General features: G+C 47.5%; 3 protein-coding genes, 1 long non-coding RNA gene and 2 other non-coding genes across 49 annotated transcripts; 4 read left to right on the top strand and 2 right to left on the bottom strand.

The window, feature by feature from the left end:
- Positions 1–56,650: 56,650 nt before the first annotated feature.
- Positions 56,651–103,540, bottom strand: RIMS3 (regulating synaptic membrane exocytosis 3). 4 transcript variants are annotated; one of them, XM_078003913.1, is made up of 9 exons: positions 103,236–103,540; positions 84,837–85,035; positions 78,834–79,081; positions 73,057–73,198; positions 69,092–69,204; positions 65,030–65,131; positions 64,569–64,708; positions 62,629–62,732; positions 56,651–58,706 (listed from the first exon to the last, which is right to left on the bottom strand). In XM_078003913.1, exons 3-9 carry the CDS (start codon positions 79,048–79,050, stop codon positions 58,667–58,669), a joined length of 858 nt encoding a protein of 285 aa, XP_077860039.1. In that variant the 5' UTR covers positions 79,051–79,081; positions 84,837–85,035; positions 103,236–103,540; the 3' UTR covers positions 56,651–58,666.
- A 2,908-nt stretch (positions 103,541–106,448) lies between these two features.
- On the bottom strand, positions 106,449–107,289 carry LOC106997992 (uncharacterized). The gene is made up of 2 exons (XR_013403550.1): positions 107,251–107,289; positions 106,449–106,936 (listed from the first exon to the last, which is right to left on the bottom strand). It is a non-coding gene; the product is annotated as an uncharacterized LOC106997992 (long non-coding RNA).
- An 18,663-nt stretch (positions 107,290–125,952) lies between these two features.
- On the top strand, positions 125,953–206,765 carry NFYC (nuclear transcription factor Y subunit gamma). Of its 40 annotated transcripts, XM_077962052.1 has the most exons (13): positions 125,953–126,120; positions 150,043–150,134; positions 157,502–157,599; positions 173,719–173,831; positions 182,446–182,517; positions 184,525–184,638; positions 188,411–188,506; positions 193,409–193,582; positions 197,954–198,112; positions 201,480–201,587; positions 204,523–204,582; positions 205,561–205,779; positions 205,873–206,765. In XM_077962052.1, exons 4-13 carry the CDS (start codon positions 173,727–173,729, stop codon positions 205,990–205,992), a joined length of 1,227 nt encoding a protein of 408 aa, XP_077818178.1. In that variant the 5' UTR covers positions 125,953–126,120; positions 150,043–150,134; positions 157,502–157,599; positions 173,719–173,726; the 3' UTR covers positions 205,993–206,765. The 40 variants fall into 40 exon arrangements, with proteins under 40 accessions (XP_077818178.1, XP_077818170.1, XP_077818241.1 ...); XM_077962044.1 differs by lacking the exon at positions 150,043–150,134; XM_077962115.1 differs by lacking the exon at positions 205,561–205,779.
- On the top strand, positions 189,625–189,716 carry MIR30E (microRNA mir-30e). Its single transcript, NR_032384.1, has one exon. It is a non-coding gene; the product is annotated as a microRNA mir-30e (primary transcript).
- MIR30C-1 (microRNA mir-30c-1) lies at positions 192,579–192,667 on the top strand. Its single transcript, NR_032381.1, has one exon. It is a non-coding gene; the product is annotated as a microRNA mir-30c-1 (primary transcript).
- A 12,350-nt stretch (positions 206,766–219,115) lies between the features above and the next one.
- On the top strand, positions 219,116–276,014 carry KCNQ4 (potassium voltage-gated channel subfamily Q member 4). Of its 2 annotated transcripts, XM_015136666.3 has the most exons (14): positions 219,116–219,736; positions 252,534–252,624; positions 253,295–253,421; positions 253,635–253,810; positions 254,466–254,591; positions 254,988–255,098; positions 255,279–255,374; positions 257,419–257,507; positions 259,212–259,373; positions 266,340–266,560; positions 268,635–268,734; positions 270,570–270,701; positions 273,229–273,358; positions 273,875–276,014. In XM_015136666.3, the coding sequence occupies exons 1-14, from the start codon at positions 219,423–219,425 to the stop codon at positions 274,085–274,087; spliced, it is 2,088 nt and encodes a 695-aa protein (XP_014992152.1). In that variant the 5' UTR covers positions 219,116–219,422; the 3' UTR covers positions 274,088–276,014. The 2 variants fall into 2 exon arrangements, with proteins under 2 accessions (XP_014992152.1, XP_077817838.1); XM_077961712.1 differs by lacking the exon at positions 270,570–270,701 and having other exon boundaries at positions 219,320–219,736.
- Positions 276,015–286,457: the final 10,443 nt, after the last annotated feature.

Genomic DNA, 286,457 nt, shown 5'->3' with positions numbered 1-286,457 from the left:
TAGGATAAGTCTCTAGAAGAGGAATTGATGGATCAGAGATTTATATATTTACTGTAGTATAAATTTGCCCCCTGAGTAGTTTGAATTAATTTCTATTCTTGTCATGGTAATTCCGGTTTTCCACACTCTCACAACTCCTCATCTTTTTATTCTTCACCTACCTGAAGAGTGGGGAAAATACCATTTACTGTCTTTTGATTTCCTCCCTTTCTCTCCCAACTTGTTTTCCCTCTATCTTCTATTTCTCACAATAAAGTGGAAACTCTACCCTTCAAGTTGCCTAGGCCAAAAACCTTGGAGTCACCCCATTTTTCTTTCTCTCTCAGCCCCAGATCAATCCATCAGCAAATCTGTCAGCTCTACTATCAAAGTATATTCAGAATCCAACCACTCCTCACCACTTCCACTGTTGTTACCCTAATTAACCCACTGTGCCTCTCTGTCTCCCTCTCCCTTTCTCTCATTTTGAAGAGCCTCCTACGCAGCCTTCCTTACTCTCCACATCCCAGCCTGTTTTCCATGTGGCAGTCACTGTGATTGTGTAAAACACTCAGTCAAATCAAAACCTTCTCAAATCAATGTTCTTCAGTTGACGAATACACAAACTGAAGTATATCTATGCCTTGGAATTCTACACAGCATAAAAAGAACGAACTGTTGATTCACACAACAATTTGGATAGATTTGAAGGGAATTATGCTAAGTAAAGAAAGGTAATCTCAAAAAGTTACATACTGTGTGATTTCATTTCTGTAACATTCCTGAAATGACAAAATTATCAAGATGCAGAACAGATTATTGGTTGCCAGGGACTGGATAGAGGAAGTGGGAAGTGAGATGGGTCTGGCTGTAAAAAGGGTAGCACAAAGAATCCCTACGACAGAATCGTTCCTTATTTTCTTACACAATTCTATACAGGTAATAAAATTGCACAGAACTAAATACACACACAAATTAGTGCATATAAAACTGGCGACATTTGAATGAGGTCTGAATTGGTAACATCATCTTACATGTAAACCAAATTATAAAAATTAGATTTGAAAATACGTATGTTCTACAGAAATTTTAGAAAATACAGATGCTTAAGAATAAAATGTAGGATGGAATTTCACTAAATGTATTCCCTTAAAAAATGAAATATTGGCTGGGTGTGGTGGCTCACGCCAGTAATCCCAGCACTTTGGGAGGCCAAGGCAGGCGGATCACCTGAGGTCAGAAGTTTGAGACCAGCCTGACCAACATGGTGAAACCCCGTCTCTACTAAAAATACAAAATTAGCTGAGCATGGTGGTGCATGCCTGTAGTCCCAGCTACTCTGGAGGCTGAGGCAGGAGAATTGCTTGAACCCAGGAGGCAGAGGTTGCAGTGAGCAGAGATCATGCCAATACACTCCAGCCTGGACAACAAGAGCGAAACTTCATCTCAAAAAAAAAAAAAAAAAAAAAAGAAGGAATATTATTCAGCGCTAAAAAGAAATGGGCTATCAAGTCATGAAAAGTCATGGAGGAACCTTAAATGCATATTACTAAGTGAAAGAAGCCAAACTAAAAGGCTAAATGTGCTGTATGATTCCAGGTATATGACGGTCTGGAAAAGGCAAAACTATGGAGAAAGTGAAAATATCAGTGGTTTTCCAGTGTTTAGCAGGGAGGAAGGATGAGTAGGCAAAGCACAGAAGATTGTTAGGGCAGTGAAATATTCTTTATGATACTAAGATGGTGGAGACATGTCATTAGACATTTGTCAAAGCCCACAGAACGTGCAACACCAAGAATGAAGCCTAGTGTTAACTATGGATGTTGAGTGATGTGTGGGTGTAGGTTCAGCAGTTGTAACAAATGTACCATTCTGGTGCAGGAAGTTGACAGTGAGGGAGGTATACATGTATGGGGGCAGGGTGTATATGGGAACTCTACTTTTTTTTTTTGAGATGGAGTTTCACTCTTGTCGCCCCGACTGGAGTGTAATGGTGTGATCTCGGTTCACTGCAACCTCCACCTCCCGGGTTCAAGCGATTCTCCTGCCTTAGCCTCCCAAGTTGCTGGGATTAGAGGCACATGCCACCACGCCCAGCTGTTTTGTATTTGTAGTAGAGATGGGGTTTTACCATGTTGGACAGGCTGGTTTTGAACTCCTGACCTCAAGTGATCCGCCCGCCTCAGCCTCCCAAAGTGCTGGGATTATAGGCATGAGCCACCAAGCCCAGCCAAGATTATCTCTTTATCTTTAAAGAGGTTTTTCAAAATCCTCAGAGGCAGAAAAGTGTCCTGCCATTTCACTAAATGTATCTAAGCATGAGTTTTTTGTTTTTCCTAATCAGGACACATTATGCTTCTTTCTTCGTGCTATTTTCTATTTTATTAATTTTTAAAATCTTTACTAAATCCTTCTACTTATTTTAGGGTGTTTTTGTTTGTTTTGGGGTGTTTTTGTTTGTTAAGTTTTTTTGTTTTTTGTTTTTTTTTTGAGATGGAGTCTCGCTCTGTCACCCAGGCTGGAGTGCAGTGGCGCCATCTTGGCTCACTGCAAGCTGCACCTCCTGGGTTCATGCCATTCTCCTGCCTCAGCCTCCCCAGTAGCTGGAACTACAGGCGCCCGCCACCACGCCTGGCTAGTTTTTTTGTATTTTTAGGAGAGACGGGGTTTCACCATGTTAGCCAGGATGGTCTCAATCTCCTGACCTCGTGATCTGCCTGCCTCGGCCTCTCAAAGTGCTGGGATTACAGGTGTGAGCCACCACGCCCAGTCTTTGTTTAGTTTTTGGAGAGACAGGCTCTTTCTCTGTTACTCAGGCAAGAGTGCAGTGGCATGATCATAGCTCACTGTAACCTTGAACTACCGGGCTCAAGGGATCCTCCTATCTCAGCCTCCCAAGTAGCTAGGACTACAGGCGCACACCACCACTCCTGGCTAATTTTTAAATTTTGTTGGGGATAGGGTCTTGCTATGTTGCCTAGGCTGGTCTTGATCTCCTGGCCTCCAGTGATCCTCACATCTTGGCTTCCCAGAGCTCTGGGATTACAGGTGTGAGTCACCACACCTGGCCTACTTCTTTTAAGTTTATAATTATTTTTCTAGTTTCTTGAGTTAGAGCTTATTTATTCTTATTTTCCAACAAATGCATTTCACTGAATTAAATTTTCCCTGAATACTTTGGCAGCATCCTGTCCAGAACACAGTTTGGCAACATATATCAAAAGCCTTTAAAATGTTTCTGCCATTTGACTTAGAAATTTTACATCTAAGAACTACATTGAGGAAATAATCAGATGAATTATGTATAAAAGGTATATATTACCATGTTATTTTTAGTATTTTTTAAAAAGGAAACATTTTACATTACAATAACAGAAATGTTTTTCTGTAAATTATAATATTTATATGTGATTCATTATTCTCTAGCAAGAAAAATTATATTTTTGGATTATTTTTAATGACTTACATAAATGTACATAAGTTGTAGCAGATGTTAAAGATACATACATATAAGAAAAAACTGGAAAGATGCTAATATATTAATAGTATCAATGAGTGGTTTTTATTTTCTATTTTATGCTTTTCAGGATTTTGCAAGCCATCTCAAATGTTTCCCAGTATTATGGCTTGGCAAATAGCAAAAGTAAGCAAAAGTAAGTGTAACTGGTTTATTGTAGAGTGTCACCTCAATGGGGCATATCAGATTATGAAATGGTTTTATTTCTTCCAATCACTGCTTTCAACCATATTCTATTGAATTCCTCAAATAAATTAATGTATGAATAAATATTGAATGGGAAAGAAAAACCTAGAGGGCGGGCTTTAAAAAAGAGAGGTTTTCCCCTTTGCCAGCTCCCAGAGGAAGAATACGAACGGAGTAAAAGATTACAAACTGTTGAAAATATTTGCAACTCATATTGCAGACAAAGGGATCCATTGCCTTATTTGTCAAGAGCTCTTAGAAATCAAGAAGAAAAAACATGGAAAATATGAAGAGACTTGTCAGAGAGAAATACAAATGACTCTTACATTTTTCGAAAGGTGTTCTACCTTTCTCATTATATGAGAAATGAAAATCAAAACCCTACTGAGACACCATTTCCTACCGATCAGGTTAGCAAAAAATTGAAAAGTGTTTTTTGTTTTGTTTTCTTCTTTTTTTTTTTTTTTTTTGTTTGTTTGTTTTTGAGGTGGAGTCTTGCTCTGTTACCCAGGCTTGAGTGCAGTGGCACGATCTTGGTTCACTGCAACCTCAGCCTCCTGGGTTCAAGCAATTCTGCCCCGGCCTCCTGAGTAGCTGGGATTACAGGTGCGCACCACCACACCTGGCAATTTTTTTCTATTTTTAATAGAGACAGGGTTTCACCATGTTAGCCAGAATGCTCTTTATCTCCTGACCTCATGATCTGCCTGTCTCGGACTCCCAAAGTGCTGGGATTACAGAAATTGAAAAGTTGTAAAACCCACTGTTAGTGAGGCTGTGGAAAAAGAGGCATCCTCAGACTGCTATGGGCAGGCACAAAATAGAATAACTCCTTTGGAGAGGAATTTGACAGCATCTACCAAAACTGTAAATACACTTGCCTTTTGAGTCAAATACCCCATTTCTGAGAGTTTATCCCACAGATACACTTGCACCTGTGCTTTGAAAACATTCGGCATTGTCTCCATTAGTAAAAAATGGAAAACAACACAAATGTATGTCAACAGAGGACTGGCTTAATAAACTAGACATCCACATAGTGGAATTGTATGTAGCTCCAATGAAGAATAAGCAAAACTTCCTCACTGAAATGGAAATATCTCCAAGATATTTTATTAAATGAAAAATGCAAGAGCAATGTATGTATGTATGTATATATAAATATATTAAATATGTACACAGAATATTTTGTGTAAGGGAGAATGAGAATTATATCCATATTTGCTTATATTTGCATAATGTCACACTGGAAGCCTAAATAGGAACTAATAAAGTCATTTAATAATCAAAACTATATTAAAAGTTGTCTGGGGAAGCAGGGGTAAGAGTGAGACTTTCCTGTAATTTTTTCTTTTTCACTTTTAAATATAGTTTTGATTGTTGAATAACTGGAACACGTTACCCATTTGTTAAATATAAACAACAGAAATGTATTTCTCACAGTTCCGGAGGCTAGAGGGTAGGGATCAGAACCTCACCAGAGTCAGGTTCTGCTGAGGGCCCTCTTCTGGTTACAGATAACCATCTTCTTGTAGCCTCCCATAGCAGAGAAGGCTACAAGGACCTTGGCTTGTTTTTTTGTTTGTTTGTTTTTTGAGATGGAGTCTTACTCTGTCGCCCAGGCTAGAGTGCAGTGGCGTGATCTTGGCTCACTGCAACCTCCACCTCCTGGGTTCAAGCGATTGTCCGGCCTCAGCTTCCCGAGTAGCTGGGATTACAGGTGTGCGCCACCATGCCCAGCTAAGTTTTGTATTCTTAGTAGAGACAGGTTTTCACCATGTTGGCCAGGCTGGTCTTGAACTCCTGACCTCAGGTGATTCACCCACTTTGGCCTCCCAGAATGCTGGGATTACAGGTGTGAGCAACCATGGCTGAACCCTGTTTTTTAAATTGTGCTAAATGAGAGCCAGTGGGTTTTCAGTATTTATTGATATTAAAATATTGTTTTTCCGTATTAATTTTTTTTTTTTTTTGAGACGGAGTCTTGTTCTGTCACCCAGGCTGGAGTGCAGTGGTGCTGATCTCGGCTCACTGCAACCTCCGCCTCCCGGGTTCAAGTGATTCTCCTGCCTCAGCCTCCCGAGTAGCTGGGACTACAGGCACGTGCTACCATGTCCGGCTAATTTTTTGTATTTTTAGTAAAGACGGGGTTTCACTGTGTTAGCTAGGATAGTCTTGATCTCCTGACCTCGTGATCCTCCTGCCTCGGCCTCCCAAAGTGCCTTATTAACTATTTATGTGGTTATTTTTAATAAAATACTTTATTTGTAAGTTTTACACCTATACATTTGTCTGGGTTTTTTTTTTTTTTCTTTTTTAAATTTGTGCTATTTTAGTCAGGATTTGGTATTATGGTTATTTGGTCTCTAAAATGGAGTAATCCACCTAAATAAACTAGAAAAAGAAAGGCAAAAATAAAGCAAACAGAAGGAAAGAAATAATAAAGTTTAGCCAGGTACGGTGGCTCACACCTGTAATCCCAGAACTTTGGGAGGCTGAGGTGGGCAGATCACCTGAGCTCAGGGGTTTGAGACTACCCTGGGCAACATGGTGAAACCCTGTCCAAACAATTGGCCGGGTGTGGTGGTGCGTGCCTGTAATCCCAGCTGCTCAGGAGGCTGAGGCACAAGAACCACTTGAGTCCTGGGAGCAGAGGTTGCAGTGAGCCAAGATCATGCCACTGCACTCCAGCTTGGGCTACAGAGTGAGACTCTGTCTCAAAAAGTAAATAAAGAAAAATTTTTAAAAAGTTTAGAGCAGAAATCAATGAAATTGAAATCAGAAAAATAGAGAAAATAAATTAAATCAAACGTTGATTCTTTAATAAGAAAGAGAGAGAAGACACAAATTACTGACATAAACAATGACATAAACAATGAAAGAGGGGACATCACTACTTTCCCTTTTTACAGACAGTAAAAGGATGCTAGAGAATCCTAGGGACAACTGTGTGCACGCGTATACAACAACTTAAATAAAACGGACCAATTCCTTGAAAGACACAAATTACCAAAACTCATTCAAGGAGAAATAAAGTGAACAATCCTGAATCTATTAAAAGATCTAATTCATAGCTTACAAAAAGGAAAACTTGAGGTCAAATGATTTCACTGGTGAATTCTTCCAAACATTTGAAGAAGAAATAGCATAAATTCTTCACAATCTCTTCCAGAAGATAAAGAGGCAACACTTTTTATGTTGCTCATTTTATGAAACCGGCATTACCTTCATATCAAAACTAGACAAAGATGCCAGGCATGGTGGCTCACGCTTGTGTCTATTAAAAGTCTCTGGCCAGGCGTGGTGGCTCACCTGAGGTCAGGAGTTCGAGACCAGCCTGGCTAACATGGTGAAATCCCGTCTCTACTAAAAATGCCAAAAATTATCCAGATGTGGTGGTGGGTGCCTATAATCCCACTTACTCAGGAGGCTGAGGCAGGAGAATTGCTTGAACACAGGAGGCAGAAGTTGCCGTGAGCTGAGATCCTGCCACTGCACTCCAGCCTGGGCAACAAGAACAAAATTCCTTCTCAAAAAAAAAGAAAGAAAGAAAGAAAGAAAAAGAACAAAACTAGACAAAGACATCATGAGAAAAGAAAGCTACAGATCAATTACCTTCATGAACATAAGTGCAAAAACTCTTCAGCAAAATCTTAGCAAATCAAATTTAGTAATATATAAGAAGATAACACATCACTACCAAATGAAGTTTATCTCAGTAATACAAGGCTGGGTCAACACTTGAAAATCAATGTAGGCTGGGCGTGATTGCAGCACTTTGGGAGGCTGAGGCAGGTGGATTAATTGACATGAGGAGTTCAAAACCAGACTGGCCAACGTGGTGAAACCTGGTCTCTACTAAAAATACAAAAAATTAGCCGGGTATGGTGGCACGTGCCTGTAGTCCCAGCTACTTGGGAGGCTGAGGCAGGAGAATTACCGGAACCTGGGAGATGAAGGTTGCAGTGAGTTGAGATCAAGCCACTGGAATCCAACCTGGGCGACAGAGCAAGACTTCGTCCCAAAAAAAAAAAAAAAAAAAGAAAAAGAAAATCAATGTAATGTACACTTATATAAACATTTACTAAAAATGGATCATAACAAAACTATGGGATACCACTTCATACTCAATAAGCATGGCAATAATCAAGAAGACAATAATAAGTGGTGGTGGTTGTCACTCATGTATTACTGGTAGAACCGTAAAGTGGTGCAGCCATTGGAAAACAGTTTAACACATCCTCAAAAAGTGACACGGAAAGTTCCAAATGGCCCAGCAATTCCACTCCTAAGCATACTCAAGAGAAATGCAAACATATACCCACACAAAAACCTGTACACAAATGTTCATAGCAGCAGTGTTCATATTAGCTAAAAAGTTGAAACAACTGAAATGTTCATCAGCTGATGAGTGGATCAATAACACATGGTATAGCCACACAATGGAATATTATGAAGCTATAAAAAGATATCTGCTACAACATGGATGAACCTTGAAAACATGCAAAGTGAAAGAAATAAGTCACAAAAGAACACATATTGTATAATTCCATTTATATAAAATGCCTAGAATGGGTAAATTTATGGAGACAGGGTAGGTTAGTGGTTAGTGGTTTAGGACTAATGGTGGGAAGTAGGGAAGAGGATTGATTGGTAATGGGTATGAAGTTTCTTTTGGAGTGAATGATAATGTTCTAAAATTAGTTTGTAGTGATGGTTATACAATCCTGCGAATATACTAAAAAACACTGAGGCCAGGCACAGGGGCTCACGCCTGTAATCCCAGCACTTTGGGAGGTCAAGGTGGGTGGATCACCGGAGGTCAGGAGTTCAAGACTGGCCTGACCAACATGGTGAAACCCCATCTCTACTAAAGGTATAAATATTAGCCTGGCGTGGTGGTGGGCACCTATAATCCCAGCTACTCGGGAGGCTGAGACAGGAGAATCACTTGAACCCACGAGGCAGGGGTTGCAGTGAGCCAAGGTCTCACCACTGCACTCCAGCCTGGGCAACATGGCAAGACTCCATCTCAAAAAAAAAAAAACAAAAAAACCCCAAAAAATCGAATTTACATTTTAAATGAGTGACTTGCATGGCATGTGAATTACATCCTAATACGGCAATTAAAAAAAAAAAAAAAATCACAGGCCCAGTGCAGTGGTTCATGCCTGCAATCCCAGCACTTTGGGAGGCCGAGGTAGGCAGATCACCTGAGGTCAGGAGTTCCAGACCAGCCTGGCCAACATGGTGAAACCCCGTCTCTGCTAAAAATATAAAAATTAGCCAGGCGTGGTGGTGGGCACCTGTAATCCCAGCTACTAGGGAGGCTGAGGCAGGAGAATCGCTTCAACCCCAGAGGCGGAGGTTGCAGTGAGCCGAGATCACGCCACTGCACTCCAGTCTGGGTGACAGAGTGAGACTCCATCTCAAAAAAATAAATAAATAAATAAAAATTACTATAAATTTTTTTTTTTTTTTTTTTTGTTTTTGAGACGGAGTCTCGCTCTGTCGCCCAGGCTGGAGTGCAGTGGCCGGATCTCAGCTCACTGCAAGCTCCGCCTCCCGGGTTTACGCCATTCTCCTGCCTCAGCCTCCCGAGTAGCTGGAACTACAGGCGCCCACCACCTCGCCCGGCTAGTTTTTTGTTTTTTGTTTTTTGTTTTGTTTTGTTTTGTTTTTTTTGAGACGGAGTCTCGCTCTGTCACCCAGGCTGGAGTGCAGTGGCCGGATCTCAGCTCACTGCAAGCTCCGCCTCCCGGGTTCACGCCATTCTCCTGCCTCAGCCTCCCAAGTAGCTGGGACTACAGGCGCCTGCCACCTCGCCCGGCTAAGTTTTTGTATTTTTAGTAGAGACGGGGTTTCACTGTGTTAGCCAGGATGGTCTCGATCTCCTGACCTCGTGATCCGCCCGTCTCGGCCTCCCAAAGTGGTTTTCTGTATTTTTTAGTAGAGACGGGGTTTCACCGTGTTAGGCAGGATGGTCTCGATCTCCTGACCTCGTGATCCGCCCGTTTCGGCCTCCCAAAGTGCTGGGATTACAGGCTTGAGCCACCGTGCCCAGCCACTATAAAACTCTTAGGAAAAACAACTTTATGAGCTGTAATTAAGCAAAGAACTTTTTTTTTTTTGAGAGCATCTCACTGTGTTGCCCAAGCTGCCTTCAAACTCCTGGGTTCAAGCAATCCTCCCACCTCAGCCTCCTGAGAAGCTGGGACTACAAGTATGTACTAAAGAGATCTAACATGTAATACCAAAAGCACAATCCATGAAACAAAAAATTGATAAATTGGATTTCATCAAAATTAGAAGCATTTTATCAGTGAAGGACATTGTTCAGAGAATAAAAAGACAATTGAGAGAAAAACATTTGTATGACACACCATGCAAAGCCATATGATATGATTTGGATTTCTGTGCCCGCCCAAATCTCATGTCAAATTGTAATCCCCAGTGTTGGAGGAGGGGCCTGGTGGGAGGTGATTGGATCATGGGGGCAGACTTCCCCTTGCTGTTCTCATGATAGTGAGTGAGTTCTCGCAAGATCTGGTTGTTGAAAAGTATATAGCACCTCCCCTTTCACTCTCTTCCTCCTGCTCATAAGAGGTGCCTGCTTCTTCCCCTTTGCCTTCTGCCATGATCGTAAAATTCTTGAGGCCTCCCCAGTCATGCTTCCTATACAGCCTGTGGAACGTGAGCCAATTAAACCTCTTTTCTTTTTTCCTTTTTTTTTTTGAGATGGAGTCTTGCTCTGTCTCCCAGGCTGGAGTGCAGTGGCATGATCTTGGCTTACTGCAACCTCCATCTCCCGGGTTCAAGCGATTTTCCTGCTTCAGCCTCCTGAGTAGCTGGGATTACAGGCACGCACCTCCATGCCTGGCTAATTTTTGTATTTTTAGTAGAGATGGGATTTCACCATGTTGGTCAGACTGGTCTTGAACTCCTGACCTCGTGATCCACCCACCTCGGCCTCTCTTTCTTTATAAATTACCCAGTTTAAGGTATTTCTTTGCAGCAGTGCAAGAACAGATTAATATACCATATATTTAGAATATGTCTTTTTAAAAACCCTGTCAGGCTGGGCTCAGTGACTCATGACTATAATCCCAGTGCCTTAGGAGAACGCAGGGAGAGGACTGCTTGAGACCAGGAGTTTGAGGCTGCAGTGAGCTATGATCATGCCACGGCACTCCAGCCTGGGGGACAGTGCCAGAACCTGTTATCTGAAAAATAAATAAGTAACCTTGCAAGACTTGACAATAAGGAAACACATGATCCAATTTTTAAAGAAAGAAGCAATATGAATGGATGTTGACCAGAGAATATATACAGAGAGCAAATAAACATCTCAAAAGATGCTCAACATCATTAATTATTAGAGAAAATGCAAATTTAAAACACAATGAAACATTATTACACATGTACTTGCTGTTTATTGCTGTGTAACAAATTATCCCAAAACTTAGTGGCTAAACCAACATGACATTTATCTCAGTTTCTGTGGGTCAAGGATCCAGGAACAGCTTAATTGGGTTCTCTGCCTAAGAGTCCCTCACAAGGCTTCAATCAAGTTATTGGTTGGGGCTGTGAACGCCATTGAAGGCTGGGAGCCTGGAGGGAAAGGATCCTCTTCCAAGCATGATTATTCACAGGATTCAGTTACTTGAGGGCTGTTGGACTGAGGGCCTCAGTTCCTCGCTGACTGTTCTCTGGAGATGGCCTTCAGTCCCTCGCCAGGGTTGACCCTTCCCATCAGGTCAAGCACGAAAGAAGAGCCAGAAAGAGAAGTCCAGCAAGACAGAAGTCACAGTCTTTTGTAATGTGATCCCAGAAGCAACACCTCATCACTGTTGCTATATTAATTTACATTTAAGAAAGTGAAAGGGAAATTAATGTTGTTAGTATTTCTTATTCTATTCATTAGAACCAAGGCATTAGGTTCAGCCCAAACTCAAGACGAGGAAATTATCCAAGGGTACAACTACCTGGAGGCATGAATAGCATGGGAGCCATGTCAGAAGCCTCCTACCACTTGCCCTTTTGAGATTAGCTATAATTTGAAAATACTGACAATACCAAGTGTTAGCAAGGGTTCAAAGCAACAGGAATTCTCATACATTGCCGGCGGGAGTGCAAAATGTCACAGCCACTCCGGAAAACAGTTTGGCACTTTCTTAAAAAGTTGAACATGTATCATGATACCCAGCAATCTCACTTCTAGGTATTCATTCTAGAGAATTGAACAATGAGAACACATGGACACAGGGTCACACATCATTGGGGCCTATCAAGGGGTGGGGGGCAAGGGGAGACAGAGGATTAGGACAAATACATAATACATGCGGAGCTTAAAACCTAGATGATGGGTTGATGGGTGCAGCAAACCACAATGGCACATGTATACCTATGTAACAAACCTGCATGTTCTGCACATGTATCCCAGAACTTAAAATAAAAATAAAAATAAAAACTTACATCCAACAAAAACCTGTATACAAATGTTTCTAGCAGCATTATTCATAATCATCCAATACTAGAACCAACTCAAATGTCCTTCAGTGAGTGAATGAATAAAAAAATTGTGGTATATCCATTAAAGTTACTACCCAGAAGTAAAAAAGGACTTAATTATTAATAAATGCAACAACATGGATAAATCTAAAATACTAAGTGAAAGAACCCAATCTCCAAACTCATCTCAGACACATAATGTGTGATTCCATTTATATTGTTACTGGCAGAGGGTGTCCAAGTTCTTGGTGTCTTGAACAAAGAATTGGACAAAACACACAAACAAAGCAAGGAAAGAATGAAGCAACAAAAGCAGAAATTTATTGAAAATGAAAGTACACTCCACAGTGTGGGAATGGCCCAAGCATAGAGGCTCAAGGGTCCCATTAAGAATTTGGGGGAGTTTACCCATAAAATTGCTACAAAGAGAATAAAATACCTAGGAATCCAACTTACAAGGGATGTGAAGGACCTCTTCAAGAACTACAAACCACTGCTCAACGACATAAAAGAGGACACAAACAAAAGGAAGATCATTCCATGCTCATGGATGGGAAGAATCAATATTGTGAAAATGGCCATACTGTCCAAGGTAATTTATAGATTCAATGCCATACCCATTAAGCTACCAATGACTTTCCTCATAGAATTGGGAAAAAAACTACTTTAAAGTTCATGTGGAACCAAAAAAGAGCCCGCATAGCCAAGACAATCCTAAGCAAAAAGAACAAAGCTGGAGGCATCACACTACCTGACTTCAAACTATACTACAAGGCTACAGTAACCAAAACAGCACGTTACTGGTACCAAAACAGATATATAGACCAATAGAACAGAACAGAGGCCTCAGAAATCACACCACACATCTACAACCATCTGATCTTTGAAAAACCTGACAAAAACAAGAAATGGGGAAACGATTCCCTATTTAATAAATAGTGCTGGGAAAACTGGCTAACCATATGTAGAAAGATGAAACTAGATCCCTTCCTTATACAAAAATTAATTCAAGATGGATTAAAGACTTAAATGTAAGACCTAAAACCATAAAAACCCTAGAAGAAAACCTAGGTAATACCATTCAGGACATAGGCATAGACAAAGACTTCATGACTAAAACACCAAAAGCAATGGCAACAAAAGCCAAAATAGACAAATTGGATCTAATTAAACTAAAGAGCTTCTGCACAGCAAAAGAAGCTACCATCAGAGTTGCAGAGAACAGGCAACCTACAGAATGGGAGAAAATTTTTGCAATCTACCCATCTGACAAAGGACTAATATCCAGAATCTACAAAGAACTTAAACAAATTTACAAGAAAAAAAACACCCATCAAAAAGTGGGCGAAGGATATGAACAGACACTTCTCAAAAGAAGACATTTATGCAGCCAACAGACACATAAAAAATGCTCATCATAACTGGTCATCAGAGAAATACAAATCAAAACCACAATGAGATACCATCTCATGCCAGTTAGAATGACGATCATTAAAAAGTCAGGAAACAACAGATCCTGGGGAGGATGTGGAGAAACAGGAACACTTTTACACTGTTGGTGGGACTGTAAACTAGTTCAACCACTGTGGAAGACAGTGTGGCGATTCCTCAAGGATCTAGAACTAGAAATACCATTTGACCCAGCCATCCCATTACTGGGTATATACCCAAAGGATTATAAATCATGCTACTATAAAGACACATGCACACGTATGTTTATTGCGGTACTATTCACAGTAGCAAATACTTGGAACCAACTCAAACATCCATCAATGATAGACTGGATTAAGAAAATGTGGCACACACATACCATGGAATACGTGCAGCCATAAAAAAGGATGAGTTCTTGTCCTTTGCAGGGACATGGATGAAGCTGGAAACCATTATTCTCAGCAAACTATCACAAGGACAGAAAACCAAACATCGCGTGTTCTCACTCATAGGTGGGAATTGAACAATAAGATCACTTGGACACAGGGCGGGGAACATCACACACCGGGGCCTGTTGTGGGGTCAGGGGATGGGGGAGGAATAGCATTAGGAGAAATACCCAATGTAAATGACGAGTTGATGGGCGCAGCACACCAACATGGCACATGTATACATATGTAACAAAACTGCACGTTTTGCACATGTACCCTAGAACTTAAAGTATAATAATAATAATAACTTTTGGGGAGTTTAAATACCCTCTAGAGGATTCCATTGGTTACTTGGTGTATGCCCTATGTAGATGAAGAGGATTAAGTAAAGTTATAAAGTCGTTTACTCTGCATATGCCCTATGAAGAGGATATTTCCTGTCATAGCTGAAGTGTGTATTGGCCTTATGTTCCCTGCCTGCAGACCCTATTTTCCTGCCTCAATATGACATTCTGGAAAAGGCAAAAATATAGGAATAGAGAACAGATCAGTGGTTGCCAGGGTTAAGGGATAAGAGGGAGAATCTGAATATAAATCAGCCAGGAACAGTGCATTTGACAATACAAAGCACAAACAGATGATTCCTGAACCTGAAGAGAAAGAGATGGTATCTGGATGCTACAGAGAATCTTTATGTGCACTGACTGGGCAATAAACAAATTTGTAAATACCTCTTCTCTACCCATTCTAGATCTTTGTCGATATGTCACTATGCCTCACATTGGCCCATGAAATTGCTAATGTATTTTTTAATCAAATGTTTTATATAGACCGGGCATGGTGACTCATGCTTGGAATCTTAGCACTTTGGGAGGCTGAAGCGGGCAGATCACCTGAGGTCAGAAGTTTGAGACCAGCTTGGCCAACATGGTGAAACCCTGTCTCTACTAAAAATACAAAAATTAGCCAGGTGTGTTGGCCAAGTGCCTGTAATCCCAGCCACTCAGGAGGCTGAGGCTGGAGAATCTCTTGAATCTGGGAGGCAGAGGTTGCAGTGAGCTGAGGCCATGCCACTGCTCTCCAGCCTGAGCAACAGAGCAAGACTGTCTCAAAAAAAAAACCAAAAAACAAAAAACAAAAGGGTATCACTAGTATTTCCTATGTACCGGACATTGTACAAGTACATTTTATTATCACAATCACACATCATCTTCATTATAACCCTGTGTCATGGAAAGAGGTTGCTATTCCTGTTTTACTGAAAGAGAAGACTCAGGTATAGAGAGATTTCATAGCACGTTCCATGGCATACTGTAAAAAATTGATGCTGTTAGAACTCAAACACAGGGGCCAGGTGCAGTGGCTCACGTGTGTAATCCCAGCTCTTTGGGAGGCCAAGGCGGGTGGATTACTTGAGATCAGGCGTATGAGACCAACCTGGCCAACATGGTGAAACCCCGTCTCTACTAAAAATACAAAAATTAGCCAGTCATGGTGGCAGGGACCTGTAATCTCAGCTACTCAGGGGGCCGAGGCAGGAGATTCACTTGAACCTGGGAGGCCATCGCACTCCAGCCTGGGGGACAAGAGCGAGACTTTGTCTCAAAAAAAAAAAAAAAAAAAAAAAGAATTTAATGATTCTTTACAGAAAACTTTCTTGCTGCCAAATATAGGAAAAGGTGACAGTCAAATAACTCAGAGTCACAACTACATTATGACTCTCGAAGGGGAGGATTACAGAAAATATTGCTTAGGGAAGCTCCAAAGTCAACTGTTGCCTGGCTTTATAGAGCAACATTCTCCACTACCTAGTGCAGGGGTTCCCAATCCCCCAGCCACAGGTACCAGTCTGTGGCCTGTTAGGAACCTAGACGCACAGCAGAAGGTGAGCAGTGGGTGGCAAGCATTACCAGCCGAACTCCGTCCACCTCCTGTCAGATCAGCAGCAGCATTAGATTCATGTAGGAGCGCAAACCCTATTGTGAACTGTACGCATGAGGGATCTAGGCTGTGTGCTCCTTACGAGAATCTAACTAATGCCTGATAATCTGAGGGGAAACAGTTTCATTCCGAAACCACTCATCCTTCCCTCTCCCCACTCCCTGTCCATGGAATAAATGTCTTCTATGAAACTAGTCCCTGGTACTCAAAAGGTTGGGAACCACTGAACTAATGGCTCAGAAACCTAATCGAACTCTGTGCTTAGGGTTACAAATATTTATAACCAGAAGTCACAATTTGTCACAAACAGGCACCGAAGAACTCCCATAGAACAGAAGTCCCAATTTAGTAATAACTATGGAATTATTTATTTATTTATTTATTTTGAGACGGAGTCTTGCTCTGTCACCAGGCTGGAGTGCAGCGGCGTGATCTCGGCTCACTGCAACCTTCGCCTCCTGGGTTCAAGTGATTCTCCTGCCTCAGCCTCCTGAGTAGCTGGGACTACAGGCATGTGCCACTACGCCCAGCTAATTTTTGTATTTTTAGTAGAGATGGGGTTTCACCATGTTGGTTGGCCAGGATGGTCTCGATCTCTTGATCTCGTGATCTGCCCACCTCGGTCTCCCAAAGTGCTGGGATTACAGGCGTAAGCCACATGCGCCCAGCCAGAAAATTTTTTTGTAATCACTCAAATGGGCAAGGATATACCATAACTCACTGAGAAATTATATATAGATGAATGACTCAGATACAGCTGAACCCCTTACCACCTATCACCAAATTCAGACATTCCACAAGGAGAGAAACCCTGCCAATGTTTGTGGTAGGCCTTCAGCTGAAGTATTTCCTTTGAGTTCATGAGACAATCGGACAGAGGAGAAGAGAACCTTGTATATATGAAGAATGTGTTAAAAGCTTCGGCCCATTTCCTCTTGGAGTGCACACAATAGAGGGGGCTTATAAATGTGATGCATGAATTGTGGGTATCAGCTAGTACAAAAATTTTTCCAGTTATGAAAGCACCTGTGTAGGAGGAAAACCTTCGAAGTGAAGGGGATGTGGTCAGGGTTATTGTACAGTTGCAGATCCACATGGGACTCAGGAACCATACGGGAGAGCAACCCTACCTGTGTGATGAGCGTAGTGAGAGCTTCACCAGGTGCTCCTCTCTTCTCCTTCAGGGTACCCTCCATTCAGGAGAGAACGCACATCATTGTCATAAGAGTGGTGAGAATTTTTCTCAGAGTACAAAACTTGGCACTGATGAGCGAGTCCATAGGGGAGAGAGACCCCATAAATGTGATGAGTTCAGTACGGGCTTCTCTCAAGCCTCAGAAGTTCACATTCACCAGAGAATCCACACTAAAGAAAATTGCTATTAATGAATGTAACACAGACTTCAGTCAGAAGGGAAATGTTCACCTTTAGCAGAATCTAGGCAGAAGGAATCAGTGTGATAATGAGGACTGTCAAAACATTCAAAGACATTCAAGTTACAAAACTGCAGAATAGATGCCTACTATAAATGTGACAATTAAATTTGGGGTTGGGGTGAGGAAGTTGACCCAGAATCTTAAAACTCATAACAAAATTCCACATAGGAAATAAACAATACCAATAGTCTAAATGAAATCTAAATGAAAATATTATTTTCCAAGTGTTTTAATGTTACAAAATGTAGAAGGGGTTACCATAAGGTTCTGTTTCTTGGCCGGACGGGGTGGCTCATGCCTGTAATCCCAGCACTTTGGGAGGCCGAGGCGGGCAGATCACCTGAGGTCAGGAGTTTGAGACCAGCCTGGCCAACATGGCGAAACCCTGTCTCTACTAAAAATACAAAAAATTACCCAGGCATGGTGGTGGCTGCCTGTAATCCCAGCTACTCGGAGGCCGAGGCAGGAGAATTGCTTGAACCCGGGAGGTTGCAGTGAGCCGAGATCATGTCATTGCACTCCAGCCTGGGTGACAAAGTGAGACTCCGTCTCAGAAAAAAGAAAGGAAGGAAGGAAGGAAGAAAGAAAGAAAAGACCGATCTCTTATAAAACATCCTGGGGCCGGGCGCGGTGGCTCACACCTGTAATCCCAGCACTTTGGGAGGCCGAGGCAGGCAGATCACAAGGTCAGGAGATCGAGACCATCCTGGCTAACATGGTGAAATCCCGTCTCTACTAAAAATACAAAAATTAGCTGGGCGTGGTGGTGGGCACCTGTAATCCCAACTACTCGGGAGACTGAGGCAGGAGAATTGCTTGAACCTGGGAGGCAGAGGTTGCAGTGAGCCGAGATCGTGCCACTGCACTCCAGCCTGGGCGACAGTGCGAGACTCCGTCTCAAAAAAACAAAACAAAACAAAATAAAAAAGCCCATCCTGGAGCCATAATGAGACCAAACAAAAACAAAATCAAAACCTCAGGGAGAGTTAGTTTCATAACATGACTCACCCGGTGGTAGGAGATTTTGCCAAGAATGCAAGTGATCATGGAGCTAAGGCCACAATGCTATTTTTCCTGGGTGATGATGTTCTATGCAATTGTGTGAAATCTTGTCTTATTTGAGATGTGTGAAACTTTCCACTTTAACATCTTTTACAAGAGTATATTCATTTCTCAAATTGTGGTTTACAGACCACCTGTGTCAGAAGTACTCAAAGTGTGTACTAAAGTGTAAACAGTACTTCCTTAGTATTTTGTACACAACAACTTTAGTGTACGTAATTATCTGTGGGTACTTGAAAAATGCAGATTCCTGAGCCTCATCCCATATCTACTTAATGAGTCAGTGGGTATAGACACCAGGGGTTTGCATTTATAAAAGCTCCTCCCCCAGAGCTGGGTGCAGTGGCTCACACTTACAATTTCAGCGACTTGGGAGGCTGGGGCGGGAGGATTGCTTAAGGCCAGGAGTTTGAGACAAGCCTGAGCAACAGAGTGAGACCCCAGTATTAGTCCATTCTCACGCTGCTATAAAGAACTGCCTGAGACTGGGTAATTTATAAACGAAAGAGGTTTAATTGACTCACAGTTCCTCATTGCTGGGTAGTCCTCAGGAAACTTACAACCAGGGTGAAAGGCAAAGGAGAAGCAGACACCTTCTTCACAGGGTGGCAGAACGGACTGAATGCAAACAGGGGAAATGCCAGACACTTATAAAACCATCATATCTCGTGGGACTCACTCACTATCACGAGAATAGCATGAGGGAAACTGCCCTCAAGATCCAAGTACCACCATCCAGTCCCGCCCTTGATACGTGGAGATTATGGGGATTATAATTCAAGGTGAGATTTGAGTGGGGACACAGAACCAAGCCATATCAACCCCTGCCGCCCCCCCACAAAAAAAAGAAAAAAGGTTTTTAAGCTCTTCTTCCCGTTGCAGGTGTTTTATTTTTATGAATGCAAAAGCTGGAGAATTATCTTATGAGATGATTGGATAAGGTCAAGAAAAACAAAATCTTAGGTGGCACTTTTGCTAATGTCCTGAATCTACTGGATATGGAAAATTTTACCAACAAATTGATAGAAATCAGGAAGTAAAATTCAGGAGACTTGAACTGCACATTAACTAGCCCAAGGGAATATTAACAAATGGCTGACAGCACCCAGGATGAGACAGGTGATGGCCACAAATGAAAACTAATGGAGTCAAGCAGCCACAATTCAGCTTCAAACAGCATCAACTTAATAAGGGGAATCTGGTATGAGTCTATTAAATCTGAAAAATAAGAAATGGATTGAGAAGTTCAAATATTGGGATAATAGTTAAATTATCCTTAGTGCAATGATGATTATATTAGAAACACCAGGATAGGCCAAGCATGGTGGCTTATGCCTGTAACCCCAGCACTTTAGGAGGCCAAGGTGAACGGATCACCTGAGGTCAGGAGTTTGAGACCAGCCTGGCCAACAGAGCTAAAAATACAAAAATTAGCCAGGTGTGGTGGCGCATGCCTATAATCCCAGCTACTCAGGAGTCTGAGGCAGGAGAATTGCTTGAACCTGGGAGGCGGAAGTTACAGTGAGCTGAGATCACGCCACTGCACTCCAGGGTGTGTGACACAGTGAGACTCCATCTGAAAAAAAAAAAAAAGAAAGAAACATCAGGGTACATTCAACCTGTCACCGAAAGAATTCACACTGACTCTGACATTAGCCTTTTTACTGCAAATTGTCCTATGGAATGGCATAAACATGCAATTTATACCTTAATCTGAATCTATGTGAGTGGTTCCCAAATGTAGCTGGGCTTCAGAATCCACTCGACAGCTTGTTAACAATATAGTTATCTTGGGTTCCACCCGGGGAGGCTGCGATTCAGCATTTCTGAGGAGGCCCGAGTAAGCACGTAAGTTCCTGGTTTGGGAACTGCTGCTTTATACCCCTTACTAAATGGACCCGGCTTCCTAGAGGCTGGCTTGTTCAGAATCTTGGTCAGGAAGATTAAGATGGGGCCTCGAACATCTTGTGAAATTACTGATGCTTAACAGTTTGCTGGGTAGTCATTAAGAGAAGTAAAGGAACCAGGCAAGAAAAGGGCTTCCACTTGTGCTGATGGCCAGGCAATGACCAGCTGAGTTGTTAAAGCAGCCTCTCATCACGCTGCCTCGGGGTGATGAATAGCTTCCACAAGTCCTGTTTAAAGAATATAAAAATAATTTTGCACCTGTCAGCAGTTCCTCACTGAAAAATGTTTCTGGTACTGGAACATTTTGCTCTATTAAGTAAGAAGCTGTTGGTCCTGGAATAAATAAGCCCCTGGCTGGGTGTGGTGGCTCATGCCTGTAATCCCAGCACATTGGGAGGCTGAGGCGGGTGGATCACCTGAGGTCAGGAGTTTGAGATCAGTCTGGCCAACATGGTGAAACCCCGTCTCTACTAAAAATAAAAAAATTAGCCGGACATGGTGGTGGGTGCCTGTAATCCCAGCTACTTGGGAGGCTGTGGCAAGAGAATTGCTTGAACCCAGGAGGTGGAGGTTGCAGTGAGCTGAGAAGGCGTCACTGCACTCCAGCCTAGGTGACAGAGGGAAACTCCATCTCAAAGTATATAAGCCCCTATTTTTTGACATGGTACCATAGGAATGAATGAACTAGTAGCATCAAGCGCTCACTCCCAGCTTCTGTATGGAAACCTTAAGGTGGGACTCTGATACTTTTAAAAAGACATTCAATAAAGTTCAATAAGGAGCAGGTGTCTGCTTCTGAAAACAGGCTGGGGAGCAACGAAGAGACCAACAAGATTGAGCAGTTGTCAGGAGCAGGGCTACATTGTGTATATCTCTTTTGATAATACTTTAAGACATTCCATGCCTTGGCTTCCCTTAAACCAGCAAACAAGTAAGAGGTGGGAGCCCTTCAGTGAACAAGCCATGGTCAGGATCTGTCTTCTCATCAAGTGTTTTGCTAGCACACTTGCCTGGGACTAAGGGAGGGAAATTTAGAGGTGGGGATAGAGGGGTCGCTATTTTGGAGGGTCTGCTGCATCCCAACAAATAAGCTTCATTTAAAGAATGTACTATTGAGCAACTACTTATCAGTCCATATGGGTAGGTAGAAGAGATAAACACTTTTTCTTCTTTTACACAGCCAACACAACACTCCTGACACCAGATATGGAGGGGTTTTCCTCCACTGGACACTCTCCACTGGAAAATTTCCCATTGAACACTCACTGGGTGTCTTACAATTTAACCCAATTCTAACACTATCTTCCCGGAGTTAGCATCAGATCCCACAGCTTAAGGGCTCAGTCCAACACTGCCCCCAACTTCAGGTACCAGGTGAAGGCAGTAGGTTGTATCTGTACTTCTGACCAACTGGCTATACATCAGGGATCCTATGATCCCCACCTCTGGTTTGATTAATTTGCTAGAGTGGCTCACAGAACTCAGGGAAACACTTAACTTACATTTATCCATTTATTCTGAAGGATGTCACAAAGGATACAGATGAACAGCCAGATGGAAGAGGCGCAAAGGGCAAGATGCACATGAAGGTGATGGGAGGGTGGCACATCTGGAGACGGCATGGAAGCTCCACGCTTCCTGTGTGTGTGGAAGGGGAAGGGGCACAGAGCTTCCAAGCCCTCTCCAGGTGTACCGCCCTCCCATCACCTCCACGTGTTCAGCAATCCAGAAGCTGCATGAATCTTGTCCTTTGGGGTTTTTATGGAGGCTTTATTATGTAGGCATGACCATCGGCCCATCATTGGCCATGGGTGATCAACTCAACCTTCAACCTGTCTCCCCTTTTTGGAGGTCCAGGGGTGGGACTGAAAGTTCCAACCTTCATGATTCGTTCCCTAGCAGCTAGACCCCATCCCGAGGCTGTCCAGGAGCCCACTAAGAGGCACCTCATTAGAACAAAAGATGCTCCTACCACCCAGGAAATTCCAAGGGATTTAAGACCTCTGGGTCAGACACTAAGATTCTCCTAGTCCCTCAATCTACAATAGCATTAGGAGCTCATCTCAGAACTGGAGGTACGGACCAAATATATACTTTTTATTATATCACAGTAGGTTACGCAGGATTTGAATGAACCGTTCTCCTTTCCTTCCTCTGATTCCTCCAGCTGACCAGAACCATCTGGAACACCAAAATATACTTGGCAAATTCACCCAGAAGCAGCTCAAGCAATGTTTTTATGAAGCCTTTCTCCCAACTTAAAATGTCCTCTTAAATAGGAAATCATCACTTTTGTTATTTTTAAAAAATCTTGGGTATGTTAAACTATGCAAAATTAATGCCTAAGTCCTGGAGGGCTAAGCTTCACTTAAGGATTTGTTTCTCTCCTCTCCCACAGTCCCTGTTCCCTGAATCTTAGAAATGTCATCCTCAAGTGACTAAGATTTTAGTTTTGATCTATTTCTCATCTGCCCTTTGCCTGCATACCAATCTTTAGCATCAGAAATGAGCAACATCTCTCAGGCTAGGGTCATCCTATTCCTAAACAAACTTGAAGGGTGTAGCTCCCGGTAATCTTTAGTGAGCTTTTTGTATTTAAATCCCTTCACCATCCAGAATTTTGATTCCAAGTTCCTTCATCCAAACATGAAAAAGTACCCTGGCTTATTTCAAAGACTCTCAGTGGACACAATAACAAATAAGCACTAAATACATTTTATAGTATAAGTAGAGGAAAATGGTACATAGAAGGTAGTTGTGGTGGTATCAGGCAGCTGGTACTCTCTCCCAGCCTTTTGTTCACCCTTTCCACCAGTTCTGAATATAATTTTTTTAGCAGCTCTATACATCTGTGATGCAAAACCAAGCTTTGCTTAATTTATTCATATTGTTCTAGTTAAATGAATTGCAACCTTCCAACCTTAAAGTCCTCGGAGTCAATTACTCACTTGCTCTTAACATTTCCAGAGCTACTCAATAATTACATACAATTTTATCTGTCAACTAAAAAAAATTTCCAGAGCTTCACTGACCAATTCAAATTGACCTAAAATCAACCATGAATTGTCCTTAACAGTCTAATTGGGTGGATATATTTAGTAAATATTCCTTCATTGAAAGCCATTCGCACATTTAAGAAACACTCACCGAGTGCGCATCCTGTGCCAGGCAATCTGTTGCATAAAGGCTGGCCTGTTCATTTCTTCGCCATGTGCTCGTCTGTGTGGACTGGAAATGCCTGTCCTCTGTGTGATTTAGCCACGGTTGGCAAGTGCCACATCTGTCACTCAGAGCATTTTGGAATTTTAATAAGAATTTTTGAGACTCTGTCTCAAAAACGAATAAATAAATAAAACTCATGTTTATTGTTTCTGTGCTATTCAGAACCCTTGGAATAAAGCTGGCCTTTTCATCTTGATAACATTCTATCCTAAAAACTATGATGTCCACTTGAATGAATACTATATTTTCTTTTCTTTTCTTTTTTTTTCTTTTCTTTCTTTTTTTTTTTTTTTTTTTTTTGAGACAGAGTCTTGCTCTGTTGCCAGGCCAGAGTGCAGTGGCAAGATCTCGGCTCTCTGCAACCTCTGCCTCCCAGATTTAAGTGACTCTCCTGCCTCAGCCTCCCAAGTACTGGGGCTACAGGCATGTACCACCACACCCAGCTAATTTTTGTATTTTTAGTATAGACGGGGTTTCACCATGTTGGTTGGCTGGGATGGTCTCGATCTCTTGACCTCGTGATCTGCCCACCTCAGCCTCCCAAAGTGCTGGGATTGCAGGCGTGAGCCACTGCGCCTGGCCTATTTTGTTTATTCTATACCTGGTATAAACCTTAAGTGTCTCCTTATTCACCACTTTAAGTAATAAGCCTCTGCCTAATTTCCTAGGCCATCCATACTTGATCCTGTTACTGAATGCCCTTCCACTAACTCTGAGCTCCAATTTCTCATAGAAGATGAATGGAGGGAATTATGCTCTAAGTGATTTCACCGATATTCTCAATCATAATAATTCTTTTTTTTGTGGAGGGGGTGGGAGGACAAAGTCTTGCTCTGTCACCCAGGCTGAAATACAGTAGCGTGATCATAGCTCACTGCAGCCTCAGATTCCTGGGCTCAAGCAATCCTCCCGCCTCAGCCTCCTGAGTATCTGGGACTATGGGCAAGTGCCACCATGCCCAGCTACTTTTACAATTGTTTAGTAGAGACAAGATCTCACTATGTTGCCTTGGCTGGTCTCAAACTGATAGCCTCAAGCAATCCTCCCACCTTGGCCTCCCAAAGTGCTGGTATTACAGGCATGAGTCACTGAGCCTGGTCTCTCACCTTAGAGAGTGCTCATACCACCCAAGAATTCCACATTTCACTAATTAGCCTGCTGCCTGCTTTCCAAGACAATTTGAAAGGCCAGGCCTTGGTATCTGAAGTTTCAGAGTCTAGATTCAAGTCATCTCTCTGCCTGCTTCGTAGCTGGATAACGTCAGACAAGTTATTTAACTTCTCTCTGCCTCACTTCTTTCCTCCTTCCTTCCTTCCTTCCTTCCTTCCTTCCTTCCTTCCTTCCTTCCTTCCTTCCTTCCTTCCTTCCTTCCTTCCTTCCTTCCTTCCTTCCTCTTTCTTTCCTTCTTCTCTCTCTCTCTCTCTGTCTCTCTCTCTCTCTTTCTTTCTTTCTTTCTTTTTTTGACAGAGTCTCACTCTGTTGCCGAGGCTGGAGTGCAGAGGTGTGATCTCGGCTCACTGCAACCTCCACCTCCCGGGTTCAAGCGATTCTCCTGTCTCAGCCTCCCAAGTAGCTGGGATTACAGGCGACCACCACCACGCCCAGCTAATTTTTTTGTATTTTAGTAGAGACGGGGTTTCACTATGTTGGTCAGGTTGGTCTCAAACTCCTGACCTCGTGATCTACCCGTCTCAGCTTCCCAAAGTGCTGGGATTACGGGCGTGAGCCACCATACCCAGCCCCCTCACTTCTTTATCTGCAGAATGAGCTCAAAATGTTGTTTAATTTACATGTTATGAGGATCAAATGAGTTGACACCAACACAGGACTTAGAACATTACCTGATGCCTAAGAAGCACTCAGTCAGGCTAGGTGCAGTGGCTCACACCTGTAATCCCAGCACTTTGGGAGGCCGAAGTGGGCAGATCACCTGAGGCAGGAGTTCAAGACCAGCCTGGCCAACATGGTGAAACCCCATCTATACTAAAAATGCAGAAATGAGCCGGGTGTGGTGGTGAGTGCCTGTAGTCCCAGCTACTCAGGAGGCTGAGGCAGGAGAATTGCTTGAACCTGGGAAGCAGAGGTTGCAGTGAGCTGAGATCGTGCCACTGCACTCCAGCCTGGGTGACAGAGCGAGACTCCATCTCAAAAAAGAAAAAGAAAGCACTCAGTCATTGTTAGCAATTATGAGTATTTTCTTCCCTTTCTGTAAACTAGCTGCAGCTTACCTCACTCTTTCCATAACTTTGCCTCATATTTTATTGAGAGAATAAGACAACCACAAACGAAAGCCAGGAAGCTCCCTTCTTCCTCCCACCACATCTACCTGCATACCTGCATCTGTACTAATATTATTTCTTTCCTCTGCCCATTAAAAATGTCCTTGCAGGCCAGGTGCGGTGGCTCACACCTGTAATCCCAGCACTTTGGGAGGTGGAGGTGGGCAGATTACTTGAGGTCAGGAGTTCGAGACCAGCCTGGCCAACATGGGGAAATCCCGTCTCTACGAAAAATACAAATATTAGCCGGGTGTGGTGGCACATGTCTGTAGTCCCAGTTACTGGGGAGGCTGAGGCAGGAGAACTGCTTGAACCTGGGAGGCGGAGGTTTCAGTGAGCCAAGACTGCACCACTGCACTCCAACCTGGGCGACACAGTGAGACTCCGTCTTTGAAAAAAAATTAAAAAATAAAAAAATAAGCCTTTGCTGACTCAACCTGTGCTCAGGATCCCACCCTGTTTACCTGGAAGGATTTCTTCAACTTCACCTTCTTTCCAGCATTGTTGATATCCCCTTCTGACAGCATGCAGGCATCTTTTAAAACAAGAGTGAAAAACCAAACCCTTCCTCAACCCTGCACCCCTCGGCAGCCTTTGAAAGATGGGATAGGGCCAGGTGCGGTGGCTCACACCTGTAATCCCAGCACTTTGGGATGCCAAGGTGGGCAGAGGTCAGGAGATCGAGACCATCCTGGCTAACACAGTGAAACCCCATCTCTACTAAAAATACAAAAAATTAGCCAGATGTGGTGGCAGACACCTGTAGTCCCAGCTACTCAGGAGGCTGAGGCAGGAGAATGGTGTGAACCTGGGAGGCGGAGCTTGCAGTGAGTTGAGATGGCACCACAGCCTGGGCGACAGCGTGAGACTCTATCTCAAAAAAATCAAAAAGGAAAAAAAAAAAGATGGGATGGGAGAGCAGAAGAGGGTCTCCACATTTCCCTCATGGGGCTGCTAAAAGGAATATTATCTGATAAATGATGTCAAGTCCCGAGCATAACACCTACATTATAGCAAACACATAAATATTAGCCATTCTTCCCGTTGCTCTTGCTATTATTATTGTAAGTGTTCATTTCAGTGCTTACTGCCACAGAGTGGAATCTCTTACCAAGATATTTTAGGCACCAATTAGGGTTCCAAATTTAAGAGACAATTCACAGAACTCACTTGAAGTAAGGAAAGGATTGTGAATATTGCCTGTTCCCACTTGATCAGCCAGACGCTGTCATCCTCTGCCTGCCAGTTGGCAAGTTGTAATTTTCTTGCTCTTTTAGCTTTTTTCATTAATATGTCTGCATATAAAAGAGAGGCAGGAGACTGGCAGGACTTGTTTTCTGGTCATAACCCTGGTGACCAAAACAGGATCTGGCCGACGGGATAAAGTGAAGAAACCACTGAAACCAGCAGATGGAGACAAAAGCCATCCCTAGCTGTCCTCGTTACTCTTTAGCATAAGACATTCCCACCAGTGCCCTGACAGTTTACATATGGCAATGACCCAAAAGTTACCACCTGTTTCCTAGAAAGTTCTAAATAACCCACCCCTCAATTTGCATTAACCCACCCCTGAATTTGTATGTAATTGAAAGTAGGTATAAGAAGGTATAAATAGAATTGCCAAAAGTCCATAGGTTACTGATTCTGGGTGCACTGCTTGTGAGTTAGCCTTGCTCCTTGTGATGGTTAATATTAAGCGTCAGCTTGATTGGGTTGAAGGATGAAAAGTATTGTTTCTGGGTGTATCTGGGTGTTTCTAGTGTTGCAGAAATTAACGTTTGAGTCAGTGGACTGGGAGAGCAAGACCCACCCTCAGGAAGACCCACCCACATTGTGGTTCTTGGCACCATCCAATCGGCTGCCAATGTGGCTAGAAAAGAGCAGGCAGAAGAAGATGGAAGAAGCTGACTTGCTGAGTCTTCCGGCCTTCATCTTTCTCCCATGCTGGATGCTTCCTGCCCTCGAGCATCAGACTCCAAGTTCTTCAGCTTTTGGACTCTTGGACTTACACCAGTGGTTTGCCAGGGGCATTTAGGCCTTCAGCCACAGACTGACGGCTGCACTATTGGCTTCCCTACTTTTGAGGTTTTGGGACTTGGACTGAGCCACTACTGGCTTCCTTGCTCCTCAACTTGCGGATGGCCTATCATGGGACTTCATTTTGTGGGACTTCACTTTGTGATCGTGTGAGGCAATTGTCCTTAATAAAGTCCCTTTCATATATACATTTACGCTATTAGTTCTGTCCCTCTAGAGAACCCTGACTAACACACTCCTTCAGGAGCAGAACCATTCAATAAAGGATTGCTGTGTACCACCACTGGCTGGCCCTTGAATTCTTTCCGAGGCAAAGCCAAGAACTCACCTGGGCTAAGTCCCAATTTTGGGGCCCCTCTGTCCTGCACGAAAGGGCCACATGTTTCAAACATTTCAAGAACACATTATTCTTCAATTGTTTTAGAATGTGTGGTGTGGTCTTTCTCCACCATCACCCCACTTGGCCAAGACTGCTCCTGTGGAGTTTCTAGTGACACTGTGTTTTCCTTGCTGTGACACTGTCTCTTCTCTCTGGACTCATATGAGCTGAGTTCTTCAGAGATTTGGCAAAGACGGTTATCAGAAAATATTTTCTTGTGTTATATCTCTTTTATTTCCCTGTTTCATAATGTAAAAATGAATACTTAAAAAAAGATACGTAGCCCTGTAACTCCTACCCCTTAACAAAAATAGCCCGGCCTCACATAAATTTAGTGTCAGCAGATGACTATGCTTCTGCTATCTCCTGCTGCATGACCAAGGGTCCTCTTGCTCACTCTTGGCTGCTGCTGGATAATGTCAGTCTCTACCTTCAGCTCCATGTGCTTTTGTGGGGTCTGCTAACATTTCAAACACCCGTATCATTCAAGATTTCTTCGAGGCACACATAGGTTGCACTGTGATGCCGACCATGTCCTTTATGTTGTAATACTGGTGTTTCTCGAAGCAGCAAATAGCAAGGATAAAACGTGGTGTTTATCAGCCTTCACCTTCCTTCCCTCTTCTTTCTTTTTCTTCTCATATGCAATATTATACTGATGATTAGCAACAGGTTTATAACCAACTGTGACAACCTTGTCCGGTTTCTGTAGGGTTTGGGCAGGTTTGGCAGATTCCTGCGTTTGCATTCTCTTCAGTCTCATGCAGTTTTAATTTGCAGCTGGTTGGCATTCCCCTCGCTGTACCACAGTTCCTTCCAATGAGAGCTTACTTGGTGCACGCTTAGTCAACGCTGTGAGCATCTGCCCTCTGAGCCCACGCACAAGGAACCGAGGCACCCTGGGTGTGCTGATGGGTGGGTTGTCCACCAATACTGTAAATGTTTTTAAGTTCCTCATTCAAAGTAAATGACAGCTCAGACTTTCTCTGATTCTTGGCAGTCTGCAGCTTCCCTACTTCACTACTTCCGGAAGCTTCAGAACACTCTTATGACAGGTATTTGGGAACCTCCACTAGCCATGACAGCTGTTCTGTTGGATTGCTTCCAAGTCGAGTTGCATGCTCTGGGTTTTGGGTCTGCTGCCTCCAGGCGCCATGTACACCTGAGCTGAAGGGGCAAAGGGTAGATGTGTCAGGGTTGAAGCAGAAGCAAGACACCGAAACCCGCGCGTTTCAGCTGCCATGAAAGTGTAAACCACATACATGCTGACTTCAGAAATGTTAAAAACTAGAGTCTTAGAATCTAGAGGATACTGTACAACAATCATCAATATATTCATAAGGAAAAATCGGAAGCCATCTTTAAAAATGGGCAGGTTAATAAAGAAGTATGGTACCTCTTTAAAATGAAGTACTGCACCAATTAAAAAGAATACAGTAGCTCATATCTAATAATATGAAAAATTTTCTAAGACATAGACATCTCTTTCAGGCTTTTACTCAATTGTGCCTTTTGCAGAGAGGCTTCCCTGGACTACCCTGTTTCTCCCTATCCTTCCCCGGCGTTTTCTCCCGAGTATCAGTCAACACGAATATACTAGATACCCCACTGGGTGACTCATGCATATAATCCCAGGCTTTGGAAGGCCAAGGAGGGAGGATCACTGGGTCATTGCCATAGCATTTGTAAATTGTCATGGCGCTGGTGGGAATGTCTTATGTTAATCCTAGCACCTGACCAACCACTTCCACCATGTGCTGAAATTGCTGTCATCATCCTGTGGTTAAATGCAAAAAAAAAAAAGTACTTATTTTACTTCTCTGATTGCTCCCTTTATCATCTTTTTCTTTCTTTCTTTTTATACAGACGGGGACTTCCACTGTCACCTGGGCTGGAGTGCAGTGCCATGATCATAGCTCGGTGCAGCCTCAAACTCCTGGGCTCAAACAATCCTCCCACCCCAGCTTCCCTAGTAACTGGGATTACAGGAGACTCCACCAAGCCCCAATAATTTTAAAAAATGTTTTTATTTTTAGACACGGGGGTCTCACCATGTTGCCCAGGCTGGTCTTGAACTCCTGGCTTCAAGTGATCCTCCAGCCTCAGCATCCCAAGTAACTGGGATGATAGGTAGGAGCCACCACGCCCACCTTGCTCCCTTCATCTTTTTTTCCCCCAATTTTTATTTTATTGTGGCAAATAAAACATAAAGCTGGAGAGGCACAGTGGCTCACGCCTGCAATTCCAGAATTTTGGGAAGCCAAATCAGGCGAATCGCTTGAGCCCAGGAGTTTGAGGCCAGTTGGGAGGCCAAGTCAGGCAGCTCTCTTGAGTCCAGGAGTTCGAGGCCAGCCTGGGCAGCATGGTGAAACTCTTGTCTCTACAAAAAATACAAAAATTGGCTGGGTATGGTGGCTCACAGCTGTAATCCTAGCACTTTGGGAGGCTGAGGCAGGCTGATCACTTGAGACCAGGAATTCAAGACTAGCTTGGCCAACACAGTGAAACCCCCTCTCTACTAAAAATACAAAAAAATTAGCTGGGTGTGGTGGCTCACGCCTGTAATCCCAGTTACTTGAGAGGCAGAGGTGGAAGAATTGCTTGAGCCCTGGAGGTGGAGATTGCAGTGAGCTGAGATCACACCACTGCACTCCAGCCTGGGTGATAGAGCAAGACCCTGTCTCAAAACAAAAAACAAAAAACAAAAAACAAGCCAGGCATGGTGGCATATGCCTATAGTCCCAGCTACTCAGGAGGCTGAGGTGGGAGGATCTCTTGAGCCTGGGAAGTTGAGGCTACAGTGAGCTGTGATCACACCAATGCACTCCAGCCTGGGCAACAGAGTGAGACCCTGTCTCAGAAAAAAAAAAAAAAGAAGCTTACAGTCTTCATTACTTTTAACTGTCCAGTTCAGTGCTATCAAATACATTCATAATGTGCAACCATCACTATCATTCATCTCTTCATCTGGCAAAACTGAGGTTCTATACAGTAGCCCCCATTATCCCTGGTTTCACTCTCTGAGGTTTCAGTTACTCCCATCAACTGGGGTCTTAAAATAGGTGAGTACAGTACAATAAGGTAATTTGAAGAGAGAGAGACCACAATCACACGACTTTTATTACACTATATTATAATTGTTCTATTTTATTATTAGTTATTAATCTCTTATGATGACTAATTTATATTCTCTTTTTTTCTTCAACTTTTATTTTAAGTTCAGGGGTACATGTGCAGAATGTGCAGGTTTGTTACATAGGTAAACGTGTGCCACAGTGGTTTGCTGCACAGATCATCTCATCACCTAGGTATTAAGCTTAGCATCCATTAGCTTTTCTTCCTGATGCTCTCTCTCCCCTGAATCCCCACCACCACTACCCAACAGGCCCCAGTGTGCGTTGTTCCCCTCCCTGTGTCCATGTGTTCTCATCATTCAGCTCCCACTTGTAAGTGAGAACATCTGGTATTTGGTTTTCTGTTCCTGAGTTATTTTGCTGAAGATAATGGCTTCCAACTCCATCCATGTCCCTTCAAAGGACCATGATCTCGTTCCTTTTTTATGGCTGCGTAGTATTCCATGGTGTATTTGTAACACATTTTCTTTATCCAGTCTATCATTGATGGGCATTTCGGTTGATTCCATGTCTTCACTATTGTGAAGAGTGCTGCAGTGAACATATGTGTGCATGTATCTTTATAATAGAATGATTTATGTTCCTTTGAGTATATACTCAGTAATGGGATTGCTGGGTCAAATGGTATTTCTGCCTCTAGGTCTTTGAGGAGTCACCACACTGTATTCCACAATGGTTGAACTAATTTATACTCCCATCAACAGTGTAAAAACATTCCTTTTTCTTTACAACCTTGCCAGCATCTGTTGTTTTTTTAACTTTTTAATAATCTCCATTCTGACTGGCATGAGATGGTATCTCATCGTGGTTTTGATTTGCATTTCTGTAATGATCAGTGATGATGAGCTTTTTTTCATATGTTTGTTGGCTACATGTATGTCTTCTTTTGAGAAGTATCTGTTCATGTCCTTTGCCCACTCTTTAATGGGGTTGTTTGTTTTTTTCTGGTAAATTTGTTTCAGTTCCTTGCAGACTCCAGATATTAGACCTTTGATAGATGGATAGATTGCAAAAATATTTTCACATTCTGTAGGTTGTCTGTTCCCTCTGATGATAGTTTCTTTTGCTGTGCAGAAGCTCTTCTGTTTAATTCGATCCCATTTGTTAATTTTTGCTTTTGTTGCCATTACTTTTGGTGTTTTCATCATGAAATCTTTGCTCATGCCTATGTCCTGAATGATATTGCCTATATTTTCTTACAGAGTTTTTATAGTTTTGGGTTTTACATTTAAGTCTTTAATCCAGCTTGAGTTAATTTTTGTATATAGTGTAAAAAAAGGGATCCAGTTTCAATTTTCTGCATACGGCCAGCCAGCACTCCCAGCATCATTTATTAAATAGAGAGTACTGTGACTAATTTATAAATCAAACTTTATCAACAGTATATATATCAAAGGTATATATAGGAAAAAGCACAGTGTATATAAGGTTTGGTACTGTCTGACGTTTCAGACATCCACTAGGGGTCTTCGAAAGTATCCCCTGAGGATAAGGGGGGTTTACTCTACCCTTAAACAATAACTCCTCATTCCCCCTTTATCCAGCCCCTGGCAACCACCATTCTACTTTCTGTCTCTATGATTCTGACTATTCTAAGTACCGCATAGAAGTGGAATCATACAGTATTTTGTCTTTTTTTTTTTTTTTTTTTGAGATGGAGTTTCACTCTTGTCCCCCAGGCTGGAGTGCAATGGCACGATCTCAGCTCACTGCAACCTCTACCTCCTGGGTTCAAGCAATTCTCTTGCCTCAGCCTCCTGAGTAGCTAGCACATTAAAATTTATGTGCATTAAATTTATGTGCATTAAGTTTATGTGCCTTAGCCACCACGCCCAGCTAATGTTTGTATTTTTAGTGGCGATGGGGTTTTGCCTTGTTGGCCAAGTTGGTCTCGAACTCCTGACCTCAGGTGATCTGTCCGCCTCGGCCTCCCAAAGTGCTGGGATCACAAGCATGAGCCACCATGCCCGGTCAGTATTTATGTTTTTGTGACTGGCTTATTTCACTTAATGGGATGTCCTCAAGGCTCATCCATGTTGTAGCATGTGTCAGAATTTCCTTCTTTTTCAAGGCTGAATAATTTTCCGTATTTTGCTTATCCATTCGTCCATCAGTGGACACGTGGGTTGCTTCCATGTTTTAGCTATTGTGAATAATGCTGCTATGAACATGGGTGTCCAAATATCTCTTTCAGTCCCTGCTTTTAATTCTTTTGAATATATAGGTAGAAGTGAAATTATTGGGTTATAAGATAATTCTATTTTTTAATTTTTTGAGGAACTGCCACACTGTTTTCCACAGCAGTTGTACCTCTTTACATCCCCACTAAGAGCACACAAGGGTTCCAATTTCTCTCCATCCTGGACAATACTTGTTACTTTATGTTTATTTTGATAGTAGCCATCTTAATGGGTATGCAGTGGTATCTCATTGTAGCTTTGATTTGAATTACCCTAACGATTAGTGATGTTGAGCATCTTTTCATATATGCTTACTGGCTATTTGTCTACTTCTCTTCTTTGGAGAAGTATCTATTCAAGTCTTTTGCCCATTTTTAAAAACCGGGTTGCCAGTTTTTTGTTGAGTTTTAGGAGTTCTCTGTCTGTATATAGTCTGTATATTAATCCCTTGTTGGATATATGATTTGCAAATATCTTCTCCCATTCTGTGGGCCGCCTTTTTACTGTGTTTACATAGTCCTTTAATGCACACAATTTTTAAATTTTCATGAAGTGCAATTTGTCAATTTTTTCTTTTGTTGCCTGCCAAATCCAATGTCATGAAGCTTTTGCTCTATTTTTTCTTCTAAGAGTTTTATAGTTTTTAGGTCTTATATTTAGGTCTTTGATCCATTTTGAGTTAATTTTTTTTTTTTTTTTTTTTTTTTTTTTTTTTTTTTTTTGAGACGGAGTCTCGCTCTGTCGCCCAGGCTGGAGTGCAGTGGCGCGATCTCGGCTCACTACAAGCTCCGCCTCCCGGGTTCACGCCATTCTCCTGCCTCAGCCTCCCGAGTAGCTGGGACTACAGGCGCCCACAACCGCGCCCGGCTAATTTTTTGTATTTTTAGTAGAGACGGGGTTTCACCGTGGTCTCGATCTCCTGACCTTGTGATCCGCCCGCCTCGGCCTCCCAAAGTGCTGGGATTACAGGCGTGAGCCACCGCGCCCGGCCTCATTTTGAGTTAATTTTTATGTGTAGTTTTAAATATAGGTTTTACTTCTTTTTTTTTTTTTTGCATTTGGATATCCAGTTTCCCTTACACTACTTATTATATTTAAGAGACTGTCCTTTCACCATTGAATATGCTTGTCACCCTTATCAAAATTATTTTACTGAATATATGAGAGCTTGTTTCTGAGCTATTTCATTTCAACTGAAAACACTCTCTTGCCTTGGGTTTCATGACATTACATGCTCCTGGATTTCCTCCTTCTTTCTGGGCTGCTCATTTCCAGCCTTCTTTGTGGGCTCCTCTTACTGTTTCTTGGTTTTAGGTGCCATCTCTTTTGTTTTGTTTTATTTTTTTGAGACGGCGTCTCATTCTGTTGCCCAGGCTGGAGTGCAGTGGTGTGATCTCAGCTCACTGCAACCTCTGCCTCCTGGGTTGAAGCGATTCTCCTGCCCCTGCCTCCCCAGTAGTTGGGATTACAGGTGTGTGCCACCACGCCTGGCTATTTTTTTTTTTTTTTTTTTTTTTTTTGAGACAGAGGCTTTCTCTGTCACCGAGCTGGAGTGCAGTGGTGAGATCTCAGCTCACTGCAACCTCCGCCTTCCTGGTTCAGGCAATTCTCCTGCCTCAGCCTCGGGAGTAGCTGGGACTACAGGTGCGCACGACCACACCCAGCTAATGTTTGTATTTTTTTAGTAGAGACAGGGTTTCCCCATGTTGGTCAGGATGGTCTGAATCTCTTGACCTCGTGATCCTCCCGCTTCGGCCTCACAAAGTGCTGGGATTACAAGTGTGAGCCACGGCGCCCGGCCTCAGGTATTTCTTTATAGCAATGCAAGAACGGACTAATACAGCTGAACTTCTTGCTTCCTCCTTCATTATATTCCACATGCTGGAGTTATAGTGATATTTCTAAAACATGCTTCTAAGCATATCTTTCTCCTTCTTAAAAGCTTTCATAAAATAAAGTCCATTCTCTCGACGTTAGTTTACAAAGCCCTTCCAAAAGAGACTGCTGCTCATCCCTTGTCAGAAATTCCCTAACGCTCCACTGGAATGAACTTTGTGTTTTGGGTTTTTTTTTTTTTTTTTTTTTTTTTTTTTTTGAGATGAAGTCTTGCTTTATTGCCTAGGCTGAAGTGCAGTGGTGTGATCTCGGCTGATTGCCACCTCTGCCTCCCGGGTTCAAGTGATTCTTCTGCCTCAGTCTCCCGAGTAGCTGGGATTACAGCCGCACACCAACATACCCAGCTAACTTTTGTATTTTTAGTAGAGATGGGTTTTCATCATGTTGGCCAGGCTGGTCTCAAACTCCTGCCCTCAGGTGGTCCACCCGCCTCAGCCTCCCAAAGTGCTGGGATTATAGGCATGAGCCACCGTGCCTGGCCTGAACTTTGAACTCAGCCTCCATTGCTCTCTGCTACCACCAGGTCTCCTTCAGTGTTATTTCTTTTCACTGAACATTGCCACCACAACCACCCCACCCCTTTAACTTAGCTAACTCCCATTCTTCTAGGTGTCACCTGAGAAGTGTCTTTCCCCTGAACCAGCAACTCTGGCATGGCCACCCCCTATGTTCCTCCATGGCACCGTGTGCCTCTCCCCTGGCAGTGTTTCTAACGACCTTGTGACAATGGACCGTCTTTTAAAAAAAAAAAAAAAAATCAGTCCTGGAAGAAGTGGCAAATGTTAAAAAGAATTCAGGAAAGAGGGCCCAGTCACATCTATATACAGCACAGTAACACTTGGCTGAGCGTGGTGACTCATTCCTCTAATCACAGCGCTTTGGGAGGCCAAGGCACATGGATGGCTTGAGCCCAGAAGTTCAAGACCAAGGAGTTCAAGACCACTCTCCAGCCTGGGCAACAGAGCAAGACTTGCCTCAAAAACACCGAAAACCATAGTAATACTCAGTATAGGATACACTGATAAAGCAGAGGCTGCGGTGCAAGGTGGGAGGCTTAGTAATGCTATAGCCTTTCTCTTCTGCCCTTATACAAATGAAAGAAAAAATATGTTTATAAACCCTTTATTTTGGTGGGAACCAAAGAATGGCTTTCCTCAGTAGACCAGAAACCAGTAGTGTGTCTGGAATTGGTGGGTTCTTGGTCTCACTGACTTCAAGAATGAAGCCATGGACCCTCGCGGTGAGTGTTGCAGTTCTGTTTTTTGTTTTGTTTTGTTTTTTTGAGACAGAGTCTCGCTCTGTCGCCCAGGCTGGAGTGCAGTGGCGGGATCTCAGCTCACTGCAAGCTCTGCCTCCCGAGTAGCTGGGACTACAGGCATCCGCCACCTCACCCGACTAGTTTGTTTTTTTAGTAGAGACGGGGTTTCACCGTGTTAGCCAGGATGGTCTCAATCTCCTGACCTCATGATCCGCGCGTCTCGGCCTCCCAAAATGCTGGGATTACAGGTTTGAGCCACTGCGCCCGGCCTGAGTGTTACAGTTCTTAAAGATGGTGTGAGGCCGGGCGCGGTGGCTCACGCCTGTAATCCCAGACTTTAGGAGGCGGAGGCGGGCGGATCACGAGGTCCGGAGATCGAGACCATCCTGGCTAACACAGTGAAACCCCGTTTCTACTAAAGAATACAAAAAATTAGCCGGACGTAGTGGCGAGCGCCTATAGTCCCAGCTACTCGGGAGACTGAGGCAGGAGAATGGCGTGAACCCAGAAGGCAAAGATTGCAGTGAGCTGAGATCGTGCCACTGCACTCCAGCCTGTGCGACAGAGCAAGACTCCATCTCTTAAAAAAATAAAAATAAATAAAAAATAAAAAGATGGTACGTCTAGAGTTTGTTTCTTCAGATTTTCAGATGTGTCTGGAGCTTCTTCCTTCTGGTGGGTTCATGATCTCGATGTCAGAAGTGAAGCTGCAAACCTTTGTGGTGAGTGTTACAGCTCATAAAAACGGCATGGACCCAAAGAGTAAGCAACAACAAGATTTATTGGAAAGTGCAAAAGAATAGAGCTTCCACAATGCAGAAGAGGACCCGAAGAGATTGCAGTTTGCTGGCTTGGGTAGCCTGCTTTTATTCCCTTATTTGGCCCCACCCACATCCTGCTGATTGGTCCATTTTACAGATAGCTGATTGAACCATTTTGACAGAGTGCTGATTGGTGCATTTACAATCCTTGAGCTAGACACAGAGTGCTAGACAGAAAAGTTCTCCAAGTGCCCACTAGGTTAGCTAGATATAGAGTTAGGTAGATACAGAGTACCAATTGTTGTATTTACAAACCTTGAGTTAGACACAGAGTACTGACTGGTGTATTTACAAACCCTGAGTTAGACACAGAGTGCTGATGGGTGCGTTTACAATCCTTGAGCTAGACACAGAGTGCTAGACAGAAAAGTTCTCCAAGTCCCCACTAGGTTAGCTAGATATAGAGTACCAATTGGTGTATTTACAAACCCTGAGCTAGACACAGAGTACTGATTGGTGTATTTACAAACCCTGAGCTAGACACAGTGCTGATTGGTGTATTTACGATCCTCTAGCTAGACATAAAAGTTCTCCAAGTCCCCACCAGATTAGCTAGATACAGAGTGCTGATTGGTACACATAGAATCCTCTGGCTGGTTATAAAAGTTCTGCAAGTCCCCATCCGGCTCAGGAGCCCAGCTGGCTTCACCTAGTGGATCCTGCAACGGGGCTGCAGGCGGAGCTGCCTGCCAGTCCCCAGCCGCGTCTGCACTCGTCAGCCCTTGGGCGGTTGATGGGACCGGGAGCCATGGAGCAGGGGGCGGCGCCCGTCGTGGAGGCTCGGGCGGCGCGGGAGCCCACCGCGGTGGGGTGGGGGATTCGGACATGGCGAGCTGCAGGTCGCGAGCCCTGCCCCGCGGGGAGGCAGCTGAGGCCCGGCGAGAATTTGAGGGCAGCGCCGGCAGTAGTGGGGCGCAACCTCCGCAGCTGCTGGCCCGGGTGCTAAGCCCCTCACTGCCCTGGGCCGGCGGCGCCGGCCGGCCGCTCCGTGTACGGGGCCCGCTGAGCCCGAGCCCGCGCCGGACAGAACTCGCGCTGTCCTGGACGAGCGCCGCTCGCAGCCCCAGTTCCCTCCACACCTCCCCGCAAGCAGAGGGAGCTGGCTCTGGCCTTGGCCAGCCCAGAGAGGGGCTCCCACAGTGCAGTGGCGGGCTGAAGGACTCCTCAAGCGCTGCCAGAGTGGACGCCGAGACCGAGGAGGCACCAAGCGTGAGGGCCGCTAGCACATTGTCACCTCTCAGTAGGACACCCTGAAAGACAGAACTAGATTGACTAACAGGATATGTTAGTCCAAAGATGAGTATACAAGAATCCCAAACATTTGAGGAATTCTAAAATCATGAAAAAGAGAGGCACGATGGAGACAGAAGAAGCCCCAACAAAACAGAGTAAACAGAGCAATCAGAATAGGACTGACTATAGGATGGTATGGTGGGTCACACCTGTTATCTCAGCATGAGGCAAGAGGATCACTTGAGCCCAGGAGTTTGAGACCAGCCTGGGCAACATAGTGAGACCCCATTGCTATAAAATAAAATAAAATAAAATAAAATGAATTTTAAAAAGAATAAGACTTTAGAAACGTTAGCATCCCCAGAGATGAAAGACTATATAGCATCATAAACACTAGTTAGCTAAAGAGCTTGGAAGTTAAAAACAGTCTGAAATAGGCCAGGTGCAGTGCCTTAAGCCTGTAATCCCAGCACTTTGGGAGGCTGGGGCAGGTGAATCACTTGAGATCAGGAGTTTGAGACCAGCCTGGCCTACAATGGTGAAACCCTGTCTCTACTAAAAATACAAAAAATTAGCTGCGCATGGTGGCAGGCACCTGCAATCCCAGCTGCTTGAGAGGCTGAGGCAGGAGAATCACTTGAACCTGGGAGGCAGAGGTTTCAGTGAGTCAAGATAGTGCCACTGCACTCCAGCGTGAATGACAGAGTGAGACGCCATCTCTCTCACATACACACACACACACACACACACACACACACACACACACACACACACACAGAAGTCTGAAAATCTTCAAGAACCACATAGCAACAGAGAGGCAGGTTAAGTCTACAACTTGGTGGTCCTCCCCTTCTAGGAGGTCACCAGGTAGATGCTGAACTTAGTGTGGATACTCAATTAGCACAGTGAACTACAGCCTAGAACTCCTGGGCTCAAGTGACCCTCCTACCTCAGCCTCCTGAGTTAGCTGGACCACAGACATGTGCCACAGTGCCTGGCCTTTGTTTCCGAATTTATAAGATGGAGAAAATTGTACTCAAGGATATCAAAGGTCTCTTCCAACTCAAAATGTCCTAGAATCTTAGACTCTCTTTTAGTGGACTCTGAGTCATAAGGCAATCAAGCAAAGAAAGAAAGCAGAACGCCGAACCCATCAAACAACCCTCACTTCTCAATGGAGAGCCGCACAAAGGAAACTGCCCTGTCTCATTCCTGCCCGAGTTCTACATCCCACTTCTTCCCCTTCCGTGGCTTGGCCTTCAGCTCCCTCCCTTCCCTCTGTCCTGCCTCTTGTCCCTATGACTTCTCTGTCTCTTCCCCCTGTGCCTGCCTCAGTCACCAGTCACTCAAATCCTCTTCCTACTTCATGCCCAGACCATTTTCCTCCTCTGGCCAGTTTCTCTCCTTCCCAACTCCCTGCCTGGACCACCTCCACCCCAGCCTATCCCCCTGCTTCTCCCACCACCTGCCTTCACTCCCTCTCTCTTCCATTTGCTGCCCCTTCCAATTTGCTCCCCTCTTCTCCCACACCCCTCCCTTTATCCCTGCCCCACTTCCTGACCCTACTTTTTCCACCTGCTGCATGAGCCTTGGGCCCAGATAGGCCTCCTCTGCTCCTGCTAGGACATCTGCTTCAACCAGCTCTCACCAGGCCTGATGATTCCCACACTCCACTGGGAAGACCCTGTGTCCCTACCAGTGAGAACCTGGCTTGTCCCAGAGCTCCTGAGAATGTGATACCCAGCATCCTGGTGACTCAGTGAACATGGAGGACACTGGATTATGACCAGCAGACATACAGTGTGGAGGGGCACCTCCCTCAGGTAAGGGCCTCTTTTCCAAGACTGGGTTCTCAGCCACCTCCATGTCTTGGTTATCTTGCTGCCTGAGGTTAGCGTGTGCCTCCATTCCCATTCCTTACATCAAATTTAAGTGGAGATCTTATTTGTACATGAGATTCTATAACGAGTAAAGTGCAGGGAAAATTGCAAGTGGACTCTGAATTCTGATTATTCCTATTAATTTCAACACTTAGGTCATGGGCACTCTGATACACACACAGACACAGACCATCCTGCATGGTTCACTGTTGCTGTCAGTGAAACTACCAGGTTTCCGTCTAAGTCCTGGGGCTTGCTGCACAGAAAGCCAATGACTAAGACAACGAATACTGACAGGAAAGAAGGCTTTAGGCTTTAATTGGGTGCTGCAGCCAAGAAGATGGGAGCTCAATCTCCAATCAATCTCCCTGACTGGTTAAAATTAGAAGTTTATATAGCAGGGAAGAAATACAACAATTTGTTGGAAAACAGGAACTAGGGAGGGGTAAGGAAACAAAACCAGGGGTCTGGCATCTCATTATTTGGATGAGGCAATCTGGTGAGTTTCAGTTCTTCCGATACTTTCCAAGAGGCCTGAGAGTCCTTTCTGGAGGAAGGAACTCAGATAAAACAAATATAAGTTTCAAGCTTTCAGACCAGAAGGGTCAATTTCTATGTTTATCCAAGGTCAATTTCTATGTTTTTTTTGTTTTTGTTTTTGAGGCAGAGACTTGCTGTGTTGCCCAGGCTGGAGTGCAGTGGTGTGATCTCGGCTCACTGCAACCTCTGCCTCCTGGGTTCAAGCGATTCTCCTGCCTTGGCCTCCCAAGTAGCTGGGACTAGAGGTGCGTGCCACCATGCCCAGCTAATTTTTTGTATTTTTGGTAGAGATGGGGTTTCACCATGTTAGCCAGGATGGTCTCGATCTCCTAACCTTGTGATCCGCGTGCCTTGGCCTTCCAAAGTGCTGGCATTACAGGCGTGAGTCACTGCGCCTGGTCCAATTTCTATGTTTATCTGAAAGAATTGTCTATAGGACTGTGGGATCAGTTTCATTACCATTATTCAATATAGAGGGACCAGCCTGGAAATGTCAGACAGCTGTAGCCTGATGGTGGTGTGAATGGAATACCCCTAAGAAGTTCTGTTTTCCCTGCCCTTTTATATAATCCAGACAACTCGATTTGGATCGTGTGATTTACTTCTATGTCATATTTATCCAATGAAGTGCATTTGGCCATAGAACACGTTTAATCTTGGGATGAGGAAACTTTTTTATTTTAACCCTTAGGAGCAGAGGACTGAGTTTACCATTTCCCCCAATTCACAGCCTACTTTTATCATTGACCTGAGCAAGGCCCCCTTTTGTTTTATTTATTTACTCACTTTCATACCCATTTCTCACTTCTACCGCCTTCATTTTAAAAAACTCTCAAAATATTTTGATATGTATTTGTATCTATTCTTGTAAAATATGTGGTGTTGTGGCTGTATCTTTAGTTTTTGCACATATTATGCCCTAGATTTAATTTTTTCTATCTTGTCACCCAGCACTCTATTTTTAAGATCTGTCGATGTATGCATATGTCATCTGTGCTTCTAACTTCTGCACTGTATCCTTAGGGTGCCTCCTCCACATTGTCCTCATTCATTTCCCCAGTGGTGGACACAACCTAGGTTACCTCCAACTCTGACCATGATGGACAGTTCTGAACTGTATACATGCCCACTTTTGATAGATGTGAGAGTTCTCTGGGGTAGGTACTTAGCACTGGGAGCACTGGATTGGAGGGTTGAGTTAGAGAAGAAGGCAGGGGCCTACCCTTAGAAAGAACATCACTTGACTTTCTTGAGTAATATCCAGGTACTGATAGGGCCAGGAAGCAGAGAAATTCTAGGCAGAAAAGGGTCCCCAGCGAAAACCCTACCCTCAAACTGAAAAGCCTAAACCACGGCCCAAAGTGAGAACTTATATCCCGGTTTTCCCGCTCAAATGTTACCTTTTCCTAAACCACCATGGCCCCGCCCCCTCCATCCTGTGCATGTAAAAACCCCAGACTCAGCCAGTATATGGGACTATGGCTGGATGTTGGAGAGAAGCAGCTTGACTTCAGAGGGACAGCTTGATGGTATAATTTCAGAGAAGAATCTGGCTGGAGACAGCTGGACTCTAGGGGAAGATAACCAATCCCCCATCCCCTTTTCAGCTTTCCTTTCCACTGAGAGCCACTTTCATTGGCAATAAAATCCCCCACATTTACCATCCTTCGATTCCTTCATGAGACCTCATTTTTCCTGGACACTGGACAAGAGCTTGGGAGCCACAAATGCAGAATCAAAAGCCTGTCACACTGGCCCTTTGCTCTCGCTGGTGGAGGGCAGCCACCCTGTGTGACAAGGAAAAGGGCCCATTGAGCTGTTAACACTTAAGCCATCCACGGACAGAAGACTTAAAAGAGCACTATAACATGCCCTCTGGGGCTTCAGGGGTCACAGGCAGCCCCACCTGGATGCTACCATGGGGCCTGCGTGGAGTTTGCTCCTGCCAGTGCCAGAGTGGCTGGCCGGTTTCAGCCACTCTAGTTCACTCATGCACTCCAGTTCCCACCTGGTTCATTTGCACGCTCCCTCCTGTGAGGAGTTGAAAGTGGCAGGCTGAGTAAACAAGGCACCTCTGTCACAAGTCCCAGGAAGGGGTCAGGGAAATATCCTGCTTCTGTACCATCTCATTTGTATCCCAGGAATAATCCACGAAAATCTATTCTGACCTCCAAGGCTTTCCCACTTTGAGAATCCACCTCCTGCAGGAAGAGGGAAGGTTTCCAGTGTTCCCATCCAAGCTATGATCGAATGACCCCTGCCCTGGAATTTATAAGGTAACGGGGGTTTGGAAGGTGATGGTGGTCTAGATGCTATGCAACTGTAGACATCTGATTTTCAGATGATACATGTTGTAGGTGATTAGTGACTATCTGGGCTGGTGGCATGGATGGTAAGAATTTATCAAGACAGTTGTAGGTAAAGAAAGGCAGATTTATTAGAGAAAGTATGAAAATATGTTGCAAGGGTACAATGGGCAGGTCAGCCAGAAAGGAGCTGACTGCAAAGAGACAAAGGCTTACTGGGAATTTTATAGGGTGGTACTGTGTGCTGTAGAGGGCTTTGTACAGTATTGATAATGCTATGGTTACAGAGAGCTAACACGCAGGTGTCTGGTGATAAATTGGGCGCAGGAAAATTGTGAGTTACTTGTGCTGGCCGTGAAGAAAGGCACATGTATAACTTATCTGCTTTTTCTTTTAGCCTTCCCTCTGTCCTGTCAGCCTGATTCCTTTTCCCTAATTAGGAATCCACGATATATTTTCAAAATTTTTTGTAGAGATGGGGTCTCACTGTGTCACCCAGGTTCATCTTGAACTCCTATCCTCAGGTGATATTTTGCCCAGCCTCAGATGATATATATATATATATTTTTAAGACAGAGTCTCGCTCTGTTGCCCAGGCTGGAGTACAGTGGCGCGATCTTGGCTCACTGCAAGCTCCACCTCCTGGGTTCATGCCATTCTCCTGCCTCAGTCTCCCGAGTAGCTGGGACTACAGGTGCCCGCCACCACACCCGGCTAATTTTTTTGTCTTTTTTAGTAGAGACGGGGTTTCACTGTGTTAGCCAGGATGTTCTCGATCTCCTGACCTCATGATCCGCCCATTTCAGCCTCCCAAAGTGCTGGGATTACAGGTGTGAGCCACCACGCCCGACCCAGATGATATTCTAAAAACAGGTATTACTGAGGTATAATTTACATGAAATAGAATGCACCCATTTGAAGGGTACAGTTTGACATATTTTGATAAATGTATACACCTATGGAGCCACCATTCAGATACAGAACATTTTCATCATTCCCCCAAATTCCTTTGTGATCCTTTGTAGTCAATATCTCCACCCACCCCAAATCCTCAGGCAACACTAACTGACATTTTGTCCCTATAGATTAGTCTTGTGTGTGCTAGAATGTCATTTAACAGTATTTACCCTTTTGTGCTTTACATGTTTCATTCAGTATTGTTTTTGCAATACATTTATTTTGTTGCCTGCAGTGCAGAGGATTGGTTCCTGGACAGCCACAGATAACAAAATGCTTGGATGCTCAAGTCCTTTAAATAAAATGCCAGAGTATTACATGTAACCTATACACATCCTCCTGTATACTTTAAATCATCACTTGATTATTTATAATACCTAATATAATGTAAATTCTATGTAAATAGTTGTTATACTGTATTGTTTTTATTTGTATTATTTTTGTCTTGTTTTGTTTTTTTGAGACTGTCTCCTCTGTTGCCCAGGGTGGAGTGCAGTGGCGTGATCTCGGCTCACTTCAACCTCTGCCTCCCAGGTTCAAGCAATTCTCCCGCCTCAGCCTCCCGATTCCAGGAGCAGACCACCGTGCCCGGCTAATTTTTATATTTTTAGTAGAGACAGGGTTTTGCCATACTGGCCAGGCTGGTCTTGAACTCCTGACCTCAAGTGATCTGCCCATCTCGGCCTCCCAAAGTGCTGGGATTACAGGCATAAGCCACTACACCTGGACTTATTTGTATTATTTTTATTGTGTTTTTATTTTTTAAAACATTTTTGATCCATGGTTGATTGAATCTGCGGATGCAGAACCTGTGGGTATGGAGGACTGACTGCATTATCAGCAATTCGTTCTCCTTAGTGCTGAGTATTATCGCATTATTGTAATACACTACAGATTGTTTTTTCAATGCACCTATTACTAGATGTGACAGTTTTCAATATGTGGCCTTTCAACTCCAAATCTACCCTTCATTGCCTGTTCTGCATAGTGGCATAGCACCATTAAGCATGTCTCCTTTGCAGTGAGAACAGCGTTGAGCTTTGTCAGTAGATGGCGCTGGTAGGACACTGCTGGAGGAAGAAGCTTCTGGAGCCAGCGTGCTCCTGGTTTGCTTCTCTTTCTCCTCTAGTGCACTGCTGCGAGGGGCACATGCATGGAGACATCCGTTAAGGTTCTGCCCTGGCTGTGCGTCCCCAGCATGTTCATGCCTCTGAGCTCACAGCTCCAGCCCTAGCCCCGTGCCCACCTCCCATAGCCGTCTGCACATGGACTCTACCCATCTCAGGCTTTGTACGGAGGTGAGCAGCCCTGACCCTCTGACTCCCTGTGTATCAGCTGCCAGCATGACCCATCAGCTCCTTGCAGAGTTTCCATGCCTCCCAGGCCTTGGATGGCCCTGCCTGCAAGTAGGTTCCTGAGTCTGACTCTCCCTGTGCCAGCCTTGCCTGCCTGTACCTGGGGGTGTTGCCTGCTTACCTGAGACTCTAGACCAGGTCTGGGCTGGGAAACCCAGCACGCTTCTTCACATCACATTCATTACACGTTTTCCAACAAGGTTCGAATCCCAGCTTTAAGAAGAGGGCCCTCTTCCAATTTGTTCCTTTCTTGGGCACTCTCCTTCAGCCTTAGGATAGTCTTTAGAGTTCCTTTTACACCTTCAGAATTACTCCCCTGCTAGAATTAATCTTTTTTTTAAAAAAAATAAATTTTATTATATATATTTAAGGTATACAACATGGTGTTATATAATATGCATATATATAGTAATGTGGTTACTATAGTGGAACAAATTAACATATCCATCATCTCACATAGTTACTCATTTTCTCCCCTGTGGCAAGAACAGCTATAATTTACTCATTTAGCAAAAATCCTGAATAAAATACACTATTATTAACTAGAGTCCTTATGATGTACATTAGGTCTTTCCACTTGTTCATCCTACATATCTGCTGCTTTGTATCCTTCGACCTACATTCCGCATTTCCTTTCCCACCACGCCGACCCTGGCAACCACCGTTTTACTCTCTATCTCTGTATATTTGACTTTTTTTAGATCCCACATATAAGTAAGATCATATATCTTTCTTTCCATGTCTGGCTTATTTAGCATAATGTCCTTCAACTTCTTTCACGTTGTGGCAAATAGCAGGATCTCCTTTTTTAAAGGCTGAATAATATTCCATTATACATATATATATATAACTGTTACATATATATAAAAACATATATATGTTACATATATAACTTTTATCTATATGTAACAGTTATATATATATTTTTTATATATATGTTTATCCATTCAGCATTGTTTCTATATCTTACCTGTAAGATACAGAACATTATCTTACAGGTAAGATAATGTGAATAATGCTGAAATAAACATAGGAGTGCAGATACCTTAATGAGGTGGTGATTTTACTTCCTTTGGGTTTATATGCAGAAGAGGGATTGCTGGGTCATATGGTTTGTTGTTGTTTTTTTTCTTTTTTTGAGACAGAGTCTCGCTTTGTCACCTAGGCTGGAGTGCAGTGGTGCAATCTCGGCTCACTGCAACCTCCGCCTCCCGGGTTCACGCCATTCTCCTGCCTCAGCCTCCCGAGTAGCTGGGACTACAGGTGCCCGCCACCAAGCCCGGCTAAGTTTTTGTATTTTCAGTAGAGACGGGGTTTCACCGTGTTAGCCAGGATGGTGTCGATCTCCTGTCCTTGTGATTGGCCCACCTTGTCCTCCCAAAGTGCTAGGATTACAGGCGTGAGCCACTGCGCACGCCGCATATGGTATATTTTAATTGGGATCATATGGTTATATTTTAACTTCTTTAGGAACTTCCTTACTGTTTTCCATAATGGCTGCACCGATCTACACTCAACCAACTGTGTATAACAGTTCCGTTTTCTCCACACCCTTGCCAACACTTGTTATCTCTTGTCTTTCTAATAATAGCTATCCTAACACATGTGAGGTGCTATCTCATAGTGGTTCTGATTTGTATTTCCTTGATCATTAGTGATGTTGAGTACCTTTTCATGCACCTGGTGGCCATTATTATGTCATCTTTGAAGAAATGGCTATTCAGATTTTTGCCCTTTTTTTTTTTTTTTTTTGAGATGGAGTCTTGCTCTGTCACCCAGGCTGGAGTGCAGTGGCGCAATCTTGGCTCACTGCAACCTCCGCCTCCTGGGTTCAGTGATCCTCCTGCCTCAGCCTCCCAAGTAGCTGGGATTACAGGCAAGTGTCACCATGCCTGGCTAATTTTTGTATTTTTAGTAGAGATGGGGTTTCACCATGTTGACCAGGCTGGTGTTGAACTCCTGACCTCAGGTGATCCACCCATCTTGGCCTTCCAAAATGCTGAGATTACAGGTGTGAGCTGCCTCGCCTGGCCTGAGTTGTATGAGTTCTTTTTTTTTTTTCTGAGACGTAGTCTCCCTCTGTCGCCCAGGTTAGAGTGCAGTAGTGCAATCTTGGCTCACTGTCAGCTCCACTTCCCCGGTACACGCCATTCTCCTGCCTTGGCCTCTCGAGTAGCTGGGACTACAGGCGCCCCTAACCACGCCCAGCTAATTTGTTTTTCTTTGTACTTTTAGTAGAGATGGGGTTTTACCGTGTTAGCCAGGATGGTCTTGATCTCTTGACCTCATGATCCACCTGCCTCGGCCTCCCAAAGTGCTGGGATTGCAGACGTGAGCCGCCACGGCCGGCCATGAATTCTTTATAAATCTTGGATATTAACCCTTTATCTGATATGTGGTTTCCAAATATTGTTCTCAATCTGTAGGTTGTCATTTCCTTTTGTTGATTGTTTCCTTTGCTGTGCAGAAGGTTTTCAGTTTTAAATAGTCCCATTTATTTGTTTTTGCTTTTGTAGCCTGAGCTTTTGGTGTGACATGCAAGAAGTCACTGCCAAGACTAATGTCAAGGAGCATTTCTCTTATGTTTTTTTCTAGGAGTTTTATGGTTTCAGATCTTACATTTAGGGCTTTTACTCATTTTGAGTTGAATTTTGTGCCTGGTATAAGATAAGGGTCCAATTTCATTCTATTGCTTGTGAAAATCCCATTAATAATTTTTACATTAAAATTTTCTTCAAATTACTGTGTGGGTTCTATATTCTGATTGAACCCTAACAGATGTATTAGACATTTGTATTGTTTCCAATTTGGGGCTATTGTGAATGAAGGGTTATATGTTTTCTTGCTACTGAGTTGTATGAGTTCTTTATAAATCTTGACTATGTGATTTATAAAGAAGCTGCCATAAACATTCTTGTCTTTGGGCAGAAATATGTTTTCATTTTTCTAATAAACACCTAGGAGTGGAACTTCTGGGTCATGTGATAAGTACATGTTTACCATTATAAGAAATTGCCAATCCTTTTCCAAAATGGTTGCACATCTTTATATTTCCATAAAAAATGCTGCTCCATATACTTGCCAACACTTGATATTGCCAGGCATTAATTTTAGGCATTCTGTGGATATGCAGTTTCCTGATGGCTAATGATGATGAGTATCCTTTCATGTGCTTATGTATATCTCCTCTTGTGATTGTCTGTTCAAATCTTTTTACTTGAGTTGTCTTATTATTAAGTTGTCATCTTATTATGTCTTAAATGGTATATTTCAAAAAGGGAATAAAATTAATATTTATGATATCCAATATGTCTTTTAATTTTTATTTTAGGGTCAGTGCTTTTTATATTCTCAGAAATTGTTGTCTGTCATAAAGTTGTGAAATCTTTTTCCTGTATTTTCTTCTAGGAGTTTTCTAATTTTAGCTTTTATGTTTAGGTCTATGATCCATATGAGGTTCATTTTTGTACATAGTATAAAGTAGGATCAAGGTCTGTATTTTTCCATTTAAATACCCTGTTGCAGCACCATTCGATGAAAAGATTATTGGGCCGAGTGTGGTGGCTAACACCTGTAATCCCAGCATATTGGGAGGCTGAGGCAGGTGGATCACCTGAGGTCAGGAGTTCGAGACCAGCCTGGCAAACATGGTGAAACCCTATCTCTACTAAAAATACAAAAATTAGCTGGGCGTCTGGGCGTGGTGGCACATGTCCAGAGTCCCAGCTACTCAGGAGGCTGAGGCAGGAGAATCACTTGAACCTGAGAGGCGGAGGTTGCAGTGAGTTGAGATCGTGCCACTGCACTCCAGCCTGGGCGACAGAGCAAGACTCTGTCTCAAAAAAAAAAAAAAAAAAAAGAAAAAAGAAAAGAAAAGAAAAAAAAATCAATTACTTTGGCACCTTTGTTGAAAATCAATTGATTTATTAATCAATTTCAGCAATCTCTGTTCTGTTCTATTGATATATACGTCTATTCTTAGGCCAATACCATTGTTATTTTAATAGTAAGTCTTGCCACCAGGTAGCATAAGTCTTTCAACTTGGTTCTTCTTTTTCAAAATTGTTTTTACTATTGAAGGTCTTTCGTATTTCCAAATGCATTTTAGTATCAGCATGTCAATTTCTGCAAAGAGCCTGCTGATATTTTTATGGAAAGTGCATTGTATCTGGGATCAATTTGGGTAGAACTGATAGCTTTAACAATATTGTTTTTTTAAGTCCATGAACATGGTATAAGTCTCCATAAAGTTAACTCTTTAGATCTTTAATTTCTCTCAGCAGTGCTTACTATTTTCCAGTATATAGGTCTTATACTTTGTTAAGTTTATCCCCAAGTTTTTCTTGTTTTTAAATGCTAGTATAAAAATTAGTTTTTAAATGTTATTTTCTAAAGTCATTTTTAATAATATATAGAAATAACATTGATATTTGCTTATTGGCTTCATTTCCTGACTCTTTGACAAATTTATTTGTAGTTCTTTTCCCATTAGACATTTCTGTGTACACAATCATGCCATCTGTTGATAAAGGCAACTTTACTTCTTCTGTGTGAATCTATATACCTTTTGTTTATCTGTTATACTCCATTACCATATTGACTAAGACTGCTAGTACAATGTTGAATAGAAATAGTAAAAGCAGACATTCTTTTCTTATTCCTGATCTTAGGGGGAAAGTGTCCAGTTTTCATCATTATGTATCATGTTAGATCTAAGTTTTTCATAAATGCCCTTTTGGGGGTTAAGGAATTTTTTTTCTATTTCTAATTTGTCAAGAGTTTTTTTTTTTTTTTTTCCATTATAAATGAGTATTGAATTTGGTCAAATTCTTTTTTTTTTTTTTTTTTGAGACGGAATCTTGCCCAGGCTGCAGTGCAGTGGTCGGCTTTCTGCAACCTCTGCCTCCCAGGTTCAAGCGATTCTCCTGTCTCAGCTCCCAAGTAGGTGGGACTACAGGCGCATGCCACCACGCCTGGCTAATTTTTTTTATTTTTAGTAGAGACGGGGTTTCACTGTGTTAGCCAGGATGGTCTTGATCTCCTGATCTTGTGATCTGCCCACCTCGGCCTTCCAAAGTGCTGGGATTACAGGCGTGAGCCACCGCACCCGGCCTGGTCAAATTCCTTTTACGCATTTATTGAGATGATCACATGCTTTTCTCCTTGTTTTCTATTTGTGGTATCATTCTTTCTTCCTTTTTTCTGCTTTTCCTACCTACTCTTAGATTTTGTATTTTTAGTATTGCAACTTATTTCCATTGTTTATTGTTTATTTTTTCTTTTTTTATTTTGTGTTTATGCATCTTTAACCACAGTCTACCTTTCAATATCATATGTAACTTCAAATACAATGTAAAAACATTGTATACTTCCGTTTTTCCTGTCCCATTCCTTACGTGATTGTTACCATACAGTTTTCTTCTACATAAGTTATTCACCCCAAAATAAATGGTTGTGGTTTTTTGTTTGTTTTTGCTCAAAGCAATTATCTTCTAAGAAAGTAAACAAAAAGTATTTTGTATTTACACATGTATTTCTGGTGCTCTTCATTCTTTTGTATAGATCTGAATTCCATTTGCTATCATTTTCCTTCAGCCTGAATGATTTGCTTTAATATGTTTTAAAGTGAAAAGTTATGGCAATAAATTCTCTCAACTCATCCCCAGCCCCAAGCATTCACTAATCTACTTTTTATCTCTATAGATTTACCTTTTGTGGACATTTCCTATAAATGGAATCTTACAATATATGATTTTTTTGTGACTGGCTTTTTCCGCTTAGCAAAATGTTTTCAAGGCCACCCATGTTATAGCATGTAGCAGTACTTCTTTCCTTTTTATTGCTAAATAATATCACATTGTATGGACATACCATGTATTTAGCCATTCAACAGGTGATACACATTTGAGATATTTCCACTTTTTGGTTATAATGAATAATACTGCTAGGAACATTCATGTACAAGTTTTTGTGTGGACATATGTTTTCAGTTATCTTTTGTATATACTTAGGAGAAGAATTGCTAGGTCTTATGGCAACTGTATGTTTAACCTTTTGAGGACTGTCAAACTGGTTTCCATAGTGGCTGCATCATTCTGCATTTCCAAAAGTTTCCAATTTCTCCATATTCTCACCACCACCTGTTATTATCTGTATTTTTTTTTTCTTAGACAGAGCCTCACACTGTCGCCTAGGATGATGGAGTGCAGTGGCAAGATCTCGGCTCACTGCAAGCTCCACCTCCCGGGTTCACGCCATTCTCCTGCCTCAGCCTCCCAAGTAGCTGGGACTACAGGTGCCCACCACCATACCCGGCTAATTTTTTTGTATTTTTAGTAGAGACGGGGTTTCACCGTGTTAGCCAGGATGGTCTTGATCTCTTGACCTCGTGATCCACCCGCCTCGGCCTCCTGAAGTGCTGGGATTACAGGCATGAGCCACCGCGCCCAGCCATCTGTCTTTTTTTTCAATCTCAGCCGCCCTACTGGATGTGAGGTAATAACTCACTATGGCTTTGATTTGCATTTCAAGTGAAACAATGAATATCTTTTCATGTACTTATTAGCCATATGTATATCTTCTTTGGAAAAATGTCAATTCAGATCCTTTGCCCATTTTTAATTTTAGTATATTTATGATTGAGATGAAGAGTTATTTACGGAGGCAATGAGGGGGAATTCATTTCTTTGACTTTAGCGTCTGGAGACTGCTCACATTCTTTGACTCATTCTCCCCTTCATCAATCTTCAAAGCCCCTAACACCACATCTCTCTGACCATTGTGGAATCAGAATGATCTGACTCCCTCTGATTACAGACGAGAAAGATTTTCTTTTAAAAAAAAAATTTTTTTTTTTTGAGGCAGAGTCTCACTCTGTCACCCAGGCGGTAGTGCAGTGGCACCATCATAGCTCACTGGAGCCTCAAACTCCTGGGCTCCAGAGGCCCACCTCAGCCTCCTGAGTAGCTGGGATTATAGGCGCTTGCCAGCACACCAAGCTAATTTTTAAATTTTTTTAAAGATAGGTCTTGTTATGTTGCTCAGGCTGGTCTCAAACTCTTGGCCTCAAGCGATCCTCCCACCTTGGCCTCCCAAAGTATTGGGATTACAGGTATGAGTGACTGTGCCTGGCCCAGACTTCCCACTGGTAAGGACCTATGTGATTAGACTGGGCCCACATAATCATCCCAGATAATCCAGGATAATCTCCCTATCTCCAAGTCCTCAAAATACTCATATCTGCAAAGTCCCTTTTGCCATGTCAATTAACATCATCACAGATTTGAGGATTATAATATATCTTCACAGGGCCATTATTCTGCCTACCATACCACCACCACCACAGATGATGCTTCAATGCAAATTCTTATATGTGTCCCTTTAATGGATCTATATACAAATGTACTGGTCATAAGGTCTGCATAATAATTGGACCAGGTAGTGTCAGATTGTTCCCCAAAATGGCTGCACCAGCCTACATTCCAACAATAGAATCTGAAATTCCTGTATCTTCATGTCCTTGCCATCATTTGGTACTACCCAGCTTTCTCATTTTTGCTGGTCTCTTGTAGGTATAAGCTGATCTCATTGTTGCCTTAATTTGCATATTAATTATCAATATTAAAAGTTCTTCCTTGCCCTTAATTCACAAAATTACTTATCTTACTTTTTAAAATTAACTTTACATTTTACCTTTCAATTTTGAATCTTTCTTTGTCCAGATAGTGACGCAGTTTTTTTCCAGTTGTAGTTACGGGATCTTGCTATGTTGCCCAAACTAATTTGGAACTACTGGTCTCAAAGGATCTTTTTGCCTCAGCCTCCCAAAGTGCTGGGATTACAGGTGTCAGCCACTGTGCCCAGCCAAATTTTCCTAACATATTTATACAATCCATTTCCCCCTGTTGTTTTAAGGTGCTCTCTTTGTCATATATTAATTTCCCAGATATTCATGTTTCAATCTTTGGGCATCCTTTTTTACACAGAAGTTAATCTAGCCATTCATGGACTTGCATTACTGCATATAAATTGTAGAGGAAGTTTACCTCTTAAAATACCAACTGAAGGCCGGGTGCGGTGGCTCACGCCTGTAATCTCAGCAGTTTGGGAGGCTGAAGTGGGTGGATCACCTGAGGTCAGGAGTTCAAGACCAGCCTGGCCAATATGGTGAAATCCCATCTCTACTAAAAATACAAAAATTAGCCGAGCATGGTGGCGTGCACCTGTAGTACCAGCTACTCAGGAGGCTGAGGCAGAAGAATCGCTTGAACCTGGGAGGTGGAGGCTGCAGTGAGCTGAGGTCATGCAACTGCACTCCAGCCTGGGCGACAGAGTGAGACTCCATCTCAAAACAAACAAACAAACAAACAAAAAACCAATAGAAATTTTTATTCAGATCACATCGAATGAGCTGGGTGCGGTGGCTCATGCCTGTAATCCCAGCTACTGGAAAGGCTGAGGTGGGAGGATCACTTGAGCCCAGGAGTTCAAAGCTGCTGTGAGCAATGACTGTGCCTCTGTACTCCATCCTGGGTGACATAGTGAGACCCTGTCTCCTAAATAATAATAATAATAATAATAATAATAAATGCATATATATAGAATTTATGGATTTGTGGAGAGCTACCATCTTTAAACTATCTCATCAAAGAACAGGGAATTCCATTTATTCAGATTATCTTTTTTTTTTTTTTTGAGACAGAGTCTCACTCTGTCAGAGTGCAGTGGCACGATTTTGGCGCACTGCAACCTCTGCCTCCCAGGTGCAAGCAGTTCTCTGCCTCAGCCTCCCGAGTAGCTGGGATTACAGGCGCCTGCCACCATGCCCGGCTAATTTTTGTATTTTTAGTAGAGACAGGGTTTCACCATCTTCGCCAGGCTGGTCTTGAACTCCTGACCTCATGATCCACCTGCCTCAGCCTCCCAAAGTGTTGGGATTATAGGTGTGAGCCACCATGCCTGGCCCAGATTATCTCACTCTTTTATTAGAATTTGAAAGTTATCTCCATAGAGGCATTACATATTCTTAAATAATCCCTAGATGTTTAATGACTTTTATTGCTATTGTGGATAACTCATACTTATTTTTCATTGGTTTTGGTTGCTATAGAAAAATGCAATTGATTTTTGTAAGGTTATCTTGTATCCAGCAACCTTGCTGAATGCTCTTATTAGTTCTAATAATTGATACTGGGTTTTTTTTTTTGGTAGCTTAACAATCAGATGTGATTGCTTTATCCATGTTTTTGCAAGGCACTGTGGTATGGACTAGAAAAGTTGGAATGACACATGAAAGACAACAGGAAAGTCATTGTGAGGCAGGATGCTTTACTAAATTTTTTAAAGAGACAACAAATGACTTGCTCTGTCACTCAGGCTGGAGTGCAGTGGCACAATCATAGCTCACTGAACCATTGAACTCCTGGGCTCCAAGCAATCCTCCTGCCTCAGCCTCCCAAGTAGCTAAGACTACTGGCATGTGCCACCGTGTCTGGCCAATTTTTAAATTTTTGGTAGAGATGAGTTCTCACTATGTTGCCCTGGCCAGTTTTGAACTACTGGCCGCAAGTGATCATCTTGCCTCTGCCTCCCAAAGTGCTGGGATTACAGACATAAGCCACAGTACCTGGCCTATATTTTACTAATATTTTAAAACCTATTACCTTGTTCACTTTTCCTTCTTGCATTTCAGCCTTTCCATCCAGGATCATTTCCCTTAATAGCAAACATGTAGGATTGATTGTGTTCCAGTCATTGTTCTTAGATATGTTTGTTCTATCTGAAGAACAGCCTTTAGAATTTCTTTGGATCTCAGTTTTTGTTGTCTGCTTTTTGTTTTTTAGGGGGTGGATGGGGGACGGTGCAGTTGTTATTGGAAGGAATTTCTGGATAGAAGCATAGAAGTTCTTAAACTCATGAGAGTATAAGCCATGTCTCAGGGAGAGAGCAGCAGTGGGAAAGAGGGAAAAGACAGAATCCTGGGGGGCCCCAGAGCTCACATATTGATCTTATGATCCTTCCTTCAAGAGATGGTGCTCATGGGACTTGCAAGGCCAAGGGCCAGAGCCAATGCAGTGGAGGTTCCCTGGAGGGCTCTTGGGAGGAGGGTGCCAGCCTTATGCCAGCAAGCACATGCCATGACGATGCTACACTTCTTTTATCCATCTTCTGTACCCCCCAAACCCAGCCCTAGGAGGACAATGGATCTGCCCAGAAATGACTAAATATTAACATACTGTTCTGCTCCACCATGAGACAGGGAAGACAATGGGCGCTCCAGGCATCAGTGACTGATGGAGGATGCAGCACATAGAGGTTAACTGCAATGTTTACTGCTGGTATCAGGTGTGGCTGCAATAAGCCAGTCAAATGCCTGAGCAGAGATGCTGGATCCAAAAGCTCAGAAGGAAAGGAACAGTGGGTCAACAGTTGTGGCCTTAGCTGAATCTTACCTTCCTCTGTTGTTGGATATCCCTTGTGGAGTCTGTGGAAATAGAAGGCTTTGAGGGCCTGGAAGCAGGGGACCTGGGAGACAGAGCCAGGAAACTGCCTGGACCCGTCAGAGTTCATGGCTCAGGAACATTGCTGTGACCACAGCGTTCCCAAACAGGAGTCAGAGACCCAGGCCATATGTTTCATGCTTTTTTCTGAAATGTACTGCTCTCCCCTGCCTCTCCACCAAGGCATCCTCCTCCTCCTCTTTTTAGCCACCTGGAACCCTGTTTTCTTCCTCCTAGAATGAAGAACCATCTATAGAAAGCAACACATGAAACCATTTTCAAACTGACTTTAATCATGTTTTGCTGCCCAAATACTGTACATGCAGAAGCCATGTGAAGAATTTTCTCCTCAAGGGAATTGGCAAGAACGTTGTACGAAACAGCCGGCAGTCCCTCCCAGCTGTGCACCTGCCACCCGGGAACCACAACAAGTTAGGAAAGATGCTGCACATAGAAAATGTATAGAGCACAGATATAAAAGGCTAATTGCTTCTTATCCAAACAGTGTGCTTGTCAGTCCCTATCAGCTATCTCTCTCTTTGCAAGATGCATTTGGAAAGTCTAAAAAAAGGGGTTCTCGCCTTCTGTGAGTTTATATGCTAAAGGAGTTGGTTGAGCTATCAGGCCCACTCTTCCTAAGGAAGCAGCCGCCCTGCCTTCTGAGATGATGTCTGGTTAAAGACATTCTGGAAGGAGTGGTCTGGAGGAAGGAGTGGTCTTAAGAAGCAAACTACTTTGAAGGGAAATAAGTTCCCTCTCTCCTCCCATCAGAGAACATTTCCTTTAGAATTCTCAGATCTTCAACTCTCCTGCTGATGTCATCCCAGAAGCAGAAATGAGGAAAGACCCAGCCTCATCTGCTGGCGGGGACACTGACCTACTCCGGATGTAGCTGAGGCTGTGACATCACATCAGCACCTTGAAAATTGTCCATTGTAGATGACCCTTCATTATGTCTCATCATCACACGAGAATAAAAGAGGGAGGACAAACCACGAAGAGAGGAAAGCAGAGTCTGTTAGGATTCCCAGAGTTCTTGTCTGAGGCAGCATCTGGGCGTGGACCAGATGAGGGCCTGCGCCCAGCCTGGGCATCAGGGGCTGGAGGAAACCAGCCCACGGAGACAGGAACCAGGTGCACCAGGCTCGCAACCCTCATGTGCTCCGGATCAGAGACTTTTAATTAAAACCGGGAGGGAACCATGGGGAGATGAGCTAATGCTCCCATTTTGCAGATGAGGAAGCTGAGGCCCAGAAAAGTGAGGAGACTTGCCCAAGGTCACAGTTTCTGGCAAAACTGTACAGAACAGCCTTTGATTCCCTGTAGCCAGCTGTCCCCGTCCAGATCACTGGCTAATGGGGTGGATGCTCAGTTGCCCCTGGAATTCCCAGGCCCCATTCTGTTAGCCAAGCTGACTGGAACCCAGGCTCAGGGACCCTTCCTGGCATCATTGTGAACTCCTTGGGAGGTCCAAGGCCCTGTCCTTACTGGCCAAGTTTCCAGCCAGAGCCCTGGAAGGGTTTCCCAAAGCAGAAACACTCATGCTTTTCAACAAGCACCTGCCCCAAGCCAGTCTAGACCCCTGAGAGAATGCAACTTTCTCTCACTGATGTGGCTTCCCTCACAGGCACAGCCATGCTGGGCCCACACAAGCCCAAGCTCAGGGTTCGGGGGGAGGGGAGGGAGGGAGAGTTGCTTTGCTACATGGAAAGATTAAGCCCTTTATCAGAGAACAAGGTCCCACCGTCGGACATGCCAACATCTGAGCCACGTTTGTGCAACTCAGCCGGCAGAGTTGGTGCCCAAGGAGGCCAAGTTGCTCTCTTTGGCATCACTGACATTGCTCTGAGATGCTCAGGCACGCTTTTAAAAGAACCCTTTCCCAGCCAGAACAGGCCAGTCCAGCCCCCATCAGGCCTCACCTGATTGTGTGGGCTTCCCCTGCTCTTCAATCATGCTTGTTTTGTTTTGCCCCAGCCTCTTCTGACGTGAGTGAAAAGGTTGAGGGAGAAGGCAGGGGGGATGTGTCCACATTTTCATCTCCTCCCTGACCACTCAGTGAAAGACAGTCCGGTAGAAGAAGCAGCATTTTAAAGAATCTCTTTATGTGTCAGGATACTGGAGAAGAAAACTCTGAGGAGTGGAAGAGAAAGGTAGGAGGAGGCAGGGAAGCAGGCCTCTTCTTTTCCATCTCCCTGCAGCCACTGCAGAAACACTGCTGGACAACCTTCCGGCCCTGAATGATGTGCCATCTCTCCAGCCAGGTGGAGGGCAACTCATCTACAACATCAAGCAAAGGCAGCACTTTCTTGCAGAGTTTGCACAGTGCTAGAGGCAACCAGAGAGACACAAAAGAGGAGCATCACTAAAGCCCCATTGCTTTCTGGGCTGAGGAAGATGGGGAATATGAGGTATTGGGAGGGCTGGAACCCCAGGGGAAGAGGAGCTCAGCGTCTCCTGGGCCACAGGGCATGGAAGAGGGACCCTGGTTGCATGTCAGGGCTCCTGGTAACATAGGCTAAGATTGTGCTACATTTCATTTCCAAAGAAGTACCCTTGGAGGTCTTTATTGTCTTTAAAAATGGAGGCTTCTGCTCTCCTCAAGGCTGGCAGTAAAGAAGAGATCAGAGATGCTTTCCTGGTGGGTGGCATGACCATGGGAGGACTGGCTTGACCTCAGTGTTCTAACCGGCAGTGATTCCACGGGGAATGAGCTCTATGGGTGGTCTTTCTTGGAGCTCCTGGGTTCTGCCTCAGCCCCCATGAAATGCTGGCATTGCCTAGGACTTGCTGCATCCCAAGAGCCTCCTAAGTGCTCCTTTCCTAGTAGAATTGGGTGGTAGAAGAAACCAGATGGGGAGTGATTTTGGAGATGGTTCTTCCCTGAAGGATCAAGTTCCCCTTGTCAAACCAAGACTTGGCTCCATTTACTGGAGCCTTTTTCATACCAAAGACCCATTGCAGGGAAAAGGAGTCTATGAAGAAAGTAGGACAGAATGAACAGAGCAGAAATACAAAGACAGACGCTCTGAGTCATCCATCACTGTCCCTGCCCACAACCCAACATACTGCAGGGCCACTCCTGTCTCTGCCATATGCACGGTGAACCTCGCCTGACCAGAGGAGGTGGAATGACAAAGAGCTCCATTCCTGTAACCACTGCAGGGTTTCATCTGGGTGAGGGGGCATTTGGAGCCAGGACACTGAACCTGGCAGTGACTTGGCCCCAGGGTGGGAGACTTCTGGAGGGATCATGTTCCTTCCTTCCCCACCATCCCTCCTCAAACAGCAGATGCTCCCCCACCCCAGCAAACACCAGGAGTTACACCTGCACATCCACCTCTTCTGGGACAGGCTAGCTCCAGAGTGGCTTTTCAGACAAGCCCCTGCATCCAGGATGCTGAGAAACAGACCCTTAAGTCCAGCCACACTGCATCACACAGACATGTCAGCCTCGCACAACTTTACCCTCATGGGGTAAAATCCAGGTGGGGATGAGGAACTTATTTGGTGCAAAAGGTTAAAAGAATAATTCCCCAAGGTCGATTTGGGGAGGAAATTACCTTCTTTTAGAGAGGTGGAAGAGCGGAGTGGCCCAACTGCTGGGCAGTTTTGGCAGCCGGGGATTGTAGGTAGGTCAGCCCAAGTTACCAGCACATCAGGCCCCTCCTCCAGCTAGAACCTCCCCTGCGCTAACCCTTCCCCAGAGGCAAGGGGCACCACGGCCTGGAACCCCCCAGTGGCAGGCCTCTCTGCAGGCAGCTCCCCACCAGAGGAATGAGGGTATGGGTAGCCCCCACTTCCTGGGGTGACTGCTGGTCTGGGTATCACCACTCAGTGCTACATCAGCAAACGTCTCTACTGTCCTGTGGGTCACTAACAACCCTATCATCCCAAAGGTGCAGAGTATTTTCACACCACTCTGACAGTGACTGCTGTAGAGGTGAATAAATCATAAACAGGAGATTAAAATACCCTTTTGCAAGGGACTTTCCTTCTTGATCCTCCACTAGGATGGAGGAAGACAGAGCCCTTTGTCCATTTCTAAGAACTTGACGAACGCAATGGGCCTGGGGAGAGCATTTCTGCCTAAAGAGAAAACTCAGCCCAGTGGCCTCCTCCCCATCTCTATGCACCCAATGGCCCCCTTCTCTGATACTAGAAGAATAGAGGCTCAGGCAGAGACAGGAGCCTGGGAGCTAACTCTGTTCATTTCCTTCCTGCCCTTACCCACTTCTTGTCCTGTGGGCAGGCCAGGTGGGGTTCTGGCTTCTTCCCCTATCTTTCTTGGGAGGAGTTACAGGATTCTAGCTTCAACCCAACACGGAACCATGCCAGCCAAAGAGGCCCTTTGGGCTGAGATGGCCTATCCACAAGCCGCCACTGCCTCCATGCCCCTCCGACTTTGGTTATGAATGGAGGCCCCAAGTCATTCAGGCCCCAAGACCTTTCTACTGCTACCCCAGGTAGCGCATCCCTGCCTCAGGTGCTGGGGCCACAGCAATTTGAGCACCTGGGGATAATGCCTGGGGAGAGGTGGAAAGAGCGCCTTCCCACACCTCCACTGTCGTGCTGCTTTCTTCCCTACCGGATACAAACCCAAGGGCTGCTCTGTCCATCTCCTGAGCAACCTCTTGCCTTTCACCCTAGAGCGGAGGAGGGACAGGGACAGGTCTGGGCATTCCTGAGTCAGACTTCAGGATTCCCACGGGACAGATTTCACAGGGTCCAGTCCAGGCAGTGGTCCCCACCAATAGGGCCCAGTTGTCAAATCAAGTTAGGGTTTGAGTGGCTGTGAGAAGCTCCAACCAGACATGGGTGAGAAAGCAAGCAGAGGCAGGTGAGTGCCTGGAGCAGATGGCTCTGCAGAGGGCAGCAGTGGGGCACAGGAGAGCAGGGAGGCTCGGGGGAGGGGGAAGTATTGCTTAGACAGAGCTGGTGATGGTGGCAGACGAGAGTCCGGAGCCAGGCTGCTGGAGCCCAGCTGAGTCTGAGCTCCCAGACAGGGACCCTGGTCTGGAAATGCACAAAAACTGGAGCCCCAAATGAACAACTTCATGCAGCGAATCCCCAAATGCCAGACGGGATCCTCAGCAGTGGCGGGGAATAAGTCAGCCTCAGCCTTCCTTATTCCGGCAAACAGCCCTACCCACAGCACCTCCTTACCGAGTCATGCCCACCGGGAATGAGCCCCAAGGGGGTCAGGACCACCCTCAGGGCCTCAGGAGGACTGTCTGCTTTAGCAGCTAACATGCCCTCTTGCGGCTGCCTGCCCAGGCCCACCGGCAGAGCTCCTTCAGCATGGTGGAGTGGGGAGGCTTGAAGAGACAGGAGATGAAGAACGAATGCTAAGGGGGCACCTGGCCAGGAACCCTGGAACCAAGACCTCGTGCTTCACTGGAGGAAGGAGGCGGTTCCAGCCGCACAGAGAAAGTCATTTCTAAGCCCTCAGCCCGCTGCCCCCCACCCCGGGTACCCTCTGCCTCCCCAGGGCCCTGGCCAGGGAGCTAGGTGGGCATGCTACATGCTGCAGAACGCATTCAGTGGCGGGAAGAGCTGCCGGAGCGGCTCTGGTGGGGTGGGGTTCCCAGAGGGCCTTCCGTGTGGCCAGCTGCAGCGGATGCTACATTCCTCAGAAAACAGCGGCAGAGCCAGGAGAGTCAAGAGTGGCACAAAAGACAAGACAGAAAACAAAGCAGAGACCACCAGGAGCAGGCACAGGTGGAGAACACACAGGCTCTGCCCCGGGCCCAGGACCAGGCAGCACCGACCAGTGGCCGCGTGCCCCACTTCCACCACTGGAGACTCCTCAGGGTGAGTCGTGTCCACACAACACTCCTTTGGGTTTCTTTTCAACAAGATACAAAGAGACGTGGAGACATATCAGCCCAAGTCGTCACCAGGAGTGACTATACCCAGACAAATGAACAGATAGAACGTGGTCACGTACACACACACACATGAACACACGCACACACGCACACACTACAGTCTCCACTGCCAGCTGGGATGAGCCCAGTAGCCAACAGGCATGCAGCAGGACAAGGGGTCCAGAAAGACACGAAGACTATGTACAGGGGAGGACATGGGGCCAGCAGGCACCCCTCCCCACACCACCATCCTGGCCTCTTCCTGACATCCTTAAGAGCATGAGGGGCTGGTGGCACTCTCCAGGGAAGACTGGGACAGGCGCCTCGTGAGGGATCCGAGTGTGGAGTCTGCCACTGAGGAGGTGGGGAAGAGTTTGTACCAGCCGGTGACCGCGGCGCTCAGGTCCAGCTCGTCCAGCATGATCTGGGCCATGCCCATGAAGCACTTGTGGTCCATGCGGCCATAGTCTCCCCAGACAATCACCTGCCAGGAAGAAGAGAGGGAGGGAGTGAGCCACCTCCCTGACTCCGGGACTGTGCAGCAGGCCCGGGAACCTACAAGTTTCAGCAGGGTACAGATGGAACAGAGGGAGCCAGAACTCAGACTGATTTCACACAATAATTTACTGAGCACTTGAGGTGTGTTAGATACGATCCTATGGATTTTACCTAGATTCTTTCTTCCAATTGTTATAACAAGTCACGTAGGTAGGGGTGCTCTGTATCATTATTTCCACGGAGGAAACTGTAGCTCAGAAAGGTTAATTAGCTAACCTAAAGTTGCAGAGTAACTTGTGGCAGAGCTTGGATTAGGACCCCGGCGTGTGACTCCAGAGCCTCCCAGCATTTCAGATAACAGCCTTCCCCAGGAAGGGGCAGACTGAGAGTTCAGGACCTGGCCATAGCTCTAGCTGTGCTGCTGGCTTGCCATGGGACTTGTGTAAGCTCCATGCCCTCACTGGACCTGTGTTTCCAGCCACACCACTGGGAGAGAGGAATGGATTCGCTCAGTGATTTTCAAACTTATGTTTTCACTGGTGAATCCTTTTCTAAGCAGACACCAAAGATTATTCTTCCCATTCCCCAAAGCCTAGGGTTCTGCAGTTCTTTTTTATTTTTAATTTTTAAGAGACAGGGTCTCGCTCTGTCACCCAGGCTGGAGTACAGTGGCATAATCATAGCTCACTGCAGCCTTGACCTCCTGGGCTCAAGCAATCCTCCTGCCTCAGCACCTAGAGTAGCTGGGATTACTGGCATAGGCCACCATGACCAGCTAATTTTTTTTTTTTTTCATTTTTTAGAGATGGGATCTTGCTATGTTGCCAGGCTGGTCTCAAACTCTTGGGCTCAAATGATCCTCCTCCCTCAGCCTTCCAAGTCTCTAGGATTATAGGTGTGAGCCACCGTGTCTGGCTCTGCAGTTTCAATTTACAATTCCAAGGCCCCTTGCCACAGAACCATCTCAGCCCGGAGGAACAGCCCTAGATGAGAAGTTGAATGGCCCAGACAGTCCCTGGCTCTAGCCTCCTTTCTGTCGCCTTCATGGCCTCAGGCAAGATCAGCAGCCGCCACCATGGCCGTTAATACTTAGAGAGTAGCTGTTTATGTGGCAGGCACTATGTAAGGCTCCCTACATGCACTCCTCTGTTTAATCGTCACAACATCTACCCATGGCTAATGAGTGCTGAGCTGGAATCTGAACTTAGGACTGAGCCCAGAGACTGATCCCGCACTGTGCTTTATCCCCACATGACCTCAGGTTCATCTATGAAATGAGCATGAAGATCCCTCCCTCCCAGGACTGTTGAGAAGGGCTAACAATACCAAGTGTGCAGAAGGCCTTTGTTGCTTTCAAGTATTTGGGATGAGAGTCACCTGGCCTAGGCTCACCCCAAGCAAGTGACTTCATCTGTAAGAGACGCTGTTTCTGTAAAGTGGAGAGAATCACACCTACTCCACCGGATCATCTGCAGGATGAAGTGAGGTCGTGCTTGGAAAGCACCTAACACAAGGCTTGGCACAGACCTGATGTGCAATGAACATTAGCACTAGGGGAAGGAGGAGGCAGTGGTCACATGTGTCCTGGTTCTACCTACCAGCTGTGCAACCTAGGGAGCAATTTGGTTACCCCCAAAACCTTGGTTTCCTTATGAATCAGCTGGGGACAAGAATACCTCACAGGGTTGTGAAAGTAAATGAATAATGCAAATTAATGCACCTACCACAGCACCTGGCACAGGATGAATCATAAATGAAAAACTTCAAATTACAACTTCCAGTCTGTGAGTCCACCCTGCCCTACTCGCCCTGTGATACCCACCTGCAGCACCTTGCCCTGGGGTCCCTCGTCAAAGAGCAGAGCCTGCTGGTACAGGGGATCACAGGTCTTCTTGGTCATCTTTGTCTTCTTCTTGGCCAAGCAGGCCCCATTCTCCAGCAGGTAAACCTTGATATAGGTGGCTAAGGGAGGAGAGAATGTATGACAGGGAGGGGTCCAGAACAGACAGCTATGGCCTGCCCATCCCCTAACTGCCAGGTGATCTTGGAGGTGAGCAGGATGCATGGAATGAGCCAGCCAATGAACAGCAGGCAGAAGACGTGACTCAAGTACTGGTTCCTCTATCCTCCCTTACTCCCCACCCTAGTCAATGGCCTTCCAGGCAAGCTGTGACTCTACTGTCAAGAATCCCGATTTAGGGCAGAGGGAGCTGATGACCTGCTAGACCCAGAGCTCGGCTCTATGCCCCTCCCTGTCAGGACCCCATTTCCAAAATCCCTCACCTGGGAGGGATTTGGAGCCTGGTTTGGGGGTCAGGCCCCGAGCTTCAATCACTTCCACCTCCAGCTGGCCACTGCGGTCCATGATGGCAATGTGCACGTCTCCTGAAAGGAAGAAGAGGGTGAGTCCAGGCAGGGCCAGACCAAGGGGCAGGCCAGCCAGCTGCTGTGCTGAATGCCAGCCTGTGGAGGAGGCTACATGATCACTAGAAAGGGAACAAGATGGCACCAACCACATGGGTCAGAACTGCTCTCGGGAGACCACTTTAAAGCAGCTGAGGGCCCTTTGATAGGCCCCTTAGGGTGGGGTGGGGTGGGGGCATGACCATTAGGGCCATGACTGGGTGACAACAGATGGCTGCCAAACCCCCGTCTGTGTCTGGCTAACTGGGAGGCTCCTGTTTTACTGAGCAGAATAGCAAACTTGGGGACAGAGCTTCCTGTGTCAGGAAGACAGGGGAGGCTGTGGGCTCAGTGGCTGTTCTTCACGTCCCCATACATCTGTGTTGAAAGAACATCCATTTGAGGCCGGGTGCGGTGGCTCACACTTGTAATCCCAGCACTCTGGGAGGCCAAGGCAGGCGGATCATGAGGTCAGAAGATTGAGACCATCCTGGCTAACATGGTGAAACCTCTCTCTACTAAAAGTACAAAAAATTAGCCAGGCATGGTGGTGTGCACCTGTAGTCCCAGCTACTTGGGAAGCTGAGGCAGGAGAGTCACTTGAACCCAGGAGGCGGAGGCTGTAGTAGGCCAAGATCACACCACAGCACTCTGGCCTAGGCAACAGAGGGAGACTCTGTCTCAAAAAAAAAAAAAAAGAAAGAAAGAAAGAACACACGAGGCACTATCTGGCAACAAGGGTCTGCTAGTGCATTACCAGTGGAGGCAGGGAAGGCCAGCAGACTTTCTGGGTGTGGACAGCTGAGAAATCTTCACTGTACTCCCATAGAATGGATTATCCAGCTGGGGCAAGGTCTGTGTGTGGAGTTATGTCAGTTACCTGATTTCTAGGAACTCTTAGCTTTGTTCAACACTGGTTGGCAGAATTTGGAATTAGGTAGTAGTCAGTCACTCAGAACAAAGTGAAGTCCTTTACAGGGGTGCAGAATCATAAGCCTGGTCCAGAAGAATCAAATGGGCCAGACTTTGAATTCAGTCACCCATTTTTAGATTCTCTGAGCCATCATGCAATTTTTGTATTTGTATACTAGGGAAGACAGGGGTTTACTAATTTTTTTTTTTTTTTTTTTTTGAGACGGAGTCTTGCTCTGTCGCCCAGGCTGGAGTGCAGTGGCGCGATCTCAGCTCACTGCAACCTCCGCCTCCTGGGTTCCCATGCCATTCTCCTGCCTCAGCCTCCCAAGTAGCTGTGACCACAGGCGCCCGCCACCGCGTCCGGCTAATTTTTTGTATTTTTAGTAGAGATGGGGTTTCACTGTGTTAGCCAGGATGGTCTCGATTTCCTGACCTTGTGATCCGCCCGCCTCAGCCTCCCAAAGTGCTGGGATTACAGGGGTGAGCCACCACGCCTGGTGGGTTTACTGATTTCAAGAGACATCCTGGAATTCATCCACCTCCATCCAGCTATTCCTGACCTCCTTGTGGGGAAGGGAGAAGGGAAGGCCTTGGGAATTAATCTCCAGGTCTCACCGTAACATCACTAACGAGGTGAATAAGGCAAACCTGTCCTTCCCTGGTCTGATACCAGGGGGTACCACACACAAATGGTCCTGGCTGCCATGGCACATTAGCCTTGTGGAAGTGGCTGCCTCCTCTCACTGCTGCCCAGCCTGTGGCTGGGTCTAGGGCTGTGAAAAGCAGGCTCCCCAGACCCTTAAGAGACTGAAAACAAGGTTCCAGCCCTTGAATTGGATTTGGCTAATTCCCAGCCCTTGCTTTCGGCTGACCCTCACCGTCTGAGGGTCCCTATCAACTCCTGTTCCATCAGGCAGGAGCTCCTGGGCAGGAGCTTTTGAGGGCATTGCAGTGGAAGGAGTCCTGGCCTGGAATGGAACTCCAGCTCCACTGCATGACTCACAGCAGGACACTGCACTTGGCTTCCTCATTTGCTGGGAGGGTCAAAGGCTCAGCACTGTCCTGATGGGGGCTGAGTGGGGACATGTGAGTCAGGCGCTGCTCAGGTCAGACTGAGGGGAAAGGTGTGGAGGCGAGGAGGCACCTGTGGAGGAGTTATCCCGGGGAGGAGCTGCTGGAAGCCAACACAGCCAACACCTAAGGGAGGGAGGAGGCAGGGAGGCTCTGTCTGAGAGCTCATGAAATAGGCCAGACTGAAGCTAACAGGACCAAGCGTAGGCTTCAGGAAGTACCATCATCCCTCAGTATCCATGGGGGATTGGTTCCAGAACCCTACCCTGCTCCCACCCAGGGATATCAAAATCCTTGGATGCTCCAGTCTCTAATATAAAATGGCAGCTGGGAGGCCAAGGCAGGTGGATTGCCTGAGCTCAGGAGTTTAAGACCAGCCTGGGCAACACGGTGAAACCCCGTATCTACTAAAATACAAAGAAAAAAATTTAGCCAGGCATGGCAGTGTGTGCCTGTAGTCCCAGCTACTTGGGAGGCTGAGGCAGAAGAATTGCTTGAACCTGGGAGGTGGAGGTTGCAGTGAGCCAAGATCGTGTCACTGCACTCCAGCCTGGTGACAGAGCGAGACTCCATCTCAAAATAAATAAATAAATAATAAAATGGCAGCCAGGCACAGTGGCTTATGCCTGTAATCCTGGTACTTTGGGAGGCCGAGGTGGATGCGTCACGTGAAGTCAGGAGTTCGAGACTAGCCTGGCCAATACAGTGAAACCCCGTCTCTACTACAAATACAAAAATTAGCTGGGCATGGTGACACATGCCTGTAATCTCAGCTACTCAGGAGGCTGAGGCAGGAGAATCACTTGAACCTGGGAGGTGGAGGTTAGGTTATGGTGAGCCAAGATCACGCCAGTGCACTCCAGCCTGGGCAACAGAGTGAGACTTCATCTCAAAAATAAAATAAAATAATAAAAATAGCATAGTGTTTGCATATAATCTATGCACATCCTCTCATATGCTTTATTTTATTTAGTTTTTGAGACAGGGTCTCACTATATTGCCTAGGCTGGTCTCAAACTCCTGGGCTCAAGCAATCCTCCAGCCTTAGCCTCCTGAGTAGCTGGGAATACAGGCACAGGCCACTGCAACCAGCTTCTTCTGTATACTTTCAATCATCTCTAGATTACACTGGTGTGCCGCATAATGACATTTCAATCGACAATGCATCATATACATGACAATGGGCCCATAAGATTATAATGGAGCATATATAGAAACCTGATATATGGTACTTGATATTGGCATTGCAGATCAAATAGGGGAAATGATTGATATTCAGTAATGGTGCTAGGATATATGGTTTTCCATGTGAAAAAATACATATAAATTAAAATATATATATACACACACACATACCATCTAGGTTTGTGTAAGTACGCTCTGTGATATTCACACACTGAAAATGACTGTACTTATAATACCTAACACAAAGCCTACATATCACTTCATTTGCATGGATTCGGGGTAGTACTTGGCACACAGCAAATCAAGTTTTGCTTTTTGCAACTTTGTGAAATTTTTTTCCCTAAATATTTTCTATCCAAGGTTGGTTGAATCCACAAACACAGAACCCATGGATACAGAGGGCCAACTATACTTCCTAGCTGCAAGGAAGAGTGATAAGAAAATGACTAAAGGGCCTCTAGGTGCCAGGCGCTGTTGGGTATAAGTCAAATAAGCCACAGTTCCTAAGCAGTAAATTGAAATACCTCATGCAAAGCATCTAACAGGAGCTCAGTAAAGTATTGTTAGATCATAGAACTCAAGTGGGTATTATCATTCCCATTTTAAAGATGAGGAGACTGAGGCTCAAAGAAGGGAAGTGACTTGCTTAAGATCACAGAATTGGTGATAGAATAAACTCTACAATGGCCAATGAAGGGCCCCCACTGAGCTCACCCTTCCTGTCTCATGGTCACCATTACCCCCACTCAACCTGCCCTCAATAAGACTCACCCATGGGTGGTGTTGCCAGTGTCTGTCGCCCCACAATCTGAGCTGGTCCCAGCCCATCCAGGAAATCGCTGAACTGGCTTTCAGCCCCCAGACGGGTGGTGGGGAAGATGAACCTGCAGGAGGAGGCAGAAGGATGCATGAGGGTGTCAGGGCAACCTGAGGATGAAAGTATAGCTGGCAGGCTGCCATGCTCTGCCCCTGGGGCCCTGGGCATGTCCCTCTGTGCCTCAGTTTCTCCTCTACACAGTATGATTGCACTACTCTGGGAAATGAACAACTGTTCATTTCTGCATACTAAAGAAAAATATTTTGATGTCACTTGAGAAAATAAACTAATAACAATAACATAATGATGCTATTTAATCCTTAAGCTCCAGGGACTTCTGAAGTGACCCTTACAAGGCAGGGCTTGCTGGATACCTGTGTCCTCACTAGGGCATGACAATGCTAAGAACCAGAGACAAAGTTCAGAAATTTCAATGCCCAGAACAAGTTATAAGAACTGAGGTCTAGCCGGGCGCGGTGGCTCAAGCCTGTAATCCCAGCACTTTGGGAGGCCGAGACGGGCGGATCACGAGGTCAGGAGATCGAGACCATCCTGGCGAACACAGTGAAACCCCGTCTCTACTAAAACTACAAAAAAAAAAAAAACTAGCCAGGCACGGTGGCGGGCGCCTGTGGTCCCAGCTACTCGGGAGGCTGAGGCAGGAGAATGGCATGAACCCGGGAGGCGGAGCTTGCAGTGAGCTGAGATCCGGCCACTGCACTCCAGCCTGGGCGACAGAGCGAGACTCCGTCTCAAAAAAAAAAAAAAAAAGAACTGAGGTCTGAGTTGACCGTAAGTTTGAAATCCATGTCAAACATGAGGTGGTGCCCAGAATAGCAGCTAAGACCAAAATAACACAATTACAGGGTTGAGGTGAATGGCAAGTGATGGTGGATGGTGATTGTTCCATGACTGTGGGGGGGGTCTAGAAACAGTAACAAGAAAAGCTGACAGTGATTGGTAGCTGGCCAGGTGCCAGTGGTGTATTAAAAGTTCTACAGGTGTTATATCATTTAATCCTTATAACCACTCTGTGTGGTAGGAGCTATTATCCAGTCTTACAGATGAGAAAACAGAGGCTCCAAAAGGTAAGATTGCCTTGCCTGCAAAACAGAGACGATGCCCAACTCATCGTCTTTTTTTTTTTTTTTTAATATGTTGAGGATTTTATATGTTGAGGATTAGGGCAGATGGAAAGTTTCAGACAAACAGAAAACACTAAATGATAGTTCTGGTTGCTGCTGTTGTTATCATCAAGGGAAACGTGCTACTTTTCTCTTGTGCTCCAGTCTAGATGTTCTGGGTGTGGCCAGCTGAGAAAGGACAGATGAGGGAGGGCTGGCCCTGCCAACTTCTCAGGGGCTATGATAGAACAAAGGTCTAACATCTCCTAGAAAGGCCCAGGCTGCTGGCTGCAGAGATAAAAGGCTATCCAAGGAAGAATCTCCTACTAGATAGTTTGGCCTTGAGTCTCCCTTGTCTAGTGGCAGGCAGGGAGGAAAAAGTAGGCTGTGTATGCTTGTCAGAGACAGCCTGTGTTTCTCCCTGACTAGGCCCAACCTCACCCCACGGGGAGGGGCTTCAAGGCCCCACTTTTATTGACCATGGTCAACAACAGCCTAATATCACATTCTTAGGACAATGATATCTGAGAAGGTTAAATAAAGAAACTTAGACTCTCAAGGTCACATAATTTTAGGAGCTGGATATAGCATAGAGATTGTGAACACAGGTCATGGAATCAAACGGCCTTAATTCCAATTCTGACTCCATCACCACTTAATAGCTGTGACCTTGGGTAAGGTGCCTCACCCTCTTCCTCTCCCTGTTTCTCCACTTGTAAAATGGAGATAGTGGTAGTACCCACAACTCTCAGGGTTGCTGTAAGTGTTAAATGATCACTGTTAGGCTGGGTGCAGTGGCTCACGCCTGTAATCCCAGCACTTTGGGAGGCCAAGGCGGGCGAATCAACTGAGGTCGGGAGTTTGAGACCAGCCTGACCAACATGGAGAAACCACCTCTCTACTAAAAATCCAAAATTAGCTGGGTGTGGTGGTGCATGCCTGTAATCGCAGCTACTCAGGAGGCTGAGGCAGGAGAATCACTTGAACCCGGGAGGCAGAGGTTGCGGTGAGCCGAGATCGCGCCACTACACTCCAGCGTGGGCAACAAGAGCAAAACTCCGTCTCAAGAAACAAGAAACGAAAAACAAGGCCAGGCGTGGTGGCTCACGCCTGTAATCCCAGCACTTTGGGAGGCTGAGGCGGGTGGATCGCTTGAGCTCAGGAGTTCAGGACCAGCCTGGGCAGCACGGTGAAATTCCGTCTCTACAAAAATTAGCGGGGTGCATTGGTGTGCACCTGTAGTCCCAGCTACTCCTGAGGCTGATGCAGGAGAATCACTTGAGCTTGGGAGGCGGAGGGTGCAGTGAGTGGAGATCACGCCATTGTTGCAATCCAGCCTGCCTACACTGTGAGAGTGAAACCCTGTCTCAAAAAAAAAAAAAAAAAAAAGGCTGGGCACAGTGGCTCACGCCTGTAATCCCAGCACTTTGGGAGGCTGAGGTGGGCGGATCACGAGGTCAGGAGATCAAGACCATCCTGGTTAACACGGTGAAACCCCGTCTCTACTAAAAATACAAAAAATTAGCCGGGCATGATGGCAGGCGCCTGTAGTCCCAGCTACTCAGGAGGCTGAGGCAGAAGAATGGCGTGAACCCGGGAGGTGGAGGTTGCAGTGAGCGAGATCGCGCCACTGCACTCCAGCCTGGGTGACAGAGCGAGCCTCCGTCTCGGGGGAAAAAAAAAAAAAATTAGCCAGGCGTGGTGGCAGGTGCCTGTAGTCCCAGCTATTCGGGAGGCTGAGGCAGGAGAATGGTGCGAATCCGGGAGGCGGAGCTTGCAGTGAGCCGAGATTGCGCCACTGCACTCCAGCCTGGGCAACAGAGTGAGACCCCGGCTCTAAAGAAAAAGAAAAAAAAAAGAGATCACTGTTCCTGGTCTAATCACAGCCGGCAGATCCCAGTGTAAGAATGACCTATCTGAGATGCCCAGGCATGCTCTGCACATGGGAAGATGTAATAAATGCTTGAGAGTACTCGCATTCATGGAAGTAGGTGCAGCAGTGAGGCACACAATCACTGAATCTCAAACAATGGAGCCACAGAGTCCTGAGCCTAGAAGTCACTGGGCCTTGAAGCAGAAGCAGAAAATCTTAGTCATACAACTATAATTTCATAGACTTGGAAGAGATCTGTGGGAATATCTAACCCAGTGACTTTCAAATTTTTTAATGCAACCTACATGTAAGAAAGATTTAACATCATGACCCAGGACAGATCTGTGTGCATCTATACATAAAAAATGGAAACAAAAATTCGCAAGGCAATTTATCCTTACTTCATAAGATATGCCTGTTTCTTTTTCTAATGCTGGTTTTGACCCACTAAACCTATTTTATTTCCTGTCTATGAGTCACCATCCATGGTTTGAAAAACACTGATCTAGTCCAATCTCCTTCCCTCAGCTCTAAGCAAGCTTCCTTGAGAGAACATCACTCATCTGGGTCACAACAATGGTTTTAGATTTAAAAGGATTTTAGGGCCACATTTTCCTTTCCACTCTTTCCTCTGGAGCAGGGCAGTGTGTGGGTGGTGGGAGATGGGAGGTAAGGGTCTCTTCCTGAAACATACAGAAGGAACTGATAGCTCCTGGATATCTGGATATTCCAATGGGAGCGATGGAAGACCTGGGGTCCAGGCAGAGTGTTGAGGGGAGAGGTATGAAGGAAGGCAGAGACACAGAGGACCCAGACATTTTAGTTGGAAACAAAACAGGGAGGCTTTCCCACCCTGCCCAGTGGCTCTGTGACTGGAGGACCGAGGAGGAGGGAGGGGACCACAGCGCGGGGCTGCACGCACGTGCCGTCGGAGCTGTTGCTGTTGGTGCTTCCGTCGGTGGACTCCCGGCTGCCCTGGCGCGTGACCCGGCTCCGCATCTCCACCGCGATGCCCGTCTCCGTGCTCCGGCGGATGTTGCTGCGCAGCTTCTTGGTGGCCCCTTCTGTGACCCCCCCGCCACACAAGCACAGAGAGGGAACAAGGTCAGATTATGAATGCGGCTTCTCTTAAGAGTCCTGCCAAAGTCACTCTCTTGGCATGGGGGGGTTGATGGGGAGGATGAGCAGGGCTCTGACTGGAGGCAGGGGCATGGCTGAGCTGACCTCAGAGCTGGCCCTGCTCAGGGCACTGACGCTGACAAAGCAGACTAGAAAGATGGCTGCAGGCAGAGTCATGATGGCGCCACCAGGCAGAGCCACAGATCTGCAGCCGGGCCCGCGCCTCACCCTCATGAGGCTCCCCTGACGCCCACCTTCCCGCTCAATTTCAGCCCTTGCCCCAAAGGTTAAGTGTGTCTCCTCCCACTCTCTTCTGGAAAGTTCATCTTCTCTGGGATTCTCAGACTTAATTTCCCTCTTTCAGGCACCCTCAGACCCTATCACACCCGGACCTCACAACTCACCTCTCATACCTCTGGTGGCTCTATAGGAAAGTCCCCATGGGAAGCCTGACCACTCTCAAACAAACCTGCCTTCTCTAGGTGGGGCTGAACATGGAGAGGACATGTGTGGAGAGCTGGAGAGGCCATTAGGGAAACAAGACAGAGAGGGACTGCTGGGTTGACCCAAATTGCCTTTGGCTTTGAGAAAAGGTCTGCAGAAGAAGCCCGAAGCTGGCCTGTGAGAGCTTACCCCTGTGTCTCTGTGCCTCCTGCTCAGAGGCTCTCGACCCCCATATCCTAGCCTCCCTCTCCGCCTTGCAGGGAGCATGGGACACTCTCCCTCTCCCAGCAGCACACCATCCTGCCTGGGTTTCCATGGCAACCTCCTCGGCATTGCAGTGTGGTCCCTCTAGACACCTCTTCTCCTGGGGGGGTGGACGGGGGAGACGGGCTGAAGGTTTGCAGGGACTTCCCCCGCTGAAGCTTGGCAGCTGGAGCAGCTTGATGGGGAGGGAACTGGCCCTCAGATAGGAACTGCACCAAAGGAACCATTTGCTGTCACTGGTTAGAGGCCAAGCGAATTAAGAGTGGAGTTGCCTACAGGGAGGGGGAGGCCAGGGCAGGACAGGCAGCACAGCCCCTGAAAGCAGTGGGGAGCAGGGAGCTGGTTACCTTGGCAATTCTCTCCCACCACACCCAGTGGTGGGCTGGGGAGGGGATGTTCAAGACCCCAGCCTGGGAAAAGGAAGACGTTATTCCTCCTGCTTCGTCTGCTTGTCTTTCAGAAAGTCCCTATTGGAGGAGGGCAAGCTGAGAGGTCTAGGATCACTAGTGGATGGGAGGGTGGGTGGTGGAACAGGCTGAGAACAGGGTGCAGGGTGAGGAAGAATGTCTTCTCTGAAATCATCCCAGCTTCTGGGATACTGGAATCCCTGACACCATCAATATGTCTGTCTGTCTCTCTCATACACACACACACACAGAGTCACATTAGCTCATACATATTTTTTTCACAAAGAGAGGCATAGGCAGACATGCACGAGCAGCAGCAATCACATATATAAACACAGTAATCTCATACACGAGGCTACATGCATATTTATATCACAGTCACACAGTCACAAATGGTCCTACCAGGTCTTGGTCACACGTACACATGATGTATTCTGTCGCCTTCGGTCAAGTCATGGATACATGATCTTTGCATGTAACACTTGAAGTTGAACCCTCCCATTCATCACACATGTTGATGAAAACCCACAAATGGTGTCTGACCCACCTCACACACACAGGCCTGGGTAATAAAGCTGGTGTGTGGGGCCTCCCCCTGTCCATGGCCCCTAATTCTACATCATCTCTAACCCAATTAGAAGACAGATGGGTCTGTGGGGGCTCCCTTGCCTTCATATCTCTACCCCATAACACACAGCCTGAGGCTCACCTCCTCATGACCCCAACCCTCCTCTTTCAGAGTTTAGGGAAACTTAGACCCATTTGGGAGCAAATTTGCCTTCTTAGATAAGACTTGTCTAACCCAATGTGAGACCCTGAGTCGGGGAGTCACAGAATCCTGAAATCTTAGAGATACGTTGGCTACCCCTCCCCCAAATTTCACAGATGGGAAGCTTGAGGTCCAGGTGCCGAGAGAGCTGGGACCTAGATCAGGCCCACAGACTCCCAGTCTGCTGTCATGCTCTTTTCCCTCCCCTCCCAATCCCCCATCTAGTTGAGAGGTGATTCAGCAGAGATGAAGTTCCATGACTTTAGAGGGAGGAGAAAGCTCTTGCAATCTCAGAGACGATCCCTCCACTGGCTTCATACATGTCCATACAATCCCTCCACTGGCTTCATACATGTATAGTCTCAACCCCTGCTGATTTAAGGAATAACTTTATATAATCTCTCTCTCTCTAGAGAAACAGGCCAAGTTGCCTGAAATAATTCTATGGGCCCCAGAGACCAAAAGACTCCAGGAACCATCCCATCTGTCCCATCACAAACAAAGGAGGGGCACTCACACCCTGTACCACCACTCCCTATGGCATCTTCTGGAATGGTCCTGAGCCCTCTCTCTACCCTGACCCAGATCCCGGAGTCCAGAAGGGGAAAGCCGCTGTCCCTGGTACTGAAAATACTAGCTCTGTTTGGGCAGGGGCTAGGACAGCCCAGGATGGTCCTCTGTAGACCCAGCCAATTGCCAGACCAGAACCCACCTGTGTCCTGGACCCAAAGCTCTGACCCCACCCTCCTCACTGCTCCCACGACTTAGTGAATGTTAGATCCAAAAGGAAACTGGGAGAGAGCATTTTAGCTCCATTTTACAGAAGAGGAAACTGAGGCCCAGCGGAAAAGTAAATTTCCAGAGGTCCTATGGTGAGTTACAGAGCCAGGACTCACCCTCTAAAGTGAGATTTTGTAAGTCCACTCTAGGGCAACATGAGGAATAAACTGGAAGAAGGCAGGCAGGAGGCAGGAGAACTAGAGAGGAGGGTGGTGCAATCGTCCAGGCTAGATATTATGGGTCCTGTATTAGGGCAGGGGCTTTGAAACAAAGAAGGATGGGCAGGGCTCTAGCCAATGCAGAGTATGGACACACCAGGAGGAAGGAGGCCCTGGGAAGGGCAGACCTGAGCCCAGAAGACCAAGTCCAGGAGGGGAATTCCTCCCAACTTCACACAGCCCAGCCCTGCAGGGAATGGAACTATCCCATCTGTTGGGAGTGGGGGCACCCTTCTAGGGTCTTTCCCAGAACAGTTTCCAGAGCCAATGCCCATGAGTCTGCCTCATATATTCCTCTGGCACCAGATGCTCCCACCCATGAGGAGGGTCCGAGCTGGGATACTGGCATCCTCAAGGCATGGGGGCAAAAATGGAGAAGGAATTCTAGATGGAGAGGAGTATGCTACAGGGAAGGAGCAGAGGTATGGAGGCTGAGAACTCACTTCTCTTTTGGCCTTATGGTACAATGGCAGGTAATAATAATAGCATCAACACTTCGCTGAGTGCCTACCCTATGTACCAGGCATGAAGCTGGGTGCCTTTGCACACCCTATCTCATTTAATCCCCTGGACAACTCTGCAAGGCATGTATCACTGTCCTCATTCTAGGAACAAGGCAGCAGGCTCAGAGAGGTGAAGTAACTTGCCTTAGTCACCCGGCTAGTAAATGACAGGGGGTGGATCTGAACTTGAGGTTGTTCTCCAGGGACATGCTTTCTCCCCAGGCTCTGGATGCCTCATCAATAACTTAAGTACAGTGTACTAGATGATCTCAAGGGACCCTCCCCGCTCTGACTTTCAGCAATTAGCTGATTCACAGACACCTTCAGTTAGAAGGGCATCTGGGCAGTTCCCCTAGCTCCAGTCCTTCAGCCATGCCCTTGCACACCAAGGAGACAAGGGATTCAGAAGCCCCAACATCATTCATCTCTTCTCGAGATGAAAGGTCTTCCTGGTATCTGCTCCAATCCCTGCCTGCAGCCTGTAAAGTCAAGGCAGACCACTAGAAGTTTCTCTCAGTGACTCAGGTCCCTATCCTGTCCTTGGAAGACTGTCCCTCCAAATCACTTTGGGCATGAAGAAGCCTTTGGGTCTGAAACTGAATCAGCTGGATTCCTGGGCTTGGTCCCCTGGAGCTAGAATCCTGGGGTCCAACACCTCCATGACCTCCTAATCTTAATCTCACTCCTTGGTCCTATCTCAGCCCCCTCCTTGTCCCAGCCCAACTTCTAGATCCCCAAGTCCCCATCTTCCTGACTCTCTAGTACCAGGCCTAAACTACATATTCACAGAGGCCATGCCCACTCTAGGACTCTGATAACCTCAAGCCCCTTCCCCATCTATAATAGCTTTCCCCAGCCAGAAACCACATCACAGCTTGATTGCTGGAAAAGACCAGCCCACGTGCTCCTGTTGAGGGCTTTGTAAAAATCTATTTTAAGGCCTGGAAAAGTCCCCCACCCCCAGCCCCAACTGGGAGCCTTGATGAGCATTCTCCCTGGATCCTCCGGAGCCCCCGCCCCCTCACCATCCCATCCAGCTGCCTATGTGAAGGTTTCTGGGGAAGTTGTTACTCTGAACAAAATAAGCAGGAAGAGATTTTAAAACAAAACCAGCTGGTGTCTGGGCTGATGCCACAAAGTGAGGAGGTCTTGGTGGGGAGGGCTGGCTCCTCTGTGTTGTGGGGTCTATGTATGTCACAAGGTGGTCACCCACCAGGCTGAACATAACTGAGATTCTGCAGCGAGGTGTCTGAAAAAGGATACTGCATTGATGAGGATGGAGCTATTATAGTGTGTGTGAATGTGGCTTTGTGATGTACACCTGCACACATGGGACATGTTTCTGTGATCTGGGTCTGTGCATGTAATCAGAGGGCCGTGTCTGTGTGGTTTGCATGACTGGTTTTATCTGTGACCATGCACAGTGTGAATTTCTCTATTGTGCCTCCCTGGATATATGGGCAGCTTACCAGAGCCACTGAGTGCTCTATTTATGTAACTGTACAAGTCACACATCTTTGTGTGTGTCTCCCTTGTGCTTCGTAACATATACATGGGACTACAGAAGTGCATTTGTGTAGTTATTTGTATTTAGGAGACTGGGAGATTACAGGTGAGACTGAATCTTTTTTGTTTTTTAAACCAGGGGGTCTCACTATGTTCCCCAGGCTGGTGTCAAACTCCTGGGCTCAAGTGGCCCTCCCGCTTCTCCCTCCAAAGTGCTGGGATTATAGGTGTGAGCCCTGCACCGGCACCTGAGACTAAATCTTGTGGATGTGTATGTCTGTAAAATTGTGGTGTCACTTACACAGTGCCAGGAACATAAGCCTGTTTAACAAGTAACTACTGGTTAATGTCTAAGTCTGTGTGTGGAGACAGTAGAGTGTAACGGTTAAGAGCATCAGCTAGGAAGCCCAACTGCTAGAGTTTGAATCCAGGCTCCACCACCTACTAGTTGTGTAGTTTGAAACATCTGACCTCCCTTTTCTGTTCTTTGGTACCTGCCTCATAGAGCTCCATGGAGATTTAATCAGTCCATACACCTACTGGACCTAGAACAGCACCTGTTGTACGGGAAGGGCCACCGTATAAGTGTTTGTGGGCATGGAAGTGCAGACCCATCAGGGCAGTCCCTGGGTAGTCTGTCTTTGCAAAGTTCCCCTACCCCCGCCCCGCGATGTCCCAGGTCCCCTCACCAGGCTGCGGAAGCTGGAGTGTGCTCTTGCTCCACTGAGTCAGGCCCACGATGGCCACCATCTTGGCACCCAGGCTGCTCCTCCGCTTCTTGGCAGTGCTGGTCCCAGCCCCGCCCCCAGCTTGCTGGGATCCGCAGATTTCACCGCTAATGCTGGAGCTCCGCACCACGTTCCTGGAGGCCCCAGATGAGGCAGGACCTGGCTCCCCGTTAAACATGGTCCCTGGGGCGGCAGGGCCTCAGGCAGCTCTGAAGGTGGGCAGGAAACAAAGGATCCCACGTCAGACCTGGATGAATCTACTGCAGTCCCACCACTTTCTAGCTGCATGACCTTGGGCTAGTCACTTGACCTCTCTGAGGCTGTAAGGTTTAAATGCACAAACAAATGTCAAGGGCATGCACAGGTTCTGGCTCAATAAAAGGGACTATTCCTATTAGCACATGGCTATGAAGAACCTCGCAGGTGACCTAGTTTAATGGAGAGGATCGAGGCTGTGGAGTCACATGGCCCAGGCTTGAATTCCAAAGGCCTCTACACACTAGCTGTGTGAACTTGTAACCAAACAAACATCCTGAGGTTTCAGTGAACACCTCAGCAAGATGTGAAATAAAAGCACTTAGCTCATAGGATTGTTCTAAGGATTAAATTAAATAATGCATGTGAAGTGCCCATCAGGCTTAGAGGAAATATTCAGTAAGTATTAGTGGTTATTATTTTCATAGCAAATAATAACAGGGAGAACAGAACTGGCTCCAGTCTGTGCAGACTCTGGTGGGGTCCTTTTGTGTGAAAGGGATACTGCAGAAAAGCCCAAAGCAGCAAGAAACTCACCCTACTTGAGAGGCATTTTAGTCTATTCCCTTCCAGCCACCCTTCCATGCATTTTTTAAAATAATTGAACTCATACTGCAAATATCATTTTATATACTAGTATTTTTTTCATTTAACATTATATCATGGCTGGGCACTGTGGCTCACGCCTGCAATTCCAGCACTTTGGGAGGCTGAGGTGGGCGGATCACTTGAGGTCAGGAGTTCGAGACCAGCCTGACCAATATGGTGAAACCCCATCTCTACTAAAAATACAAAAATTAGCCAGGCGTGGTGGTGGGCGCCTATAATCCCAACTACTCAGGAGGCTGAGGCAGGAGAATCGCTTGAACCCAGGAGGCGGAGGTCGCAGTGAGCTGAGATCGCACCATTGCACTCCAGCCTGGGTGACAGACCGAGACTCTTGTCTCAAAAAAAAAATACATCATAAGCATTTCCCAATGTCATTAACACTATGTATGCTACCATGATATTCCATTGTATAGAAGTAGCATAATTGACTTACGTATTTCAATATAGTTTACCTCTTAGATCAGGCCCAAGTTTCTCTCCTCTTTCTCTCTTTCCTCTCTTTTGTTTTTATTTTTTATTTATTTATTTTTTGAGATAGAGCCTCACTCTGTCACCCAGGCTCAAGTGCAGTGGTGCAATCTCAGCTCACCGCAAACTTCACCTCCTGGGTTCAAGCAATTCTCCTGCCTCAGCCTCCCAAGTAGTTGGGATTATAGTCCTGCACCACCATGCCTGGCTAACATTTTGTATTTTTAGTAGAGGGGGGTTTCACCATGTTGTTAAGGCTGGTCTCGAACTCCTAACCCCAGGTGATCTGCCTGCCTCAGCCTCCCAAAGTGCTGGGATTATAGACATGAGCCACCGTGCCTGGTTTCTTTCCTCTCTTTTAAATAAACACGGCAATAAACATCTTTCTTTTTTTCTTTTTCTTTTTCTTTTTTTTTTTTTTTGAGATGGAGTCTTGCTTTGTCACCCAGGCTGGAGTGCAGTGGCACGATCTCGACTCACTACAACCTCTGCCACTTAGGTTCAAGTGAATCTGGTGCCTCAGCCATCCGAGTAGCTGGGATTACAGGCATGCACCACCATGCCCAGCTAATTTTTTTGTATTTTTAGTAGAGACGGGGTTCCACCCTGTTGACCAGGCTGGTCTCAAACTCCTAATCTCAAGTGATCCACCAGCCTTGGCCTCTCAAAGTGCTGGGATTACAGGTGTGAGCCACCACACCCAGCCTAAACATCTTTCTACATGGATATTGTCTGCTTGTTTCTTTAGGACTGATTCCTCAAAATGGAACGACTGGGTCCAGGGGTACAGATACTGCTAGGAGCTTCCCTAGCATACACTCCCTCTTTCTGCTTCCTGACAGAGGGCTGGTTTTGTCCAGGTACCACCCACTCCTTGTTTTAGAGGCAGATCTTGATTAATTTAAGGCAATCCGTGAATGGCATTCACCTTGGCAACTCTTACGTGTCCAAGCGGAGGAAGATTTGGATTCCATGCTTATAAGAGAGGTGGGGAGCCCTCCTTCTTTCTCCCTCTGTCCTTCTCTTTCCTACACCCTAGAGAGGGCTCAGCCCTAGGATGAAGCCAGTGCTACTGTGAACAGACAGCACTGAGACAGAAAGTACCTCAGGCCACACCTGGGGCCTGCCCTGCGCTGGTCTTCCAATGATGTGAGACAATACATTTTCCATTGCTTAAACCAGTTTGAATCAGAGTTCTCTGTTACCTCCAAAAGCATCCTACCTGATGCCAGGGTCATAAATGTCTTTTGGATTCTCGGAATATATTGTCAAATTCCTTTTTAAAATATTGACATTTACTCTCCTTATTAGCTGCAGTCAACAAATATTTAAGCCCCTAAAATTCCCAGGCCCCTGCTGAATGCCAAGGATACAGCGGTGAGTCAGACCAACTTGGTCCTGCCCTCCCAAAGCCTCCAGTCCAGGAGGGAGACAGACAGTAAATAACTAATTCTACAGTTAAATATTTAATGATGGTTATGCTAAGTGCTAGGGAAGAGGACAGAGGGCCCTGAGAAGCATTCTGGGGGAGGGGGCTGCAGGAGTCTATGGCTCTGTTTTGAACAGAAGTGGGATCTCCAGCTGTCGGCCTCCACAGTTTGGCTGCAAAGTCCCATGCTGAAGTCGGTCTCCTCTGCTCAGGAAGAACCCAAAAAGGCCAGCCGCTCCAGCATCCTCTGCACCCAGCACCCTCCTGGCTCTGTCCTAGCCCACAGTGGTTTTCCTGGGGCAGCTGACCATCCCAGGGTTCAGGGCACTTCGCTTGACCCTGGGTGGGCCCTTGGGCCTGGTACACTGAAGGAGTCCACCTTTTCAAAAGCACACAGAAAGGGGAGGGAGAACGGGTGGAAGAGGAAAAGCACCATTGTGACGGATAAGGAAGACAGTCCCCAGACAGCTGACAATGGTCACCTGGTCAGCATGACTCCTGCCAGCCTGGCAAAGTATAGCTGACAGAGGGGATGAGTTAACACCTCTTTTTGCCTTCTCTGTGGCTGCCTGGACCGATCTCATTCACCGTGTGACGTGTGCAGAGTCCTGGATTGTATTTCTCCATCCCCCATCAACCCTGCAGCTAATGGAAAGTCCCCCTGGACTGGGGCCTATGATGATCTCTTCTTTTGAGTTTCCAATTCTAGTGCCAGTTTGTGTGTTTTTTGGGTATCTGCATGGTCTTTTGGTGGAAGATGGGAGAAGGCTTTTCTGATACTGTGACTCTGCCACGGTGTAGGTCTAATTTACTCCTTACAGTATTTCTGGAAGGTATGTGGTTATCTCTGTGTTGTAGATAAGAAAACAGTCTCAGAGAAGTAAAGGACTTATCCATCCTAGCCAGCTAAGAAGAGGCAAGGCCTGGACTTGAACTCAGGTCTCTTGTTTCCACAAAGAGACAGAATGCTTAGCATCCCCTGTCCCTTCAACCAAAAATGGAGGCCCGGCCCTTAAGCTCAGACTCTGCTCTGGGTCTCTGGGCCCTTTGAGAAAACTACAAGGAAAGTGTCTGTATGAGAAAAGCCCCTCTGGCCCAGGTTCCCACAGCTGGCATGAGCATCTAAGTTAGGGCAGGAGAAATCCCAACCGGACCATAGCTGGAGAAGCAAAGTGCTTCCCTAGCACAGCCTCCGGGAAGCAGGAGAGTACCACCCCCAGGGGGCGGAAAGGGACGGGGGTAAAGGACAAAATTCCTGACCCTGCCAACCCAGGGCTCATGTTTCCTCATGAATAATAAATGGAATTGACAAGCAGTTGGTTTGGAATCAAGGTCTCTGCACCATCCAGAGCTATTTTCTCATCTTTAACCATCTAGGGATCAACCAGCAGGGCTGGAGAACTGAAAAATGCTTGGGAGGGCCCAGTCTGCAGGCCACTCCCCAAGGGGGCAGGAGGAGCCAGACCCAAAGCCCTGGACCCAAGGTCCTAGGACTGACCCTGTGGGCCAGAAGTCCTGGGTAGGGCAGCTTAGGAGGGTTAGGAATCAGGATGTGGGATTCGAATGTGAACAGATTCCTTATGTGAACTCCTCTGGGCCTCGGCTGTCTCATCTGGGTGTAAAATGAAGGGGTCAGATTAAGTAATCTCTAAAACTCCTTTTGACTGGGAGAGTTGAGTCTATGAATGCACATTGGAGCGGAGGACTCGGAATTAGAGATCTAGTTTCTTCTCTGGCAGCAGGTTTAGCTCAGGAAAGACATGCCAGAGTTACAGATAGGGCACCTAAAAGGAGGGACATCCACAGAATAGCAACCCCTGAGCCATCAGACCACAGGGATGGAAAAGGGAAGGTGGTGGAGACTGTGGCAGAGTGGTGAGGAGCAGGCAGGACACAGAGCACACCATGTCACATGTTGGTGATTCCAAACAATTGCTAAATAAACTCTACCCTTCCCACGCAAGTCCCTTCACCAATTCCCTGCTTCTGAGCAGACCGTCCCTTTCTCAGCCCGGGTCATGGCACCTCAGGGAAGGAAACCGTCCTATGATCTCAGTGAGTCACAGAGACCTCACTCTGAAGTTCTTCCTGCTGACTCCCAGCTATTACCACAGCAGCAGAGAAACTTCGATTTATCCTCCAGGGAGACAGCTACAGCCCCCACTTCTGCCAAAACTCCATGCCAGAAGAGACCTGCCCAGCTCCCCAGGAATAAGCTTTGTGTTTTCTTTTTAGCCCTTGGATGTTTGGCCTCTACCCCGGGGTCTCAGTACCCTAAAAGGACCCTCCAAACTCTCTCCTGAATCCTGACAACAGCAGGTCTCAGGGCCCTACCGGGCTACCCTGGGCCTCTCAGTCCCTTTAACCGTGGGTCTAACCTGATGATTTTTTTTTTTTTTTTTTTTTTTTTTTGAGATGGAGTCTTGCTTTGTCACCCAGGCTACAGTGCAGTGGAGAAATCTCAACTCACTGCAACCTCTGCCTCCCGGATTCAAGCAATTCTCCTGCCTCAGCCTCCTGAGTAGCTGGGACTACAGGTGCCCACCATCACGTCCAGCTAATTTTTGTATTTTTAGTAGAGATGGGGTTTTGCCATATTGGCCAGGCTGGTCTCGAACTCCTGACCTCATGATCCGCCCGCCTCGACCTCCCAAAGTGCTGGAATTACAGGTGTGAGCTACCGCGCCCCACCCAGATGAGAATTTTTGGTAGTTCAAGGCCACACAAAAGCTCAAGATGAACCTAGCCACTCACCTTTCCAACAGTAAAGACCAAGGAATGCATCACAGGGTGATGGAGTGTTAGGCTGGAAGGGACTGCGTGTTAGGCTGGAAGGGACTGCAAATAACTGAGGCTCCTACCACCCCTCCCCATCCTCTGCTCACAGTGGACACCATTAACCTCTCTCTTTCCCATCAAGGTCAGACAGCCTCAGAGTCCCTCTCAACACAGGGCTCCAGCACCAGCTGATGAGAAACAGCTCATGAGCTAAAACTGACTTGCTGTCTCTATTCTAGCCTGAGCCTTTTATTTTGCAGAACAAGAAATCAAGGCCCAGAATGGGGGAAAGACGCACCAGGGTAACACAAAAAATTGGTGGCAAAATCAGCGCTTCAGCCCTAAGTCCCCTAACTCTCAGGTCTCAAATCACCTATCGGTGGTGCTCCCTCCCCACCCTTCACCTGGAAGAAAACCCAACTCACCAAATTGATGAATCTGAGCCTGGTGTTCCGCATCACAGGGGGCTGTGCCCCTCCCAACAGCACACCCCTAGGGCATTTGCACAAGGCTTCAATCGACTTCTGCTAAAACACCAGTTTTCAAGAAATGAGGTGAAGGCAATCAGGGCAGGCTCCCAGGAGGAGGCGATGTGGCAAAAGGGTCTGGAAGGGAAGAGGGGAGCTTAGAGGAAGGGCTAGGTAAGGCATCTGCCCTCAAGGGCTTCCAGTAGATTATGGCATAAAAAGATAGACTTTGAAGAAGCTGTGTGACCTTGAGCAAATCATTTAAACTCTTCAATTCTCCGTTTCCTCTTGTAAAATTTTCACAACTCCTGGGCCCCCTAATGTTCCTTTAGGCACTTGGATGCCAAGCTGCTGAAGACCCACAACTGTGAGATTTTTTAATACATGTACAGAGACTCACCCAGGACCAACCGCTGAGGAGCTCTAGACCCCATCCTTCCTTCCTCCAACCTCCCTCTGATTAATGGGGTCTGTGTTCCTCCCCAGACACTCTATGACATGCCCAGCAGTTGGGTGACACACTCCTGGCTCTGCCCCAGCCATGTGATCCTTAGCAGGTCCTTCAGCTTCTCTGGACCATTCCCTCCATTCCCTCCTCTACAAAACGAGTTTAATCACCACCTGGGCCCTCCCCGACTCTCCCGGCTGGACTGGGGGTCAGATGAGACAAAGAGGAGCAGAAGGCAAAAAGCAGAGAAAGGCAGAGTGAATGAAACACATGCTCTGGAGGCAGACAGACTTAGGTCAAGACCTAGATCTGCCACTTACAAGCCGTATGATACAGGGCTTCCTTAACAAATCCCCTGAGCCTAACGCTCCTCATCTATAAAGTGGGGACGATAATGTCTGCTTTAGGATTCTTATATAAAACATCACAAAACAAGGATTGGGATGTGGTAAATGATCATCAGTTGGGCAATTACATTATTATTCCAAAAAGATCCCCTTTATAAATCGTAAAGGATTGTCCAAGTGTTAGTTCTTATTGGTCTGGAGTCCACACCAGGTGCAACCACTTCAGGGGAAGGGCCAGGGACTAGAGCAGCACCTCCCACCACAGCCCTGAGTGCTCCAGAAGTCTGGGATCAGGGTCCCTGCACTTTTCAGTTGAAGTGAGAAGTGGCCTATGAAGCTGTGCCAGCATCTCAGCTCCTGACCCCCTGCTGGATGGTGGGTCTGGCATCTGATACTCCTGGCCCAAACCTAATCCCGCGCCAGGATGGCCCATCGCATCACCTGTGCTGATCTGTGCCCTTGTCAGAGGCTAGTGCCTGCACTCACAGAAGGAGTAGAGGGGCTCCTTCGGCTCCAGCCTCTCCTGTCTAGAGGTGGGCGGTGATGGGTTGGTAGGTGGTTGTGGTGGTGAAGACAGTCTGTGCCAAGGAAGCACACCCAGCCAGCGTGGGCAGCACAGAGCAACGGCTCCTCTCCTAGTTGTGCAGACCTTTGTCTCCCCCAAGCCAGGCTGGCATGTGTGCACGCACACACACACACACATACACACACACACGTGCACACACACATGCAGGAAGAGACATGGGGCACAGAATTCCAAATGTGTGATCACACAGACTCGTGTCAATGATATACACTTAAAGACGCAATCACATGTGCACACAGATATGCACACCGCCCCCCACCAAGACACTCATACACACAGAGACACACAGAAGCAGCCACGACGACAGCCATAGGCATTCACGGACTCACATGTGTAGACACCTGCACACACCCACAAACACCCTCCCCACTGGGCCCCTGCCCAGTCCAGAGAGGCAGGAAGAGCCCCATGGCTCCGTGGGCAGGGAAGCAGGAAGCGTCTTACCCTAAGTCATGGGCTCCCTTGGCTAAGGCACACACCCCACCTTTGAGCAGGTGTGTGTGAGCTTGAACACATGCACACTCATACACACCACAGTCCCCAATCTCACTCGCCTGACCCCCATCCCCGCCAGACCGGACAAAGGAGCTCATCGGTGAGGTTTGTGGTGAGGAGAGGAGAAGGCTGGCACGGAGCAGCTGCTGTCACCATGGCTACCAGGCTGACCCACTTCTCCTCTACCCAGCCTGGCCCACCCAGCCTGGGCAAGGCAGGCACAGGCAGCTTTGGGCAGGGTGGGCAGGCCCTCTCCCATCACACACAGGAAAGGGGTGGCCCTCTGAGGGTGTGGTAAGGGATGGGTTGAGGACCCCAGAGAGGCTGGATACTGTGTAGGAAGGCAATGCAGACTGCAGACATGCCTTGAAGGGAGTAGGGTGCTGAAGGCATGGTCCCTGCAAGACCTAGAAGACTGAGCCCCTGACGTTCCTGGGGCCTCAGGGCACCACATGGACCCTAGATACAGCTCAGTCACAGTCATCATGGCAGTGCAGGAGATGGGGTGGTCAGACTCAAACCCAAACTCTAAGGACTCAAAACACACAAGGGTAAGGCAGACCCAGGGCTGGGTGAGCCCTGTCTCCCATTCAGAACAAGGTTCCTGAAGGCTCCACTAGGGGCTGCTGGGGTCACAGCCATGCCCCCTTCCCAGGACAGGGTCGCCATGGGCCTTCACTGGGCTAGGGGCTCCTAAGGACAGGGCTGTGTGTTCTTCCTCAGAAGCAGGGACTTGGAGGGACACCACAGCCTGAGTCAGTTTTGGGAGGAGCCAGCCTACAAAACAGAATGAATCTCTCCTGCTTGACAACCTCCCTTAGCTTCCCATTTCCTGCAGGACAAAGGAGAAGCCCCTCACCAAGGCCCACAAGCCCATGTGACCTAGAGACTGTCTTCCTCTCCTATCTCCCAGCCCGTCCCATACCTCTTACCCCTACTCTGTATTCCAGTCACACTTGCTTTGGACTGTCTTCCTCTCCTATCTCCCAGTCCGTCCCATACCTCTTGCCCCTACTCTGTATCCCAGTCACACGTGCTTCTTTTCAGTCCTCAAAAGTACCACCTTGGGTCGGGCATGGGGCTCATGCCTGTAATCCTAGCACTTTGGGGGGCCAAGGCAGGTGAATCGCATGAGCCCAGGAATTTGAGACCAGCCTGAGCAACACGGCAAAACCTCGTCTCTACAAAAAGATACAAAAATTAGCCTGATGTGTAGTCCCAGCTACTCGGGGGGCTGAGGTGGGAGGATGGCTTGAGCCCAGGAGGTGGAAGTTGTAGTGAGCCGAGATCGCAACACTGCACTCCAGCCTGGGTGACAGAGCCAGACTCTGTCAAAAAAAAAAAAAAAGAGTCACTTAGCCACTTTGTCTCCTGTCTGCCTGGCATGCTCTTCTCTTCCCCCACCCCCATGATCTGGTGGCCCCATACTTGTCAGTCCTGCCACCTTTGCCTGGCTAAACCCTATTCTTGGCTCAATTCAAGTTTGAAGGTCATTTCCTAGGAGAGTCTTCCCAGATGAGGTTAGTCCCCATAATTCCCTTTGTACTGTCCCTAAGTTGAATTGTGTCCCCCTAAAAAATGTTGAGGTTCTAACCTCCAGTCCCTCAGAATGTGACTTGGTTTGGAAACACGGTCATTGCAGATGTGACGAGTTAAGATGAGGTCATGCTGGAGAAGGGTGGGTCCCTCATATAACCAGTGTCCTTATAGGAAGGCGGCCACGTGAAGACAGACACGGGGAGAGCGCCATGTGCCGATGGAGGCAGAAATGGGAGTGACGCGTCAATGCGCCAAGGAACGCCAAGGATTGCCACCTGTCACCAGAAGCCAGGGGAGAGGAACGGAACAGATTTTCCTCACAGCACACAGAAGGAAGCAACCCTTTCAACATCTGATTTTAGACTTGCAGCCTTCAGAACTGTGAGAGTCTACCTTTCTGTTGTTTTAAGCCACCCTGTTCGTGGCACTTTGTTGCAGCTTCCCTAGGAAATGAACACACTGCTGTTCCTAACTTGTTCTGTGCTTGTCTCCCACACCCCGCCCCCTGGCTGTGAGCTGGTTAAAAATAGGAACCTTGTCGTCGTCTTCACCCTGAATCCCTAGTACCTGGCACAGGTCTGGCATATAGCAGGACTCAGTAAATATTTGTAGAATGAATGAATGGCAACCTAAAACATTAAATTAGCAGTATTTATAGCACTGTGAGTCATTTTTATTTTCTCCATGTGACATATTGTGTTTTCTAAAGTTACTACTTAAGAAACTGTATTAATGTGATAATAAAGAAAAAAACCAAAACCACATATTTTTCTTTTTCAAAACATACATTAGAGTAACAAGCATTTCCACCAATGTGTGCTTTGTGACGAGGGAAAAGTTCTTCTATCTGCTTGATAACTGCTTTTTTTTATTGATTAATTGATTCCTCCTCATGTCACTAAAGTGCTTTCTACAGTCAGATTTACAGAGCTTGAGCTCTGGGGCCTTGCAGGGCATAGATTATGGGTGGGAAGGGGCCAGCCAGGGTACACATTCTTTTCAGCCATCTCCACCATCCACCCCTCCCTTGGCTTGTAGGATCTGGCTAGATGTGGCACCTGTCTCCTTACAGGGGCTGCTAAACTTGGCACTGGAGCATACCACTACTACTGGCCAAAGGTGACTCCCCAAACAGAAGCAAGATCCTGTCCTCAATGACCACACCATTTAGTGCTTCTCCAACTGCAACGTGCAGGTGGATCACCTGGGGAGCTTGCTCTGATCCATGGGTCACAGGTGGAGCCTGAGACACTGAATTTCTAAGAAACTTACAAGTGATTCTCATGATGCTGGTCCATGGACCACCCAAGGCACTGAGAGGTGAAGATACATTGCTCTGGTTGTTCTGCAGAAAGAGTGAACACTTCAGGGTGGGGGAGACCAGAGAAGGCATTAACCCAGCAGTTGCACCTCAAAAGATAGGTGAGGTTTGGAGAGGAGAGGCAGAGGTGGCTCTAAAGGAAAGAGGTGGCAACTACTGGGAAGGCCCAGGGAGAAAACATTGTGTTCAGAGGCTGGTGAACAGAGCAGTGCGGTTGGAGAGGAGGTAGGTACAACTGCGGAACAGAGGGCTGGAAAGATAGGCTGGGAGCAGCCAATGCAGGGCTCTGAATGTGGGGCTAAGAAGCTAGGCTTTCATCCTGTAGGAGTGAAATCTGACATGATTTAGATGTAATACTTTACAGAGATCAATCTGACACTGAGTGCAGACTCAAAAAGAAGCCTGACAGCAGGAAGAGCAGCCAGGAGGCTGCTACATCCATGCAGGAAGAAGGGCTGCACTGCTTCAGAAAGTGAGGTGCAAAGAGGAAACGTGGCCAGGAGTGGTGGGTGGGGTTAGGGGATTGCCTAGAGTGAGTGAGGGGACAAAGTAGGGAAAAGGGAAAAAATGAAATTCAAGGTGATTTGGCCGGGCATGGTGGCTCACGCCTGTAATCCCAGCACTTTGGGAGGCTGAGGCGGGCAGATCACAAGGTCAGGAGATCGAGACCATCTGGCTAACACAGTGAAACCCTGTCTCTACTAAAAATACAAAAAAATTAGGCGGGCCTGGTGGCGGGCGCCTGTAGTCCCAGCTACTCAGGAGGCTGAGGCAGGAGAATGATGTGAACCCAGGAGGTGAAGCTTGCAGTGAGCCGAGATCTCACCACTGCACTCCAGCCTGGGCAACAGAGTGAGACTCCATCTCAAAATAAATAAATAAATAAATAAATAAATAAGTAAATGAAATCCAAGGTGATTTACAGGACGGATGGGGGTGAAAGGTGCCAACGGCAGAGCTTGAGGTCCTAGCAGAAAAATCCTGGCTTAAGGAGAAGATGAATCCCCATTCTAGTCCCGATGGGTCTGAGATAATGCTGCAACTCTCACATTCAGGTGTTGGCCAGGTAAGCCAATTCACTAGCGCTCAGGAGAGCAAGGTGAGTGGGCAGGATTTGGGTGTGTTCTCCAAAGAAAAAATGGGGTGTGGAAAGGAAGAAGAATGCCCAGGAGACAGCAGAGAGTGAGGAAGGATTGAGAGGTAATACCTACAGTTAGAGGTAGGAGGATGATGGAACCAACTGAAGGAGGGAGAGTCCATGGTGAACAGTAGGAGAGGAACTCACAGAAGACGCCATGAATATACAGATGGCCAAGCTGGAAGCCCTGCAACACCCTGATATTGAGACCATGAAGGGGTCTACCCAGCTCAGGATGCAGGAGGGAGGCTAGGGGGGCACCCTGACTCCCTCCCTAAGGCACAGGGGAAGCCCAGGCCTGAAAGGAGCACAGCTGGAATGGAAAGCAGAATTTGGACTGAAAGAAAAGGGGGCTTGATGCATTGGGGAGGGTTTGGGCTGTGGCAGGAGCCCGGGGCTCTGAAGCACTTATTCCAGCTCAGTCCTAGCACAGGAAGGACAATTTCCACACATGCAACCACACACACACTTACATGTCCACATGGCTAGAGAACTCCCAGGGCAGAGCAGAGGCGACTGGGAAAAGGTCTTTGGATCAAAGTCTTATTACAGGTGAGCACATAATTTATCATCCACCTGGGACCCTTATGAGAATGAGCAGGGACAATACTCAATCACACCGGACCACAGGTGAAAATGAGGACTGTGCCAGGCAAACCCAGCCATATGGTCACCCTAGCTGGTGGATACTGGATCCCAATAAGATACATATTTGGTTCCACTGCTCCCCCTTCCTAGATGGGGGATAGCAGAAGGGACAGGCAGGCTCATCCTGAGAGGCAGGGCCACCCTCAAGGGTGCTGGTGGATGGGACAATCTCTCCCCCATCAGGCCCACTCTCGCCTGAGCAACGACACCCTCGCTGGGGGAGATGCGGCAGCACCACGGACAGCGGCCGGCGGCTCGCTCCCAGTCCCTCCCCCGCCTGCTCTCCCCTCTCCTCCCCTCCCCTTCCCTCCCCCCTCCCCGTCCCTCCCCCACGCCGCTGACGAAGCCGGATCAATATTTCATCGGGGGAAGGGGCTCCAGTTACCAGCCCCGCGCCAAGCCGGAAGGCGCCGCCCGCGCCTGCTGCCCACCCTGGGGACCCTCCTCAGAACCAGCACAGGCTCGGCCCCAGCCCAGACAGACACTGCCCAAAGAGGTGCACACATTCCCTGCAACCTCTCCACCCCCGGTCCCTTTCAGGGCACAAAGACCCGCGCGCAAGCCATACACCTCCAGTTGGCCCCTCCGATGCGCCACAGAGCGAGATGCACGCTGTACAAAGAAGATGACGTACACAAAACAACAGGCACCACACCACACCCAGCAGGCAATCCACCTAGACACGCACTCAGACACAGCACACACATGCACACAAAAACACACCTTGTGCACCACAGACTCACATGGCATGGAGATGCGGCTACCACAGACTCACACACATCACACAGACCCAAGACACACCCTACCACACACACATAAACTCGCACATTGCACAAAAACTCCCTCGCAGAGAACTGCAGACATATCACATGATGATACATTCACCACAGACACACACACAATATGCCCTCAGAGACCCTCAGACGTATCTGTGAGCTAAAGAGCTACATTTGCCAGGGACACACACACACACACACACACACACACTTAAAACTCTCATACATACACACACACATTATGCCTTCACAGAGATCCTCAAACATTCACCATGGACACACAAGCACACACCCCACACTCTACCCAGGCCCTCCACCCTCCTGGAGCCCAGGCCACCCTTCCCACTGTGAACATGGGACTAGGGAGGGGCACACAGGACTTCCCTCCCTCCTTCCCATCTGCCTTCTCTACTTTGGCCCTGCTCGTGGGCCCTGAGGATAAATTCACTGTGTCCTCCAAGGCCCCCCCTGGGGTCTGCTGCGAGTTCCCAGGGACAGGCAGTCAGCACAAAGTGGTAGGCAAAGCAGGGAGTAGGGGAAGTAGGACCTATGAGACTCCAAAGCCTTCTGTTTCACTGTCCCTGAGCCCCAAGCTCTGGGACATGAAGCCCCAAGGGCAGCCTTACCCTTACCTGTGGCTCCCAAAGCTTCACTGCTCCCTAGGCCTCCCTGAGGCCTGTGTTATACATGGGAAGCAGGAGAACTGTAGGGTATGCAGTCCCTACTCCCTCCAGAAGGTCTCAAGTCCTGGCTTCAGAGATGAGGGGGCATCCTACCACATCCAGATACCTCAACTCCATGAGCCCCGCCTCCCAAGCAGGTTGTGAAAACAATGGCACAAATTCTCCTGTCTGCAGGGAAATCGTGACAGGAGCCTCCTAAAGAAGCCCAAGCCAGGGTTCAAGGTGAGCAGAGGAGAGCAGGCCAGCGCAGCAGGGGGAGACCCCTAGATTTGTTGGGCAGGTGGAAGGGACCTTCAAAATTATCTAGGCCAACAGTGCACATTTCTGACATTCCCATATCACTTCCCAATTTTGCATTAAGTGTACAACACTGTGTGCCACCTCAACGATTTCTGCCAAATCTACAGACTCCTAGGCCGGGCGCAGTGGCTCACGCCTGTAATCCCAACATTTTGGGAGGCTGAGGCAGGCAGATCACTTGAGGTCAGGAGTTCAAGACCAGCCTGGCCAATATGGTCAAACCTCATCTGGATGGTCAAACTAAAAATACAAAAATTAGCCGGGCATGGTGGCACGTACCTGTAATCCCAGCTACTTGGGAGGCTGAGACAGAATTGCTTGAACCCAGGAGGCAGAGGCTGCAATGAGCTGAGATCGTGCCACTACACTCCAGCCTGGGCAACAGAGTAAGACTCTGTCTCAAAAAACAAACAAACAAACAAACAAACAACAAATCTATAGACTCCCATCCTGTTTGTTACTTATTTTCTTTAAATCGACACTTTGGCCAGGGGCAGTGGCTCACACCTGTAGTCCCAGCTATGTGGGAGGCTGAGGTGGGAGGATCACTTGAGTCCAGGAGGTCAAGGCTGAGGCAAGCCAAGATTAGGCTTCTACACTCCAGCCTGGGCAACAGAGTGAGATCCAGTCTTGATAAATAAATAAACAGATAAAAATAAATAAACGGACACTTTTAACTTTAGTGCAACTATTTTCAACAGAAACCATGTTATTAATATAAGTGGAATGCCAATATCACTTTTAATAAATAGAAAATGATAATAAAACAAACACAGTAGGCCAGGCATGGTGGCGCACGCCTGTAATCCCAGCACTTTGGGAGGCCAAGGCGGGCGGATCATGAGGTCAGGAGATTGAGACCATCCTGGCTAACACAGTGTAACCCTGTCTCCACCAAAACTACAAAAAATTAGCCGGGCGTGGTGGTGGGCGACTGTAGTCCCAGCTACTCTGGAGGCTGAGGCAGAAGAATGGCATGAACCACCCGGCGGCGGGTGCAGAGCTTGTAGTGAGCCAAGATCGCGCCACTGCACTCCATCCTGGGTGACAGTGCGAGACTCCGTCTCAAAAAAAAAAAAAAAAAAAAAACTCTGTAAAAACAAAGTTATGTTATTATGTTGAGCTACATGGAGCTACCAGGATAATGTTCTGAGCCGAGCCTGAGAGCTCTCTGTTAAAAAGGGAGGGCAACCAGTGTTGGCAAACTTGTTAAAGACACATTAGAGGCCGGGCGTGGTGGCTCACACCTGTAATCCCAGCAGTTTGGGAGGCTGAGGTAGGCAGATCAACTGAGGTCAGGAGTTCAAGACCAGCCTGACCAACATGGAGAAACCCCGTCTCCACTAAATATACGAAATTAGCCGGGCGTGGTAGTGCATACCTGCAATCCCAGCTACTCGGGAGGCTGAGGCAGGAGAATCTCTTGAATCCAGGAGGCAGAGCTTGCAGTAAGCTGAGATTGCACCATTGCACTCCAGCCTGGGCAACAAGAGTGAAACTCCATCTCAAAAAAAAAAGGGAACCAACTTTCTCACTATGTGAGCCAATGTTATGCAATGGCACTGAAAGTCATCCCCGGTCCCACTCCACACACTGGGAAGCTCTAGGCTTGTCCACATCATGCAGGAGTTCAGGCACAGGGGCCGGCTAGTGCCCTGTTGCTTCAGCCCATTCTGGTCATAACAACCCTTTAGAAATTCCTTGGTCCTTTCCTATTCACAAATTGTCATAACAGCCACCATCTAATATGAGCCTCAGAGCAGGAATTATCATCCCTGTTTCTGAATGAGAAAAGTGGGGCTCAGAAAGGATAAAAGACGTGTCCATAGTCACAGAGCTAGCTACGCAGGGGAGATCCACAAGTCAGAGACTTGACACCTACCCAGACACCATTTCTACTCTACTTGCGTCCATCTATCCCACAGCTGGCAGCCCTTCCTGGGCAGTAAGGAAAGAGGGAGGATGGTAACCTGCTATCTGCCCATGAGACCCTCACAATCCTAAACAGTAAGCAGGCAAGTCAGCAAATCATTGAGATTAAGAGAGGTGAAGAGCTTTACAGTCTAGCCTGTAAATGCCTGAACTGCAGTTTCTTTATCTGTAAAATGAGATGACAGGCCGGGTGTGGTGGCTCACACCTGTAATCCCAGCACTTTCAGAGGCCAACATGGGAGGACTGCCTGAGCCCAGGAGTTGGAGACCAATCTGGCAACAGGGTGAAACCCTGTCTCTACAAAAAAAAAAGCAAAACTGAGCTGGGCATGATGGCATGAGCCTGTGGTCATAGCTACTAGAGAGGCTGAGGTGGGAGGATTACCTGAGCCCAGGAGTTCAAGGCTGCAGTGAGCCGTGATTATGCCATTGCACTCCAGCCTGGGTGACAGAATGTGACACTGTCTCAAAAAAAAAAAAAAAAAAAAAGAAAAAAGAAATTAGCCAGACATGGTGGTGTACACCTGTAGTCCCAATTTCTTGGGAGGATCATTTGAGCCTAGGAAGTTGAGACCGCAGTGAGCCGTGTTCAAGCCACTGCACTCCAGCCTGGGCAACAAAGTGAGACCTTGTCTCTAAAATAAAATAAAATTTTATGTTTTAAAAAATAAAATAAAATGGGAATAATAATAGTACCCATCTTATAGGGAGTGAAGGTTAAATGAAATGTGTGAACACAATGTCTGGCACAGAGTAAGTACTTAAAAAAAAAAGAAGTTTATTACCAGGGAAGTACAAAGAACAGAATCAACACAGGTCAAGAATGAGTGATGGGAGGAAGGTGGGGTAGACATGGTTTGGCTTTTCACTGAGGAAAAGAACGAGTTACATCTTGGAGGATGAAGATTTTGGTGGGGAAAAACTCTTCTGACTGTTCCTGCCTTCCTCTTCCCTCTCTCCTCACTCCAAGGCAAGGTGAGAAAATTCAGGCTTTCCTCTTCCTCTCTCTCCTCAGGCCTCTGAATGACATTTGACAGGTTCTTCAGGGCCTGTCCTGAGCACTGCTGCCTAGGAAAAGACTCCCCTTTAAGTCACAATTCCAGGCCTTTTTTCTCCAGCTGCTGTCCAGATGGAAGTTTGGGGCTCAGGCCCAACAGCCTGCACCCACCTTGGCACTCTAAGAATTCCAGATGTCTTTGGAAGCCAGCAAAGATCCCCCTTCTCTAAGGGGGGCACTGAGAGCCATGTTTGCATGTCTCTTTGATCCTTCCCAGTAGGCTACAGATGATTGGACCAGGGTGGGCACCTGCCCCACTCTGAGCCAATAAGATCCTCTCCTGGGAGTTTGCGATTGGATCTGCCAAGCCCCAAGTTCTCTCTCTCCATGTGGCTGAAACCGAGGGACACAATACAGGAACTATAGGTGGCTTGGTGCCTGAAAAGGCAGAGATATCCAGTCTGTGGAGACAGAAAGGCAAAGACGGCCAGCAGGGTGCAGAGAATGGCTGCTTCCAGTTCCCGTGGCCCTCCAGGTCCCACCATCCTCAAGCTAATGTTTTTCCTTCCCCTTAGTTCCCGGGAATCCCTTCTATCCTTGTAATAAGCCCTTCTTTATTACTGAAGCTGGTTTGAGTGGGTTTCTGTATATAAGCAAAGACCTAATTAAGACAAGAGAGAAGCTGGGAGCCGGAGGTACGTAGATGAACAATCCTGAAAAAATAATCACTGTGCCTACGATGGAGGAGCCCAGTGCAGTGGCAGACAGCGAGTAAGAGATGTAGGCTTCGCAGAGATGTGGCCGAGGGAGGGTGGGCTAACTCTGCCCGGGGAGGAGCGGAAGTGCTCGCAGGCTTCACAGCGAAGGTAGCAGCTGAGCCGATTTTGAAGAATTAAGGACGTTCTCCATGGAGACAAAGTAGGGGTGGGGAGGCATTATAAGCAAAGGGAACAGCAAGTGCAGATGCACAGAGACCCAAAACAGCCTGGCGTGTTAGAGGGACTGGAGTTCAAAGTGTGGCCAGGAAGCAGGGAAGACAGGCAGTTGGGCGCACATCATAAAGGGCTTTGAATACCATAAGAAGCCGAGGCCTTTTCCTGTCAGTGACGGGGAGCTATTGAAGTATTTTAAGTAGCAGGGGGTGACAGGGTCAGTTCTGTGTTTTAGAAAGATTGTTCTGGGGCTGCGTGGAGAAAGGGCTAGAAAAGGCAGGCCTGGAGGCAGGGACCGGTTAGGAGGCTGCAGCACTCCTCATCTAGTCCCTTTATTCACCCACTAGCTCACTGTGTACCTACTATGTGCCAGGGTGAGACAAAACAGGATTCCTGAGCCCACAGCGTTCACAGTCTAGCATGAAAGAGACATGACGGAAAAGCGATTCGAGTGTGCCGAACGTTATGAAGAAGTACAAGGTCCTCTGGAGCAGGGTGCTGTTTACTGTCTGGTTTTTAGGCTTCCCTGCGGAAATGACGTTTGAGCTGGTATCTATCTGAAGGATAAGTAGGAGTTAGCAGGGCCCTGAGAGGGGGCGTGCATTCCAGGATTGGGGACAACACGTGTGGAAGTCCTGCAGCTGAGGGAGAGTGGTGGAAGAAGACACAAAAAGGTAGGCAAGGACCAGATCCCACAGGGCCTCGGAGACTGCGTCAGTGCATCTGGCTTTCATTCCAAGAAGGCTTGGAAGGGTCCTAAGCAGGGAAATGACACAATCCAACGTTTATCCTAAGAAGACCATGAAAGAAAGCGGGGCAAGAACAAATGTCAGGAGACCAGGTAGGAAGCTGTCACAGTGGCCCAGGTGAGAGCCAATGGTGGCCTGGAGGGGGCGGTGGGCAGCGAGAGGGTCCACGGACTCAAGGCAGAGATTCAGGACTAACAGGGCTTGCTGAGGACTGGTTATGGGGGTGTGGGATGGGAAGAGGGGCGTATCCAGGAGAACTTCCAGCTTTCCGGCTTGACCAGATGGGTGGATGGTGATGCCAGAGATGAATCAGGGACCCTAAAGGCAGAGCAGATGCAGGTGTGAGAGTCGGGAGCTGGGTCTGGACCTGAGCTGAAGCTGATTGTGAGACATCTAAGTGTGGGCCAGGAAGCAATCACACCTGCAGATTGTTGGGGCTTCTTTTTTTTTTTTTTTTGAGACAGGGTCTCACTTTGTCACCCAAGCTGCTGGAGTGCAGTGGCATGAACATGGCTTACTATAGTTTCAACCTCCCAGGCTCAAGCGATCCTCCCACCTCAGCCCCCCAAGTAGCTGGGACTACAGGCACGCGCCACCATGCCCAGCTAATTTTTGTATTTTTTTGTAGAGATAGGGTGTCTCCACGTTGCCCAGGCTGGTCTTGAACTCCTGGGCTCAAGTGATCCGCCCATCTCAGCCTCCCAAAATGCTGGGATTACCAGCACTTTGAGGAGGTGGGAGCCACCACACCCAGCCAGACCTGCAGATCTTGAACCCAGAAGAGATCATTAAAGTCAAGAGAGTAAACGAGATTACCCGGGAGGTAGGGAGGGAGGGGGCAAAACAGCGGGAAGAGGAGTTGGGGCAACTTGAGGAGCCATGGTAGCATCAGGACCTAGGGGCAGAGTGAGAAGGGGCTCTGAGCTTGGCAAATCAGGACCATGAAATGCAAAGGTTACCTTCTGTCAACCCCAGAAGGCACCAGGCTTTGGCTCCCCCTCTCCTGGCCAAGCATCATGCCCTCAGCCTGGACACTTCCCAGCTGAGACAGCCCTCCCTTCCCCAGTGCACTTCTTCCCCTTGGGCAAACTCTAAGTTATCCTCCAAACCCAGGGCAGGTGGTCGCTCCTCCTAGGTGACTTCCCTGGTGTACGCATTGCTGTGCAGTTGGACAAACGGGTTTTGAATCCCAGCTCTGCCACTTGATAGCTGTGCGACTTTGACCAGATCACCTCAGTTTCCTCATCTATACCACAGATAATAGTACCTACCTCATAGGACTGTTTAAAGATGAGGATGTAAAGTGATGGGCAGAGAACTAGCACACAGTAAGCACTAAATAAGTGTTATTCTTATTAACATCCCACCCACCTTGGAACAGTTAGTCATGCCCTCCACCTCACCCTTGAGAACTGTTTGCAGGTCCACGTCTCTCCCTGCCTCTTCCTACCCCTACCCGATTTGTGGAGCTATATAATATGCAGAACCCAGTGCTAAATGAAAATGCAGGACTCCTTGTTTTGAACTTTGGTCACTAAGAATTTTAAGATGGTGTCAGCAGAACACTAAGTGTGGGGTCCTTCTAGGCACTGGGCCCTGCGTGACCATAGACTCTTGAAACCAGCCCTGCTCCCACCCCCAGCCAGCCCTGGGCCTAGCCCAGAGTTGATGTCAGCCCCCACACAACAGAGTAAAAATGTCAACTGACATTGAGATAGGGTTTATGATTTCCACGTGGAATTTCACTTTATCCTTTTCCTAGAGATAACATCAACTCCATTTTATAGTTGAGGACACAGAAGTTCAGAGATGGGTATACCTTGCCAGAGATTACCCAGCTCAGGAACTGCAGAGCTGGGATGTGAGCACAGAGCAGCCTGGTGCAAAACCCTGCCTCTTGCCCTCTGGCTCCCCACGGAGGTTAGGAGAACCTGGCCCCAAGGGCTGAGCTTTGTCAGGAAGGCCGCGATGAAGCTTAGACCACAGAGAGGGAGCTGGAGGGACTGGGACTGGCCGCCCTCCCTCCTGGGGCCAGCCACATAAACAACCAGTTCCCTGGGACCGAGGCTGCTGCACAGGGAAAAGGGTAGGAGAGGGCAAAAAGTCACTCCCAAGAAGGCTCTGCCTGAGGGCCATAGACCCTAACATTCTGGGGAAATCTGCTCTTGCCTTTTCTGCTTAAAACCCTTTAGGGGTTGTCATTGGCCTCAGGATAAATTCCCAAGTCTTCAGTATCCTGCTAGACTAGGAAATCAGGCCGGGCTGTCCTGGGCCTGCCCACACTGCCCCCCTCCACCACACCAAGCCTGTTCTCACCATCACCAGGGCCTCAGACACACAGTTCCCCTTCCTCATCCCTTCTTCTTTTCCTCTACAACTCCTTGGCACCATTCATGACTCAGCTAAGATGTCGCCACCTCCAGGAACCTTTCCCAGATTATAGAGGGCAGGAGAGCAACTTCAGTGATAGGTTCCAGAGCTCCCCTGAGTCCCTCCTTTCTACACACGTGCCATGTGTAATTACCTGCTCTGGGTCATGTCCCCACTAGAATGTCAGCTCCGTGAGGGCCGCCTGGCTCATAGAGCCTGATACATCAGAGGTACCTGGTGGACTGAATGCATCCTTCTGCCACAGAGGCAAGAGCGCCAGGCATTCTTTCTCCTTTTTTCTTCACTCCTCCCAGACCCTCCTTTTCTTGTCCAGGCTTCTTGAGCTCAAGCTATGAAGAGCCCAAAGTTGCAAAGGGAAGAGAACCATTATACAGTATGCACCCTCCCCCTGCCAGCCCTGGACTAGGTACTATACATCTGGTTACTACATTTAATTCCCTAACCACATTCCAGATGGGGTGGAGCAGTATAGGTATAAATTATTCCTATTTTCCAGAGGAGACTGAGACTTGGTAGTTGAGGCCACCTGCCTGCAGTGGTAACAGGTTGGAAGCAGAAGGCATTAGATTGGAATCCTGTCTGATGCCTAAGTGCCTGGTCTCTTCTCTGCCCCAAACCACAAAACTCCTGTGACTCACCATTCCTAGCAAGCTCACCTCCAACCAGAGAGCGCTTGTTTCTAACCTCCGCCTTCAGTTCACACACACCCCAGCTGGTAAAGCTTTTCTGTGAGGTCAGCGATATACCAGTGTAGGAGACAGCCCCACTGTCAGTGAGAGGACAGTGTAGAAGTCACTCCTCCCCTGGGTCAACAAAATGCCAGTGTGGGAGAAACACCCCCATCGTCAGCAAAATGCCAGTACAGGAGACGCACCCTGCACCCCAAGTCAGCAGATTGCTAACAGGAGAGACAGTGCCACAGTCAGCAAAAGGCCAATGTGAGAAACACTTCCCTCCTCTGCTGGGGCCCATGACATTGACTGGGGGGTACACACAGAGAGCTCTCCAAGGTCGTGCCCCTGGAGCGGGAGGAGGCACTGAGGCAGCTGTTGCCTGGGGGAGAAGTTTGTGGCTGGGGAGTGGGGCAGAGTCAGGTGAGAGTTCTCACATGGCACTAATGAAATCAACCACCAGCCTGCTCCCCCCTCCCCAGGGACCCTCCAGGCTCCAGCTGATGCAATGCCCAGGCCAGATAATTGTTTTCTTCCCTCCTTAAAGGGCCAGCTGCTACTACAGCTGCAGACATCACCCAGACCCCTGACAGACCCCACAGAGCTCAGCACTTGGGCAGGAAGTTGGGAAGCCCAGAGAGTAGCAGCTTTGGGCCTGGGTTCTGCGCAGTAAAATCCAATTAAAGTCCAGAGACCAGAAGCGTCGTTGAGCAAGGAGGGAGGGAGAGATAATAGTTAAGACAGTAACACAGACCACATGCCCTGGGAGAAGGGACTGTGGTCCCTGCTGGGTCCTCAGCACCTGGCTCCTGCACGCCCGCCCCAGCAAGTACTTGGCACAGGGGTTGTTAATGAGTTCAGCAGTTAGCTGCTGAGCCCTCCTGAGTGCCAGGCACTGTGCTGCGCAGCTCAAATCCACCATTTCACTCATTCCTTCCTGCTACCCACATAGCAGCTGGGTTTGTTTTACTGAGAGTCTCAGAGAGGGGAAGTGATTTCCTCAATATCACACAGCCAGAAAGTGGCAGAGCTTGGGTTTGAAGCCAAGTTTAACCAACTCTGGGCTTCACACCCTGCAAAGGGTCGGCTAAGTGTAGAACCCCAGGGCTGGAAGTCCCTAAGCAAGGCAATCGGGAACAGAAGGCAGGGAAGGGGTCTGTGGGCCCTAAACAAACACCAAAGGGCATAGTGCTTGGTTTAAGCACAGGTTGCATGGGCCACCTCCCCAGCACACCCCTGCCAACCCACCTACCCTGCCCCCCAACCAAGAATGCCCCATTAGGCTACCCACATGCCCCCAGGGACAGTTGGCAGCTGCCTAATTACAGACTAATTGGTGACTAGCAGCAACTATTGGGGGGGGCGCGGCGGGGAGATGGCTGATTAACCCCTTGTTGACCAGGACCAATCCTCCTCCCATGACTTCAGGCCCCAAACCCAAGGAACCCAGACTTAAGAAGTCATCATGGATAGAGGACAGGACCAAAGGGGCAGCAGCCTTTTCCCTACATCCTGATAACACCCCTGGGGCTAGGGTTGGACACTGATATTCATCCAGGCGTCCAAGCCCTGAAGGGCCACATTCAAACAGGCCCTAGGTGGCAGTGCCAGCCAATGCCCCCTGTTCTCCAGCCTTGGTATGCCACTGCCCACCCCATTCCAGGATCCTTCCTGAGCCTTCGGGACCAGGACACTGAAGAAACCCACTCCTCAGGGCTGAGTTGTCCAGAGGTAATGCGGACATGGGGTCCAAATACCCAGGTGGCCAGTCAGGGAAGAGGTCCTCCCTATGAATGAGAGCATGCCCAAGTTGGCCATCAAGGGTTTTGCCAAGCCTCCCTGAACCCTGGGCTCTGCACCATGCTGCTGACCAACTGCTTTCCCAGCTTCCCAAAGACCCCTCTTCCCACCCCAGGGCTGGAGTAAGCAGCACTCCTTTTCTCTTATGGGGCAGAGGGGGTCCTCTGGGCACCACAACGGTGTCACGTTGGGAGGAAAAAGTGGCTGCTTCTCAACCAGGGCACAGGCAGAAGGGAGAAAGGCAGGCTGCCTTCCAGCTCCCTTTCCAGGAGGGATTTTAAGCACTTTCCAAAAATGCCATGCCAGGCAATGCTGTTGAAGACCAGGGCCCCAGGAGCTCTGAGCATCAGCAAAGAACTCAAGACTCTGGCCTCCCTTCCCCATTTTCCAGGCTTCCCCAAACACCCCACGTTCCTCTCTCACCCCTTAGCCCCCTCCCCAGAGCCCTCTCACACCCTGTGTTCATCCCCCCACCCCCGCCCCGGCACACTCACATCCCTACGTTGCGCTTCATGGCCAGAGCCCCCCTCCCCCCGTGGTCCTCCAGACCTCTGCAGCCCCCTCCCCACGTCCACTCCCAGGCGAGCAAGGCCTGCTGACTTACCCGGAGGTGGGGCCCGGGTCCAGATAGGGAGGGGGGCTCCGCAGGCCGAGGCGGCTCCGCAAGGCGGGGCAGGTGCTGCCCCGGGACCCCGCCCCGCGGACCCGGCAGTAGGCGCGGCCCGGCCCCAGGCGGGCGCGGACTCCGAGTGGGTAGGCACGCGGGGCGGGGAGGGGCGGCGAGGGAGGCTCACGGGGGCATCGCCCGCCACCACGGGGGCAGCTCCGCTCCGCCCGCCTGCGCTGCCGGCTCCGCAGCAGCCACGGTTTTCAGTCGCCGCCGGGTGCAAAGCCCAAGCTCGGGCTGGCGGGAGGCGAAGGGGAGGCGGGGCCTGCTGGGGGCGGGGTCGCGTTGATGGGCGGGGCCAATGGGGGCCGGGCCTCGGTGGTGGGCGGGGCCTAGGGGAATCCGGGGAGTTTGGCTTGCCGGGTTGAGGGAGATCTACATTAATGAGGCCTCCAAAAAGCGGGGTCTGGGGAAGCCTCAGGCCTCTCCGTGTCCCTAGGACGCTCCTGCCTCCTGCCCGGCCTCCCCTCTCCACCACCACCCCATCTGTTCTTTCTCATCCTTCCTTTTCTTTGGGGCACCTCCCAGGACCTCACAGGCACCGCGGCGCCCCCTGCCCTACCCTGAACCAGTTCCAGGAACGTCAGATGGTAAGAGAAGAAGAAACGACTTACAAACGTCAAGTCCATTTTACAGATGGAAAAACTGAAGCTCAGAGAGGAGAAAAGACTTCCCCCAGTGCCTGGTATGAAGAGAAAGACTTTATAATGTCCCTTTCAGACAGAAGGAAGTAGAGTGACCGGCCCTGAAGCCCAAGTTAACCTGCTTCCCCTGCGCTCTCTTAGAGCAATGGTTTTAAACTTGGGGCGATTTTGCCCCCCAGGGAACATTCGACCATGTCTGGAGACATTTTTGATTTTCCCAACGAGGAGGTTGCTACTGACGTCTCATGAGAAGAGACCAGGGATGCTGCTACACGCCTTCAATGCACAGGGCAGCTCCCGCGCCAGAGAATTGTCAGGCCCAAAATGTCAGCAGGTTTCTGAGGTTGAGAAACTCTGTTCTAGGGCCTGGCATCTGCCTATATAAACTTCCAAATGGACTCCTGAAGTCCTGGGTTCTGAAGCCCAGGAGGATACTGTGTAAAGTCTTTCCTAGGGTCATGCCTGCCCCAACTTGTCTATTTAACCTTGCTTAGGACTGGCCAGTTCTACTCTTGGGCTCCAGTATTTTGAATTCCACTCATTGACAGAGAGGACAGAATAATTAATATTTGCTGGAGGCATGTAAAACCAGTAGTCTCCCTGCTGAGGGCATGAATTAAAATGTAAATGGGGGCTGGGTGCGGTGGCTCACGCCTGTACCAGTGTTTTGGGAGGCCAAGGTGGGCGGATCACTTGAGGCCAGGAGTTTGAGATCAGTCTGGCCAATATGGTGAAACCCCATCTCTACTAAAAACACAAAAATTAGCCAGGTGTGGTGGCCCACGCCTATAGTCCCAGCTACTTGGGAGGCTGAGGTACAAGAATCACTTGAACCCCGGAGGCAGAGGGTTGCAGTGAGCCAAGGTCGCACCACTGCACTCAGCCTGAGTGACGGGGGAACTCTGTCTCAAAAAAAAAAAAAAAAAAAAGTAAATGGGGAGTGGGATGGTGGGGAGAAAAAGGAAAATTACTGGGATTAAAGGATCCTCCTGGTGATTGCTAGGAGGCATAGTCATCCTATGCCTTCCCTTCTCACCTGGTCTGTGAGAAGCATAAACTGAGGCCCTACAATGTGAAAAGCCTCAAAGTGGGTTCCATAGCTGGTCAGAGGTGGAGCTGGGGCTCCTGATTATATTTACATATTAATTAAAGCTTTGTTATCAGCTATTCTACCTTAAGCCTAGGCCTGGAACTAGGGCCTGGGTGGTGGAATGGTTGCTCTGGAGCAGCAAGGGGGACTAGATTAGGGGAGGCAGGATGGAGGCCAGGGTAGGACCTGGAACGAGGGTGGAGGTGAGGAGTGGGAGCACAGAGAGGAATCAGGCTTCCTGTGTGCTCCTCCCTGGCCCCTTTCACAGAGACAGGTAGACCAGGGGCTCCCTTTGCACATCTGATGAAAACTTTGCACTATCTCTCTGGAGATGTGCAATGTACATTTTGCATATAATTTCAGTATCTTCAAAGTTCTATATTGGTTACCAGAAGGATTGGATGGGAGGTGGGTGGAGAGGGGGTTGATTCTTAAGTGTATATAGAAGAATAAACATACAGGAATAAAAAGTCCAGGAAGAAAAGTAATGAAAAGGGATTTGTCTTACCCAATACTAAAACATACTCTAAAGTCAATGTGTTTGAAGCAGTACGGTATTGAAGCAGGACTAGACCAATCTGTGGAACAAAATGGAGTACGGAAATGGATCTAGCCCCGCAAGGGAATTCAATGTATAATAAAGATAGCACTTTAGGCCCGGCACAGTGGCTCATGCCAGTAATCTCAACACTTTGGGAGGTCGAGGCGGGCGGAGTGCTTGAGACTAGCCTGGGCAACATGGCAAAACTTTGTCTCTATAAAAAATACAAAAATTGTGGCTGGGGGCGATGGCTCACGCCTGTAATCCTAGCATTTTGGGAGGCTGAGGCAGGTGGATCATGAGGTCAAGAGATTGAGACCATCCTAGCCAACATGGTGAAATCCTGTCTCTACTAAAAATACAAAAATTAGCTGGGCATGGTGGCGTGCACCTGTGGTCCCAGCTACTTGGGAGACTGAGGCAGGAGAATCGCTTGAACCCAGGAGATGGAGGTTGCAGTGAGCTGAGATCGCCCCACTTCACTCCAGCCTGGTGACAGAGTTAGACTCTGTATCAAAAAAAAAAAAAAAAAATTATCTGGGCACGGTTGCATACACCTGTAGTCCCAAGTACCAGGGAGGCTGAAGTGGGAGGATTACCTGAGCCTGGGACGTCAAGGCTGCAGTGAGCTGTGATCACGCCACTACACTCCAGCCTGGGCAACAGAGCAAGACCTTGTCTCTAAATGAATGAATGAATAAAAGACAGCACTTCAGACAAATGGCGGGGGGGGGGGGGATGTTGGTAGGGGGTTGGAGGGGGGAGATCAAATGGGTGGAATAACCAGCAAGTCTTTTGGGGAAATTACAATAAGCTGTGCCCTTTTTGCACACTGAAATAAATTCCAGGTGGAGCACATATTTAACACTATAATGTATCAGAAAAGAGACAAGTGAATATTTTAATTATCTTGGAGATGGAAAAGACTTTCTAAGCATGATGAAACCTAGAAGCCATAAGAGAAAACATGGAAATGTTTGACTACAAGACTTCTATACAGAAGAAATAGCCATAAACCAGTTTGAAAGACAAATGACAAAATGGAGGGGATATATCCTGGTTGGCCCCCACTCTGTCCCCTCCTGCCCTCCAGCCCCTCCAAGCCAAGACGGGGACAAGCAGGAGGGATGGCTGGGGCTGTGAGAGTCGAGACCGAGCACCTGGAAGAGGCTTCTCCTGCGGCGCTCTGGCCTGCGCCCACATGTTCAGGGGCCGGGAAGCCCCGGAAACCCCAGGCGGGCCATCTGGGTCCTCAGCAGGTGCCTTGGCACAGCAGATCCGAAGTCCTCCTGGAGGCTGCTCACCACTTCCCTCGCGTGGCCATCCTAAGAACTGCAATCCTCTGTTCCTGCTCATGCCCCTTCTGAGTATCAAGGCGAGAATTTAAAAGTAAATAAATAACAGCTAATTTTTTGAGGGAACTAACCATGTTCCAGGCATTGTGTTAAACACTTAACCTAGCATATTTCATTTTCCCCTCAAAACAACTCTTCGAGGTAGGTCCACTGTATTCTTATCTCCATTTGATGGATGGAAACTGAGGCTTGAAAAAAGTGACTTATCTAATCTCTAAGTGGTGGCACCAGGATTTACTGCCACATTCCTTGCCTCAGCTCTTAATGTAGTAAAGCCAAGTCTTTGGGAAAATTCAGTGAAACAAACGTTTTTGAGGTTTACCTTGATCCAGGCCTTTTGCAGGTGCTGGGGATTCTGAATTGAGGAAAATGGTCATCACAGGTGACAGCAGAGGAACACTCCTGATACAGCAAATCCTGATAGCTACAGAGGACTCATTCACCCTGTGAAGGGGTGGGGCAGCGGGGAGGGATCCCAGAGGAGACATCTTCCAAGCTGCATCTTGTGGAGAGAGAGTAGTGGGGTGGCACTTACTAAGGTGGACTGGACGACAGGTGGGGTTTAGGGGAGGAGCAGTGATCTATGTGCTGAGTTTGGGGGTAGACCACAGATGGGGCAGAATAAAGTACACCAGGACCAAGCTAAGGAGTTTGGGTGCAAAGATTTTTTTGAGAGCTTTTCCATGTTTCAGTTGCTTGGGTCTAGGGACAGCCTGCTCTGCCAACCCAACCTGCCTCTTTTGCAGATGCTTCCTCACTCCAGTTCAAAGTGCTCTCAGAAACTTGGAGTCCCTCCTGATTCCTTCCTCTTCCTCACTTCTATCCACTTAATTATCAGTGCCATCCACTATGCTTCCTAAATACTTCCTGGGTTCACCCACTTCTCTCCATCCCTCTTGCCTCTCCTCTAGTCCAGCCTGCCTTCCTGTCACTCCTGAATTCAGCTGCTGTTGGTGACTTGGTCTCCCCACCTTCAAACTTTTACACAAGAGACATCCTTCTAAAGCAAATCTGACCACATCCCCTCTCCTACTGAAAATGCTTTTTATCGATTAATTCAACAAATATTAAGTATTTATTATATGTTGAATATTCAAGATATAATTATGAGCAAAACATGGAATTTAAAGCCTATGGGGGTGACAGACGTGAACCAAATGACCCCCTAAATAATTACATAATAAAAACTGTGCTAGATGCTATGCGAGGGTCTGACCTAGAGAGGGAGATCTTTGAATGCTCCCCAAGGCATCCCATCTGAAGTCTGAATAGCAGTCAGCCAGGTCAACAAGCCAAGGATGGGTAAGAGCTTACACAAAGGCCCTGAAGTTGCTTCTCTGAGTTTCTGTTTCCTTGTCTGTATAATGGGAATATTTAGAGTTCTGAGGATTAAATGAGTTAATACGTGTAAAGTTCTTAGAACAGCCCTTAGAACATAAGTTTTCCATAAGTGTTAGTATATATATATATAATTTTTTTTTTTTTTTTTTTTTGAGATGGAGTCTCACTCTGTTGCCCAGGAGGCAGTGGCGTGATCTCAGCTCACTGCAACCTCCGCCTCCCAGGTTCAAGCAATTCTTCTGCCTCAGCCTGCTGGGTAGCTGGGATTACAGGCATGTACCACCATGCCTGGCTAATTTTTGTATTTTTTGTGGAGATGGGGTTTCACCATATTGGTCAGGCTAGTCTTGAATCCTGATCTGCGCGCCTGAGCCTCTCAAAGTGCTGGGATTATAGGAGTGAGCCACTGTGCCTGGCCAATAACTTAATATTTTTTTTTTAAGTGGAGAGATATTGGAAATCTTTCAGCAAAGGAGTTAAAGGAGAAAGTAGCATTTTTAAAATGTCACTCCAGCTGCAATGAGGAGCATGGATTAGTACAAAGAAAGAGCAGATTCGGGGAAACTAATGAGACTTTTGCAAGGGTCCATTGAGAGCTATGGGGATTTGGGCTAGGGAGGCAGAGGGAAATTGGAGAGATTTTGTGATTTAGGTAGTAGACACTGCTGGGCTTGCTGTTTTATTGGTAGTGGGAGGCTGTAGGAGGTAGGTGGTCGCTACAACTGGTTGGGTGGTGATGTTCTTCACCAAGACAGGGAAGGCTGAAGGATGCCTAGGCCTCAGGGGAGATGCTGATTCTGAATGTGTTTAGATGCACATACTGTGGTACATCCCAGATGAGCGCTGTGTAGGCAGCTGATTCATTGTGGAGTTCAGAGGAGAAACTGTGGCTGGAGATAAAAAACTAAGATTGCTGGTGATATGGTTTGGATCTGTGTTCCCACCTAAATCTCATGTCAAATTTGTAATCCCCAGTGTTGGAGGTGGGGCCTGGTGGGAGATGATTATACTAGGGGTTGTTTCTCACGAATGGGTTAGCACCATCCCCTTGGTGCTCTTCTTGTTATAGTGAGTGAGTTCTCATGAGATCCAGTTGTTTAAAAGTGTGTGGCACCAGCCGGGCGTGGTGGCTCACGCCTGTAATCTCAGCACTTTGGGAGGTCTAGGTGGGCGGATCACAAGGTTGGAGTTCGAGACCATTCTGGCTAACACAGTGAAACGCCATCTCTACTAACAATACAAAAAATTAGCCGGGAATGGTGGTGGGTGTCTGTAATCCCAGCTACTCGGGAGGCTGAGGCAGGAGAATGGCATGAACCCGGGAGGCAGAGCTTGCAGTGAGCTGAGATCGCGCCACTGCACTCTAACCTGGGTGACAGAGCAAGACTCCATCTCAAAAAAAAAAGAAAAAAAAAAAGTGTGTGGCAGCACCCGACCACTCTGTCTTGCTCCTGCTCCTGCCATGTAAGATGTTCTGGCTCCCCCTTTGCCTTCACCCATGATTGGAAGCTTCCTGAGGCTTCCCCAGAAGGCAAGCACATGCCAGTATCATGCTTCCTGTACAGCCTGTGGAACTGTGAGCCAATTAGCCAATTAAACACCTTTCCTTTCCTTTTTTTTTTTTTTTTGATATGGAGTCTTACTCTGTCACCTAGGCTTAGGCTGGAGTGTAGTGGTGTGATCTCGGCTCACTGCAACCTCCACCTTCCGGGTTAAAGGGATTCTCCTGCCTCAGCTTCCCAAGTAGCTGGGACTACAGGCATGTACCACCATGTGCAGCTAATTTTTGTATTTTTGGTAGAGACAGGGTTTTACCATGTTGCCCAGGCTGGTCTCGAACTCCTGATCTCAAGTGGTCAGCCCACCTCAGCCTCCCAAAGTGTTGAGATTTACAGGCATGAGCCACCGTGCCCAGCCTCCCTTTTCTTTATAAATTATCCAGTCTCAGGTATGTCCTTATAGCAATGCAAGAACAGACTAATACAGTTGGCAAATAAGTGATCACCTCAATCACGCCATCTGTGAGATGGTAGGAGCTAGCTAGGTGATTTTTAAGATTTCTTCTGGTTCAAACATGCATAGTATTCCAAGTGTTGAGGTCAGTAGGACTCCAGAGACAAGAGAGAAAATCGATGTAGTCTGAAAGACTTGGCAGAAGCTCCTTGCAGGCTATTAGTTATTCATTCATCTGTCTTTTACTGAGCAGCTACTCTGAGCCACATGCTCTACTGGGGGTGGAAGGATAAACAAGACCTAGCCGCCAAACCAGTGTGGTGGCTCACATCTGTAATTTCAGCTGCTCAGGAGGCCGAGGCAGAGGATTGCTTGAGTCCAGGAGTTCAAGGCTACAGTAAACTGATTGTGTCACTGCACTCCAGCCTAGGTGACAGGGTAAGACCCCATTTCTGGAAGGAAAAAAAAAAAAAAAAAAGACCGAGCATGGTGGATTACAGGCAGTGATTATGCCTGTAATCCCGGCACTTTGGGAGGCCAAGGCAGGTGGATTGCTTGAGGTCAGGAGTTCATGACCAACCTGACCAACATGGTGAAAACCTGTCTCTACTAAAAATACAAAAATTAGCCGAGTGTGGTGGCAGGTGCCTGTAATTCCAGCTACTCGGGAGGCTGAGGCAGGAAAATTGCTTGAAACTGGGAGGCGGAGGTTGCAGTGAGCCAAGATCGCACCATTGCACTCCAGCCTGGTGACACAGCAAAGCTCCATTTCAAAAAAAAAAAAAAAAAAAAAGGCAGCATCTCAGGGTCTCAGGCTTGGTAGACCATGGAATGTTTCCTAAAGGAAGTAATAACTAAGATAAGACCCAAAAGTCAGGTAAAAGAAAGCTCCCTCCTCTTGAATTTTTCACTTTAGACTTTACCATGCACTCTCAGAGTCCATTCCAGGAACAAAGGTCCTGGAATAGCAGTTGCATTTCCAAGGTTCTGTTGAATTTTCCATCTTCTCTGAGATCCTTCTTCTCAATGTTCCCTCTGGCCTTATCTTCACATTCTCCGCCAGGGCTAGGAATAGGGTCAGAGAAAAGGGACTGAGGATACAGAAGTAGGGAGGCACTCACTCATGGGTCATGCAGTGTGCTCCTGGCCCTCTTCCCACTCATACCCCAACTCTAGCTCTTCCCTGTACTCTGCTGGCATCTTGCTATTCCCACATGTGGCTTCCTCTGTTTACAGTGAGCCTTGCCAACACTTGACTGAGGAAAGCTTGCCCATGATGAGCTCAGATGTCACCTCCTCCTGGAAGTCTACTGCTTTCTCCAGTCGTCCCTGTCCTTCTCCCTAGGCCAAGATGGTTCCCTGTGCTCTAACAGCATGGTGAAGACTGCACAGTGGTTAACAGAACAGGCTTTAGCATCAGAGCCCTGCTGTGCTGTTTATTATCTGTGAATCACTCTCTGCGCCTGTTTCCTTCCACATGTGTGAAATGTGCTGGCATCACAGGGGAGTTGTAAAGATTAAGTGAGAAAATATATGTAAAGTGATCAGCAGTGACTGGTACATGTACCAATCAGATACACGATATAATAAAGACAAAGACAGGAAGATAATTAGAATACATGAGCACTTTAGAAGACGCATAAACAATAATAGCTACCACTTACAGTAAGTGGTTATTGTTTATACTTCTTCTAAAGTGCTCAAGTTTTCTAATTAATTTCCTGCCTTTATCTTCATTATATCATAAGTTTCTGGGGGCAAGAAGGAAGAAAAGGAGGAGGAAGATATTCATAAATGACATTTAACAAGCATTACGACATGTCTGCTGAATAAAGAAATGACAATTTCATGGGAAATGTTCTGGGCAGCAAATCTGGAATCCTGAGCTCCAATCACATGGTCCTAGTGATGGTACAGTTTCTGCCTCACTCACGTTCACTTTAAGCTGCCCAGACCACAAACCCTGCTGGGGCCACGCTTTAAACCACTTGACCCCTCCAGCCTCTGGACTTCAGCAGATAGGGCCAGCACCGGAGTCAAGGATCACCATTTAATGTATTCGCTGCTGTCTGTCCTCGGACCAATGGTGTATACTATCGTGTGAATGTGTTCCCCAAGTCTCATGTGCTGGAAAGTTAATCCCCAGTGCAACAGTGTTGAGAGGAGGGACCTTCAGAAGGTGATTAGGTCATGGGGGCTCTGCCATCATGAATAAATTAATGACGATATTGAGGGAGTGGGTTCCTGATAAAATGATGCATTCAACCCCATTTCTTTTTCTCTCTCCCCTTCTCTCTGTCCCTCTCATACTGTCTTGCTCTCTTGCCCTTCACCTGCTGCCATGGAATACGCAGCAAGAAGGCCCTTGCCAGATGTGGACCCCTCAACCTTAGACTTACCAGGTTTTAGAGTTGTAAGAAATATATCTCTATACTTTATAAATTACCTAGTTTCAGATATTCTGTTATAGCAGCACAAAATGAACTAAGACAGCCTAGCACAGCAATCTAAGATGGGCCGATTCGAGGCCTTATTGAACCAAGGAACAGAAAGACATTGTTGGCCAGGCATGGTGCCTCACACATGAAACCCCAGCACTTTGAGAGGTCAAGGTGGGAGGATCAGTTAAGCCCAGGAGCTCAAGACCAGCCTGGGCAGCACAGTGAGACTTCGTCTCTACAAAAGGAAAAAAAGAATTTTAATTAGCCAAGCATGGTGGTGCATGCCTGTATTCTCAGCTACTTTGGAGGCTGAGGTGGGTGGATCATTTGAGCCTGGGAGGCAGAGGTTGCAGTGAGCCAAGATCGTACCATGCCACTGCACTACAGCTTGGGTGATAGAGTGAGACACTGTCTCAGGAAACAAAACAAAAAAAAAAAAAAAAAAAGAAATTGTCAGGTGGCAGAGGGAGTTGAATTAGAGAAGTCAGAGACAGCCAGGTGTGGTGGCTCACGCCTGTAATTCCAATCTTTTGGGAGGCTGACGCAAGTGGATCGCTTGAGTCCAGGAATTCACGACCAGCCTGGGCAACATGGCAAAGCCCTGTCTCTACAAAAAATACAAAAATTAGGCCGGGCGCGGTGGCTCATGCCTGTAATCCCAGCACTTTGGGAGGTTGAGACAGGAGGGTCACCTAAGGTCAGGAGTTCAAGACCAGTCTGGCCAACATGGTGAAACCCTGTCTCTACTAAAAATACAAAAAATAAGGCCAGGTGTGGTGGCTCATGCCTGTAATCCCAGCACTTTGGGAGGCCGAAACGGGCGGATCATGAGGTCAGGAGATTGAGACCATCCTGGCTAACACGGTGAAACCCTGTCTCTACTAAAAAATACAAAAAACTAGCCAAGCGAGGTAGCGGGTGCCTGTAGTCCCAGCTACTTGGGAGGCTGAGACAGGAGAATGGGGTAAACCGGGAGGCGGAGCTTGTAGTGAGCTGAGATCGGGCCACTGCACTCTAGCCTGGGTGACAGAGCGAGACTTTGTCTCAAAAACAACAACAACAAAAAATTAGCCGGTCATGGTGGTACACGCCTGTTATCTCAGCTACTCGGGAGGCTGGAGGCAGGAGAATCACTTGAACCTGGGAGGTGGAGGTTGCGGTGAGCTGAGATTGCGCCATTGCACTCCAGCCTGGGAAATAAGAGTGAAACTCCATCTCAAAAAAAAAAAAAAAAAATTAGCCAGGCATAGTGACACATGCCTGTAGTCCCAGCTACTTGGGAGGCTGAGGTAGGAAGATCATTTGAGCCCGGGATGCGGAGGTTGCAGTGAGCAACTCCATCCAGCCTGGGTGACAGAGCAAGACCCTGCCTAAAAAAAAAAAAAGTCATAGACAAGTAGATCTTGGCCAGGAAAGCCATGTGCAGGCCCAGATAAGTAGGAGCAGAGACCAAGAGAAGGCAGAAGCCTGACTGTAGGTAGAGGGGGAAGGAGCAATCCTATCCAGCGATGAGGAGTGGCGAGGAGATAGAGAATGAATAGACCAGTGAGTCCTAGACTTCTATGCTTCTTCCCGCCTTTCAGTTCCAGTCCTTACAAGAAACTCCTTTGTACTTGAGCTAAATTGGGTAGGCTTCTGCAGCCCAATGAGCCTGACTCTACTGTGTTATCTTGGCAAGTCCCTGTCCCTCTCTGAGCCTCGGTCTGACTAGATTATCTCTAAAGTCCTCTCCAGGTGAGTGTTCTTTCTGAACACTGTGTAGAGAGAATGGTTTTTAGGTTGTTGGCACCTGAATTCAGTATTAGTTACAGAGTGCCCCTGACATCCTGGCTCCCAAAATAGTCTGGTGGCTGGTTAAAGAGCCTGTTAGAGGATCCAACACCCACCTGGCTTTGAATCTGAGACCTGCTGATACAATTTGACTCCTCCTTCGATTGTATCTTTTGTTGGATCACAAAGAAACTGAGGAACCAGGGCTGGTGTTTCTCCAGTGTCTTTTGGCTGCTGAATGCCCTACCTGCTCCCTTAATACTTTTCTGGACCCACTTCAGCATTTCAGAGGATTTCAGTGCCAAGTCTGCTCTAAAAAAAAGTGCCACTCCAGGAAGAATTTGAACAAAAAAAGTTTCCTTCTATGGTATTAAGATTTCCTGCCTTCCAGCTGTTTGGCTCTGAGTCTGTGCCCTGCCTTCATCCTCCTAAGCTAACAACTATGTTGATAATAATACTCCCTTGCTTTTGTATGGTGTTTTGCACTTTTCAGAGCATTTTAACACTTACCATCTTATTTGATACAAAAACTGAGGCAGGATAGACAAGAAGGAGAGGCACAGGATAATACCTATCATTTCTCCCATTCCCTCTACCCTCTTAAGACAATTTATTTTAAAATAATGTAAAAAAATTATTCCTATGTCTTTTTTAAAAACAGGCGGAATTTTTTTTTTTTCTTTTTTTTGAGATGGAGTCTCTCTCTGTCACCCAGGCTGGAGTGCAGTGGCGCAATCTCGGCTTACTATAACCTCCGTCTCCCAGGTTCAAGCGATTCTCCTGCCTCAACCACCCAAGTAGCTAGGATCACAGGTGTGCACCACCATGCCCAGCTAATTTTTTAAAAGATTATTTTTAGTAGAAATGGGGTTTCACCATGTTGGCCAGGCTGGTCTCGAACTCGTGACCTCAGGTGATCTGCCCACCTCGGCCCCCCAGAGTGCTGGGATTACAGGTGTGAGCCACCGTGCCGGCCTCATATAAGGCGGAAATATTGAGATTGAACTTGATTAAGTGACTTGCCCAAGGTCACAGAGCAGGTTAATGGCTGAGTAGGATCTATAAGGCTTACAATTGAGGATCACACTTAATGTTTACAGTCGTTTTCTCAAGACCTGCCTAACCCTATTTTGTACACTGCTAGCCAAGGCAAGGGACCTTGAAGAAAGGTCGTGTTTCTGACATGTATGGCCCTATGGTGCCTGCAGGGATCATTCTTAATCTTAACCTGTACCCCCTACAGAGACTTAACTGTCCCACAGTGGCTTGTGAAGCACCAGGCGGTCACAGAAGTAAGCTAGGTTGGATATAAGGCTTTCATTACTGTTCCGTGGGTAGTGGCAAGAATAAATTCTGTTGGAAAACACTGTTTTCTTGTTTTTCTTACAGACCACTTGTCCAAAGACAGAAACGGTTGAGAATCATCAGTCTATCCCTCTTTCAGTATCTCTAAAAAAAAGGAAGCAGGGCCAGGTGCGGTGGCTCACGCCTATAATCCCAGCACTTTGGGAGGCCAAGGCAAGTGGATCACTTGCAGTCAGGAGTTCAAGACTGGCCTGGCCAACATGGTGAAACCACGTCTCTACTAAAGATACAAAAATGAGCTGGGTGTGGTGGCGCACGCCTGTAATCCCAGCTACTAGGGAGGCTGAGGCAGGAAAACCGCTTGAACCCGGCAGGTGGAGGTTGCGGTGAGCTGAGGTTGTGGCTTCCTTGGACTAGGCAACCCCACCTTTGGCTTCACACCCCATGACTGACCATGGTTCTGATTCTGATTTTTTTGGCTTGACCTTGGAACTCTATCTTCAGGACATACTTGAGAGTTCTCGCTCCCCATGTGACCAACAGGATTAAGAGACAAGGTAAATTTTGCATTCCCATTCTCTCCCTGCCTGGGGTCCCCCTCCAGAGGAAAGGAATTTAGCCCATGTACAAAAGGTAGATGGATAGCTGGTCTGGATTTTAAACAATCACACTTTTAACATTTCTCTGTCTTAATTCACTCATAGTCCCCTAATTGCCAAATCCAACTGATTCTTTGATCCTTTGCAGATCTTTTTTTTTTTTTTTTTTTTTTTTGAGACAGAATCTTGCTTTGTCAACCAGGCTGGAGTATAGTGGTGCAATCTCGGTTCACTGCAACCTCTGCCTCCCAGGTTCAAACGATTCTCCTGCCTCAGTCTCCCGAGTAGCTGGGACTACAAGCGCCCACCACCACACCCGGCTAATTTTTGTATTTTTAGTAGAGATCGGGTTTCACCACGTTGGCCAGGCTGGTCTTGAACTCCTGACCTCGTGATCTGCCTGCTTTGGCTTCCCAAAGTGCTGGAATTACAGGCATGAGCCACTGTGCCTGGCCGGACTTTTGCAGATCTTTTGTCTCTTTCTCTCTTTGTGGTATTACATACAACTTGCTTTGCATCTTTCTCCTCTCTAGCTCAGAGAGGTTAAGTAAATGGAATGGGGACTCGAACTCAGTTCAGACTAACTTGAAAGCACGTGCTACAGACAATATTCCATGCTGCTTCCCAAAGTAGACCAATAGTTCAGACCTATGCTATCTAATATGCAGTCATTAGCTACATGCTATAGTTTGAATGTCCCTCCAAAACTCATGTTGAAATTTAATTGCTATTTTAACAATGTCGAGAGGTGGAACACTTAAGAGGTGATGAGGTCACGAGGGCTCTGCCATCATAAATGGATTAACGCACGGGAATGAGTTAGTTATGGAGGGAGAAGACCCCTGATAAAAGGATACGTTTGGCCCCTACTCCCTCTCTCTGTCTCACATGCACACTTACTAACCATATGATATCTTCTGCCATGTTATGGTGTGGCAAGAAGGCCCTCACCAGATGTCGAGCAAATGCTGGTGCCATGCTCTTGGGCTTTCAAGCCTCCAGAACCATGAGCCAAATAAATTTCCTTTCTTTATAAATTACCCAGTCTTTGGTATTTTGTTATAGCAGCAGAAAACTAACTAAGATACTACATGTAGCTATTTAAATTTAAATAAAATGAAATTAAAAATTCAATTTCTTCGTTGCACTAACCATCTTTCAAATGCTTGACAGCCACATGTGGCTAGTGGCTACTATATTGAACAGCACAGATATAAAGCATTTCTACCACGCAGAAAGCTCTGTTGAATAGTGTTGGTTTGGATAAAGGCTCTGTCCTCTGACCTGTTTACCCTCTTTCCCTTTATTTATTCTCAGGAAGTGGACAGACATTGTTTAGTCTGTCTAATCCTTTACTCCTACTTTTCTGAGAACTGTTACTCTATCCCCCACCCTCCAACATACCTTCATTCATAGAGTTACAGTGGACACAACCATTTTTATGCATGACCCTGTCCCCTTTTCCATAATATTACTTGATTCAGTGGTGGACATTTGGCCAAAGTTAGCTCTAACAAGAGCTCTTCCTCCCAGAAATTTGGAATTAAGCCTAAGAATCTAGTCACCTGGATGATTTTTTGAATGGAGGCAACTTGGGACTCATTGGTTACCATGTTTTATATGACATGGATTGGGAAAACTAGTCTTCAGAATGACAAAGCAATGACAAATGGTTACACATATTGGGGAAAGTTGTATCTAGGTGTTCAAAGGATGTCAGGGCTCTGTCTCGCTCTGTCTGAATTCTGCCTTCCTCTGTGATGCCTTCGTTCTCAGACAGGCTCTTTCCATGAAGCAAGAATAATGGCTGCCCTCAGTTCCTCATAGCTCAAGATCTCCAGAAGAAAAATCCTGTCTTTCCTATATTTCAAATCTTTAGGAGGGCTTTGCTTAGCTTAGTTTGGGTGATGTGCCCATCTCTTCAAAAACTGTGATCTGTTTCAGCAAGGTTTCCAAGAAAACAAAGCCTGAAGGAGGGATTAAGTGCTGAAGTTTTATGTGAGGGGCACAGCCCTGGAGTAGTGAGAATTAGGGATAAGAGAAAGTGGGAAAAGATGAGAAGCAAGGGAAGGAAATGTTTGCTGGCTCTTCACAATGAGCTGTAGCTAGTCTCTTGACAGGCAGAATGTCGCTCTAGACAGGCTGTATGGAGAAATTTTATCTTGAACAGTTCATTAGAGGAAGGAAGGGAAGAGTGGATTGTTATAGCCAGCTCCTTCCTGTCTCCCATTGATCAGTTTGCTCTGTGGGTAGCTAAATCCTCTGTAGTAGGTTGCTTCATTAGCCCCTTCAGCAGCTTTTCAGGAAGCCAAATCCCACGCTCTGTGAGGTGGTGCTTCATCAGGGTGTGGAAGTTGCAGGAGAAGCCATAGACTCCATGTTTGTAACTAGTTGGCCTCAAGCAACAGAACTGTGAGACCTTGCTTAGATTTGGTCAGCTATGTCTGTTGTTGAGGTGGACCAAGTGGCTAATTGTTTGGGAGCCAAATTATCCTGAGAGACTAAGAGGAGGCACTGGGCCAAGATGTGGGGAGATTGTTGATTGGTCAGACTGGGTCATGTTCCTACTCCTGTGGCTAATGGGGTACAGAAGATGTGCTATGGTAAGATGCATCCTGTCCTCTTTCCCCTCATTAACATGTTCAGATTCTCAGGAAATCAAATGCCAAGACAGAATAAAATGCAAGACATTTATTATGAAAAACACCTGTGAGAGGAAATGGAAGGGTATGACTGAGAGAGCCATCGCACAGTGACGCAGGCCTAACCCTGAGTGAAGGACAGAGGGAAGGTGTTCAAGGTGGAAGTGTCTCAGACTGCAGTAAAGTTCTAAGGAAAGTTTGGCAAAGCCACTTAGGAGTCCTTGGGTCAAAGTCATCCATCAGAAGAGTATCACTTATCCCAGGAACAGTCCTGTCCTAAAATCCCCGCTGGGCTCAGTTATTGGCTAGAAGCAGGGTATGGGAAGTAAGACCTTGGAGTAAAGGGCAATGGATTTCAAAGCTCAGGATGGATTTCAGAACTCAGCAGCTGGACTGTTGCTAAATTACAATTTCTCCAGTCAGAGATCTGAGAAGCACATTCTCATGGCCACACACCCGCCCAGCCTAGCCAATATAGAGATGAAGAAGGATAAATTCTACAATCTTTTTTGTTGTTGTTTTTTAAAGTATGCTGGGCACAGTGGCTCATGCCTGTAATCTCAGCACTTTGGGAAGCTGACGCAGGAGGGCAGATCACCTGAGGTCAGGAGTTTGAGACCAGCCTGGCCAACATGGTGAAACCCCGTCTCTACTAAAAATACAAAAAATTAGCTGGGTGTGGTGGTGGGCACCTGTAATCCCAGCTACTCGGGAGGCTAAGGCAGGAGAATAGCTTGAACCTGGGAGGCAGAAGTTGCAGTGAGCTGAGATCACCCCACTACACTCCAGCCTGGGTGACAAGAGTGAAACTCTGTCTCAAAAGAAAAAAAAAGTAGAGTGCCATTACCAGTTGAAAGGGCAAGGGGTATTCAGCAGGCAAGACAACAAATGTCCACCCCACAGCTTACAATGTGCCACTTGTAATTCAAACTCTATATATCCAAACCCGAACTCATGACTTCTCCATACCCTGACTCTTCATCTGAAGACTACCATCCTCCCAGGTGTGACACATGGGAGTCATATTAAACACCTTAATTTGGCCGGGCATGGTGGCTCATGCCTGTAATCCCAGCACTTTGGGAGGCTGAGGCAGGTGGATCACGAGGTCAGGAGATTGAGACCTTCCTGGCTAACACGGTGAAACCCAACCCGTCTCTACTAAAAAAATACAAAGAAATTAGCCGAGCGTGGTCGTGGGCGCCTGTAGTCCCAGCTACTAGGGAGGCTGCTGCAGAAGAATGGCGTGAACCCAGGAGGCGGAGTTTGCAGCGAGCCGAGATTGCACCACTGCACTCCAACCTGGGCGACAAGAGTGAGACTCTGTCTCAAAACAAACAAACAAACAAACAAACCTTAATTTTCTTGTTCCCCAACCCTCAATAGCTAGTCAATGGTCAAGTCCTTACAATCTTTCCTTGGCAGTATCACCTCAGCATTTGTATCCTCTTCCCTCATTCTCACTGCGGCTGATGTGTTCAGGCCCTCACCCTCATTGTATCTTGCCTAAACTATTGTGAAAGTCTCCACACGGTCATTCTGCCACTCTGTTCCATCTTACTCTCTTTTCCAGATTGCTTTTAAGCATAGTTTTGATCATGTCATTATCTTTTGTAAAACCTTCTACCATTGGGAATGTAAAATGGTATGATGCTATGGAAAACAGTATGGTGGCTCCTCAAAAAACACAAAAGCAAACAAAAAAACAAACATAGAATTACCATATAATCCAGCAACTTCACTTCTGGGTATATACCCCAAACAATCAAAAGCAGGGACTCCAGCAGATATTTGTATACTAATGTCCACAGAAGCATCATTCATAGTGGCCAAAAGGTGAAACTAGAATGGTGATTACCAGAGGCTGGGGGAAAAGAGGATAGTGTGTTAGTGTTTAATGGATACAGAGTTTCAGTATGGGGTAATGACAAATTCTGCTGATGGATGCACAACAACATGAACAGGCTTAATGTCACTGAAATGTATACTTCAAGATGGTTAAACTTAGGCCAGGGGCAAGGCAGTGGCTCACGTCTGTAATCCCAGCACTTTGGGAGGCCAAGGCAGGTGGATCACCTGAGGTCAGGAGTTCAAGACCAGCCTGGCCAGTATGGCAAAACCCCGTCTCTACTAAAAATACAAAAATTAGCCAAGCCTGGTGGCATGTGTCTGTAATCCCAGCGACTCGGGAGGCTGAGACAGGAGAATCGCTTGAACGCGAGAGGCGGAGGTTGCAGTGAACCGAGATTGCACCATTGCACTCCAGCCTGAGCAACAAGAGCAAAACTCTGTGTCCTAAATAAATAAATTAGATGGTTAAACTTGTTTAAAAGCAAAACAAAAAACTTCTACCACTCACTTCCCATAGCAAAAAATAAAGCCCAAGAGCCTTAATTTGACCATAATAATGTATTTTTCCATATGATTCTTCTTGCGTTCCCTCTTACTCTGTGCTTCCTCAACTGATCCCTCGCTTTTTCTATTTGCTTTAGTGGCTGCCTACACGTCTTCCCTAATTCTACTCATTTTTCAAGACCCAGTTGAAATGTCACATCCTTGCAAATCTTTCCCGAACTGCTCCCACTATTTCACACTAAGTGGAAGTAAGCACTCCCTTTTTGAACTCCAGCAGCACATGAACTATATCTTTTAGTGCTTTTTTTTTTTTTTTTTTTTTTTTTTGAGACGGAGTTTCGCTCTTGTCACCTAGGCTGGAGTGCAATGGCACGATCTCGGCTCATTGCAACCTCTGCCTCCCGGGTTCAAGTGATTCTCCTGCCTCAGCCTCCTGAGTAGCTGGGATTATAGGCACATGCCACCACGCCCAGCTAATTTTTGTATTTTTAGTAGAGATGGGGTTTTACCATGTTGATCAGGCTGGTCTCGAACTCCTGACCTCATGATCTGCCCATCTTGGCCTCCCAAAGTGCTGGGATTACAGGTGTGAGCCACTACGCCTGGCCAGCGCTGCTTTCCTTTTAGGCCAAAGGCACACAATGAGATAGAAAGGTGTGGCTTAAGGAAGTCCAGCTGGCTGTCTAGACAGGTCCCGTTATACAGTGCTATAACCTTATGGAAATTACCATGATAGAAGAACTGATGTTTAACCTTGCAAACTCAGAAACCTAATTTTAATAGTAAGCAGAAAGTTGAACCATTTCCTGGAGGTGGGGGATGTCTTATATTTGCTAAGCTCACAGAAACTTTTATATAAAGAGGAATCTGATTAGTTACAATGAAAAATACAATTATCAAAAGAACTAGAATCCTCTAGGTGGCAGATCACTGAATTCTGTTCCTATCGCCAAGACACTTGCTGGGTGAACATAGAGGAAAGCATGATCTTTTTTTTTTTTTTTTTTTTTTTTTTGAGACGGAGTCTTGCTCTGTCGCCCAGGCTGCAGTGCAGTGGCACAATCTCAGCTCACTGCAATCTCCACCTCCCGGGTTCACACCATTCGAGGAAAGCATGATCTTAAGAAGCATTTCTTAGCTGAGGCAGTCTGAGATATTCCCATCCACTACAGAGATGATATGGACAAGGAAATCCTAATGCTCAGTGTGGTTTAACTGAGATGAGGCTTAGAGGGGCAATGGTAGTGCTAGCCTTTGTGACTGCCTTGTTTTGGACTGCCATGGCTGAGCAAGTCCTTTTGTTCACAGACTTTCTCCAAACAGGGTACAGAATGGCTGACAGGATTGATTAGGTTCCATTTATTAAATTACAATCATATCTGGCGTCTTCAGATTCCTCCCATACGCCCTTGATCAGAGTTTGTTTTTTTTTTTGGTCATGTTTGTAAAAAAGGTCTTGGCTTGGGCGCGGTGGCTCAAGCCTGTAATCAAAGCACTTTGGGAGGCCAAGACGGGCAGATCACGAGGTCAGGAGATCGAGACCATCCTGGCTAACACAGTGAAACCCTGTCTCTACTAAAAAATACAAAAATCTAGCCGGGCGAGGTGGCGGGCTAGTTTCTTGGCTTACCCCCATTGATAGCTAATTTCATGGCTGTATTAGTCTGCTTAGCTAGCATGTTATGCTGCAACAACAACGAAAACAATCTCAGTGGCTTACAAAAAAGGTTTATTTATTGTGCACACAACATTACAGGTTATGTGTGTCAGCTGTGGCTCCACACATCTTCACTCTGGGACCAAAGCTGAAGAGGTAGCTCTATTTAGGACATGCCGCTCTTGTGTCAGAGGAAAGATAATATGGCAAAATCATAAGATAGCTCATAATTTCTGCTCAGAAGTGGTTCATGTCATTTCTTTCTTTTTTTGAGAGAGTCTTGCTCTGTCGCCCAGGCTGGAGTGCAGTGGCGCGATCTTTGCTCACTGCAATCTCCGACTCCCAGGTTCAAGTGATTCTCCTGCCTCAGCCTCCCAAGTAGCTGGGATTGCAGGCACACGCCACTACACCCAGCTAATTTTTTCATTTTTAGTAGAGACAGGGTTTCATCATCTTGGCCAGGCTGGTCTTGAACTCCTGACCTCGTAATCCACCCACCTTGGCCTCCCACCGTGCCTGGATGGTTCATGCCATTTCTACCGATATTTCATTGGTCAAAACAAGGCCAAGCTTGACGACATTAGGGTGAGAAGTCTTTCACCCTCATCTCCTAGGGACAGGCCAGATAGCAAGGGCTTTAGAAAGGGAAGGGCAGAGGCTATTGATAATACAGACAATAGCAAGGACTAATATTAGGCTTATATGTACCAGTTGACTGTTATCAGTTATAACATTGACTATTAAAATACTGAAATACTCTAGTACTATCTGGTAAATAGCTGCTGTCCCAAACCTCCGGACCACTCCCCTTCCCTGGGATCCCCTGGGACCTACTAGTCACAAACCAGCAACTGAAGGGTTAACACCTAGCACACAGGGATACCTCCAGGATCCTAGCTGCATTTCTAATTCTGCTTCCTCTATGCTTGAGCACTACTTGTTGTTAAATATATTTAATATCAATCTTAGCTAATTTCCTCTATGTAGATTTTTATTTCTGAGGGCAACCCAATTTCCAGGCTCTTGGAAGGAAATGGACTGCACTCCGTAAGTGTGGTCAATACTTAATGATAACAATAATCACAAATAATAACTTGCGCTGCTTCATTGTAACTAAATGTACATTTTTACATTTCTTTGGCAAGCATAGTATATGCAATAATTACTCAATAAATATCTGTAGAGACTTACTTCACCTTTTTCCATTAGCTACATCTGTCTCTACAATCTCAACATACTATTTTCTTATTTGGAGTCTCCCTGTTTTTAATTTTATGCCATTTCTCATGTCTGAAAATGTCATTATAAGTAACTTTTTTTTTTTCTGAGACAGGGCCTTGCACCATCGCCCAGGCTAGAGTGCAGTGAGACGCTCATAGCTCTTATCAGTAACTTCTTTACAACACTTCTGCAATTTAGGAAGCACTCTCACATTATTTCATTCACTCTCCCCAACATTACCAAGAGTGAGGAATTAGATCTTTTTATAGATGAAGGAATTGGGACTCCCTGAAGTCAACTGTCTCATAGTTACGTTTTGTTCATTCATTCATCAAATATTGAGTGCCTGATGTGAGATTTACTGAAATTAGATTTGAGAACAATTTTCCTGAATTCAAGTCAAGGGTTTATTCCACTATTCTCAATTACTTTATCACCAGGGTTATAAACCCAAAGAAACTGAGTAACAGTGTGATTTTGTTGAGGACCCACGCAACATTAGTCTCAGAAAGGTTCCAATGTCATTTGTAAAATTCAAGGTTACCATCAGCAGAGGCAGTCATTCCTCTCAGGGCTTGTTACCTAATGCACTAACTCTCATTGTAGGTAATTCCATTCAAGACACATTTGATGACTATATCTACAGGTTTTGAAGTTGTTCATATTGGGTTTCGACACTTACTAGCTGTGGGGCCTTAGATCAATTACTTAAACCTTTTTGAGTTTCAGTTTTATCATTTGTAAAATGGATATAATCCTGATGCCTTTGGACCAAGTGGTCATGGAAATGAAGAGAGATAAGTATTTAAAAGTCCATGCTCATGGTAGCTGTGGTTTCCAACTGCGTGATGAAGTTTTAAAATCTGCATTCAAATGAGAACAACTATGTCGACGTAAAGTTACAAGCTAACTATTCTTGGTAAGTACTGTTCCTTATTCTGGAGAATATCACTTTACAGTTTGGTGTTAAATGCTCTTTTATAAATTTAAGGTGCCAGTAGCTGTCTACTTGAACGGCATGCCAAATTTAGCATTTAGCGTCGTCCCAGCGCTTTGGGAGGCCGAGGCGGGCGGATCGCGAGGTCAGGAGATCGAGACCATCCTGGCTAACACAGTGAAACCCCGTCTCTACTACTACTAATAATAATAATAAAAATTAGCCGGGCATGGTGGCGGGCGCCTGTAGTCTCAGCTACTCGGGAGGCTGAGGCAGGAGAATGGCGTGAACTCGGGAGGCGGACCTTGCAGTGAGCCGAGATCACGCCACTGCACTCCAGCCTGGGCGACAGAGCAAGACACCATCTCAAAAAAAAAAAAAAAAAAAAAAAAAAAAATTTGGCATGCCATGTCGACCTTCATCCCCCAGTTCTTTCTCCCCAAATTAAAAACACGAATACGCACACACGCCCCTCCTTAGTTCCTAAAGTTCAAGGGCACGCGCACACACCTACTTATCTTTTAACATTCAAGCTCGCACCAAACACAGATCCACAAGGGTGGGAAGCGTGGTGGAGGTCACCTGGCAGCGCCTCCAGATCCCCGAAAGGGGGCGGGGTCAAAACTCTGAGATCTCGAGCTTCCGAAAGAGGGCGGTGTTAAAACTCCCAGCTCTCATTCCGCTTCACTCTGTCGTCGCCCCTTCCCAATTCTCGCGAGACCTCAAGCAGCAGCGCTTCTGCGCGCTGCACGATACTGGGAGTCCAGGCGCCAGGGGAGGGGGAGGGGAAAAGCGGAGACGGTGCAAACGGCGTGGCCGCCATCTTGCTTGTGCCCCCGCTTCTCGCGCGCTCCGTTCTCCGTGACGCACGCTTCCCCCTCCCCTCCGCCGTGCCTGGGCCTCTGCATTGCCCGACTCCGAAGGAGCGCGGGGGCGGCTCCTACTCTTCCTGGACTCCTGAGCAGAGGCGTGTGAGTGTGCGGGAGGTTCTGTGCGAGGGTGATAGGGGAGCGGCGACGGGGGGAGGGGCAGCGCTTCCCGCTTTCGCCAGAGACCTCACTTCCTCGCGCGGCCGCTGCTGTAGCTCGGTCCGGCCTGCTCGCCGCCATGTTGTGCTCTTGCCTGGCCCGCCGCTGTCGCCGCCGCCGCGCTCGTGTGTCCGTGTGCCTCATCGGCCCGGCCCGCGGGCTTTCTCCCATTGGCGGAAGGCGACGGCGGGGGGGCTCGCTCGTGATTGGTCGGTGGCGGGGAGGCCGCGGACCTGGCACCTTATTGGTCGCGCCGGCTCCGGCCTAGGGGGTGATGAAGGAATCTGAGGCTGCGGGGATGCGCGCGTCTTGGGCTAGGGCAGCTGGGGCAGTGACCCCCTGCGGCGCAGGCGTGGGGTTGCGGCAGGAGGGCGAGCCTAGAGGCTTTAAGGGGAAAGAGAGGGTGATGGCCTGGCGGGTACTTTGGGGGTCGCTTAGGCCACGGCCTGGAATGGGGGACACTCACTTTCAGAGGTGCTTTTCCTGATACATGTATGGCGCAAGATGGGGGTGTGCAGGCCCTCACGGTTCCAGGTCTGGAAACACCGAAACCCAAGTGACAGGGTGAGAGGATCTGAGATCCTCTTGAAGGGATGCTAGTGTGACCTAGTTTGGAAGTGGCCCTGAAATCCACTGTGTGAGTGCATGGTGTAGGAAGAGAGGCATCAGGGCTAGGGGCATAGCTGAACGGTAGAATCAGATCAGGGATTTTGCTGGTGAGTGCAAGCATTTAAACACTGAGGTTTTGGTGGAGCCCTGGAGTCCAGAGTCAACGGACCTGGGATGTGATGTGAGGAGCAAGTAAACCGAGAGAGGGATCCTGTTGATAGGTGTGCTCTGTCCGAGCCTAGGAGGCACAGCATTAAGTAGTGTCAGATTTAAAGTGACTAAGTCTGATATAGGAAGGATTTTAGGGAATATTTTCGGACTGGGGAAGTGTATTAATAGAGCAGTTACAGATTTTGAGTCTCAGGACCATACAAGTAGTTTTGAGATATTGTATATGAAATTTGCTGCTCTGGGAAGGATACAGGTCATGGCTGAGTTTCCAAAGCTACATTAGCAAATATTAGGTACTTGGTAGTTATTTGTTGAGTAAATATTGTTAGGTTCTCCTTTAAGGGAAAGGGAGCTAGCCAGAAATTTTGAGTCTTGATTTATTTCCTTGTATATGTGCCTAGAAAGTACACCCACTCCCATGTGTACTTTGATTTTTTTGTTTGTTTTTTCAAATAAATAGCTCCAAACCAAAAAAAGCCAGTGCATAGCTTCTTAAGGAACAGGACTTGTCAACACTTTCTGGTTTATATTCAAAAAGTTTTTATTCCAATCCAGAGTCATTCCAGTCAACTTGTTGGGGATATGTTCCTTTTCTACTGAATCTGAATCATAGTTACTTGTATTGCTTTACATTTGCTCCTTCCAATGTGTGAGGGCCATGGAAACACATTTATGTTAAACCTTTGTGTTTTCCTAATTCGTTTTTCCTTGTTTTTGTTAGGTAGTCCTTTTTAGCTTTAGATGGTACTCTTTTGTTTTCATACCAATTTCAAGAAACTCCTATCGTTTTCAAATTTAGTCAGTTTTGTGTGAATGCAACTACATTTTCTGGAGAAGGGAATTGATAAGCAGAAGAAGAGAACTGCTATTTTGGGGCACATTTTAACACCAGTAGGTAGGCATTATCATCCCCATATTGTAGATGAGGAAACTGAGGATCAGAGAGGTTAAGTAGCTTGTCTATTGTCACTCAGTAAGTGGTTGAGCTGGAATTCAAACCCAGGTTGCCTCATGCCAGAGACTGTAATTTTATCGGCTACATCAGCTATCAACATAAATCTGACTAATCAAACTTCCAGATAATTTTATATTTCCAAATGGATCATCTACTTTGATTTCTGGGTGTTTAGAGTGTATTAAATGGAAGACTATAATTCGTAAGAATTTGTTGTGCTGCTTCAAGATTCAGACCACAGAATTGTAACCATATAGAATATGGGTTCTTCAGCTAGGTATTCAAATTGTACTCCTTGGCTTCTATTGTGAAAGGGAAGATTTACAAAGTAAATTGCTGCATTTTTCCTTAATCCAGGTAGATAATGGGGAAGAATATGTACAGAAACTTGAAGAGTCTGCATTCCTTAAAACCAAGCTTCAGAATATTACAGATAGTCTTCTGTGTATGGAGGTAATTTATGCCAAGCGGCAAGGAACTACCAAGTGCATAGTGTAAGGAGCTCACTGGAGAGGTTTTTCAAACATCACCAGTTCCTTAGGGTGTCCCCAAATACGAGGACCTATTCAAAGGCCTAGTACTTTCTTCAGACTGTGGGATATTGATTCTAGGATATGCTTATCCTGAAGAATGTGTAAAATTAAGACTGGATAGGACAAAATATTTGCAGTTCCAGTTTTGCATGGAAACCTTTAAATCAGGGTTTGAGAGGAGACCAGTGAGTTGGAAATCTTAATTGCTTTATGTCTTGATGTGCTTAGGTGAAGCCCTCCCTCATCTTTATTTACAATAATATTTCACTGTGGAAGAGAGAGGCAAAGCTACAAGTGAAAATAGGGTTTGCCATGCATTTCGTACATTGGTCATTTCAGGCTCATTTGGCTCAGTCATCAAGTTAACCAAATATGAAGAATGCTGTAGATCTATTATGATTTAGTTTCTTTTTTACTAAGGCTAGACAAGGTGATAAAAATGAGCGTATATGTACACCTTTTTTATTCAGCAGGCATTTCTGGAGCAACCTGCCCTTCAGCATTGGTGACCACCTTCATTCCATGTTAGCCCCTTACACCCGTGGCCACCTTGTTAAGATATGGAATTGACCACTCTAGAAATCTTGAACTCTCAGGAAATCTCAGTAGATCTGAGTTTATGTTGAAAACTTGTGAACCTCAGGTTTTTCTTCAAGCAGAAATTAAGCTTTATGCTTTATAGGCTGTGTCTATGGAATCTTATTTAATTCTTATGACAAATTATTCTGTTATCTCATTTATACTTACATATTTTTTCTTTGGTCAAAACTACTAGAGACTGGGTGCAGTGGCTCATGCCTCTGATCCCAGCATTTTGGGAGGCCAAGGCAGGTGGTATTTGAGGTCACGAGTTTGAGACCAGCCTCGCACACGTGATGAAACAAAATTACAAAAATACAAAAAATAGCCTGGCATGGTGGTGGGCGCCTGTAATCCCAGCTACCTGGAAGACTGAGGCAGGAGAATTGCTGGAACCCGGGAGGCGGAGGTTGCAGTGAGCTGAGATTGTGTCACTGCAATCCAGCCTGAGCAACAGAGCGAGACTCAGTCTCCCAAAAAATAAATAAAAATCCCCAAACCGTACTAGAGAAGATTTTACAAGGCATTTTTATCCCCTTTTAGTTTCAGAGAAATGTAAGGCAAAGCGAAATGAGGATTCAGACCACAGAATTGTAACCATATATGGGCTCACCCCATTCTATGTTAGGGAGCTATGCTGAGAGTCTTGTTTTGGGTTTTGTTTTTTGGGAGTTTTACTCTGTCACCCAGGCTGGAGTGCAGTGATGTGATCTTGGCTCACTGCAACCTCTGCCTCCTGGGTTCAAGCGATTCTCCTACCTCAGCTTCCCAGGTAGCTGGGATTACAGGCATGCACCACAACACCCAGCTAATTTTTGTATTTTTAGTAGAGATGGGCTTTCACCATGTTAGCCAGGCTGGTGAGAACTCCCGACCTCACGTGATCCACCTGCCTTGGCCTCCCAAAGTGCTGGGTTTACAAGTGTGTGCCACCATGCCCAGCCAAGCTATGCTGGGTGTCTTTTTGAGGTAATTTTGAAATTTACATCTTTTAGTTCAAAGGTACTGAGCCACTAGGATCTATGAATCAAACGCAGGGATACTATAGTTACTACTTTTATTGAATGCTTACATTGTACCAGCTAGGATATAAATGTATTATGTATATCCTCATACACTATGAGGTAGATAATATAGTCACCCTCATTTTTACATGTGAGGAAACTGAAAAGTAATTTGCTTAAGGTCTCACAGCCAGTAAGTAACAGAGCCCAGATTCAGACACAGACACAGATTTGTAATTCTTTTTGTTGTTGTTGTTGTTATTGTTGTTGTTGTTGTTGTTTTTTGAGACGGAGTCTCGCCCTGTTGCTCGGGCTGGAGTGCAATGGCGTTATCTTGGCTCACTGCAACCTCCGCCTCCTAGGTTCAGGTGATTCTCTTGCCTCAGCCTCCTGAGTAGCCGGGATTACAGACGCCTGCCACTATGCCTGGCTAATTTTTTGTATTTTTAGTAGAGATGGGGTTTCACTATGTTGGCCAGGCTTGTCTGGAACTCCTGACCTTGTGATCCGCCTACTTCAGCCTCCCAAAGGGCTGGGATTACAGGCGTTAGCCACCGCGCCCAGCCACAGATTTGTAATTCTTAATTCTTATGTAAGTGAAGCCCTTACTCCTAAACACTGTGTTGAGACCATAGAATGTTATGGGAAAAGAAAAACGTCCTGGCTTCTTAGCTCAGGAAGTGAACTTCAGTTCTTTCAGGTGTGTCCTTTGTACTGAGACTTCAAAAGAGTGAGATGACCTTGGCAGGGTCACTTGGCTATGCAAGGGCAGAGCCAAATCTTGCCCACATCACTGGATTTCTAGATAGGTGCTCATTCCACTGGATAGCATTGACTCTCCTGTGGAAGCATTGACTTGATGGCAGAGATGACTTTAAGTGACAAGTTTACTTCATTCATGGGAATGAGAATGGCAGAGGACATTACTAGGGTCACAAATGACCTTCTTGAGGTCAATCCTGGCCCTCAGGCATACAACCAGGAAGAACATTCCTTTGCCAGTAAGTTGTTCTTTTCCATTCTGTTTCTTGTTCTCAGAGGAAACTGGTTGTGAGTTATCTGATGTCTTATAGTCTTTCTTTTCATTTTGTTTATTCAGTTTTTCATGCCTGCACTGTCACAATTTAGGAAGGCTACAAGGTCATTTTAGTGTTTTCCTGCAGAGACTCAAAGCACTCAGCATAATTTAAGTAGATTAATTGCAGGAGGAAATGGATTTTTAAAACCGGCCAAAAAGTGCCTTTGGGAGAGGACGGTATTAGTTGCAGATTGGAGTCAGACCAAGGGAAGAATTCTGTCTCTGCAATGCATTTACCCTGACTGTGCTGGGGCAGGTTCTTAACTTGTTTCTTCCTCTGTGAAGTAATGACAATAATATCTACCTTTAGAGTAGTTATGAGAAATGAATATAATAGTGTCTGGTAGATGCCTGTCACTTAGTGGACCTTAACAAGTGAGAGAACACATTTTCGTTTTAGAACAGCATGAAATCTGTCCTTTCAGCCAGTTACAGCTTCCTTGATATGGAGGGGTAAGGCCTTTTGTAATTGTCTGCTCTGTTATATACAGTACGATTTCCATATGGAGGAGCAGCCACTTGGCCTGGAAGAACTAACCTAATTTAGTTGTGCTGTTGTGGTTTAGGAGCTGATTTCCAGTGGACCAGTGTGAGGTCAGTCTCACTTTTGAATGTACAAAGTAGTAGGATCATTTGTTTCAGGGGAAGGTTGTTTCCTGATCTCTTTGGTTCATCCCCAAGTGTTGAGTGGTAATGATTGTGATGAGATGAAAACTTTTTCATATTTGACAAATAGCAATGATGATTAAAGTCGGAGCAACCAGTGTTTTCGTTCTGACCAGAAGGAGAGGTTTGCATTATAGTCATTTAAAATTTTTGTAACTGTAGAAATTATCAGTTGAAGTAGGACTGTTGGTTTGGTTTGTGTGATTTGTAGTCACTTGAGTAACATTTTCTTTGAAGTAAGCAGGAAGACAGTATTGTGGAATGGTTCAGGAAAAATCTCTCTGCCTGTAGAAAATTTCGCCAGGTTGCAGGAGTTGTTGCACCCTTCCCACACTTCTCCATGTGTTAGCAGTGATGTACCTGAGAGCTGTGAGACAGCACCTATACTCATTTTCAGTATTGGAGTTGTATTTTCCATTTTGTTATTTTCAGATCTCCAGATAGTTTACTTCCACATCCAGTACTTAGTGAGAGCTTTCTGTTGTATAAACTTGTAGTTTAGAGAGCTCAACTAGAGTCTAATCTTTGCATTTGAATGTTTCCCGTAGAATATGTTTAAAATAAAGGTCGAAATATCCATGTCTGGTAAGGCACGGTGGCTCACCCCTGTAATCCCAGCACTTTGGGAGGACGAGGCTGGCAGATCACCTGAGGCCAGGAGTTTTCGACCAACCTGGCCAACATGGTGAAACCCCGTTTCTACTGAAAATAGAAAAATTTGCCAGGCATGGGGGCAGACACCTGTAGTCCCAGCTACTCGGGAGGTTGAGGCAGGAGAATGGCTTGAACCCAGAGGCGGAGGTTGCAGTGAGCTGAGATCATGCCACTACACTCCAGCCTGGGCAACAGAGCGGGATTCCCTCTTTTAAAAAAAAAAATTCCTTATTGAAGGTACTATATATAAGGTGTCCTATTTAAATGAATACCATTCATTCATTCATTTATTTGCTGGAGTCACTCTGTCGCCCAGGCTGGAGTGCAGTGACATGATCTCAGCTCACTGCAACCTCTGCCTTTTGGATTCAAGTGATTCTCCTGCCTCAGCCTCCTGAATTGCTGGGACTACAGGTGCATGCCACCATACCTGGCTAATTTTCATATTTTTTGTAGAGACAGGGTTTCACCGTGTTGGCCAGGCTGGTCACGAACTCCTGACTTCAGGTGATCTCCCTGCCTCAGCCTCCCAAAGTGCTGGGATTACAGAAGTGAGCCACTGCGCCCAGCCTGAATACCCTTAATTTAAAGCCAATAGTATATCCTTTGCCTGCCGGGTTCGAGCTTTAAAGTCAATGGTATATTCTTAATAAATAAGATTCAGTAATTGTCCTATTATTCTTAAATACATTCATGAGTGTGAACCATAAATAGTGATATTGAGCAGTGTTTCGAAGTGTTTCAATAAGAGGAATGGGCCAGGCGCGGTGGCTCATGCCTGTAATCCCAGCACTTTAGGAGACTGAGGCAAGCGGATCATGAGGTCAGGAGTTCGAGACCAGCCCAGCCAACATGGTGAAACTCCATCTCTACTAAAGATACAAAAAATTAGCTGGGCGTGGTGGTGGGTGTCTGTAACCCCAGCTACTCCAGAGACTGAGGCAGGAGAATCGTTTGAACCCAGGAGACAGAGGTTGCAGTGAGCTGAGATTGCGCCGCCATTGCACTCCAGCCTCGGCGACAGGGCGAGACTGTCTCCAAAAAAAAAAGGAATGAGATGACTCCTAGGAAATGATGTTAGAGTATAGAATATTTTGTATCATGTCTTTGGCTTAAATCTATGAATTAGTGAAGGTTTTCACCATCCCTAATTACTGTTACCCATGGCCTCCAGAGCTGTAAACTGTCCAGTGATCTCTATGAAGTGAGATTCTTTGCCCAGTGTTAAGAAGATATATCCCTTTGACACTGGCATGATTTGTTCATTTTAAAAGAGAAGAGAGAAAGGGCTAATAAAGTACACATTATCTGCACAGTTGACATCCTTGCCATTTTAAACTGTTTTAAAAATTATTGCTGTACCCTGAAGGTAAGTAGCATAGAATTTGCTCATTATGAAATGACAAAGTTGGGGCCTTTTAAGAAGCCAAGCATGCTTGGTTGGCAATCACTTAGGAGGCAAAGGATTGCTATTTATGGTGGTATTTAATGTCATTTTCAGTAGTACTAAGTTAAAAAGGAAAATGCCATAATGTGTGTAAAACTCTAACCATTTTGAAAGGTTGTTAGAATACAGTTGCCTATAGTCTTTTCATTCCACTAAAATTTGTAAGTTGGTTTAGAGCAGCATTTCCCAAGCTCTTCCACTGAACATTAGTTCTGTGTAGTGCTAATCAGTGTCCTTTGGGGATGAGAAGAGGATCCTTGACAAAAAATGACCAAAGTGAAATGCCTTTCTTCACTGCAGAATTATTATTCAGAGCGTTGGTGCTTATTTGTCTATGACTCTTCAGGAGGGAAGATACATTATGCAGCATTACTCAGACTTACTTGGTCATGGACTGCTGTTTGTGAGAACACCTAATAAACGTTTCATGCTATGACTGGTGTGTAGCGGAGCCCAGTTAAGCAGTTCTGGTGTAGTCTATGAATAAAAAATGAATCATTTTGCATAAGATAGCTTGGTAATCATGGGAAAGGACTTTTGTGAGAACAAGATACATCTTCAAGGTAACATAGACTCTTAGTGATAAATGTGATTTCAAAGGTCATCTAAATCCAATGGCCAATAACAATAATAATAGTAACAGGTACCATTTTTTGAGTACATGATTTTTATCAGGCACAGTGTTGTTATTTTACATGCCTTATTAACCACTGGGTCTTAGTGATTTTTAAATCTTCTTTATTTTTTATTTTAATTAATTTTTTTGAGATGGAGTCTCACTCTGTTGCCCAGGCTGGAGTGCAGTGGTGTGATCATAGCTCAGTGCAACCTTGAACTCCTGGGTTCAAGTGATCCTTCTGCCTCAGCTTTCTGAGTAGCTGGGACTACAGGTATGTAGCACCATGCCTGCCCAGCTACTTTTTTTATTATTGGTGGTGACGAGGTCTTGCTATGTTGCCCAGGCTGGTCTTAAATTCTTTAGTTAAAGTGATCCTCCCACCTTGGCCTCCCAGAGTGTTGGGATTACAAGTGTGAGCCGCCGTGCCTGGTTTATTTTTTATTTTTATTTTTTGAGATGGAGTCTCAGTCTGTTGCCCAGGCTGGAGTACAGTGGCGTGATCTCGGCTTGCTGCAACCTCTGCCTCCCGGGTTCAAGCGATTCTCCTGCCTCAGCCTCCCCAGTGGCTGGGATTACAGGCGTCTGCCACCATGACTAACTAATTTTTGTATTTTTAGTAGAGATGGGATTTCACCATGTTGGCCAGGCTGGTATCAAACTCCTGACCTCAAGTGATCTGCCCACCTCAGCCTCCCAAAGTGCTGGGATTACAGGCTTGAGCCACCACACCCAGCTTATTTTTTTATTTTAGAGACAGGGTCTCGCTCTGTCCTCCAGGCTGGAGTGCAGTAGCATGATTATAGCTCAATGTAACCCCAAACTCTTAGGCTCAAGCACTCTTCCTGCCTCAGCCTCCCAAGTAGCTAGGACTACAGGTGCATCACCACGCCTGGCTAATTTTTTATTTTTTAATTTTTGTAGAGACAGGGTCTTGCTTTGTTGTCCAGGCTGGTCTTGAACTCAATGCCTTCACTACTGCTTTTCCAGTCACCAGATAACTTTAGCATCCTGTTTTCCATATTAGTGGTCTAGAGTGCTGCCATCCTCCCACTATGTCCCCTTCTCCAACTTGTTCTTCACATTGCACGCAATGGTAAGGAACTAAAGAGTCTTAAACATGGGGCTGGCACAATCAGAATTACACTTTAAATGTGGGATTGATTGTGCCACTCCAGTGTTTAAGACTCATTAGTTCCTTATCATTGTCCTTAGAATAAAGTTCTAATATCTCAGCTTTGTCCAACCATGTTTACCTTTCTTTTTTTTGAGAGGCAGTCTTGCCCTGCCACCCAGGCTGGAGTGCATTGGTGCAATCTTGGCTCACTGCAACCTCTGCTTCCTGGGTTCAAGCGATTCTCCTGCCTCAGCCTCCCAAGTAGCTGGGATTAAAGGTGCCCGCCGCCATGCCTGGCTAATTTTTGTATTTTAGTAGAGATGGGATTTCACCACTTTGGCCAGGCTGGTCTCAAACTCCTGACTTCAGTTGGCCTCCCAAAGTGCTGGGATTACAGGCATAAGCCACTGTGCCCGGCCTACCTTTCTAACTTTTACTTCTAGCTTCTTGCTTCTGGGCTGCTGCTATACCAAACTGCAGCCCTTTCAGGAATGTAATACTTTCTGTGAGCTTCAGGCCTTTGCACATGCAGTTCACTTTGTCTATCCTGGTTTTTATTCTTAGGATTTTAAATCTCCTAAGAAGCCTCCTCTGACCAGCCTAAAACTTAGGTGTAAGCCCTGGGGTAGGTGCTATGCTTATTTCCTCCCATAGCATTTTGCATTTGCCTGTGTTGTAACTCTTAATGTACAGCATTATGATTGCCTATTTTAACATTCCTCTTCCTTACAGTAGACTTTAATCTCCTTAAGGACAGGAACTGTGTCTTGTTTAGAATCCCCAGAGCTTATTTAGTACAATGGCTATGCTTATAATGTAAGTATTTATTGAACAAATGAAATTATCCTAAGCCCTAAAACCTTGCAAGATGTTTTAGTGCAGGAAACTGGCCTCAGTGGAGTTAAATAACTAGCATGAGGTCACTCACCTAAAAAGTGGTGAGGAGGGATTAAAATCTAAATCTGTCTAGCTGTAAAGATTGGGCTTTTTTTCCTGCTGCTGCACATGACTGCCCTCTCTCATGTTGCCTTTACACATCCCTGTCAAGTGTTCAAACAGCCCGTGCCTAACAACCCCATTCATAGTTTCTGAGGAAAGTTGCGTCATCTTTGGACAGCCCTGAGAGTTGAAGTGAGTCCTTGCAGAATAATTTCCCATCTATTGATCTTAATTTATGCTTTGGAGAATATAACCTATTTTCAAAAAACAAGTAATTCAGAATTTGTCATCTCCTTAAGGTCCATTTATTAGTTTATTTCATTCCTTCATTCACTGAGTAACCATTTACTGAGCACCAGTGCAATGTTCCTTTATTCTAATGATGTGGTCATTGCTCAGAATGTTTCTGGGCCTTTTTTGGGGATTATCTTCAGAACTTCTTTTTTTTTTTTTTTTTTGAGAGGGAGTCTTGCTCTGTCACCCAGGCTGGAGTGCAGTGGCGCAATCTCAGTGCAACCTCCACCGCCCAGGTTCAAGCAATTCTCCTGCCTCAGCCTCCCAAGTAGCTGGGACTACAGGTGTGTGCCACCAAGCCTGCTAATTTTTTGTATTTTTAGTAGAGATGGGGTTTCACTATGTTAGCCAGGATGATCTGGATCCCCTGACCTCATTATCCGCCTGCCTTGGCCTGCCAAATTGTTGAGATTACAGGTGTGAACCACTGTACCTGGCCTATCTTCAGAACTTCTATCAGATTATTTTGAAGATGTGTGAACATAGTTTTGTTTGTTTGTTAAAACTTGAAGGTGGATTGGATTTGAGAAATAGCTACTAGTTGTTCAGGACCAAGTTGAGTGAAAGATAATGGGTCAGAAATTATAATCTGGCAGTCCTCAATTTTCTTCGATTTTCTTATAATGTTTTTTGAGATGGAGTCTCACTCTGTTGCCCAGGCTGGAGTGCAGTGGCATGATCTCAGCTCACTGCATCCTCCACCTCCCAGGTTCAAGCGATTCTCCTTCCCCAGCCCCCTGAGTAGCTGGAATTATAGGCATGCACCACCACGCCCAGCTAATTTTTGTATTTTTAGTAGAAATGGGGTTTCACCACGTTGGCCAGGCTGGTCTTGAACTCCTGACCTCAAGTGATCCATCCACCTCAGCTTCCCGAAGTGCTGGAATTACGGGCGTGAGCCACCATGCCTGGCCTATGTTTTGTTTTTTGTTTTTGTTTTTTTTAAACTTGAACTGAAACTTGAAATAGAAAGATTTGGCATTAAAACAGTCTGTCTTTTACTTCTTAAAGAATCTGGGCTGGGTGCAGTGGCTCACACATATAATCCCAGCATTTTGGGCGGTTGAGGTGGGAGGATCACTTGAGCCCAGGAGTTTGAAACCAGCCTGGGCAATATGGGGAGACCCTATCTCTATAAAAAAAATTTAAAAATTAGCTGGGTGTGGTAGCGTATGCCTGTGGTCCTAGTTATGCAGAAGACTGAGGTAGGAGGATCACTAGAGCCCAGGAGGTCAAGGCTGCAGTGAGCTGTGATCATGCCACTGCACTCCAGCCTGGGCAACTAACCTTGTCTCAAAAAAAAAAAAAAAAAGAGTGTGAAGCTCTTATTGCAGTTAACCAGATTTCCTACATGGCCTTCTTCAGTTGGAGCTGTGTAGCGGTCACTCCTTTAGATGGGACACACACTTGGCCGTTTTCCTCAATCCCTGTTACTCCCTGTTGTTACTGACACTGTGGCTAAAATCAGGTTTGATTTATATCTCTATGCTTTGGGGATATATGTAGATAAAAATAAGACACTTGCTGCTTTCAAGAAGCCCTTTTCTGGTAATAGAGGCATATTAAAAAAATAGTTATAATATGTGTACCTGCTATATAATCAAGTGTATATTTAGGTATTAATTGGGCACCTACCACATTCCAGATATGTTGAGTGCTTTCAGTTATTTAAGCCTCAACACTCCTATGAGTTGGTGTTATTTCCTCCATTTTACACATGAGGAAGTGAGCTCAGAAATAGTTAAGTATCTTGGCCAATGTGCAGCTAGTAAGCAGGTAGCTATGATTCAAAAATCATTCTCCCAACCAAAAGCATCAATTCTCACTTTGCCTTCTTTGAGAGTATTGAAGCTTCAACGGTGTAACCAGAGTTACTGGTTTTGTCTCATAGTGATTTGAGTGCTTTTTTTTGGTGGTTGTTGTTGTTGAGACAGAGTCTCGCTCTGTTGCCCAGGCTGGAGTGCAGTGGCGTGATCTCGGCTCACTGTAAGCTCCACCTCCCAGGTTCAAGCGATTCCCCTGCCTCAGCCTCCCGGGTAGCTGGGACTACAGGCACGTGCCACCACGCCCAGCTAATTTTTTGTATTTTTAGTAGAGACAGGGTTTCACTGTGTTAGCCAGGATGGTCTTGATCTCCTGACCTCATGATCTGCCCCCCTCAGCCTCCCAAAGTGCTGGGATTACAGGTGTGAACCACAGCGCCTGGCCTGATTTGAGTGTTTTTTAGGGTAAGAAGATGCAATTGGCTGCTGAGATCCAAGACCAGGGAAGAATGTTAGCTGAAATCCTAGAGATTCTGTTAGATTCTCAGTCCACAGTAATGACAGGTAGAAGAGAAAGCTATAGTAAGTGAATGAATTCAGCTGCCAAATGGAAATTCAAGAATAATTTGGGTTCTCTTCCTACTGTGGCTTGAATTCTAAGGTAAGTGTTGATGAGAAGTAGGACTTGAAGTAGTTTCCTTGCAAACTGCCAAGAAGTAATAAAAACTATGCTGAAGACCTTCACAGGGTGTTAAAGGTCATGATTGGTTTAATCTGGTACATCCAAAGCAGAGTCGAAGGGCCAGCTTTTGAAACAGTGATCAGACATTTGCTGGGATTAGTGGTGAAAAGCCTGAGTTTCCAGACTAAAAACTGGAGAATTTTATGGCACCTGGTAGTCTTCCCGTACTGTCCTTTATGGCTAAGGAGTTGCTTTCTGCAGGGCTGCAGAGTATGCTAGAGATAGAAGAGAGGTATTTCTTCGAAGTGGCTTCAGGGCCTTAAGCAGGTTTTCTCCCTTTCTGAACCTTAACCTTCTATACATCAAGGAAGTTGAATTGGATGACATTTAATACTTCGCATTTTTTCAGTGCTTATTCAGGCATAGTACATATGCTTTACATATATTACGTTATTTAATCCTTAAGTGGCTCTCTGGTATACATGGTGATATCTATACATTATAGATAAGGAAACTGAGGCTCAGGGTTAGTTCAGTGTCATATAAGTAGAGTCAGAACTTGAAACTAACACTGCCTGACTTCCAAGTGCTTAGTTGTTTTGCCGTGCTGGCACTAATTAGTAATCAGCGAGGTTGTGAACATGTTCTCCCTATTCTTCTGCTCCCTACCCCCACCCTTCAGATGAGCTTCTTTGCCTTGTCAGCTGACTGACCCTCAGGTGTTCTGGGGCTAAGAGAAGCTCCCGTACTGATAAGCCCTGTTGGCCTTCTGCCTTCTCTTCCCAGGATAGGAGTAGCTATTCAGAATCTGTAATCTAAACTTTTGAGAAAAGAATTACGGTACTTATAACACATCCTGTTATCATAACCAAACTCTTTATTTGGATGCCATTGTGAAGTTGTCTCACAACCCCTTTAAATTTTAACAGTGTACTCTTGTTAATGATTTACCTACTTGTTTCATGCCCTTATAAATGTGGTTTGTTACTAGTTAAATGTTCCTAATAATTTAGTAGTAAACTTTGTAACAACTTATAGGGTGCTATTTGGTCATACCATTGACTAGGTCTCTTAACTGGCAGATCAAATTTAACAGTAGTCAGATTTTAAATTTTAATATTTATTTATTTACTTACCTGAGATACAGTCTCTCTGTCACCCAGGCTGGAGTGCAGTGGGACGATCACGGCTGATTGCAGCCTTGACCTCTTGGGTCAAGTGATCCTCTGGTCTCAGCTTCCAAAGTAAGTGGGATCACAGGCGTGTGCCACCACACCTAGCTAATTTTTGTATTTTTTGTAGCGATGCAGTCTTACTATGTTATCCAGGCTGATCTGAAATGCCTGAGCTCAAGTGATTCTCCTTCCTTGGCTTCCCAAAATGCTGGGATTACAGGCGTGAGCCACCATGCCTGGCCCAGATTTTTAGTTTTTAAATTTGTTGAAGTTGGATAATGGTTTATGCTATCTATACATATATATGGCACCTAAGAATTTCCTTGGATGTGCTTGAGGTATTCCATGTCTTGGTAAGCAGTGTGGTGCAGTGGAAAGAGTACCACTCTAGGTGGGACCCGAGTTTGAATCTAGATGTATGGCTAGGGGCCAGTTTTTTAACTTCTTTGAACTTCACTCTTTCTCACTGGAAAAAGGGTATTGTAGTGAGAATTAGAGGGGTAAAGTCTGTGATGTACTTAGCACAGAACCTGGCACTAGTAGTTGTTCAGAGATCATTTCATTTCATCATGGGAAATGAGTGGAATGTATGTAGAGAAGTTAATACGGCAAAGTGATAGGGCAGACCACCTTGCTCCTATTTCGGGTCCCTGCTGAATCTCTGCACATGTCAAGGATGAGTTCTCATGTATGGTCAAGTGAGGAATTTCTAGAAAAGCTCTCATCTACCTAGCAAAACAACTGTGTTTTTCAGTCCTAGGATATTTAGCTTTGGTGGGAGGAAGCAGATCTAAGGAGATTGTTAAAGGCCTCAGGTGATGAATGGTGAGATGTTTGTATTTGAAGGTTTTGCTGAAAAAAGAAAAAAAGAAAAACATGCTAAAATCCACATTAGGAGCTGCCTCTTAAAAAACCTAAGCAGTTGGTCCAAAATCCGTAAGAAAATCTTTGACTACCACTGGTAGCCTTTGGCACCCTGGAATGTTTTCTATAACTACAGTGAGACAAGTAAGAATACTTGTAATATCTCTTCTGAGATCAACTCTGTTGTGCTTATTCTTAAAAATATGGGGCCAGGCGCGGTGACTCATGCCTGTAATCCCAGCACTTTGGGAGACCAAGGTGGGTGGATCATCCTAGGTCAGGAGTCCGAAACCAGCCTGGCCCACATGATGAAACCCTATCTCTACTGAAACTGCAAAAATTAGTCAGGTATGGTAGTGGGCGCCTGTAATCCCAGCTACTCGAGAGGCTGAGACATGAGAATTGCTTGAACCCAGGAGGCAGAGGTTGCAGTGAGCTGAGATCACACCGTTGTACTCTAGCCTCGGTGACAGAGGGAGACTCTGTCTCAAAAAAAAAAAAAAAAAGATAGAAGGCTGGGGTGCAGTGGCTCACTCCTGTAATCCCAGCACTTTGGGAAGCCAAGGCAGGTGGATCACTTGAGGTCAGGAGTTCAAGACCAGCCTGGCCAACATGGTCAAACCCTGTCTCCACTAAAAATACAAAAATTAGCTGGGCATGGTGGTGGGTACCTGTAGTCCCAGCTACTAAGTAGGTCACTTGAACCCAGGAGGTGAAGGTTGCAGTGAGTCAAGATCGTGCCACTGCCCTCCAGCCTAGGCAACAGAGTGAGACTCCATCTCAAAAAAAAAAAAAAAAGAAAGAAAAAGTGAGAAAAAATGTGTCCTCATCCAGGCACAGTGGCTCACGCCTGTAATCCCAGCACTTTGGGAGGCAGGGGCAGGAGACTCCCTTCAGCCCAGAAGTTCGAGACCAGCCTGGGCAACATGGCGAGACCCCATCTCTACCAATTGAAAAAAATTGAAAAAAGGAAAGAAATATAAAAATTAGCTGGCGTGGTGGCGCACACCTGCAGTCCTAGCTACTTAGGAGGACAAGGTGGGAAGATCGCTTGAGCCCAGGAGGCGGAGGCTGCAGTAAGCCGAGATCGTGCCTCTGCACCCCAGCAACACCCCAGCTTGGGTGACAGAGCCAGACCCTATCTCCAAAAAAAAAAAAAGGAATGATTTTTATCCTCTGTGATGTCAAACTCTGTGGCTGCCTTAAATAAATTAGTTAATCCATCAAATTATAATGTGCTTTTAATAATACGTCATCAGCCCTCTGCATCTAAGCATTCAACCAACCATGGGTCAAAAATATTTTTAAAAATTGTGTCTGTATAGAACATATGCAGACTTTTTTCCTTGTCATTATTCCCTAAACAATACAGTATAACCACTACATGTATAGCATTTACATTTTATTAGGTATTATACGTAACCTAGTGATGATTTAAAGTATACAGGAAGCTGGGCAAGGTGACATGCACGTGTAGTTTCGCTCACTTTGGTAGCTGCGGTGGGAAGATTGCTTGAGCCCAAGAGTTTGAGGCGGTAGTGCCCTGATTATGCCTGAATAGCCACTGCATTGCAGCCTAGCAACATAGTGAGACACCATCTCTTAAAAAAAAAGTATACATGGGAATGTGCAAGTGTTTTATGCAAATACTGTACCGTTTTATATTAGGGACATGAGCACTGAAGGATTTTGGTATCCATGAGAGGGTTGGCTGGGGAGTATCCTGGAACCAGTCTCCCATGGATACCAGGGGATGATTGTATTCACTGATGTTCTAGCTTTTTTGTCATCCCTCCCCCACCCCCCGTTCCCACCTTTATCATTGTATTTCCTTCTTAGGTTCCTGGTTGACATTCTAGAAATGCCACTGTCTCTGCCACTAACTTCATACATTACCTTAAAATTTTTCTATTTAAATTAGTTTGTGTTTTCAGATAAAGTGCTTTGCCTTGATACCAGTCTGTGCCTTTAAAGTGCCACTAACATAATGACAGATGCCTTTTAGAAATCTTGCAAACTATTGTATGGCCATTGGCATCACTCTGTTAGTGTTAAAGAAGCTGCATTTTCTTTGCACTAGCCCTACCCAGTTTTTTCTTCTTTTAATGCTCAGCAGAAAACTGAAGATGGTCACAACTTTCCGACCTTGTGCACATTGCTTCTCTGGTCTATTACCATAGGATACCGTAGCAGTATCTTACAGACATCTTTGATGGCCAATCAGCAGCAGTTAAATTACCGTAAATTTTTTAAATGGAACTCTGACAGCCAATAAGAAATCCCGTGGGTGGGAACAGTAACAACCCTTTGGCTTGTTTTTAAGAACAATTCTAAATTTTCAGTATTCTGTTTTAGAAACACATGATTCCCTAGTGCAACTGCTATGTGCATTTGCCAGGCATTTCCACCCCTTAGAGTTCCCCATAGTTTGAAGTCTGAATCTGACCCCTGTTCTGCTTCTCAAGGTAACTTTAAAACAGGAAGTGTACAAAAGAGGTAACTGATGACGTGAACAGCCAATCGTGGCTTTGTGTTCTTAGCCAATAAAGCAGTTCAGCCAATGGGATCACAGTGGAGGCAAGGTTTGGTGTCAAATAGCATGCTAGATTGAATGCCTTTGACTGTTAAAGTGGAAGGAGGCTGCAGGGCTTCATTGGAGCCTCGGAGTTTTTCACTGAGGCAGGGGTCAGCTGAAAGACAAAGAAAAATGGCGAATAGTTTGTTGGGGGGTGGGAGGACAGCTGTTCGGGCTTTCACTGGAGTGGACATTCCAGACTCAGGTTTCTGCATCTCCTGCTGCCTTTTGTTTCCTCCGTCCTTTGGGGGGGAGGGATAGGAGTGACTTAAATTCTCCCAGTCCGAGGAGGTATAAATAACTACATGTAAAATTAATGCAGTTCCCGGTAAGTTTAATTCTTTGTTCTGTGTTGAAATGATAGAAACTGTTTAGCTTCAGAGAGTGTAGACAAGTTGCACTGTTCAGAAAATGGCCACTTTACATTCCATGCATACCTTTTGGTGCACCTAGAATACCTTGCTGTGTTTAGATTTTGCATGTCCTTCAACTAGGATTTCTTTCCTAGTTGACTATCGACAGGATCAGGTACATGGAGAAAGGCTAATCATTTTTCAGGGGCACACAGAAGCAAAACACTTTTCTGTTTGCATTGGGTAAACTTAACTGTTTTCCAAATAATTTTCCTTTGTTCAAGTGCACTGAAGCTTTCCTATGGAATAAGCTGAGTTGTTGTGAGAGTTTTTCTGTTTCCACGCACTTTGTTGACATCTGTGTTTTCAGATATGGAAGCGACACGTTGCTGTTAGAAATTTGTGTGAAAATATGATTTGCACTGCTGCAGGTTCTAATGGTGAAGGCCCACATGCCAGTGTGAAATTTTCCCATAACTTTCTTGATTTACCTGTCTACCTCTAGATTCTAATAAGTACTAATTAATGTAGTAACAGTCTTTGTTTTTAATGCACATTTTAGCTTAGAATGCTGGTTAGAAACATCTTCACTTATATTGACAGTGACAAGAGCAAATCTTTTTCCATAGATTTCACACGTTTTGTCAGGTGTTGATTTAGTTCTTTAAAATGATATGAGCAAAGTGCTTTTCATTTTTCCGTATTAAATATTTTAAATCCTGCAGTTTATGAATAGGAAAGTTAAGAGTATAGGCACCCTATCTTTTGCCCTTGATATATATATATATATATATATATATATATATATATATATATTTCTCTTTAGGGGTACAAAGCTAACGTAGGTTGCTAATCAGTAACCGGCCAGTTATTATGAACAGTGAAATCTTGAATCCCACGTACTAAAATCTATAATACACCTGATTTTAAAATGCAATTCTTTGTTTTCTTTTTATTTGCAAATACGGAATGAAGGTCATTGGAACATTTCTGCAGCAGACTCAGTGTGGAGCCGTGAGCCAGCAGCACTTAGTCTCTGGGTAGGGAAAAGGAGCAGGCCCTATTAGAGGAGAAGTTTCAAGGGTGTTGATTTGCCTTCCTTAGCTTCCCCTGTAATAAAGGATTTACCTGAGAGGACTGATAGGATTTAGATTTGGGGCTCTTGGAGTTGGAATGATATAGCAAGTCAAAGTTCTAGATGCAGGCCTCTGTCGTTGCTTTCAAAAGTGACCTTGAAAAACTGCCGGGGAGTTGAAAGATTGAAGGACAAAGTTTGTTTATACAGATTTGGACTGAAAAGCTCTATTTAAGATGAAAAGAGACTGTACTTCTGATATTCAAGTCGAGTGGTTAGTAGGAATATGTTATAGATTCAAATTAGGAGTTTTCAGGGAATAAGACAATAGGGCTGCATTCATTCTCTCTCCCACTCTTTTTACTTCCCTCCCCCCAGCAAAAAATTCTAAATTCTTTTGGTATGATAGCTGAGTGAACTGCCTAACAGATTCAGAATTCCTTGCATGCTACCGTGTCTTCTTTGTAATCTAGAGGGTTCTTAGTGAAGGAATAGTATTTTAGGAGTTCAGAGTAGTTGTATTTGTGAAAGTTTTGGGGAATTGGAATGCTTATAAGAAGAAAATGTTCATTCTGGGAATTTAAGTCCTAAGATAAAGAAGTATGTGTTAAGGATTACATTTTAAGAGGTACTACTTTGATTTAAATTTACTTTTTTAAAGTCATTGATTATTTATATGTTATCAGTTGTTCCAGGTTTTATATATGATTTTAAAAACAGTTGTAGGTACTGTCTTGACCCTGTTGGCCCTACAAGAAGGCCTGTAGCAGGGGAGGCAAAAGTGAAGGTGTGGTACAGTATGAGGTAAACCATAAACTTGAGAACTTGGTGGATTTGGCTTCTTGGAAAGACACCCAGTCACTGCCTCTCGCCGAGGTTCTTCACCATTTTTGGATCATAGACTCTTTGAGAATCTGACCCACTACCTGGAAAAATGCACATGGGCATGCCTGTGCAAAACCTTTGATGACTAAGTTATTTTCTAGTGTATGTCAAATGGTGTTTAACACCTTAGCCAGATAGATGTTTACTAGACAAATGAAGAAAACTTTGCTTCCAGAAAGAGCAAAGACCTTCTAGAGAGCTAACTGTAATTTGGACCATGGGTGGCTGTGTGTGTAAGTGGGGGAGGCTTAGATAGGGTCTAGAGATGTCAACATTTATTTACTCTGATCACAATGTTTGAGGCGGTATGGTACAGACCATTTAAAGTCAAGAGATCTGTGTTCAAGCCCTAGTCACCTTTATCACCAGCTTTGTAGTTTGGGCAAGTCAGCCATTTAGTGTTAGCTTCCTCACATGTAAAAATGGGACCTAAAAATAGTGTCTTATTTAGTGGTGAGTCCTGAATGAGATCATGTGTGTCAAAGTACTTTGCAAATTGTGAAGAACTACGTAATATTAGTTGTTACTAATCCAGACTGTTTGGGGGATGAAACCTTTATGAAGATAGGTGTGGCATCAAAGAAAAAAATGCCAGTATTTTAATATTTTTAAAAAGGAGTTAGTTTAAACCTGACACATGTCTTTTTAAACTGCCTTCACCTGCATATTCCTGTTTATGCTGACATGACCCTATTTATTTAATGCATACGTTGAGACCATCCTTTACTGTGAAAGATTCCTGTGAAAGAATTTTAACCCCTTTGTCAAAATTTAAGAACCTCTCAGAATAAGGTGAAATGGGTATGCTGATTTTTTAAAAAACTCTTATTAGATTTAGGAACCTGTCAGAATAAAATCTGGAAGCCTGTTCAGTTTGCATTATGAGATTTGCATTATAATGCAGGTAAGTTGTAATGGTTGCAGATGTTTACCAAGCAGGGGTTATTTTTAGTTTGTATACCAAATATTTATAAAGTAAACTGGAACTATTTTTTTTTGTTTGCTTTGTGATTATCATGTCAGTTTTCAAGCATGGGAGGTAGGTATAGCCTGCAGTATATATAGTAAGCAAATAAATGTTGGGATGAATGCCTTTTTTTTTTTTTTTTTTTCCCCAGACAGGGTCTTGCTCTGTTGCCCAGGCTAATATGCCAGGCTGAAGAGCCGTGGCATGATCATGACCCACTGCAGCCTCCACCTCCTGGGCTCAAGCAATCCTCCTACCTCAGCCTCCTGAGTAGCTGGTACTACAGGCATGTGCCACTGTGCCCAATTTTTTTTTTTTTTTTTTTTTTAATAGAGACGGGGTTTTGATTTGCTGCCCAGGCTGATCTCACACTCCTGGGCTCAAGTGATCCTGTTGCCTTGGCCTCCCAAAGTGCTGGGATTACAAGCGCTGGGATTACAGGTGTGAGTCACTGTGCCCAATTGTGGGATGAACACTTTTAAAATAAGAAATAATTGATCGCTTATCAAAAATCTAATGTAAATTTCACACAGTTAATACCTACTGTGAGATACTTTCTAACATAATTGGTGGAAACTCATGGAGATTTCTTTTTAATCTAGTCTACATGCCCAGTGTCATCTATTTTTAGGACTTCCTTCCCCCCCCCCCCGGGTGGGGTTGATATTTTGTGATGTTTGATTTCCTGTCCTATTAAGTCACTTCCTCTCAGGCCTATGGTCAGTCAGCATTGGTGTCTGCTTCCTATCTGTGCTTTGAAAGAGTCATATTCAGACAGAATGAGGTTTGGCAAAATTGATATTGACTTTACCAAATAAAATTCCAGTTCCAGGGATGTGTAGGTTTAAAAACAGCAACTGTGGTCACTTTGGGCTTTTGTTTTTAAAACAAGATGAGGTCTCCTTCTTAAAGAAGCTAAATACTTTTGTGGGGGCTTCAGTAACCCAAAAAATGTATAAAAGCTGAACATGGCTATCTTCATGAATGGAATGATTTTTGCCTATTCTTATTACTGATAATATATGCATACAGAGTTTGAATATGTCTAAGTTAGGCTGATAGGAATCACTTAGAGATCTAGTCTAGTTCCCTTCTTGTAAAGTGGGGAAATTGAGGCCCAGTAAGTTCAGGTGCCCTAATCCAAGTCTTTCAGCTTTTTAGGAACAGGCCTGTACAAGTTTGGAGATTTGACTCCCACTCAATTTGTTGCACGTTTCTTTTATTCCTCTAGGTTGTTTTCACTTTTTATTTTTCATGTTTCTTTTCCTTTTGGCACTTCTGTATAGGTTTGCTGTTTGGATATAGAAGGAACAGAGAGAAAATGGGCCATGGAAGAGGTTCAGAAGTCTTTACCTGAAGTATGTTGGTTAGAAAGTCTGCTGCAGCAGATTTAGTGTCCCTTTGGGATCTGAAGATACCTTGCCTCAGCCAGTTGCTTATTCAGAAAGCTGAGAACCAGCTAGGAAGCTAATGGTGCTCACCTGTGAGGTATTCCAGAGAGCCGGGTTACTGTTATGCATTATGAAGAAGTTAGGGTATACAAACACATGACCTGCATGCCAGTTAGTGTTTATTGTTTTTGTTTTTTGTTACTACATTTCAAGAACGAGCTGATTCCCAAATAAGTTTGTCCCTGGCTCTTAAAGTGAGTCCACAAGCTAACCTGTATTTAATAAACACAGATTCCAGGGTCATTTTAAGCATTTGAGAAGACGGAAATAGGAATCATTGTTTATAGACACCCAAAATAATATCTTAACTATGCTGACTTGACTCTTTCCCATCAGCAAAGTGGTATTATGTGTGTATGTGCTTGTGTATGGTTGAGTGGTTTTTGTTCTTATCTTTATATTCTTTGATAGACCATGATATACTTTAACATTTTTAATTTTTCTGAAGGTGATGACCTTCATATGTTTAGACAAAAGTTATAGTTCATTGAAAGAGTGAGGGCTTGAATGATGTAAGTTATATAATATTTAAGTCCTAAAATATACTGACTGAAAATTATGATAGACATAGCTGGATAGACTATACTTCATGTCTGCATTTCCCAGAAGTTTAGTTTTCTTTCTTTTTTTTGGAGACTAAGGTCTTGCTCTGTCACCCAGGCTAGAGGGTATAGTGTAATGGTGTAATCATAGATCACTGCAACCTTAAACTCCTGGGCTTAAGCAGTCCTCGCACTTCAGCCTCCAAGTAGCTGGGACTACAGATGCATGCTACTAGGCCTGGCTAATTAAAAAAAAAATTTTGAGGGCTGGGCACAATGGCTCACGCCTATAATCCCAGCACTTTGGGAGGCCAAGGCAGGCAGATCATGAGGTCAGGAGATCAAGACCATACTGGCTAACACGGTGAAATCGTATCTCTACTAAAAATACAAAAAATTAGCCGGGCGTGGTGGCGGGCTCCTGTAGTCCCAGCTACTCGGGAGGCTGAGGCAGGAGAATGGCGTGAACCCAGGAGGTGGAGCTTGCAGTGAGCCGAGATGGCGCCACTGCACTCCAGCCTGGGCAACAAAGTGAAACTCCGTCTCAAAAAAAAAAAAAAATTTTGACTGGGTGTGGTGGATCATGCCTGTAATCCCAGCACTTTGGGAGGCCAAGGCGGGTGGATCACTTGAGGTCAGGAGTTTGAGACCAGCCTGGACAACATGGTGAAACCCAGCCCTTACTAAAATAACACCAAAATTATCCGGGCCTAGTCCCATCTTCTCAGGAGGGTGAGGCACAAGAATTGCTTGAACCGGGAGGTTGCAGTGAGCCATGATAGTGCCACTGCACTCCAGCCTGGGCAACAGAGTGAGACTCTGTCTCAAGAAAAACAGACAAACAAAAACCAATTTTTTTTTTTTTTTGTAGAGATGGAGTCTCATTATTTTCCCTGGCTGGTCTCGAACTCCTGGCCTCAAAGGATCCTTCTACCTTAGCCTCAAAAGCACTGGCATTTACAGGTGTGAGCATCTGTGCCTGGCTAGTTTTCTTTTTAATCTGTTCTTTCTGCTACCTCAATATTGGGGCTCAACTCTTTATAACGTGGTCAGATTCTATTTGTGTTATCACTCTTATCTTCTTGTCTCTCCCTTTGGGATCCCAAAGTCAGACCCCGCTATTCAGTAATTGATCAAAAGTTTTTCTCTACTTACAGTATTTATTCTAAATTAAATTACAGTCTAGAACCTGTGGTGAAAATGGGCAATCAAAGGATAAGGAATGAAGTTAAATTCCAGTATAGAGGAAGAACTAAAGAAAAAGATAGTAAATGTTTAACTTTAAAATGGCATAACATTGTGACCTTGTGTTCCTTAGTTCAAAGAAAGAAGACTAAAATAACCACAGCAAATAGCAGCGCGAATTCACTTGGTTATCCTTTCTTCTTGGAAGTACTACGGTTTTGGTCTGTTTCCATAGTTTCAATTACATAGAAAACTAAAGGGAAGACCTGCTTGATTGAAAGTATCCAGATAAAATGAAATTGTCTTCTGTTTATCTAAGCTATATAGTTCTTACCTTCAAGGAAATGCTAAAGTTGGATGCTTTTTACACTTCCTTTCACCAATTCACCATGCATGCGTGTCTTTTTTGTGGAGAGTTTAAAAAGGTATACAAATAAAATTTTACTCTGAGACTGATGATGTTTATCAAGTATTAGAAACTGATACGGAAAGAACAAGCAAAATACACAATTCAGAAGAGGGGAGACCTTGGCTTAGTTGAAGGGAAACTATTTAACTGGATGTGGACTCAGGGAGGTAGGGACAAGGGCATTCCAGGCGTTGGGAGCAACAAGAGTAAGATCATGATTCAAAAAGTACATCTTGGGTTAAAGAGAGCAGTAAATGGCCAACTGCTTAGAGCATAAAGAGATGAGTTAAGGACAGGAAGGAGTGGTAAAAGAAAGACGTATGGAGAAGTAAGTTGGGTCAGATGTTGAAGGGCCTTGTTTGACAGGCTAAGAAATTTGAACAGTCTCTGCTTGACATTGGTGACCATTGGAAATCTGGAGTAGTAGAGTGATGTGGCGTTATGAGAGCTGCGCTTTTATAAGATTTATTACACATCTTAGGTTCACAACCTTTATAGGATTATTAAGTTTAAAATAGGTTGTAACATAAAGGGCTTAGAATTGTACCTGGCACACAGTAACTCCTAATGAGCATTGGCTATCATCATTTTTATTACATAGAGGCGATGAAGGTCTGAACAGAGATAGTGGTAGTATGAAGAAAGTTCAGGAGATGGACACTGCTGGACCCTGCTACTATAGAATTTAGCAGCTGATTAGAATTGAACAACAGAGGAGAAAAAGTGCAAAATGATACTGAGGTTTCAAGTCTGGGTGACTGGAGGATAGAAACAGAAACTCAGGAAGAGCAAGTTTGGGGGGAAAAGAAGATAGATTTGATTTGGGGCATGTGGAATTTCACTTCTGGGTAGCTTTCTGGTTGTAGATGTCCAAGTTGTAGATGTCCAGCTTTCCGGTTGTAGATGTTCAGTGTATGCAGAAGTGAATGAAGCTTTGGAGAAATATCAAAATTGGTAATGTATATTTGGAATTTAGGCTCATAAAGATTGTAACTGAACCTAAGGGACAAACAGGAGAGAATCAAGAAAGAGAATTGACAGAAGACTAGTGCTACATGTCAAAGATGGAAGCACAAAAAAGGTCTGACTCTAAAGTTGAGAAATCCAGAAATGAGCATGGTAGAGTTCTCTAGGTCACTGTTCTCTAAGCTTTTTTTGGTTGTACACTCCTGTTGTCTGAGTGTGCAGTTCCCATGTATGAATTAATATTCTTTACTCCAAAAAGTTACTTGCTCAGTTTTTTAGTATTAGTTTAGTAAAAATAGAGAATATCTGTAACTCCCCTTAATCCAGGCGTATACAACAAGGTAAAGATTTTGTTGTTAGCCTACATCTTCCTTGCAGTACTTGGAGCACCATATGTAATACATGGTCTTGTGACAAGTTCAACTAAATGAGGGCATCAGTATCAGCTCATAGGTTAAATATTCGAGAAGCTAATATTAACACTTTCTGTGTGTGCCTTGATAAGTAAAAGACTAGAAATACTGCCTTAGAATCTGGTGACTTTCACTTGCTTTAAAGATGTACAAATATTTCCTTGAGATTAGTACATATACCACATCTCCATTCGGTACAAAGACTACATTTTATTTTCTGAGTTGCATTGGGCTTAATCTTACTGGTTTTAGCTTTGTAAAATCTCAAATGGCAGCATCCTGCATGAAGCTGACCAAAAATACATATGTAGAAATTTGGCAGCATTTGCTGAGCAAGTAATTTATAGCCCACATGATCATTATAGCACCAATGAGCAGCACACAAAATTAATTACCAGGAATGGGACTAGCCTCATCTGTAGGATTTAGCAGAATTTTTAATATAAGGCACCTATATTTAGTTTCTAGGCTGCGTATGTTGTAATTATCCTTAATCTAAAATAAAGGCAATAAGAAACTTTTCACTAGAGAAATAGTGGTAAATTTCCAGCCATTTTACCTCATTTTTTATAATCTGAACTCCATGATTATTTTCCTCTTGGAAATTCATTGTCCAGATGCCCATGAAGCTCCCCTTAAAGGTGGTTAAGCAATGTAATAGTATGTGGTGTTTATATGAAGCATAGTACTTTATAGTTAGTGAAGTGATTTCATACTCATTCTCTTGTTTGGTATTTACCTAATGTAAGTAGGATAGATGATTATCATCCCCCATTTTGAGGGTGACAAAATGGAAGACAGAGCCTAATGACAGAGGCTTTTGCTGTTTATACTGCACTTTCTTTTTTTTTGAGATGGAGTCTCGCTGTGTCTCCCAGGCTGGAGTGCAGTGGCGTGATCTGGGCTCACTGCAAGCTCCGCCTCCCGGGTTCATGCCATTCTCCCGCCTCAGCCTCCCAAGTAGCTGGGACTACAGGCGCCCGCCACCACGCCTGCACTTTCTTACTGTATATGAAAAAGAGTCTATAGCTGTGTCCATCTTAGGGGACTAATTTTTCCTCCTACCTTCCCTTTTTCTATACTTGCTTCTCCCTTGAAAAGCACAGAACTTTCCCAGAGTTCTCATCGACTCTCATATTATAGACTACTTATCAGGCTAATCATAAAGGGAGCAAACATACAGTCAAATTGAATTACCTTTAAAGTGTTTGTCAAAATAGGTGAACACAGTCACTTTTTGGAACAAAGCGTAGTACAAGTAGATAGATACAATTGAGCACTACTAGTGTTTTTGGGAAATCGTCTTTAATGAATCCTAAATTCACTAAGGTTAGATAAGTAGTTGAAGAATTTTTTTCCAAATAGATATGTGGTTAGAATTGTATTAGGTGTTCTGTGGTGTTCCTTAGCTATGCAAGTACACACTTTGTGGTATGTATTGAGGCAGCTCCCAAATTTGGGTTCTCATCTTGAGCCACAGAGATCAATATTTTTAGATGAATCATTGTGTTCTTTTTTTTCTTTTTGAGACGGAGTCTCTCGCTCTGTCGCCTGGCTGGAGTGCGGTGGCGCGATCTTGGCTCACTGCAACCTCGGCCTCCCGGGTTCAAGCTATTCTTCTGTCGCAGCCTCCTGAGTAGCTGGGACTACAGGTGCCCACCACCATGCCCAGCTAATTTTTGTATTTACTAGAAAATGGAGTTTCACCATATTGGACAGATAGTCTTGATCTTATGACCTCGTGATCTGCCCGCCTTGGCCTCCCAAAGTGCTGGGATTACAGGGGTGAACCACCGCGCCTGGCCCGTGGTGTTGTTAAATAATCAGTTGCTTTAAATTTCCTAGCTATGATTTATAATCCTTGCTTACCCCTAGTGAGGTGGAACAAAGGAATTCTGATTTCTTGGAGGAATGGCTGAATAAGATAACTTTATCACCATGTTCATAATGTAGCGATAGCTATAATTTTGAAACACTGCATAGAATTTAGCCAGGTGATTCCTCATATAAGTGGGTAGCTATGAAAACATCTCCAGTAAAGGGGGCTGGGCTAAGGCTCTTCTTCTGAATTATAGTGAAAGAATAGAGTGACTTCCCATCACCAGGCCCCCAGAAAGTGAACTTGATCCTTTCTATCTCCACTCTTGTTTGGTAACTAGATGGCCTAGTCCCACTCCTCTGATGCAACTGCAGTTTAACAAGCTTGAAAACCTTAAGCTTTCTTGTTTAAGCTTTCTACTTTGAAATGTGTAAGAATCTGGTATCTTGATTTTTTTTGGAGTACTTTTTTCAGGAGAGTGATCAGGAAAACTAAAGGTAAAAAGGCCTGGTGGATTTGTGTTCCAGGCTGAGAAAAGCTGTAGGTTCTTAAGTTTTGAGTTTTCTATTGTTATCAATTCTAAAGTAGAAGGAGATGATTTAATGAAAGAGCACAGAATTGAGAATCAGAAGACATGGATTTTAATTTCAGCTGTGGCATATACTTATCCTGGTGACTTCTGCCAAGTTCCTCAGTCTACCTGAATAAAGTATCTTTATTTGTCAGATGGGAATATTTGAACCTGTGTTGCTTATCTTACGTGTTTATGGTGAAAAACACATAAAATAATGTGAAACTACTTTAAAAAGTATAAAGTATGTACAAATGTAAGAGATTAGCATAACTATCTCAGTCACTTTGCACTCTTTGAAGTGATCTTTATGTTCTCAGTTCCTGACAGCTGTATACATGAAGGTAAGAGATTTAGGATTTGGTTGGCTTGGAAGATTTGTCTCGTTTCATGTCCTTTTCCTTTCTTTCTTCTCCTCTTTTAAACATTTAAATCAATGATAAAAGACACTAAGCAGAGGGAATAATTCACAGTGTGTCTGAATGAGCAGAATCCAGACAGCCAAATCAATACAGCCAAGCTCATATTGACATTCTTATAACGCCCTCTAGGTTTTTAATTGACAATTTTCTGCCTTCTCCTGTCCCCCCACCCCCCTGGTTTTCAGATGTATTAACTCACCAGCACAATCTTCTGTTTTTCAGTGGAGCTTATGATTAGATAATTGTCTACATTTGTGCTACATTTTCCAAAGTAGAACAAGTTTTTCTCCATCCCCACTCTTGTGGCTCTTCCATTGGATTACTGCACAAAGGTTACTGCACAACTGAGCATAGGTACTTAAGGAATTTTCCCATTTGCCAGTTTAAAAGAAAAGCACCTAGAATGAGGCCAAGGATACTTGGGGTCTTAAAATAGTTCTTGTCCGTGCATGGTGGCTCACGTCTGTAATTCCAGCAGTTTGGCAGGCCAACGTGAGAGGATCACTTGAGGCCAGGAGTTTGAGACCAGCCTGGGCAAGATAGCAAGACCCTGTCTTTACAGAAAATTTTAAAAATTAGCCAGGTATGGTGGCAAGCACCTGTAGTCCCTGCTACTCAGGAGGCTGAGCAGGGGAGGATCGCTTGAACCCAGGAGGTTGAGGCTTCAGTGAACCATGATCATGCCACTGCACTCCAGCCTGGGCAACAGAGCAAGACACTGTTAAAAAAAATTTTTTTTAAAGTTCTTGAGGAACCTGTGTTTTTCATTCAGTAAATGTGGATTGAATCCCCACTATGTGCAAGGCACGTTTGCATTGAGGATGTGTCAGAAACAAAATGATTATGTAAGACAAACTGGGGAAAAAATAGGAACATGAAAATTTTAAGCTTAAAAAATAATATGCCCCTTAAAAAAGAATATGTTACACAAGTCTGAAGCAAGTGAATATGCTAATTAGAGAAATAGATTTGATTGTGTGCCGGGAATGGTTTCTTGGGGAGAAAAAAAAATAGTCATCACTGATGAGTGAATGTGTAGACAGTATTGAATTTCTTTACAGTTGTACTGTAAAGGCAAGCTTCTTATCAGTGCTGTTGCAGAAGAGCCTTAAACATTGGTTTCAATCCATGAAATAGTCTGAGAAATTCCGGTTTTCCAGAACATGTTTCCTTCATGTTCACTTCAGGATATTGGATATAGAGGGAAGTGGGTGGAGCTCTCTTTAGAGCTCCAAACAGAATCTTTTGCTTGGACGATGGGGCCAGGTTGAGTGGGGAGCTGCCTGGACTCCAGGTTCCCTCTACCCTCTAATATAAACAAGATTCCTTTCACAAGACAAAACAGGCACATACTCCTAGCTTGTGGAATTCTGAGGTATCCAAGGAGATGGTGGTGGTTGTGGGGCTTTTTTGTTTTTTTTTGAGATAGGGTCTCACTCTGTTGCCCAGGCTGAAGTGCAGTGGTGCGATCATGGCTCATTGCAGTCTCCCAGCTCCTCGGGTCAAGTGATCCTCTTGCCCCAGCCTCCTGAGTAGCAGGAGCTACAGATGTGTGCCACCACACAGACTAATTTTTGTTTTTGTTTTTGTTTTTTCTTTTTTGTAGAGTCAAGGTCTTGCTATGTTTCCCGGGCTGATCTTGAACTCCTGGGCTCAAGCGATCCTCCTGCTTCGACCTCCAAAGTGCTGAGATTACAGGCATGAGCCACCATTCCCAGCCCAAGGAGACATATTCTAAGAATTTAAGGCTGGGCGCGGTGGCTCATGCCTGTACTCCCAGCACTTTGGGAGGCCGAGGCGGACGGATCATGAGGTCAGGAGACCGAGACCATCCTGGCTAACACAGTAAAACCCTGTCTCTACTAAAAATACAAAAAAATTAGCCAGATGTGGTGGTGGGCGCCTGTGGTCCCATCTCCTCTGGAGGCTGAGGCAGGAGAATGGTGTGGACCCAGGAGGCGGAGCTTGCAGTGAGCCAAGATCGTGCTACTGCATTCCAGCCTGGGGAATGGAGGGAGACTCCATCTCAAAATAAGTAAATAATAAAAAATAAATAAGTAAAAATTAAAAAAATTTTTAATATGTTTTTGGATTAGTGTGGAGAGAAAACCTAGTATAGCTGTTGATCATTGACACTCCCAGGGATTTAAATTTGGCTCATTCCCATTTTCAGCTTGAGTTCTTTGCTTTTTTGGAACTAGTACATTTGTTCCAAATTTAATAGTTTAAAGGGCTTTAAAAATTATTTTGTGTTTATAAAAGAGATAGGAGAGCATCTTTCTCTATTTTAATATGTATTTCCATGCATCTGAAACTAGGCTTTTTAAAGAAATAGGTTAAAAACAAAGTAAGTAGTCTAAATTATAGAGAAAAAGAAGCTAGTTGGTCTTTAGTCTTGGTACCATATCTGGGACTCTTCAGACCAGTAGTTGGTATCTTGTCCAGCTTCGAGCAGTCATGATGATATGATGCCATCTGGCATTTGTATGAATCTTGCTATTTTTTGAGGCCTTCTAACATGTGTTTTACCATTTGTGTGTTTCAGCTGCCCTGTGGGATATTGCTGTAGATGATAGAGAAGTTTCTAAGAAGTTAAGAAATTTGCTCAAGATCACAGTTCACCAGAGAGCTAAGAACCCCCAGGTCCAATACGTTTTATTTATTTATGTGTTTACCTTGTGCTTTAGTGCCCCCAACTGTTCACAGCTGAGTATTCAAAGGTGCTGCTAACCCGCCTAGAGACATGCAAAGGGGAAGGATAAAACAGAAAAGAAAAAAGAGTGACAGAGCTTAAATAGTGCAAAAAGTGGGAATGAGCAAGTTATAATAAATTAAGACAGAATTTTAGAGCTTTTGCATTTTGACTCTATCACTTATTGTATTGTGATCTTGAGCAAGTAACTTGATACCTAACCATCAACCTTATCTATAAAATTGGAATAATATTGATAAATGTATCACTGAGCTAAATAAGGCTCAATTGAGGATGATGTATGTGGCATTTTTTTATGAACTCCAAAGCCCGTAAGTTGGCATCTTCGAAACATTCTTCAGAATTACACTGCTTATCTCTGCTGGACACACAAACACAAGATACTGCCAGAAACTGGGCAAGAGGCTATTTGTGAATCTCAGAAAGGACCTAGTAAGAAAATGATGCTTTGTTTTAGAATACAACTTAACTTAGGCTACAGGCACTCTTTCTGTCTCTAGCTCATGTCACAATTCCTTTTTGGGATCGAGGCCTGAAAAACCAGTTACTCATCATTCTTCCTACAAGGATTTATTTACTCGTTAGGCTGGAGGGTCAGAGAGACTAACAGATTCTTCTATGCAGCAGAGCAGGTCTGGCCCAGGTTAGTTCTAATTGAGGATGAACAGGTGAGGGAGGCAGGGGAGCTAAATAACAGTTGTGTGATCTAGGACCAGCTTCTCAACCTCTGGTGTCAGTTTCCCCATCAGTAAATCAGGGATAAACAAAACACTTAACAATGCTTTAAAACAAGATCAGAATATTATCTGAAACTTTTTCTTTTTCTTTTTTTTTTTTGTTTTTTTGAGACAGGGTCTTGCTCTGCTGCTCAGGCTGGAGTGCGGCGGTGGCGCAATCATAGCTCTCTGCAGGCTTGACCTCCCAGGCTCAAGCAATCCTCCTACCTCAGCCTCCTGAGTAGCTGGGACTATAGGTGTGAGCCACCATACCTGGCTAATTTTTTATTTTTTATTTTCTGTTGAGATGGGGGTCTCACTATGTTGCCCAGGCTGATCTCAAACTCCTGGGTTCAAGTGATCCTCCCGCCTTGGCCTCCCAGAGTGCTGGGATTAGAGGCATGAGCTACCACATGTGGCTGAACCTTTTTCCTTAAAGGTCCAGATATTTTAAGCTCTGCAGCTGTATGATTTTTGTTGTAACTCTTCAACTCTACTGTTTAGCATGAGAGCAGCCATAGACAATATAAACTAATTAGGGGCTGGGCATGGTGGCTCACGCCTGTAATCCCAGCATTTTGGGAGGCCGAGGTGGGCAGATCACTTAAGGTCAGGAATTGAAGACCAGCCTGGTCAACATGGTGAAACCTGTCTCTTCAGAAATACAAAAATTAACTGGGTGTGATGGCAGGTGCCTGTAATTCCAGCTGCTTAGGAGGCTGAGGTGAGAGAATCGCTTGAACCCAGGAGGTGGAGGTTGCAGTGAGCCAAGATCGTGCTGTTATACTCCAGCCTGTATGACAGACCGAGGCTTCATCTAAAAATAAATAAATACATAAATAATTAGGGTTGATGCCTTCCAGTGAAACTGTTTCTAAAAACAGGCTGTAGGCCAGATGTGGCCTGTGAGCTATAGTTTTTAGACCCTTCCTTGCTTTAGAATACTTCACTAAATACTTGATCTTTTTTCTCCATCATACAAAATACTGCTTTTGTTTTATTGGTGTCATATATGCAGAGATGGTTTAAGTTTGAGCATTCAAAGGATGAGGAAGAATGTGTGTGAAGTAAGATGTTATGTATCATTTTCTGTTCCACAGAAATAAGTTTTCAAATGTTCTGTTCACGCCTTCCCATCACTTTCATTGTTTATACCAGTTGCTGTGCCTTCATTTTTTTTCTAGTTATAGTACAACTATATTATGATCTGGCTCCTGTTTCAAAGATTATATTATACTAGATACTAAATAGAAAAATAGTTTTGTTTTTGAAGGAAAAGTGGCTCTTCTGCCAGTTTGAAAATGTGTCCTTGTGAACAGATCTTTAGGGAGAGCAGTGTGCAGCCACTTCCAAGCCTAAGTCTTTTAGGAAGCATGGTTTTCCAGTAGGCACTTTGAAAAGCGGCTTCTTCTTAAGACAGATGTACCCTCAAACGTCAAACTTGCCATTAATCAGAGTTGGGGAAGTAGAGCTATGTTATTCATTCTTGTATTATAGTAGTGAAGACTATTCAGTAGCCTGCCAGTAAATATGACCAGCTGGTACCCAGCTATGTGTGTAAGTAATAAGGTTTCAGGCACTAAGCGTAGTCCTTTCTTGCATGACTATATAAAAACTTTAGATGAGTTTAAACAGAGACTATTGAACCTTCTGTTCTCTCTAGTCACTTTGCCTTCCCTTGTATTCATTCATTTATTGCATCTTCAAGTAGTGAAGTGTAGGACTTCCCTACCAAACCACCAGACCCCTTTGGAATGTGTTCAGTATGCATCATTGCTGGAGTGGCTTAGTAGAGTGACTGACCCAGGGCCACCAGCTAGTAGGCAGCAAGCGGCCAGTACACAAACATAGGTCTTTTAATTTTCAGACCAGTTCTTCTTGTGAAATTTTCAATTTTAGATTGGTTTTTATTTTGGAGAGTATAAGCTTTCTTAAGGCTAGAAATGCTTTTTAGCTATTGTGATTGATAATGGCATAAGTCCTAAGGTCCATCTGTGTAAACATAAAAACCAAATTGTCTGTTAGTAAATAAATCCTACCCCCGTGTCCCTCATCCATCCATTTATTTTTATTAATATTCTTCCTTTCTCTGTATCTCTCATCATCATTTAAAATACAACATCTTACAAACCTTAGCTCATTTAAATGAAGAAACCTAGAACTAACCTCAACAAATACCTGAGCAGTACTGGAACATAAAATGCTTGTGATAGTGCTGCCACTAGAGCAAAATACAATAAAACTAACATCATAATAAAGAGAGTCACACAAATTTGTTGGTTTCCCAGTGCAAATAGAAGTTATGTTTGTGCTATAGTGTAGTCTATTAAATGTGCAACAGCATTATGTCTAAAAAATGTACATATCTTAATTTTAAAATATCTTATTGGTAAAAATGCTAATTACCATCTGAACTTTCAGCAAGTCATAAGCTTTTGCTGCTTGAGGGTCTTGACTTGATGATGATGGCTGCTGACTGATTAGGGTGGTAGTTGCCGAAGATTGGGGTGGCTTTGGCAATTTCTGTGTGTGTGTTTTTCTGTTTTGTTTTTGAGATGAGTTTTACTCCTGTTGCCCAGGCTGGAGTGCAGTGGCGTGATCTCAGCTCACTGCAACCTATGCCTCCTGGGCTCAAGCAGTTCTCCTGCCTCAGCTTCCCGAGTAGCTGGGATTGCAGCCCCCTGCAACCCTCCCTCCCCGGTCCCCCACACCCAGCTAATTTTTGTATTTTTAGTAGAGACGGGTTTCACCATGTTGGCCAGGCTGGTCTTGAACTCCTGACGTCAAGTAATCCACCCACCTCGGTCTCCCAAAGTGCTGGGATTACAGTCTCCCAAAGTGCTGGGATTACAGTCTCCCAAAGTGCTGGGATTACAGGCGTGAGCCACCGCATCTGGCCTGTTTTTTTTTTTTTTTTTTTTTTTCTTTTGGGAGAGAGTCTCACTCTGTCACCCAGGCTGGAGTACAGTGTCATGATCTCGGCTGATTGCAACCTCTGCCTCCCAGGTTCAAGCCATCCTCCTACCTCACCCTCCCAAGTAGCTGGGACTGCAGACACATGCCACCACACCCAGCTAATTTTTGTCTATATTTTTTTGTATAGACAGGGTCTGCTGTGTTGCCCAGACTGATCTTGAGGTCTCAAACTCCTGGGCTCAAGTGATCCTCTCGCCCTGGACTCCCCAAGTGCTGAGATTACTGGCGTGAGCCACTGGGCCTGGCTGGCAATTTCTTAAAATAAGGCAGCAGTGGAGTTTGTTGCTTCACTTGACTCTTCCTTTCCTGAAAGATTTCTCTGTAGCATGCTTTTCTGTTTGATAGCGTTTTACCTAGAGTAGAGCTTCTTTCAGAATTGGAGTTCGTTCTCTCAAGTCCTGCCACTATTTTATGAACTAAGTTTACATAATATTCTAATGTTCATAGCATTTTCACTGGAGGTAGGTTCCATTTCAAGAAATCACATTCTTTGCCTTCTATAAGAAGCAACTCTTCATCTGTTAAAGTTTTACATGAAATTGCAGCAATCCAGTCACATCTCAGGCTCCACTTCTAATTACAGTTCTCTTGCTGTTTCTACCACATCAACAGTTACTTCTTTCACTGAAGCCTCGAACCCCTCAAAATCATTCAGGAGGATTGGAATCAACTTTAGACTCCTGTTAATGTTTATATTTTGACCTCCTCCCACGAATTTTGAATTTTTTTTTTTTTTTTTTTTTTTTTGAGACAGAGTCTTACTCTGTTGCCCAGGCTGGAGTACAGTAGCACGATCTTGGTTCATTGCAGCCCTGACCTCCCAGGCTCAAGTGATCCTCCTACCTCAGCCTCCCGAGTAGCTGGGACTATAAGCATGTGCCACCACACCCAGCTAATTTTTGTATTTTTTGTAGAGACAGGGTTTTGCCATGTTGCCCAGGCTGGTTTTGAACTCCTGAGCTAAAGCAGTACTCCCACCTTGGCCTCCCAAAGTTCTGGGATTACAGGTGTGAGGCACTGTGCCTGGCCATGAATATTCTTTTTTTTTTTGAGACGAAGTCTTGCTCTGTCACCCAGGCTGGAGTGCAGTGGCGTGATCTCGGCTCACTGCAACCTCCACCTCCTGGGTTCAAGCGATTCTCCTGCCTCAGCCTTCCTAGTAGCTGGGATTACAGGCCACACCACCATGCCCAGCTAAGTTTTGTATTTTTTTAGTAGACAGGGTTTCACCATGTTGACCCAGCTGGTCTCGAACTCATGACCTTGTGATCTGCCCGCCCCGGCCTCCCAAAGTGCTGGGATTACAGGCATGAGCCACTGTGCCCGGCCTGCCATGAATATTCTTAATGGCATTTAAAATGGTGAATCCTGTCTAGAAGGTTTTCAGTTTACTCAGATCTGTCTGAGGAATCCCAGTCTATGGCAGTTGTATCCTTCTGAAGTGTTATTATTTTTGAGACAGTCTCACTCTGTCACCTAGGCTGGAGTGCAGTGGCGTGATCTCGGCTCACTGCAACCTCATGCTTTGGCCTCTAGAATAGCTGGGACTACAGGCGTGCACCACCAAGCCCGGCTAATTTTTGTGTTTTTAGTAGAGATGGGGTTTCATCATGTTGGCCAGGATGGTCTCAAACTACTCACCTCGGGTGATCCTTCTACCTTGGCCTCCCAAAGTGCTGGGATTATAGGCATGAGCCACTGCGCCCAGCCATGTATTTCTTCAATAATAAGACTTGAATGTTGAAATTACTCTTTGATCCATGGGCTGCAGAATGGATATTGTGTTAGTAGGTATTAAAATACTAATCTCGGCCGGGCGTGATGGCTCACGCCTGTAATCCCAGCACTTTGGGAGGCCGAGACGGGAGGCTTACTTGAAGTCAGGAGTTTGAGACCAGTGTGGCCAACATGGCAAAACCCCATCTTTACTAAAATTAGAAAAATTAGCTGGGTGTGGTGGCGCATGCCTGCCATCCCAGCTACTCGGGAGGCTGAGGCATGAGAATCGCTTGAACCCAGAAGGCGGAGTTTGCAGTTACCTGAGATGGCACCACTGCACTCCAGCCTGGGCGACAGAGCGAGACTGTCACAAAACAAAACTCTGATGGAGTTATACAAGGAGATTAATGTTATTTGTTTTTTGAGATGGAGTCTCACTCTGCTACCCAGGCTGGAGTTCAGTGGTACCATCTTGGCTCACTGCAACCTCTGCCTCCTGAGTTTAAGCTTTTCTTCTATCTCAGCCTCCTGAGTAGCTGGGGTTACAGGTACCCACCATCATGCCCAGCTAATTTTTGTATTTTTAGTAGAGACTGGTTTCACCATGTTGGCCAAGCTGGTCTAGAACTCCTGACCTCAGGTTATCCGCCCACCTCGGCCTCCCAAAGTGCTGGGATTACAGACGTGAGCCACTGTGCCCAGCCTCCATCAGAGTTTTTGGATGACCAGGTAGGTATATTGTTAGTGAGCAGTAATATTTTGAAAGGAATCTTTTTTTTCTGAGCAGTAGGTCTCAACAGTGAACTTAAAATAGTGAACCATGCTGTAAACATGTGCTATCATCCAAGCTTTGTTCCATTTATAGAGCAGAGGCAGAGTAGATTTAGTATAATTCTTAAGGGCCCTAGAATTTTTGGAATGGTAAATGAGCATCGGCTTCAACAGGCATTGACTTCTCCTCTAGCTATGAAAGTCCTTGATGGCATCTTCTTCCAGTAAAAGTCCATTTTGTCTACACTGAAATTCTATTGTTTAATGTAGCCAGTTGCATCAGTTACCCTAGGCAGATCTTCGGGATAACTTGCTGCAGCTTCTTCGTTAGCACTTGCTGTTTCACCTTATACTTTTATGTTACGGAAATGGCTTCTTTGCTTAAACCTCATGAACCAACTTTTCTTTTGCAGCTTCCTCACCTCTCTCAGCCTTCATAGAATTGAGGAGAGTTAGGGCATTGCTCCGCATTAGGCTTTGGCTTACAGGAATATTGTGGTTGGTTTGATCTTCTGTCTAGACCACTGACACTTTCTTCATATCAGCAGTAAAGCTGTTTGCTTTCTTATTTGTGTGTTCACTGGAGGAGCACTTTTAATTTCCTTCAAGAACTTTTTCTTTGCATTCACAGCTTGGGTAAGTGTTGGGTGCAAGAGGCCTAGCTCTTGGTCCATCTCAGCTCTTTTTTGTTGTTGTTGTTTTGAAACGGAGTCTTGCTCTATTGCCCAGGCTGGAGTGCAGTGGTGCAATCTCAGCTCACTGCAACCTTCGCCTCCTGGGTTCAAGAGATTCTCCTGCTTCAGCTTCCCGAGTAGCTGGGATTACAGGTGCCCACCACCACGCCTGGCTACTATTTGTATTTTTGGTAGAGATGGGGTTTCACCATGTTGGTCAGGGTGGTCTCGAACTCCTGACCTCAGGTGGTCCACCCTCCTCGGCCCCCAAAGTGCTGGTATTACAGGCATGAGCCACTGTGCCTGGCCCCATATCAGGTTTTGATGTGCTTTCCTTACTAAGCTTAATCATTTCTAACTTTTGATTGATTGATTTAGAGACAGAATTTTGCTCTGTCACCCAGGCTGGAGTGTGGTGGCACGATCATAGCTCGCTGCTGCCCAAGGGATCCTCCCACCTCAGCCTTCTGAGTAGCTAGGACCACAGGTGTGTGCCACCAGGACTGACTAATTTTTCTTTTTCTTTTCTTTTTTTTTTTTTGTAGAGATGGTGGGTGTCTCTCTGTGTTGCCAAGCTGGTTTCGAACTCCTGGACTCATGCACTCAGCCCTTCTTGGTGCCCCAAAGTTCTGGGATTACAGGCGTGAGCCACCGCACCTGGCCTTTAGTTTTTAAGTGAGAGATGTGAGACTCTTCTTTTACTTGAATGCTTAGAGGCCATTGTAGGGTTATTAAGTGGCCTAATTTCAATTGCTGTGTCTCAGGTAATAGGGAGGCCCGAGGAGAGGGAGAGAGACAGGGGAAAGGCCAGTTGGTAGAGCAGTACCTGTGAAGCACAGTAAAGTGAAATGCAATAAAATGAGGTATAGTTGTAAAAATGATGTCATCTCGTGACAGAGGAAGATATGATCAAAATGCAGGTCACAAAAGTGAGTGAAGAAGGTATATGCCTTGGTCATAGAGAGATACTTGTTGACATGTTAAGTTGGAGATGCACAGGAATGGTTGGGAACTCAACCCAAAAAGCCTAAGGGCTGCAAGTTGGATTGGGGAACATTAAAGGGGAATGACAATACCAACATTATATTTGTTTCTCAGTCAGTACTGGGCTAAGATATATTTGTTTGCATTTGACAGTGAGAGCATTATTTTTAGGTAAAATGTGTCTTCCCAGGGTGGTTCAACTAGTGCATTGGGTCTTCAGATAATGTTATTTGATTATAGTATTGATGAAGAAAAAAGAAATCAGTTCCTGGCCAGAGTCACTCTCTGTGTGGAGTTTGAGCATTGTCCCCACGTCTGTTTGGTTTTTTTCCCCAGTACTCTGCTTTCTTCCCACATCCTGAATATGTGCATGTTAGGTTAATTGGCACATCTAAATAGTCTCAGCCTGAGTGAGTGTGTGCCCTGTGATTGAATTGTCCAGGGTTGGTTCCTACCTTGTGCCCTGAACTGTTGTGATAGGCTTCAATCTTCTGCAACCCTCAACTGGAATAATTAGAAAAATAATCATCTTACTTTTTTTTTTTTTTTTTTGAGACAGAGTCTCGCTCTGTCTCCCAGGCTGGAGTGCAGTGGCATGATCTTGGTTCTCTGCAACCTCCGCCTCCTGGGTTCAAGTGATTCTCATGCCTTAGCCTCCCGAGTAGCTGGGATTACAGGCACCTGCCACCATGCCTGGCTAATTTTTATATTTTTAGTAGAGATGGGGTTTCACCATGTTGGCCAGGCTGGTCTTGAACTCCTGACCTCAGGTGATCCTCCTGCCTCGGCCTCCCAAAGTACTGGGATTACAGGTGTGAGCCACTGCACCTGGCCTTTCTTTTTCCTTTTTTTGGGGGGTTGGGGGAGACGGAGTCTTGCTCTGACGCCAGGCTCTAGTGCAGTGGTGGCGCAACCTCGGCTCACTGTAACCTCCACCTCCCAGATTCAAGCGATTCCCCTGCCTCAGCCTCCTGAGTAGCTGGGACTACAGGCGCGCACCACCACACCTGGCTAATTTTTTATATTTTTAGTGGAGACGGGGTTTCACCATGTTGGCCAGGATGGTCTCAATCTCCTGACCTCGTGATCTGCCCACCTCGACCTCCCAAAGTGCTGAGTTTACAGGCGTGAGCCACTGTGCCTGGCCCTGGCCTTTGTTTTTCTTAATCTTTATTAAATGTATGTATAGCTCATAGTTATTTCAGTGTTTAATATTAGAAGTGTCTTGATCTTTATTTAGAAGTTTGGTGATGTTTTTGTGACCAGGAATATGGCATAGGAACTAACTCTTATTTATATCAATTAGACTTTGGTAAAAAAGTTGGTTTTGTTCTGTGTTTGGCTTAAGTTGCAGTTTCCAAGAGCCTATCGAAGACATTAAGGAGGACTTACTCTGCTTTTGGAAGCAGCGTTGGTCAAGAATTGGGTTTCATTTTAGGGGAGCTTCCTGTGGTCTTTTTCCCTTGAACAGTTGTGATGTTAGGTTTTTAAATATTATCTCCCAACAACATCTGTTTGGTTTTAGTTACCTCAAAGAGCTGTATTGTGGGTTTAGGCGTACTATGAAAGAGTTTAGTATAGAGAATGAAGTGCACGCCAGGGAATAGAGAGCTGAACTAAAGTCTAAAGGTCCTGAGTTTCAGAAACCAGGTCATATTGCAATAAACCTTAGATTTCTTTTTATTTATGAGGTTGATAATTTTGATACATCCTGTTGTTCCATGCCTAGGCATATCACTAAGGGAAGATTTGGCAGGCATGGTACCTGGTTGAGAGCAAGAGCTTGAAAGATTTCCAAGACAGCTTTAAAAGAGGAACACTCTGATTTTGGAATGTTTTGAAAACTTCCGAGGTTTCATTTTTTCTTTAAGAATGACAACGAGTAACTGGATATAAGAGTAACACCTAGATTGCCCACTCATTAGTGGTCTGATTAAATCATCTCACTTCTGCATGATTTTCCCCTTATCTTCTTGCTAATGGATGGACAGGCAGAGATATTTATCCTCCTCCTACTTACCCATTGTCATTAATATTTCAGACTTTGCTAATCTATCCTGGTCACTTTTCTGAAGTGGTTCTGACTTTCAAAAGATTTACACTTGGGAATAGTATGCACCCACATTTCCAGCCTTTAAGTCCGCCTTGCAGCTTCCAGGACTGTCTTAGATGTTTGTGTGTGTGTGTCCTTTCTGTCCTCCCCTTTTATTTTAAATCTACTTTAGTAAGTCAGTTTCAGGTAGATTTCTGATTGCAGTCTTGCTTTAAAGTCCTGGAGCTCATTTATCATTTAGTCTAAGCTTCTGGAATAGCTTGTATAACCATTTCCTTTGGTTAGGCAATTCCAATAAGTATTTCAGGACGAAGCTTTCCAAGATGCCTTTTTTTTTTTTTTTTCCTGAAAGGCCATAGCCAGCATCAGTCTTGTCCCTCCTCTTAGGGGTAATTAGTTATCAGACTGTGTGCTAGATATTGGGAGGGATCCAGAGAGATGAATCATATGCAGATCCTACTCTCAAGGAGCTTGTATAGCAGGAGGGGAAATAAGACATACACATTGATGTGTACATCATACAAGGTATCAAATACAATGAATGATTGTACAAGGTAATGTGGTGAGGACAGAAAAAGAGGTGCAGATCGGGGCTCCTTAAGGCTCCCAAGGGAGGGAGCAGTTCCAGAAAGCAATAGAGAATACTTCGTGGAGAGATAGCAATTGAGTTGAGTGCTTGTAGTCCCAGCTACTTGGGAGGCTGAGGTAGGAGGATTGCTTGAGCCCAGGAGGTGGAGGCTACAGTGAGCCAAGATGATGTCACTGCACTTCAGCTTGGGTAACAGAGCGAAACCCTGGCTCCGAAAAAAAAAAGAGAGAGAGAGAGAAAGAGAGAGTAGTTTAACATAGAATGAAGAGGATCCTGGAATGAGTCTCTTCTTTCTTTTATTTTTTATTATTGTAATTTTTGGGGGGCAGGGTCTCCCTCTGTTGCCCAGGCTGGAGTGCAGTGGTGTGATCATAGCTCACTGCAGCCTCAAACTCCTGGATTCAGGAGATGCTTCTGCCTCAGCCTCCTGAGTAGCTAAGACTTACAGGTATGTGCCACAATGCCTATTTAAAAAAAAATTTTTTTTTTTACTCTTCTTTTTGAGATGGAGTCTTGCTCTGTCGCCCAGGCTGTTGGGCGGTAGCATTATCTTGGCTCACTGCAACCTCTACTTCCCAGGTTCAAGTGATCCTGTTGCCTCAGCCACCCAAGTAGCTGGGATTATAAGCATGTGCCACCACGCCCGGATAATTTATTTTGTATTTTTAGTAGAAACAGGGTTTCACTATATTAGCCAGGCTGGTCTTGAACTCCTGACCTCAAGTGATCCTCCACCGTAGCCTCCCAAAGTGCTGGGATTACAGGCATGAGCCACAGCCCCTGGCTTAAAAAAAAAAAAACAAAAAACCTTTTTTTAAAGACAGAGTCTCACTGTGTTACCCAGGCTAGTCTCAAACTACTGGCCTGAAGTGGTTCTCCTGTCTCAGCCTCTGGAGTTGTTGGGATTATAGATGTAAGCCACAGCACCCAGCCTCCTCTTACTTTTAAATACTTTCTTTCCCTTATTATCCTAGAAGATGAACCCATGGGCTTGTAGATGTTGTAAATGGACGACTTCTGTAGCAAAATCAGTTTATTTGCAATTAATGCATTAAGATAAGAGGTGGTGATTAAGGTTGCTTTATTTATTTATTTATCTATCTATCTATCTATTTATTTATTTATTTATTTTTGAGACAGAGTCTCGCTCTGTCACCCAGGCTGGAGTGCAGTGGTGTGACCTTGGCTGACTGCAACCTCCACCTCCTTGGTTCCTGAGTAGCTGGGACTGCAGGCATGTGCCACCACAGCCAGCTAATTTTTGTATTTTTAGTAGAGACAGAGTTTCACCATGTTGGCCAGACTGGTCTCGAACTCTTGACCTCAGGTGATCCACCAGCCTTGGCCTCCCAAAGTGCTGGGATTACAGGCGTGAACCACTATGCCTGGCCTGCTTTATATATATAATTTTAATTGTTGGGTGTTTTTAAAGCTCCATGCAAAGAATGGATCTGCTTTATGGAAAGCCTTTTGACTAAAAGTACTCACTTTTTCCAGGAATTTACATTAACAATTTATGTTCTTCTAAGAGACATTACTAATAATATCTGCAAAGGTGTTAGAAAACATGCTCCAAACCTTTTTCTCTTTTTTCCTTGTGAGAAGATCTTATGTCCTTCAAAGGAAGATTACCTTTGTCTTTTGAAGTCAGGAATTTATAAAAAGAGTTTGCTGGATGGAAAAACCATAAAGGCTGTAACTCTAAAACCTAATGTAAAGAAGAACAGTTAGAGCTGTCCAAAGATGGGAAAGAATGTCTTACCACTAAGCCAGTTTCCCGGAACTCGAGTAGGGGGCCCTTAAATGTAAGGCAATTGACCACTTAAGATAGAATCACCTGGGGTTGGGCAGAGGTTGAAGAAAAGCTGCGAGCATCTTATAAACAGGTGGGCCTGAGGGTCTCCTTATGTCTTTTTTTTTTTCAGTCCTAAACTTCTGTGATGCAGTAAAATGTAAAGGATATTATTGACTTGTATTTTTTGCATTTACCTATTTGGGATTTCCTAATGTAGATAGGCTTCTCAATTTTAAAACTTAACCTTTAATACATTTTCAGTTCCAAAAAAATTTGATAACTTCTGTTTTGTACCTAACTTCCACTACCACAGCATGTGGCTCTGAGCCAGCCACAGATTCATGATCTGTTGACTAAACAGATGTTTGGAGGCTGATCATGCCTGCACATCCGTAGTTGGGACAGTTCAAAATTTAAAAACAGACTGCACAGATGGTTCTAGACGTGCTTTTTGAATTGTGTACCTTTGTAATGTTTTGGGGGGATATCAGAGGACAGCCAGAATTTGTTACCAGACTTTTAAATTGTACAGATCTTTGTACTCCAGCTAAACCTACTCATCCATTAGCAAGTATACAGAGATATCATCCTGGCAATTGCGCATCTTTCTCCTTTGACCTTAGCAGTTTGCATGGCAGATTGTGCCAAGATGAGGCCTGTCCAGGGACCCATGCAATAAAAGGTTAGATTCTTTTAAAGTTTTTTGATAATTGTTTTTATTTCCAGAAAGATATTTTTGTTTGCCCCATTTAAAAAGGTTAAATTGAGTCACTCTCTTCACTTTCATGAGTACCTTATAGGAAACTATTAATAATGATTAATAACTAAACTACTTTAGATTACCTTAATTTGTTGTTGTTGTTGTTCTTAGTGTATCTAAGAGAGTAGCATATAGGCCATGTGTATGTGGTGATAAATGAAAATGCAGGGGTCTTACTTGGTTATTTAGGACTTAAGATTTTATCTAGTCATTTTCAACTGTGATCGAACACTTCCCTTTAACTCCCTTCAGAAACTCCAAGATCATATTGTATCCCAGGTACAAGAATTTCTGTTCAGCTGTTTGTAGGCCTCCACCACAAGAAATTGGCTCCAAACCTATTCCCATTACATCATCACCCACTAATGTCATTACACCAGAATGAAATCTGTTGTGAAGCTTGTATTTTTGTTTTCCTTCCCTTTCCCCTCATTATTTCCTTTAGAAGGGAAAGGGAAGAAAAAAAAAGAAAAAAAATCAGAGACCTGTAAACATTTAACAGTGAATTGGATATCCCCACAGGCTAAACCTAGAGTTGTCAGCTTTCATTCCATTCTGCTGTGATAGGGTGTTCTGCTCAGTGTGTATCCACATGGAGCCTGGAAAGTAACAAGTCTAGTCATGTGACAACTGGCTTTGGTGCTTGCTTTCAGCCCCTCAGAATTAGTTCCTAATGACTCACATAGTTTTCTGCCAGCATCCCGTCACTGGTATGTTAAACCTTTTCAAATAATTCCTCAGAATAGAAATTCTTAGGAGAGCACTAAATTTCTCCGTTCTTTGTGTTTAAACTGTTCTTGCACTTAAATATTTGCCAGATAAGCGCTTAAGACATTATAATACAGGTTGAGTATCCTTACTCTGAAAATCTAAAATCCGAAACTTTTTGAACGTTGACATGACTCTCAAAGGAAATACTCATTTTGGATTTTGGATTTTCAGATTTGGGATGCTCAACCAGTAAGTATAATGCAAACTTATTCCAAAATCAAAAAAAAAAAAAAAAAAAAAATGGACTGGGCTTGGTGGCTTACGCCTGTAATCCAAGCACTTTGGGAGGACGAGGCAGGTGGATCATCTGAGGTAAGGAGTTTGAGACAGCCTGGCCAACATGATGAAACCGCATCTCTACGAAAAATACAAAAAATTAGCCAAGCTTGGTGGCAGATGCCTGTAATCCCAGCTGCTTGGGAGGCTGAGGCAGGAGAATCACATGAACCTGGGAGGCGGAGGTTGCAGTGAGCTGAGATTGCAACACTGCACTCCAGTCTGGACAACAAGAGCGAAACTCTGTCTCAAAAAAAAAAAAAAAAAAAGGCCGGGCGCGGTGGCTCAAGCCTGTAATCCCAGCACTTTGGGAGGCCGAGATGGGCGGATCACGAGGTCAGGAGATCGAGACCATCCTGGCTAACACGGTGAAACCCCGTCTCTACTAAAAAATACAAAAAATTAGCCGGGCGAGGTGGCGGGCGCCTGTGGTCCCAGCTACTCGGGAGGCTGAGGCGGGAGAATGGCGTGAACCCAGGAGGTGGAGCTTGCAGTGAGCTGAGATCTGGCCACTGCACTCCAGCCTGGGTGACAGAGCGAGACTCCGTCTCAAAAAAAAAAAAAAAAAAAAAAGTCAAAATCCCAAGCACTTCTGGTCCCAGGCATTTCAGAATTTCACGCAAGGGATACTCAACCTGTGTTATCTACAGTTATACAGTTATAGCTGATATGGGGATCCTTATTCATATCTTCCCTCCTTTGTCACAAAGCAGTTGACTAAATGCAGGTTCTAGCCCTCTTTCTGTATCCTAATTTTAATTCTTTTTTTTTTTTTTTTTTTTTTTTTTGCGATGGAGTGTGGCTCTATTGCCCTGGCTGAAGTGCAATGGCATGATCTTGGCTCACTGCAACCTCTGCCTCCTGGGTTCAAGTGATTCTCCTGCCTCAGCCTCCCGAGTAACTGGGATTACAAGCATCTACCGCCATGCCCGGCTAATTTTTGTATTTTTAGTAGAGATGGGGTTTCACCATGTTGCCCAGACTGGTCTCGAACTCTTGATCTCAGGTGATCCACCTGCCTCGACTTCCCAAAGTGTTTGGATTACAGGTGTGAGCCACTGCACCTGGCCTCTGCTTTGTTTTTTTTAACTGTCTTTAAGGCTTCCAGTTGCCAGTGTGCTGTGTTAGGCTTTATGTTTAATAACATGGTTCAGGTTCGGGAAGAACTGGCAAGTAGTTTCATTTCAGAGGCTTCATGTTACCTACACAGTTATTGGCCTCATGTCCTTTGAGGCAGATTTGCCTGAGATTAGAAGGAATCATCATCATCAGGAGCCCCAGAGAAACGGGACCACAGTGTCTAAAACAAAAGAAGAAACCTAGCACACACACTCTTTTTTTTAAGAGACAGAGGCTTGCTGTGTTGCCCAGGCTGTCTTGGAACTCTTGGGCCCAAGTGATCCCCCTGCCTCACCTTCCTGAGTAGCTGGAACCACAGGCATGCGCCATTGTGCCCAGCTTGGCTTTTATCTTTTAAGACTCTGGGTTTACATTTCTGTACAGTACTAATCACTGGGGACTTTTAATATAAAAATTTGCTGAAGGCTGTGGCATGGAGTATGAGAAGCCACAGAGAATTTGAAAAAGCTTTGGAGGGAATGGCATTGAAAATTATGGGCTAGACTAGGGCAACAAAATACTTTCCTCACCCCACACCCATGTAAGAAGTTAAAAGTCCTTGATTAACATTAGGATTTCAGCTTACATTTCTAGCAACTTTTGATTTTCTAGTTGGAGCTCTTTAGCAGTCTCTATGGTATAAGCTAGATAGAAGGAAAAACTTTCCTACCAATGTTTTTAAGATGTAAGTCTGTGTTAAAATCTTTTTAGTATAATTATATACCTTATCAAACTGAAAAATTGAATAGATTCATAATAACATCCACAAAGATACAAATGCCTAATCTGGACAGAAAGTCTGACTTTATTGTTTCTAATGTGTCTTATGTATATGTTTATTTTCAGTTGTCACGATGTCCACAGAAGGAGGATTTGGTGGTACTAGCAGCAGTGATGCCCAGCAAAGCCTACAGTCATTCTGGCCTCGGGTCATGGAAGAAATCCGGAATTTAACAGTGGTGAGGAAGAATGAGAAACTTTTATTAGAAACTTTTAAAGAGTATAAGGGCTATGGGAAATTAACCAAAACTCAAGACTAAAGCATTTTTAATTTCAAGCACATTTACGAGGCATAGTTCATCCCTGACCTGTGGGTAGGAAAATGAAAACATTTGCCTTCTGTGAGGTAACTGCAAGAGTGTCTTTTATATCTCAGTGGTCTTCCATAAGCATGTGGTGTGTAGTGGATACTTTGACTTGGAGGTAGTTTAATGTGAGGCATATCCTTTAGGACTTGTAGGAAAACAGAGATCTCATCTTCCTTCTGTAGCTCTAGCTCAATTTTTTAGGCCTGATTTAATGGTCCTGCCACATTTCTAGAACTTGGTGAAAACTATTGGACAATTTATTCAACAACAAATCTATTGTGAGCCAGGAACTCTTTCCAAGTGTTAAAAACATACACTTTGATCACTGTTTCTCAACAGCTGCATTATTGACAGTTTGGGTTAGATAATTCTTTGTTCTGAGGGGCCGTCTTATGCATAACAGCATGTTTAGCAGCACCCCTAGCCTCTATTCACTAGATGCCAGTAGCACCCCTCCCCGAGTTGTGACAACCAAAAAATGTCTCCAGACATTGGGAAATGTGCCTGTGGGCAAAAATCATCCCCTGTTGAGAACTACTGACTCACAATAATTAAATATAACCTTGACCTGTGAGGAGCTTACAATCTAGTAATTACAACCAGACTCATTTAGTCAGTAGGTATTTATTAAGTACTTACTGAATCAGGCACACTGATGAGTCCTGAAGCAGTAAAAGTCAAGGAGCACAAAGGACATAGTGCTTGTTTCTTTGTGGTTGAGTTAGGTAAGGGTTTAAGTAAAGGGAACATTTTTGTTGAGTCTTAAAATATGAGTAAGCGTTCACCAGATGTGAAGGATGGGAGGGCAAAGACAAGGGCATGCATAAAGGCATGGAGGCCCAGTGGGGAGGGCCTTATAGTTAGAGGAACATCAAGACATTCAGAGTGCCTGAAGGTTACTGTGTGTTTAGTGGAGGTTGAGGGAAGGAGTAAGTATGTGGTGTGAGAGTGGTAGTGGAAGGTGAGGCAGGTTAGAGTTGGAGTATTTTCATAATACAGTTGTCATGTCCTTAATGAAGAATGTTCATTAAGGTGTCATTTTAGTACATACTGAAGGAGTTCCCTGTGTTGGCTATGTCATTCCTGCCCTGGAAATACTAGTATCCTGGCAGAGCAGACACTGGATTCCTTCCTGATGTAGAATTAATGTTGCAGTTGCTTAGGGTTAGTGACCTTTACCTTCTGACGTTACAATGTCAGTTTATTCATTCACTCAACAAATACTTATTATGTACCAACTAAGGCTATGCTAGATACTGTGGATATGGTAATGAACCAGACAGACAGGATCATTGCACTGAACCAGACAGACAGGATCATTGCACTCATGGAACATATATTCTGATGAGACAGGCTAATAAACCAAGTAATTAATGGAATGAAATAACTTATTATGATAAATGCCCACTGACTTCAGGGATGAAAAGTAATTCATGTTTTGGATATACCTCTGGGTCACATTTGTTTATATGAAGAGTTTTCAGCAGTTGAACTTGGCTTGGCCTTTCTCAGACTGGCCTGGGTTCAGAGTGGATTTCCACTGAAAAGTCATTGTTCTCTTCTGCAGTCTAAGGTAGTAGTTTTCTAAACTGTCTTAGATATAAAAGAGAAGGTAGGGAGAAATGAAACTATAAAGTCAGAAATGGGGTGTTTTGTTCATATTTTAGGGGGATAATCTCATGATTACGCTTATCAGCTTTTGGTGCTGGGGTCAGCTTGGTCTAAAATGAATGCTCTCCTGGGGTGTGGTGGGACTAGGCCAATCGAGCAAGTCTGTGCCGCAGCTTGAGCCGAGAGGCATAAATCCAGGATTAGGCAAGTGGCCAGATAAACTCTGGAGGTTTAAGCTCAGCACTTAACTTTTCTGTTTTGTTGGACTTTGATTTTTTTTTTTTTTAGTTGTGGTAAAACAACACATAAAATTTCGCCCCTTATCCATTTTTAAATGTACAGTTCAGAAGTGTTAAGTATAATCACATTGTTATGAAACTTATCTTGAGAATTTTTTCATATTGCAGTACTGAAACTGTGCACTCTCTAAACAACCACCATTCTGATTTCTATGAATTTGACTATTTTTGATACCTCATAGAAATGGGATCATATCGTACAGTCCCCTACTTACGATGATTCTACTTAATGTTTTTTCCACTTTACAGTGGTTAGAAAGTGATGTGCATTCAATAGCAGTTGTACTTTGAGTACCCATTCAACCATTCTGTTTTTCACTTTCAATCTACTATTCAATAAATTATGAGATACTCAACACTTTACTATAAAATAGGGTTTGTGTTAGATTATTTTGCCCAACTTTAGGGTAATGTAAGTGTTCTGAGCACATTTAAGGTGGGCGAGGCTAAGCTATGATGTTTGATAGGCTAGGTTTAGTAAATGCATTTTCAACTTAGGATCTTTTCAACTTACAATAGCTTTATCAGGATGTAACCCCATTGTAAGCAGAACAACATATGTATTTGTCTTTTTGTCTTACCTTATTTCACTTAGCATGTCTGTTGAAGCATGTGACAGGATGTCCTTCCTTTTTTATCTTTTTTCTTTTTTTTCCTTTTTGGAGATAGAGTCTCACTCTGTCTTCCAGGCTGGAGTGTAGTGGTACAATTATGGCTCACTGCAGCCTCGACCTCTCAGGCTCAAGCAATCCTCCTGCCTCAGCCTCCTGAGTAGCTGAGACTACAGGTGCATGCCACCACACCCAGCTAATTTTTGTATTTTTCTGTAGAGGCAGGGTCCCACCGTATTACCCTGGCTGATCTCAAACTTCTGGGCTCAAGCAATCCTCCCACCTCCGCCTCCCAAAGTGCTGGGATTATAGGTGTTAGCCACCATGAGTGGCCTTTGTTTTTTTCTTTTTTAAAGAGACAGGGTCTTACTCTTTTGTTCTTTGCTGGAGTGCAGTGGCAGGATTATAGCTCACTGTAGCCTTGAACTCTTGGGCTCAAGGGACCCTGTCTCCTCAGTCCCCCAAGTAGCTAGGACTCTAGTTGTGCACCACCGACCTGGCTAATTTAAAAAAAAATCTTATGTAGAGATGGAGGTGTCACTGTTGCCCAGGCTGGTCTCAAATTCCTGGCCTCAAACAGTCCTCCTGCCTTGGCCCTCCAAATTACTGGGATTACAGATGTGAGCCATCATGTCTGGCCTATCCTTTTTTTTAAAGGCAGAATCATACCCTGTTGTATGTATATACCACATTTTGTTTATCTGTTCATCTGTTAGTGGACATTTGGGTTGGTTCCACCTCTTGGCTATTGTGAATAGTGCTACTGTGTTACATGAGTGTGCAAATACCTCTTCAAGACCCTGGGCTTTGATTTGTAACCTGCTTGGTTTACAAGTTTGGTTGCCAACAAAGCTGATCATGATGCTGACCAAATTTTAGTACTTAGACTTTTAGTCTATCGGAAGTTAAAAGAGAATTACTTTGAGGGATTCAGTTTTGGTTCAGGTTTTGTGTGTGAAGAGAAAGAAAAGTAAAGAGGAAGTTGTCTTTAGTCATTCTTGTATTGGTGACTAATTAAAATTCTCCTATGTACTTTTGAAAGGGACTCCTAGACCTCTGCCAAGCTATGTCTTTTATATCAGGTGCTTAGAACAATGTCTGGCATATAGTAGGTGCACAATAAATATCTGAACAAACTAGACGCCACTTCAGGTTTAGTGCAAAGCAATATCAGTTCCATGTTTGAGTGTAAGAATGCAATCCAGTAAAGTCAAGGTAATTTTTTTCCCTTTGTATGACTCTTATTTTCCCCTCTTCTCAGAAGCACAACACGTGATGGCATCTGCTTCTCTGACTGCGCTGCTGCCTGTGTAACATGACCAAACATTTTAGCATTTAACCTGTGCCTTTCCAGAACTCAACAATACTTAAAACCAGACTTCCTCAGATGTGTCAGAGCCTCTTAGGTTGACACCTCAAAATATCTAACAGATTAAAAAAAGAAAAAAGAAAATTCCTTATGTTTAAACTACCCAATCATAAGTAAAACTTATGAGAATATTCATAAGGTGTGATCTCAGACTGGGACACAAATTGTTCCAAAAAGAAGTAATTGAAGTTTGCTAGATGATGTATTTCATGATGTGTTGGAAACACTGGCCTCAAGTCCTTTTGGTCTGAGTCCTGTAAAAGCAATTTATATCTTTCATTTTAGCTTGTTCTCTTGACTCTTAAAAGCTCTGTAATTGTCTGTAAATCCAGGTGGTGTTCAACTCGGATTGAAATTAATTAAAAACCATACCAAGATGATTGTTTCCCAGAGTGATTGTGTAAAATACTATATTCCTGCACAGCAGAGCTCTGGGAACAATATATAACAGACTTCTTCATGTTGAGTTTTGCCCCACTGGGCCTCTTTGAAAATAGGAAAGAGAAAGCTAACTTTGTCTTTACGGAGGTGAGTTGGGGGCAGTTGGGCAACAAAACTGAATTTCGAAAAGAAAAATCTAATTCTGTACTTACTACTTTACATCCCATTCAGCCTTCAGTTTACTGTAATTCAGTGCCTAGGTCACTTTCTTTTAATTGGCAGTTTCATCTTTTCATTCCTCAGTGCCTTCTGATTGGGTGATGACATTTCTAACATCACAATCAAATCAGATAACTGTTTAAACAAGAACTTGGTGGTGAAGGTTGGTGGACTGTTACAAAACAGGACCTGTGCTGTGTGAGCCAATCCTGTAGAGCAGTGCTTCTCAAACTTTATTGTCTGTATGAACCACATGAGGGAGGATCTTCTTAAAATATTGATGCTGATTTAGTAGGTTAGGAACGGAACCTGGGATTCTGTTTCTTTTGAGTTCCTAGGTGATACCATTGCTGCTCCAAGGACCTTGCTTTGAGTAGCAGGGCTATAAAGCAGTAGTCCTTAACTCTCACTTGGATCATAGTCACAGGGGAGTTTTCAAAAAACATGATGCCAGTACTCTACCCACTAGAGCAGGGGTCCCCAGGCCCTGAGCCATAGACCTGTATGGGTCCATGGCCTGTTAGGAACCTAGGAACTGGGCTGCACAGCAGGAGGTCAGTAGCCAGTGAGCAAGCATTACCGCTTGAGCTCCCCCTCCTGTTAGATCAGCAGCGGCATTAGATTCTCATAGGAATGTGAACCCTATGGTGAACTGCACGTGTGAGGGATCTAGGTAGCACACTCCTTATGAGAATCTAATGCCCACCCTGCCCATCCTTGGAAAAATTGTCTTGCACAAAACTGGTTCCTGAGGTTGGGGACCACTGACCTAGAGTTCCTGATTCAGCTGGTCTCCAGGAGAGAGCTCAGGCATCTTGTTTTTCAAAAGCTTTTCAGGTGATTCTAATGTGCAGCCCCAAGATTGAGAATCATTGCTTTCACAAGGGTTGAGAATCTTGACTTGCCAGAGTGCCTGACTGGGTAGGCCTGGAAAAGATTTCTCTTTATTATTTGAAACTCTGGATGTTCTTTAGTGCAGCCCAAGATCCGCTGACTTTTCTTTGGCTCCAAACTCTCATTGAGTGAATTCAGTTTTGAATTTGTCTTGAAATGCAGCAGTTTCAGATGACAGCATTTTTAACATAGTTCTTTGGTAGTTGTCAGGAGCATGAGAATGTTCTGAAAGATAATCTGCTCTTCTCCTTACTGATGTAACTCCCAAAAGTAGGGGGGAAAAAAGTATGTGTCAGCTGTTCTTCCAGTTGGATCAGTATCAGGAGAAGGAGTTAAGGAGTTAAATGTTACTCCCTTCAGTTACATAGTAGCCAGTGAAGTGGGGAGCATGAATCCAAGTTTCGGGGGCCTCAGTCTACTGTTTGTAGAGGGCCTCCTCTTTCCAACAAGCTTATGGTAAATCCTTACATGTAACTAGAAAGCTACAATAGGATTAATAGAAAACTGGGTGATTGTCAACAGGGTTGAACCATACACACACCTCAAGATCCACTTTTACACACCGCTCCTTGAGATCTCAAGGTTTCAGGAACATGGAAAAATAGTTTGTCACAAATAAAAGCTTTGGGAAGGAGATTAAAGCAGAGCTTATTATAAATTTCTGCCGCATTTTACATCTCTGCAAGACGGGAATGATCTCTTGATCCTTGACTTTTGTTGCTTTTGATTAAAGAATAGAAATTGAAGGAGTAATATTTTACTCTTTCCATTTGGGGAAAGAGGTCTTTTTTATCAGCTTTGTGCTTTAGTTCAGTAATCATGGAACATTCTTGTACAAATTATATTTAAAACCAAGCCAAATGAGAGCACACTTGCAAGAGAGCTAAATCTATGATCATCTTGTGCTGTATGTATCAGCCTGGGAGGCTTTCCAAAGGAATGATCATCCCTAGCATTCTCTTTGGCATTTCTGTGTAGTGTCATCATCTTCTGTGATATGCCACACAAGAAGGAAGACCAGTGGTTGATTTCTGGGATTAAACTTTAAAAAAAATCTCTTAAGGATCTGGCTCCAACCCAGTATCCTCTTTCCTGCTTCTCCTCTCTGTACTCAGGTCGTAGATCTAAAACTTAAATAGACTATGATTTTTTTGTATCTCTGTCTTTGTTGTTCTGTCTGAATAACATTCTCATACTTTTTCAACAGGCAAATTCCCAGAATCCCTTAGACACAGTTCAGATGTCATCCCCTTTGTGGAACATTTCCAATCCCTCACTCTCCCTCCAGCCCCACATTGCTAGCTGTCCCTAGCAACGTGTCCTTCTTTGTGTCCCCGTGGGATTTTATATCCCTCCCTTCCAGTTTTGGTAGGGGATCATAATGTTTTCATGTGACTGTCTCTGACAAACCACATGCTTTTCAAAGGTAGGAGTAGATGTGTATTTTTTCTTTCTTTCTTTTTTAAATAGTAATGGGGTCTCACTGTGTTGACCAGGCTGGTCTCAAACTCCTGGCCTCAAGCAATTCTCCCATCTCAGCCTCCCAGAGTGCTGGGATTACAGGCATGAGCCACCGTGCCTGGCCTACATGTGTATTTTTGCATAGTAGTAGGTATCATACATTTACTATTAGTTGAGTTGCTTGAATCAGTAAGTGAAAGAGCAAGGGGAAAAACAAGAATAGAATGAATCTGTGCTACTATTTCCTTTTGTTGAAATTTTAATAAACTGAACTTCTAAGTCCCCGTTACTCCAGGGTTAGTTTTAGTAGAGGCTTCATGGAAAATGTTGATACCTAATTTGGAAAAGGAAAAGATGAAAAATTGGTGTTTGAAGTTTGTAGAGCAGAGTGGTAGCCAAGCAGCTTGTTGGGTTTGCGTGGAAAAATTAGATGTCTTGGTGTACATTTTATCCTAATAGATTCTCTTCTTTCTGTAATCGTAAAATAGGTTCTGGGAAGACTGTTGATGGTTTTCCAAAATAACTTTTTTGACATATATTTGAGATTTTCTGTTGGTCTTGGAAAAGAAAGTTCACTTATGCTTGTTAATTACATCTAATCTCAAATAATAGCTGTTTCTTCCATAATGTGATGATGCAAATTTCCAGGTGAGCATATTGGGTTTAGTGAGTCATATTTCAGACCACTTATAGAGTCAATCATTTGACACCTAGTCCCAGTAGAGATTTTACTGATTTTAGCTAATATCTGCCTTTGCACCTTTCTCTTCATTGCAGCTCAGAAACTCAAAATTGATTTTTTTCCTAGAATTGCATCCATCATTGGGCATGCGTTTAAATACCAGTAGTTTCCAAATAAAACAAAAAAGGGCTTAAATCTCAAATTATTGAGTAGTGCTGGTCAAAAGCCCTTTACTAAATTATATCCACAGTGAAGTTATATGGTCCTCCCCCACTCCAGGCTTGTTTAAGAAAAAATAACACAGCTGTTCCTAAAAGGCAGCTGATAAATCCACCCTCATCCTTTTTCTGTACTCCTCTACCCCCACTTGAAACAAATTTTGGAGACAAGGCCATTGCTACTGTGATGGGAAAGGAGCTCTCCTCCCCAATTTCTGTTGACAAGTTAGTGCAAATATCAGAAATAGCCACTGTCAGCTGTGAAGAACTGTGGGTCACTGTGGTCAAGTGCCCCGGCGTTACTGTTACAGTTTATCACTGAATGGAAGAAAGAACTGGAACTTTAGAGGAATACCCCTGAGACAGAAATCTCATTTTAATCTGCATATTGCAGACTGGTAAACTTACTTGGAAAAAAAGTGAAGGCGCTCATAATGTCCCTTTATGTGCTGACGAAAACAAACAAACCAAAAAAAACAGATATTGCTTGGGGCTCCGTTTCATGAGGGCACTGTTAGAGGCCATCCTAAGCTTTTTCTAAAGCCCACTAATTCTTTGAAGACCTGCATATGTTAAGAAGAATTTTGCTCTGGAGCTTGTATTTTCTTCATTTCATCTGTACCTCCTCTCCCGACTTCCTGAAGAGAGGGATTAAGCCAGAGTGCTTCCTGCTGCCTGTCATGCTTTGCCACACTGTTGATTGTGCCCACCATTTATGCATCTCTTGTTGTTCATTTCAGAAAGACTTCCGAGTGCAGGAACTCCCATTGGCTCGTATTAAGAAGATTATGAAACTGGATGAAGATGTGAAGGTGAATTCACATTCATTTTTATTATTTCTTATTGAAGCTGAGTGATGGGTAGGTTATTGTTCATTGCTCTAGAGCTCAAAGTTTAATTAAACAAGAACACACAAAAAATTACTGTCTGTTGCTTTGTTATTTGATTCCTGTTTAAAATTGTTAAGTGAGCCAAAATTGAGCAGTTTTGGTTACTATATGGATCATCCTGAAAATTAAGGATATCCTGGGTTTTTTAGATGTTGAAAAAATAGTAGTTGTTGGTTTTTGTTTTTTCTTTTTCTTTTTTTTTTTTTTTTTTTTTTGAGAGTTTTACTCTGTTATCCAGGCTGGAGTGCAGTGGTGTGAGCTTGGCTCACCGCAACCTCTGCCTCCCAGGTTCAGGCAATTCCCATGCCTCAGACTCCCAAGTAGCTGGGATTACAGGCGCCTGCCATCACACCCAGCTAATTTTTGTATTTTTTGTAGAGACGGGGTTTCGCCATGTTGGCCAGGCTGGTCTTGAACTCCCGACCTCAGGTGATCTGCTTGCCTTGGCCTCCCAAAGTGCTGGGATTACAGATGTGAGCCACCGCATCTGGCCTTTTCTTTCTTTTTGAGACAGGGTCTCACTCTGTCACCCAGACTGGAGGGCAGTGGCATAATCATGGCTCACTGTAGCCTTTACCTCCCAGGCTCAAGTGATCTTCCCACCTCAGCCTCCCAAGTAGCTGGGACTATAGGCACATGCCATCATGCCTGGCTAATTTTTAATGTTTTTTTGGAGCAGGGGACAGGATCTCACTGTGTTGCCCAGGCTAGTCACGAACTCTTGGACTCAAGCAGTCCTCCAGCCTCGGCCTCCCAAAGTGCTAGGATTAGGCATGAGCCACCATGCCTAGCCGGTATCTCACAGTTCCTTTCACAGTGTAGCATATACGTGTATCATCAAGTCAACAGGACAGTGCCATCATCTTAGCATCTTATATAGTTTGTTGATCTGAACTCTTAAGAAATTTTTGATAATGATATTCAACCTGCTCTAACTTTTTGATCTGTGAGTTTCTTTTACATGAATAACACTTGTGAGAGGGTTTGCTTGGGCTTGGCCATTTCTGTATTCCTAGGAGTCCATCTCCATTATAGATCTCAGAGAAAGAGGAACTCTGTCTCTTTACCACTCAAAATTAATAGTCTTTTGTATTTTCACAGAAAGCTAACAATTGATAGCAATTTTCCTTTTTATTAGCTCCTTTCTTCCTAACAGTAGCCCTGTGAGATTTGATATAACAAGAATTATCAGTTCCTTTTTACAGATAATGGAAATAGACACAAAGAGGTTAAGTGACTCACCCAGAGTGCTAGGACCAAGATCGCATTTCCCATCTGCTGCTGCTTTAACTCCAGAGCTCTTTCTGTGATTGTAGCCTGCACAGACTACCTCACCAAAGGTTTAGAACCTTGTTTGACCAAGAGCTTCAACTTTGAAATCAGACACATCAAGTTTATATGGCTTGAGCACTTCCTATGCGCCAAGTCCTGTGCTGGGTACATATATTATCTCATTTGATTGCCACAATAAAACTGGAAGGTTATCCTCTTTTTCAGTGTGTGAAAAACAAAGCCCAAAAGGATGGGAAACCTGCAGTTTTACCCAAATCCATTGGCTTTCAAGCTCATTCTCCTTCCCCATATTGTTTCTCCTTAGATTAGAACCTAAACCCTGCCACTTATTGGCTCTATGGCTATGGGCAAGTCACTTCATCTCTCTTAAACCCTAGTTTCTTTGAAAGGCTATTATAAGGGTAAGAAAGCACCTTGCACAAGGTTTGGCACATGGTAGGTGCTAAATAAGTATTCTTTCTCCCTGTTCCCTGCTTTATTCCTACTCATGAATTTATTTTACCTTGGAATCTCTTGAGCATACCACCTCATTTTTTGACCCTTGCCCCATAGTCCCATGCCAGGCAATGAGGCAAGAGACAGACTGGTTTGAATGACTTGCTGGTGATTGACAGGGAGGGCCTGTGTCTGTTACAGATGATCAGTGCAGAAGCGCCTGTACTCTTTGCCAAGGCAGCCCAGATTTTTATCACAGAGTTGACTCTTCGAGCCTGGATTCACACAGAAGATAACAAGCGCCGGACTCTACAGGTATTATTGCAGACTTAGATTAGGAAAACTGGGGTAAGCAGCCACCTTTGCCTGTTCTCCTGCGTGGCTTTGGACCAAAGATTGTTCTTCTTTAGGCCTCTATCAAGCTGACATGTAATTGGCATCTCCACTGTTGGGAGGCAGACATATTTTCTAGCCATGGTGATTGTGTTTCTCCACCAAAAATCTTAATTCTCTCCTGGTTTTCACAGCTTAGTGACTGAACTCTTTTCCCTTGGTGAGCCCTCACTATAAACAGAGGCTCAAGTGATAGAGTATTTATCTGTTTCCAGACGTAAACAACTTCTGCTTGGGAGCCTTGAGAGATTCCAGGAAAGGACGGTTCCAGGAAGTATCAGCGGTCTCACTAGCTTCATTAGGCGTTTTGTTCCTTATCTGCCTTCCTGGGAGTCCTCTTCTTCTTCTCCTTCTTCTTCTTCTTCTTCTTTTTTTTAATTTTAATTTTAACCCAGCAAATCCACATACATACTGTATGCAGAGCCCTTGGTCATTGACTCTAGAAACCCTCACCCTATAGCCAAGCCCTGGCTTTTAGAGGAAAGCTTTCCCAGATACAAGAAGAAGGGTGTAACAAGTATAAAACAGTGGCACTATTTTAACAGTGAAGCCAAGAAAATAAATTGTTTTCTCTTCTTGTTTCCCTTTACCTGCAAAGTAGAAAATACATGTGTTTATTCATTTATTCTAAAAATACTTAACTGAACACCCACAATGTGTGCCAGGCACTTCTCTAGGCTCTGGGGATTAACGATACACAAAACAGACAAAAATCCTTATCTGTGGGAAGCCTTCGTTCTAGTACAGCTTGTCAATGCAGCTTAAAGTTAGGCTTTGTGTACATTACTATATGAAAGTTTTAAAGCAAAAAAAGGAAAAAATACTGAACTCCAATAAATGATATGCATGTTGAAGTCACAGAATTTATGCTGCCTTGAAGTTAGTCTGTGGATCCAGAGAGATCCAGTTAAAACTCCCTTCAAGATCAATTCAGATTAGAAAATAAAATAGGTGGCCGGGCACGGTGGCTCACGCCTGTAATCCCAGCACTTTGGGAGGCCGAGACGGGCGGATCATAAGGTCAGGAGATCGAGACCATCCCGGCCAACACAGTGAAACCCCATCTCTACTAAAAACATAAAAAATTAGCCGGGCGTGGTGGCGGGCTCTTGTAGTCCCAGCTGCTCGGGAGGCTGAGGCAGGAGAATGACTTGAACCCAGGAGGCGGAGCTTGCAGTGAGCTGAGATCAAGCCACTGCGCTCCAGCCTGGGTGAGAGAGTGAGACTCTGTCTCAAAAAAAAAAAAAAAAAAAAAAAAAGGCAAAACACTTGGACAGACCTTCAGAAAAAAAGATAAACAAATGCCCAATAAACCCATGAGAAGGTGTGCAACATCATTAGTTGTCAGGGAAATACAAATTAAAACCGCAGTGAGATACTGGTTTATACCCACTAGAATACCTAAAATAAAAAAGACTGACAATACCACAGTTGGTGAGGAAGTGGAGTGTCTGAAACTCATATATTACTGGTCAGAATGTAAAGTGGCACAGTCACTTTGAAAAACTTTTGGCACTTTGTAATAAACATATCCCCCTACTCTGTAACCCAGCCATTTCACTCCTAGGTATGTACCCAAAAGAACTGTAGCCATTCTTATATAAAAATGCTCTTAACAACCTTCTTTATACTACCCCAAAACTGGAAACAACTCAAGTGTCCATCAATATAGGAATATATAAACAAATTCTGAGGTATTAATGAAATGGATTCCTCCTCAGCAATAAAAAGAAACAAACCATTGCTCCATACAACATGGATAAATCTCAAAGATACTATGTTAACAAAAGGAACCAGAGGGAAAAAATTACATAGTGCATGATACAATGCATTATTACTACCACCTATGGTGATAGAAATCAGAGTTGTGGATGCCCAGATTTAGGGGAGTGTGGGGAAGGATGTTGACTGGAAAGGGCTAGAAGGAACTTTCTATATTCCTTTTTTATTTTTTGAGACAGGGTCTCACTCTGTGGCCTAGGCTGGAGTGCAGTGGCTCAATCACAGCTCACTGCAGCCTCGACCTCCTGGGCTCAAGTGATCCTCCCACCTCACCCTCCCAAGTAGCTGAGACTACAGGTGCGTGCCACCATATCTGGCTTAAAATTTTTGTTGTTGTGGTAGAGATGAGGCCTTACTATGTTGCCCAGAGCTGGTCTTGAAACTCCTGGCTCAAGCAATTCTCCTGCCTCAGGGAATTTAAAAAGCAAAGTAAAAATTTTAGGAAGACCAACCTAAGTATATCTATGTTTCCAAAATACTCTAGAACATTATATGTTGGAGATGTTTATTATTTTTCTTTTTCCTCTTTTATTCCATCGGTAAATGAGCCATTTAGATAGATTGAGTAGGTGACATCAAAAAATGCGACACTATATTGTAGTCATCTTAAATGAGTCCTGGCAGTCTTAAGATGGGCCCTGCTTCAGTTGGAAGGGTTTATCATCAAGCCGGTGGTTGGCAAGAAGGGTGGACTAGAGTTTTGCATTTCAGAGGCTTGGGGCCATCACAGATACAAGGGAAAGAAAAAAAAAGAAAATTTCCATCCTCTCCTGTTTTGTCTGATGAGTCACCTTTTAAGTTGTGGTATATAGAGTTTGCTAAGGATTTCTGTTAGTATGTTGACATTTTCCCCAGCATTTTATTATAAAAAATTTCAAACATAAGCAAAGTTTACAGTGAATACCTGTAAACTTACAACCTAGATTCTACCATAAACATTTTACTATGCTTATTTTATTCCCATATCTATTTATCCCTCTATCCATCCTTCCAAGTAGTCTGTTTTTAAGTGCATTGTAAAGTTTACTTTGCCCAAATACTTTAACATGCATATCATTCACTAGAGTTCAGTGTTTTTTCTTATTGTTTTTCCTTTTGCTTTAAATCTTTAGTAAAGTACACAGATCTTAACATACATAATATGTTGGGTTTTAGTAAAAATCTTTTAATTTTATTATTCAAAGAAAGGAAGTATCACACTTGGAGAGAAACCCCCATTAGAGCAGGTCTTGTTTCAGTATCATTAGCCATCTGACTCCTATGTTGTCTGACCTCTCCTGCTGCTGTTCATAGCACAGACTATGAATACCAGAATTCTCATAAGCTACAGTTTTTATTTGGGAATTCAAAACTGCAATGATAAACCCATGGTTTAAGCATTGCAATTGAGAATTCCCAAATAAAAACCGTAGCTTGTGAGAACTTAGTGTATACAGATCCAGTGACTTGAAAATGTTGCAAAAAGTTGTTGAATTAGGATTTTACCTAAGAAATCCAAAATAGATTATAACTGCTTGTGAACCAAAGGGAAAATATTATTTAGGGCCTTAAAAGGATTATAAACCTAACTTTGCTAACCCACAGAATGACCAGAAACCTACTAATTGAGATTACTAAGTTTATAATTTAAAAATCGCGGGGAGAGGATCAAGCAGGAGTAGCAGTGGTTGGAGGCTCAGATATCCCATTTTAGAGTGTGAGTTACATGTATCTCTTTCTTTTTTGTTGATGATTGTCCACCAGGTCTGATCATTTAAAGTATATGAGTTTGGCTGTGCTTATTTCAGCTGTAGACTTGCCCATGGGTGTTTAGTTTGGCTTAAAACTCATCTTACCTTACTTGGAGGGTATAAAGCCAAGTGAACTAGTTTCTCCCCAGGCTAATTTTTCACACCACTTTTCTTTGTTACAGAGAAATGATATCGCCATGGCAATTACAAAATTTGATCAGTTTGATTTTCTCATCGATATTGTTCCAAGAGATGAACTGAAACCTCCAAAGCGTCAGGTGAGCTGTGAAGGCATTGCAGTTGCTGCTGACTGAAGAGCACTTTGCATACTGGTGTCAGATACGCTCCTTCTCGTCTCTCAGCACAAGTCATTTGCTATTCCTTTTGCTCCTCATTTCTAGACCAGATTCATTCTGAACATATCCTTCTGTTACTCATTTCTGGATACTTTTAACTCAGTGCCTCTGAAGTGGTGTTTCAGTGAAAATAGACAAAATGAAAATGAAAGACTTTAGTTACAAATGGTAAAGTGAAGCTCATTTCAAGGTATCTTAGGAAGTCTATCAGAGCTCTTCATCTGGGATGGAAGAATATTCCCAGAAAGTTATAGATTTTAGATTTTTAAGAAACAGCTTCTCTGTGTGCACAGTGGTATTTGGAGTGAATGGACTGTGTTTTCTCATCCTTTATATTGTGGTTCTTTATATCTTTATATAGTGCCCTGACTACGCACTAGAATCACCTGTTGGGGTTTTAAAAATATCAGCACCCAGGCTGTACCCCACATCAGCTGAATCAGAATCTCATGATGGAGCCCAGGCATCAGTACCTTTTAAAACTCTCTGGATGCTTTTAATGTGCAACCAGATTTGAGAACCACCACTTGAGCTGTTTTCCAAGCAATCACAAGAAAGAATGTGAATGTCTCCCTTTCCCTCTCTTCTGCCTGCCCCTCTCCAAAGGTCACACTAGTTGTTTTTTCAGCACCTTGGGTGCCTATAGCTCTTAATTGTGATTGTAATAGACCTCTGTCCTTTAGAGCTCATTGTTTTAAGCATGCAGATTGCATGATTCACTAGGTGTAGTAGAGACGCTTGGGAAATAGTGGCAGAATCTCACAGGAGCAAAGCTGGGCCTTGTGCTGCTTGCTTTGTTATATGAAACTTTATTTTTAATGAATTATTTCATAGTATATTATCCTTAGAAGTAGTCATTCAGTGACAACCATTCTCCCCATCCCAGCCTGTATTAATAGCCAGCCAGAGAAAGTCTAGGAGAAGTGGCATCCTAATCAACATTTGTAATTCTGACCCTGCATGAGGGCCTTCGGATTAGCAAGCCCTCTGTCACCTCCTTACTAGAGTAGGGTGTGCCTTACTGCGTCTCCGTTCTTTCTGGGCAGTCTTCGCTACTGTAAACATCCTTGACTGGAAGCTGTAAGGTGTTCAGAGGAGCTTTCAGTCGGATGTTTACAGCGGCAGGCTGCCACGGTCGTCCCCAGCTACACATCGGCTTTGAAACATTGCAGGTTTGTGCCCACAGGCTCAATTCCTCCTCTTGGGGGTCCTTCCCTCCTCTCTAAGCAGTCACAGCAACAAGAACTCAGGCCATTTCTCTTCCTTCAGAACAGAGAGTGTCATATACCTGCTTTCCTTGTTGAAATTGTTTTCTCCTTTTGTCTATCAGAAGCCCCCTTTAAAACAAGATGGTGAACTCTGTGATGAAATCAGGCCTTGCTCACTCTCATTGTGCTAAGTCCTTGTTTTCTATGGGCTGCCTGCTGAATACACTGGCTGGAGAGAAGGGTCACATCCTGTCAGTTCCTTCAAATTCCTCAGTGCTTCTGGGTCTCTCGGGGTGTCACACGGCTCCTTATTCCATCTTAGCCAGACTCGAAATGCTGTGATCCATCTGCTTTTAAAGTGTGTTTAGCTGAAACAGCTTCTTGTTGCTTGGATTTAGTTCTTTGTAGGTGTTCAAGCCATTGATTGGCATCGTATTCGGGACAGCTGCTGCCTGGCCTTTGAAAGGTTGAGATTGCTGAAAGCTGGCCTGAAATTCTAAGATAGCATTTTTAATCCTCTGTAGACACGAAGTTTTCCCAGGCTCCAAATTGGCTGGCACCTCCTGAAGTCCTTTAAAACGCCTACTCTCCAAAACCCACCCTTTCCGAAGGAGGCAGCAGTTCACTCTTGCTGCTAAAAAGAATGTACTTTTTTCCAGTCAGGGCTGACTGCACAACACTGTAGAGATGACCCTAGGATGCGATGCTGCTCTTCTCTGGCACTGTTCATCAGTCTCAGCTTCTGAAAAGATTCCAAGAGCAAGCCCTCTAGTTGGGGAGGCCACTCTAAAGTTGAGCAAGTGCCCCATTCTGGATTGATCCAGTCATTAAACGATTGTTCTACCACTTGGGACAACCTCCCACTGCTGGGATAAGGAACTAGCCAGAAATATTGAATTGTGAGTCCTAGGCCCTGACTTCTCAAAGATGCTTGGGAGTTTCGCTTGTTCTTCAGAGAAGCAAGTAAAGATTATTTGAAAGTAGTAGGTAGGTGAGGCCTGACTTCTGCCCCACTAAAGCTATGAGTTGAAAGTTCCTGCCCATTGAAATGTCATTATCTTTTCACCCATTTCTTTAAACCAAGCATAATCATTTCCTTGCTAGCTTGACTTCCACTGGCAGAATGAGTCTTCATAATGCAGAAGAGCCTTAGATATGCCTTCTTCCATTTCATTGATTTGAGAACAGTTGTGCCTTGTCCTAACAACACAAACCTAGGTGCCTCCACTTGATTCTCACAGCATCCTAGATATTGTCTAGTTCATAAACAGTTTAAGAGGATTTAGTAAGCAGCATAGGAGGAGCTCTTTACCTGCTCTCACAGTTTTTGGCAAGAGGTATTTTGGGTTCTGGAAGGGGTTTTTAAAGGGTTTGCTTTTTGTCTGACAAAAAGATCATATTCAATACTAGATCAGCTGTAGTCGGGGATAACTGGAGACTAAACAATCACAGGTCAGGTCTAGAAAATGCAGGTGTCTCCCTGCTGCCTAGCTTCCTACACAGATGGTTCTAGGGCTTTCAGTCCTGTATACCCTCTCATTACCCGAGAGCTTTTCCAAGTTAGGTCTGGATTTCAGTGATTTGTATTTTTTGTAAAATAAGAAGGGAGATCTCAGTGGAACCCAAGTACCTTGAACCTACTTCAACAACTTTGCAAAGAGCAGTTGGCCTCTGTTTCTTGGCTGCAAAAGGTATCAGTATTTTAGCCTTGCCACAGCCAAGACCTAGTTTGCAGGCTGACATTTATTTATAATGATGATAAGTTGGGGTTGAAATGGAGTTGACGTTGCCATTTTTAAGTTGTTGTGGAAATTGAGACCTAGATGAAAATAAAAGGGAATCTCCTTTTCCTTCTGCCTCGGCATAATCATATTGAGGGTTAAAACTGTTTGTGTCTGAAGCACAGAATATATTAACCTAGAAAGTCAGTTCATACATTAACTGAGAAACGCAGAATATTACAGGTATCTCCCTAAGCTGGATAGATGGCTGCCAAGTAACCGTGTCATGCAGAGACCCATGTTTCTCAGGGGCTAGATACTGGCAGTCCTAGTTTTAGTGTCCTGGCCCCCAGTCATCAGGCAAACAAAGGATACTCAGCTCTGTTCCACAGGGGACACCAGCTGCTTCCCCACACTGTAGCCACAGAGACCTAGAGGTACCAAAAGAGAGTTTAGAGACTACTTTTTTCTATTGGTAACAACTGTTGGGTTTAAGAGAATTTGTCATACCACCAACTTAGATTCAGAGAAGTACTTTCCTGCCTCTGTCTGCCTGTCTAAATAAATCCATTCATCATTCAGCAAGCACTTATTGAGTGCCTACCTGGGAACGCAGGGGATAGCAGAGAGCAAGAGGGAGCTAGGCTTTGCCCTCATGGCACTTACATTTTAGTAGAACAGTTAATTTGACATGAAAGTGCAAAAGTGTATACTATGAGGACAGTACTTTGGAAGCACAGTTCAGGGCACCTAACGTAATGTTGGGAATGGGGTCAATACCAGCTTTGTAAATGTTACTTTGGGGAGTCTGAGGCAGCCCACTGGGTTTGTGTACTTCTAAGAAGTGTCTTTTCCTCTTTTCTGGAACATGGCAAACTTTGCCCTGAATAAGGACATGAGTAAATTTAGCTAATATTTTTACTCAGCCAGCCCAAGTGGTTCTATGTTTTTATTGTTTTTGTTGTCCCAGGCAGGGGCACCATGTGTCACACAGGTCACTCCGGATCAGACGCCGTTCTGTGTCAGTGGTCAGGGGCTGACCAACCCTGGACCCTGTGGGCTATAACCATGCTGTAGTGTGTGTAAACATCCTACACTCTCAGCTGTGAGCTCAAGGTGGCTGGGAGAGGGTTGTTTACTCCTTCTGCCATGGAAAACATCAGCTGAAGAAGGAACAGTCTCCACTCCGCAGATCGGACAGAATGCGACCTCCCTAATCAGCCAAGGCAGTACCCCAGCGGAGAGCTGTCCATCAGGCCCCCTGGGTTGCGCTTCTGTGGCTAAGTACAACCAGAACCAGATGTGACACTGGATAGACATGCCCTCCGTGACCACAGAGCTTTCAACAAGCTGTGAAAAGCTGGGTACTTGCCTACCAGTGCTCTCGATCCTGAAAATTTCAGCTCAGGAAAAGCCCTGTTTCCCATTAACCTGTTCTGTCCCCCTTGAAGTGGTGGGGATAAAATGAGAAGAGTGCTGCCTGTTTGGGAGATTGGGACCAGGCCTGAGAGGCATGATGTTTGGGTAGCATCTTCCTAACACGTGCAATTAGCACTGTTCTCAGATCACAGGCCTTGACAGCATTTACTGACAAGCACTGCTGGTGCGTGGTTTTTAGTTACAGTAATTATTTGCCCGTTTGCAACTTATCATGCAATGGGTGATTATTTCGTACTTGGCTATATGTTTTGTGAAGCCTATAGGATCTGTTATTTTTAGTTTGATTTAGCATAACTGGTCTCTTTGAATTCCACTTTCCTTTGGCTTCAAATGTGGAGAGCTCAGCATTCAGCAGGCAACTGCACATAGCCTGTTTGGGGGAAGAGTGGAAATTCACTGTGGCGGTTGCTGAATCGGTTCTTTTTCTCTTACCTGTCTCTCTTTCCACCCAACAGGAGGAGGTGCGCCAGTCTGTAACTCCTGCCGAGCCAGTCCAGTACTATTTCACGCTGGCTCAGCAGCCCACCGCTGTCCAAGTCCAGGGCCAGCAGCAAGGCCAGCAGACCACCAGCTCCACGACTACCATCCAGCCTGGGCAGATCATCATCGCACAGCCTCAGCAGGGCCAGGTCTGTGAGCTGCTGAGGATGCCCATCCAGCAAGACAGTGCCCCTTAGGTTTTTGGATGGGCAGAGCTTGATGAGGGCAGAGAGGCAGCCGGATCATTAGAGAGCACTGGATTTAAAGTCTGGAAACAGGAACTTTTCCCCAGATTCAGCTACTGGGGTGAGATGTCACCCTAATCTCTCTGGACCCTGTTTTTCTCAAAGGTCAAATGAAGAAAGTGTAGTGGACAGTATGTTCTCCAGGATCCCTATTAGCTCAGAAATTTTAGGAGAGAAAAAAAATGTCTGAAATGCCTCATGAAGAGTAGTGGGATCTCTGTAGAGGTACTAAAGTGAACTCCATGCCTGCTGTCTATGTGTCTGTGTCAGAAGTGGAATTTGTGCCCTTAAAAGGAGAGATTAGGTGTCATTGCCAGTTTGCATACTCCTTCTCCCCGTCATTTCTGTGTCCCATATTTGTGTCAAGTGACCTTCTCTTTTTATGATAGTAATCAGAGGACTCTTTCTCTCCCCAGTAGTATTGTTGAGAGCAGTAGCATTCATGTTTGTTGGGGGTCATGTGAGGCTGCAGAGAACTCTGTACTGTGAGCTCTGAATCCAAATTCTCTGTCAATCATTATTTATTCATCAAACGCTGAGCATCATCTGAGGGTAAAGTCCTGTACTATGTACTGGGGATACAAGCATGAATACAACAGTCCTTATTTTCAAGGAATTCACAATTTAGTTGGGGATACAAATACTTAAAGGTTGTACCTCCACGTGGGAATGTGTACAGGGTGTTATAGGAACACATCAAAAGAAGTACCTTGGCTCAGCGTAGTGGCTCATGCCTGTAATCCCAACACTTTGGGAGGCCAAGGTGAGAGGAACCCAGGAGTTTGGGTTACAGTGAGGTAGGATCATGCCACTGCACTTCAGCCCAGGCAGCACAGCAAGACCTCTTCTTTAATTAAAAAAAAAGGCAGGGACATGTGGTGGCTCGTGTGTAATTCCAACACTTTGGGTGGCCAAGGCAGGGGGATTGCATGAGCCCACGTGTTCAAGACCAGCCTGGGCAACATGGTGAGACCCTGTGTCTACCAAAAAATCAGAACATTAGCCAGCCATGGTGGCATGCACTTGTGTCCCAGCTACTTAAGAGGCTGAGTTGGGATGATCGCTTGAGCCAAGGAAGTCAAGGCCTCAGTGAACTGTGATTGTGCCATTGCACTCCAGCTGGGGTGACAGAGCAAGATGCTGTCTCAAAAAAAAAGTGTGTATATATATGTATGTATGTATGTATGTGTGTGTGTGTGTATATATATATATATGAGGATGAGTAGCTAAGAAAGATGTGAAGGAGATGGTCAGATAATGTTCCTGAAGGAAGTAATATGAGTCTTAGGGAATAGTGGAAATTAAAGAAAGCGGGAAAGGGTGGTATTGCCAGTTGAGAGCACAGCATAGGCAAAGGCTTAGAAGTGAAAAACAGTACAGGGAGCCATGGGAAAGTAGTCAGCATAGGAGACCATCTAGGCAAGTTTGAAAAGATAGGTAGTGAACACATCCTGGACAGCCTTGTGTATTCTAATAAGGAGCTGAGTTTGCCTAGAAGAAAAAAAAATGGGGTGGAGGTAGATGGATTGATTGATGTTTTTTTAAAGATAGGTTCTCACTTGGTCACCCCGGCTGGAGTAGCACAATCATAGCTTACTGCAGGTTCAAACTGCTGGGCTCAAGCAATCCTTCTGCCTCAGCCTCCCGAGGAGCTGGGACTCCCAGGCGTATGCCACCACACCTGGATAATTTTTAATTTTTTTGTGGAGATGGAGTCTCATTAATGTTTCACAGGCTGGTCTCGAACTCCTGGCTTCATGCCATCCTCTCACCTTGGCCTTCCACAGTGGTGGGATGACAGGCATGAGCCACCATTGTAATTATGATTTGTCCAGGTGCAGTGGTTCACACATGTAATCCCATCACTTTGGGAGGCCAACGTAGGCGGATCACAAGGTCAGGAGTTCGAGACCAGCCTGGCCAATATGGTGAAACCCCATCTCTACTAAAAATGCAAAAATTAGCCGGGCATGGTGGTGGGTGCTTGTAGTCCCAGCTACTCGGGAGGCTGAGGCAGGAGAATCTCTTGAACCTGGGAGGCGGAGGTTGCGGTGAGCTGAGATCATGCCGCTGCACTCCAGCCTAGGTGACAGAGCGAGACTCCGTCTCAAAAAAAAAAGGTAATTATGATTTTAGGATTTATTCCCTGCTCATTTACTTATCCATGTTACAAAAATGTATTGAGTACTTGTTTTATGCCAGACACTGTGCTAGGCAGGAGGGTTCAAAGATAATGGCTGCTCAGTCACTGCCTCAAGACCTCAATTGCACCATGATGCCTAAGGGACCTTCTTTGGCTAATGCTTGTGCCTCTACAGTGGTGAAAGCTTGACCTGCCAAAGGCTTTATCCCTTTACAGAGTGAACTTAGAGGGAGTCTGCCAAGGGCAGGCTCTGATTGGCTGATCATCCTAAGAAGCTCATGGCTGTTGTGCCCTGACAGCAGGGCACACCATACATGATTTGACAGCTGCCATGCTAACACAAGCCCTCATTTTCCTGAAATGATTTAGAAATACCTTGGAAATCCTCTTGGGAAAATTGGGTTGATATAGTACAGTGATGAGTTGGCAGCATGCATTTCTTTTTAGTCAGCGAGAATTTCATCTATCCTCTTCTCTGCCAACCCAGACGTGCACATCTTGGAGCTGATAAGGCTTGTGAGGATGGTGAAGTTGGTCCTTCCCAGCATTTCCTGGCTGTTCTTTCACCATCCTGCTGCTTCAGGGTGGCCTTGTGCTGTGTCACACCTCCCTGGACCTGTTGTGATGGCTATTTCAAGTTGAGTGCAGATATGCTTTGTAGGACAGAATACATATGTATCAAAGCAGAGTTGGAAAGAATGCATATTTTGGTAAAATTAATCCTGTGTTTTCTGTCATAAATTGGAAACTTATTTATGGAAGTTGGGAATAGGCTGAGTTGAAAATTGTGGTACAAGAATGGAAGAGATGTTTTCTGTTAGCCTAGCCCACTGCACGTACTTTTGGAACACTCTGTCGTCTGTCTTTCCTGCCCTCCTCCAGTTTGTAGTAATTTCTCCTTAGTAATCCCTTGAATCTCATCTGTCGTTCCCAGAACACATCCCCTTCCCTTGTAACTTTGGATGCATAGTTGTAATTTTCAGTAATCTATGCAGTCAGAATTAAGAACATCAGAATAGCAACATCAGTTGAAGTTTATGATTCATTGAGACTTCCATAGTCGTCTTATTGAGGTGATTAATTCAGAGTGGGGGAGACAGAGTGACAGAATTCAAGTCAGGGATTGGATATACAGGTGTAGTTTAAAAGGCTCCACCCACACACCCCCGCCGCCGCCGCACCCCCCATCACTACCACCACCAGATGAGCCAGATAGGCTCACTGCTCTAGGTAACCTGTGAAAGTCACAAATAGTACTAAAGTTTTGAGATTTGAAAGAATAATTGACCCTTTTGGCAGCTTGTGTCTTTACCATCTCTCAGAAGAGTACATTTCATAGGACTATAACCATTGTGTGTGAGAGACAGAATCTGCCAAGTCATACACATTGGGCAGAAATTTCTTAGATCCGAGATTGCTGTTTTTAGAAAGTTAGAGTTCTTGCTTTCTTAAATTCTATTAATTAGGGGTACACTTAGTTAAGAGTCTGTGTCTTAACAGTGCCCAGTGAGTTAGCAGTGTTTGCTCTCCTGTGGGAAGCCATACTATGGTCCAGAGTAGCCATCTGGCCAGTGTGGGCAGGAATTGCTCTGCGGCTTGAATGGAGTGAGAGCCAGTGTGCACTAGGGTCAGCCTCGGAGATGTACCCCTGTGCGTTATTTTTCTCTCAGTGTCTTAAATGCCTAAGAAAGAGCACATGACCCTGAACTAACTAAATCCGTACCCTTTCCATTTAATGTTACCCTCCAAATTCATCTGCCCCAGACTTGACTTTGACCATTTCTGAAGTAAACTGTCATGGTTGCTTTTGATTTTTTCTGTAGTGTATGTGCCTTATCATCACTAAAGGGGCTGTGAAAATTTGCAGCATTTGGGGCACAGAGATTTATGTTTGGGACCCATGCAGATATTTGTACTGTGAGCCTTAAAATATTTTTGGCTTTTCTTTCATTTTGGAGAGTAGCTTTAGCAATGCTGTAAACCCAGAGGACTCTGCATTACTAGTATTGAGATGAGTTTAGGCATTCATTGAGAGGGTTTGCTCCCGGCACACTGCTCGTTATTAACGTCTTGGTAATCCTGTGGGCTCTAAGCCTGAACTCATGCAGCATTCTCATAACTCTTCCTTTCAGACCACACCTGTGACAATGCAGGTTGGAGAAGGTCAGCAGGTGCAGATTGTCCAGGCCCAGCCACAGGGTCAAGCCCAGCAGGCCCAGAGTAGCACTGGACAGACCATGCAGGTGATGCAGCAGATCATCACTAACACGGGAGAGATCCAGCAGATCCCGGTGAGTCCTGCCCTGAGGTTTGTCTTTACAGCTTTATAGAAGGAAATACTTAAAGATATATCTATGCCTTGAGATATATATATATATATCTCTATCTCACACACACGCACAATAATTTTTTTTTTTTTTTTGAGATAGGTCTTGCTCTGTCGCCCAGGCTGAAGTGCAGTGGCTTGATCTCAGCTCACTGCAGCCTCTGCCTCCCAGGTTCAAGCGATTCTCCTGCCTCAGCCTCCCAAGTAGCTGGGATTTTAGGTGCGTGCCACCACGCCCAGCTAATTTTTGTATTTTTAGTAGAGACGGGGTTTCACAGTGTTGGCCAAGCTGGTCTCTAACTCCTAACCTCAGGTGATCCGCCCGCCTCAGCCTCCCAAAGTGCTGGGATTATAGGCGTGAGCCACCACACCCAGCCCACAATACTTATTTTTATGTGTGTGTGTGTGTGTGTGTATGTGTGTGTGTGTTTTGTTTTTAATCTATATGCCAGTGTTCCTGAACACAACTTGCTTCACTGTGTTTGTTCCCTGCTTTCCTTTAATCTAGGTTCAGGTTCCCCACAGTGGGGCATCTTCACTCGATTTCCCCTCATTCCACCTATGCAGGGAAATCATTGTAACCACTACCCATGACAAGGCCCAGAGGCCCTGTGAGGCAGTCCTGTATTTGATCAGCAGAGGATAAGAGGGAGGTGTATAGGGAAGGCCATAAATACACTTGTTGCATATTCATGACTCATTTCCCAGTGGAGCCTGCAGCAAAGTGTATTTTTGGCTTTCATATAACTTACCCATTCCTTTACTGTGGACTGCTGCTTCCTGTGTGCCTTGAGGGATTTCAATTCTTAGATTTGTTGGCTTTTTTATTTGTACTCCTTCTTTTGTAAAATGTGTCCTTGTCTTAACACTTGCAGTCTGTACATGGTAATTTTGACCCCCGAAACTGGAAAGTGAGTGAAACAGAGCGGTCCTTCTATTCCCTGCCCTTTGCCATTTTTGTCATAAATGAAACGTAGGCAGGTATAGAAACTCACATAGACTTGGTTAACCACTTCCTCTGTGAAAATAACTCTGAAAGTATCCTTAGATCAGTTTAGGAATTGTTCTTCATCTGAAGTTAACATGGTAATAGGCCAAGAGAAAGCTTACGAAAGCGGCGTGTGTATGTCTCTTTCTCCACCTCTCTCACGTGTGCTCACAATGGATTGCATGACTGAGCTCTGCTTTGCTTCATTGTTTCACTCCCCAACCCCAAGATTTCTGTTGAATGGTTCTCGTTTTTGCAAGTGAAGGCACCGCCACAGGTTCATTTAAGCCAGAGAATAGAGAGTTCCACCTTGCAGATACTTTAACCCTCTGGGACACAGAGCTTTACCTAGCAGATTTGTTGCAGAATTCACTATTTCATCTTCACTGGCTCAGGCACTTTCTGTAGGAGTCTTCATTTCCAGACTCTTTAGGCAGCTCATTGGAATGTTCCTAATAGTGATGAGCTTCAGGAAGGAAACTTTATTTCCCTTTCAAAAACCCAGAGCTTATTTTGTCTGTAATTAATGTAAAAAAGCTATGAGGATCCCCAAACCTGTCTTGCTGTAGAGAAATGAGGGACGGATCATCACCAAATGTCTTAACCTAAGCTAAAAATGAAAACTCTTGCTTCTGTTGAAGAGCTGCTTGGAACCATTTGGCTCACAGCATTTCAGTCACATTTGGGTTTCTGCAAAGAGCTCTTCCCAGCTAGAAAATTTTACATCCGTGTAGCTGTCATTATACCTTCTCCCACTCCTGTGACAAGACTTTAGTCTTCTTGTGATCCCTGGCTGGAGTTCTGGGGACTCCTGGGACTAGCCACCATCAGTCTCTGTAGATGAGGTTTCCCATACCTCCGCGCAGCTGCCTTCCTCCCCACAAGCAACTTAACATTGTTGCCAGGAAGCTGCATTATAGGATTTAGGTGGGGAATTCAGGCTTGGCACCACAGCCTCCCAGCAGCTTCTCTTGGCATATTCTCAGGAAAGAAATGACTGCAGGTCATAATACTTTTGCCCTGTCTCCTTTGAACCAGATTGTTAATGGTTTTGGATTGTGTGTCCCTCCATCTTGCCTCAAGTGGGCAATTCTAGAATGGTCTACCATGAATTTGAGAGGTCGTTTTTTCTTGGTAGTTCAAATTCTGTGAGGCTGGGAGTCTCAGAGAAGCATTTTGATTGAACACTGTGTGCAGGAGTACAGCTTCATCCCATTAGCATTTTCCTCACGGAAGAGTCCTGCAGCTCGTGAAGACCAGAGGGAAATTTGCTCCAGAGCAGAGGCAACACTTACCTGTTAGCCGCAAGAAGCTCCCCCTTGCAGCAAAGCAGACTGGGCAGCCAGGGCAGGTGGTTTCTGGGGCCCCCAGATAGAGACCTAGTCTATCCATGCTCCCAGAACCCCTTTCATTTCCTCTAAATTGAGGGTGTGAATGTCTGCAGTCCTTCCCTGCTGACCATCATCTTTGCTGAGCTACGGTTCTCTGACATGGTAACTGCCTTGGTCCTCTTTTCATCCCTAGCTCAAAGCACTAATACTTTCATGGTACACTGGAGCATTAAGAGCCTGAGTTAAGGCTTTTAGCACACAATTAAATGCAGCATGTAGTATTATTGTATTATCTGAGATTTAATCGTAAGCATGAGAGACTCTAAGGGCGCTTTTGTAGCTTTGGTTTCCCATGATGGGGTTTTCTGTGAAAGGTTTATTGATTCTGCTTCCCCTTGGGAGGTGTTTGGCCAGAAGCTAGTGCTGAACACCAAGGATCCTAAAAGCCCCACAGACCCCCATCCAGCCTGGCTGTTGGGGAGAGAGATGGTTAAGCAGGCCAGCTTTTGCCTCCAAGATGTGCAGCATGGGGCAGGGCAGTGTGAGGGCTATGATGCGGAATGATGGCTGTCTGCTTTGGGCTCCTGGCGGACGCTGGATCTCTTTACAGTATTGGGAATTGTGGGAGATGGGAGGGAAAGAGGCCCACATTTAATGTACAGGCATTCTGATCATGTCAGTCAGATAAATTCCGAAGATAAGCCGTGATCATGTAGCTAAAATCCGGCAAATAACGAGCATGCAGCCATGCTGTTCTCACCTTTGTGACAGGATCTTCTGGGAGTTTTTTCTGAAGTCCGTTCAGGGAACATATTCTCTTCTGTGTTGTGTGACTTGTGGATGTTCTAGTTTTGCTTGTTTTGACCTCTCTTTAAAAGGGACTTTTTTCAGGGCAGGCTTCTTTGGAGGGCTTGAGGGGTAGGGGGCAGTCACCATCTCTCGTCATGGAAAGTTTGCCTGTTTGAGATTATGCTCAATGTCTTATGGTCTCTTTGTCTCTGCCCCTGCCCTAGGTGCAGCTGAACGCCGGCCAGCTGCAGTATATCCGCTTAGCCCAGCCTGTATCAGGCACTCAAGTTGTGCAGGGACAGATCCAGACACTTGCCACCAATGCTCAACAGGTATGTGCCCCAGAGACACAGGGCTTGTGTTGGAGATCAGGAGCAGGTGGCTTCTGACAGGAAAGGAGCACTCAGCACACAACTGTCTTGCCTCCTCATCCTTCAGCCAGAGGCACCACCCCCACACCCTCCATATCTCTTCTGCACCCAAGAGGCATGGGTGGTAATTGGAACATTAGGTTCAAAGTGTTTTCTCTTACTGTCTTGTTCTCAAGGGGCAAAGAAATGCAAGTCAGGGGAAGCCTCGAAGGTGCCTGAAAGAAATCTTATAGGTGTGCACACCCGTCAGACCCGGGATATGTTCGACAGATCTCCTAATCGTCAGGCTGTTTCCATCTTTAAACCCAAGTGGCTGTTGTGTTCTGGCACCTCCTGTGCCCTTTGAAAAGCTTACTTAGATTTTACCTCCACCTCCTTTTGCATCCCTGACCAGAAAAATTGCCCCTCTCCTCTCGTGCTCTACAGTATTGATGGCTGAGTCACAGATGGTGAGGGGGCTGCCTCCCTGGGCTTGGGGGTATTGAGGGATGTGGGCACCATTTGTAGAAGATGGGGGGTGCTGGTCAAGGGGAGGCATTGTTAATGGATTCTTTTGCCTCAGACCCAAAAAAAGCAGCGATCGTTTAAGAGCTGGACCCGTCTGGCCCAGTTGCATTTCTGGTGATGTATCTATTGACAGTGGTGACAGAGCTGAGTTTGTAGAGCAGGTCTCCAAAGATCTCATTTGGGAAAATATGAAGAATGAGCCAAAAGCAAGGCTTCTGAGTTCCATATAGTCTCTGGGATCATTAAGGGCTCGCTCTTTGCCCACTCCCTGGCTTACCTAAGGACTCGGCTCTTCCGTAACTGATACTGACTCACACCCTTCCCCCAGCCCCTCTTTTTAACCTTGTAAGATTCTTCCCTGGGATCCTAAAAACATAACGGCATGGGAGTGGGAGGAAATGAGAAGGAAGCTTCTTGGTTCCTCAGAAGTCAGTTTGGGGCTGGGCACGGTGGCTCACGCCTGTAATCCCAGCACTTTGGGAGGGAGGCCGAGGCGGGTGGATCACTTGAGGTCGGGAGTTTGAGACCAGCCTGCCCAACATGGCAAAACCATTTCTACTAAAAATACAAAAATTAGCTGGGTGTGGTGGTACACGCCTTGTAATGCCAGGTACTTGGGAGGCTGAGGCACAAGAATCACTTGAACCCAGGAGGTGGAGGTTGCAGTGAGCCGAGATTGTGCCACTGCACTCCAGCCTGGGTGACAGAGTGAGACTTTGTCTCCAAAAAAAAAAAAAAAATTTGGTTTTGGGAACAGAACTAAAGCCAAAAAATGGGAGAGGTTGGGGAGAAGCAAGAAAGCGGTAGCTGAAGGCAATGAAAATCTTTGTAACAACAGGTTGTAATTGTGACGACCTAGTACTTAGTAGGTGCTCAGTAAATGTTTGTTGAAGCAGAATGAATAATATGTAAATAAAATTTAAAGGTAAGTGAAATCTCAGCTAATATGAATGGCAATCCTGCTCGCCACAGAGCAGTTAACCTTCTTATCTATGTGGAATATTTTCCATTTGTCTCGGGCTCACTTGTTTATTCTGCAGACATTTCTGGAATACTTATTTCGTATGGGCCCTGCCCTCAAGCAGCTTATAGGCTGTTGGAAGGAAAAGGACCAAAATAAGGAACAATAGTAAGAAATAGTCGCCGGGCGCGGTGGCTCAAGCCTGTAATCCCAGCACTTTGGGAGGCCGAGACGGGCGGATCACGAGGTCAGGAGATCAAAATCATCCTGGCTAACATGGTGAAACCCCATCTCTACTAAAAAATACGAAAAACTAGCCGGGCGAGGTGGCGGGCGCCTGTAGTCCCAGCTACTCAGGAGGCCAAGGCAGGAGAATGGCGTGAACCCAGGAGGCGGAGCTTGCAGTGAGCCGAGATCGCGCCACTGCACTCCAGGCTGGGTAACAGAGCGAGACTCTGTCTCAAAAAAAAAACCAGTCATGAAGCCTTTTATACCCGTTCCCTTTCTTGTTCCTCATAGCCTCATGGGTAGGCCTGCAGGGGTTGTTTTTGGCCGTGGTGAGGACATTTGAGAGGACAGTCCTTGTCTTGCAGGCTGGCTATGATGATTCCAGGAAATGGTACACAGAGGACACTGCTGGTCAGATGTTCCATAGGAACACATGTGCATGCACACCACAGTCTTCCTTCTAGTTTACCAAGCTGCTTCCAGCAGTTGTCATTATATATGCAGTTCTGCATGTCAGTAAATTTATCTAAAGTCCATTCACAGTCCGCAAGTAAGATTTTAAGTACTCGTGATAAATGTTGTATTTGTTCCACTCCCCGTCCCTCCCCCTTTCTCCTCCCCTCCCTTGGCCTAGAGGACTGCACAGTGCCTCTCTCGGAAAAAGTACTTCATAGGTTTGCCATGAGGACTGCTGGGGCCAAGGCCACTTGCTTGCCAGGGTGTTTCATATTCCAGTCAGATGATCTGGGTGATACAGGTTTGGTTTGGAGCCCACCTTCTAAGAATGAAAGAGACCACTCACCACTTTGTCTAACACTTTGCAATCCACCTTCACTGGCTGAAAGACTGACTCTTAGGACTTCTACCCCAAACCATAGCACCTAGGAGCCATGTGTTCTGTTTGAGCCTCAGGACCTTCAGATGAGTGGGTGGTTGAGGGAGTAGGCATTCATTAGAGAGATGGGGGTGGGAACTATCTATTATGTGCTCAGGATTCTCGATGTCCCTTTGTGCTGCCAACTCCTGGGATAGCCATCAGTGCTAGAAGATTAGGAGGGGCCCTCGCTTTCTTACTACCCATTGAGCTGGGCACTTTATATGCATTGTCTCATTTGATCTTTATGACCTTCTTCTGGGTGGTGGGCTGGTGGATCAGACCCTGCAGCTGACATGTCAACTCTACCATCTTGATTCTTACAGATTACCCAGACAGAGGTCCAGCAAGGACAGCAGCAGTTCAGCCAGTTCACAGATGGACAGGTAGGGTACCCAGCCTGGGCAGGGGCAGAGGGTGAGGAATTGCGGGGCAGGGTAGCAGGTAGTATCTGGGTTTGGATGGTTAGGGCAGCTGTCCTGTCCTCTCCTAACAAGGAGTGGACAGAAATTGTTAAAACAAGTACAGTATTTAAATCAGGGCACCTATCCTTTAGTTTTATAGACTTAGTTGTAACTAAAAATAATCTTAGACCATGTAGCCCCAGTTGCTATTTTACAGATGAGTAGACTGAACCCTGGAGATGGGAAGTGCCTTGTCCATGCTCCCCTAGATGTTCATTCCAGACAGGACTAGAGAGCAGGTTTCCTGTTTCCCTCTCTAGAACTGTATTTTTTTCCCCTAAGCCATAATGTTTTTTAATAGCATAGACTGTTGAGTTGCAGAGAACATGTGACCTCTTGAACTCTCTGGGTACCTGAAATTCAGTAATTTTCAGTCCCTGCAAGGAGAGAATCTTCCCTTTTCCCTCTGCTTTCCCCTCACAGTACAGTACCAGAGACCACTGAGGACATGATAGGATGACATGCCCAAACTTGTGCCCTCTGCTGCTCAAAAGGGAGAAGAGCTGGCATCAGGACCCACCTCTGGCTTCTGCCAGCACCACATGCTAGGCTTACATGCCAGGGCTCCCGTGAAGTCTTGGCTTTTGGTTTCTTTGGGGAGCGCCTGGAAAACCAAGTAGTCAATTAGCCCTGCCCTTCCTAAGTGGCTGTGTGAGTATCTTCTCCACCCCTGAAGGGTCTTGGCTATAGTTAAGTGTTTATACCAGGCCACCTCCTTAGCAGGGCCCATGGAGAAAATTGAAATTCAGTTTAGTTTCAACCTGAGCCGGATATTCTGAGAAAAGGAGGAGAGGAGGGGGTAATCCTACTGCCCCTGCCAGTGTAGATTACCAAGAGTTGGGGAAATGCTGACTTCCAAGCTGCTGGTACAGTGGTTCGAATTGCTTGTGTTTGCCACAGAGGAACAGCGTGCAGCAAGCTCGAGTCTCTGAGCTAACGGGAGAGGCAGAGCCCAGAGAAGTGAAAGCCACAGGAAATTCAACTCCCTGCACCTCTTCCCTGCCCACCACACACCCCCCCTCACACCGGGCTGGTGCCTCCTGTGTCTGCTGCTCCCAACCCCAGCAGAGCTCCACTTCCCCTCCTCCTCCTGACGCCTTGCAGTGGGTGGTGGTTGAGGTATCTGGGACCCCCAACCAGCTCGAGACCCATAGGGAGCTGCATGCCCCTCTCCCAGGGGTGACCTCACTCTCTCCTCTCCACCCCTCGCAGCAGCTCTACCAGATCCAGCAAGTCACCATGCCTGCGGGCCAGGACCTCGCCCAGCCCATGTTCATCCAGTCAGCCAACCAGCCCTCCGACGGGCAGGCCCCCCAGGTGACCGGCGACTGAGGGCCTGAGCTGGCAAGGCCAAGGACACCCAACACAATTTTTGCCATACAGCCCCAGGCGATGGGCACAGCCTTCCTCCCCAGAGGACCCGGCCGACCTCAGCGCCTCCTGCAGGCTAGGACACTGGTGCACTACGCCCCATGCCTGGGGGCCAAGATTCTCCAGCAGAAAGATGCAATATTTTTTGTTTCCTTTTTTTTCCATTTTTTTCTCCAAGGAATCAATATTTCAATATGTTGAGCTATGTGTCCAATGCTATGAAATTAAAATATTAAATAACATATTTATGGCATTTTCTTGAAGAGTGTGGTTAAAGAAATATTTCTTCTTTTGTTTTTTTTTTGTTGTTGTTTGTTACCGCCACTTCTTTTTAGGAGCAAATCTCCCCAGGGGTGTATGGTATTTCTTGACTCTTGGAACAGCTGCTACCCCCAAGACTTGCCACGTTGTTCTGCCCTCAGATGGAATTAGGTGAATGTGTGTAGCTGCTTTTTCACTCGTGGTCCTCTCCCCATCCCTTGCTCTTACGCCAGAGCTCTGTGTATTTGCATCCAGAGGCCATGGAAACATTCCTTGCATTTAAGAGATTTATTCCCCATGGAGAGTGGGTGGGTTCATTGCCACACTCTTTTCTCCCAGGGACCCAGGAGACTAGGACTTTGTGCGTTTGCTGCCCACCTCCCCTTTATTTTTTAAATGCATTAAACACTGTGCTAGTCTCCTTTGCATGGACTTCAGACTGCATGAAATGCAATAAATCTCATTTTAGATAATTTAGAGTCTGGGTTTCTGTGTCTGGGGGCATTCATGGGGCCACTTTGCTTGGAAAGGTTCATTTTGCCCTCAGGTTGTGTGTCTGGGAGAGAGGGCCGTCCTTGTGAGAAGGGGATGTTCAAAGCGAAGGGAACTTCATGCTGTGTATGTAAATCAAACAGGTCCTTAGTCGGTGTGTGTGTGTGTGTGTGTGTGTGTGTGTGTGTGTGTGTCTTGATCACTTCAGCCTCAATCTGTGTGTGTGTGTGTGTGTCTGTGTGTGTGTCTGTGTGTGTGTGTCTTGCTCTGTTGCTCACTTCAGCCTCAATCTGTGTGTGTGTGTGTGTGTGTCTGTCTGTCTGTCTGTCTTGCTCTGTTGCTCACTTCAGCCTCAATCTCCTGGGCTCAAGCAATCCTCCCACCCCAGCCTCCTGAGTTGCTGGGACTACAGTCAGGTTACAGTCATGTACCACCATGCCCAGCTAATTTTTTTTATTTATTTGTAGAGACAGGGTTTCACTTATTGCCCTGGCTGGTCTTGAACTCCTGGGCTCAAGTGATCCTGCCACATCAGCTTCCCAAAGTACTGGGATTATGGGCATGAGCCACTGTGCCTGACCTACCTCAGCCAGTCTTAAAAGTGAACTTCGGCCGGGCGCGGTGGCTCAAGCCTATAATCCCAGCACTTTGGGAGGCCGAGACGGGTGGATCACGAGGTCAGGAAATCGAGACCATTCTGGCTAACACGGTGAAACCCCGTCTGTACTAAAAAATACAAAAAACTAGCTGGGCGAGATGGTGGGCACCTGTAGTCCCAGCTACTCGGGAGGCTGAGGCAGGAGAATGGCATAAACCTGGGAGGCGGAGCTTGCAGTGAGCTGAGATCCGGCCACTGCACTCCAGCCTGGGTGACAGAGCGAGACTTCGTCTCAAAAAAAAAAAAAAAAAAAAAAAAAGCGAACTTCATCAATATATTTGCTGCTCAGAGATGCTTGCCTGCTGGACTTACTAGATTCTCACCATGTATCAGATTGAGCTGTGTCTCCTGCCTGGTTGAGGGTCAAGAGGGCATCTCTCATGGAGAAAGCTGGCTCTATCAAACAAACCTGGGGTAAATCCTTCCAGTCCTGCCTGGCACAGGCTGCTGTTCAGCTACCTGCTGTGGCCACGCCCATTACCAATGGCATGGCATCTGCCAGAGAACAACCCAGGTGCCTTGTCAGCCAAGAGTTCTACAGCCAAGACCTACTTCCTGTTAATTGAAGCAGAGAGAATAGAGAGAGCATTCCACTTATTCATTGGCCACAGAGGCCAGTGATGAGCCATCTTTCTTACCTCCACCATGCCATCCTTCCAGTTGGAATGAGCTGCTGTTATGGGAAGAACAGTGAGCTGGGTGCCAGGAAATGTAGGTATTTGCCCTAAACCCATGGGCAGATACCTCCCTTGTCTTTGGGACTGTCTCAGTGAGTGAGGTGGAAATTGGGGAAAGGCTTCTGTTAGATGATTTCAAGTCTGAACCTGATGCTTTTATGATTATCTCATGAAATATCCACTGTAAACCATGGGGGTAAGACATGAATTGGTTTTCAACAAGTAGTTTCAGATAACTCGAATGTCATCTGCTCTTTCTTCCTCCCAGGAGATTGCCCAGATTTCTGGGATCTGCTTAAATACTTTGCCTAGATTCAAGTCTGGCCAGCTCTACCCTTTACTCCAAATTGGGGCATCCTGTTGCTTATATTGTCTTGATGATGGTAGCTTATAAAGTACTCAGCATCTACTTCACTATGCCTTACCTCAGTCCATAAGAAAAAACTGCAATGAAAACAACACAATGAAATAATAAATTAGGAAAAACAATCTGGTAGGAAATCAGGATTATAGAAAACAACACAGATATGGTTATAAAGACCTGTGTAGTTATTAGAATTATTTGACCCTGAGCTTCCTGGCCACCAAAGCAAAAAGAGATGAGACGAGGTAAAAGTCTCATCTTACGAAAGTCTTATAAAGTCTTTCTTATAAAAGACAACTTTTTTTTTTTGTTTTTCAAAGGCAAAGTTTTTTTAGCTTTAAGGTTTTGGATACATGATGCTGTGTATCCAGAATGACATGGAGTGTCATCAGGGTAGGTAAAGCAGGTGACAGTTCACCATGAGAAGTCAGTAAGTCGGCCCCCATAACACAGTGAGTCAGGGTCAGCCCCCACATGCTCGCGACTCCCAAATTCAGTCCCTCCTATATCTAGTTATCTTTATTCTAGCTCTGGACTTTTTTCTGAAGGGGATCTTCTGGCCTTTCCAGCTGTCCTGAACTCAGTCTTAGCGAGACATCATATAATAGCAAGTTTTCACTGATACCCGTGTGCCTAGCCCCGCATGCAGGGAATGCAAGAGGGAGAAAGTGGAAGTGCAGAGGGACCTCAGGCAGAAGCTCCACAATTTAATTTCCTGACATCCTATGTCCCGCCTTGTTTGCTCTGGTTCATTCCTGAAAACCCAAGTATGATTGTAGTTTCAGGCCAGTGAGTGGGTCCCCATTTTCCTGTAGACTTCCATTCTTGTTTTAGAGATGTTTCGGTCAGTTGTGATTAGCAAGCAGCTTCCCTGCTGAACACTTTCCCTTTAAATTGCCCTGCCAGCAGGGCTCATCCTGGTGTAAACAAACCCTTTGGTGCAGCCCAAGAGAGCCCCTATCTAATACCCAGCATGATCCCCTTACATCCGGAGCACTTTTTAAACATTTTTCCTAGCACTTGCAGCATCCGTCCTCCCTCCCGATGATCTTCACAGTGACCCTGCAGGGGAGACAGGAAGAGGCATCATGATCCCTGTGTTAGAGATGCAGTCATGGGAGGGCTAGTGAAGTGCAGTGACTTGCCCAAGGTCACTCCATGAATTAAGGGTGGAATTGAAACCAAAACACTGATCTCCTGACCCCCTGTGCATACACAGTTGCTCTCTGGCCAAAGGTGACGTGTATATAGGTAAGAAAGAGGCAGGCTGTTGAAATGTGAACTATCCCCTTTTATTCAGTCTTCCTGAACTGACTGGCCCAGCCTTGAGTATGTGTGAAATAAATAAAGCAGTTGGGTCTGGTCTGGGGACAGCTGGTGGGTGGGATAACTTGCCACAAGGATGACCTTGGAGACTGGAGACCCCTGGAATCAGGAGCAGACGATCTGGCTGGCTTCCTTGCCGCTCAGGTCTGCGGAGGCCACAAGGGGGCAGCATGCAGCCCTCACCTGTGTCTCTGGGAGGTGCCTTGTCCCACTCCTCCCAACTGTAGACAATTCTAGGAACTAGTGGGAGTGTGACTGTCCCCTTTCTTAACCCCCTTCCTGATGAGACCCTCACCCTTTGAAGGGAGGGTCCTCCCTAGGATAATAGTGAGAGCTGGAAATTCTGCCCTCTCCAGAGTGTTGCCTCAAGGTCGGTGGTTAGATTTTAATAAGGACTTTCTGACAGCTCAAGTTGGTTCAAGGTCCTTCTTATCTCCCCAGCTTTGTTTCTTTTCACTCTCCTCTCCCCCACCACCTCCTGTACTCTATGGTCCTGTCACACCCAATTACCGATCCCTGAACTTTCCTCCATGTTTTCAGAATGTGCTAGCTACAATGCCTGAAATGCCCTTTTACTTCCTTTTTCACTTATTGAGCTTCTACACATCCATCAAGGCCCAATTTAAATGGCCCTTGCTGAGAAACTTCAAGACCTCTTCAATGTTCCCATGTGAACTTCTACAACCTCTATTATTAGAGCTCATATACAGTCGCTCAGCAGGTGTTTCTTTGGCACCTTCTGTGTGTCAGATGTTGTTTTAAACATTGTGAATACAGCTTAAAACAAGTCTGACTTGTCTGCTACCATGGAACTTACATTAATGAGTGGGCTGAGGGTGGGGGTTGGGTTGGGGGCGGGAGAGAAAGACAACGAACATAAGACCAAGTTAGCCTCTGAAGAAACCCTCTACCTTGCTGTTAGAGTTTTCTGGTTTGGGCTGTCTTCCTCACAGGCAGTCCTCAAGTCCAGGGTCATCTCCACCTCTGGAGCGCAGCACAGAGCCTGGCACCAAGAGGGTAACAGTAAACTGATGAGTGAGTGAATGAACACAAAACCATCCTTGCAGCCACACTGCACATATTCTCACTTCTGTTCATCTGCTCTCACCATGACATTTTTTTCTTGTTAAGAATTCTTTTTGTTTGTTTTGTTTTGTTGAGATGGAGTCTCACTCTGTCGCCAGACTGGAGTGCAGTGGTGCAACCTTGGCTCACTGCAAATTCTGCCTCCTGGGTTCAAGTGATTCTCCTGCCTCAGCCTCCCGAATAGCTGGGACTACAGGTGCCTGCCACCATTCCTGGCTAATTTTTGTATTTTTAGTAGAGACGAGGTTTCACCATGTTGGCCAGGATGGTCTCAATCTCTTTACCTCGTGACCCACCCACCTCAGCCTCCCAAAGTGCTGGGATTACAGGCGTGAGCCACCACGCCTGGCCCTTGTTAACAATTTTTTATTGAGCTATGATAATATGCCAGGCAGGGGTGTTCAATGGAGATTATTGTTTTAAGAAATTTCTGTCTAGGAAAATATGTCTAAGGCCAGGCATGGTGGTTCATGCTAGTAATCCTAGCACTTTGGGAGATCGAGGCGGGAGGATCACTTGAGGCCAGGAGTTTGAGACCAGCCTGGGCAATTTGGTGAAACCCCATCTCTACAGAAAAATACAAAAGTTAGTCCGGGCATGGTGGCACATGCCTGTAATCCCAGCTACTTGGGAGGCTGGGGCGGGTGGATTGCTTGAGCTGGGAAGGATGACTTGAGTCCAGGAGGCAAAGGTTGCAGTGAGCCAAGATCATGCCACTGCATTCCAGCTTGGGTGATAGAGTGAGACCCTGTCTCAAAAAAAAAAAAAAAAAAAAAAAAGAAAAGAAAATACGTCTAAAGCTTGGTACTCATGGATTCTCATTTCATCTTCACATCCTTGTTAGGTAGGCATTCTCCCTATTTTATAAGAAAGAAACTGGGGCTCAAAAATGTTAAAATATTACCCAAGGGCACCAGCTGGTTGACTGGAGCCAGATGCTCCTAGGCCTCCTATCCCAGCTGACCCAGCCCCCATGGGTTTTGCCCCCTCCACTTGTGATTATTTTCCTACAGAGAATGAGAGTCCCCTTCCCACAAACTCCTGGGTAGGGACCTAGCTTTTATCTCACAGTTCCAGCCATCTATAGGCCTTAGTGAGGTGGCATCTGAGCTCCTAAGAGGAGAAGACCCTCGTATGGAGGCCCAGTGCCCAGTCACATGAGCAACTTGGCCATGGCTTCCTCAAGGCCTCCTGAGCCAGGCTGCTGGTGTCTTCCCCAGCTTGGGTGCTGTTCCACTGCCATGGCTGAGGAAGAGGGGACAGAAAGACACTAAGACTGGCACTCAGGAGGGAAGAACCTGAGCTGGACCAGGCTGGGCTGGGTTCCTATGTCTGGCTGGTGCTGAGGAGAGGTCTGAAACAGAACCCGGCCTCCCTCCAATCCCTGAGCCTCCAGCCTCTCCTTAGAGTCTTGGCTGTGTGCTGTGCCCATCATCTCTGTGAACTCCCAGCCCCTCCCCCAAGCTCCTGGTCTTCTCTCTTTCTGGGAAGGTCTGTGGAACAGAAGCTTTCTAAGATCTTGTATGTGTCAAATGTCTTTATTTTGCCCTTTCATTTAAGTGACAGTTTGGCAAGGTATAGAATTCTAAGTTCACAATTATTTGCCCTCAGCACTTGGAAGATATGATTCCATTGTCTCTTGGCATCTGTTGTTGCTGATGAGAAGTTTACTGTCAACTCAATTATTGGACCTTTGTAGATAAGCCATCTTTTCTCTCTGGTGGCTTTTAGAATTTCTATTTATTCTTGATATTCTACGCTTTGACTACAAGGTGTCTAGATAGAGTTTTGTTTTCTAAGATATCTTACTAGGTAGTCTGTGGGCCTTTTAAATCTAGAAATTCATTGATTATTTTTGGCAAGTTTCGTCACTCCAGTATCTCTTTTTGAAACCCTTAATGCATATGCTAGAATTTCTCATTCAATCTTCTATGTCTCTTTTCTTCCATCTGTTTAATCTCTTTATTCTGTGCTTCAGTCTGAAGGATTTCCTCAGTTCTAGCTTCTAATTCATTAATTCTCTTCAGATATATTTGATAACCTATTTATTGATTTTTTAAAAAATGTTAGTGACTTTAGTTTTCATTTCTAAAATTTCTAGATAGTTCTGTTCATTTCTGCTACATGTTTCTGTTTGATATCTTTCTATTCTTGTTTTATAGATGCTACTTCTTTCTTTATATTTTTGATGATTTTAGCTATATTAAATTTCCTTTCAGATTGCTCCATTAGCTCTAGGTCTTTATGTATAAATTCTCCCATGAGAGGTATGTCTCTCAAGGTATGGTGCTTCTAATGTGTTTTGGAACTTATCCTTGAGATTATTTTCAGCACATTTTCCTGACTGTGCCCTGGAATGTGGAGGCCACCCTAAGGGATGATTTCTCAGTTATATGTGCCTAAGGCACGTGGAAGTGCACCAGCCTCAAATCAGCTCTTATAGCAGTGTCTTGGTTTGGGATTTTTGCATGGCCTGGATATCAAATCCTGAGCCCACACCCCATGTGGACAGGCTGAGGTGTCACACTTATAAGGGTCCGCTTTCTGCTTAAAGCCAGGGGCCAGGTGGCTAGCAGACAGAGATTTTAATCCTGTTCATGGAAGGCAGCACTTTACCAGACCCAGCTTTAAACAGAAAGCCTACTGTTGCCCCTGGCATTTTTGAGGTTGGCAACTATACTTCCCACCCTCCCACCCCACTGGACACTGGACCCCCTCCTCAGAAATACACCTTCAATTCCTGCTTGCCACCAGGAATTACCTCTTATGGTCTTACACAATTCCCCATTCTTGCTTTTGGAGCTTAAATATGTATTTTTTTCTTTTAATTATCAGCTGGGCATGGTGGCTCACGCCTGTAATCCCAGCACTTTGGGAGGCCAAAGCTGATAGATCAATTCGAGGCCAGGAGTTCAAGACCAGCCTGGCCAACATGGTGAAACCCCATCTCTACAAAAAATACAAAAATTAGCCAGGCATGGTGGTGAGAATACAGTAGCTGTATTCTCAGCTACTCGAGAGGCTGAGGCAGAGAATAGCTTGAACCTGGGAAGCAGAGGTTTGCGGTAAGCCAAGATTACACCACTGCACTCTAGCCTGGACAACAGAGCAAGACTTGGTCTCAAAAAAAATAAATAAATAAAAATAAAAAATAAAAAAAGTATTTAGCACTTACCTTGCTTTGCACACCTAATATTTCAAAGAGTAGGAATTTAATAAGTGTTTAATCAAGCTTGACATGGAAATCCTGGTCTCTGAGCCTCCCATCTTTGTCACTGAGTCTCTAGCCTCTCTTTGGAGCACCCATTCTCCTCCCTGAATCCCATCTCCCTTACCAGGTTGTCAACCTCTTTCTGAACCCCATTTCCTGCTACTCAATCTCCAGTCCCTCCTACTCACGTCATCTCTCTCCCTGAGCCCTCATCCAAGTTTCTCCCACCAGGAGAGCATGGAAGTTCTTTTCCACTGCACACTCAGCAACTCAGAAAAGTCCTTCCTTTTCATTTTTCAGCCAACTCCATTGTCCCAGTGGTTCTCACTGAGAACATGGAGTTAACCAGCAGGACCACAGCACTGTTGCCTTCTGCATGGTCTTCCAGGGGTAGAGGTTAGAGGAAGGATCTTAGAGGAAGAATCCTGAAGGCAGAGGAGGAGCCCTGCAAGAAGGGAGGGCTTTGACCTTCATTTCCACGCCCCTTTCTCCCTCTGTGTCTCCTCCCTGTGGGCCCCCTCCAGCCCTGAGGATCAATGGGGGTTCGCTTTCACTGAACTCAGCAATACTGCTCCCTCCCCACTTCCTGTGGCTCTGAGCTGACTGGCCTGCTTGGTCTAGGCTGGGGGCAGGTCAGTGCCACACCCAGATCCGGGGAAAAGAAATTCCTTGGGCCCCTCCAGCACCTCTCGCCTGGTGGGTGGCCTAAGTCTGTTGTCCTTTCTGGGCTGCAGAGGGAAAAGGAAGAAGGCCTGATCTTTCTCTCATGCTTCCTCCTGCTCTCAGTAGAGGTGGGTTCCCAGAGGTCAATAATGTGATGCCATCACCCTCTGAGCACTCTCCACTCCAGTCCCCTCCTAGGAAGGCTTCCTAGATTGACCAGAGCTAGGACCAGGGAATTCCCAGAGCATCTCCCTGCTCCACCTCAAACACGTACCTGAAAATCAGTACGACAGATGGGTCATGTGTGTACAGCCCCCTGCATGGTCTCTAACTTTTTCATGCATTATAGCATTCAGCCCTGATAGCCAGGGACGGGGGGGAAGAGGTGGAGTGGCTTGCCCAAGGTCCCCAGGTAGTCCACAGGTGGAGCTAGGACTGGAAGCCCAGCCATGACTTGTAGTTTAGGGCTCTTTCTGTCCCTAGCACTGCCAGCCTCTCTGGGTGCTGGTGCTTCCCACTTCACCCATCCTGGGTTCTCTCCTAGGGAGCCACAGCCTCTGCAACATGCCCAGCCTTAGGGCCTGGCCGGGTTCCCTGTTTCTTATCAAGTCAAATTGGACCCTCCAGCTTGGCATTCAAGTCCTCCTGCATCCCCCTGGCTAAGCTTGCTCTTCCGAATGCTCTGTAACATCCTTCCCACACCAATACACTCACACACACACACACACACACTGGGTGAATTAAGAGCTATACAAGGCAAGTCTCTTCACTGAGCCTCAGTCTTCTTGACTATAAAATGAGACTGAACAGTATTACTGCACAAGGTTGTGGGGATGCTGAAATAGACAGTGCAGGTAAAATATCCTGCACAAGGCTTAGGATTTACTGCAGGCCTCATTAATGGTAGCTGCAGGCATTACTGGTTGTACTTCTCTGCGTCTCTCCCAGTCCTCCCCACTCCTGTCCTTAAGAAAGCTCCCTCTGTCATTGCCTGTGGAGACTTATCCCTCCTGTGACCTCTAGCAACCCTTGGAGCTGTAAGAAAGCCCAGGGTCAGGTGGCTAGCAGGCAGAGAGATTTTAGGAGGCGAGTGAGTGGAACCCAGACCTCCTCACCTCAATTCAACTAGCACACCTCTGCTCCAAAGCTTTGTACACATTGGGGTGCTACCTTACGATTCTGTCTGTAAAAAGGATTCCTTTGCTGATAAAGTCTAAAAATCACCGACTTAAACCACCCCACTTCCCACTCCAGGAAAGGAACCTGAGCCCTTGATTGACCTGGGGTCACAGTGGGAGTCACTGACAGGCTAGAGCCTAGCCTGAGAGACCTTAGTCCTAGCCACTCCCTGCCCTCCATCCTTTCAGACCTGGAAGTTTCATCCCTTGGTATAAGTAAGTTCTAGAGAACAAGGATTGGCCGTGTGTGGTTATCCTCAGCTCCCAGCACCCAGTGCCCAGCAGGCAGGTGCCAGTCAGTGGAAAGCACAGGTCACAGACAGTTCTGGGGGTCACCAATAGGCTGTGTAGACTTAGGTGAGTCCCTGTGCCTCTCAGAGTCTCAACTGTCTCAAGCAAGGTGCTGCTCTCTGGCCCAAAAGGGACTGGACCTGGCACACAGATGGTGCTCAGCAAATGGGAGCGCTCGCCCTCCCACCCTTCCTCTCAGTCAATACTTGCTCCATTGATGGATGATGGGGACAGTGATGAATTACAGGAGATCTTGGAGCCCTGCCCACTTCTTGCACAGACAGGGAAACAAGTCCAGGGTGAGGAAGGGACTTGCCCAGGTGGGAGTGAGTGTCGGTGAGTGCGTCTCCTCAGCGGGGCAGGGAAGCTTTCACAGTGCTTCCAGGGTGGAGACAGGGCTTGCGGGTGGAAAGGAAACTGCTGAGGGTGGGGTCAGGGGAACAGGTGGGAGAGAGGGAAGGAGGAGGGTGGGGAACCACAGTGTCCAGTACCCTCCAGCAGAGGGGCCAATTGAGGGAGCCTGAGACAGCTGTTTGCTCAGAAAAGTGTCTTAGTCACTAAAGGCTGTGGTGGGGAAAGGCCGTCCTCCCAGTCATGTCCTGGGAATCCGGATGGGGCAGGAAGGCTGTCCGGTGACCCTCATAGTGGCCACCTGTCCTCTCTGAACTGGACTTTCTCTTCTGGCCCTTCCACTCCTCCATGTGCATACACATGCCAAGTAAATTTGCTGTGGCCTCCTGGAATCATCTCCCCTGTCCCTCCCACCCCTTAGGAAGAGTTCTGTGTCCCTCCATTACCCATATGCCTGCAGGAGAAAGAGGCCTCTATGCCCTATGAAAGTCCTTCCTGAGATCTAACTTCCATCCCTCTAGCTGCAACCACAGTCTCTTTCCTCTTTCTGCTGCCTTTGAGCAGGTAATCTGGAGTGGAGTTGGGAATGATGAGAGACTCTCCCTGCAGTGAGGGCTCCTCACAAGGTGGGGAAAGAACCTTTGTAGTCCCTCAGCTGGGAAGAGAGCCATGGGATCCAGAGGTGATGCTGAGCTTGAAGATTAGATTTCCCAGAACAGACCCAGTTTCAGATATTCTGGGTGGTAAGGGAACCTAAATTCAAATTCCATTTCTGTTACAGAAGAAGAACCTCAAAAAGACCCCCTAGAAACATCCCCAAGGCCCTTGCAACTGCTTTCCTGTGCACCTCTCACGTCCTACACCTTAGTTCCATTCCCCAGGATCCATGATTGAGAAGAACCCGCCAGGCAGTCCCACAGAGGGAGGACAGTGCCGCATATTTTGGGGGTGCCATCTTCAGCTCATAGAGAGAAGATGGGTTAACTCAGCCCAGGCACTGCATCCCTAGTGGGGCCTTGGGGTCCAGAAACCATCCCCAGCTTCCAGTAGAGGATCTGGGCATAACCTGCCTGGGGGCACCAGGCTCTGGCCGTGGGCACACCTTGACCAAGAGCAGCAGAAGAGATTCAGGTCAGACCCCAGAAGGCACCCCCAGCTAGGCAGAGGGGAAAGGATCACTATGGGGTAGGGGTGTGGGCCTGCTGCCAAGCCCATCTTAGGGACCCCCGGTCCCTGCAGCCCACGGCCCTGCCTCCCTCCCTCCCTCACTGGCGCTCAGCAGATCAATGCTGCCTTTGCTGACAGCTGAGAATCGAGCTCGCCTTCCCGCCCCTTCCCCCGCCCCTCCGGCTCGGCTTCGTCCCTCGAGATCCTCCCGGAGGAACCGGGAAGACTTTGCTGCGGAAGGCTCACCCTGGGGCAGGGCCTGCGAAGGGAGCGGCTGGTGTGGCCGCAGCTTCCCGTGGAGGAAGAGGGAAAGAGGATCGTGAAACCCAAGTTACCAGCCCTGTGCAGGGCCCAGGAGGGCTAAAGGAGAGGGGCTGTCCCCTACAGCCACAGAGATAGAGGTCGGGGACTAAGAAAAACTTTCCTGCTGGAGAGGGAATGCCCTGGGACAGTCTCCCCTTTTCTGGCTGGGATTCTGTGGACCTTGGGTAGGGGCTGTGTGTCCCCCCTAAGGCTGGCTCAGAGCTCATCTCCCAACACTCCATCTGCCCAAACCCAGTTCCCTGACCTGGGAGTGAGGCAGGGGAGCAGGCCCCTCCATCGGGGAGGACCCTCTTCTGGGCAGGCTCGGTCTTCCCCCATCATGATGAAGGGAAGCTCAGAGGTGGCAGTCGGTGGGAGAAAGATAGACACACCCAGGCCCACTGTGCTCCACACATCCTGATGCTGCCCAGCAGCCCTAGGGCTCCAGACCTTTCAGGTAAGAGCAGGACAACCGCCGCTGCCCACCCAGCCACGCACAGCACTGGGCACACTTTAAGCACACGCACCAGGCACACAGGGCTCGACCCGGACAGACACACCTCATCCCCTTTGGACTCCACCTCCACTTTCGCAGCCACCCACACCCGACCCACAACTCACACTTCACTAACTCCATCCCAGCACCCAGTAGACCCACAGCCACCACCCTGCACACACAAGTAGACGCCGCTCCACTGGTCTACACCTAAACTCCACGGGACACTGCGTCCCTTCCCCTGCCGCCCGCGGCCACAACTCCACGTGGACTCCACTTTCCACAAGCACACACGAGGCGTCCCACCCCGGGCTGGCCTTCGGGCCCCACTGCCCCACGCAGCCGTGGACACCGCTTGCACGCGCCCGACTTCCCGGCCCCGCGCGCTGCCCCCGCCACGCGGTTCGGCCCAGGCACCAACTCCGCCGCCCGTGCGCCCTGCCCCGCCGCCTGCTCCGCGCGTCCCCTCCCTCCGCCTCGCCTCGCTTGCTCGCTCGCTCCCTCCCGATTTGGGAAGGCGGCCGTGGGGCGGGCGGGGGAGGGGCGGGGCGGGGGAGGGTGACATGTGAGCGGCGCGCGCCGGTGGCAGGTGGAAAGGCGAGCGGCATGGAGCGCGTAATAAGAGAGTTGGAGTCGGAAAGAGCAGCCCCAGTCGCCGGGGAAGCGGGCGGTCAGTGCGGGCTCCGGCGGCCCCCAGGCTCCGAGCGCCCGCCCGCGGCCCCGGCCCGGCCCCGAGCCCCCACCGCCCGCGCCTGCCCCGGGTCGCCCCTCTGGCCCCGGGTCCGAGCCATGCGCCGCTGAGCGCCCCGAGCGCGCCCCCGCCCCGGACCGTGCCCGGGCCCCGGCCCCCCCAGCCCGGCGCCGCCCATGGCCGAGGCCCCCCCGCGCCGCCTCGGCCTGGGTCCCTCGCCCGGGGACGCCCCCCGCGCAGAGCTGGTGGCGCTCACGGCAGTGCAGAGCGAACAGGGCGAGGCGGGCGGGGGCGGCTCCCCGCGCCGCCGTGGCCTCCTGGGCAGCCCCCTGCCGCCGGGCGCGCCCCTCCCTGGGCTGGGCTCCGGCTCGGGCTCCGCCTGCGGCCAGCGCTCCTCGGCCGCGCACAAGCGCTACCGCCGCCTGCAGAACTGGGTCTACAACGTGCTGGAGCGGCCCCGCGGCTGGGCCTTCGTCTACCACGTCTTCATGTGAGTTTGCGACCCCGCGCCCTTCCGCGTGTCCCCGCGCGAGCCTGGCCTCCCGGGGTACTGCCGCCCCGCCCCGGCTCCGCCTTCTGCCCCCTACCTCAGGGCCGACCCTCATCTCTCTGCCCCCAGGCCTGAGCCCCATTTCTGATCCCCTCGCTGAGCCCTACCCTAAGCCCTGATCTCCCAGGCCTGACCCTTGCTTGACCTCGCTTCTGACCTCCCCGCACCGCAACTGCTTATTTCCATCCTGACCGCCAACCTCTGCTCCTCTGTCTCAGGTACTCCCCACCGCCAGCTGCCTCCCCCGAGTCCGCTCAGCGAAGTCTGGGGCCCCTGGAGTGGGCGCCCTTTTGCTCTTCCCCACCACTGCCTCCCTGTGTTCCAGACACAAAGAGGACCCCTTGGCTCCCACACGCTTCTGTCACTTGCTCCCCAGCTCTGAGCTATGAAGGGCTCCCCTCAGGGGTGCTCCTCTCCAGGGCAGCCCTCATTCCCACCCCTGGCCAGCTGACTGTGGGTGTATGGGGGTCCCCGTGGGCCACCTGGGCCCTGACACTCGCCTATGCTGTGTCCGACTTTATCTGTGTCTTCCCTCAGTCTTCCCCTCCACCCTCAACTTCCCAGTGGCAGCAGCGGCCGCCCTGCCTGCCCTGCCCTGCCCTGCCGGCTTGGCCCAGCTCGCCTGCCTTGCTGGCCTGCAGCACCAGGCCTGGCTCTAAGCACCAGGGGAAAAAGAAAGAGGAGAGGGGTAGGTTTGGAAACACTGTCGCTGCTGGGGCCCCCTCCTCCCTCTCACCAAGCTCCTACAACTTTCAGAAACACTGACCCCTCTTGGATGTAAAGAGTGAATTTTGGCAGCTCAGAGCTCAGTCTTGGGGGACGGCCTGGCCCAGCTGGGAACATGAGAGGCCCGGCAGATATCAGTTGAAGGGCTGGGCCTGACGCTGGGACGCTCAGAGATGCCCAGAGAGAGACCTCTGGTCCCTGGAAAATGTGTAGCTATTAATCCCTTTTTGCTGCCAACAGAGAGGGCCCTTTGGCGCTGGGGTCTCCTGGGTGGCCCACCTGCCTGCACACCTGACCGTCCAGCAGCCCTCCTGCTGGCCTGGCTGTCCCTCTGCCAGCCTGAGTTTCCACCTGTGTGCAAGTTGGCCAGTCTGCTCATCTCTCCACCTAACTGTCCGCAGTCCTTCTGCTTGCCTGTTTCCATCCATCTGTGGCCTATGCAGTTATCTGGGTGCCTGTCTGTGCATCTGCCTATCCACCTGTCCACCTGACTGTGCACTCTTCCTCTACCTCTCTTTTCCACCTGTCTCTGGGTCTGTCCTTCCGCCTGTCGCTTGGGTGCCTGCTGGCCTGCCTCTGCCCCATCTGAACTGGGCCCACAGAATTTCAGAGGTGAAGGGGAGAAAGATGCGGCACAGGGAGGGGCAGGGTGGGAAAGAGGACTCGCTCGGCCATTAAGTGCGTTGGGGGTGGCAGCCTTGACTCTGTGCAGAGATCTCAGCTGGGCTAGCCCAGGGCAGAGAGTTGAAATTGCTCAGGACATGAGGTCAAGCTTTGGTTCAGGGTCAACGGTTAGGAGTAGCCCAGCCCTTAGTGCCCATTGGGAGGCCTAGGATGAATGCTTATGGCTATAAAGAGGCCTGTTGGAGTGAGGAAGGCCCAGGGCTGGTGGAGTTGGGGGTGAGGGGAGGGGGACTGCTCCTTAGGAGTGGCTGAGTGCCCAAGGAGGGTGAGACACCCCCCAGAGAACAACTGTGCCCTCCGTGGGCTCCTCTTGAGAAGTGACTTTTCCAAGGCATGGCTGGGCCTGGGGAAGCCAATAGGGCTCTGAGGTTGGGTCCTTATCCCCCAGGCTTGGCCTCATGGCCCCCACGAGGGTCAGTGGAGGTGAAGGACCTGCCTCCTGTCCCCTGCCAGGCGCTATGGTTGCCTCCTTTGAAAGGACCGCCCCTTCCTCTCCAGGAGCTAATCCACTGGCACCTTTGCCCCACATCCTGCCCTTTCCCAATGCCAGGAAATGCCCTCGCCAGGGCCGTGCTTGTCCTGACCACTTGTCCCCGGGAGCCCAGGGCCAGGGCATGTCTTGGGAGCTCTAGGGGAGGAAGTATGGTGTGAAAGCACCCTGGTGTTTAAGGATCTCAGGGAATTGGTCACCCATCTTAGAGGTCAAAGGGAGCAGAGGTGTCAGGAACCCCACCTCTTGTGTGCTCTGTGACGTTGGGTTGATCGCTGTGCCTCTCTGAGCTTTAGGTCTGTAGGTCGTCAAAGCGGGTAGAGGCCCCAACCTTGCGGCTCTCTCTGATGAGGTAATGGAGTGGAAAAGAGCTTGGTAAGCTGCGGGGGCCTGTCTGAGCGTGAGAGATGGTTGTTCTTATTGGGGCTGGAGGAGGGGGCCCACACGGAAGGTCTCTCTTGTTTTTAAGGAGCTCCAGATGTGGGGTTTCTCAGTCACACTACAGGGTCTTGCCAGGAAGTACTTCCTGCTGTTGGACTCCTAGCTTGACCACTACACTTTTGGTCAAATCCTTTCTCTTCTTCCCAATCTCCCTCAGTGGCAGCCCAAGTGAGGGGAGTCCAGGGAGTACCGTTAGCTAGGACCCCCTTCCCAGAGATGCAGGCTGTGGCAGGAGGGGCCCCAGCAGAAGAGCCTGCAAGAGAAGGGCTCTGAGCTGGGCACAGTGGCTCTCCCAGCACTGTGGGAGGCTGAGGTGGGAGGATCGCTTGAGCCTAGGAGTTCCAGACCAGCCTGGGCAACATGGTGAGACCCCTGACTCTACAAAATTTAAAAATTAGCTGGGCATGGTGCAGCACACCTGTAGTCACAGCTACTTGGGAAGCTGAAGTGGGAGGACCGCTTGAGCCCAGGAATTCTAGGCTATTGTGAACTGTGATTGCGCCACTGCATTCCAGCCTGAGTGACCGGATGAAACTTTGTCAATTAAAAAGAGAGAGAGAGAAGGGCTCAGGAAGGAGGGAGCTGGGGCGAGAGGAGCCCATTCCCCCTAGGGTATGCCTCCCTCCCATCTGCCAGCCGGTCCCCTCTGAGCCCCACACAGAACCTACATCTTTCTGGCTCCAAGAGGTGGAAGATTGCCTAGAGTACAAGCCCGGATTCGGCCTGTCCTGCGGCAGCTGCAACCTCTGGGAAGAGAAGACTGCTGACTCCTGTCTTCTCCTGTTGGGATCCAGAATGAGGGGCCACTGGGCCCCTCTCCAAGTTTTCCCTCTCTAGACCCTCAGTCTGGTCACCAAACCCCATCCCGCTCCTACGCCCCCGTCCCTGATTTAAGCCCTCAAGCCTTCACAGACTCTGCTCTCTGAATTTTAAGAAACATCACCTCGTGGCCCATCCTGCTCACTGAGCCCTTGAGGGGAATGCTCTCGGTCCCCTTGCTGCCCCCTCTCAAAGGCCACTGCAGCTTCCCTTGAAGTCAGAGTGCTGGAGGGGGCTGGGCCAGACCCTATCTCCCTCCATCCTCCCCAGCCACTATGAGCCGCATGCCTGCTGCTCCCAGCCCCCAGGGCCCAGCAGACTTTCTCTATGTGAAGGTTGGCGGCTCTGTAAACATCCTCCCTCAGCCTTGTCCCTGGGGTCAGAAGCTGTGGGAATGGGGAGGGGAGGAGGTGGCAGCAGCTTCTGGGGCCCGCAGACTCCTAACCCCGAAGCCCCTGACCTCCCACCCCGGCCATCTGAGAAAGAACATCGCCTGGGTTGGAAATCATCCCAGCAAAGGGTCCTCAGAACCCTCAGGCATCCCCACTAGGTCAGTCGGTCCTCACATTTTGACAGCCCCATTTTACTTGTAAGGAAACTGAGGTTCTGGAGTCCAAAGTCACCTGGGAAGTGAGTAGCAGATACAGCGGACTCTGTGCAGAGACCTCAGCTGGGCTAGGCCAGGGCAGAGAGTTGAAATTGTTCCTGCTTCCCTGTGCGGGACTGTTCTCTGTTCCTAGTGGCCACCAGGCTTGGCTCTTGGAGTCTGAACTGAAATCTCTGGTCGTGTGTGCAGCACCAGCTGCACCGTGGCACCGTGCTGAACTCTCTAAACCGGTCTCATTGTGTCCTTCTGCAGCCTTGTGAGGTGGGCACTGTTGTCCTCCTCTTATGACAGATGGGGAAACTGGGACTCAGCAGAGGCCACCCAGTTAATGTGGAAGAGCCTCAGCCCAGAGCGGGGACAAACTGGGAGCTGTTGCTCTCCGCACCACAGCCTCAGCTAGCAGCACCCCAAGCCCAGGCTCCTCAAGAACAGCGCTCCTGTGTCATCGGTCTATCCATCCCCAGCACCCTGCACACAGTCAGCACGAGGTGGGCTGTGACGGCATTTTGTGGAATTGAGTGGAAACTGCCAGCCTCACCCACTGCAGCCACGTTTTAGTTGTAGACCCACGTCACTGCCGCGTACCTGTCTGAATGTCTCACACACACACTCACTGCAACATCGACACACAAACCCAAACACACACATAGCATCCATCCAACAAAGAGTTCTAGCTTACAGCTGCCCCTACCTTTTCCCTGACTTCATAGACACTCGCCATAGACACACACCCGGGCCTGTGGCTCCAGCCCAGACCCCTAGGACAGAACAAAGCTTGCTCCTGTCCTTGAGTTTTTGGCCTTCACCTATACACAACTGCAGGGCTGCCCTTGCGGGTCTGTGTGTATTTTCGTAGCCATCCTGGAGGGCAGCCTCAGAACTGTGGAGGAGTGGGGTGGCTGGCTTCCTAGAACTTCGCTGGCCTTTGCTCCTCCTGGAGGGCCCTTGGAGGTCCTTCGATCTGACCTTGTGGTGTACTGCTGGGTACACCAAGACATAGAAAGGGGCAGCTACTCATCCAAGGTCACACCTAGTGAGTTCGTGGAGAACTGTGCCAGGAACCCAAGCCTTTTGTCTCCCATATCAGGACTCTAGATAACAATTTTCCCAACCTAGCCAATAGGGGGGATGGATGCTCTAAGAACTTTGCCTTGTGATTGAGAAAGTCTTTGAGTGTGACCCAAATTTTTCGTGCTGCTGTTTTTCAACCCCAGTCCTTTTGCTTGGTCTTTGTAAGGAGCTGGGGAGACCATCCTGTTCTTACACTGCCCTCCCCCTCCCCCTTGCACCCCCCCTCCCCTTCGCACTCCCCCTCACACTCCTTTGCCTCTTTCTTCTGGAGTTCTTTGGTGTCACTGGAGACAGTTCCATCTCTCACTGTCTGCCCACCCCACCCCAACTCCATAGTACATTCATTCTTCCATTGAAGATGCCCTGCTGGATGTCTAACTTCAATCCCTGTTGCTGCTGAAGCCCTTATCCTTGGGATGTTTAAGCCAGGAGTGTTTTAAGAGGTGATTATTATTCTTGGGCTGATGGCAGCACTTTGAGTGGATGATTAATTTCAGGCTCTCTGAGCCAGTCAAAGGAGCTGGAACTGCCTGGGAGCAGGGAAAGAGGAAGGCCGAGGCCCTGCCCACAAAGAAGGCTGCCCGGGGAACTTCCCCAGACTCCCTCCTACCTCCCTAGCACCAATGCAGGTCTTTAGGGAACGTCCGATCTTCTTGTGGGCTACGGAGCCCCCCAGCAGGGAATTCTGCATGTTTGCCCTGGGGGAAGCTCCTAGTGTGAGAGTTGAGAGGCTGGGCGTAGGGGAATAGCAGGGACTTTTTTTTCTCCAAAAGCTGTCCTGCGGGGAGCAAAGAGCATGGGCTCTGAGGCTGACAGATCTGCGTTCCTTCCTGGTTCTAGCCTTAGCAGTCATGTGTCCTTGGGCAAGTTACTTAACCTCTCTGGGCTTCAGTTTTCTCATCTGAAAAATGGGAATAATCCTAATACCTGCCTCTAAGATTGTCAGGACTGGATGAGATAAGGCACCGAACACTGCCGGGCACTGTTAGTCATGATCATCCTTACTGTTATTATTATGCTGTAATCACTGTCCTCATTCTCCTCCGGGGAGAGGGTGGCAGGTGTGCTGGGCTCAGCAAGGTGAGTGTGTCTAAGTGTGCTCTGGGGAGAGCAGGAGCTATGTCTGCCTGGGTCCCGGGGCGAGTGGCTCTCCACAGGAGCTGAGGCTGTGTCTTTTGGGCCTCCTGTGGGCCCTGCCCGTCAGTGTCTGACTTACATTCTCTCGTGTAACCCTCACAGCCATCATATCAGGTGGGTGCTGTCTTCTTCATGTCACAGTTGAGCAAAGTGAGGCTGGGTGAGGGGACGTCACACAGCTCATGAATGGACCCCAGCCTGGCTACCTAGGATGCTCACTGATTTGTTTCTTCCTTCGTCTGACAAACAGTTACAGAGCATCAGCTCCATACCAGGACCAGGGAGCCAGAGAGAGCTAGACCATTCCTGTGCCCTGCCTGGCAGGGCGGGGGATTGGGAGCACTATGAGGAGGTCTCAGAGTCTGCCGGGACCACTGGTCTCAGCTGCCTCTTCTCCCAGGGAGATGTTTGGAGAGAGATCTGGTCTGTGTGCAGCTGTGAGCATGTCTGTGAATTATGGAAGGACAGTGTATGCCAGAGGGCCATTGTGTGGCCGAGTTTGGGCCTCATGGTCCAACCCTGGCAACTGGCCTGGCCCCAGGGAGATCAAAGTAGAGCCATGATGCCCAGAGAGACAGCCAGGGACTCCCGGGAGAGGAGGGCACTCCCCCACTCTCTACAGAGCAAATGATCATGGGGAGTGAGGCAGGGAATCCCAAGGGAGATTTAGAGATCTTAGTCCCCATGCTTACTGGGAAGGTGCCCACCCCCTTCTACCTCAGTTCCTGAGCCTCGGTATCTTCTGTAAAATGGGCCTAACAGGAAAGTGGACCTCTCAGGGCTGCCTGGCACACAGTCATGCTGGGTGAATGAGAGAAACTGCTGTCTCAGGACCTTGAACTTCATAGGGTACCACGTAGGGAGCTCTCTTCTAGCATCTTCTCTGGGGGCCCCTCAGGGGACAGGGTGCCACTTCACAGGGCACTCAGGGGGCTGCCTGTCCGCATTGGAGGCTCTGAGGGGCTGGAGAAAGGATGCTGAGCAGACCTCAGTGGCTACACAGAGCCCCCAGGACTCCAGGCTCCCTGGCAACACTGTCGCTGGGGCAGGGGCTGTGTGCCCTGGGGGCTGGCACACGGAGGGGTGAGGAACAAGAGGGGCAACCCCAGGCAGCAGACTGGTTGGGCTGGGAATCCATGGGCAGCGCCTGAGGGAGGGAGCTCAGCGATTCCGTCCCTCCTCACCCCCGGAGATTTTGGGGAACAGTGGGTACAGTGGGGTCTCTAGCCTAAAGCCTGGAAGGGAAATCTTGAGGCACGTTCTCCTGAGACTCCTTAGACACCCAGGCCAGGAAGGTGGGACTGGAGGAAAGCTCACTGGAGATAAATGGAGCATGGTTCCCATCAAAGCAGAAGAGATGGAGGTCAGACAGCAGGAAGGACTGCCCAAGAACCAGGAAGTGAATGAGATTTCCTGGGGTATTGTTTCAAAAACCTGGAGGCCCCCATCTAGCTGGGCTGGACAACATTTACTTGAATTGTCCCTATCAAGCTCCCACAGAGTGAAAGATGGAGGGGAGATGCCTGTTCCCTTCGAGCCCAACTTTGGCGGGGTGTGGGTGGGGGATGGGGTAGGGATCAGCTCGGGTACCCACTGGCTTTTGGGCAGTGGTGGGAGGGTCACAGGCTGCTCCTCCTTCCCCACCACTTCTCTCTGGGAGCTTCAGGCCTGTCCAGGTTGCTGTCTTTGGGTTTATTTTTTGCTGGGCTTGGCCGTCCCCCGGGAGGGGAGGGGACAGGGAGAGAAAGAGGAAAAGCAGGAACAGCTTTGTCAGCACAATCTCAGGCGTCTTCACTCCTGCCCATCTTGGCCCAGCTGCCACCCTCTACTAGAGGGACCAGCCCCTGGGCACAGTAGGGATTCAGACCCTGTGGAACTTCCTCCTTTAGAGGCAGGACCAGCAGGTCTGGAACTGGCCTTTCTATCCCCATCCTCTCTCCATATATCCCTGCTGTACAGAACCTCAGGCCTCAGAGCTGGAGCAGATCTACGGGCTTCATTTCACAGATTGGGAAACTGAGGCTAGAAGGGACCTGATGGCTCAAGGGCACAGCCCACACAGGGCCTTTTCCACCTTCCCTCCTTATACTGGGGTAACATGGGAGAAGTGCTGCCTCCCCGCTACCCTCCCGCTGCCTGTTCCCTGGGTGAACTCATTCACTCATCTCATTTTCCAGCCTCTGGGGATTGGTGGCAGTCTGGTGGGAGCGACAGGGGATGGGGAAAGGACAGTGTGACCCATGGCCCAGCAGAGAGAGGGAGGTACAACCTGGGGACGCACAGAGCCTGGGTGGGGGTATCAGTCCCTCCCCTCCATGCTTTTTATCCTTAAAAAAAAAAATACATTCGCCCTATTTTATAGACAGGGGGATTAAGGTATAAAGAAGTTAATGACTTGCCCAAAGCCAACATAGCTGACAGGCGGTAGAGGCAGGATTCGAACCCAGCATGTCCCTCTCTGGGAGCCATGCATTTAGCCACTCCACCATGCTGCGTCCCCAGGGGGCCCCTATGGGCTCCACTCTGTTGCCCAGGCTGGAGTGCAGTGGCCGGATCTCAGCTCACTGCAAACTCCGCCTCCCGGGTTGACGCCATTCTCCTGCCTCAGCCTCCCGAGTACCTGGGACTACAGGCGCCCGCCACCTCGCCCGGCTAGTTTTTTGTACTTTTTAGTAGAGACGGGGTTTCACCGTGTTAGCCAGGATGGTCTCGATCTCTTAACCTCGTGATCCACCCGTCTCGGCCTCCCAAAGTGCTGGGATTACAGGCTTGAGCCACCGCGCCCGGCTTCTTTTTTTCCTTTCCTTTTTTTTTTTTTTTTTTTTTTTTTTAAGGCAGGGCCTCACTCTGTCACCCAGGCTGGAGTACATGATCACTATGATCACTACAGCCTCAACCTCCTGGGCTCAAGCGATCCTTCCACCTCACCCTCCCAAGGAGCTGGGACTCCAAGATACCCAGCTAGTTTTTAAATTTTTTTGTGGAGACAGAGTCTTGCTATGTTGTCCTGGCTGATCTCCAACTCCTGGCTCAAGCGATCCTCCCATGGCAGCCTCGGGAGCCACCATGGCTGCCTGCTGGGCCTTTCCTTCTTGAATGCACCCCCCTTGACTTTCCTCAAATCTGCCTTTCTGCCTTTTCTCTCTTGGTTCTATCAGCAGTTCTGCCTCCTCTTTCTGCCCCTTGAATGTTGGGGCTTTGTCTCCAGTCCTCTTCTCAGTACGTAGTTTCAGGGGGTGGTCTCATACACTCCTACATCAGGGGTCACCCCTATGATGACAGCCTCCGCTCTGCAGTTTCATCCCTGCGCTTCCTGCCTGCTGACACCTCTCCTCCTCATCCCCTGGGCATCTCAAACTCAGCATCTCCCTCCAAACCTGCCCTCCTTCCTCAATCCACATGACAGTGACTCCCCGACCCCCAGTGCCCAAGTCAGAAATGCCCTCCACACAAGCATCCTTTGCTCTCACCTTAAGAAATGACTTATAATGTCCCAAAGCATTGCACTGTTTAGGGCTTCTGTACTTTTCCTTCTGCCTGCAACTCCCTCCCCTCTCCTGCCTGCTGCGTCATCTGGCTAACTCCTATTCATCCTTCAAGCCCCAGTTTGAGCACCACCTCTTCTTGGAAGCACTCCCTATCCCCATTACCCCAGGCTTGACTGAGGCCCCTTCAGTGCCCCCAGAGCTCTGTTCACCCAGCCCTGTGTGTTTTTTGCTTTTCTGCATGGGACTGTGAGAACTGGGCAGGTGGAGTTGAGCACAGTTCTTGGCATGTGGTCAACAATGAGTGAATGTTTGCTGAGTGAAGGATGAAGGTGGCATTGAGGCCAAGTAGTAAGGTTTTGCCAGCTAGAGAGAAGTGGAGAAAAGACGCCTCAGCCCTCTGTGTGGAGCACTGAACTGTGGGTGCTCATGATTTTTATCTCAAGTGAGCTCCAGGTGGAGGGAACAGTGGAGCAAAGGCCTTGAGATGGGACTTCCTTCCCCTCACTCCTTTGCCCCAAGACCTGCAGAGTACAGGGCCTTGATTGACAGGCTGTGGAGGTGGGCCTTACCCTGTGGGGAGTGGGGAGCCATACACGGTGACATGCCAGGGTGGGGACACTGAATGGGAACCAGGGCTTGCCTCTTTCTGACTGAGTGCTCTGCCGACATGAGGTCATCTAGTTCTTCCAGTACCCACTAGGTAGCAGGCACTATTATTGTTCCCATTTTGCCGACAAGAAACTGGGGCTCAGAGAAGAGAAATACCACATACTAAGTTACACAGCTTGTCTGTGGTCAAGACTCAGACCCATGTCGGCGTCAGGGCCAAGCCCGAGCTCTAAATGGTTCTCAGCCTTGCCAGCTGACCCAAGGCAGTTTCCAGTGGCCTAAGGCAAAACCGAGGAGAATCAGGACGGGGTGGCGACTCTTTCATAAAGCTAAATTTATTCCATTTAAAGGACTGTCTTTTAGTATGAGATGATGTCCTTTCTTTTATGAAATGATGGGCTGGGGAAAAAAATGTCCTTACTTGGCAAAATAAAAAGTTGACAACCTTATGCAGTCCCCAAAGTGTTTTTGGAAATTTTACCGGTGGTGCGTGAAATCCCTGAGTTTGGGCGCCAACCCGGCTCCTCCCCACTGAGCTGTGGAGCCAGAAGAGGGAGGGGTCTAGTAGGGACGGAGGGATCAGGGAACAGAGGAGCCTCAGGCCCCGCACTTTGCAGTGAGGACGAACCCAGGGCTCTTTCCTAAGATTGGGTTGGGCGGGTCGGGGGGCAAGGGGCAGATCAGCCAAAATCAAGGGCTCGCCCCCTCAGTTAAAGGAGCACTAGACCAGGAGGCAGCAGGCTAGGGCTCAGCTCCTGCCTCTGCTTCCTGGAGGCTGTGTGATGCCAGGCGGGTGACCCAACCTCTCTGAGGCACCAGCTTCCTTACACATAGAATGACAATTGCCATCTCTCCCTGCTCACCTCATGGGGCTGCCTCCTATAGCAAGTGCTTGGTAAACTGCAAAGTGCTGTGAAGAGCAGGGGGGTTGTGGTGGTTTTACCTTATACATATTTTTTCCTTTTGAGACAGAGTTTTACTCTTTCACCCAGGCTGGAGGGCAGTGGTGTGATCATGGTTCACTGCAGCCTTAAACTCCTGGGCTCAAGCGGTCCTCCTGCCTTAGCCTTTCGTGTAGCTGAGACTACAGGTGCATGTCATGGCGCTAGGCTAATTTTTAAATTTTTTGTAGAGGGGGGATCTTGTTATGTTGCCCAGGCTGGTCTCAAATTCATGTGCTCAAGCAATTTTTCCCACCCTGGCCTCCCAAAGTGCTGAGATTACAGGCGTGAGCCACTGCACTCAGCCCTGGTTTTACTATTCTTATCTTGCCATCACAGGCTCCCACTTCTCTAGGGTCCTAGGCCCCTCATCTCACTTTCACTTTTCACTTACACTGCTTTGAGCCCTGAGGAAGAGATATATGGGGGAGGGGGGCAGGTGGAATGACACAGGCCCTGTAAAAGCATGGTGGCCACACTAGCAATTCCTGTCCTCAGGCTCCCCTGGAGGACAGCTCAGAGATGCCCAGGCTGGAGGCCTGGGGAACTCTAGGAAAAGGATGCACGAAGCCAGAGCCAGGCTAGAGTTCTAAGCACAGACTGTCAGTGAGTAACAAGATTCATAGTCTAATCTCTACCAGGTATTGTGCTAAATATTTTTCACACTGCTTCATTTAATCCTTCCAACAGCCCTATGAGGTAGGTCCTATCATTATCCGCATTATATGGAAGATGACACTGAAGCTTAAAGGTTAAACACTGCCCTTGTCACACAGCCAGGAAGTGGCGAATGCCCAAGAGGATGGCAGTTTTCTGGGCTCAGCTCAGACAACTGAGTGCCTGGAGAGGCCAAGTGTGCAACGATTCTGTGACATGAGAGGGTGGGAACAGTTTGCAGGACTGTGGTGGGGGGCCGAGGGGGTAATCAGTGCACATCAGCGGCACCGGTTTGGGGTGGGAAAGCAAGAGACACGATCCTTCTGGCTAGCTTCTAGCAGTCACCTCCTTCTCTGAGTCTCAGCCTTCCTCTCTGTTCTGACTCTCAATAATAACCAAGATCATAATAGCAGAACCTTACTGAGTGCTTACTGTGGACCAGATGCTGCTCTGACAGCTCGCCATGCCTTCTCTCACTTTTTCCCCTCAATGACACTATGGGGGTAGGCATTGTTATTATGCCTACTTTTCAGATGAGGATGTTGAGGCACAAAGAGGTTAAGTGACTTGCCTGGGTACACGTAGCAGGGCCAGGATTCTAACCCCAAGAGTCTAGCTCTACAGGCTGTGATCTTACCCACCTAACTCACCCGTACTATGTCTGCCTGCTTCTAGTTGGCGGGGGTGGGGGTGGATATGAGGAGCTGTCGAGCCTTAATGTTCGAGGTCCTGGGCCAGGCATGGTGGCTCACACCTGTAATCCCAGCACTTTGGGAGGCAGAGGCAGGCCACCACCTGAGGCCAGGAGTTTGAGACTAGCCTGGCCAACATGGTGAAACCCCATCTCTACTAAAAATACAAAAAATTATCCGGGTGTGGTGGTGGGCACCTATAATCCCAGCTACTTGGGAGGCTGAGGCACGAGAATCGCTTGAACCCGGGAGGTGGAGGTTGCAGTGAACCAAGATCATGCCACCACACTCCAGTCTGGGCGACAGAGTGAGACTCCATCTCAATAAATAAATAAAGTTCAAGGTCTTGCTCCCACCCTGATTCAACCCTGGGGACTCATTCCTTCCCTCTCGCCCTTTCATTTGAGAAGCCTTCTCTTCTAAATGAAGTTCAGCTGCTTATGCCAGTCCTCCCCGGGCAGGCCCTATGCCAGACTCGGGACAGAGCAATGAATCAGACCTTCCTCTGCTCCCTGGGGGAGATGGGCTGGGAAGCTGGCAGTTACCAGGCAGGGTGATAAGTGCCACTGTCCAGGCAGCATGGAGTCCTGTGGGAGCCCAGCACAGAGGGCCAAGCCCAGCCCCAATCTGGGCATGGTTGGGAAGACTTCCCAGAGGAAAAGGCTTAAGTTGAGACTGAAAGATGAGTAGAAGTAGGAGTTACCCAGGTGAAAAGGAGCAAGGAACAGTGTTTCAGGCAGAGAGAATAGCACAGGCAGAGACCCAGAAGTGAGGCTGAACAGGGCATTTGCAAAGAACAGCAAGAAATCAGAAGAGTGGGATCCTAGAGAAGGCAAGAGGTATCTGGATAGAGGCTGGGATGTGACAGGGCCAGGCTCAGCAATGAGGACACCGGGCTGAAGGGCTGCAGCTTCCTGAGAGGGTGATGGGAAGGAAGTGATGTCAGAAGTAACATGGCAGATTCGTGTTTTAGAAACTCCTTTCTGGGACTGTTGAGGAGGATGCTGGAGGGGTGAGGACTCTGGCAAGGAGCCCTGGGGATGCTACCAACTAGTCCCCCTTTTTCCTTTACCTTCCCCCCAGGGTCCAGCCTCCTGAAAGTCTCCTCCAGAGCCATCGACCAACCCTGCCCAGGGCCTGGCTTAACCTGACTCGGAGCCCTAGGACTTTGCCTATAGGGAAAGTCCAGCTGCTTATGCAAACTCTGGCTTGCGGGGAGGTGTGTGTGGTTGAGCTGGGAGCTGGGGGGTTTGTGGGGGTGGCCTTGGAAGCAGAGAGGGTGGGTGCAGGCGCCGAGGCTGTCTGGAAAGGGAATCTGGGGATATGAACTTGGGGTCCATGGAGGTCCCTAGAATAGCAGCCTTATAATGGCTCCAAAAGGGTACACTGGGATTTGGCCCAGATAATGGAGGGACACCCTGGCGAAGGGGCAGAGTCCTGGCAGTTCAGCTAGCCCCAGCTCTGTCTTTTTCTTGAAGCTCAACAGAGTGTGGAAATCACTGGTGTCATCCAGCCGCCTCATTCTTCTGAGGGGGGAACAGGCTCAGAACAGGGCAGGGACTAAACTCAGGTCAGCAGCAGAGCCCAGACCAGAACCCAGGCTCAGTCCAAGCATATTAGTTGTCTCCAGTGATGACAAATAACAGTGAAAACCTTTCTGCAGAGCTTCCCAGGAGCTGGCCTGGGCTTAGGCACCCTCTGCATGGTCTTGGGCAGATGTTTTTCACCTGTCGAGCGTTAGCTCGAGGTCCAAAATACTACGTGTACTGGGAAGGAGGTCCTGTCTCCCACCGATGGTCCACAAAGCTGTTTCAGGCATGCTGGACCCATTGTGGGCTTTAATTACCGTTTGTTCAATGAATCCCACTGAATTCATGTAACAACCCTGGAGGAAGATACTATTATGCTATTTTATGCTGAGGCTCAGAAAGGAGAAGTGACTTGCCCAGGGTCATTCAGCTGAGAAGTTGCTGACTCAGGGTTGGACTCCAGGGGTCCAGATGCCTGTCTAGGACCCCTGATGGACACAGCCCCATTTTTGAGCCTGTGCTCTCAGTGAAAATCAGTTGGTGTTTCAACAAGACCCATCGTCAGCTGGGCAGGGTGTGCATATGTATGTGGAAACTGGGCTGGGCTGCTGGCTGGAACTCAAGCCACACCAATCCCTGTGCCCCTGTGTTGGGACCTGCCTGCAGCTGCTGCCATGGGGGAAGGGGACCTTGCCACTTGCCCTCCTGCATCAAGGGTTTTTTTTCTCCTTGGCCTGGCTGCCTGGGCAAAGGAGCTGGCTGTGGCATGACCATGTGGGCACCTGCCAGCCCCTCCCTTGTTGGGGTCTGGTCATTTAATGCCCTTCACATGACAGGCATGGGGTGGGCCCTGGGCTGGGGAGAGGGATTTGCACGCTCCTAATCCAAGGGCTGCAGCCCTCCCTCTGTCTTGGCCAGGGCCGTGGGAGAGGTTTGTCCTTGCCCCATGCCCAGCAGCCCCAGCTCAGATCCCTGGCACACACCCAGTTCCTCTGCTTGGGGCCTTCCCCTGTCCTGCTTCTGTTCCCCACCCTCCTACTCTGTGAACAGAATTAGGAGCTAGGGGGCAATGCTGGGGCATTCAGGACTGATGGAGGTACAGTGCTACATAGCATGTGGGACTGAAAGATGGGGGCGATGTCAGGGAGGTTCAGGGCGTCTCTTGGGGCAGAGTTGGGGTAAGATGATTGGGGTGCAGAGCAGGAGTGTTTGGGGCTCATCCTGGGCCACCCCTTCCTGGAAAAATTTGGCTACAAGTCAGGGAGGCAAATGTGTGGGCCATGCCCCCCTCCTCGCTAGGCAGTAAACACTGCCGTCGCCTGGGAGACGAGAAAACATCTTGGTCCCCCCACGGTTGTTTATACCAGGACTCCCTCTCCTTCTCTGGCCTGGTCTGGCCTCCCCACTCCTGAGCTAGGCGACCTGAGTTGAGGGTCCAGCGCCCTGTCATGGCAGGAGGCCCCAGCAGCAGGCCCGCTGGCTCCCACCAGGGACTGAGCACTCACCACCTCCTGGGGGCCTGTCCCATTGGAGGCCCTAGGTCTTATCCCTCAGAAATATGCTCCCAGGCCTTGGCCTCCACGAGGGAGACCTGGGATTGCACCCTGGATTTGCTCCAACCCACTGCCTGAATGCAGTCACTGGCCTCCTGGTAACCTCAGCTTCCCATGTTCAGTAGCAGGCAGGATCTAGATTAGAGCCTTTCACACTGTTTTAAGTCATAGATCTGGTTCTTTGAATGACACCTGACACAGAAGCACAGTATGTAAAACAGATCAAAGCAGGGCTGCTCTGGGTGGAGTCACGGGTTGGGGCCCAGAATTCTACCCACTCAGCCTATATGGCCCTGGCATATCAACCCAGAGCCTGTACATGGTCCTCCTTGCTCTAGAACACATTCCAGGTAACCCTGGAATTCCCTGGCCAAATACTTATGCCTACTTCCAGGGTCTGCACAGACCCTTCTCCAATTCATCCTCCCAGGGGCTGTCAGAGCAGCCCTACGCTCAAGGACGGCTGTTGGCAGTGGGTATAGCGAAAGCCTGGAAGAGCAGGCTGAGGCACCCCCAGGAGTGCACCCAAGGCCTTCCTGGGGAGGGATGGGCCCAGTGTGGAAAGAGAATATGAGGATCAGAGGGTAGCGGGGGCTGGCTGTCCCTTCCCTGCCAGATTCCAAGGAGTCCAAGAACTAAAATTCAAACCTAGATCTTTGTGAAGGTATATGTGTCAGGAAGGACAGAGCGTATTTTATTTAAAAGTTTGTTAACTTGATTGAAACTTTTAAATATTTAGACTTAAGGTATGTGAGTCTCCATTTATACTCTCTCCCCAGTCCTGCCAGAGTTAGGGGTGAGCTTGCATCAATCCTCCTTCCACCCACCCACCCACCTCTGCAGCAACCCCAAGACAGCCTTACCCAGAACTCTCAGGCTTCACAGGACAGTGTGGAAGTCCCATTCACTGAAGCGTAAGGCCCTGGTGACTATGTCTTTCTGTTCACTCCCTAGATACTCTCTGAGCATCAGCTGGGGCCAGGCTGGGGGTTGTGGAGGAGCCAGACTGGCCTTGCCCTAGAGGGATGGATCTCAGTGAGGAGTAAGTGGGTAGGAACATTCTCACTCTCGTAAAATAGTGTGACGACGGGTGCCTGAGGGGGCCCACAGGGGCCCTGGGATCCTAACCAGGGGCTAGAGAAGCTCTTCTATTCAAAGCCAATCATGGATTGATGGGGTGGAAGAGAGACAGCCCAAGAAGGGGAGGCAGCATGAAAGCCACCAAGGTGGAAATGTACAGGGAATGGGGAAGTCGAGTGCGGCTGGTGCTTAGGGTGTGTGTACAGCCTCAACTGCTGGTCTGAGGAGCTTGGGTTTTCTATTTTAACAGTAAGAAGCTGTTGTAGGATTGTAAATGGGGTAGGGGCTGAGGAAGAGGCATTCCGACTGCAAGGTAAGTGGACTGGAGGTGGGGATGGGGGGCTGGAATTGTGGTGGTCAGTGAGAGGCTGGCTGGGGGGAAGGGGAATGGGGGTGAGTCCTGGGCTGGCCAGGAATAGGACTTGAGGGGCTAGGAAGAAAGAGGGGATCTTAACTCTGCTTTCTGGGACCACATCTCCTATCTCCTCCTCCTTTGTTCTGTCTCAGTTTTTGTCTTCTTCTTCTGCTATTCCACTGCCCTAGGTCTCCAGGCTGGGGAGAGGGGCACTCACCCTAAAACCCCCCTCCCCAAAGCAAGCCACTTCACACAAGTGGCCAGGCAAGAGGCCACAGTTGTATAAGAGGCTTTTCCCAGCTGCCTGGACCACTCATTCGTTCATTTATTCATTCACTCACTCAACATTTATTGAGAACCTACAATGCACCAGGCCCTGCACTAGGTTTTGGAGAGAAAGTAGGAACAAGATCAAGTACCTGCATTCATGGAGCTTACATTATGGGGGGCGGGAGGACCAGGAACTGTATCTATCCCCGGTGTCTACCATCTGGCAGTCTGTGCCTGGGCTGGATGCCTGGGAACAGGGACTCTTCCCATTACCTACTTATTTGTTCCAGCTGCCCTGTGTCAGCACTCACCTCTCTTGACAATGAGAGAGGAGAAGGGGTCCCATGCCCAGGATGCTGGCCCCAGGGAGCACCTGTCTCTGTAAGAACAGCCTGGGCCTCGGGGCCAGGACCTGGGCTCAGGCCTAGTTCTTCCTACTCACCCCTGACTTTGAGCCCTTTACAAGGACCCGACTTTGATTTCTTTATCTGTGGGGTGGGATTTGGGGAGGTCCTGAGGAGGCGAGGGGACCAGAATACTCCAGTATTCTCCCTTGGTGGACAACTCCTTAGGCTATGATGGGAGGGGGCAGGGGGCTTGAGACTCAATATTATCATCATTACCCACACAAGATAGTAATAGTTGCTACCTACTGTGTAATTTATTCCGCACTATCTGTATGGTCGGTGCGTCTTCTCTCCCCATTTTCCGGATGAGGAAACTGAGTCTCAGTAAGGTGAAATAACTTACTTGAGGTCACACGTGAAACTACCTACTCCAAGAGCCCTTTAGGATGGTGCTGTGAGGGTGCTACCTGGCACCTGCCCCACCTGGGCACTCAGCCTCGAGAGTGGAAACCCAGCGCTATCGCCCCACCCCATGTCCCCTCGGGGGCTGGAACCATCCCGAGCCTGGGCACTGGGTTCTGCGACCCTGGCCAGAACGGTACCAGGGGCCGGATCAGACCAGGACTCAGCTCAGGGGCCTGGGCTCCTCTGGGTCCTGGGGCGCGCACTCCCCGCATTTGGCGTCGGTGGGTGGGCGAGGTCGGGGCGGCGACCCCCTCTCCGCCCCCGGCGTCGCGTCCCCCCTCTCCGCCCCCGGCCTCGGGGACGCGGCGGCACCTTCACACTTTCCGCTTGGCCCGCTGCTCGCCTTTCAGGCCGCCGCGTTTTCAATTGTTAATTTGGAAACGGAAAAAGTAGCCGGCCGGGCGGGGGAGGCCGCGGGGAGGTAACCGGAGCCGCAGTGCCGCCCCCGCCCCTCCCGCTCTCGGGGCCGGGCGTTGGCAGAGCACCGCCCCTCCCAGGGACTCAGGAGCCCCGCCCACCCTTCCCCGCCCCCGGCATGCCCCGCCCCTTCCCGTAAGCCCCGCCCCCGCCGAGGCGGGCCGGGGGCACCCGGGAGTGCCGAGCAGGGGCGCCCCTGCTGGGGAGAAGGGGCCCGGGCGGGGGAAGTGGGCAGAGGGCTGTGCTGGGGGAGGAGTCCCCCAGGAGCCCTCCCCCAAGGAACCCGTAACTCTCCCGAGAAGCCGCGCCGGGTGTCTGCTTCCAGTGTCCCTGCCTGAACCCAAGCCTTTCTGCGACCCCTCTGCGGGTTCACCCGGGGAAGACCCCTGCCTCCAGACTGCCGGACCAGGGATCATTGGTCCCATTAGAAAGTCGAAGAAACTGAGTCCCGAGAGGGACAGTTAACTTGCTCAAGGTCACACAGCCAAGGCAGAGCTGAGCTGATTTCAAGCCCATTCTTTTGACAGAGATACTTTTAGGGATTGTCTGCCTCATTTAGAAGAGGAGGGGGCATCAGGACCAGAGATACAATTTGTCCCTTCCCCCTATATCCAGCACCGTTTCTGTGGTTAGTAAGTTACTGGAAGTTCTGCTTTGGTCCTCCCTGACCCCTCGTTGCTATCATTATTCAATTATGGGAGGGTTTTGGAGGTAGAAGGAGGTCCTCTAAACTTCCCATGCAAATGAAATGTAAAAGACCCTCCTCTTCTGGAGACTCCCAGAACATGGAAGTCCCTGTGGACTGGCAGCTTCAGGAGCCGTCCACGGCCTTACTTCCCATTAGGGAAGCTGGAATTGCCAGTCCCAGATGGATCAGCAAAAAATAGGACCCTGAGAGACTCCCACCCAATCCCTTCCTCCCACTGAGGAATAAGCTGAGACTCAGACACAGTTTGCCAAGTCTTCAACTGACTGGTGGCGGAGTCAGGAGAGAGAACCCACCGACCCAGCTTTCTAGCTCTGTCCACGCCCTTCTGCTTCTCCCTCTGCTGCACCCAATCCTGACACCTCTCTCAGAGCCACCACACAGGATCCTGCTCCATCAGCTGGACCTGCAGGCTGGGCAGCCTTTCTTTTTACAGGCGGAGGAGACTAAGAAGAGTATCTGCAGATGTCCTCCCAGCTTCCAGTTAAAGAACCTCCCAACCACCCTTCCACCTTAGCTGTGGGACAGGCCCAGAGAAGCTGCGCTCCTGGCCTCGAGTCACACAGCAAGCCTTTTCCAGCTTGCAAAGCCCGCTGGATTCAGTCTGGCTGGTCCTGGATTTGGGGTTCCCAGTGGGAGCATGGCTCTCAGGGCAGTTGTAACCAGATGCCCCAGGTGTGGCCTGTGAGTTTGCATGCTGCTTTGCTTATTAGTAACAAAGGCATTGAAACCCCTCTTCCTCATTGTGTCCCCAAACCACCCACTGGGTGGGGTCCTCAATGGCTTGAATCTACAGAACTCCTGGGCTGGGCTCAGTCTTGGCACCTGAGCTCCCCTGGGGACTCTGCCCTCCGCAGTGCTCCTTTTTGACCCTGTCAGCTTTTGGTGCTCTCTCTGCCCTGGAAGTACTGAGAAACCAGTGGCAGGGACTAACTCTTTCCCTTGATTTGGACTCTTCCCTCCCTCTCCCTCCTCCAATATAGTGCGCAGGTTCTGCTGACTCAGAGGACAGAAGGCTCCTTAGAGGTTACCCTGACCCCTGCCAGGTTCAAGTAGCTGGAAAACTGGGCAATGCTTGAACCCAGTGCCACAAGGTCACATGCAGCAAGAAGGGCAGGGGCAGGTCCCATCCTGGCCCCAGGATGAGGGAATTTTTGAGGCGGGAGTGAGGGGCAGGTGCCAGAGTCCTTCTACAGAAAGAGGAGAAATCCAAAGAATATTGCCTTAGGAATCAGGAAATCTGGGTGCCAGGCCCAACTCTGTCTCTGATCTACTGCATGATCACAGGTAAGCCAGGCCCCTCTCTGGGACTCAGTTTCCCCATCTATAAATGAGAAGGTTAGTTAATCTCTAAGGGACCTTTCAGTGCCCAGATATAGCCAGTATTGGGTCATGTCTTGCCACCTCCGCTTCCCCTCATACAAGTCACCATCATCGGCTGGTAGTGGCTCATGTCTGTAATCCCAGCACTTTGGGAGATGGAGGCAGGAGTATCGCTTGAGCCCAGGAGTTCGAGACCAGCCGGGCAACATAGGGAGACCCTGTCTCTACAAAAAAATAAATATAAATTAGTCGGGCATGGTGGCACCCACCTGTGGCCCCAGCTACTCAGGGGGCTGAGGCTGGAGGGTTGCTTGAGTCCAGGAGATTGAGGCTGCAGTGAACTGTGATTGCACCACTGCACTCCAGCCTGGGTAACAAAGTGAGACCCTGTCTGAAAAACAAAAACAAAACAAAACAAAACAAAACACACAGGGTGAAGTGGCATGTGCCTGTAGTCCCAGCTACTCAGGTGGCTGAGGTGGAAGGATCATTTGAGTCCAGGCGTTCTGGGCTATGGTGAGCTATGTCAATTATGTGTCCGCACTAAGTTTGGCATCAATATGGTGACCTTCTGGGAGCAGAGGGCCAACAGGTTGTCTAGGGAGGGGTGAACTGGCCCAGGTCAGAAATGGAGCAGGTCAAAACTCCCGTGTTGACCAGTAGTGGGATCGCACCTGTGAATAGCCACTACACTCCAGCCTGGGCACATAACAAGACCCCATCTCTTAAAAATAAAAACAAACAAACAAAAAGTCACTGGCATCTCGTGCCAGGATTATACTTTCCAACTCACAATAGGGCAAACGTCATTGCTCCCTCCTCCTCGCTCCCCCACCATAGTCTGTTCACTCAGCAGCCTGTGTGATCTTTTTAAACATAAGGCAGATTGAGCTACTCCCTGCTCAAAACTCTCCATCTCACTCAGAGTAAAAGCCAAGATCCTCACCACAGCCAGTAGATGGTCTGCTTACCACCTCCCCTGCCTCTCTGCGCTCATCCCCTACCACTCTCCCCTTGCTCACTCCACTCTGGGACCACTCCTTTCCTGGTGGTTCTGGAACACAGCAGGCACCCTTCTGGCTCAGGTGTCTTGGATTTGCTTTTCCCTCTGGAGGTGAATTGGGGGTTAAGGGAGCCTGAGGTGGGGGCTTTGACCTAACCCTACCAGTCAGAGCTCATACTCAGACACAGCATGAGTAAAGGTGGGGAGGGGAAAGAGCCCATTTGCCGTTGTCAGGGACAGAGCTATGATAATGCAATGCCAAGTGTCAGGTTGGGCACCAGCTGGTGAAGAGCAAGTTGGCCTGGTGGGTGGGGCTTTCCTTGCAATCAAGCTAAGGGGTTTGGGCCTGGGCCCACAAGTCGGTGGATTTCACACTTTTTTAAAAAGCAGCAAAGCTCTTTGTTCACATGAAATTTTACGCCAAAGCCAGCATGTAAAACTGAGCTGCCCGAATCTGCATGGAGCTGCTCAGTGGAACCGAGGGAAGGTTTCCACTGGCCATCTTGCTTGAGTTCCTCAAATCCCGGCTGCCTAAATTCCACCCCATGGTTCCTCTTCCTTTCAATGGCATCCTGCTTGGGAGGGCCCATGCCTCCCTGTTTGAGAAGTCAGCTCTGCCTGCCCAGTCCCCACAGACGGATGCCCCCGTGTCCTCTTTGTTCCACTCTGGCTCTTGTCAACGCATTGCTCAGCCCACTGACCTGGTACAACAGGTAGGCTGGCTGGCACTGCAGAAGGAAGCAGACAGAACAAGTCAGAAGGTTTGGGGCTGGTCCAGGTGGGAGAGGAGGAAGCTATTCCTCATCAAACACCTTGTCTAGAAGACACTGTCTTTCATGTCCCGTGGGACAGAGACTATTCAAGCTGTCTCAATAAAAACTGGCTTCTGTACTATCACATTTGGTATTAAGAAAAAGAAAAATTGGCTTCTGGAGGTAGAGGACAGATAGGTAAGGAAAGAGAAGAATTCTGAGAGGCTTCAAGGCAGAAAGCACATTTTGGATTCATGGGATAGAGAGCAGGGGGATGAGGTTCCAGCGTAGTGCAGTCTCGTGGCCCATCTCTCTCCTCTGCCAACTTTCCTCTGTGGTTCTTAGTTCCATTCCTGCAAAAGAAATCCGACTGGCTCAGCCCAAACTGTGGGTGGGCCCTTCTTGGGTCAGTCTCCAGGTCTCCATGAATCTGTGGTGGCCAGGAGAGTGCCGTGGAGCCAACCACAGGGCTGTCATGCAGTCTGGGCGCCACAAAGGGGCCAGCTGAGAGGGCTGAGGGGTGCTGGAATCCAGCCTGTGCCCAGGGGTGGGGCAGCCCAGAGGAAGGGATGCCTGTTCTAATGGGTCCATCTAGAGGGGTCAAGTTTTTCTAACTTGTCAGGCTAACGGGAATGCCTTTTTTCTAATCCATCCTCCAAGAGGGAGCATTTTTTTCATAGTTTGTTCTATGTGCTGGCGGCTGCTGTCCCTCCAGGGACAGCCTCAGAGAAACTGAGCTGAGGGCCAACTCTCTCCCTTCTACCCCACTGCTGGAGAGTCATAAGGCAGAAGGGACTTTGACCATTACTGAGTAGTGCTCCACCTACATGTTGCAGACAGGGAAACTGAGGCTCCATCAGGACCCCATGGCAATCTCTAAGCCCCAGCGCAAGCCTCTGGCCCGGAGAAGCAGCAGCGGCAGTGGCGGCAGCCCTGGTGTGGGGCCCTGGGTCACGTGCTCTTGCTCCCTTTGCCATATTTAGAATCGCTGGATCAGGGGAAACTTCTCCTCCCAGCCCCTGAGGATTCTTGGAAAGAGCCTCGCTCTGAGGCCTGGCTTACTGCCCCTCCCCTTATTCCCCTGCAGGAGAAAGTAAGTGCCTGCTCTCCCTAGAAGAGTCTGGGGCTCTCCAGGCTGCACCCCCTTGTCAGGAAGTGCCTGTCAAGTCTAGCTGAAGTCCCTTCTTCAGTATCAGCTCTGGTTTGGGGTTTAAGGAACCCCTTTCTTCCAGAAGGTGGTGGTGGCCATAGCTTGTGCCCTCTAGGGACCTTGGCTGAATGAGGACAGACAGGCCTCAGGGTCCCCCAGCTGAGGGAAGACAGAGCCCTGCCTTTGGCTGTGGTCTGGGGGGCAAGGAAAGAGTCACACGCTCCCCAGGCCAGATGCACAAATCACTTGAACTTGGTAGTTGGAGACCAGTCTGGAAAAATAGCAAGACTTGTCTCTACTAAAAAATCAAAAAAATTAGCCAGGTGTGATGGTCCCAGCTACTCAGGAGGCTGAGGCAGGTGGATCTCTTAAGCCTGGGAGAGTGATAGTGCAGTGAGCTATGGTTGCAGCACTGCATTCCAACATGGGCAAAAGAGCAAGACCCTGTCTCAAATGAAAAGAAATCAGGGAACTTGCTGGTGGCTGGGCAGTCCCCAGACGCTGGCAGGGCTCAGTCTGGAAGGGACGCTGAAAAGACGAGAGAAGGAAGGAGGCTCTGGAGGAAGGAGGGGGCAAGGCCTGGATCTGTATTTACCTTGGCCTTGGTGTATAGTTGGGGGTGGGGAGGGGTCCTCTTCTCACACAGGCTGCTTCCTACTGGATAATCAAGCCTTAAAAGCAAACAGCAACACAAAACCTAAATAAAACCCTGAAATGCATGTGTTGAGTGCCTGTGATGTTCCAGGTCTGTAGAGCTATCCTCGTTGCTGAGGATAATGGTCCTCTGCTCCCATGGGACTCCTCTCCAGGCCTGGTCTTTTCTCCCACCTTCCTCTCCCAGTTCCATACCTCCTCCATCTCTTCAGAGCCCCCACCCCACCCTCCTGCCCACTTCTGAGAGTTGGGCCTTGCCTCTTCTTCCCAGAGCAGCCCCCAGTGAGTAGGGGCTGTTGGCCTCCTCCCTTCCCACAGCCTCCTCCCACCCGCATGCCTGCCTGTCCCTGTGGAAGCTGGAGGGGTCCTTCCTGCTCTACACCAGCTGCTCCCTGGCTGTGGATCCCAGCCTCCCAGCTTCCCTGGGGACGTCATTCCATTGATCACTCCCTCTGTCTCCCTGCATCTTCAACTTCTCCTTCTTGATCTCCTGGCTCCTTCTACCCTGGCTCTCTCATCTTAAAAGGAAAGAAAAAGGTTCCCTGTGCCCTGCACCCTTCTCCAGCTACAATCTCTGATCTCTTCTTTGCAGTCAAACATCTTCAAATAGTTAAACCTACACTCACTGTCTCTACCTCCTCACCGCCCCTCCCCTTCCTCACTTTATCTGGGCCTGTTCTAGTCTTCCTGTCCTTCTGAGAGAAGGCTGCCCTTGCCAAGGAACCCAGTGACCAATGTGTCACCAAATCCAGGGGACATTTTTCACGCCTTATCTCCAATATGTCACCAAATCCAGGGGACATTTTTCACGCCTTATCTCACTTGACCTCTTGGCAGCATTTGACACTGTTGTCCACTCCTGCTTTGAAATGTGTTCTTCACGTGGCCTCTCTGACACTTCCATCTTCTGCTTTCCCTCCCAGTTCTCTGGCTATCCCTCCCAGTCTGCGGAGAGGGCCTCTGTTCCTGCTGCACCGCTGGGGCTCCACTGGGTCCTCCTCTAACGTTGCCACATGCTCTCTGGACTGTCTCAGCTGCTCCCGTGACCTCAGTCATCACCTCTCCCCTGATGTTCCCCAAATGCATTTCCAGCCAGGTCTCTCTCTTCATACCCATGGAGTGTTTGCCCAGTGCCCACAGCCCTCTCTCTCTCAACATGTCCAGCACCCGACACTTGCTTCTCCACCAGAATCTCCCCCGTCCCGTGAAGGCACTCATGGCACCTTCTTCCATCCAATGCCCAAACCAGAAATAGAGGTTATTCTCCTTCATAGTTCCTGTTTCCAGTTAATCACCAAGCCCTATTCCTGCAGTATTGTCCAATCCATCCACCTCTCTTCCCTGCTGCCACCACCCCGGGCCAGGCCACAGTCATCTCTCGTCTGAGCTATTGTGGAGCCTTCTTGGTCTTTCTGCTGAGTCTTATCTCCTTTGATCTATTCTGTGTACTCCCCTGAGTGGTCCTGAGGTGCAGATTGGACTGTGTCGTTTCCTCTCTTAGAACTCCACAATTGGCCAGGTGTAGTGGCTCATGCCTGTAATCCCAGCACTTTGGGAGGCCGAGGCAGGTGGATCACTGGAGGTCAGGAGTTCAAGACCAGCCTGGCCAACATGGTGAAACCCCGTCTCTACTAAAAATACAAAACTTAGCTGGGCGTGGTGGTGGGCGCCTGTAATCCCAGCTACTCGGGAGGCTGAGGCACGAGAATCTCTTGAACCCAGGAGGCGGAGGTTGCAGTGAGCCAACACCATTGCACTCCAGCCTGGGCGACAGAGCAAGACTCCGTCTCAAAAAAAAAAAAAAAAAAAAAAAGAACTCCACAATGACTCGCCATTGCCTTTGGGATCATGTTCACAGTGCCTGCGAGTGCCACTCAAGGCCCCTGGATCTGGCCCTCTTGGTTTTTCCACTGCCCACTTCACTTTAGGCCACGTCATCCAGAACTGCTGGCCATTGTGGGCTCTGCCTCGACGGCCACATTCCCACTGCTTGCACATCCTGCTTCCTCTGCCTGGGGCAGCCCTACCCCTGTCCAGTTACCTCCTCCAAGAAGTCTTCACTGATCCCTCCACTTTGGTTGTGTGGAAGGCTTCTTGGGACTCTCCTCAACCTCTTGAGTACACTGTCATGGCCTCGTCCATCCCGTCACCCCTGTGTTATGTTCTGTGTTGTTAATTCCTTGGGACCTGGATTATTCATTTCTGGTTTTACAATAAACCCGGCTGAATGTAGATGATAATTAATGTGTCTGAAGTGAATATAGCCCAGAAGGATCAGGTGACAACCTCTTTTCTGCTGTGAGATGCCCTGCCATCTCCCCTACCCCCATCATATCCCCATCTCTCTGGTCTGGCCTCCCAGCAGCTGTCCTTCCAGGGACATGTTGGACATGTCGAGAGAGAGAGACAGAGAGAGAGAGAGAGCTGTGGACACTGGGCAAACGCCCAGTGGGTATGAAGAGAGAGACCTGAGCTTGATCCAGGGACATCCCAGACAATCTGGAGCTAAACTGATGGCCGATCCTCTCCACCCCACTGCTGGAGAGTTACCAAGCTGCAGGGACCTTAACCATCATTGAGTTGTCCCCGACCTTTGCGTGTGTTTCAGAGAGGGAAACTGAGGCCCAGAGCATTACCAGGGCCCGGTGGTCCAGATGGTCCTGCGCTCAGGTCCTGCTCTTATGACTTTGGACAAGTTAATATACCTTTCTTTTCTCATTTGAATAACAGCTTTATTGAGATATAATTCATACACTGTAAAGTTCCTCTTTTTAAAGTGTTCGATTCAGAGGATTTTAGTACATTCACAGAGCTCTGCAGTCACCATAGTATACGCCTCTGAGCCACCCTCTCCTTATTGGGGTGATTATGGTACGGTTCCATGGGGTTATCGTGAGAACTGATTAAGAGCATGCGTATAGAGGGCTTGGCACAGTACCTGGCCAATAGGAAGCCTTTGGCCAGCAGGAGCAGTTATGGTTATTACTTCAGGGCACAGCACGAGAGCCACCTCCCCAGCAGAGCTTTTCTCCTCCTCCTGCCCTGTGGCCGCTTCTGGACAGTGACTTGAGGAGGTATAAATGGGGAGAAGGCAGTGATTGCAGTTGTTTAAAAAGCCCTGAGCTGGCTAATAACTGAGTCAGCTGCAGTTGCTCCCATCAGCTAAGCCAGTGATTCTCAAAGTGTGGTCCCCATAGTAGCAGCAATGGTATCTACCAGGGACCTTTGTAGAAATGCAGATTTTCCACTTCGAACTTACTGAATCAGACACTGTAAGAATAGGTCCCAGAAATCAGTATTTTAACAAGCCCTCCAGGCAACTCTGACACCCACCGTAGTTTGAAAACCACAAATCTAAGCAAACCATTCACTTTTTCATGTCTATCCTCTTCCTCCCTCCTGAATGAGTGGGCTAGTCATGGGATGGGGAGACGGGGCATATGGAGAGGAAAGGTTGTATCAGCCTTGTGATCAGCCCAGCTGGGGAGAGCCAGCCAGGCAACACCTGCCTGTTCCATTCTGCCTCCTGGGCTGGGCAAGGGAGAAAGAACATGGGCCACAAATTGCAGTCAGACATGATAGGCAAAGATGTCCTAGAAAGTGGCCGCTAGTCTGGCCTGTCTGATGGGGAGATTAGAGAGGGCTGAGGCCAGCCAGCACCCATGTTTCATCTATATTTGTATAGATGGAGAAACTGAGGCCCCAGGGAGGGCCAGAGAGAATACTTGGATAGTCCTTTGTTGGATGAATGCCACACCCTAGTTGTGGCAGGCATGAAATCCCAGCTAAGGGGCTCCTTCGCCTTGTCTCCTCTACCCCTGACCTCCAGATACTGATCTCTCTTCTGCTGTCCCTGTGTGAGGAACCCCCTCCAGGAAGCCCAAGGCAGCTTGAGGGTCAGCCTGAGCTGCAGCTCTGCCACAGATCCACTGTGTGATCCTGAACAAGCCTGTGCCTCCCTGAGCCCTATTTCCTCATCTGGAAGATACGGATAATTATTCAGGCGCCTGGAACACAGGATCTTTTCTTTTTTTGAGAGACAGAGTCTGGCTCTGTCCCCCAAACTGGAATGCAGTGGCGAGATCACAGCTCACTGTAGCCTCAACCTCCCTGGCTCAAGTGATCCTCCCACCTCAGCCTCCTGAGTAGCTGGGACCACAGGTGCATACCCCCATGCCCGGCTAATTTTTGTTTTGATTTTTTTGTACAGACAGCATCTCACAATGTTGCCCAGGCTAGTCTTGATCTCCTGGACTCAAACAGTCCTCCCACCTTGGCCTCCCAAATGTTGGGATTATAGGCGTGAGCCACTGTGCCTCTTCCCAGGATGTTTTCTATTAGTCCAAGTACATCCCTTCAAATGTAATGAGAGTATCAAGGGTATAGAAACTCTTAGCCAGTGGGTTAAAGCAGGGAGAAGTGAAGTTCGGGGCTTTTTAAGCAGTGTCTGCCAAATGGAGATGGTCAAGGTCAGAGGTGTGCCTTTTTAGGAAAGATATGGGGCAGCCAGAGGAGTCAGGGATGGATGTGCTTTGGGGACCTCTTCAGTGGGTGCAACCTGGAGGCTTTGGCTTGGTGACATGGTGTTTTGATGTTTGGTAACAGTGAACTCCTGCTATTCATTTACTTAGTCTTTCAGTAGTGCTGTGAAATCAGTCAATCAATCAGTTAGAATAAGGGGCAAGAGAGTGGAGATGAGGCCATTCTTTCAGAGAGGGAATGGCTGGGGAGGCCCCTCCAAGCAAGTGGCATTGGAACAGACCTGGGTAAGGCAGAGGAAACAGTAAAGCAGGTTCAAAGCCTGGAGGTGGAAATATGTTAGGTGTGTTCCAGGACTGGCAAGGAGGCCAGAATAAGTGGGGTGCAGTGAGCCAGCGGGAGAGTGCAGAAGGTCAAATTTGGAGGTGGGGGTGGAGGCACAGACCTCGCAGAGCCTTGCTGGCCGTGCCAAGGAGTTGGACTTTCCCTCTCTAAGTGCCATGGAAGTCTGAGGAGAGCTTTGTGGAGAGCGATGGTTTCCAGTTGTGCATTGTGGGAAGATGACTCTGGCTGCTTTGAAGAGAGTGGTCACATTCAGGCGTAGTGGAGGCAGGGAGGCCAGGTAGATGCCAGATGGTGGCGGCTTGGTTGGGATGGTGCGACCTGGCCTGCCCAGGGATAGATTCTGAAGGTAGAGCCAATGGAATTTGCTCAGAAGGGGATGTGCCGGGGGAGGGAAAGGAAGAATCAAGGAGCCTGAGCCCTGGAGGAGCCCTGGTGCCGTTACTGAGATGGGGAGCAGGAGGTGAGGAGGACTTGAGGACAAATTGAGAACTGGTGTTTGGAAGTGTTGGGTTTGAGAGGCCACCACACATCCAAGAAGAGTCACTGAGCAGGCATTTGGACACACGAGCTGGACACCTGGGAGAGGCGGCCGCATCCTCACACCTGCTGAATGGCAGAGGCGACTGTGGTCAAGGGGTGGGGCAGGATCCAAAGTGGGCTTTTCCTGTTTGTCTTGTTAAGAAAATGCATTTTATTTTATTTTATTATTATTATTTTTTTTTTGGAGACGAAGTCTTGCTCTTGTCACCCAGACTGGAGTGCAATGGCGCCATCTCGGCTCACTGCAACCTCCGCCTCCCAGGTTCAAGCGATTCTCCTCCCTCAGCCTCCGGAGTAGCTGGGATTATAGGCACCTGCCATCACGTTTGGCTAATTTTTGTAGTTTTAGTAGAGACGGGGTTTCACGATGTTGGCCAGGCTGGTCTGTAACTCTTGACCTCAAGCTATCCGCCCACCTCGGCCTCCGAAAGTGCTGGGATTACAGGCATGAACCACCACGCCTGGCCTGCATTTTAAATTTTAGATTAGTTTGTTATTACCCAAACAACCCATGTCTGTTCTAAAAAAAAGTTAGGAAATACAGGCTGGGTGAGTGGCTCACACTGCCAGCTCTGGGAGGCAGAGGCAGGAGGATCACTTGAGCCCAGGAGTTTGAGACCAGCCTGGGCAACATAGTTCAATCCCATCTCTACAAAAAATTAAAAAATTAGCGGGGTGTGGTGTCATGTGCTTGTGGTCTCAGCTACTCAGGAGGCTGAGGTAGGAGGATGGCTTGTGCTCAGGAGGTCAAGGCTGCAGTGAGTCGTGATCATGCTACTGCACTCCAGCTTGGGTGACAGAGTGAGACCTTGTCTCAAAAAAAAAAAAAAAAAAAAGAAAAAGAAAATACAGATAAGCAGAAAGCAAAACAAAAGCCAAATTACTTAATTTTACCACCCATAGATAGCCTTGCTGACTCTCGGTATGTGTATAAAAACCATCTCTATTTCAAACATTGGGATCACATTGCCATTAAGGTTTTATAATCTGCTTTTTTTTACAATTGTGAAGTGGAAATTTTATAGATGTGTAACTACTGACATGGCAAGAAAAGTGTTAATGATGGCCGGGCGCGGTGGCTCACACCTGTAATCCCAGCACTTTGGGAGGCTGAGGCAGGCAGATCATGAGGTCAGGAGATCAAGACCATCCTGGCCAACATGGTGAAACCCTATCTCTACTAAAAATACAAAAATTAGCTGGGGACGGTGGCATGCACCTGCAGCCCCAGCTACTCAGGAGGCTGAGGCAGCAGACTCGCTTGAACCCGGTAGGTGGAGGTTGCAGTGAGCCGAGATCGTGCCACTGCACTCCAACCTGGCAACAGAGTGAGACTCATCTCAAAAAAAAAAAACAAAAAAAAAAAAAAAAAAAAAAAAAAGGAGAAAATAAAAGAAAAGAAAAGCGTTAATGAAACACTGCGGAAGAAGGCCCCAGAGTGGCCCACTGCTGCCTGAGCTTCTGAGGTCAGCTGAGAAACGGACGGGAGGGTGTCTATCAAGGCCAAGGTAAAGGCTTATAAAGTCCTGGCTGCGGCCATTCCCCGAGGAGGGGGCTGCATGAGATGACCTCATGGAGGGCCCTTCCAGTCCCAAACCCTGCTTCAGCTGCAGTCCCGATGCAGGTGCATGTGGCCGCTGCCTTTTTTTGTGATTAATTATTGAACACGAGGAGCTGGTGCTCTGCTCTTCTGTTCTCCAGTGCCCCATGTTTTTGCTGACTCAGCTCTGGTCTGGAACTGGCCAAGGAATAAGCTCTTCTCGAACTCATTCACTCAAAACAATTTACCGACATCTGCCACCTACCTTCTCAAACCAGGGGCATTTGCTGGGATACACTTGACCCCCAAAATGGCCAGGAGCCCCTGTCCAGGAGGTGCAAGTGAGCCAGGGTAGTGCCATGCCCTTTGCATGTCTTCCTCCCATAGCCTCCACTTCATAGATAAGGAGATGGCTCGGAGAAGGCAGGTGACGCTCCCAAAACCACACACACAAGCAGGACTGGAATCCAAACTCAGATCTCTCTGACCTTGAGCTGCTGCCCTTAAGGTCACCATGAAACATGAATATAAATAAAGCCACATAGAAAGTGACTTGGGCCACACACAGGGAGGCAAGCATCGGGAGTTGGCAGCTCTGAAGTGGGGATAGTGGGGTGCAGGAATCAGAGGCTCTGCAGAGCATGTAGCATTTGTGTTCCTGTAGGCATGGAGGGTGAGCAGAGTCTCGCAGGCACAGACATGAGGTGTTCTGTGTAGCATGCACCGTGCCAGCAACGGTGCAGAGGTTGGGAGACTGGGGACATCTGGGCAGGCTGGCAGGTCAGTACACAGAAATGTATTTCCAGAGAAGCCCATTCCCTCTGGAGTCTCCTCCGGGGTGCGTGCATGTTCAGCACACCCCTATCCCAAAGAGGGGTGCTCCTGGAGGCCACCTCATTCGCCTTTGCTGTGTCTGCAGCCTGTGACCTCTCACCCTGCTCTCCTTCACCCATCCACATACTGCCAAGGCCACCAGCTCCTCTCCTCATGCCCTTTGTCCTCTTTCATCCACGGGGAAGTTGGGAACCCTGGCTCTAATCTCGGCTCTGTCCTGGGCACACTGGGTGACAAAGGGTGAGTCCTTCTTCCTCTTCGGGCCCGTTTCCTCGTGGTGCAATGGGAGAGGAGGGAAGTATTAGATGTGCTAAAGTCTAAAGTTCCTTCCATTTCTAAGCATCTGGGTCTGGGCCACTCTGTAGTTTCACACTGTCTGCAGGGGAGTTCCTGGCCTCGATGGCCCAGCTCCACACTGCCCAATTCCCCTCTCTACATCCTCTCCCCCCTGCATCCTTCCTTCTCTACCTGTCCTCCATGATCCTCTTTCCTTTTCTAGCTATCTCGTTACTTAATTCCACGAAGGCAGGGGCAGTTGTCCCAATTCTGCAGATGAGGCCAGGCTCCTGCCAGTTTGGAGTGCCTAAGAAAGAAGGCCCCTCCTTCATCTGCTGACCTTCCCTGAGCCCTGGGCTGACCTCTGGAGCACTTCTCCCAAGACATCTTAAAACCAAGCTGGGGCTGTGGCCACCACTTGTGGGTGCCTAGACCTGGAGGAACCTTGAGTCAGTCTGTTTCCACTGCCAGCCCAGACAGACCTGCTACTCACAGATGAGTGACTACCTCTCTGAGCTGCAGCCTGCAGCAGGGGGCAATTGAGACAGTTGTGAGGTCCAGTAGCTTGGGGCTTGGGTGCTGTTGCCTTTGGTGCCCAGCACAGAGCTGTAACTCCAGGGAATTCTGATTCTGATTGCCACGTAATTCTCTGAAAATAATGCTCTCCTCTCTTGGCTCTGTAACCCCCTGCCAGGGGCACCCTTGGCCGCCCTGTCCCTCCAACAATCTAACCCTCTCCTTCATGCTGCAATTGTAGATTTTTGCTGGTCTTCAGTTGCCTGGTGCTGTCTGTGCTGTCCACTATTCAGGAGCACCAGGAACTTGCCAACGAGTGTCTCCTCATCTTGGTAAGTGCTGGGAGTCCAGGACTGAGGGGGCTGTGTGAGGTGAGGTAGCACCTCTGGGCTGAGGGCTGAAGGTGGAAAGAGGCTTCTCATACCATGGCTCAGAGAGCAGCTTGCTGTGCTGTGTTCCCTCAGCTGTGGCTGCCCCTCTGTGGGCATCATCCCCACTTTATAGCAAGTGTTGGGGGACCTCCTGCCTCTATGCAAGGGCTTCTGATGGGTCCAGAATAGAAGTGAGTAGGCTCCACCCCTTCTCAGGACAAAATCTGCAAACTCCACGTGTGGTGGATTTTAGTTCAGTTTTTGCCTAAACACAGAACACCAAACGGAAGCCCCACAGAGGGAGACAGCTGACAGCCAGCCACCCTTTTGTCACCCGGTCAGAGTTAGGGAGTCTGAGACAGCTGGGACGGGGAGGGCATGTTGAGGAGCAGAAAAATCCGATCAGCTCATGGGGGCTGGAAGGGGAGGACACGCTCGGGCTTTTAGTCTTCTTGCAGGAGGCGGAGGGGGTCTCCTGCCCTCCGGAATCCTCAAGTCCAGGAAACTCCAGGAGAGGGGTCTGAGGAAGCCCTGGTCCCCCTAACCCAGGGACTCCTGGCTGGGTCCGCGCTGTGACCTGGGCCTCAGTTCTGGAGAGTGAGGACCAGAACTCAGGCTCCTGGTCCCACAGGAATTCGTGATGATCGTGGTGTTTGGCCTGGAGTACATCGTCCGGGTCTGGTCTGCCGGATGCTGCTGCCGCTACCGAGGATGGCAGGGTCGCTTCCGCTTTGCCAGAAAGCCCTTCTGTGTCATAGGTAATGAGGCGCGCCCCGCCCGACCTGACCCCTGACCCCAGGAGCCAGGGTGACGCCTTGACCCCAATCCTGACTCTGACCCTGGAGACCGGCACAGATTCAACGGACCCTCCCCCTCGCTCCCCAGTCCCCTGCCACAGCCCCAGAAGTCCCCGCCTCCGGGTCCGTGCGCGGGGTGGGCTGGCTGCGACCTCGCCGCTCCCGCCCCTGCAGACTTCATCGTGTTCGTGGCCTCGGTGGCCGTCATCGCCGCGGGCACCCAGGGCAACATCTTCGCCACGTCTGCGCTGCGCAGCATGCGCTTCCTGCAGATCCTGCGCATGGTGCGCATGGACCGCCGCGGCGGCACCTGGAAGCTGCTGGGCTCAGTGGTCTACGCTCACAGCAAGGTGAGGCCTGCGGACCGCGCGCGGAGGCTCGAGGGCGTGTCTGGGGCAAGAGCAGAGCAGGCAGGGCGGAGAGGGCGAGGCTAGAGGGGCTGTCTCGGTGCTAGGAAGGCGTGGGGCCTGCGGGGATTGGAGCCCGAGGTCTAAGTGGGTGGGGCGAAGTAGAGTCCGAGTTAGGTAGGGGCGGGCCTAGGAGTCCGGACCAGATCAGGGGGCGGGGCCGGAGAGGCGGGGCTTGAGGGTTTCCCCCAGATGCTTTTGGGTTTGAAGGGACCACTCTTCCCACAAAGTGGACAGCTGAGGTGGGACCTGAGGGTGGGGCTGGAGCGGGGCTAGGGTGGGCCCCACGTGGAAGCCTGAAAGTGGGACTTGCGGGGCAGGGCAAGGTGGGCAGGGTGCTGGAGTCCTGAGCCTGGAACCTGGAGACTCAAGGCAGGCGGGGTGGGGGTGAAGGTGGGAATAGGAGTCGGGGTAGGGAGAGTGCTGGCGGTTTCGCGAAGGCCAGGGCAGGGTCGCCCTGATGGGAGGAGCTGAGAAAGAAAAGTGAGCCAGGGACTCCGGGAGATGGGGGACCTTTATCCCCTTCCCGTGTGGAAGCCCCCCACATCTCCCAGGCAGGCACAGCCCTCCTTACCGCGCCCCTCCGCCTGCCTCGCAGGAGCTGATCACCGCCTGGTACATCGGGTTCCTGGTGCTCATCTTCGCCTCCTTCCTGGTCTACCTGGCCGAGAAGGACGCCAACTCCGACTTCTCCTCCTACGCCGACTCGCTCTGGTGGGGGACGGTGCGTGAGTCTTTGCAGGGCTGCCCTTCTCCCTGGGACCCTCCCTGGGAACTTCCCGAGGTATGCCCATTGTGACTCCTGACTCAGGGTTGAGCGGGCCTGTCCCTGCCCTCTCACTAGAGCTGGAACCTCCCTGAGACCAGCCCCAATGCTAAACCCCCAACCTGCTCTGGTGGACCTGCATCTGTCCCCAGCTAGCCCCCAACATCAAGCCCCTGTGACTGTACCTCTTTCCCCTGACCAGCCCAGGAGAGGGAGAATCCATCCATGACCCTAACCAGCCCCCATGAGTGACCGCGGGCCCCTTCCCTCATGATCAGGCTCCTACCTGCCTGTACCCCCAACAAGCCATAGGTGGCCCCCGTGACCAGTCCTGCTGGTAACCTGTGTCTCCAGATTACATTGACAACCATCGGCTATGGTGACAAGACACCGCACACATGGCTGGGCAGGGTCCTGGCTGCTGGCTTCGCCTTACTGGGCATCTCTTTCTTTGCCCTGCCTGCCGTGAGTTGCCTCCTGCTCAGTTGGTCGGGGAGGCTGAGGGTGGGACCTGCTCAGCCCCTGTCACAAATCTGCCTGGGGACCCTGGAGCACCTCAGAGGGGCAGGGATGGGGACAGCCTTGCAGCCTCTTACTGCCCCACCACTGCCATCACATTCCCCCAACCATGCCCTATCCCTCTAGGGCATCCTAGGGTCCGGCTTCGCCCTGAAGGTCCAGGAGCAGCACCGGCAGAAACACTTCGAGAAACGGAGGATGCCGGCAGCCAACCTCATCCAGGTACAAGATGCCCAGGAAGAAGCCCCAGGAGCAGGGCTGTATGACTGCACTGGTGTGTCAACCCTGTGTGCTGACCCATGTCCCCAACCCAACTGTGACACCACTTTGAAGCTCAAAGGGGCTATGTGACTTTCCTGGGGCCACATGCCAAGTCACACACAGAGCCAGGATGCTCACTGACAGTGCCAGAAACTTCCCCCTGCACCAAATGCCTGGTTTAGGGCTAGCCAGAGCTGCCCTATTGCCCAACTCCAGCCCAACTTCACAGGGTCTGGGAAGGGGCGGAGCCCAGACAGGAGCCCTGAGGCCTCTGGTAGAGATCCACTGTTTGCCCCATCAGCTGTGCAGCAGTAAGCCCGCCCCACTCCCAGCACATTCATTCATTCATTCATTCATTCCACAAGCACTCACACAAATGAAGAGAAGATAGTGCAGACAGGGCTTTTAGGAACCTCAACATTTAGCAGGTGGGTGGGCTGGCAAAGTTGAGCTGGGCAAGGAGACAGAGAAGGAACAGCCAGAGGGGTGGGTAGGAAGTCAGGAGTGTGTGGTCTCAGTTTCCCTCTGCGCCATGGTGTGTTGTGACTGTGTGTGGGCTGAGGCCAGGGCTCTGATTTTCTGTGACCCCGGGACTAGCCTTGGCTTTTTGCTAGTCAGAAGTGTGTGTAAGAGAACTCCTTGCAGGAAATGCTTCAGGGAATACTGGCCCAGCCCAACTCTGCCTGCTTGCCAGTGTGTCACCCTCTGAGCCCCAAACCCAGGCTTCACTCAGCCCCTCCTTATCTGTCCTCCCCAGGGTAGAACCCTCCTCCCTGTCCCTGTTATCTCCAGCCACCAGCTCAGCCTTTTCTTCTTAGCGTCCCTTGGGGCACAATGGCTACTGTCCCCTGGGAGCTGGCCTTCTGAGGGGCATTGTAGGGGCAGGTGGCTGGCACTGTCCATGCCAAGAGACAGCTGGTATTGTGGTGCCCATAATTAATGAGACAGCTCTGGCAGCTGCTCCCCAGCCCATGCCAGGGGCCTAGGCAAGCAGGAAGTAAAAATATTCCTGTCTTAGGAGGGTGCCTGGCTGGTGAGGTCAGCGGTGGCAGCCCCTTAAGGACAAGAGGCATCCAAAGAAGGGAGGCATACAGGGCCCAGCTCTGCCTTGTCCCACCTAGCAGCCTCCATGCCTCCCTGCTCTCGCTGATGGCCACACTCACAGTCCCTCCCTGGCTCTTCCTACGTGGAGGGAGCGGGAGTCTTTCCTCCTGTCTGACTTTCGTCCCTCCTGCTGCAGGGGAAGCTCGGCAAGTCCATGGACGCTGAGGGGTTGGTAGGTAATGCTTTTCCTCCCCTCTCAGTCCTTAGTATTCCTGCGGGCAGTGACAGGCAGCTGGGAAAGATGGAGTGGCATTGCTAGTAATAATAATGGCATTCTGCAAACATTCGCAAAGCACCCACATGTGCCAGACACTATATTTGCACTGAGGATGCAGCAGTAACCAAGACACAGCTTACGGTCTAGGGGGAGAGAAAGTTATCAATCAAATACACAATGAATAGGTATTTATCAAACGTGATAAAGAGAATAAGAGGAGTGTTTAGCAGAGGAAACTGGCATGAAGTGCCTACTATATGCCAGGCACTGAGCTTGGCATTTAATATACAACTGTTCATTCCTCACCATACCCTGTAGTATTACATGCGTTTTACAGGTGAAGAAACTGAGGTTCTGAAGCTTTACTTAATTTGTCCTCACTCATAAGGGGCAGCGCTGGGATTGGAAACCCACGTCTGCCTGACAACAAAGCTCCAGCTCTTAACCTCTCTGCTCTATGGTCCCTGGCTCTGACGTTGATCTGCTTTGTCCCCTCGGGGAAGTCGTTTCTCCCTAGGCCTTACTTTCTTGGCTGCCGCTGTCGGTGGCCGTGGAATTGGAACTGGCCTCTGGCTCTGGGTAACCCACAACTGGACCAAAGACTGGGTTCTTTCAGGGGAGAGGGCTGGTGGGGACGGAGAGGCCTCACTGATGCCCCATCCCCCACGTCCCCCATACCACCAGGCTGCATGGCGCCTGTACTCCACTGATATGAGCCGGGCCTACCTGACAGCCACCTGGTACTACTATGACAGTATCCTCCCATCCTTCAGGTAGGTCCTGCTAGGGGTGGGGGTGGGTGGGGGGCTGGCAGCAATGCCCTTTGAGGACAAGTGGCTGAGATGCAGCCCTGGAGGGTGGAAAGGGGGTGATGGCTCCCAGGGAAGCACTTTGGGCTGGCTCTGCAGATCTTATGTAATTGAGAGCCTGGAGTGTCCTTTATTCTACTCTGCTATGCCCAGGGAAGGGGTGGACACTGGACATAGGGCATTGGTGAAGCCCCGGCCCATGGCTGAGCCCCGGCCCCTGGAGTGCTGGCAGTGTGCATGCTCACCCATAGGTGATGCCACCTAGGGCAGTGATACAGCCAGCTCGTCTCCCCTCCGTCCTGAGTCGGGGACAGAGTTAGTGGATATTGCAGCTGGTTGGAGAAAGTGTGGGGTGGGCAGAAACATGTGTTCCAGACTTAGGTACATGTTCCCACCCTGGACTCCCATGTGGGAATATGTGCCCACTTTTACTGTGCCAGTCAGCAGCCTCAGGGCCCAGAAGTGGGTCTGCCCCACTGGCCAGGGCCACGCTAAGATTGCATGGGGGTGGCACCACGCGAGGGATTATTAATAGCATCACGAAGGTGCATGTGGCCAGGTGCCTAGCTAGGCCCTCAGGCAGGAATGAAAACCATGGAGCCCAGTTCAGTCCCACGGGCAGGCGGGCATCAAGCATGTGGCTGGGCCAGGATGCTGTGCTCAGCGCTTCTGCGGGCGCCTTTTTTGCCTCATTAGTTCTCCAGGAGCAGCTGTTGCGCGATCCCACTCGCCCCTGCACCTGGCTTCCCCATCCCCATGCCCTCCCGGCCCTGGGGGCTTCCCAGGGGAGACGCAGGAGAGGAGGGGCTGGGAAGAGGGGCTCCCACCATCACACTGGTGCCCCCCACATCTCTCCACCCAGCAGAGGCAAGCTCCTACCTCAGAGTGGGAAGGTGACTAAATTAGAAGAGGCCTTTTTTTCAAGATCAGGCATTCGAGAGTGGGACAGGGCTGCTTTGTAAGAAATACGATGTATATGAGGGGAGATCTGGGGGTGGGGGTGGTAGGATGGTCTAGGACCTCTGCTCAGAGGCACAGAGCCTAGTCTGGAGATTCTGAATCCACTGGGCATCTGCTCCCTGGACCTCAGTTTGCTCATCCGTACAATGGGAAGGCAGGCAGGAGAGAGGGAAGATACCCTCCTTGGCTCATGGCAGCAGGAAATGGCCTGGAGAGTTAGGAAGAAGCCACAGTCCCGAATCTAGTCTCCAAAACCCCAGTGGCAGGAGTGAGTGCTGGAGGGGAAGGAAGCTGGGCTAGCCACCCTGCCACACCGCCCTCCTCAGCCTCCGTCTCCCCTTAAAATCCAGAGTCAGATCTGGCGGGAAAGGATGTCAGGGCCGCTGCTGGCCTCTGAGCAGGCACGGCACGTTCAGGCAGTCAGCTTGATGGACTGAGAGTAAGCTCCTTGCGTGACTGCCCTTGAGCTGTGCCAGCCTTCACATCCAGGCCTGGCATCCCTGGGGATTTCCCGGGAACTGGGGGTAGAAAGGGAGTGGGGAAGGCCAGTCTCCCACGGTCCACCCTGTCCTATTCTGGCTGGGCTCTCAGTGAACACCTCTAGAGCAGCAGGACCTGGCAATATCTGAGCTCAGGAGCTCTGTGCCCACTGGGTGAGGGGGGCGGTGCCAGGGCCCTGTCTACCGCTGATGGCGCCCTCTCCTACAGAGAGCTGGCCCTCTTGTTTGAGCACGTGCAACGGGCCCGCAATGGGGGCCTACGGCCCCTGGAGGTGCGGCGGGCGCCGGTACCCGACGGAGCACCCTCCCGTTACCCGCCCGTTGCCACCTGCCACCGGCCGGGCAGCACCTCCTTCTGCCCTGGGGAAAGGTAGGGGCCCCGTGCGGCTGCCACCTCCTCTTGCTTCTCCTCCTCTTCTTCCATTCTCTGTCCTCATCCTCTCTCAGACCTGCCTTCAGCCACTTCGTGGGTGTCTGGGCCTGTTTGGGGGACTCCTAGGCCGTCAGAGGGCCAGACAGGTACAAACTGAGGGCCTCTCTGGAGGGGCCAGGCTGGACTCACCTTTTTGTCCCGTGGGGCTCTAAGGGTCTGAGTGGGAGAGGTGTCCATGCCATCCTTTCCCATCATCTCCTCCGTTCATGGCATTGTCCTCTTTCTTTCTCTGTTCCTACGTCCCCCTCACTCTTCCATCCCTGCACCCCCCATCCCTCCCGGGAAGCTGGACAGAGGAGGAGGCCACTGGCCACAGGTGCTTACGGCTCAGGTAATCGTGGGCACCCTCCTGGGGTGTGAGGGCAGGGAACCCCCTCCCCCGGCATGTTGCTATAGGAGGGGCTTGGTACTGACCTCGCCTCTCGGGAACGAGATGCCAGCTGGAAAGAGAGCTCTGTGACTAAGACCTCTGTAGGAGCTGCCTACACTCAGCCAGTGACTGATGTTCTTTACTTTGCAGCCTGTGTCTGCAACTTTGCTAATCCCAGAGGGTCCTCTTGGGGTTCTTTTCCCTTCCTTAGTGAGGTACACTTTGGCGCTCGCAGCCATCTCTTTCCCCTTGAACTGTCTCTCCTGGAGCTTTTTACAAAATCTTGAAAGAAGAACAAAGAACAAACAATGCTCACCCCTACATAAACGTTCCTTAACAGAAGAATTTCAGGCATGTTTGGATGAGGGAAGCCTGTGGACTCACAGCATGGGAAAGTGGCTGCTCTTGTAGAGGTTTAGCTTTGAGGTCGGGGGTTCAATCCCCCTCATTCTTTTTCCCCCCGGCCTTTACCCATCTCTTTGTTTTGTCTCATCTTTACACATCACCCCTGAACCAGCCAAATGGACATCTGGCCTTTGAGCTTCAGTGTCATTCTGAGCCCCAGGCCCAGAACAAAGGATAGGAGAAGAGGTGAGCCGCCCAGTGACCAGCAGGGGAGGCGTGGTAGAAGCTTGCCTCTGCCACCTGATGCTGTGTGTCCTGGAGGAACTCTTCAGGTCATTCTGAACCTGTGTGTCCTGGCGGAAAATCAGCAGTGTTTAGGCTGATCAGGGCTCTGGGAGCTCTTGAGTTTCTGGGCTGAAAAGGCCTCAGGAGGAGTTTTGGTGCAGAGGATGCAGGGAGCAGCCTCCTCAGTGAGGGCAGTTCTGGGCCAGGGGCTGAACAGGAAGTGGGTGGAGAGGGAGAGTCCCTCCAGGTCTGGGGCTGGAGGGAGGGGAAGCATGACCGCCAGGCCAGGCTGAGAGCTCCCTGGGAGAGTAGGGCCCCTCTCAGATTCTCTGCCCAAAGGTCCCTCATTGTTACCTTCTTCCCTACCAAACATAGTTTCCAGGCAGAAACTCAAGACTTTTTGTGTCCCAGCAATCCTGTCCAGGACCTGAACCGGGGCTCTCTGTGCTTCCAGTTCACTCTGGTCTCATCTTGACTGAATAGGAAGGCAAGAGGAATGGACATTAGCCTGGGGCCTAGCACCTGTACACTCCTCACGGCTCCTCTGGTCCCTGACACCTCCCCAGCTCCGGGGCCCAGGAACAGATTACTGCTAAGGGCTTGGCTATCACTAACTCCCAGCCTCGTATCCATCTGCCTGGAAGGGGATTCGGCGTGTGTCTAGGACACATGGTGATGGTAGTAAAGTGGCCCTTTCTCCCAGGCACCCCAGGAGGCTGAGCTATGATTTGTAGATCAGTCACCAGGCTCAGGCCCAATGGCCATATCATTCATCGTGGCTGTCTAGACCACCAGCCAGGACATCCCCCTCCACCAAAAACACACGCACATATACACACTCAGTTGGCCACACCTCTGGTGGTGCTTGGGGATGGACCTGGGCCAAGTGTGCTCACAGGAAGTGGTGCTAAAGGAGCAGGACTTCCTGTGGGATGGCACTGCCAGGGCCAGCACCTCTCCTCTTTAGGGTTTTGCGATGAGTTTCTCAAACCATGGTCTCCAGACCTCCTGCATCAGCATCCCATGGGGTGTTTGTTCAAAATGCAGATACCTGGACCTGTCTCCCAGCCCACAGGATCAGAATCTCTGGAGAAGAGATACAGCCTTCTGCATATGTAACACGCTCCCCAGGGGATCCTTATGCAAAGTTTGAGAACATCTACGTTCTGGCGATGGGGCTGGAGGATGATTTAGGTGGGGGTCCTTCTTTCCCAGCAGCCACTGGAGGCCGGCCCCATCCCGGCAGCTCCCCACACTCTGCCTACAGTCCTTTCCCACTAACCTCTGTTCGTGTCTTGTTCTCAACCTTCCAGCCAGATGTTTAATAATAAACGGAGTTTCTTTCGGATCCACGCCAGCTGGAGACCGAGGTACCCCCTCGCCTGCTCCTCCCATCCCCACTCCTCCTTGCCCCACCCAATTTGGGGGCTGGAGAGGAGACAGGATGGAACAAGGACAAGGTGCATGTGCCTGCCGCCTGCCATCTGCCTTGGGTCCCCGGTGAACCCCTCGCCTTTCTGGGATGCCTCTGCTAGGTCAGGGGCATGGGCCCAGAGTGCCAGGAGGGGCACGTGCAGGAGCCTTAAGGATGTGTGCTGGCTCTGCTGCTGATGCCTTCTGTGATCTTGGCCAAATTGCTTCCCTTCTTGGACCTCAGTTTTCTGTCTGTGGAATGGGCAGATTGAACTAGAGGCCCTCTGAGGGTCCTTCTCACTCTGACTTTTGCCAGGCCTTGAGCTTAACTTTCTGTCTCCCCGCTGCCCACCTGGGGACCTAGCAGATGCCTGAAGGAACTGGGTTTGGCACCTTTGCCAACTCCAGGACCCCAGCTCTTTTAGCTGCATCTCCGTGGCATTCCTTGGTACCTGCCCTGTGCCAGGCCTTGCTCTGTGCACTAGGGACATGGTGATGAATAAAACATCATCCTTGGAGAGTTGCAAAGAGTAATTGCAGCTGAGTATGATGAGTGCAACAAAGGGAAGAAGCTCAGGGGCTGTGGAGCCCGGGTCAGGCACACAACCCAGAGGAAGCCCTAAAAGCAGTGGGTTTCAGGGAGGGTATTCCAGGCCAGTGAAGCAGCATGGACCCAAGCAAGGAGGCGAGAGGGAGCGCAGCATGGGGAAAAAAGCTGGCAGCCCAGTTTGGCCCCCCTGAGACTGGACATCAGAGCTAAGGTTGGGAGCAGAGCTGGGTCATGCAGAACCAAAAGCCCAGTGTGAGTTTCGCCCTGTTGGAATGCTTGGCAACCTGAGTTCATGGAGTCCTGGGTTTCTAAAGGTGCCTCTGGGGCCCTATGGGCTGGGGTCCTGGAGCTAGGAGACGAGTGGCAGGGCTCCTGGCTGCCCATGTGTGCTTCTGCTGAGAGGTGTTTTTTCCTAGAAATGTGGGTTCTGGACCACAATCTAGCTACTACCCACTATTCATGTGTCCTTGGGCAAATCACCTGACCCCTTTGCACCTCAGTTTCCTCAGATGTAAAATGCAGATGTAAATAGGGTCTGCTTCCACTAAAACTGGACCTGGCTCCAATAAATGTTCACCTTATTTGATTTGGTATGTTCAGCAGTTAAGATCGTATTTACCTATTAAAAGAAACCAAAAAACCATAGCTTAGAAACCATGGCTATGGACATGGTTCAGTTTGAGCTGAAGGGTTGAGGTAAGGCGTCTCTGGGTCAGGCCCGCCACTTTGCAAGCCTCCTTTGACGGCGGAGGGTGTGGACAGGAAGGACACAGCCATGGCAGAGGCCAGTGGCAAGGCTGTTTCTATAGTCCCTGAAGAGCAGCTGTATGTGGCTTCAGAAGTGGTAGGCTGCCTCTGTTTCCCCAGTGAGAGTGGCCCTGGGAGGGCAAATCATGAGGCCCTAAAGAAAGTCCTTGTGGAAGTGAGTTTGAGGGGTTGGGTCCAGCAGGGCAGCCTGGGCAGAGCTCGGCGTCCCCAGCAGGGCAGCCACAGTCAAGCCCACCCCAACTTTCTCCCAGGGCACCAACAGATCCTTAGCCAGAGTTTCTTGACCTTGGCATCATTGACATTAGATAATTCTTTGTGGCTTGGGACTATCACATGCATGGCAGGATGTGGAACAGCACCCTTGGCCTCTACCTACTAGATGTCTACCTACTAGACATTGCCACATGTCCCCTGAGTGGGGGAACTTGCTCCAGTTGAGAACCACTGCTCTATACCCTATCCTGATTGCTTGACCCAGAAAAAGAATACAGACTCTGAAGTCAGAGCCAGTTCTTGCTCCATCTCATAGGAGCTCTGTGACCTTGGCCAAATCTTCTCTCCTCTTTCCGTGTATATAAAATAGGGATGGTAAAAACAGCCCACCACACACAGTGGCTGAGCGGACTGAAAGAGCTAACGCAGCCTGATGGGCCCCTGCACGTTCTGAGAGCCTGAGAGGGGAAAGAGCTTTTTGGTGCCCACTGTGTGCCAGGTTTCCTTCCACCTTCTTTTAGCTTTCAGACTCAGAGGAGCTGATATGAGCCATTTTCTGGGCCCTACCGTAAGAACTGGAATCCAGGCCCACTCCTGAGAACAGTGCCTTCCTGCATTAGAAAGGAGCTCAGGGCCTCTGGCTGGCTGGAAACTTTCAGAACCCCACAAACCAGACTGGCAGCTTCCTCAACCATCACAGAATCAGAGCTGGAAAGGGACTTTTCAAGGCCTCTAGTGCAACTCCTTCCTCCATAAGTCCTGCTGCGTGCAAGCTCGGCCTTGCTTGCATTACTTCTTGTGACAGGGAGGTCACCCTCTTCTCCAGAACGCCATTGGTGCCTTATGTGCTGGGCACAGTGATGTGGAGTTCCAGGCCCTTGGCCAAAGTGTCACGGCCTTCTCCATCCTCCTCTCTTCCCCTCCCCCTTGGAGGAATGGAGGACAGGAGAAGGGGTTGCACGTCTTCCCCTCCCCCTTGGAGGAATGGAGGACAGGAGAAGGGGTTGCACGTCTTCCCCTCCCCCTTGGAGGAATGGAGGACAGGAGAAGGGGTTGCACGTCTTCCCCTCCCCCTTGGAGGAATGGAGGACAGGAGAAGGGGTTGCACGGACTGGGCAGGGTGGAGGGTGCTTGCCAGCATGAGGGAGGCTGCAGGAATGGCTCTGCAGAGGAAAGTTTGGGAGAGCCAACTCAAACTTTGACTGGAGTCTTTGGGATGTGTCGATGGAGTCCTGGGCCAGTGGAGAGCATGCTGGATAGTGGGAACTGTCCCTGTCCTGATATGTGCAGGGCCCCCATCCTTGACCTATTAACCTCTCCCCTCTGGGCAGAGGCCCCCACCCCTAAGGATGGCCCTACATCCTGGCCACCTTCCAGAAGGTGCACCTGGTTTCGAGGTCTCCCTCACTTCAGCACCTTGGCTTGCCCCCCTCCACCCCATGGCCTGGGCATGGGAGACCCCAGTTCCCACCCAATACCGAAACCAGAATCTCTTCTCTGCTCAACCCTTGATCTGAAAGCCTCTGAGAGTAGGTGACACAGTGTCCTCCCCCAACTCCTGCCCCACTTCAGGTCTCCTCTAAGGCTGGCTGGTGCTCTCTTGATCTGGGGCCCCAGACGTTTGGGGTGGGCCCCCCTGAACCTGAACCTGAACCTGTCGGAATCTCTAGTGGCAAACCACAGCAGGAGAGGCAGCGGTGACGTCACAGGGCATGGGATGGAGGACTTTTGCATAGGTCCTACCCAAACAGCCATAACACCGTCCTTGAACCTCTTGGACACAGAGTTACTCTTCCAGATCATGGTTAATCAGGGCTTGTCCTGGGGAATGAGGCCTCTGCTAACTTATCTTCATCCAACATTTCAGGGAATGTGGTGGGGAGTTGGGTGCGGGAAGGGAAGTCTGAGTGCATGTGTAGACATACACATATGTGTTCACATGCACACAGACTGTGTAAATGCTGTTGAACAGGGAGCTCAGTAGGCAGTATCGGGGGTAGGTCTTTAGGGGGGATCCAAGACCACACAGGCAGAATGTCAATTAAGGTGGGCTGAACTTAGGTGGGAGAGACCACAGAAGAACAGGTTATCAAATAGAGACCCTCAGTGGGAGGGCAGGCACCAGGCACGGCCTGGGCATACGCGTGGGCCCAGCAGCTAGACCCATGGGGCCGAGGCCTTCAGTAGGCCATCACACTGCACACCTCCAGGGCACCATTGCATGGAAGTCTGGGTGATGGAGTCCTTATTTTGCAGTGCACTGCCTGCACAGCTGTACGAGGCCCTAAAACCCTGACCTGACAATTGTGGGATCAGCTAGCCGCAGCAGTGGGGGAATGGACGAAAATATGTATTGACACATGTACACACATGCCAACATATGTATACACACCAGTGCCTGTACACCCACACTCTCACATGTGTGTGCACAAGGTGTGTGTGCGTGCGCACACACATACACACACACACCCTCGACTCCACACAGCCTGCCCCTGTGTACAGTGAGGACTGGAGGCCTACCTCCGTGTGCATGGCCCGGTGAGCCTCCGACCCTCAGCAGCCTGGCTGTGCCCAAAGGGGTCACCGCCCCCACCCTCTGCCCACTCACCTGGGCCAGGCCCAGCTCCCACATCCTCCTGTCTGTGTCTCTGACTTCTTTTTTGAATTTCTCCCACTCCTTCCACTCTGACATCTGTCTCCTGTGCGTCCCTTATCTGTCCGGGTGATGAGGGGTGGGATGTGGGTGGTGGGGAGAGGATTTGCTTCAACTGACCCTGAATCCGCCTCTTGTAGGAGTCAGGGCCTCCCTTACCACATCCCTGTCCCATCCCAAGAAGTCTCCGCTTGGTGAGGAATCAAGACCTAACAGCCACCCCCAAGTCCTAAGTCAGCTGTCCCCACTCACCCCACCCCCAGCTCTGGCTAACTTGGCCCTCTCCCAACCTGCCTGCCCTGCCAGCAGCCGGATGGGCATCAAAGATCGCATCCGCATGGGCAGCTCCCAGCGGCGGACGGGTCCTTCCAAGCAGCATCTGGCGCCTCCAACAATGCCCACCTCCCCGAGCAGTGAGCAGGCTGGTGAGGCCGGCAGCCCCACCAAGGTGCAGAAGAGCTGGAGCTTCAATGACCGCACCCGCTTCCGGGCATCTCTGAGACTCAAACCCCGCACCTCTGCTGAGGGTGAGCCCCCGGGGGGGCTGAGACTGATCGAGGGTCGGCTGAGGGCAGCAGGGTGGGGACAGTCCGGGCTGGGAGCAGAGAGATCTGGCTCACGTCTCAGCTCTGGAACTGATTGACCGTCTTTGGGCACTGGTCTTCTCATCTGTAAAATGGGCATTATAATATTTGCTCTGCCATAAAATGGACATCAGACTGTTTGGGAATCATGTGGAGGGTGGCATTTCGTAGTGGTTAGCAGCATAGGCTTTGGAGCCAGGCTGCCTGGATTTGAATCCTGGCTTTGTCACTTATCTTAGGCAAGTGACCTAATCTCTCTGGGCCTCATTCTTCTCATTCATAAAATGGGAACAATAATAGCATCCACTTCCTAGGATTATTGTGAGTATTAAATGAGATAATCCATGGAAGGTGAACAGAAGAATTTTTGGGAATATAGTAGGTGCTCAACAAATAGCTAAACACAAACGTACTTTGGAAGGGGCAGGAATGCATCCTTGATGAGCCCTGACTGTGCACTGCTCAACACTGGCTTATCTTGTTTACTTCTCCCAGCGACCCTGGAAAGTGGGTTCTGTTTTTGTCCCCACTTTACACACATGGGCACTGTGATCTCTCAGCTCGTGAGTGGCAGAGCTGCTCTCCTCAAGCAGGCCTGTTCAGTGCCAGAGCCCATGCCCTCTGCCTCCCGCTCTTCACTGCAGCCCAGGCTGCACATGTGAGACTGTGGACCTGGTGATGTCACTTTTTGAGTTTTGGCTCTGCTGGAGACTTGCACTGTGATTTAGGCAGGACACTACCTCAGTGTCCGCCTCAGGAAAATGAGAGGGTTGGACCAAGCCCCCCTGGAAGACTTCTCCCAGCTTCAACATACTTTAGGCCCCTGGGTGGGGAGATGTGGGGTGAGCGCACAAGGATGGGGAATGGGGACAGCTCCCCCTTTGGCCTTGGAGGGAGGAGACCCAGCCATGTTATTTCTACCTGTGCTGTGTCCGCTCTCAAGATGCTGCCTGGCTGACACCTCAGAGTTTACAGAACCCCATAGACCAGTCTTTGAGAGGTGCTGCCCATAGAAGCCTGGGCATGGCTGGTGCCCAGGACCTCCCTTCCCTGTCCTGAAAGCTGTCCAGGCTCTTGCCACTGCTCCTGTGGGGTGAAGAGAACATCGCCTCTCTGTACAACACAGGCACTAGCCTCAGAGAAGCTTCTCTCATTAGGGGAAGAATTTTTTTTTTTTTTTTCTGTGACGGAGTCTGGCTCTGTCGCCCAGGCTGGAGTGCAGTGGCCGGATCTCAGCTCACTGCAAGCTCCGCCTTTCGGGTTCACGCCATTCTCCTGCCTCAGCCTCCCGAGTAGCTGGGACTACAGGCGCCCGACACCTCGCCCGGCTAGTTTTTTGTATTTTTTAGTAGAGACGGGGTTTCATCGTGTTAGCCAGGATGGTCTCTATCTCCTGACTTTGTGATCCGCCCGTCTCGGCCTCCCAAAGTGCTGGGATTACAGGCTTGAGCCACCGCGCCCGGCCAGAATGTTTTGTTTTAAGGGCCTTCCGTAGTAGCAGCGCTGGGCCAGGGAGCCAGCGGCTTGGGTGTCCTTCCGTCTTAGCTGAAGGAGAAGACTGTGTGCATGATTACACGCAGTGCCATCAAGCCCCTTCTCTCTGGGGCTCACTGTTCTGCAAGGTGGGACCAGTGGGGCTTCCTCCAGGGCTTTGTGCAACAAACTTGCCCTGGACTGGACCAGCTGTGCCCTAAAGCAGCTCCCACCTAGCCACCAGGCAGATGTTCACTCTGACTAGCCACCAGGCAGATGTTCACTCTGACTGGCCACCAGGGCAGATGTTCACTCTGACTGGCCACCAGGGCAGATGGGCATGCAACACACTGGGGCTTTCTACCCTGGGGCGGGGGGTGGGGGTGGGGTATGAGACACAAGAGCCTCCAGGAAGGTTCTGGACCCTTTCTGGGCGTCTGTCTTCCTATTGGACACTCTATTGGTGGTTTGGCATACAGGGGTTGGATGGGAGGTTGGGAGTGGCCCTTTCTGTGGGCCACTTGCCCCATCCCTGCCTTTTCAGAGGCCCCCTCAGAGGAAGTAGCAGAGGAGAAGGGCTACCAGTGTGAGCTCACGGTGGACGACGTCATGCCTGCTGTGAAGACAGTCATCCGCTCCGTCAGGTAAGACTGAGGCCTGAGGTGAGTACCCCCTCCGTGTGCCACCCACTGCTGCTTCCCATCTGGGCGGGTGGATCACTTGAGGTCAGGAGTTTGAGACCAGCCTGGCCAACACGGTGAAACCCCATCTCTACTAAAAATACAAAAAATTAGCCGGACGTGATGGCGGACGCCTGTAATCCCAGCTACTTAGAAGGCTGAGGCAGGAGAATGACTTGAACCCGGGAGGCGGAGGTTGCATTAAGCCAAGATAGTGTCATTGCACTCCAGCCTGAGCAACAAGAGTGAAACTCTGTATCCAAAAAAAAAAAAAAAATGTATTTTTATGGTGGGTCTTGATCAAAAAAGTTTGAAAGCCCCTGCTCTACTGGCTGTCCCCCTGCCTCAGAAATTAAGCAGGGACCAGGGGCTCTTGAGCCCTTGGGCCACGGCCTAGGCATGGATCTGGCCTCCATGCTCCTTGGTGTGCAGTCCTAGCCTAGCCTCCATCTCCAGCCTGCGTCTCTAGCTCCAGAAACCCCCTCAACTTCCTAGTTTTCCGGGCTCCCCACTCTCTTCCCTGGCTGTACACCTACCCACAAGCCTCTTTTCTTTGTATTCCTTTTAAAAATAGAGTCAGGCTGGGCACAGTGGCTCATGCCTGTAATCTCAGCACTTTGGGAGACTGAGGCAAGAGGATCACTTGAGGCCAGAAGTTTGAGACCAGCCTGGGCAGCAGAGTGAGACCTTGTCTTTGCAAAAAAATTAAAAATTAAAAAATTAAAAAATTAGCCAGACATGTTGGTGTACCCCTGTAGTTCCAGCTACTTGAGAGGCTAAGGTGGGAGGGTGGCTTGAGTGCAGGAGTTTGAGGCTGTAGTGAGCCGTGATTAAGCTACTGCACTCCAGCCTGGGTGACAGAGTGACACCTTGTCTCTAAATAGATAAATATATAAAATCAAAGTCAGCTGGACCTGTCCCCACTACCCCCCAGAGTCTGAGGCCTCTGCCCCTTTTCACCCATCCATTCTTTCCCCTCCATGTGCCCGGTGTCGAGAACATAGTACCTGACCTGCCCCCTGACCCAAGCCAGCTCTCCTTGGCCACCCCAATGACCTCTCAGCCAGCATGCCCCAAACCTGCTCCTCTTCCTGGGTCAGTACCCATTTCAGGCAGTGGCACCACCATCCACTTGGTCGCCCAAGCCATGGCAATCATCCTGGACTCAGACCAGGGAGGCTTTCAGCCCCACCTCCTGAACTGCTCCAAGCTGTTCCGTATCTCCTTCCCCGTCCCCTAAAGCTAGTTTCCCTACCCACGCCTTTGCCCATCCAGGGTATTCTCCACATAGGCTGGCAGAGCCAGCATGCTAAAGCAGAGTAATTGGGCCAGGAACAGTGGGCCACGCCTGTAGTCCCAGCACTTTGGGAGGCTAAGGCGGGCAGATTGCTTGAGTACAGGAGTTCGAGACCAACTTGGGCAATATAGTGAGACTGCCCATCTCTTTAAAAAAAAAAAAACAACGGAGTAATTGATGTGCCTGCCCCACAATGTCCCAGTGCCCAATCTCCGCCAGGGATTCAGGGCTCTTCAAAGAACACCCCAGCCTCCTTCTGGAGGCTAATCTCCTCTCTGTCTTCTCATACCATGGTGCTCTGAAGCCCATCCTCCACCCCGGCTAGTGGATTAACCCCTTTCCACCTCATCCGTGTTTCTGCAACTTGGAGGTAGGGGAGGCTGGGAGACGCAGCACCCCTTGTCCTGGTGCTGGACAAGGGGATAGCAAATAGATGGAGATGGGGCTGGGAAGGAATCCCTGCTCGAACAGGACACTCCCTCTGAGCCCCCTCCCCCAACAGGATTCTCAAGTTCCTGGTGGCCAAAAGGAAATTCAAGGAGACACTGCGACCATACGACGTGAAGGACGTCATTGAGCAGTACTCAGCAGGCCACCTGGACATGCTGGGCCGGATCAAGAGCCTGCAAACTCGGTGGGTGCACCGGGCCTGATGGGAGGCAGGGACAGGGAGGCAGCGGCCCCAGCCCTGCATGAAGTCTGAGGCCAGCTCCAGAGCACCCACAAGGGCTCACTGCTGCAGCTGAGTTTCTAGACTGAGGAGGTCCCTGGCTTGCAGTGCCAGCCTGAGGCCAGACCCAGCACCCGTCCCAAGGCTGAAAAACAACCCAACCATAGTTTCTTTGTGCGGTGGGTCCTCTGTGCAAGCCCTATTGACTCATATGCCTTGCGGGCTTTGTTTAGAATAATGGTTTCCTGGTCCTAAAATAATCAGCCTAAAATAATTACTGACCTCCCATCTCCCAAGAGAATAGGCAAATTGTCCTCACCGCCCACCTCTTGCCTCTGGAATCCTCCCACATCCCTCCGGTAGACCCAGCATTAGGAAGAATCCTCACCCCCAAACCTGTATCACCTGCACCTTGCCCTTCTTCTCTTCTGGCCTGCATTTTCACTGTCCACTCATTCATTTATTCACTCGAGAAATAGTCAGTGGGCATTTACTACTTGCCAGCCTGTGGGAATATGGCAGAAAGCTCAGCAGAGTTCCCACCCTCATGGAGCTTTCATTCTAGTGGAAGGAGAAGAAGTGATAAATAAGTAAAATTAGAATATATCAGATGACGATAAATATTAAGGAGGAAAATAAGGGTCAGGCTGTTATGCTTTGCAATTTTAAATAGGTGAGAAGGTTCTAGAAGGAACAGCAAGTGCCAAGGACTTGAGAGGGGCAAGTGGCTGGAGTGTTGGCTTCAGCACAGCAGGGAGCCTGGTGTGGCTGCACTGGAGTGAGAGGTAAGAGGTGAGGTCAGAGGGCTAACAGCACTCAGAGAGTGTAAAGCCTTGTAGGCCCCTGCAAAATGCTGGTGTTCATCCAGGATGAGCTGCGAGCATTGGAGGGTTTTGTGCAAAGGACTGATAAGATCTGAATTGTCTTTTAAAAGGATCAACTGGGTGCTGTGTTGAGGATGGACTTAGTGGAGTGAGGGTGGACACAGGTAGACCAATGAGGAGCCTGCTTCAGACTTCCATGCATGAGACTGTGGGGAGACTTGGAACAGAGTGGCAGCTGCAGAGGCGGGACAAGTGGTCAGATTCTAGATACATTTTGTAGGCAAGGTTTTCTGATGTGGTGTTAAGAGAAAGAAGACAGTCAAGGATGAAGCTAAGGTTTTTGGCTTCAGCAAGAGGAAAAATTGAGTTGCCATTCGTTGACATGGAGAAGGCAATGAATGGAGCAAGTTTAGGGTCAGGAGATTTGGGAGGTGCTGGATTTGTGATGCCTACCAGACATTCAAGCAGAGTGTTGATGTGGCAGTTGGATAGAGAAGTGTGGAGTGCAGAGCAGAAGTACAGGATGGAGATGAAAATTTGGTGTCAAAAGTGTAGAGGAATTGAAAATTATGGATCTGAAGACATCACTTAGTGAGTGGAGTAAATAGAGAATAGAGGTCCCAGGAGTGAGCCTTGGATCCTGCAGTGTTTCCAGGGTGCAGAGATAGAGGAGGAACTAACAAAGGAGACAGTGAAGGAGAGGTCAGGGAAGAAGGAAAAGAACTGGGAGGGGGTGGTATTTCAAATGAAGAAAGGGTTTGCTGGAAGAAGGGGTGATCCGATGTGTGGAGTGCTGCTAGTAAGTCAAGTAAAATGAGGACAGGAATTGATCAAAACCTGACAACAGTAGTTTTGGTGAAATGGCATGGGTGAAAGCCTGACTGGAGTAGGTTTAAGAGAGAGGGGGAGGAAAGGAATTGGAGGTAGAGGATAGAGAGAACACTTTCAAGAATTTTGCTGCAAAGGAGAGCAGAAAAATAAGGTGAGATCAGTTCTAGCCTTGTCCACCCACTTTAAAAGTCACATTCCCACATGTGTCCACTCCTCCCATCCTCTTTCCCCTTTCTCCCAGTCCATCTTTTTTTTTTTTTTTTTTTTTTTTTTTTTTTTTTTTTTTTGAGCTAGCGTCTCGCTCTGTCTTCCAGGCTGGAGTGCAGTGGTGCAATCACAGTGCACTGCAGCCTCGACCTCCCCGGCTCAAGTCATCTTCCAGCCTCGGCCTCCTGAGTAGCTGGGACCACAGGCATGAGCTTCCATGACCAGCTAATTAAAAAACAATTATTTCTGTAGAGAGGAGGGCTTGCTATGTTGCCTAGTCTGTCTCAACTTCCCTGGGCTCAAGTGATACCTCCCTCGCTATCCTCCCCAAATGCTGGGATTACAGGCATGCGCCACTGCACTGGGCCTCCCAGTCCACCATTTCCATTCCTTTCACCAGGCGGTTGTTTTACTTGTCAGGTTTGTGTGTGGTGCCTTTGCTTGACCAATGGAGAACCCCCAGAGCAGGGACTAGTCCCTCCACCCCCAACTCAGCCTCCATCTGGCAGGACAATGGCCCCTCCCTCAGATTGCCTGTCTTGCCTTCTCCTTCATCAGGCAACCTAGAATTCTTGTGGAAGGGAGGGGCGGCGTGTGTCCGGGCCCTCTGATGGTTCCCTTACCCATAGGGTGGACCAAATTGTGGGTCGGGGGCCCGGGGACCGGAAGGCCCGGGAGAAGGGCGACAAGGGGCCCTCCGACGCGGAGGTGGTGGATGAAATCAGCATGATGGGACGCGTCGTCAAGGTGGAGAAGCAGGTGAGTGTAGGATGGGGTGGCGGAGCTGGCCATACCAAGAAGCTCTGGGGGCCGCGGTGACTGGACACGGGGAGGGTGTGTTTCCCACAGCCGCAGCCCAAGCGTCTGGGAGAAGGCCTGAGAGCCCGCTCCCCGGCCGAAGCCCCAGTCCCCGCCGCCAGACATTCCCATAAACCCTCCCTCTCCTGCTAAGCCCCGCCCCCCAGGTTGCATAAGCCCGCCCATAGGCTTCAGATAAGCCTACCTCAGATCCTCTTACTCCATTTGACCCCGCCTCTCAGTTGTCGCCGTAGCTCGTGGACTATCCCCATCGATCACACCTGACCACTCCCCGGTTATGCACCAGTGCCCAGCTTCGTTCCTCTCTCTAGCCAAGCTCCACCTTTCCAAGCGGGATTAGTGCTCCCCAGATAAGCCCCGCCCACCAGCTAGGCTCTGCCCGGAGACCCAAGCCCCGCCCCCGGCCGCATCCCCTCGGGTCCCAGGCGCCGCTTCCCAGCTGCGCCCCATCCCCAGGTGCAGTCCATCGAGCACAAGCTGGACCTACTGTTGGGCTTCTATTCGCGCTGCCTGCGCTCTGGCACCTCGGCCAGCCTGGGCACTGTGCAAGTGCCGCTGTTCGACCCCGACATCACCTCCGACTACCACAGCCCTGTGGACCACGAGGACATCTCCGTCTCCGCACAGACGCTCAGCATCTCCCGCTCGGTCAGCACCAACATGGACTAAGGGACTTCTCAGGGGCAGAGCAGCACACGGCCAGCCCCGCGGCCTGGCGCTCCGACCGCCCTCTGAGGCTTCCGGACTCCTCTCGTACTTGAACTCACTCCCTCTCGGGGAGAGAGGCCACACGCAGTATTGAGCTGCCTGGGTGGGCGTGGTACCTGCTGTGGGTGCCAGCGCCCCTTCCCCACCTCAGGAGCGTGAGATGCCAGGTCGCCCAGAGGGCGGCAGCAGCGGCTGTCCCGAGGCCTCTGGGCCCCCCAGTGCCCTGCCCACTCCATCAAGGCCCGATGTGGCCCGCCTGGCAGGGGCACAGCCCCGGGAGTGGGAGCGGGCGCTGGGGCCCTGGGCCCTGACCCAGCTTCCAGCTATGCAAGGTGAGGTCTCTGGCCCACCCTTCGGACACAGCAGGGAAGCCCCTCCCGCCAAGTCCCCGCCCCACTTGGGGGTGGGCCAAGGTGCCCCCGCAGGTACCCACAAAGCACAGGACCCTGCCACAAGGCAGGTGGGCACCATATATGCAAACTATGTCAAATATGCAACTTTGGGGACCCCCATGGGGTCTCTCTGCCCCTCCCCCGTTGGGAGCTGGGCCCCCAGCAGTAGCTGGTCTCAGGCTGCTTGGCTACCACCCTGTCCCTATTCTTTGGCTTATCACTCCTTCGCCTCCTAGCATGGGGCCTGTTTCTCCCCTGCCCTCTCCTAAGGGCAGTGCCTGGGCCTTTCTTCCCATTTGCAAGTGTCAGCTCCCAGGGGGCTCCCTCCTCCTGCTGGGTGGCCACTCCCCTCCTTGGCCCTCCAGACACCACTCATAGTCAACACAAGTTTCTGTATCCTCCCCAAAACTCCCAGACAGTGCTTCGTGGATGATCACACAAACATAGCCTTTTAGTTTCTCCAGACAGGGAGAAAGCCTCTCACTCTCAAACATGCAATGACATGACACACTTGGAGACATGAGCGCAGAGCCACTCAGCCGCTCCTGGGCCTCTGCAGCAGATGCCAGCAGACTGGCCTTGCAGGGTGACGTCCACTAAGAGGAAGACCCCCAACTCCATCTGAGCAGGGGAAGGAGCTTTGAAGTAACCCGAGAGCTCTCTAGTCCCCACCCAGACCTTTACCTGCTCTCCTTCTTCAAGAAGATCTCCTGTCTGGTCCAGGAGCCCTAACCCACTGCCTCTGCCTGTCCCCAAGGGCCCACCTCCCTGTCTCCACAGCACAACTCAAGCCCAGGCCTGACACCACTGGAGAGATCCCAGGCCCGCTTCTAGCCAGGCCTGTGCCTTCCTAGTCACTCTCACTCCCAGAGAGAATAAGAATGCGTCTAATAGCTATACCAACCATGCATCTGGCTTCACATGCACTGTCCCCCGTCCCTCCATACCCCACTTCTTCTCTTCAATTGGCAGCCCCACATCCGGGCATAAGCCCCCATTCACCCCAGGAACACTTTCTTATCCCCACCCCTTTGCTCCTCTTCTGCAAAGCCAATGCAGGTGGCAGGAAGATGAGGGGTAGTGGACCAATGGCAACCCTCTGTGGGAACAAGGGGCCGAGGCCACGCTGCCTGCATCTCATGCTGGGGACCTGCATGCACCAGCGCCAGGGTTTGGACTGGATCTTGCTCAGTCCATGGTGCCCAGCCTCTGCCCCAACCTGCCCTCTGCACGTGACCATCATGCCCTGGATGGAGCCTCTCCTGGCTCACCCCACCTGCACTGCACTGTCCCCAGAGAGCCACCCCTCCACCCATTCAGAGACAGCTGTGGAGAAGGCCAGGAGAATGGGATTACCCTATGACCAAGGAGACATGGGAAGAAGCCCTCCTTCCTTCCATGATCGAGGTTCCCCCATCAACTCGGTTCTCGGATATGCAAGTACCTCACTTTGTTAACTTATTAACTTATTGGTTTCATTAAAGTTTTCAATAGGAGGTGATTGTTCTTGGTTTTGTTCAGCGGCTGTGAGGTGAGGCTCCTGGTTTGGGGATGGGGACAAGGAGATTTGGATTAGTCAGGACTCTTTGTTGTATACAACAAAAACCCAACCCCATATGGTTTAAACAAACACACACAAAGAAACTTATTGGCACAGATAACTAAGAAGTCCAGGGGATAGATTTGGTTTCATGCACAGTGAGATCTAGGTGCTTAAACATGTCAGGACAGGCTGACCTCTCATGGTGCCCAGTAAAAAGTGGGCCCCACTTTCCTAATAGTTTGCATCAGTCAAGATCAAGTCAGGAAGGCAGAAACAACACTAAGTTTTTCAGCAAAAAGAATTTATTATAGGTGATGGGTTGCACTGATGCAGGAGGGCTGAAACAACAAAAGAGAATTTTCTCTAGGTGATTCTTTTTTTTTTTTTTTTTTTTTTTTTGAGACGGAGTCTCGCTCTGTCGCCCAGGCTGGAGTGCAGTGGCCAGATCTCAGCTCACTGCAAGCTCCGCCTCCCGGGTTCACGCCATTCTCCTGCCTCAGCCTCCCAAGTAGCTGGGACTACAGGTGCCCGCCACCTCACCCGGCTAATTTTTTGTATTTTTTAGTAGAGACGGGGTTTCACCATGTTAGCCAGCATGGTCTAGATCTCCTGACCGCGTGATCCGCCCATCTCGGCCTCCCAAAGTGCTGGGATTACAGGTTTGAGCCACCGCGCCCGGCCCTTCTCTAGGTGATTCTGAGATAGCTAGAGAAAATAACTGCAGAAAGCAGTTACCACTCCTAGAGCTGCAGGAGTATAGGAAACAGGTTGGGGTTATCAGAACCCACAAGCTTGCAGACAGAGAGCCTGGTGGTGTTGGGGCTCAGAGGTCTGAAAAAGAGGTACTCCCTGGCTGGTGCTGGTACCTCTTGGGGGATACAATGAGACTTGTCTGGGAGTACGGGAGAAAAGCCGAAGTCTAGGATCAACTGTTGCAACCTGGCTGTCGCTGATAAGGATAGGAAGCAAAGGAAGAGAGAAGTCTCCACTTTTCCTGCCTTCCAATCTTCCCCTAGTGCCCCTTATTGTCAAAGCTAGGGAACAAAGGAGTGATGTGGTTTGCAGAGTCCCAGCCCCAGTATCACAGAGTTAGAAGGTTGCACTTGGAACTGAAAGACAATAACATGGGCACAGGCCACCCCCTTGGATACACAGTTTCCACAAACATCAATCCACACATACTTGAACTGCCATATAACGACAGTAACTTCCACCTAGTAAGATGAAACTGTCGTTTATACAAATGAAGACACTCTAGTCCCCTCCCCCAAATGGGAGAAACACAATGTCCCACGGTCCAACAGATGCATCCATCTCCAGGGTTTAGTCACTGAATCCATATTTGGGCTAAGTATTCCTCTTACTCAGGCACAATTCCACCTACAACTAAACACTAAAGTTGATCTAGACATACAATGTTTGTATAAAATATGGGAGAAAAGAGGAGGGAGGAAAAAATAATATGTACAGTGCACACACACATGCACACACATCCCAAGCAAGGAAGGAAATATGCATAGCTGCAATCGACCTCCTTCTGGTATCTCTGGTCACAGTGCCATGGTGGGCATGAATAATTTCCTTCTTCCACTGCCCTTCCATGTTTCCTTTGCCCTCAGCCAACACCTCAGCCTTTTAGGGATTTTTTTTTCTTTCTTTTTTTTTTTAGACAGAGTCTCGCCCTGTTGCCAGGCTGGAGTGTAGTGGCATGATCTCGGCTCACTGCAGCTTCCACCTTCTGGGTTCAAGCGATTCTCCTGCCTCAGCCTCCCGAGTAGATGGGACTACAGGCGCCCGCCACCACACCCAGCTAATTTTTGTATTTTTAGTAGAGATAGGGTTTCACCATGTTGGCCAGGATGGTCTTGATCTCCTGACCTCGTGATCTGCCTGCCTCGGCCTCCGAAAGTGCTATGATTATAGGCGTGAGCCACTGTGCCTGGCCAAGGATCTTTATATGGTGGAGTGACCCAAATAATCATTCCTGAAGAGTCTGAATCCTCAGTGGTCCTGCACGGGTGGGTGCCACAGCTTTTCATTGACTTTTGCTATCACACATGGAAGTACTTATTATAGAAAGGCCTTGGAGAATCCCTTGGGTTCCAGACTTAGTCCTCCTTGCCTTGTTGTGTGGCAGCAACCAATTTCTCCCCCAGTAATGAAGATCAGTCATGCAGCCAGTGTATTAACTCTTTACATGCCTGCTGGCTCAGTGGCATGAGGAGCCCACAATGGCCCAGTTGAAGTTTAAACATTCAATGTAATGAAAACCGTGTTGCCTCCCTTCCCTTGAAAACTAAGACCTCCAAACTAGCAGAGCTCAATGGTACAGGGACCAGAGGCAGAAGTTTTGTGAGTGGGTGGAGTAGGCAAAATAATAGCCATCCAAATATAGCAAGTTCGAATCTCTGGGACTTGCAAATGTTACATTATAAGGAAAAGGGGCCTTGGCAGATGTGATTAAATTAAAGATCGTGATACGGGGAGATTATCCGACTGTCTGGTGGGCCTAAATCCAGTGACAAATGTATTTTTAAGAGAGAGGCAGAAGGAGATCAAATCACACAGAAGAGGAGAAGGTGATATGAAGATGAAAGCAGGGACTGGGGTGATGCTGCTGCAAGCTAAGGAATGCCAGCAGCCACAAGAAACTGGAAGAATCCAGGAGTGGATTCTTGCCTGGAGCTCTGAAGGGAGCACAGCCCTGCACACACCTTGATTTGGGCTCAGTGAAACTGATGTTGAACTTCTGGCCTCCAGAACTGTGAGAGAATAAATTTCTGTTGTTTTAAGCAACCAGGTTTACAGTAATTTGTTATGGTAACTACAGGAAACTAATATGGCGGGTTATTTGGTGTCATAGTGAGAGAAGCCACTTTCACCAGCTCCCTTGGATTCCTGGAACCTTATATCCTGGCTATGTCAAAAAGGATAAACTATGCCTTCTTCATGATGGAAAGGGTCCAGTGGGATCGACCTGGCACCAAGTGGCTAGGTGGACCCCTGCAGAGGGATGACATATTAAGTATTTAGCATTTGTCTTGGCTGGTGGTAGGTTGGACATACAGTGGCATTAGTAAGATCAGCCTTGACGAGTTCAGTTCATGTTGTTGAACCCATAAATAGTCTCCATTCTGGCCACCATCACCACGTCGTACATGAACATATGGATAATGGGCTGGAGAGACCGGGGAGAGAGGCTGGCTGACATCCATCCAATGTGCCATCTTGTCCATCTAATTATCAAGAGCTGCCTCTGCCATGGATGCCTTTCGGTGAGATTTTACTTGGAATACAAATATCTTCATATTCTGTGTCATTTCTGAAAGTCCATCTACTAGTCTCTCCCAGTTTTTCTTACGGCCAGTCCTCCAGGTCTGTGCTTTCTGAGCCCCTGACCATCCAGCCAAACCATTAGCCACTGCCCATAAATCAGTGTAGATCCATACTTCTTGTCATCTCTCAATCAGACAAAATGGACAACCAAATGTACTGAAGGATGGGTAGGATGGAGCCAGACCTGGGAACTGGGGTGGTGGCAGTGATGGTAATGTTCCAGGAAAAGGCACAGCATGTGAAAGAGTCCAGAGGCACCAGGGAGTGTGGTGGATGAAAGGAACAGAAAGAAATCCCGTGGCTGGGCCCAGACAGCAAGGGAGAGAGGGGTGGGTGCAAGATGGGACTTTAGAATTAGGGGTCAAAGTTTGCAGGATTTCATAAATCATTCCAAAAAGATAGGGCTTAACTATGACAGCAGTGGGGAGACAAAATATTTTTCTCAGGCAGCACACTGGGGAAGATTCACATTTTAGAATTTTTTTTCCTGGGATGGAAAATATATTTGAGGGAGCAAGTGTGGGTGTGGGGAGAGCAGGTAGGAGACTGCTGCAGTCACCCGAGCAGGAGGTGCTGGTAACCCAAACAAGTCCCATGACATTTCACTAATTGAGTTAAACGTCTATTGAGCACCTGCTGTATGCCAGACCCTGGCTCAGCACAATATACAGGATGAACAGACACGGGAGAACCAGTTACAGCCCTGAGGTCATCCAGCCCCTGGGGGAGACAGATGCACAATTAACCAATGCACAGCTACTGTTTATCTTCTAAATTTGCCTGGCTCAGCAAGGAGAGTTTGCAGGTGGCTCTGGGAGTCCCCAAACTGTCATCAAATACGGCCTTGACAGCAGATACAGTTTTAGCTTCGTGTGTCATTTATTTATTGCTTTGTAACAACTTATTTTAAAACTTAATGGTTTAGGCCAGATGTGGTGGCTCATGCCTGTAATCCCAGCACTTTGGGAGGCCGAGGTCGGCGGATCACTTGAGGCCAGGAGTTTAAGACCAGCCTGGCCAACATGATGAAACCCCATCTCCTAAAAAATACAAAAATTAGCCGGGCATAGTGGTGCGTGCCTGTAGTTCCAGCCACTCAGGAGGCTGAGGCAGAGAACTGCTTGATCCCGTGAGGTGGAGGTTGCAGTGAGCCAAGATCATGCCACTGCACTCCAGCCTGGGCAACAGAGCAAGATTCTGTCTCCAAAGCAAACAAACAAACCACCACCAACAAAAAACCTTAATGGCTTAAAATAACAACTATTTTATTTTATTTACTCTTGATTCTGTGGGTCAGCAATTTGGGGTGAACTCAGCTGAACAGCTCTGCTGGTCTCACCTGGGGTCACTAATGTGCTTGCAATCATCTGGCATCGACAGGGGCTAGATAGCCCATGAGGGTCTTCCCCACATGTCTGCAATCTGGTGTGAGTTGGTCTGCAGGCAAGTAGGCTTGTCTCTGTTCTATGGAGCTTCTCATCCTCCAGTAGATTAGACTGGGCTTCTTCATACGGCAATAGGGCAAAAGCAGAAGCTATTAGGCTTCTGGAGGCCCAGGCTCAGAAGCTCACTTCTCAGAAGCTCACCAAGGGGCTCAGCTCTGAGTATGTGGCGATGTTTACACCCTTGCAGATCTAAGAAATCCCATGCAGTTATTTCTCTATTTAGATAATTTATTTCATGTACTTTTGTTTTTTTGAGAGTGCAGAGTGCAGTGGCCATTGCACCGGGCCATATTTCACGTACTTTTGACAACTCCAATTGTTAAAACAGTTTCATTTTTCCCTCTGAGAAGTTGAGGGGCACATCTTTCCCTACCACTCACCTCTATGTATAGCAGGACCGTGATAGCTGCTACCATGGTATGTTGGTCTGTGTGGGCTGGCATAGCAAATATCATGGACTGGGAGTTCTAAACAACAGAAATGCATGATCACAGAGTCAAAGTTCTGGAGGCTGGAAATTCAAGACCAAGTTATCAGCAGGGTTGGTTTCATTCTGAGGCCTCTCTCCTTTGATTATAGAGGCTGCCTTCTGGTATCTTTGCATGATTATCTCTTGTTCTCTATGTACACAGGTCTGAGGTCTCTCTCCGTGTCCTAATAATCTCCTCTTCCTCTTCCTCCTCCTCCTGCTCTTCCTCTTCTTCTTCTTTGTGTTCCTAATTTTCTTTTTCTTTTCTTTTTTCAAGTTTTGTTTTAGATTTGGGGATACATGTGCTGATTTGTTACTAAGGTATATTGCATGATGTGCATGATGCTGAGGTTTGGGATACGACAGAACCTGTCACCCAGGTAGTGAGCACAGTACCCAACAGGTAGTTTTTCAACCCTTGATCCCCTCCCTCCCTCTCCCTTCTTGTGGTCTGCAGTGTCAGTTGTTGCCATCTGTATGTCCATGGGTAACTAATGTTTAGTTCCCATTTATAAGTGAGAACATGCGGTATTTGGCTTTCTGTTTCTGCATTAGTTTGCTTAGGATAATGACCTCCAGCTGCTCCAGTTGCTGCAAAGGATATTTCATTCTTTTTATGGCTGCATAGTATTCCATGATACATGCACCACATTTTCTTTATCCAGTCTACCACTGATGGGCACCTAGGTTGATTTCATGTCTTGGCTATTGCGAAGAGTGCTGCAACAAACATACAGGTGCACGTGTTTTTTTTTTTGTAGAATGATTTATTTTCCTTTGGGTATATACCTAGTAATGAGATTGCTGAGTGGAATGGTAGTTCTATATTTAGTTCTCTGAGAACTCTCCAAATTGCTTAACTAATTTACATTCTCACGCAGAATGTATAATCATTCCCTTTCCTCTGTAACCCCGCCAACATCTGTTATGTTTTGACTTTTTAATAATAGACATTCTGACTAGTGTGAGATGGTATCTCATTGTAGTTTACATTTGCATTTCTCTGATGATTAGTGATGACTGATGCTGAGCATTTTTTATGTTTTCTGGCCACTTGTATATCTTCTTTTGAGAAGTGTCTGTTCCTATCCTTTGCTTGCTTTTTTTTTTTTTTTTTTTTTTTTTTTTTGAGATGGAGTCTCGCTCTGTCGCCCAGGCTGGAGTGCAGTGGCATGATTTCAGCTCACTGCAAGCTCCGCCTCCCGGGTTTACGCCATTCTCCCGCCTCAGCCTCCCGAGTAGCTGGGACTATAGGCGCCCGCCACCACACCCGGCTAGTTTTTTGTATTTTTTTAGTAGAGACGGGGTTTCACCGTGTGAGCCAGGATGGTCTCGATCTCCTGACCTCATGATCCGCCCGTCTCGGCCTCCCAAAATGCTGGGATTACAGGATTGAGCCACCGCACCCGGCCCTTTGCTTGCTTTTTAATGGGGTTGGTTTTTGCTTGTCGATGTATCTATCACCTCTTCTTATAAGGATACAAGTAATATTGGATTAGAGCTCACCCTAACAAACCCATTTTAACTCAATCACCTCTTGAAAGGCCCTGTGTCCAAATGCAGTCACATTTTGAGGTACTGAGGGTTAGGGCTTCAGCATATAAATTTTGGAGGGATGCTATTCAGCCAATGACACCTGCAGTGGGGGTTTCACCCACCGACAGGACCCATTTTCTGCTGTAAATGCACAGGATCTGAGAATCACTCAGGTTTGCCCCATTCCAACTGGCAGAGCTGAACAGAGGTGTAGACATCATGGAACCAAGTGATTTGAAAACCCTTTTTTGAAGGCCCAGGAACCTTTGCTACAGCATAACCTATTTGGAATACTAATATATAAAATATAATCAGTGCAATCAAAAATGGGGAACTCCCAGAGATGGCCTCAATTCTCCCCTTCCATACACATTGAGCATGTGCCTAGCATTTTGCTGCAGGCAAAAGAGCTCTGTCTCCATGATGCATCCTTTCTGTAACTATTGTAGTCGATTGTATTCTTTGTCTGAAAGTCTACCTTCCTTCTTCCTTGCCATTGCCATGGTTACCCTTGCATGGTGTGTACTTGCCTATCTGTCTTACAGTAGGTTTCCTGGAAACCAATTCCGAGACAGAGAGTAGTATGCAGGCTTTCAGGGGAGTGTGCTCAGGAGATTCATCTATAAGGAAGGCGGGAGGAGAGGCTGATCTACTATGCGATGGCAACTGAGGTGGTTGGTGATCCTCAGGAGCCCTGGAGCTCATCTATCCCTGAAGAGTTGTGCTAAACTGAAGGCAGGCCTTTGTTTTCCTTCAAAGGAAACCGTCAGCCAATCATCAGCCAATCATGGCCATGACTTTGGGTGAAGCAGTTCCCTGTGGCCAAGGGCAATTCCCAATGCGAAACACAGTTGTGAGCCAGCAGACGATTCCCAGCAGGCTCTGAAGGGTGGATCTGGGTGGAGCCCCATAGCATCCACTCTACCAACCCCCTGACTTTGGGCTTCGTCATGGGATGTATTTTGGCCAAGCGAAGGTAGGTAGGAAGGACCGTATGCCTTTTTCAAGTGGAGGCCATAGAGTCATGGCAAGTTCTTCCACCTCGAAAGCCTCGGATCACCGTTGTTTCTTCATCCTGGGTCCAGAGGCAGGCATGTGGAGCAGACCTGACCTAGACTGAATTCGAGAGTCCAGCCTGACCCAGCCAGCATCAGCTGAACTGCAGTTGACTTGGAGACTTAGGAGTGTGAAATAATCGTTGATTTTGTAGGCCACTGAGATCAGGGGTTTGTTTTCTTCATGGTGTTATCACAGCAAGACCTGGTGAAGACAGCTAAGAGGTGGATTTTACTGGAAGCAATATCATAGAAGATTTAGATTATACATCACAGAGGATTTTAAAAATACTCCTTCAACAACTTTGTATTTGTCCCAAATGGCTTCTCTGGGCACCAGGCATGTCCTCTTCTCTTTCTTTTTTTCCCAAACAGGCTCTAAAATGAGTGGGAGGCGTGAAGGATTTCCTGGAAGAGGTGGGAAGACTGCTGTCAAACAGATACCCTGGCAGGAGGATCTGAGGCCTGAGACCTAAGCTGCCCTGTCTGCCCAGAACTCGGATAGGGTCTGCCCTTACTTCCCACTCACCCCTGCCAGACTTCCCCTAAATCCTCTCCTGGACCCCACGATCTCTCTCCTTAGCCTGGTGTGACTTCAACTCCTGGAGGGCAAGAAACACATCTGCGGCCAGTCCACGGTGGCTCACACCTGTAAACCTCAACATTTTGGGAGGCGGGGGAGGGTGAATCACTTGATACCAGGAGTTCAAGGTTGTAGTGAGCTATGATCGTGTCACTGTACTCCAGCCTAGGCGACAGAGTGAGACCCTGTCTCTAAAAAAGAAAAGATACACATCTGCTGGGGTCATCACTGTCCCCAGAGCAAGGCTGGGCACACAGGTGATTCATATATGCTGGCTGGAAGGGAGGGAAGCAGGGCCACCTGGGATTGATCATGTCCCACTGAGAATACTCCCAGTCCCTGTTATGTGTCCCCATGGCCACAAGGCGTCAGTAAAGGCCTCGGCTTGGAGTTGTCTGGAGCCAAGAAAGAGGCTGGACTTTTGAGGCCAGGACACCTCACCTGAAGGTGCTTTAGTTAGGTTCAGCACGTCTGAAAGAGAGAGAGAGAAATAGGGGTGGCAGAACTGAGGAGTTGACAGAAGGGCTTATCTCAGAGAGTAAGGGGCTATGTTCTCTGCCCTTCATTCACTTATTCGACAATTGTTTGTTCATTTCTAGTACATGCCAAGCACTATTTTAGGTGCCAAGGTCATAGCAGCTCACTCACAAAGTCCCTGCTCACATGGAGTAGACAGTAGATTACTGTCTAGACAGAAAACAAACAAAAAACAAGATAATTTCATGGGGTAATAAGTGCCTTGAAGAAAATAAAATGGAAATGGAATAGTGACTGTGTTGCAGGGAGTATCTTCCAGGGAGATGGTCAGGGAAGCTCAAGGGGAAACCAAAGTCTTCATAAAAAGTCAGAGCTGCCAAAGCTCCCAAGGGACCACTGGTCCCATAGCCTCATTTTGCAGATGGGAAAACTGAGGCCTAGTAAGCCAAGGCAGAGCCCAGAGCTGAGCCCGAGTCTCTCGACCTCCAGATGGCTGGATGGCTTCCTCCTCTCCTCCCCTCACATCCTTAACCTCCCCCATGTTATCTTAGGGGGAAGGAGCAGATACAGGGGTGCTCTCAGAATGTGGGCATTAAACAGGGACCAGCGGAGTGAAGTGCAGCAAACAACACAAAACCACACTGCTGTGTGGTTATTGAGATGGGATGCAGCACCTGTCTTGCTATGGGAAAGAAGTTTCACGAAATTCAGATTTTTCCCATGCTACAATTCTGAGTCTTTTTTTTCCAAGAATATTATGCATCAAATTCTTCTTCTGAAGTTTGGTTTTGGTGCCTCTGCTTTGCCTATTTGAGGGGCATGACCTTGGGAGAGTCATATGGGAGCCTTGGTTCCCTCACCTGCAAAATCTGAACCCAACTTTCCTGACTCCAGCAGCACTGTTGTGTGCAGTCTTTGTAAAGACCACAGGCACCCCCTCCCCATGACTGTGCGGGTCTGGCCCCCTCCCTCTGCTTCTGAACCCATCCCCGCTTGCCCACCCCCGCCCTGAGTCTGTCCACAGGAACATCCGACACAAGCAAGTGCGATTGTTACAGACTCACTGTGACACCATGAGGTGGTTTTGGGTTTGTTCTCATCCCTGATTTGCCAACCGGGAAGCAGGCTTGCCTGTGTGAGAGGGCTTGCTGAAGGTTGCACAGCCAGTAAGCGACACAGCCAGGATTTGAACAGAAAGTTCCATTCAGTTTTCTCTACTCAACGCTTCCATCCAAAATGACAACAACAACAGACAACAACAACAGCAACAACCACCCAAAGCTTTGCTGTATGGGGATCTAAGCTTCATTTCCCTGAAAATACATTGATGTGCGATGTGGATTTGGTGTTGGTCATGTGTTGGTCCAGGTGGTGTCCCTTTGGTGTGGTGCTGCCACCTGCCGAGCAAAGATGGGTGTTGCATCCCATCTCAAGCAGGCGCCGTCCAGGCCGAACCCAAGTGTAGAGACCTTTTCAACGCTTTTAAGTCCACTAA

This window comes from Macaca mulatta, chromosome 1 (genome assembly GCF_049350105.2).
Source record: "Macaca mulatta isolate MMU2019108-1 chromosome 1, T2T-MMU8v2.0, whole genome shotgun sequence".
Taxonomy (NCBI): Eukaryota; Metazoa; Chordata; class Mammalia; order Primates; family Cercopithecidae; genus Macaca; species Macaca mulatta.
This window is presented reverse-complemented; position numbering and strand designations above follow the sequence as displayed.

Excerpts from the sequence above, each read along its gene's own strand:
- KCNQ4 (XM_015136666.3), top strand. The coding sequence starts at position 219,423 with ATGGCCGAGGCCCCCCCGCGCCGCCTCGGCCTGGGTCCCTCGCCCGGG. Across the intron at positions 219,737-252,533 it reads TTCGTCTACCACGTCTTCAT|ATTTTTGCTGGTCTTCAGTT; the intron begins GTGAGTTTGCGA and ends CTGCAATTGTAG. Across the intron at positions 254,592-254,987 it reads ACTCGCTCTGGTGGGGGACG|ATTACATTGACAACCATCGG; the intron begins GTGCGTGAGTCT and ends CTGTGTCTCCAG.
- NFYC (XM_077961916.1), top strand. The coding sequence starts at position 143,935 with ATGCCTTTGACTGTTAAAGTGGAAGGAGGCTGCAGGGCTTCATTGGAG. Across the intron at positions 198,113-201,479 it reads GAGAGATCCAGCAGATCCCG|GTGCAGCTGAACGCCGGCCA; the intron begins GTGAGTCCTGCC and ends CCCCTGCCCTAG. Across the intron at positions 204,583-205,560 it reads GCCAGTTCACAGATGGACAG|AGGAACAGCGTGCAGCAAGC; the intron begins GTAGGGTACCCA and ends TGTTTGCCACAG.
- RIMS3 (XM_028827492.2), bottom strand. The coding sequence starts at position 79,050 with ATGTTTAACGGGGAGCCAGGTCCTGCCTCATCTGGGGCCTCCAGGAAC. Across the intron at positions 69,205-73,056 it reads AGCAACAGCTCCGACGGCAC|GTTCATCTTCCCCACCACCC; the intron begins GTGCGTGCAGCC and ends CTCCTCCTGCAG. Across the intron at positions 64,709-65,029 it reads AGGCTCCAAATCCCTCCCAG|CCACCTATATCAAGGTTTAC; the intron begins GTGAGGGATTTT and ends CTCCTCCCTTAG.